This window comes from Tachypleus tridentatus, chromosome 12, assembly GCF_004210375.1.
Source record: "Tachypleus tridentatus isolate NWPU-2018 chromosome 12, ASM421037v1, whole genome shotgun sequence".
In the NCBI taxonomy this organism is placed as follows: Eukaryota; Metazoa; Arthropoda; class Merostomata; order Xiphosura; family Limulidae; genus Tachypleus; species Tachypleus tridentatus.
In genome coordinates, this window is record NC_134836.1 from 1,390,098 (window position 1) to 1,634,479 (window position 244,382).

Below are 244,382 nucleotides of genomic sequence, written 5' to 3' on the forward strand. Positions count from 1 at the left end.
TATTGTTGTGCTACGACCTTTGTACGTTTCAACTCATAGGATTTCAAAGAATAAGAGAAACATATGCAAAGCATAAAGAACTATTGTTATCCATTACGTTGTTTGAGGGCTCAAGAGCCGGTCTTCAATGAACAGTCATTTATTGATAACATCGTAGAATATTTTCTTTAATAATATAACGGATCCACGTAATATAGGAACGTACAGTTGAAATATGTAGGCTATTCCTATTACATATAGAATGTAGCTTTGTGTTCATAAATATATATGTATGTATATTGATAACATTTCATACATTATGATATTACATAAAATTTCCTTTCAAGTTTTCAAAAAAAAATTAAATTACCTGTGCAGAGACTTAAATAAACAAGTACGAAAATTCACTCAGAATTTCTTTCAATAACAAAAATGCAGTGGAAAATCTCACGAACGTCAAAAGTGTTCTGTCAAAGAAGCATAAAAAACGGTATTACAAATATAATCTTTACAGCACTTTAACTATTATTCGTAGTTAAACCCCAGTCTTAAAAGGACAATTTTCCGTTGCATAAAGTTTGTCTTTAGCAACTTACGGTTTAGACTGATAGCCCCTTAAAAGTGACATGCATGATTAAAAAGCTCATGTAACAAACGGGTATCCTTTCTGTGATAACGTTGGACATTTAGTTCCGGAACATTACAAAACATTGTCTAATTCAGACACGTCTATCTCTACGTGTTTGTTATTTATATGTTTAGACAATTGTTTTTCCAGAAATTTACTTTTCCTGAGAATGTGTTCTCCGTTAATAAAACATATAGAGTACAAAAGTCCTGATCTTAAACCCTAATAAAAAGTGTGTTTTATGAAAACGACGAAACACAGGATTTATTTTGTACTTTTGTATCTGAATAATATGCAGATTTATTCAGGTAAATAACAATTAACAACATATGATGTTAAAATAAATTAATATTATAGTGTTACAAAAGGCCTTGCCCTATTTTTTATCTATATTGACATGATTAAAAATGACAAAAATTTACTTTCGCTATCTTAACATAGTTCACACTATAATAATCGTTGTAAAACAGTTTGACAAGGTAAATAGCATATCTGCCATTATTAGTTTTGTCGTATCTCAGTCTACCAACGGACGTTGATATTGGATGGAAGTCTTCGTCAGCACTAGATGTTCTGTGTTTAATATGTTATTCTACACTTTTCTTTACATTCACTCGGAAGTTCTTAAAATAAATATTTTTTCTTTCCATATGGTCTTTCACGCTCTCTTCATTTTTCAGTATGCACTAACAATACAATGTTGTAACTTTTATAGAAAGGTTTGTATAATCTACTGATTATACTGATGAAAGTTGAATAAAAAATAATATTTATTAACTGACACTATGGTACCTAGCGTTGCCACAAAATAATTAAATTATACTGATAACTTGAAATTAGCCCTCATTACAATCAATAAGTATATGAAATTCGAAACATTAATGGTCAAGTGATTTTGTTTAGAATGGTTCACTATTAAATATTATGATGGATACACTTAAAAATGACTTAATAGAACATAAGTTATCGTAGTGAATATATCTTACTAAAAGATTTTCTACGAATGTAGGTAACATGATACTTGTTTGTAAAAAAAACATATACTAACCTACAAGTTCTGTTACTCAAAGATTAAAGATCTCGTTTCATTGAATATCAAAATTCTCGATGGGTTCATTGGCTTATTAACCATAACTTTTTAACTTGTTTCTACATCAAACTGCTTGTGGATCTATGATTTTGTTTGATTCGTGGTCAATGATATATTATCATAAAAATTATAAACAGAATAATGCAATTACTCCTATTAATTATTGATGGTATTATCTAGGCATAAGAAATTAGATATTTTGCCTACTGTTTTAGTCTCTTCTTCAACTAGGTAGTATCACGAGAGAAAAACAAACAACATTGCTTAAAGTTATTGAATATGTGGGTTCTACCGTTATTGAATGGTATATAAACGATTCTACAATTTAAGAGTTAAGCTTAAAAAATTAGAGTTAGCCAGATTTTTAAAATGCCTTTGGTTTTAAAGGTAACAATGCTATAAATTTCAAAATGTCCTTTAAAATATTTATAGTTTTGTAAATCGCTATATCTAACCAAGGAATTGCGTAAACTACGATGACGTTCAACTTAAAATCACATAGCAGACATACATTCTTTAACATGACACTTTCTCTGATAATATTTGTAACTATTCAGCAAGAATGCACTACTATTTATAAACTATATCAAACATTTCAATTAATACCTCTCTCTTATTGAATATTTTACAGTTTAAAGTACTTGTAATAAAGCTGGGATGATTGAATGCCAGTCACTGTACATTTAGTAGTATATAATAACACTTATTTTAAGTATTAATTAGTATTTTGTGTATAAATATATAGATATACTAGTTGAAATACCCGTCTCTTGAACGGACGCTATGTAACTTCATGATTAATGAAAGGTTATCTTAGAACAGAAGGAAATTTAGACAAATTGTACAATACGGGTGAGTTTCAAAACGCAAATACACGTATGAGAGACGGATCAGAATCTAATTAATTGAAGCAAATAAATTATGTGCTTAAATGGGTCGACGGTGAAGACATGATGAAATGATAAAGGGTTCAATGGTTCAGCAATCCAGTGCACAGAATATCTACCATACGAATTTAATAACTTATATTCTCACAATCTTATTATGGATATAATCTATACTTACAATTTCAGAAAAAATTCGAATATTTTGGATACTTCATTTTTACCTGTAAGAAACTATAATCACAACTTAAGGTCATTTATTAAATTAGTTTTTATCACAACTGATTTCTAGTGGTGTAATATATACATATTAAAAGCATTCAGGTCATAGTCACTGAAGGAAGAGCGCCAACTTTGTTTAATCTTAGAATTACCAACTAAGCCTAACCCCATTGGCTTTACAAACACTGAACTACATATTCATTCAGTTGCTTATAGTGTCTCTAATGATACATTTCACACAAAAATATCATTAATCTCTTTAATTACCTTTGGGTTCCTTGTATGTTTTACACATAAGCCTCCTTGGTGGCGCAGCGGCATGTTTGAAGATTTACAACGCTAAAAACCAGGTTTCTTTACCCGTGGTAAACAGAACACAGATAGATCATTGTGCAGCTTTGTGCTTAATTACAAACAAACAATATAATAAAAACAATAATTACTGGTTGTTAATAATCAAACATTAACTAATTTAAAAGTTGCTAATTACAATTGTAATTAGGTATAGTCTAGTAGCAATATCAATTATTTCAGCTGTCCATTTTCTACATTTAACATTATGCATTTTAAACACATGAAAAGATTACTTGTCACGTGATATACACGGAATATAGAAAATTCCCAAATGTAACCCCTGTAAAAGTGTCTTCTTAGCCCAACAGTAAGAGAGCCACTAATTCGAAAATTTACGTAACAGTTAATGTAGTTTCCACATTAGTAAAAAATATATATATATTAATTATTATCGTTAACTAGTTGATTGAATCACTTTCTTGGTCAAATATATTTTTTCCAATGCCTTAGATTAATTTTAAGTGTTATCTTACATGCAGAACATGTGTCTGGACAATGAGAACAAGTCTTAGTCGAAAAGCATTGATCACGTATTTTATAGATAATGTTTCGTTGTTGTTGCAAAGGATTTCTAGGTTTTCATTGGTACTCGTTTCTCCAGATAAAATTATATACTGACCCCCTTAAAACAAAGCAGAAATAGTTTCTAGTACCCATGGATTTATAGGGGAGGAGTCAAGGTGAATGGGATATAGATGTTGGAGAAATTGGTGGATCAAATTAAGCCTGGAGTTAATAATCATTTATCTGACATAAGCCAAAATTGTACACTCCTCCATTATAAATTTTAATGTCCATTTACGATGCCTCCGATAGCGGTAAGCTCGTAAGTTTAAAGTGCTAAAATCCATGGTTTAATTATTGCTAGCCCATTGAAGAGCTTTGCATTTAAATAGGAATAAATACAAATAAATTATATATAATAAATATTTATACACTAATTATATTTGGAAATTTATTTTTAATTGACAGGTTAATGTTCAAAACAGTCATATTTTAAACACTATCCTAAAAACACCAGTAATATTTTACTACGTTACTAATGTTATGTTGCATAAGAGCACACCAGATACCTTACCACGTTTGGACCAAAAAACCGAAAACCAAACAAGAACTGCAGGATTTGCATATTTCTACCGTGTCGCCGCCAGTGACAACTTTAATAACAAAATGGTAGATTAAGAACTCGTTAATCTGTCAGTTGTTGGTGTTCAATAACTGTCTTGTGAGCGTCGTGAAAAATTATGTATTTTAAAACGTTATCTAAACCAGTGTACTCACTGATCTGCTTTGATTTAAAAGTTTAGTCAGCTTGAGGCACAGTCTGAAATTGTATTTCAAGGCTTTGTGCTACATGTTATTAGAAACGTTGAACCATTAAACAATTACAAACTTGAAGAGCTGTACTCGATATTTCATACAGTCATTTCTGGTCAATATTCAAAATATTACGCTTACATTAAATATTGTAAGTGAGTAAGTAATCTTCATGCAATTGTACTGAAGGTCACTGCAAAACTTAAAACTGAAAAATACATATATTTAATACATGATAGTACAATTTGGTGACACCTTGTTTGCATTTTTGACATGTGGTTTTAAAACATTTTAATTCAGTACTCGTTAAGATCAAAATGTAAATGGCCCGGCATGACCAAGCGTGTTAAAGCGTTCGACTCGTAATCCGAGAGTCGTGGGTTCGAATCTCGCTCACACCAAACATGCTCACCCTTTCAGCCGTGGGGGCGTTATAATGTGACGGTCAATCCCACTATTCGTTGGTAAAAGAGTAGCCCAAGCGTTGGCGGTGGGTGTGATAACTAGGCTGCATTCCCTCTAGTCTTACACTGCTAAATTAGAGACGGCTAGCGCAGATAGCCCTCGAGTATCTTTGCGCGAAATTCAAAACAAACTAAATGTAAATAAACGTACGAGTTAAGGTGCAGAATTTTATATAAATAATAATGCAAAGTTTCCTTCTTATATTCCACAACTTTATTTTAATTTGTACTTCTTCCTTCTTCAGGAATTAACTCATCAATATAAATATAAGAAGTTGCCGTTTATTATTTGAAATCAATAACATAGATTTAGAAATAAGTTTTGCTTCTTAGGGGTAGATTCCATGGTCTTCCTTCATCTTTTTGCCCGGCATGACCAGGATGTTAGGGCGCTCAACTCGTACTCTGAGAGTCCCCCGATGACATACCGGTAGGTCTACGGATTTATAACGCTAAAGTCAGGGGTTCGAATATCCTCGATGGGCACAGCAGATAGCCCAATGTAACTTTGCTAGAAGAAAAAACATGTAATCTGAGGGTCGCGGTTTCGACTCCCTGTAACACCAAACATGCTCGCCCTTTCAGCCGTAGAGACGTTATAATGTGACGATCAATCCCACTACTCGTTGGTAAAAGAGTAGCCCAAGAGTTGGCAGTGGGTGATGATGCTTTCCCTCTAGTCTCACTCTGCTGAATTAGGGACGACTTGCGCAGTAGCCTTCGTGTTACTTTGCGCGAAAATTAGAAACGAAAAACAATCCTTTACTTTTCTCTGTTTATTCATTCTCTTTCACAACCAATCAACCAAGAAGTCTAAGAAAACACCTTATCTTTATCTCTCTGTGAAACCTACTCTTTCAAAAACAAGAATAATTTCTTCGTTGATTATAAAATTAGCGAAATTATAGCATGGAGACTGTACTGCTTTCCGTAAACGTGTGTGAATATACGCAGCAGATGGACAGTAAGGATTGAAATATTTTTTTTATCTAAAGCTATTTTAAATCATACTAAAGTAATTTAGCTGGCGTTCGTTTAGTCCAAGCTCAAACTCTTGAAGAAAATTTAAAATACGATAGAAATAATTTTCTCTTCATAACCTACTAATCAACAGTTGAATATAGCTAAAACTTCCTTGATTAACAAAAACGCAAAAACGTAATAGCTTCCAAAATCAGGGCCCAGAGATCATATGATTTTCTTTCCAGAGTTTAAATAAAAATACAAATTACAATACGTATAACAAATTAACTCGTGTTTTGCTGTATCTAAAAGCTATAATTGCACAGAATTTCATGAAGATCTTTATGTAGCTTTAATTATTTGACGCTGCAGTAACGTATTTGAAATATAAGACGTGAAATATCATTAAATTGTCACCTGTCTCTATGATCTGAGTCATTAGTTTAATACTACACTCTTACGCTCTGACACTAAACCTTGTAGGTAGTTAAAAGCAGTTCATTGTAATGGAATATTGAAAGAAAGCACTGAATGTTCCGAGTTGACTATACGTGAGGGTTTATCCTTGAAAGTTAACTTTACTTAGATGCTCTAGATGGATACTCCAGTGATTACAAAAAAGTTTTAATCATTTAAGTAACACCCATGAAAATTCAAAAGTTGGTAAAAGATTAAGGTGACGATTAGACACAGAAACATTACTGGCTTGTAGTATACCTAGTTTATAGTAAGAGTTAAAGATTTAATGGCCTAATTGCAACTTTGTTATAAGGTTGCACAAGTTAGGCAGAACGTTTTATACAGACTAAAGTACCAGCTAATTTCCTCGTAACTTGTTGTGTTATTAAAATAAATTACAGTTCTAATATATTTAAGCCATTTTACACCATCAGTAAGCTTACTCTATGTAGTGCACGTACATGTTAATTGTAGACATGAAACATGTACAGTTCACTTTTAAACACCGTTCAACAGGTAAAAGTAACTGAAGTTAGTGTTTCTGATATTACCTTAAAACGAAAATATAATGTTTGAACTTTGTCTCCTAAATTTATATATTAAAATTATATATAAATGTTTCTTTGTTTTTTTTTATTTCGCACAAAGCTATACGAGGGCTATCTGTGCTAGCCATCTCTAATTTAGCAATGTAAGACTAGAGGGAATGCAGCTAGTCATCACCACCCACCACAAACTCTTGAGCTACTCTTTTACCAACGAATAGTGGGACTGACCGTCACATTAGAACACTTCCACGGCTGGAAGGGCAAGCATTTTTGGTATGATGAGGATTCGAACTCGCGAATCTCAGATTAAGAATCAAGTGCCTTAACCACGTGGCCATATATAAATGTGTCCTATTATTTTATACAGTATTTATATACGTGTGTGCAGTCGTAAACTCATACATTTCAAACGCATAAAGGTTTCTTTAAACACTATTTAATAGTCAACAAAGCATTCTAGAGTAATTCAGTACAAAATATTACTTACTTCCAACTATTCACATTACTCATCCCTTCCATCTTATGATATAACTGTCTTATTCTAGAACAACAACATTCCTCGAGGTGGTTATGAATTTCACATCCATTCCAAGTAGTACTTTAAAGTTATTTTAACAGCATAACGGCAAATTATAGAGGCATTATATTACGAAAGAATTAAGCATAATATACTTTATTACCACTGAGAGGAACGAAAGGCTTAGCAAACTTCCTCTTCCTTTATTCGTCAGACAATTCAAATTTATTTTAGGAGATTACAGTTTCCTCTGGCAATTACAAAAGACATTTTCCACAAGTTTTACTCCGTAAACATTACACAAACAATTCCTTAAAATAAATTTTAAATAAAACAGAACGCCATCATATAAAATGATTGCGATACTGTTAATAATTTTATATCAAAAGAAAGGGCTATGTTCTGCAATAACCACACTTATACACTAACGAAACTCATCATGAAAATACACAAGCGATACAGGTACAAGAGTCACAAACAATGAATAATGGCCACTATATTGTGAGTTTAGTAATGATAGGAAATATGTTCACAAAAGGTAAAAACGTAGAGAGAATAAGTTGTGTAATACCGTATGATCTCATATGTTATCCCTTTGTTTTTATGCTTTCTTACAGTTTATCCAACTCACGTTTGTGAAATATTTCAACGGCCCTATATTACTCCCCATGGTTCAAGTAAGTTGTTTGGGAACAACCTTCTGATTTACCCAGTTTTTAAACGAGTCAAAAATGTTCATATCGAGACTTTATTAGACCAAACCGTTACTGTCAAAATATCATTTGACTATACTTCCTATATGCTTGGGATTTCCGTTTCTCTGAATGATCGATTTTGACCAAATGATCCCTGAAGGTATACGATAGATCAGAATCTTAGTTTTCTGTGGTTAAGGCACCATTGTTTGTATAGATTGCTGGCACCGTTGGCTAACCTACAGTCAAATCGTGCTGCCCTGTCGAAGTTTTATATTTGTTATGACAAAACATCCCAATGGACGACGTGTGCCATGCCAACCACGGGTATCGAAATTACGTTTTTAGCATTATAAGACTTGAAACTTACTACTGAGCACTGAACAGGAAGGAGGAACATTATCCCTTAAAAAAACAGCAACTAATACACTTTAAATCACTTTTCGAAAGTTTTGGTTTTCTACCTTCAATATTTCTATTATTAATAGTGCCAGTTTCGTGAAGCATTTTGACTAGCCTAATCTTTGATTTATACCTTCTTATTATACATATATTCTATCCTGGAACCAATGATTAGATTCACACTATTGTTGTTACTGGTCATAGCATGACAGCCTGTACTTCTATAGGCTATATTAAGCTTTATACCGATGTGAGACTTTCTGGCAGGTTGAAGGACGCTAATAACAATGCAAGCTGTCAACACATGACTCTACTCTGGTGCATTCTATTCTTAGATGATAAAGTAAAATGTCAGTCTTGTAGTATTTCTCTTTTACACCTTTTTCCTTCATCATTTACGTGACTATTTTTATCACTGTATATACATACATAATTTGTTTGTTTGTTTTTTGAATTTCGCACAAAGCTACTCGAGGGCTATCTGTGCTAGCTGTCCCTAATTTAGCAGTGTAAGACTAGAGGGAAGGCAGCTAGTCATCACCACCCACCGCCAACTCTTGGGCTACTCTTTTACGAACGAATAGTGGGACTGGCCGTAACATTATAACGCCCCCACGGCTGAAAGGGCGAGCATGTTTGGCGCGAGGGGGATGCGAACCTGCGACCCTCAGATTACGAATCGCACGCCTTAACACGCTTGGCCATGCCGGGCCATACATACATAAATGTAATGGTACAAACAGAATTAAACGTACTGACGCATTTGTTTGAATTCTCACATCTATGCATTTCTTCTATCAAAAAATTAAAAGAAACTAATCAGTTTTGTTAGAATGAAAATGAAGAAAAAAATCTCATATCTTATTCTGAAAAATCAGCGTAATCAGCTGATAGTAGCGTAATGAAAAAAATACTAAATATTCTCAGTTATTCTGCAGATGTAATCAGCAATTACAATAATAACAGTAATAAACTGAACGCAGAACTACACAGTCATTGTGTAAGAATGTAATGCAATATAACGACATTAAAAGTAAACACTAAATAATAAAAACGTCCTCAGGTATTCTGTAATATTGTAATAAGTCATTACAAGAAGAAAAGTTAAGTACTTCACTATTACGATATCAACAACAAAAATACTGCTTAAAAATACATAACTATACTAAAAATAACAAAAGTGAAGAATACACCAAACTCTGTGTCTCTCTCGTTGTTTGGATATCTATGTGTATAACCAGGAGGATCAGGTGCACTTGACCTCTTCCTTTTTTTTGTTAATGTGAACTTGTTATTTGTTATTTTGAATTTCGCGCAAAGCTACTCAAGGGCTATATGCGCTAGCCGTCTCTAATTTAGCAGTGTAAGACTAGAGGGAAGACAGCTAGTCATCACCACCCACCGCCAATTCTTGGGCTACTCTTTTACCAACGAATTGTGTGACTGACCGAAACATTACAACGCCCCACGGCTGAAAGGGCGAGCATGTTTGGTGTGACAGGAAATCGAATCCCCGACCCCTATATAACGAGTCGATAGCCCTAACCACCCAACCATGCAGGGCCAAACAAGCAGTAATCACTGGTACCATGTATTTCTGAAAGCAAAAATGTATACACAAACAAGCGTCATGTGGCTGCCAAATGGCAGTACGCTTGGCTTGGGAATACGAGAATTCATGTTTCGCGGCTCATTGCAGCTAAAACACGCTTCGTTCTTATGGGTCATTGATGCTTTATAAGAATGACAATCAAATGATCGGTGTGACGGCAATTCGAACCCTCAACCCTCAGATTGCGAGTCGAACGTCCTAACCACCTTGACCTGCTGGGACCACTTCAATAGAAACGCAATTTATATCAGTCATTTACTATACAAAGTTTATGTTGTATGTATATCAGAAAGAAATCTGTTGACTATAATCTTATGTAATATGGAGACTTTCTGCTTGATACCAGAAATCATCATGTCAACAGCAGCGTAGTTAAAATGTGAAAGTTAAAAATAAAAAATATAAGTTTACGATTAAACTTATTGTCAGTCTTAATACCATGCCACGTCACACAATAGTTCGGTCAGTTAATATTCCCTATGATTTTTATAAAGTTCAAATCATTTTCCATCGATGACGGTTTTACCTAAATAGACTTTGAATATTACATAGTAAATATCATGGTGATTCAAATGTTAATAGAACCGTAATAATACTTTACTTCATACGTGTACATTATTTCTGGTTCTTAATGCTTGTCTGGTATTAAGCACTTTCAAGGTTATTTGCACTAACGGTTTGATAGTTTTGTAGGACAGAACCTTTTGTTATAGGCTTTTCTCTAGATGCATGGTCGTCAGATAAAGTATAACCGGATGTGGCGACATGAGCTATAATGACGTGGCGAGACTCCAAGATCGCTTTAATGAAAATCCACACAATGGGCTACATTCATCCAGGATTTTAACATTGCAAGTCCGTAAACTTATCGCTGACCCCGCAGACACCATCTGAATGTTAAAAACATTTATTTCCTCAAACATGGAAATATGGAAAAAAAATTAAGCGAAATAAAATATAATTCTCATTAATCTTAATTTACATAATATAATAATTATTATATTAATAAGATATATTATTAATCCTCTCACGTGATGTCATAATAATTTTATTAGTAATTTTTTATTAATATTTGTGGTGATTGAGATATTTTATGATTTAAAGATGAATTGCTTTGGACAATTAAGAGATAATTAAAATTACACAGGCCTGTGAATTTGAACTTCATAAAGTTGTTATGGTTTTAATAACGGATTTTCCAAAACACAGCTACGCAGGTTTTGAAAATAATATACATTTTTTTTGCTAGCACTTAAGTATTTTTTTACAAATCAGAAAGAAACAAAAACACTTACTTAGATCAACTTATTATTACGTTAACCAAAATAAACATTTTATTATAGTGCTTGTTACGTTTGGGTTCTACAGTGATCGATAAGTTTCTCAAGTCACGATTCATCTAGAGAAATCTATAACCAGTTCAAGCATAAGAAAATGTGATCCAATATCAAAGAAAACGATTCATTTATGAAAAAGTGCATATGAAGTTTTGTGAAAAATTTGTGCGTGATGGAGAAAATGTATATCATTTTCGTATCCGTCATACAGCAGTACTGTAGAAAACATAAAAATTTCAAGACAGTAAAACCATCGCAGGCCTGTGTTTTCTCTATATAATAGCTGTGACAAGGTACAACTACTGTTATTATAGTATGTCAATCCGTGCCCCAAATGTTACCTCTATGTCGGACAAGTATCAGGTGGTCTAGCATGTGATCTAATATACAAATGTATACAACTGGATTCTATGTTCACAATTGTATAAATTTTGCATCCTAAATACATTATCAAGAAATGTTCGTTAATAAGACGTATGAGCACCTCGAATACAAATGCGAATCGAGTACCGGTGTGCAAAGCTGAAGATGAGTAAATCGTCAGTAATGTGTTAAGCCTTCAGAAAAGCTCTTTCCATTAATAGTTCCTAGTTAGATCTGTATGTCACCACCACCATCATATACGCGTGTCTTGTCTTCATGGAATTCGGGTTAAATTATTCGTGGTTTCTTTCCAAATTCTAAGAGATTTCTTACCCGACTGCGTATGAAGAATAATTCGTCTGGGAACGAAACGTTTTCCCACACGTTTGATCAATCCACGTGTTCTTAATACCATTGTAAATCGGTTGTTTTGAAGTGAGAGTCTAGAGGAACGCACAGTATTGGTCATTTGGTATAAAGATCATCCTTATAGGGCTTATTTATAGCTATTTGATTTTCGCGCAGTTGCTGTTCTAACCAAATAATTTAGCTGGAAAACTAGCCATTTGGGTCAACCAGTGTTTTCAAACAGCAGTTGTCTGTTGGGATTATTAAAGGCCAATTCTCTATCTAAGTGTCAGACAACTGCATTAGTTGTCTCAAAAAAGTACACATTGTGCTAAATAAAATTTATGAAACTTTTAGTCATTTCTGTTTGATCGGCTTCTATTTGACCTCTTGCTCACCATGTCAGGGAAGTGACCAAATGCTTTCTGTGATATTCTTGTTTTACTCTCAATCTCATTTATTTTACACACACATACACACACTGTTGCTATTCAAACTGCTAACACATTGCGTTTCCTTCATGTTTTTATGTACCAACAATCTGATACTCGTTTTCCATAAAAATTAACTCATTTTTAATAGTTGTGTCTTTTCACAGCAAGAATACAGAAAACTTCCGATTATTCCTTAACTTTTTTAAAAAGTGTATACAACCCTTAGAATCTTTAGGTATTTCGTGAGGCCATCTTGCTGCTGAACGGAGATTTATATACTACGTTTTTCATTATATGTACATGAAATCATTTTATTTGCAACTACAACTAATCTCTAATAGATTACAGATTGTTTAGGGTTATTCGTATTGTTCCACTATGTTCAAAATGATTTTTTTTAAATCAGCATTTGTCTCCCGTTCCTTCAGAAGTAGTTAACATGTGATAAATCTGATAGTCAAAGTTCTCTTTACAATCAATAGTTTTTGAAAATGCAATTGTTGACATTTGCAAATATCTCGAAATGTCATTTATATTAATTATTCCCAGTAAATATCGAAACAAATGAGTTTTAAGATAGTGACTCAAGACGTTACGGGGCCTGGCATAACCAGGTGGTTAAGGTGAACTATTGACAATCTGTAGGTCGCGGGCTATAATTTCCGTCCTACCTAATATGCACGCCAATTCAGTTGTGGCGACGTTATAATGGCACGATCAATCCCACTGTTCGTTGGTAAAACAGTAACCCAGAGTGCTGGTGGATGGTGATGACTAACTGCTTTCTCTCTAGCCTTTCAGTGTTAAATTAAAAACAGATAGTCATAATGTAGCTTTGCGCGAAATTCAAAACAAGCCAAACAAACAAGACGTTATGTTAGTTTTTGATTTTTTAAAATACAATGAGCTTATTTCAACCTTCTATAAAAAAAAAACCCTGTGGTTCAACAATAGGTCTGAGTACTTTTAACATTAAAAAAAGGTTTCCACATCAGCAATGGGTTCCGATAGCACATTGTGTAGCTTTCTATTGGTACCAAATAAAAAAATGTTATTAAGGGAAGTAGAATAAAGGCACTATTCGTTTACCTTTCAAATTGTAATACCTTTACTATTAAGATTAAACTGCTTACAATAGAAATAATTAGTTTTTTATACATGAACATATAACGATAATTTTGGAAGATTTGATCATAACAACAACAAGATATTTTTAAAGCTAACTCGCATTAATAGGTGTAAAGTTGGCATCATATTTTTAAGATATTCAACAATACTCAAATATAATTTCAACATTTTTATTATTTACACACTCAATGTTTATTAACATAATTTATTTTAACATATTTAAGGAATGAAGAATTGTGTCTAGTTTGGCAGACAGAGAGCGCTATATCCTTTAATAAGAAAATAATTTTAAAAATCCAATTTCCTGGTGGAGATTTTCTTTTTAATATGTCAAATTACACGCATATTTTACCTACTTACTATACATTCTGTTTTATGTCGGAAGTGATTTTAATAATTCTTAGGATAAGCATGAAATTAAAAAATGACAGACATTGCAAACTTGAATCATTTTGTTAAACAAAACTTGGTAAGTTGAAGCTTAAATGTCATATCTATGACGATGCAACTCAACATGTGGATCAAAACAGGCAGTATGTACCTAGTTTTCATAACCAGGTTTTCATGGCCAGATGGTTAAGGCACTCGACTCGTAAACCGAGGGTCGCAGGTTTGAATCCCTGTTGCACCAAACATGCTCGCCCTTTCAGCCGTGGAGACATTATTATGTTACAGTCAATTCCACTATTCGTTAGTAAAGGGTAGTCAAGAGTTGGCAGTGGGTAGTGATGGTTAGCTGCCTTACCTCTAGTCTAACGTTGCTAAATTAGGGATGGCTATCGCAGATGGCCTTCGTGTAGCTTTATTCGAAATTCAAAACAAATCAAGCCAAATATTAAGCATGAAACTACACAAAGGGCTTTCTGTGCTAGCTTTCACAAGATGAGCATAGAAACATAGTTTCCACTGAGTTACCGATACAGAAGGAGTACACCCAGGTTGGATCTGTGGATCGTGTTTGGTCTCTTCCTCCTGTCTTTTTCTTGTCTTATCTGCTTTCCTTATTAATCGTAACCTGTTTCTGTTTCTTGCACAACTAAACGCAAAGAATCATCGGACCTTCTGTCCCCGCCCCCTTGAAAAGCCCGTAAGCCTATATCTATAAAATAAGGTTAAATGCATTAAAATTGAAACTACAATAAACATTTTCTTAAATTACACCTAAATAACTGTTAATAACAGTAATTAATAAAGATAATTATAAAACCCATGAAATCCACATGATAAAGAACTAAGCACCTAAAATACATGTCTGAATCACCCTGCTCGTCTCACTGGACTCACCTCGACTTTGTTGAATAAACCACCGTTGAACAGGAATACATTCAGTTCGCCTCTTCAAATTTCCTTCGGGTCTTGTTGACTATTCTCTGGCCTAATTCAACAAGCATGACTTAAAGCTAAAATCACTGAAGTAATACACTCTCAAGCCCTGGACTGAAGGGGAACAATATGTCCCGAACTCTCCGGTTGGGAAGAGCAGACTTAAGTAAAAGTTGCTTTCTTTTCTTTCAAACTAAATTACTGCCGCGTTTAGTTTTCTTTTATTTGTATCACACATGCAGAAGACAGACTAATGCCCCGTTGAGACATGTAGGATGTATTAAAATATTTAGTTCTGCTTTCATATTAGTGTGTCTTAAACATACAAGCTTAAATTCATGACAGTACAATGTGCTTCTACGTACATGTTATTGTTTAATTACCCTTTGAACTGTATCTGACTAGTTATACCCCCACACAAGTTGTAAGTCATCCAATAATCCTATGGTTCACGTTACCATATCGAATTACATAACGCACCGGCTACTCGTGAGCATACAACGTGAGATTTTTTTTTCTTTATTTTACTTTATTTAACCCTACTTAACCTAAAATTAGAAACTTATATAATACATTATTTGATGTATTAAATCTTTCACGTTCTATTTGCTATAAATAATATAGTATTAAATGTTATAGAAATCTATTGGTATTTTGTGAAAGGGAGGGTATAACAGATGGACATGGCACGCATCTTATTTTATGGCTTTATAAGTGTGATCAAATAAGGTTGAAGCATATAAACATAGTGATTTAACTGATAATGAGTTTGCTTCTTTGTTTTTGTTTTGTTTTTTAATTGCGCGCAAAGCTACACGAGCTCTATTAGGGTTAGCCGTCCGTAATTTAACAGTGTGAGACTAGAGAGAAGGCAGCTAGTCATCACCACCCACATCCAATTCTTGGGCTACTCTTTTAACAACGAATATTGGGATTGGCCGTCACATTATAACGCCCCTACGGCTGAAAGGACGAGCATGTTTGGTGCGACTTGCATTCATATTACAAGTCGGGGGCCTTAACCACCTGGCCATGCCGTGCCCTGTATAATGAGTAATGTATGTTTAATTACGTACTTCTCGGAAGGGGTGGTAAGTAAACAAGAAAATGTCACAATCCTCATAACAGGGACAATTGAGGATTTTCGTTCAATATTACCTTAAAAATATAAGAACATAAATCTGATATAATAGTAAAAGTTGAATTATTAGCTACGTTTTGATACCAAGTTTATTTGTATACCATGTTAATAAAATAGTTGAGTTACAGTATGAATGTACTTTAGTAAAATCTCGTGACATGCTCAGAAAAGTGCACCCGTTGTCCCCCTTCGTTTCTTAATCAATCCAGTGAATCAGTTGTGTTGTTCTGATTCGCAGATGTAAATCAAATTTTCATAAGTAATTCTAGAGATATTACCTATTATAGATTCATATAAAATGTAACTTGTAGTATAGAAGTAAAAAAGGCAGAGAAATAAATGCATTGCAACCCTAAAAATAAATAAACGGTATAAAGAAATAAAGCGAATAATTAATTTGTGTGTGTGTTTTCCTATAGCAAAGCCACATCGGGCTATCTGCTGAGCCCACCGAGGGGAATCGAGCCCCTGATTTTAGCGTTGTAAATGCGTAAACATACAGTTGTACTAGGGGTGACTAATTAATTTGTATTATTTATTATGAAGGTTAAATTTCATTACAACTAGATCAAAAACAAACTACAGCCTTAAAAATTGAGATATCAAACTGAATTCGTAATTCTAAGTTTCAAAAATTTGTCGTATAATCAGATTAATGTATTTGTATGGAACTTTTACCATTAATCTAAGAAAACTACATAGTTTTCCATAAAGCATGAAAACTGTTTTTTATGTGTAAATTCATAGAATTTCCAAAGGTTTAATTTAAACATTAATCATTATATTTTATTTTAGTAGTTTATTGTGAGAAAAGAATAAAAGATGTAGCAAAGTTGCATTACTCTGTAGCTGTTTTGCCGAGAGGAAATGTTCTACTGAACCAAAGTGTTCCACTTAGTGGAATTAACGTTAATCTCTAGAGTATTGGAGCAACTGCTTTTAAATTAACAAAGCTTATTTCTCAATGCAAAACACGGGTATTAGTTTATGGCAGCTACGAAGTTTCTATTAGAAAGCACAGACATCACAAACAGAAAACAAAATAAAAAACGGGTGAGACGATCGTGAAAGGTCCGCAGTAGTATATTATTACAAAGCCCTTAAGGAAACCTGCTAGTTATCAAAGGAGAATTTTGCTGAGGAAAGTAGACCATAATACTAAAAATGGAGACGACCATTAACGTAGAAGAGCTTTGAAACGTCTTTATTTAATGAATTATAAGTCTACATTTTAAGAAAAATAACTCAACCGATACTTTTTAACGTTAAATATTCGATTTTGTAATCTTGCTTGCTATTAAGTATAAAGATACACAATGGACTATTTATTTGTGTTGTACTCACAGCAGGTATCGAAAACCGATTTTAGCGTTAAGGCTGAGCCACGGTAACAATCAATACGAGATTGTTAAAGTTATTCACTTTTTTATTTTCTACATTATTTTCTTTACTTCTTTAAGACTACATCTATACAATGAGTGGACTGAGCTTCAAATTTCAGAGATAAAAACCCTAAAACTTGTTACTGAACCACCGAAGTGATTTCTTCTTTACAAACACATGGTAAATGTTACTAAAATCAGTGTTCATATCTGCAGTTATTGCATAAATTTCTGCCTGAAAACCAACCAGTTTTACCCAGTAATATAACATTTTCTAACTTACGCGATTATTTTCTACTGTTTTATGATTCTAATAAATTTTATTATCTATGGGCAATTTTCGTCCCAGTCCAAAAAGGACGTATCTGTTCATTTAAACTGTAATGTGTGTGTGCTTATGTTTTCGTAGCAAAGCCACGTTGGCCTGTCTTGATTACACATGCTTATATCAACTACGTAAACGGGTACAATATAAAGTCCTCATTCACAATTACTGCTGAACAAATAACATTCTATAACCACTAAAATCAATTCATCATCACCTACCGCCAACTCTTGGGCTACTCTTTTAGCAATAAATAGTGGGATTGACCGTCACATAATAACGCCCTCACAGCTGAAAGGGCGAGCATGTTTGGTGTGACGGGATTCGAACCAGCGACCCTGGGATTACGAGTCAAGTGGCATAACCACCTGGCCATGACGGACCGTTTGTATTTGAATTTCGCGCAAAGCTACAGGAGGGCTATCTGTGTTAGCGGTCCCTTATTTAGCAGTGTAAGAGTAGAGGAAAAGCACCTAGTCTTCACGATTCACCGCCAACCCTTGGGCTACTCTTTTTCCAACAAATAGTGGGACTGACCATCACTTATAATGCACCCACAACTGAAAGGGCGAACATGTTTGGTACGACGGGAATTCGAACCAGCGACCCTCGGATTACGAGTCGAGCGCTTTAACCACCTTTCAAAGAGGGAAATTTAAATGTGTTTAAGCTTGTACACTTAATACTGAAAAGTATTTTTTTACTTTCATTCAATTTCTTGATTACGAATAATTCAAAAAAGATATTGAACACTCTTTGTTTGTTCGTAGGTATGAACATCGAAACTCAGTTTTTAGCGCTGTGAGTGGACAGACATACCACTGTGCCGTAGGAGAATTAAAAATAAGACAAGACAATACTACTTAGTTGGTCATGAAATAGCACAGTACGTGAAGTTTACACAATAAACAAGCACACAGTATCAACCTAGATTATATAATTTTAGAAATGAAATATTGATTAAATGTTGATTTCCAAGCCTCCAAATTCGCTTTCGGCTACCATTTTCGTTTTTTTGACTTATAAATATAAATATCAGGTTTTATTTTACTCCATATTTATCTTTCTTGCATTACGTAATAAAGATAAAACGATAGTTATACTGGTCTCGTTTAGTATTAAATATTGATTCTTAAAGTTAATTTATTTTACGCTAAAGCGACTAACTAGTTATACAAAAATATTTTTCTGTCCTAAACTAGATATCTGACTGCATATTCAGTTAAAAACACTTAACTTATCAATGTATATGTTAACTCGTACGGTGCGTTATTTTCTATAGAAAATATATATATATATATATTTATATATTTTGGTGAAATTAAATAATTTATATCTAAATGGAGTTAAATGAGCAAACAAAATCACGAGGAAGGACTGCGTTAAAAGCATCAAATCCCAACCTCTGATTAATTATATTATAACCATAAAATATTCAAGCCATAAACCAAAACACATTAACATGAAATTAAAAAAATAATAATTAATTTTTCAAATACGCTGCACAGATGTTTTTTAAAAAGGGATCCTAGGGTACTAGCTAAAACGTGGGATTTTAAAATGTTTCCTAGGTTTTGGAGATGACTGGGAAAGTAGGACCCACATTGCGGTGGGCATACACCGTCTATCAGTTTTAAACTCCAATTTGCTAGCCTCACATAAGAAAATTAGAAACTAGGAGAGTGAGATGTGGGTACTCAAGCCCACAACGTCCCACATCTATATCGCCCTTCACTGTCTGCAGATAGTTGTGGAAAGGTAACTGCTGTCACAAGTTAGAATAAAAAAAGCCCCCCAATGGCTCAGCGGTATGTCTGCGGACTTACAACGCTAAAAATTGGGTTTCGATACCCGTGGTGGGCAGAGCACAGATAGCCCATTGTGTAGCTATGTGCTTAATTCAAAACAACAACAACAGAATAAGAAAAAGATAAACATTAAAAGATGAAAAAATAAATAAATAAAAATTAAAATAAGGTACATATTTTTATTTATTTATATTTTTGTTTTCATCTTTTTCTTATTCTAGCTTGTGACAGTAGTCATCTTCCCACATCTGTCTGCAGGCAGTGAAGGGCGATATAGATGTGGGATGTTGTGGGCTTGAGTACCCACATCTCACTCTCCTAGTTTCTAATTTTCTTATGTGAAGCTAGCGAATTGGACTTTAAGACTGATAGACGGTGTATACCCACCGCAATGTGGGTCCTACTTTCCCAGTCACCTCCAAAACCTTGGAAACATTTTACAATCCCACGTTGTGGCTAGTACCCTGGGATCCCTTTTTTTAAATGTGCAGCGTATTTTAATTTTCTTTTTTAAATATCATCTTAATGTGTTTTGGTTCACAGCTTGAATATTTTTTGGTTATAATATGTGTATATATACATACAACAGCACCCATAATCAGCGGTATCACTTCATTAACATTTTCGTCACTTTTCAAATTGACATTCCACAATGTCCTAAAAGGTCTTCTTATTAACTTACTTGATCATAGTTTGTTTGTGGGCCCGACATGGCCAAGTGTGTTAAGGCGTTCGACTCGTACTCCGAGGGTCGCTGGTTCGCATCCCCCTCACACCAAACATGCTCGCCCTTTCAGCCCTGGGGGCATTATAATGTGACGGTCAATCCCACTATTCGTTGGTAAAAGAGTAGCCCAAGAGTCGGCGGTTGGTGGTGACGACTGGCTGCCTTCCCTCGAGTCTTACACTGCTAAATTAGGGAGGGCTGGCGCAGATAGCCCTCGAGTAACTTTGCGCGAAATTCTAAAGAAAAAGAAAGAAAAGTTTGTTTGCGAATGCAACTAAATGGAGCTTGTTATTAGATACTAATAGTTCCCCTACAACGAAGTTGGTAATCTAAGTTTCTTATATTGTTATTTTAAACATGAGTTTTTTTTCAGTGACTAATGACGTACTGGAATACACACAAGTGGAACATCACACAGCTATAAGCATTTCTTCTTTATCTGTTTAAGCTAAAAAATATCCATAACATAAAGTATAAAGCGGAAATGCCTATTGAAAGTTGGTGGCTTTTAAGTGATAAAAATTATGATGATAAGAAACGAAGAGTAAAAGTATAAGTAAAATAGTCTTGATAAACAGCGAGCTGTTTGTGTGTATTTAGTCATTTCGTCACATAACATAAATTAGTTGTATACCTTTTCTGCCAACAAAGCACTTTACTAATAGTTAAAAGAGCGCCAACTGTTTAAACAATGCACGCTAGTCTTTATGAGGAAGAACTACAACAGTATACTTAACTATCTACAGTTACTGGCAGATTGAATTTTGGTTTTGATCGGAAGTTAATGTTAATTGATAGTAGTCAATGATTTTCAATGATTTGTTTTTATTGTGTTTTGTTTTCATAATTTTGTAGGTAAGATGTAGTTTTAGTTCATTGAATTTCAAGCAAACCACTCGAGGGTTCTGTGCACATAGATTGTTTGTTTATTTTATGGAATTTAGAACATAGGTAAATACTCGAGGACTATCTTGTAAACTATCCCTCATTTTGAATTAAAGGTCTAGAGGGAATAAAGTTAGTCAATAACCCCACTGTTTAATATTAGGCCACACTCTACGAACGAATAGTATGATTGATTGTCATATTATAACGCCTCACAAAGAAGGAGCATGTTCCTTGAGGATATTCGATCTGATAACCGCAAGTTACCAGTCTGGTGCCCTAATCATCAGGCCCATCTTCATGTCAATCCCTAACTTTGAATTACTAGAATAATGGAAAGGTAGCTAGCTAGCTAGTCAGCATCATTCAGTCACTGAGTTAATCTTTTTTTCTAGAATAGTAGGATTTCAGCGTCACCAAAGTGTAAAGCGCGATTGTTTTGTGCAAGGGGACATAAGCCTAAAACCTTCCAATTCATAAACTGGATAAAACAAGGACTAGAGCACTCCCAGCCCACTAAAAAGACCAAGAAAATGTTCACCAGCTTTCAGTCACAAATGATGACTGTTTTCACGAGAGATATGGCCAAAGTTACAGCAATCCCATTCCACCACTTATCTTCCAATGTTCTTTTGAGTTCTGATTTATTGTCGTGCATCTGATTTGCTTAAGCATGCACTTCAAGTTATAAACTTTCACATTAGCAAGATTATCGAAAGTTGCATAAAAGAAGAGAGGAAAACATTGTTATATCTATTATTTAATAAATCTTGAGCTTTAGAATGGTCTTTCTAAATAATATCCAAGTGTTTAAACTGGAAAACAAACTATTAATCTGTAATTTTATAGCGCTTTATGTCAGAGTTTATAACAAGGGTATAATAATGTAGACTGCATTCTGCACAATATATGTGGTGGTTTACTTTTAAACGGTTGGAAAGTCAAAATGTTTATCAAGGTAGTTTAATTGAACATTTTATACGTTGAGTTACTTTCATTCAGTAGATCAATGCGTTGTTCCAATAAGGATGCTGCTGTATTATACAAACTAACTACAAGTTAAGATAGGTTTATAAAATACCATATTGACATTATTTGGGGTATAACAGCTTACTTAACTACTTTAGTGATGAAATTAAGTTTCCACGTAGTGTGTACAAAACCGTTTAAGACATACTTTATTCACTATCTATCTCACAATTTATAATATATAACTAAAAGTCTGTAACAATCTTGAAATGCCATGAAGCCTTTGAAAGCTAACAACTTGCATCTGCCAAGTAACAAGCAGTTTATGAAATGCAGCGCTTTTGAATAATCTAATAGAATTTCAAGTACTTACCAATACATTTTAAAATTTCCATAAACCATAAAAGTAATTAATTTTAACTGACCATACCAATATTTCACAGTATCACGTGCAAAAATCTTAATGTTTTTCACCAACAGCGCTGAATACAATGAACGTTCCTATTTGATGCCTGAGTTCGATCCTCTTCTCATAGTGTTTTCATACGAACTGGCTGAATGAGAGGCTTCTTGACTCAAACGTTTTATGCATCAGTTTACCAAAGGTTATGCAGCAGTTCATAAAAGGGTTCCCATTACAAGCATAGAATGTACTATTGAAAAATACACGTAATTTAGTGTATTTTATTATATTTCAGTGCTGTGACACTGATATAAAATAATCAAGAATGGAGTAGTAAAAACAGCAGAAGAAATTACTTTGATGAGTTAATGTGTAAGTTTGAATATAAACTCTATGGGAGTTTTTAAAACTCAATTAATTTGTGCTGTTGGCAATTTAATTTTATAGAGTTGATCTTCCAATACTCAAATACCCTTGAAATGAAATAAAATTTTTATGTTTGACCTGTGATGTTATAAATAAACATTATTTTTCTTAATTTTGTTTAACATAGACTGGATTTTATTACGAGACATTTCTCTAAACGTAAATAAAATCGCGACCTATACCTTCAGAATGTAACGCTATTAGCTCAATATACGAGGGCTGTTCAAAACATACGCGGACTGACGTCATAAAACAAAATGTACTTTATTTAGAAGTTACAGGTCTGGGACCCCCTCAAAGTACTCTCCTCTCCAACGCACACACTTATCCCAACGGTGTTTCCACTTGTTGAAACAGTCCTGGTACGCTTCTTTTGTAATGTCCTCCAGCTCCTTCGTCGCATTTGTCTTAATGTCGGGAATCGTCTCAAATCTTCTTCCTTTCAAGGGTCTTTTGAGTTTGGGGAACAATAAAAAATCGCAAGGAGCAAGGTCAGGTGAGTAGGGGGTGGGGAAGAACAGTGATCGAGTGTTTGGCCAAAAACTCACGAGTTCTGAGGCACAAATTTTGCAGCCACGCGGTGCATCTTCAATTTTCGGTCAAAATCTCGTAACAAGATCCAACTGATATCCCACACTCTTCAGCAAGCTCCTGACAGTCAGACATCGATTTGCCCGCACCAGGGTGTTGATTTTGTCGACGTGTGGGTCGTCAGTTGACGTGGAAGAACGTCCAGGACGCTCATCATCTTCAATGGACTGTCGACCATCCTTAAAACGTTCATGCCACTTGAAACATGCCGTAAGATTCATAGCAACATCACCGTAAGCCGTGTTAAGCATAGCAAAAGTTTCAGTGCAGATTTTCCAAGTTTAACACAAAATTTCACAGCAAGTCGTTGCTCCTTCAGGTCATTCGTTCTGAAATCCGCCAAACGAAAAAATCGCACTTCACTTAAAACCGCGTAGCTAATACACAAATGAAGATATCTGCAATCGGGAAACGGCGTCGTAATCAGCTGATATGTGCGAACCTAGCGACATCAATCGGATTCCCCTGGAACAGGAGCCGCGCAATTCAAACAGTCCGCGTATTTTTTTAACAGACCTCGTATCCCTATTACAAGAGCTTTTGATATTCTTCAAGTTGACAAGTTCAGGAGCTGTAGGCCAAGCATGGCCAGGTGGTTAAGGGTCACAGGTTCGAATCTTCGTCACACCAAACATGCTCACCCTTTCAGCCGTGGGGACGTTATAATGTAACAGTGAATCCCACTATTCGTTGGTAAAATAGTAGCCCAAGAGTTGGCAGTAGGTGGTGATGACAAGCTGCCTTTCCTCTAGTCTTACACTACTAAATTAAAAACGGCTAGCGCACACAGCCCTCGAGTAGCTTTGCGCGAAATCCAAAACGAACCAGAAGTTGTAATAGCGAAATATTGAGCTACTAGAGTTACATCCTGTATATATATGTCGTGATTTTATTTACGTTTATAGAAATAAGTACACATTTTTATTACAAATGATTCCATGAAAGAAGTAAAAACAATCACACATAACATAGTTAAAGATAACAAAAAATAACATTTTGCCAATGTAAATAACTTAATTTAAAACGTATAGTTCCTTAGATATCAATATGGAACACTTATTTCTCGGATCAACATGGTCAGGTGGTTAGGTCGCTCGACTTGTAATCTGAGGCTCGCGGGTCCGAATCCCCGTCACACCACACATGCTCGCCATTTCAGCCGTGATGAGTAGCTGCAAATTAGGGACGGCTAGCGCAAATAGCCCTCCTGTAGCTTTGTGCGAAATTCAAAAACAAACAAAACAAACACATACTTGTCCTTCAACCTCTAACTATACCTTGCATTGAGAAGCTAATAAAAAACTACATATAATGTTCGAGCATGATGACTTTGATTCACATAAATACAAACAAAGATGAATAATTACTAATACATTCCTAATAAGGTGAGCTATGCTGACCTTACTTTCATTTGTATTTAAATAGTACTCACAAATTGTAAATTTCTATCATAGCTATAATTGCACCAGTCCCTCGCTGAAACAGCGGTAAGTCTTTGGATTTACAAAACTAAAATCAGGAGCTCCATTCCCCTCAGATAGACTCAGCAGGTAGCCAGATGTAGCTTTACCATAAGAAAAACACACCCACAATTGCAACAAACTTACAATTGAGAAAACGACATGTATTTTGTAATATAGGTCAATAATAGCTTTACTACAAATCACTTGGTGGCTATGCATCACACTGAAACAATATACGACAATAATACCCGAATACCATGTTACAAAATATGTTTACGTCGTACTGAAAAATAATATAATACCTTTTATCATGCGCTATTAAATCAATAAGCGACACAATAGATTTATTAAAATAAAGTATATCATCCTACAAGTACTATAGAAGCAGGTGCACGTGGTCATTTTGCTTCTAAACTACGATTAAAATATATTTGATTAATTATGTATACACACAATCATTGCATCTTTTTTATCGAAAACTTGCAGCTTTTATTGCCTTATAAAACACAGCAATCGCCACCTCTTGGTGAATAAATGCGACAGAAAAGAAAGTGGTTCATTAATATATTATAAGCAAATTCTAATTTAATTGTCAAAAAGCGTAACAAGAAAACCAATAATTTAGTTATAACCAAAAATTCAAAATAGTTTTTAATGGAAATATTTTTCTAGAAATCATTCCATGAAATGACTATATGCGGGCTGTGGAAACATTACTCAGTTGGAAACTGTGATTATAACCTTTATATAAGCCACGAGAGACAAACGCTTCCACAGGCATATGATGAAATCGGACCTCTAATGGTATATAGAAACGAAAGAGGGACTCATATTTCACAAAACTTTTTGTTACTTTTCTTCATCTAATGAAGGGAAATATAATTTGTTCGTGGAGACTTGGTGATGATAGTCACATTAAACTTGATTTATGGCCGGTTAATAAAACTTCTGTTGCAATATCTTGAAAATTCAAGCAAAGACCTATTACTTTATATTAATCACGAAACTGTGATAAATGGAAGATTACTTGTACGACACAAAAGATTACAACTTAGCGGGCTCTGAATTACGGAAACAAATAAAAAATCGCTCAGAAATTATATTAGGGTCAAACAGAATGGTAACACTGCGCCTATACACAATATAATTATAGAGTTCCCATAAACGTGGATGTTAGCAACATAAGTTACTAGTTACCGCCAAATCACAAACATTGCTTTACTTTCTTAATGGAAGTTAAAACAAATAAATGGATACTGACGTGTATAACTTCATAATTACTTTTCAGTTGGGTGCAGGTTGGCTCTGTGGTCGTGCTGGATTTTGGAATTGACGAAGCAAGTTTGAATCTGTGCGATATCATAAAACGTTCCAAGCATTTAAGCCGTATGTAAGTTGTAAGTTTCTTTTTTTTTTAATTTTGCGCAAAGCTACGAGAGGGCTATCTGTGCTGGCTGTCCCTAATTTATCAGTGTAAGACTAGAGAAAAGGCAGCTAGTCGTCACCACCCACTGCCAACTCTTGACCTACTCTTTTACCAACGAATAGTGGGATTGACCGTCACATTATAACGCCCCCACGGCTAAAAGGGCGAGCACGTTTGATGCGACGGGGATTCGAACCCGCGACCCTCAGATTACGAGTCGAACGCCTTAGCCCACTTTTCCATACCGGGCCTATGGGTTGTATGAGTGGTATTCTGTCTCCCAGCTTAGATGTGATAAGTAAGGTGTTACTCACTTTCTTCTGGTCAGTAGATCAAAATTAGGGACAACCTTATGACCTTTCTCATGAATACAAATGTTTCTCAGTCATTAATGCAGTTTCTTTTTATTTTTGAAATGAGTCTGAAATTAATTTTAAATGTTTCTAACTACAAGAACTTTAGAACATTTTATTACTTGTATTGATTGACTAGTAAAAAACGAAAGAATTGAATTATTTAGAAACAATAAAATACAATGAAACAGCTTGTGAAACGTATAAGTACAATATCTAATAACCAATCATTCTGGAAGTCTCTAAAACTAAACTGATTTTTTTATCTAATGATTCTTGTAACATTAAACTACGACAGCCGGATATAGTTGTAAATTTAACATTTAGTAACAAAATCCATTAAAACTCTTTAAGCTGTTTTAAATTCAGTTGGTTTATATCCGTCTCTAATTTCGTAAATTTACTTTCTATAGAATGCTAAGGAAGGCAATTTATCTCAACGAAGTAATCTATTCTCTCACGGCGTCCTTATAAACTCACCCAGTACACTTTTAGATCACATGTTACGGTAAAATATAATATTGAGTAATTATTAATTTTTCCATTAATGTCTTAGACTCATAATGGATAATAAGAGTCAATAAAATGTTTCATAACAATAAGTCTATCTTGTACAGTCCGATGTTACGGTTCATGCTATTTTTGATCATACTATATGATCTTATTTTTAATAATAAAGTAATTTTTCCAAGCTTAAACAATTTCTCGAGAAAATTCATGAAATTAAATGGTAACTTTCTTGTTTAATAAAATCAACCTAAAATATTGATCATTTTGTGTACGCTTTACAAAACTAGCCTCGTACAAATTCTTTTTTACTAATTTTAAAAATAAAGCTCAATCTATCATCCCCTTTACCACTTGTCACTTAGTTATGCCCCTAGTGACCCCAAGGAAAGATTGAGGGCTTATACAATACGAATAGAAGGCTAGATAGCAGGGCTAGACTGAACCATCAGAATATCGAGAATTTCCCGAAGGGCCAATCTTTAAATTGGCTGGACAGTTCACTGTATATTAAAAAAAAAATTGGTAAAGGTTTTCAAGATGAAGCAGTAACCAGAAATTATGTTCCGTATAAAAAAGATGACGATAATGCAAGCCTCTTACTAAATTACATAAGCCTCAATAATTTCATAAGACTTAAAAATACAGACGAAAAATCAGCTCTGGGCCAGCCAGAGGTTTCTAAAGGCCCAGTGTAAAATATTTCTACCGTCTATTATGTTCAAACCCAAAGCCCATCGTACGGCTCTCTTTCATGTGAGGCCCTGGTATATTTTATTTACTTAAATATAGTCACAAAAATTAATTTAAAAACCTTTACGACTACACCTTAGAATCTTATAAATGGAACACACACTTCTTACTGTTGATATTTTTCTTACATTAAAGAATGAGAGAGCCCTTTGTTTATGCATAAAAAAATGTATCAAATAAAGAAAACATGGCAATGGATATGTGAAGAAATAACGTAAGAGAGGAAACAAAAGAAATTATTACAAGACGAGGCAAGCAAATGTAAATCATTTACTGAAATATTATGCTCTACCAATACATTTTACACAGATAAGACTGCAGTTTGTATTAACTGACAATGAAAGAATGTCCTTTGATCTTGAGTTCATCTCTGAAACTGAAGAAAGTAAAGAAGAAAAAATAATGGAAAAAGATGAAGGTGAAATATAAAAAAATGAAAAATCGTAAAAGTTTTCAGCAAGAAAACTGATACTTTATAAACACGAAGGCTTATCAAGGAATGGAAGAAAACTAACACTTTATAAACACGAAGGCGTATCAAGGAATGGAAGAAACTAATACTTTATAAACATGAAGGCTTATCAAGGAATGGAAGAAACTAATACTTTATAAACACGAAGGCTTATCAAGGAATGGAAGAAAACTAGCACTTTATAAACACAAAGGCTTATCAAGGAATGAAAGAAAACTGATACTTTATAAACACGAAGGCTTATCAAGGAATGGAAGAAAACTAACACTTTATAATCACAGGGCTTATCAAGGAACTGACAAAAACTGATACTTTATAAACACGAAGGCTTATCAAGGAACTGAAAGAAAGTGACACTTTATAAATACGAAGTCTTTCCGTGAAGATTTAAGTACTTTTATGAAATAATCAGATTCAGCTTGATGTTTTCCTATTCAACATAAAGAAATTGTATCATCGAGGAAATGACACACAAAATTGGATTATACATTCATTAAGTGTGGGATGAGATATTTCTCTGTTTTTTTTTTATTTGGACATAAATGTCTTTCGTTTACCCACATTTTGGATCAAAGCTTTTTCATCTCTGTGAAAACCTGAAATAAAACGTAAACTTTACAACTGCATTATTGAATCTTCCATTTTATTAACAAAAGGTACTTAGCCACAAAAAGAATGTTTACGGTAGTGGAATCAAAGGCTAAATGTATAAATTAGATAAAATTGTTTATTAATTAAAAAGAAAAAGTTTCTATAGACCACATTGCATTTAGTAAAGTAAATTATTTTAGTAATGCATTCTAGATCAAACTAACTTCGTACTGCTTCTGCTAGACGTCTCTCGTTTGTCTATGTTCCAAAAAAATCGAAGTTCTGTTTTTTATACTTGCTTTTGCGTTGAAGGTTTTCACAGTGCTTTCTGATTGTTACAGCTAGAAAATACTGAAACAAAAACACACATAATAAATAACAAAAGAGTAGACCAAGAGTTGGCGGTGGATAGTGATGACTAGCTGTCTTCCCTCTAGTCTTACACTGCTAAATTAGGGACGACTAGGGCAGATAGCCCTCGAATAGCTTTGTGCGAAATTCAAAAACAAACAAACAAACAATATCCCTCGCTGGTACAGCGTTGAGTCTACGGATTTACAAAGCTAAAATCAGGCGTTCGATTCGTCTCGGTGGACTCAGCAAATAGCCCAATGTGGCTTTACTATAAGAAAACACATTTTAGCACAATATGATAAATATAGTGTTTTTTCTTTGTTTGTTTTACATTATTATCATGTTTTTCTTGTTTATAAATCGTAAACATGACCTTGAATTTAACACAGTAAAAATAGAAGAAATTCTGTTTGAGTCTAGCAAAAGAATGTTTAAAAGCGAATTTGCCTTGAGTGGTGTTAAATTTTCCTAGCTACCTTTCATTTTCAGTCTTATAACCTGTTTGTGTTCTGATTTGTTTTAGTATTTCTGTGTGTTTTTGCATTATTATCTTTACCACTTTAAGTCTTGTTCATATAAAAGGTTGGACTCTAGGTGGTACCTTGTCTTTGTTTCAGTGTGGTGACAGCAAGTCATCACAGATCACAATACTTAAACTACAAAAGCTGTGTGGAAGAACTATAGTAATGATAAAAATAACATGTTAGTCTAATTTAAATGTTGTTGTTTTTTTGTTAAATTCAACGTCGCTTAAAGTTGAAATACGCCTGGTTACATCAAAAAAATAACGAAGATTCAAATAGCTTGGCTTGTTTTTTGTTTTACACGAGGGCTATCTGCACTTGCCGTCCCTGATTTAGCAGCGTAAGCCTAGAGGGAAGGCAGCTAGTCATCACCATCCACCGCCAACTCTTGGTCTACTCTTTTACCAATAAATAGTGGGATTGGCCGTCATACTATAACGCCCCCACGGCTGAAAGGGCGAGCATGTTTGGTATGGCGGGTATTCGAACCCGCAACCCTCACATTATGAGTCAAGGGCCTTCACCACCTGGCTATGCCAGGTCCGATTCGAATGGCTTATATAGAATTAAATAATATTTCAAAACTTCTAGTCATTCAGTGTGTCTAACAACTTTAACATAACTCTCTAAAGGCTGTTCTCTAGTTGCAGGATATATCCGACCGGACGTTGTTTTGATTGATTGATTGATTAATTTGGAACTAAGCGAAAAGTTCCACAATGTGCTCTGCCCACCATGGATATCGAAACCTGGTTTCTAGCAGTGTGAGTTCTTAAACATACCTCTGTACCACCCGGGGAGGGGCCGTTGTTTTGAAAGCAGGTGCACATCGTGATCAGAAAATTAAAATTTCTGCTCAAAGAATACTCAATGTTTGAGTTTCTCCTAAATTCGTGTAAGTCACAAAGTTTTATTTTCTTTATGATTTTCGCGCAAAGCTACACAAAGAACTATCTAAGCCGTCTCTAATTCTGAGTTGACACACTAAAAGGAAAGCAGCTAGTCAACAAATATTGGGCTACTACTTTCCGAGCAAAGGAGTGAAAAGAGAGGTTTGTCCATCACCTTTAAACCACACATATGGATCCAAACTGCAGAAAAACACAATTTCGTGATAACAGTCCGCAAACCACGAACCATCGAAATCACAGGTTGAGTATATTAACTGCTTGGCGGCGCCTGATTCATCACAAGGCTGATTCATTAGTAATGTTGATAGTAGTTGATATTTCTGACCAGAAGGTTGATCTCTACATCAAAAGATAGTGTTGTTAGTGGAACAGAGGAAATCTTTGCTAAGAAGGCTGATCTATGCATCAGAAGATGATATGTGTTTAACAGATTTATGATATCCAAACTCTTTTTACCCTGTGGTTAAAACAGTGTTATAAGAACGTACACTACGTCGAGAGTAGGAAACTTGCTTATACTGTCACAGTTTCATAAAAACAAGCCAAATTTTCATTACCGTTGGCAGAGTGTGTGTTTTATTAGATTAAGTTATATCACTAATTTTATATTTTGAAACAGATTGTTTCGGTTTTTATTTAAATTGAGTTTTTTTTCTTCAGGTCAGGGTTTTGGAAATGACGATAGTTGAAATTTTCCTGATCTAAGCTATTTTATCAAATTTTTTATTCGTTTTCAAGAGATATTTTCGAGAGTACAGAAGCAACTGTTTTTAATTCCTGTTGTTATAGGTACTTTAAGTTTTGGAACTTTCAGACTATCCTTCCAATCATTTCAATACCTTTTAACCGTTTCCTAATTTTCTTTTCTACAAATCAAACAAATTTATCTTCGACTGTTCTTCTAGCCAGATAAACTTCTTATATGTCATTGTTTTCTACCTATACTAAAATCCAATTCACAGATCACAGTATCGCCACTATGAAAGTTGCCTAACCTTCCACATTGAAATCATGTACTCCGTGTTAAAATAACTTACAATTATGTAAATAATTACAAAAAAAAACACATTGATTCAATAATAAACTCTGATATAAAGAGGTTATACTTATTTTGAAACTGATAGATAGCAAAGTTAGCACTACTCATCCCGAATTTATTTGGAAAACTTAATGAAAACCTGCTTAAAATTTCTAAAGCTGTTTCTTGTTGAAAACACTATTTATCTCAATCCCAGAAAATAAAGTAATTGTTTCAAATACAGCATTGAAGAAATGCTAAGAATTTTTAGCAAATATTCAGTAATTAGCTAGGTCACATTTTTTAACTCACCATCATGCTACAAGTAAAACAAAAACATATCATAGCTAACTAATGAATAAATATATGCAGTAAAATTTTTATCATCCCTTTAAGTCACACTCTGAATTCTTTTATGGCCCCATCCTTTTTTCACACCTAAGGTGTTTATGATTAGATATCGTGAGATTTTGTCATTACGCACCACATAAGGAAGTGACATTCAGTAGTAACTAACATTAGCTGTAGGATTACAACCCTGTTATTTCGAATACATCTTTACAGAACCAACTGGATTTTTTTTTAAATATGTAGTGATAGGTTTTTTTCCAGAACAGTATTATTAGCTTCTTTTATATTAATTCTATAGAATTTAGATTAACAATTTCTTGTAATACCTCCCATGCAATTGGCACAACCACACCAGCATTGTTATTTATACTAATTGCTTAAGCTAATAGCATGTGACACTAAATTCTCTGTAACTAAGACAATTTCATAAAATGTGATAAATTTATGCTGAAAAGATGGCAGTGAATAATTAATAATAACCATCCACATGTGTGATTGTTTTAAAAATGTGGATTAGAGACTGTTAATCTAGTTTGCTTGGCCTAACCAATACTTATGTATCTGCATGTTCTTTCAGCTTATATTTTTGGTGCTTTAAGTTAGCCATTTTTAATCCAAATGATAGAAACTAAAACAGTCTACCTTTAGTCTTAAGTGAAGCTGTATTTAAAACGTTAGACTGATAACTGACATGACTTTTTGCCTAGGCATTTGCAAAAATGTATGTTAAATTTGAGTAGTTTTTCTGCTTTGCTAAGTTCAGTAGCATATGAGCAAAAGCAACAACTGTAGATTAGATTTTAACTTCAGACAGCTAAAACTCTCCACCTACTTATCATGTGATCATCTTGTCGATTCATACAAAGCAAACGTATAAAAACTGTTACTACTTTATTACAGAGAATGTCATTACTTACTTTCCAAGAAAGATCCTTTGTTAGAAGGTATATGTACTTCTTCAGCTATTACAAAAACACAGAAACAATGTAACATTTTATATACATTTCTGTACTGTATTTTCAGTTACTTTACAAAAGAAAGATGCCAATTTTATGATTGGTGATTTTGTTGTTTTTTTCTTATATCCTTATGCACCATCCTACATTATAGATCATTGAAGAATAGGATTGACTTTAACTTTCTTTCAGAAATTTGATCATTTCAGTAGAAGGAAGAATTATCAAAAGTAATCCTTGTTAATGTAATTTGTTACTCAAAAAAGAAATAATGATTTCATTTTCTAGCAAAGCAAGATATGAACTGCTAATGTAAGTCATACAATTTGGAGGATTTTGATGTAATGCCAGTTGTAAAAGTATGAAAAGAGATACTGGGGCTCTGTGATTTTTATGCTAATTTCTATCTGTAAAGATATTAAAAAGATTTAGTTGCTGTAAACATAATAACAATGTTTATTTCAGTTGGTTATTATTTTAATACAATAATAGAATGTGATGAAAATGGTAAAAGAAAATAGTATTAACTAAAATATGGCTTCAGTATTTTAGGAATATAAAAAAGGAATTGCATAGATTCAAGATTAGTTTGAAAATGATATACTAAGGGAGTGGAGGTTGAAGGGCTATCAGCATAAAAAGGAACTACATTAATTGTAACAGATTGTAGTTTTAGTGGTTGCACAGCTTGGCAGTAACAAAGATTTTTTGAATATATCTACACATAGACTGAAAATGAGTATAATCCACAATATTATAGGACCACAAATTGCATGAATTTCTACCCATGTAAAATCTTTGGTAAGACCATGAAAATACCACAACATCTCAAAAAAATATTTACAGTGAGTAAACTTAGTTACAATGCAGTTTATTTCCTAAAATGTGTCAAACTTCAAAAGAATGCCTGATGCAAAATAGTTTATTGATAAATGATATAACAAAAGGACATGGGCAGAAGAAGCATCTTGGGGATTTGGAAACAAAATATTGAAATAGCTATGAGCTGATGTAACTTGGTGCACATCTTATTACCTTGACGTTTTTGTTGAGTATTTATATGTTTGATAAACTTTAAACATTCATAGGTTCAAAGTGCAGGTAACAGCAACCAAAAAGAAAAATATGAAGCAGATCTCAAAAAGGAGATTAAGAAACTTCAGGTAAGTGTGATCATTCCTCAAGTGCATTTTTATATAATGATTATTTAAATTGCAAAAATATTTTAATGTATTTTTCAAGAAGCTTCAGTTGAGTTTGACTGTTACAGTAAATGCATATTTATATAATAGTCTTAGAGTAAACTGGAAAGTAAATTCCTTTTTATAAGTCCTCTGCCAGAGCTGGCCAGTTAGTGGATTGTACAAAAAAATGTTTTTTTTAATGCCCTCAAATAGCTCTGCATCCAATAGGTTGCATAAGATTAAACTGACTCATTCACAAATTTGTCCAGTTGGTTATTATTATGACTTTTTCATGAAGTAAAACAACATTATCATAAGAATATTAACAACAGAATTATGTATGTGTACAATTCAAATTAGAAGCATTATTTGAACAGTTATATATCGTGTAGCACCAATCACTTTGTTAGTGTTATTGATGACATTCATATGTTACACAAAAGAATGTGTTCTCAACATATTCATATGTTTAGATTTTAAACTCTGTATCTGCATTTGTTATTTGTGTTGCTACTCAAACTGATTTGTTTTTAATGTATTTTTATTGATTGCAGAGGTTACGTGATCAGATTAAAACATGGGTTGCATCAAGTGAAATCAAGGATAAAAGGGATTTGCTTGAAGCTCGAAAGTTAATAGAAAGGGTAAGAAAAGTTAAATGTAGAATCTTTAAGATTTGATTGTATATATCAGGTCATCCCTTAAGTAATGTCCAATTTTAGGTTCAGAAAATGAGAAAGGGTTTCAAATGCTTTTAATGTTATTTAATCAATTATATATGTTCCATTGTTATTAATTACCTCCTGCCAACAAGTCACAGGCTTCTGAATGCCACTTCTATAAAATTCTTGGGGTTTGGAAGAAACGAATGTAGAGAGAGTAATTTTGACATTTTCATGTGTTTTAAGCTCTTTTCTGTCAAGATATTCTGCAAACTTTTAGAATAAACAATAATCAGATGGGGCAAGGTCTGGAGAATAAGGAGGATATGGAATATAGCTTTTCAGTCTTTGCAAATGTGATCCTTGTTGTATGGGGCCACACATTGTTCTGGTGTAACACAACATTTTTATGATTGATCAAAACGGGCCTCTTTACTTTCAGTGCAACATTCAAGCTCTCTAACTATTTACCCCTCAGAGAGGATTCCTGTATGTGGTGAGGGGACCTCCCAGAAGAGGTTCTATTCTTTCAGTTTACCTCCTCTGGAATCTAAACATCCACCCACGTTTGTCATGCGTGGCAACCCATGAAGGGGATGAGGGGATCCTGGTAGTTGAAGGGTCCAACCCTAACACACCACTTTGGTCTTGAATTCCTGTAGACAGGTCAATTGGCTGGTCCACTTGGGCCAGGGTCAAACAAGTACCAGTGTTGGATGTTCTCAACAGGTGTTGTGGACATTGTAACTGATGCTGTTGTTTGTGTATAGTGCTCATGAAACCCTGGCATTGTTGCAGTGTCCTGTCACCATCAAGGCAGGTTATCTTAACTGCAGGGTACAGCCATTTATTCCAAATCCTCTCAGATGTTTCCACCAGTGTCAGTGGTTCAGTCATTCAAAGACATCATGTCATGGTTCCTTAACGTGTGCTTGTTGTGATGGCAAGGACCATGATGCTTATGAGTGTAAAATGGACCCTCATTGCATCAGTTGCAGTGGCTCTCACCTGTCTTACTTTAGTTCTTGCCCTAAATGGTTGGAAGAAAAAAGAGGTGCAGCATTTGAAAACAATTCATAACATTACTTCTCCTGAGGATCGACAATTGGTGTCCACCACTTCATCTCTGACCTGTGCTGCTGCACTTTGTTCAACTACTACAGTGGGAGTGCAGATGGATCTCTCTATGCCTCCAGAAGAATCATTCTCAAACCAAATGAAAAGTCTTTTGATCTCCCTGGTTAAAAATGTTGATGAATCAACTTCCACACCCATCTCTGTCCCTAACATTCTAGCAAATCCCAAGATCCACTTTCTTTGTATCCAGATACAGGCATTTTCTCAGTTACATTTTCTTCTCCCACCCCAAGATGCAAAACAATCATTTGTTCATGACCTCAGTCGCTGGAATCCTCTTCCAACAGCAAAGACCTGCCCAATCGACAGGGCAGGATCCATGGAGGTCGACAGACCTCCCTCAGAAAAAGACAGTAAAGAAAAAAGACGTGGTAGCAAACAGAGGGGTTCTCCATCCAGTTTGCATGCACATAAATAAATATGGCCACCTTGATACAATGGAACTGTCTAGGTTTACATTCTAATCTGGATGACATCAAAACACTGATTGCTTCCTACCATCCTGTATGTCTTTCCTTACAGGAAACATTTCTGAAACTTGCCGATACAGTCACCTTTCGACAGTTTCCTTAGTACAGAAATGACAGGCTGTATGATGGATGAGTGCATGGAGAGATGGCACCGTTGTTGATCAGCATGTGCCCACCCTGTTTTTGTCACTTGACACACCTTTGGAAGTAGTAGACATCCGTGTTTTCTTGGGTCATACCATCACTGTTTGTTCTCTCTACCTGTGGCCTGAGAGATCTATGATCAATCAGACCTTGATGCTCTCTTTGAACAGATGCCATTTCCATTTTAATTCGGGAACTTTAATGAACATCATCCCCTCTGGGAAAGTGCTGATATTGGTGGGAGGGGTCACTCCATAGAGTGTACAGTTACAACAGAAAGTGTTCGTACCCCTGCGTCTTGAGTAGTTTTCTCCTCATAACTTAAAAAGTATCAGGATTAGGATAAAGAAAGTATAGTGTATTATAAATATTATACTAACACACATTTACACAAATATTTATGTAAATTGACTGGTAAATAAACTGTTTATAAACAAATAACCAAACATAGGAGGGGCAGAAAGTGTTTGTGTGTCTACTTTAATGGTCAGTTGTGTAGCCTTTCAGGTGAATTACTTTGTGCAATCTATCCTCATAGCCCTCCATGATCATTTAACAGTACTCAACTGGTATTTTCTTCCATTCTGCTTTACACAAGCCCTCCAACTCTTGCAAGTTTTTCGAATGACGTTGATGAACCCTGTTCTTCAACTCATGCCAAACGTTTTCAATTGGGTTGAGATTGAGTGACTGCGATGGCCACTCCGGAACACTTACATGGTTCCTCTACAACCAAGATTGCACATATTTCTATGTGTGCTTAGGGTCATTGTTGTGCTGGAAGATTCAACGACGCTCAAGCTGCAAGTTCCGAGCATCATTCTTGATGTAAGTGCCTGATATATCAACGTACTTTTCTTTTTTTATGATTTCGTTGATGCAGTGAAGGCTGCCTACACCAGAAGAGCTGAAGGAACCCCATAGCATGATCGAGCCATCTCCATGTTTTACTGTAGGGACGGTGTTCTTTGGAAGATTTCGTTCCCCTTTCTTATGGAAAATGTCGCGAACATCATTGTGGCCGAAAAGCTCAATTTTAGTCTCGTCTGACCAAAGAATACTCTTTCAATAGGTAAAGGGTTTATCTACATGCTTTCTTGCATACCTTAATTGTGTTTCTAAATGAACAAGCTTTAAATATGGAGTTCTACGAGGACAGCATGCTTCGAACACAGAAGAGCGTAACATGTTTGTAACTGTAGAGGTGTTTACTTCAACCCCAGTTTCCCTTACCAGTTTATGTATGTCATTACGTGTTAAACGAGGGTTCCTACTAACTTCTCTGAGAACCTTCCTCTTGGTTCTCTCTGGAATTTTGGTTGGGCATCCGGAACGAGGGAGGTTAGCAGTTGATCCTGTAATCTTAAACTTGGCGATTATGCTTTGAATAGTAGATTTCGCACATTAGGTTGTGTAGCAATACCAGAAAGAGATGCAGAAACTTGTATTTTACAATAATTCAGCTTTTAAATCACTGGACAATTGTTTCCTGTTTGCCATGATGACCAAGCAGATAATGACGGAGACAGCGCTAAATTGCTGGAAGTACATTTTTTGCTGGCTAAATTCCAATAATTATGAACCCAGTGTCTAGTTCTGGAATGGTATAATGTAGTTTATTCACCAAACTAAAATTTTTACGGAATATCAGTTTTTTCACACATTTTGAACTGTACCTAACACTTACTGCTCCTCCTATATTTGGTTATTTGTTTATAAACAGTTTATTTGTCCTTTAATTTACATAAAATGTAAGTAGATGTGTGTTAGTATAATATTTATAATACAGCTGTACTTCTATTAGTCTACTCGTAATAATTTTTTAAGTTATGAGCAAAACCACTGGACTCAGGGATACAAACACTATCTGTCGTAACTGTATGCTCTCTGATCACAACCTTTCTCTTTTCAATACTGGTTCTTCTACTTATTTTCATGCACCTAGTCAGTCCTTTACTGCTATTGATCTCTTAATTTGTTCCCCTTTACTATTCTCTCATTTTTCTTGAAGAGATGACAATAATCAACGAGGCAGTAATAATTTTCTAATAAGTTTGAGACAGACTGGCTGTAGTCAATGCCATGTGTAAGCCATCAATAGACGACAGTGTAGCAGCAGTAACTGACTGTATTATACAAGCAGCTGTTTAATGTGTTCCTAAAACCTCGACATGTTTTCCATGATATCCTCTTTCATGGTGGAATCCTGCCTACCACATGGCACAGAGGGCTCAAAAACGGGTGTGGGATACTTTTTGCAGGTATCCTACACTCTTGCACCGCATCCCTTTCCAGCAGACCCATGCACGTGCTTAGAGGGTAAGACGTGAAAGCCAGAAGGAATCTTGGATTAAGTTCAAAAATAGCATATATTCTACCACCAGTTCCAAAGTCATGTGGGACAAGATTCGAAATGCCAGTGGACAATATAATTCTGTTCCCTTTCGATCTTGCTGTCTGATGGCTAGGAAGTAGCCGATACTCTAAGTGAATGCTTTTGCTGGGTATCTGGCACTTCTGCTTCTTCCTTTACCTTGTTAGCCATCAAGACTAGGGCAGAGAGATCACCTCTTTCCTTTCAAGCTGATTGTCTCTATGACTATAATTGTCCATTTACACTTGTGGAACTCAAACTGGTCATTCATTGGATTGGCAGTACACTAGTTGGACCTGATGATGTACACTATGAAATGCTGTGCCATCCATCTCCTGCTTCTTTTGCTATTCTTCTGATTGTTTTTAACCAGATCTGGCAGGAGAATGTTCTTCCTGATGCCTGGCACTAGGCTGTTGTCCTACCTTTCTCTAAGCCTGGGAAGGATCCCAAGATTCCTTCAAACTACTGTCCAGTTGCTTTGATGAGTGTCTCTGGAAAATCTTAGATAGAATGGTTAATGCTCATCTTGTTTGGTTCCTCGAATCAAACAACTTCCTCTTATCAGTGAACAATCAGAGAAGCCTTTCTCAAATGGCACCATAGTGTATCATTATTCTTTGACATTGATAATGCTTATGATACAACATGGTGGTATGGCATTTTGTGAAACCTCTATTACTATGGGTTACATGGCTGTTTGCTCATTTTTATAAAACATTTTTTAATGAAGAGGAGATTCCAAGTTCATGTGGGCTCAACACTTTCCTGTTCTTTTCTACAGGAACTAGAAGTCCCTGAGGGCTGTGTTTTGAGTGTCACACTTTTCAATATAAAAATTAATGCCATCACTGAACAACTCCCTCTCACTGTCGCAAACAGTTTATATGTTGACAACTTTCACATCTCATGTTAGTTGTCAAACATGGGGTATATTGAGCAGCAGCTGCACACTGCCTTCAATCGTTTACTGACGTGTACCACAGCAAATGGTTTTAATTTCTCTCTCTCTAAAACCAAACCATTTGCATGCACTTTTGCTGCCAATGGGGTATTCACACTGATCCTGAACTCCATATCAGTGAAGTTGTGCTGCCTGTGGTCCCTGAGACAAAGTTCTTGGGTCTTATCTTTGACTGTAAGTTGACCTTTATGTCACGCATCAAGCAGCTACAGGTCAACTGAACAAGAGCACTTAACATCCTCTATGCCCTCTCTTCCACCACTTGAAGAGCAGATCAATGTTCTGTGCTAAAGATATATCATGCTCTTATTCAATCAAATCCCAATTATGGATCATTGGTCTATGGCTCTGCCAGGACCTCGGCCTTAAAGATGCTAGACCCCATTCATCATCATGGACTTCAATTTTGTACTGGGGCTTTCCACACTTCCCCAGTTCAGAGCTCATAGAGTCTCATGAACCTTCTTTGTACCTCCGCCACTTGCAACTGTCTTTACTGCATGCTTCGAAAGTTTGTTTCTTGCCAAAGCATCTCACCTGGGGTTGTGTTTTCCTTCCTCAGAGGGCCATTCTTTTCAGGACAAATGATCTGCCATTGCTCCTTTAGGCCTTCACATCCAGGCGCAGTTGGATGAATTGCGTCTGTCCTTGGATAACATTGCAGTATCCACTGGTCAGCTCATCCCACCATGGTTTCTTACAGTCTGCAATTGTGACCTATCATTAAGTCATCTGAGAAAAGCAGACACTTCTGATTGGAAAGACTGTGTTATTTGCTGAACATCTTTCAAACCATCCTCCCATTGCTATTTATATAGATGGTTCAAAATCAGGTGACTGTGTGGGCTCTGTCATGGTTTGTTGTGGTTCGGTGTTTGCGTGCATAATCCCCTCTGCAGCTTCTGTGTTTGCTGATGAATTGTATGCCATTTTTCTTGCTCTGAATCACATAGAAGCTAAGCAGAACTGAACTCAAACTGCACTATTTATACTGACTCAGTTTTCTACTGGCTGTGGAATTCTTTCACGTTAGTTCACACCCTGTTCTTGCCAATATTCAAAACCGACAGGCCCATTTCTCTTTAATGTCTACTTCTATCCAATTTTTCTGGATACCACGCCACGTTGATATTCGAGGGAATGAGCTTCCGACACCGCAGCTAAATCTATTTGCTCTGGCACTGTCACTGCTGTGCCTGTTCCATACATGGACTACAGTTAACTTGGAGAGAGCAACATGAAAACAAGCTTTTTCAAGTAAAATTCTATATTGGACTTTGGCCATCATGCTTCTGTAAGGATCGGAAAGAGGAAGTTGTTGTAACTAGACTACTCATTGGTCACAGTTTTTTAACTCATCGTTTTCTTTTATCTGGGACTGATGCACCAGTGTGTTGTCTATGTAACATTCAGGTCACAATAAGCCACATTTTACTGTCTTGCCATTGTTATGACTCTCAACAACAGCACCATTTGAAACATGTTCTGTCCCAAGGTTTATCCATAACATTAGTGATGGCGACACTGTCCACTGTGGAAGTGTTTTTTAGTTTTTTAAAGGCCATTTATCTTGTTAATGCAATTTAAGTTTTTTAATTTATACATTAGTCTTTTTTTAATGTGATTCCCTTTTAAGAATCAAAGTCCAGCTAGTTCAATTTGAAATTAGGAAATGGCCGTAAAGTCAAATAACTTGAAAATAGGACTGCAAAAGCCAACTTCAGGTGACCAATGCTGATGTTTGAACTTACCTGTCAGTCATCCTGGCAAGTTATAATTATTAAAATTATACTACAGAAAGTCTTTTAAAACCTCTATTACTTTCTTCTTCTTCTTCTTACTTTACTATCTGAAAATGGCCATGGCTTCAAATAACTTGAAACTAACCTGTCCAAAAAAGGTGAGTTACATTCAGGAGAGTGCAAAGAAGTGCAAAAGTTCACTCTTGCTCTAAGGTTGTCTTCTGTCAAATAATGGGGACCCATTTTCCAAGTTTTAACACCTTTTCAAGCTGTTGCAGATGATGGTGGACTGTTGAATAGGTTGAATTAAGCTTATGCTTTAGTTCTTCCACTATTACAGCACGATCTTTAACAAGTGCAGCCACCAGCAAGTCATCATTAAACTCAACAGGATGACCTGAATGTGGAGCATAGCTTAAGGTGTAATCACCTGATCTGAACTTCTGAAACCACCTTCAACATTTTCTTTCACTGAGAGACTCCACACCATAAACACTTTGAATGTTTCATGTAGTTTCTACTGCAATATTGCCTTTTTTAAACTCATAACATATTGTATGCCTAATATGCTTCTTTGACACATCAATCTTCATAAGGGTTTATTTGATTAATGATCTGAGAAAGTGGAGTTGGGTTAGTTTATTTTATTTGTCTGAACATTTTTATTCACATCCTACTACATGTTTTAGTCATTAAAGCCTTCTACAAAGACAGAAATGATGATGCACTTTCTGTATTAAATTTTCTGACATTACTTATGGGATGACCAGATAGAAAAGTCCTGAATTTGAAGAGGGTTGTACACGTGATAACTTTTCTTTATAACTGTTGCATAAAGTGGTGTTCAGAAAGAAATAGGATTTTCTTTCAGATCTGGTAGATGTGAGTAAACTGTAGTAAACAAATAACAGTTTGTTACTTGAAGGTAATCTTGTATGACCATATAATACCAGGACCTACATAGCTCAATGTGTTACAGTTATGGTTGAGAAATTTGGATGGACACATCTTTTTTATTTCAAGTAGTCTTGGTCTAACCCCATATGACTCTGTTGGTAAAGTTCCATGAAGGACAGTCTTCATGGGCAACAGTTTAAGACATTTCTAGAACAGCTGTATACATTTGGATTCATTATTCCATGTTAAATTTTTTAAATTGTTATAGGAAGGCATCTATCTTAAAAGAGACTGTATTGAGAAGTCTAGTTACCACAGTGTAACTTCCACAATATGTTGGTTGCAACCTGATGTGTTCAATGTGCCAGAAATTCGTTTTTCTTTTTGAAAACCATTTGTATGAGTGAATTTAATACTTTTAGTAGAAGGTTTTAAGGAGTAATAAATGTTCTCTTTTTTTGTAATTTTTAAGGTTTTGATGTGATCATTTCATTCAATATTTCAAAATAAATTTTGCTCTTAACTTCATTATTCAGATATATTCTTGTATGTAGTGTAAATTACACCATATAATTTTAAACACATTGAATGACTGCTAATAGAGGGAAGAAGCAAATTAAAATTGTAGAAATTGACACAGTTAATCAAACTATTTGAAATAGTTTTTGTAAAAAATTTAAGGAAAATATCTTTTAAAAGAAAGTACTTATTTTTTTTATTAAGAAAACTGAAGTTTCTTTATGCTGTAACATATTAACCTAATAACTTTAAGGGGTCTAATTATTTTAGTTCTTGTTTTGAAACAAAAGAAAGTAAAACTGCTTCTCATGCAAGTTAATGACCACATCATTAAAAATGAATGAATTATTAACTTATGTCTATTTCTTGACTTTCACTGAACTGTGTGGGCTCAGCACAAATGGGTGTCTGACATTTATTCTAAATGATCTATATTTATTAGACATATAATATATTTTTGAATACCATTAAAGTTAATACCTGGATGTACAAAGTGGAAATTTCTGATCAACAATGAGAAATAAAATTATACTTTAAATATTTTTAAGGTGTTACAAAATTGTGTTGCTAATAAAAAAAATAGAAATACTAATAAAAATTCTATGAATTTTAAGTATAAATAATATTTAGTAATTTTTGTTCAAAGTTTCATGCAATTTAATTAAGAAGCAAAAAAAAAGAAAAAAAAAGAGAGATATATGTGATGTCATTCCAGTACAGAAAGGTAAGTGTGTTTGCAAGAGAGATGGAGCTTATAGAATGGTTTTCTGTTTTATACAGATGGAAACTTAAGGTATTGTGAAAAACTATTGCCCATTACTTTGTATTTTTATAGCTGAGCACAAATTTCTTGACTGTTATTGTTAGTTTCTGTTCAGTGTCTTGACTATTGGTTTGTATTAGATTCTGAAACAGCACCACCTGTTTTCACCCAAACCTACTTATATTCTGGTTGCCCTCTAAGCATTGCTAAAAGGTTTGACTAACAGTGCACCAGTTGTTTTGTACCCTGCCTTTTTATAATGTGTTGATTATGTGACTACCTTCAACCAATCATTGTGTGCCATTTATAATAGTGCAGCTAGCTCCATCTACTATTCTAGCACAATCCCTACTTTTGTCGATTGATATTCTGGTTATAGATGTGTGTTTTAACTTTCCACATCACAGTCGAAATTTTGATTTTGCTTGATTGTAAATTTTTATCAGTTTCAACATCAAGTTTTGACTTCTTGTGCTTGATTTCCATTACTTCTACTCACTTACACTGAGATATTTAAGTATTTTTGATAAGCAGCTCACAATTGTTGCTCATAATATCCTAGACAAGGTATTTCTACTGAATGTTTTGCCTGTTTGGACAGGATTTGACATGCTTCATTGTGCCCCAAGGCTCTACCCTTGGCACATATTTATTTGGACCTATAGTCAATTACACAGTAGACATTCCTCTTTTATCTATGTTGTGCTGTTCTAAGTTATAGTTATACAGCATGGCTCTACAAAATGGTGCTGTATATATGTCTCTTATAGGATATAGTGCCTGCCTATTATGTTCCACCCTATATGTCTTATTGCGTTTGTTACTAGGCAGTGAGCATACCTGTTCCAGAAATAGTGTTATGCCCCACAGATGTGCCTTCTTTTCTTATTATGGCACACCTGTTTTTTTAAGGCATTTACTCTCCACTTGATTGAATACTTTCACACCTTCACTGGCCCCTCCATATTTTCAGCAATATATTCTAACTTTGAGTGAGAAGTAGCAGCACTATTTCAGAAGTTAACATTTTTTAACAGTGGAAAGACCTCTCACTTGTTTGTGTTAGTTGCACTTTGTACTTCCAACAGTGCAAATATGAGAAAATGAATAGGTCAATAATATAATTAAATGTAACTTGTGGAGAGAATTAACATTTTCTTTATTACTTATGCAAAAATACAAAGATTAAAACACTCGTGTTGCAGAGACCAGTAGCTATTTTTAGGGGTAGTGTGTGTGCGTGTACACTATATTAGAAATCCATATCATACGATCAAGGAAACACTGAAAGAGGCAGAAAATAGTCATTGACTTGACTTGTTAGCAGACTACACTATGCTGTTTATATCTTAGAAAAAAGGGGAAAATACTAAAATTGTGCAAAATGTCAACAGAGAAAGGAATTCTTACCTTGTTTCATGTTCAAAGCCAACTACAAAAGAAGTAGTATTTTGATTCAGAATTTTTGTTATTCTCATGAAGTGATAATACTAAAATTGTGCAAAACATCAACAGAGAAAGGAATTCATACCTTGTTTTATGTTCAAAGCCAACTACAGAAGTAGTATTTTGATTCAGAATTTTTGTTATTCTCATGAAGTGATAGAATTTTGAGTGTTATTCTCTATAATTATTAATTTATTATGTTTTATTTACTATGATAATTGCAAAATGTTAATATTTATTTGATAGAAATCTTTACATCTTTGGTTTTGGTATTTGTTGAATCTATTGTGTTTATTGCAATTTTTAGCAAATGGAAAGGTTTAAAGTAGTAGAAAGAGAGACCAAGACCAAAGCTTACTCCAAAGAAGGGTTAGGGGGAGCACAAAAGGTTGATCCTGCTCAGAAAGAAAAAGATGAGGCTATTAATTGGTTATCTGTAAGTATGATATACTTTTATATAATTGACTTTGGAAAAGTAATGTTTTGCTTAATCTATACATGTGCACATACACTGAAATTCTAATTAAATAAGATATAACAACATATGGGTAGTTATATCCTTGATGTACGAACTGCACATTTTCTGTTGAAAAACTAATTTTATATTAGTATATTTATATCACCAGGACAAAAAAATTCTCAAATAAACATGCAAACTTTTGTATATGTGTGAACATTTTTAACAGTACCATTACATTACTGCAAGACCATCTACACTTGCACTTGACAAATTTGCATGGCATTTGTTTACATTTTCCAAATTAACTATCTTGTTGAAATACAAGTTAGGATGAAATTTAAAAGTGATTATCTGTGAAAAGTAAATGTACCTTTCACATTTTATTTTCTAAAAGATATATACCCCACTGTATAACTTCATTAAAAATTAAGAAACAGTTTTTAGAAATATGAATTTTTGATAAGATTTGTATATTAAAATATATTATTTGATCTGTTATGTATTAAGTTTTAGAAGCAGTAAAGGGTCAAAAGTTTTGTTTTTTAAAATGTATGTGAAATACATAGTTGTTTGTTGTTGTTTTTTTTCATTTGAAAGTAATACTAAGCATAAAAATCTATTGAAATCTAATTTACCTTTTTTATAATAGTCACATTTAAATAGAATTTCATGAACTTATGCTGCTGAAAATTAAAATGATTTACTCTAGTTATAATTTATGAATTTCTAAAGCTGTGGTCTACAATAGGTAGCTTATGGGCTACAATAGGTCCTTGAAAACCTTCTTGGACTTAACTTTGATTGGATGTTGCATATGTGTACAAAACTGTATTTGATGTATACTCTAGAAGGTTCAGGCTTGGCCTTTGACGTTTATGGTAATCATACTGTATGCTCTAAAGTGTAGAGGTTGAAACTGTGTGTTTATTATTGATATGCATTTGTGTTTAACAGCAATATTTATTTATTTTTAGTCATCAATAGAAGCTTTAAACATTCAAATTGACCAGTTTGAATGTGAAAGTGAATCTCTAATGATTGGCTTCAAAAAGAAAAAAAGTGATAAAGAGGTGAGATCTGTACGTTGATGTTCTTATTTGTTATCGTACTTTCTGTATTTTTTCATGTCCATCACTATACTAAAATATTAGTATAAAGTGTTAAATCAGTGTAGTGCTGAGACATTTCTTTTGTATCATAATATCAGTTTTTTAAATATTTATAAATATTAATATTATAATCAATTCCAAGAGGAGAAAATTACAGGCATGTGATCTTCATCTTTAGATTGGCTTGTATACTAAAAATTATAAAAAATAAATGTCTCATAATTAGAATAAACGACAACAAAATCTCACATAAAATATGAACTTCCTAGATGTAGCAAATGATTTAAGACAAAAGGTAAACTGTATTTACTTTTTGTGGTCAAAAGCATTACAAATATTTCTAATTATGTGTATAAATCCTAGAACATCAACCTTAACATTAGTATTGAAAACTGCCATGCTTCATGTTGTCACCTTCCTTTTAATTTGTCATTAACTATTAATTTCTAGAATTTATGTAACACCTACATGACTGGGCAGAGTGAAATGTATTTTGCATTCACATGTATTTTTGAGTTAACTTTTAAATTACTCTCAAAGGGACACACTACTTGTTAACTGTTTTATTTAAATGTTTTATGCAAATACTTGGTGAATTTTGAGTATTGCTTTATGTTAAGAAGCATGCAACAAGGTTTTTAAGAATAATTTTCTTTTCCTTTTTTCATCTGCCAATGGCTATAGTAAGACAATCAAAACAATACTCTAGTAAAATGGTATTTCATGTCAGTGGTAGTCTCAGTCATTTAAAAATGTCACACTAAATATTAAAAATGTTTTTTTGGTCTAATATGGATAAGATACTAAAATTATGTTGCAAACAGGAATATATTAATAATGAGTTATTGCTAATTAAGTACATAGCATTAGAAAGAGATTTCAGTTGTGATATTGTTTATGGTGCTGTCAGAAACAAAAAAAATAAAATTATTAAGTTAAAACCACTTGTTGAAAAAAGTTAAAAAAGGATGTTTGGTACTGTCTGTATATCTGGTTTATTTTATCGAATAATGATGCTAAAATAGTCTTCCGATATATATATATATATATATATATATATATGTATATTGAGATAAACATAGCCAAATTTGTAATATAATTAAAGATGAAAATAATTTAATGGAAATATTTGGTTTGAGTGTGTGTGTGTGTGTGTATATATATATATATAATATCATGTGAATATGAAAAAGTTTATATAGGACAAACTCAAAAGAAAAGTTAAAAACAATAATATTACTATTTCAATATTAGCATAACATATTAATAAAACTAAGCACACAATAGGAGAAAACTGTTATTTTAGCACAATATGAAAATGTTATTAATATCAATAATATAAATTTAAAATACCAAATAAGTATGATGGATAAGATGCAAATATAATTAGAAAATGCATGAAATTATTTAATGTGTAATTTGTATTCAGATGATTTTTTTTAAGAGTATATGTAAGTGGGATTTTTGCAAAACTTTCCACTCCTAAAGATGACACAATAAAAATTTCAAAACATGTTGAATGTATGAGACTGTTTCAGTCTCCTGAGGTTTTTTTTATTTTAGCCTATACATCAACATTTTTGATATTTTATTATATTTTTGAAACTGTCTCCTTTTAGAATAATGTACAATAAATCATTGCTTGTTAGAGTGTGTTTTTAAAAATAAAAGATTTACTTATAATGAAAAATATTTCTAATTATAACAATTTTAAATTTAAATAATAGGTAAAAATGCAAGTTGGATTTACTCAGGGCTTGTTAGAAACTTGATGAAAGAAAGTTTAAATTCAGTATTTTGTTTCACAGAATAGTAAATAATGTTTGTGTCAGATTTAAAGTTAATGTTTTAAGGAAGGACATGATGTCATTCTTGAGTGGTGTGTAGGTTTTATGAATTGGAAACCTATTCAGTAAATGTACATTTCATTATTAGTTTCAAAATGTTGAAGACTATGTAATTCATTCAGTTACAGGAATTAATTTTATATTATTAATAAAAATTCATTATTTTGAAAGACCTTAAATGGTGTGAAAAATAATTGTTGTCTTAAACTCAGCACAGCATTAGTTCCATGAACATTTATTCTTATGTGGTGAATTTGTCTAAATGTGGGCAGAGTTTGAAGTATATAAATGATATGCATCTACAACTGGTTATAAAGTGTTTTTTTAACTTTGAAGTAATTTTTTCAAGTGTAGAAAGAGTGATCTTAGGTACATTCAACCTGGTTGTTTATTCTTTTTGTTAATTTTTTAAAGGGAAGGTTGGTTATGTTTCTTTCTGGTAAATTTATAATATAACTTGTTGTTAGGACAATGCTTTGATTGCATTTTTCTCCTATTTTTTGTGTTTTTTACCCTTAATTACAAAAAATGTATTTGTTCAAAATGTACTACAAGTGGAATTTTTCAGAAACAGGACAGACTAGATGAACTGAAAGATCATATAGAGAAACATCGATACCATATCAAGCAGCTGGAAACTCTCATGAGAATGCTTGACAACAGCACTATTGATGTTGATCAAGTCAAAAAGATCAAGGATGATGTAGAATATTACATTGAATGTTGTCAAGAGCCAGATTTTGAAGAAAATGAATTCCTTTACTCTGATCTGAATTTAGAAGGTATTCAGGAGTATCTTGCTAAAAGTATGTATCCTGTATTCTTACGTTTTATATGATAGTACAATTTAACAATTTTGACCTTTAATAGATTAACTTGAACAAGCATTTGGAGTATATCTAATGTTAACCTTTTTTCTTTTGTTTGTCTAATATCACCAAGATATTTGCATCACAACATGTTAATAAGCTTTCCAAATTTAGATTGGTTATCTCTTCAGTTATTTATAAGTTATTAAAACTTACAGAATTATCTGTATATTTGGTAAGAATATTTTAATTTTCCTTTTAATTATTTTGATGCTGGCTAGTAATATAAATAATCAGCTCTTCACACAACCAATTCACAATACTACTTAGGTTAGGGACCATCTTAAAATTTACCTTTTGTTAAGTTTGTATTGACACCGTTGGCTACTAGACAATATAATTAGTAATATGTAATGATTGCTGACTTAAGAGAATATGTTGCATGTTAAGAAATAACTTCTAATATGGCCTGGCAATGGCACAGTAAAGAGATTTTAATACTGTTTGTTAAACAAACTCCATTGATTTAAATATTCAGATACAGTATCTCAGTCATTTAACCCCATCACCACAGGTGTCCTTTACTGCTCTTGACAGAAGGTTTTAGTGTCTTACAGTCAACATTTTATTAAACTTTTTTTTATTTATGTTGTATGAATTAGAATAGCATGAAATATTTGCTAATGATCCATATTTTAATAGTATACAAGTTTTATATTCTTAATTCTACAAGGCAGTATTTAAAAAAATCTTGAACTTCCCCATTTATGTGACATGTGACACATTTTCTCTTAGCATGTCATCTTCCCTATTTTATCCACCACCACTCACAAAAGTACAAAATTAAAGGTAAATTACTCTCTGAAAAATTGTCATTTCTCAGATAAACAATATTTAATATAGTCTTCAATATTGGTTACAAAACTATCAAATTTAAAATCATATGCCTCCTGCCATACTTACCTGTCACATCCTGTCTTTCATAATTCATTAATAGTTCTCTCTTATATAATTATATATTATCTATAACCAATGGAAAGTGAAGGTTTTCATCTATCAAATAATGTATAACATTATGTTCTAAATGGTAAAATGTCAGTTTCATCCTGAGTTCCAACTTTGTAACCTTGAGAAGTTAACAACTAACTTGAATGAATTTGTAATGATTCTTGTCGTGTAGTTAGAAAGTCAAAAAATTTTGAGAGGTAGGGGAATTTGGCTACTTTTTGTGTGTGTTTAATTTATATTGTTTTGGGGTATTGTTTAATCAAATAAAGATTATTAAGTGCAATACTGTGAGCAGTATAAAAATTAGGGTTAACCTTCTTTGATAATCAAAAACAAGGAAAAAAGAAGATTGGTTAAGTATTTTATTTCTTGTTTTTCTTGTTTATTGTTTATGCATAATTATACAAGTAACTAAAATGTAGGTTAGATAAGACTAGATTAAGTAAAATAAGTAATAACAGTAAAAAAAATGTTCACAAGACACACATGAAAAGCTTGTAATAACTTGTAGGTAATGTAATTTAATAGCATAATGTGAGCTGCATGTGCCCCAAGTAATTTATAATGGCACAGATAGTAGTTAAACACAGTTCAAAGGGCAATGAAACAATAAAATGTAATTATAAATAAATGTATACTGTGAAGAACTTAGAGCTATGTAGTATAAATGAACAGTCATTATAGAAAGAAAAAAAAGGGGAAATTGAGATTTATTTCAATTTCTTTTTTTCTTTGTTTATGTTTATGAGGTCACTCAAATCCACTGATTTCATTTTAAGATAGGATAGAGAAAATAACTGATAAACTATAAAGTTTTACTGAAAAAAAACTATTTGAAATGCATTTAGGAGGTCTTAGGGATTGCCCACAGGAAATTTGGGATTTTTGATGTGATGAAAAGTATTTTTAATTTTCACATGAAAATTAATTTGCAAACGAACCATTCAAAACAAATACTCAATATGTTCATGAAAAAATCTTTATTTTATTCTCTTAAAAATACTTCACTAAGAAATATTTTTTAATGTGTAAAACTTTTAACTTTAACTGAAAGACTGACAAATTTTGTGAATATATATACTCACTGTATTGAAAGTTAGAAATATTATATCTAAAGAGATTTTAAGCGAGTACAGAGTGGTCACATGGTCAGTCATATAGGCTTGAGCCCATATTGAGAGAGTTAAAAATGCTTCAAAGTCTAATTAGTTTTTTTGTTCTTTTATTTTATTTTAGATTTTAGATAGATTTTCCTACTTAAAACTTTGGTGGCACATGAGGGTCATTTTTCCTTCTCATCTTTCCCTGTTACATCCATTTTCCATCTTTATTCCCAGTCTGCTCCAGATAGACTTCTGGTATATACTATTATATGCTTTTCATTACTCCATTGCCTGCATGGCCTCCTTCAGTGATTCCAACTGTCACTTTTTCATTACCTGACAATGTTCATCTATATGTGAACTTTATTTTTCTATCCTTATGACTTAGGATCATCAGCTGCTTTTGTTGGTCTATTTTTCCCTGTCTTTTTCTTTCCAAATTCTGTTCCAGATGTCTTTGTTTTAAGATTGGGCATCCTCACTTTTATCATCCATTTCAGTCTGGCATATGGCCTACCCCATATACATTTTTCTCAAACTATCTTCACTGGGTTTTTTTCCTAATTGGGATACCACCTTGCTCCTGTTGCCACTCTTCAGACTTTGGTGCAGTTGTAACTGGAAAGTTATCTTTTTGGTATATTCTTCCATCCTGGGTCTTGTTTCGTTTAGGATTCAGGTTCCACTCAATCCAAGCATGCTTCCTATATCTTAAACCTACACTGTACAGCCAAACAATATACCTATGGCCAAGTAATGTACACTGTTGAGATGGATGTTCCACAAAACTATTAGTTTTTTTTCTTCTGTATTTGTTTCATTGATATGACTGTTCTAGACTGTACTAATCTATGGACTTTCCTGGATAAAGCAGAAGGGGATAGCTGCTCATTCCTATTGTCTCTTCAACTCAATAAATTAGGAGTGATCTACTTTTCAGTTTAGGGTTTTTATGGTCACTCCTTATGCTCTCTGCAATGTTGGAATTCCTCTATGCCAGTGGTTCCCAACCTTTTTTATGCCCTGCACCCCTAAAAAATTTTAATATGTTCTCATACCCCTCACATTAATTATTTATTTAAGAATAAAGGTAAAGGTGGCCAAAACAAATGTTATCTCGCACCACCTGGAACACTGGAAGTTTTTCTGTATTACTGAAGACAGTTCACTTCCATATTGTGGGACATGAATGGCAGTGTTGTGCTTTTACTTCTGTACTTACCTATCTGGAGTATAATGTTGATTGAGGTGGTGATTCTTCATCTCATACTTCACATCAGGATGTTTTTACTGCCTGAGGTTGATTTAACAAAATGCAGTGCCAGTCTGATTGCATTTGATATGACCTGCCATGTAGGCACCTCTTTTTCTACCATCATTCAGATGTCGTATTCCTAGATGTATAGTTGGATGTGGATATACACACATTTGCCTGCTTTTTTAGATTAGTTTGCACATTATATCCTTCTGTTCTACTTAAATTGAGATGAAGACAGTGTGGACCTTCCTCCTACTATGGATTGGAGATATGTTGTGCTTCTTCCATTTTTTTCCCATATATGCAATACCTATTTACACACTGGGTGCAGGGTATCCCTGGTACATAATTTCTGAAGTCTTCCCCTGTGTGTTCCTTTCCCAATGGGGATCACATTTCATAGGTCTTCTTCAGACACTTTCAAAAGATACTTATTTTCTACCCCTTGCATAGGTCCTGAAGCCTGTTCAATGTGGGATTCTAGCTATACCTGTGGGAAGAGGTAATGTGTTGTATCAGAAGTTATTATTGTCCTATACTTAAAATATTTTTCTAATAAGTGCTTTTATCTGCTCTCAGTCTTTCCACCCTTCCTCCCAACTGAAAACTGTTGGGTTTTTTTTCTACCCAGTCTCTAAGTCATAGTTCAGTAGAATCAAGTAGGGGGAGCCACATGCATCAAAAGGATGCATTATACTTCTGTTAGTGGTGTGTTGTCACATAATGGTTTAAGTCCAATATGCAGTTGAACCACATTGATTGTGGGAGTTCAAGGCTTTTGGCACTGGAAAAATATTGCATAAGTACCTATCAGAAATATATTTTCATTATAGGAAATAATAACTTTTAAGATTATCCCTAAAGAATTGTGGATTAAAATTATTAATTTAATTTAATTAAAAGGTAAGATAGAATTATTTATTCCTTTATGAAAATTTCCTTTACTCACACCCCCTTAGAAAAATGATTTTGCATAATTTTTGTCTTATTCTTACATATGCTACTTTTGTGAATTTGAAAACAAATTTTTAAAAAAACATGAACTTTCATGTTGAACTACTATTAACTGAACGTGCTCTGATAGTTATTTTTAATACCTTACAATAATCAAAATTTTATGTTTATAAAGAAGAATTACTGTTTTTCACAAACTTTTGTTTGTTTGTTTACAAAATTACCATTTAAATAAAGTACTTGGTACTTTATAGAATATTCTCATTATAAACTCAATATATTTTAGAAAATGTGAGAAGTAAAATAAAATAAAACTAAAACACTCAATATAGCATGTCTCTCTTTTTTTATTATTATTACTGTAGGAGATGATGAAAACTCCACAGCTCTCTCTACTACTCCTACTTCAACGAACTCCGGATCACCATCCCCTAGTCCAGGTTTAACAAACCATTCCAAGGGCAGTGAGGTATAGTTTTCTTATATGTGTGCTTATAAGTATTTTCATCTTGAAATTCAAATATGTATATTATAGTTGAACTATGGTAACTTTTATTTTTCTAAATATTTAGAGAAAACAAACCATTTTTATTTGAAAAGTTGATTTTTTTTATCAGGTGACTGATGGTTCATATATAATTTTAGTATCTTATTTATAACGGGTGTAGTGTCATTGGAGCATCACTCCAGCTCTAAAATTGAAACTGACCCTTGACACTTTTAAAAACTAAAAGTATGTATGTATACCACAATTAGGTTATTTGTTTTACATTTAAATGAACTATCTTTCCTAACCAAACTCTCAGTGTTATAGAACACTGGCTGTTTGTAATCTCCTTTGTCATTGGTAGAACTCTCACACACCACCAAGGTCTTTCTCCCTCTTGACCTTGCATCAAGCACTGTATGTCTGATCCAGATGAAGAACAAGTGTCAGAGCATTAAAATGGGGAAATTTTTGTTATGTATCACATTGTTATTCAGATACAGTAATGTGATATTAAAACACTTAATAAATTACATTTTACTATTATACTGCATGTTTAACACGTATGCATTAACAATACAGTAGATTTACAAGATGTATTTATCAAACATGTTTTAATGTTAGCAGTTATTGTCTGGTACTAAGCTCTCCTTTTCTTAATTTATAGGACGTTGACTTGCATGTGTTCTTTTGGTAGTATGTGTATATTCAGTTCAGTGCTAATGTAAAGTAGTTGCAAATAATCAGCACTGCACTTTTTCATAAATAAGGATTCATAGAAATGGAAATTAGGTTTTGAATATAAGATTTTTACTCTGAAGGTAATATCATGTCTGGTAATTTTTTGCAGAACTTTGACACTATAAAATTTAGCACTGCTTCACTGACTGTTAACCATTCTATTAGCTCTGCATGAGTGGGTTAAATTGCACTTATCACAATATTGTCAAGATATTTGTACAGAGTTACATTCAAGATTTAATCAAACAACTTTATTATCAAAGTATATCAATAAATTTGGCATCAGACTTTAGTTTATAATTCAAAATTTAATAATATCTAAGTCTTAATTTCAAAAGGAAATATAAAACATTCTTAGTCTTAATTGTTACATGACATATCTGCACTCTTGATTTCTCACATTTAACTTCAGCAGTACAACTTCTATAATGCTTAATCATCTAGAAACACAAGTTAAAAATATTGATGAAGTAGAGTGTAAGATTTAAATCTCCTCCCATTCTGATTTAGTGAGATGCCAATAGATTTCTAAAACCCACTGGAGAAGTCCCATCTCATGAATTTCAAGCCAATTAATTACTCGCATATATCTGCATGCTGTACATTTTTATAGCTTACAGAAGAAACATATTCTAACATACAGGTTAGTTTCTTTTTAGTTTTGGCATTCAAAGACAACAATTCACAAGAAAAGTTTGATGTGTGTTGAGTGAAGCCATTGCTCCAAGCAATAATGGACTTTTTTCAGCTGGTTTATAATTTGTTTTATCCTGGTTATATTTTTTATATTCTGAAATTCATATCTGAACAAATTATTTTTTGGAGAGCCCAACATAGTGAGAAAAAACTGATGTCTCTGAAACACAATACCCTGAGTACAAATGGTCAATGAAAGAAGTACTGAATTTTTAATGGATATTTTTGATTTATCAGCATATGCTTTTTATAACAAAGTAAATGAAATGTAAAAAAAGTAGAAACATCCTAGGCTAGAAAACAAAGTATAAATGAAAAAACTTAAATAAAAGTTCACAATATCTTTATTAATATGTCCAGTGTGCGACTAAAATAGATTGCAAAGTATAGTGGTAAATATGTGAAATTGAAAAGCTGTGGCTGTTAGGATAAATAATTCTTATTGTTTTTTACAGTCTGTAAACATTCTAAAAAAGTATTACTGATTTTATTTCATATTTTTTTCAATTTTCCATTTCATTGTACATTTATGATTTCACCATAGTATTAGAGTTGAGAAAATAAAAAGATAAAATATAAAATTTAACAAAAAATATATTGGATATATGTTTTGGAGGTGCTAAGGGTTACACAATTGAAATATGAAAACTGTGGGATGAAAAGAAGTATGTTTATTCCATAAAGATATTATTTAACTATGAGTATTAATAAACACTTCACAAGTTAACAGATCTAGTAGTCATGTCTTCTGCCTTTGTTTATTTAACTTTGTTTTGCAACATGAACAGTGTATGAAACACTCAGTGTAAATGACATGAACCATTTATTAACCTGTTGACTGCCAAGTATTTCAGCTTCTACAATACAACTAATGATTCTTCATTTTGTAACTTTTATCGTGATGCCATTTTGGATTGAAAGTGAAACAATTTGTAAGTAGGTCAAATGGATATATGGTGCTGACATCTAGCGTTGAAGTTAGGTATTATTAAGAACAAATTAACTCGTCCATGGCACTGTGTTACCGATCGGCTTGAATCAGTTATCTCGTCTATGGCACTGAACAGGTTAAAGCCTGTAGGAAATGCATATGTTTTACATGTTAAAGGTGCTTATTATTCTATGAATTTGTATCTTTGTTTTGTGACACTTGAACATGCTTTATTTTATTTTTTGTCATATGCAAACCAAAAGAAAGTTGATTTATAAAACCCTCTTCAGATTCTGTTTTTTCACTCAGTAAATTTCAGTATATGAAATGAATACCCAAATATTACAGACATAAGACCCTCAGGTATGAAGATTTCTCATAATTTATACCTGATATTAAAACACCAGTTTCAAATGTTAAGCAAAGAAATTTATTTTGTTGATGGAAAAATAAGGTATTCAGTGTTTGTTAAATGGGTTAATGGAAATGAGCTTTGTGTTAGTGCATTATTAAAACAAATATTTGTAATATTTACAGCTGATGACACTCTCAACTGTAAAGTCTTGTTCTGTTACATAAATCATTATGTTGTTAGCCAAGGGAATTTTTTGAAGTAAGTGTCAAGTTATCAAAGCATTTACATCAACAGTAATTATATGATAGTTTTTGATAAAAACAAAACTTCATTATCAGTTTGTGTTTTAGTAATTTTAATTGGCATTTGACCTAACATTGGGTTGATGCAAAGCAATATTACCTCATTATTAGTCAGAAACTGTTAATTTTATTTAAACATTTTGAAGCTCATGTAACAGTAATTGTACTCTTATGTTAAAATAAGTATTCACGTAATTCTTTTAAATATTATAGCCAACTGAAGAAAATGTATTAGATCATATGTTTTCTAGCTGGCCATTTAAATATATATCATCATATGTGTTATAATAAAATAACAGTGATGATTGACAGTGCTTCTGCAGATATAGAATTATGAAAAATCTGTAACATTTCTTTGTTTTGTGCTGTAAACAGTGAAATTTAAAAATTAATGTTCTTAACTTTATTGTTATGGGTATGTCAAGTATGTCTGGATCTTTTAGTGTCACATTTAAATTTTAATTAAACTACTCTTATCAGTTTGTACAAATAAACTTGGTAACAAAATGTAATTAGTAAATCAAAATTTAATATTATATAAGTCCTGAACTTTTAATTTTACTAGCAGAAATACACTTCATCCAGGCAATTATAATTGTTAGTTCCTGTGGAAGGCTAATTGGCCTGTGATCTTTTTCTGGAATTGTCTGTTGATTCTACTACAATGTACTTATAATTGACATTCATTAATGTTTACCATCCATGAGAAGATAGATTTTATTAAAATTTTAGTTTAAAAATGAGCTATTGTCATAGTATTACAGCACAGAGTAGATTTTATTGTAGTATTTCCTTGTAGATGCAGTTATCAGTGAAAGCGCCTTGCTTTTCTGTTGCAACACTCATGAGATTTTCACTAAAGACAAAAAAAAATTTTAAGTTTGTTTATTGGTTGTTTTATATTTGGCACTTACTCCTTTTTTGCAATTATATATTGGATAAATCTGAAACTGTCATTTTTAGTTTGAAGTTTATTTTATGGTTTTCAGGGAATCAATTTAAGCCCTTCTTGTCACAGCTAGAAAGCCAGTTGAAATATAATAGTTATCAGACTTTGTTTGTTTTATGTATGTTATTTTATTATTCTGTGTGCATTATTTAAATAAATAAATAAATATTATTTAATGTTCGCAAAACTCTAAAGTTAGCAAAAGACAGAAAATCAGTTGCTTGAACAACTAAAAGACTGTTTGTACTTTTCTTTAGCACTAGATGAGTCAACAGATGTTAGTGACACTGCACAGTTGATTTTTTGGGCTCTATATGTAACTTCAAGTAAGGGAAGAAATGCTTGGCCTTTGTGGATTTTGAGATCAAACATGTGGAAAAAATACCATTGAAAAATTTCTTGAAATGTCAAAAAATTCAATCTGGATTTTAAAAAAACTGATTTTTGTCACAACAGACAGTGCTCCTGCCATGACTGGGGCAAAATTAGGATTTGTTTGTCTTTTGAAGCAGCATTTAATTGAAAATAAGCTGAAGTCTATACTGCCATCTTTCCATTGCATTTTGCATCAAGATAATTCATGTACTCATGTCTAAAAGTGATGAATTGAAAAATGTGATGGACACTGTTGTAAAAATTGTGAATTACATTAGAAATGGAAGCTCTCTCATCCATCAACACTTTGTTGAGTCTTTGAAGAAAAGGAGTGACTGTACATTTGATTATCTTACTGATTTTGCAAATGTAGATGGTTAAGTAGAGGAAAAGTCTTGGAACGATTTACTTCCTTATTTCCTCAAATAAAATTTATCTTCAAAATTTGTATCACGTTTCTCCAAATTTAAAAATTTTAAATTGATATTTGAATTTTTTCATGATCCATTTTAATTTGACTAAGGAAATTTCGATAAGAAAATTACATCTTTTTTGTCTTTGGATAAGTGTGGAATTGAAGACTAGATCCTTACCCTGCAAAGTGTAGAACACATGAAAGGTAAACAAAAATGTTCTGTCAGAGAGATGTGACTCACTATTCTGATAATTAGAAAGTCTTCCAAATTCAAAGATAGCAATTTCAAAATTATTTCCATGTTTGGACCCACATGGGTATGCGAGTCAACATTGTCTATGCATTGTCTTTCAATTGTTTTTTTTAATAGTGTGGTCAGTGCTGTTTTCGTTAGCCACTGTTGTGGCCACTGTAAAAAAAAGTTGCCCACTCCTGTACTTGATCATCAGTGTAAAAACAAATTGGCTTGCATTTCCATTTCAAACATAAGTACTATATATGTTTTTCCTTTTTTTCTTTATTCAATATTATAAAAGCAACTAAAATGGTAAAATTAGAAACTTATAATATTGTATTATTTGATAATATTATATTAGGGAAAGTAATGAAAAATTGCCACAGTGCATACACATACTTGTGCATTACATCATTCAGTAGAGTTACATGAATCACACATTCAGTGAGAGATTTATGTCCTGTGTGGCAGGATGATTAGTAAGATATGGTTCAAAGGGCATTCAAGTAATGAAATAATATATTAACAGATGTAAGCTATTATGAGCTTTCTTTAAGCTATTTAGAATACACAATCATAGTTTCTTGTAACAATCTGCAGTTATTTTAGAAAGAAGAAATGGGTAATTTAGATATTTTTTTAGCCATGATTACAAGGTCAGTCAAATTTATCAAGTTTGCATTGAGTTAGGGTAGAAAAAATAAAAGACAAAATATAAATTATTACTAAAAAAGTTTATTTATTTAGGAAGTGTTAGAGATTACATGAAAGAAATTTTAAAAATTTCTGATGAAATAAAGTATTTTTAATCTTAAAATAAAAAATCACAGTGCTCTCTAAGTAGTCAACACTGCATGGATAAATTTCTAGGAAAAATACTTAATTTTTTTGTATACAAAATTGTTTATTGATAGCCTGTTGCATTTTGTGAAGATACATATTAAAAAGTTATAATATGGAAACTAATGGTTACAAGGTTAATCATATCAATCAGCACTATATGGAAAGCATTAATAACCAAAAATGTTGCACTGTCTGCCAGAACTAAACTCTGTTGTTGTGTTAATAATAGTAAAGAGTAAAAGCATATCTCTGTTTTTTTTTAATTAACATTTGATTCTTTTATTTCTTATGAAACAGTTCAGTACAGCACAAATTTTGAGTTTAATGTTTTGTTAAATAAAGCTTTTTTACAGTAATGGTGCGCGTGCTCCCAAACTAGAGATGTAGATCATATTAAGAAATTAACTATAATGAATTCAAAATGAAATATTGCTGTCTTGTATTTGTGTGAATTCATTTTCTTGTACAGATTTATTCAGTTGAACTGTTAATGCATTAAAAAAGTTTATTACACTTCATTTAAAGTCTTTTGGGATTACTCAAGATCTAATTAATTATGATTTGCAAATTAAATTTTTAAAACTTCTATCTGTTACTATATTTACAGTAGTTTTCCAATCATATTATGAGCATTTAGTTAGAAGACATTTTGTTGCAGCCACATTGTTACTAGAACAACTTTTGATGGATGCATTCTTGGTACATCACTTTTGTGACATGGCAGTTTTTGTAACAAATATGAGGTTTGTGACCATGAAAGAGGAAAATTATCAACCATTAACAAAATCTCTGTGTCTTAATGAGATACTGGAGATGGTGCCCTCCAGTACAGGCATTAGGTAGTGGTGAATATAGTAACAAAATTCTTTTATTCTCAAATATGTGACAGTAACTTGGATGCTGTAATGAATTTTCTTTTTAAAAAGTCCATTTCATGAGCTATGTGTAATGAAATTACCAGAATCTGTTATAACAGCAAAAAAAGCATGGTTATAAGATGTGCAGTGCAGCTCACATATTTCTAAAGATATTGTGTATTGTATGATGATGTATATGCTAACAAGTTTTGTAGGCAACAGAATATTTAACACAGTATCAATCCATTTATCTAAGGAACCGTAAATTGCTATACTGTTTATTTAGCAATACTTCAGAAATACTTTAAATTTAATTTCACTTGTAAACATGCAGAGTTTCATCTTGATATTCATAATTGAAGTTAATCTCTTAATCCTTGGAACTCTACCTTGGTTGACCTCATGTCAGTAAAGTTGATATGAGTAATATCTGAAATTGAGTTAGTTTGCTTACTGTGTAAATAAAATTTAAAGTTAAATGTCAAGGACAATTAGAATTTCCTAATCATTTGATATGAATGGCTAGATTTTGTGCTTCACTGTAAGCATAATTTTCAGTTGTTGTGTTGTTTGTCATTGCTGCTAAGGCATGTTGAACATCTTCAATTAGTTATTTTGGCATAAACAAATCTGGTTCCTTATGTGAGCAGTGGTTTCACTTGGAAACTTTTAAATGTTTTCTGAATGTATGTGTTCATGAATGCAACAAGTGAAATACATGAATTAAAAGATGTCTAGATGGCTTTGCTACATAATTCAATATAAAATTTAAGATTGTAGTATCCATTGGTCACAAAAGGTAATTTTCAGTTTATATCCATCAGTATGTTGTTACAGTTTGTGTTTTTTCTTCCAGGTAAAGTCACAATTCTGTAGTTCAAAGTTGATTTCTTTATAATGGTGTAAATTACAGTTTTATTGTTCTTTTATAAAGTCAAAGTTACAGTTACATAATTATTAAGTGTTAAATGTTTCTGTGGTTTTTCTTTCTGTTCATTTTGCTAATTTTTGTTACGTAATGTTTTGGTGGTTCTAAGTGATTTTTGTCTTTTTTTTAATTTATATCTCAGCAGTTTTTCTTTTAGTTAAGATTACTGTTCTTGTATGATTGCTACTTTGTATGTAATGTGTTATGTGGAATTGCAGTTATTTTGGGGTTCATGCTTTATTTTAAAGTTGTAGATACTCATGTGATGTTAATGCTTTGTTATTGTCACTAGAGTAGAAATAGTAAATGTTGTTTACTGAGCACTTTTTTATATAAAGTGAGTGTTGTTTTTTAGCACTAAGTTCTAGTTGCTGTGGGGATATTAGTTCAGTATTTTAAATTATATATAATTTTATTTCATTCAGTTGTTTGAAGTTTCATTTCCTTGACTGTCAGTTGTTAAATGAAGGTTAAGATTATTGTTACTCTTCATGAAGTTATTGCTCTGTTATTTGAACATTTTGATCTCATTTTAAAAGTTGCTGTTATTTACTTGTACATCTTGATTTAGGGAAATTTGGATATTTTCAGCATATTAGGTTAGAATTTTGTTACTGCTACATTTTATGTTACAGCAGTTTTCCGGTGATGTTATATTAAGCATACAATAAAATGTGTTAACTTTTTTCTAGAAGAAAGAAGAAGATAAGAAGAGGCATAAATCAGCTGAAGAGAACAAAGTATGTCACATAATCTGTTGGCATTGAAAAATTTTTTTAAATTTTCAACTTGTTATTAGTGCTTAATTTTTAGAAATTAGTTAAGACCAAACAAAGAGAAAGGGTCATAACCATCTGACTAATTTGTCTTGATTTCATTTAGGAACAATAGCTAACAATCTGTCTTGGTTATATACAGTTGTAGCTGAATTGTGTTTATAATGTCATGGTCTAGAAATGTTGAATTTTTTGCGACATTTCTTCATTGTCTTGTGCTTTAGCAGATCTTCTGTGCCCATGATCACCATCTCAATTTTGTGAGTGAACAAGATACTACATTTTCAACACTTGACTGGCTCTGCCAGTAAGTAAGAAATATTTCAGATTATAAGCTAATAGAACTGTAGTACTAAAAACTGTTCAGTGCTATGGATTGAAAAGATAAGTAAAATTCCTATTGCAATGCATTAGTGATGATAATTAACATCCTGCAAGAAGTGGCTTTTGAAATGTCAAATAACAAATTCATCGTCTGAACATAGATTACAGAGAGAAAAATAGCAGGACAAAACAAAGACAAGTGGGATGGAAAATTAACTTATGCATGTTTCAGTAAGTTCAAACTTACTATTATACTAGTCAGTTTATTGATTTTTCAGCTATAATTTTAGAATTAGTAAAAACAATAACAATGCACTGTAATCTATGTCATCTCATATAACACATGAGAATCATTTAGTAACAGTGTTAGGCTTCTTGTTAATGTTAATTTGTCAGATGTTACAGTATTTGTTACATAGTGCCATAGTTGTATATAACAATGCAACAAAATAAACACAGACTTCTAAATGTACTGATCCCCAAAATGTTTGTGTAGAAAAAAAATCTTAATATCTACAACTTGAGATCCATAAAATATTGTCAATTAGGTTACCGAATCCATGCTTGTGTTCAGATTTATTGTAATAAATAACATAATTCTCACAGCTTTATGTTGATGTACACGACATAGCCAAAAGTATGTGGACACCCCTTCTGATTAGTAGGTTTGACTGTTTCAGCCACATTAATTTCTAACAGGTGCATAAAATCAAACATACAGCCACGCAATCTCCATAGACAAACATTGGCAGTAGAATGTGTCATACTGAAGAGCTTAATGACTTCCAACATGGCACTCTCATAGAAGGCCACCTTTCCAACAAGCCAGTTCATCAGATTTCTGCCCTGTAAATTGTAAGTGCTATTATTGTGAAGAGGAAATGTCTAGAAGTAACAACAGCTCAGCCACAAAGCAGTAGGCCACACAAGCACACAGAACTGGATTGCTGAGTGCTAAAGCGTGTAGCACCTAAAAATCCACTGTCCACAGTTGCAACACTCACTACTGAGTTCCAAACTGCCACTGGAGTGGTGTAAAGCACACCATCATTGGACTCTGGAGCAGTGGAAATGCATTCTCTGGAGTGATGAATCACACTTCGCTATCTGGCAGTCTGATGGATGAATCTGGGTTTGGAGGTTGCCAGGAGAACACTACCTGCCTGAATGCATAGTGCCAACTCTTAAGTTTTGTGGAGGAGGAATAATGATCAGGGGCTGTTTTTCATGGTTTGGACTGGGCTCTTTCGTTCCAATGAAGGGAAATATTAACACTGCAGCATACAATGACATTCTAGAGAATTGTGTGCTTCCAACTTTGTGGTAACAATTTGGGGAAGGCCATTTTTTGTTTCAGCATAACAATACCCCTGTGCTCAAAGCAAGGTCCATAAAGACATGGTTTGCTGAGGTTGGCATGGAAAAACTTTACTGGCCTGCACAGAACCCTGACCTCAACCCCATCGAACATCTTTGGGATGAATTGGAATGCCAACTGTGAACCAGGCCTTTTCGCGTGACATCAGTGCCTGACCTCACTAACGCTCTTGTGGCTGAATAGGAGCAAATCTCTGTAGCCAAGTTCCAAAATCTAGTGAAAAGCCTTCCCAGAAGAGTGGAGACTGTTATAGCAGCAAAGGGGGAACCAACTCCATATTAATGTCCGTGGTTTTGGAATGAGATGTTCAACAAGCACATATGGGTGTGATGGTTGGGTGTCCATGTACATTTGGCCATGTAGTGTATTGACTGAGCAGTTTTTAGCATTAATTACTGTAACTATGAACATGGTTAGTAATTGCTGAATGGTTTTGTTTTTTTAAGTAAAATGTGAACTAGAACATGTTAAGTAACGTACTCTTTCATGGTTTAAAGTTTATAAGCACATGAAATTTTTTTTTTTAATCTTAATATTTCAGTAATGTAAGATTTTCTAGATCTCTTACGCTTCTTTTGTCATTAGCCTGAGTAATTTCATTTCGGAAACACACAAAATGAAATATCTTGACAGAAAAACATGAGAAATTAATAATTAAAGTCAATCTTGTTAGATATAATGTTCAGAGGATGGAGGGAAAATATATTCAATTTTATCATCCTACCTGGCACAAAAATGAGAAGCAAATAGCAGAAGAGAAACCTAAAAATAATATTTATATTCATAAATAAAAATAATAATAATCCATGCAGCTTAGTAGTTCAAAATGGCTTAACATGGCTTATTTGTTTGGTGATTTTTAAACATCTAAAAATATTTTATATTTGGGAAGATACAAGAAAATATTTTTAAGAGGCTAGAATTCTGACAGATGTGATAGACAAGATTGAGAAATAAAATTTTATCAATGTAGCACATAATTCTTCACATACTTGTAACCTAAAAATCATAATTATTTTAAATGTTTTATTTTTATACTGCTCACACTTGAGATACATGATATCAGTTTCAATCAAATAGAATGAAATATTTAACTAATGGGAACCAGTAAATAGAGGGTTGTGATATTTTTATACTGTTCCTGTATATGCAATAACTGTATGTTATTTATAATGCATTTTTATTGACCTATAAACAAAATTTTTAGTGAAATCAGTTATTCACATAGTAAAAGTTTTGAAAGTAGTCTAATGTTTACTGTACTCTAAACCAGAAGATCTATGGATCGTTCCATAATGCCACATAAATATACTACACCTTCCAACTGTGGATATGTACTAGTTGTGACAGTCAGTCCCATTATTTGGGTTAGAACCAAACCAAGTGCATGTGGAGGTGGATGCTGCTGAATGGCTACTTTTTTCATGGTCAGCATATCTGAATTGAAACAACTCGTTTAAACCCTAGAGGCCTGTGACCTGATATTTAGCCCATGTACACATAAGTGCTGTTCAAGTTTTAAAAATTAAATAATGATGCTAAGTACTGAAAAAGAATATCACTACCAATTTTTTATTCATGAGCATATGGGTACCATGCCTCAGGTGAGATAAATGTTTTATCAAAATGAGTTTGGAGGCACATTGTACTTATTTGAAAAAAAGATGTTTATATATTATACTAGCTCAGAAAAGGATTTTGTTCTCATAGCATGTTTTTGTTATTAGCTCTGAAGTTATGCTCATTGTCTTGCACTTAGCAGAGTATCCAACCAGTGAAACCAGTAGCAGTTCGGGCACATAATTCAAGCTCAACATTATCATATACAGCCCAAGGCAACAAACCAGCCCCTCCAACACCTTCCAGAAACAATAGGTATAGTTGAATTTTGGAGTTTTTGGTATGTTGTATAATCATGAAAATATGAGGAAGTCTTGTAATGATAAATCTCAGTAAAAGCACATGTCATTTGAAATGCAGTTTACATAAAGTTTAGATCAATGACTTTTTATAATATGGTTTATTAGGAGTAGAGTACACATAATGCATCATGACAATCTTGTGATTCTGCCTGTTAACACTTATTCTGAAGAATTGATGAAAATATTTGAAATAACTCATTTTTTTATGAATGATACACAGGAATTTGAAACAGTAATTAGTGCAGTATTGGGAGTATTTTTGTTTACACTTTTTTCCATGTTTAAAGGACCTTATAACCAACAAACTCGTGGACTCACAAACATTTGGTAGATAAATATTTAGAAAAATGTATAAAAATTCCTATGGTAGTTCATGTGGACCTTATTGATAAAATCTAGGGTTAATATACACATGGAAAGTGAAGGAAATTTTTATTCTAACTCGACCAACAGACTTATTTTGTATTTGCAAGTTGCCAAGAACACAGGTACATGACACATTAGTAACTAGGTGTATCCAGGTTTGTATGTAGCCAGCTTGGCTCTTTTTGTGCACATCACAACATTCAACACAGTTACATTCAGACTTTAAATTAAACAATGTATATTAATAAAATTAGAATCAGAATACAGTTAATAGTTCACATTTTTATGTTATCTATTTCAATTTTAAAAGAAGATACCTAAAGAAGTTTTTATTTTTTTGATGTCACAAAAATTGTGAGAACTCCAGTTCTCTTCTTTTAGTTTTATAGCTTCAGTGTTATAGCATCTGCTCTGTCTAAGTAATATAAACATAATACGTAACTAGTGACAAACTTAAATATACAGTTTCAGAGTCTTAGCTTCTCTAATTGCACTGCTCAACAAAGTTTTTGCTTCTTGAACAATGTTGGGTGTTCCTTATAGATTTTTGGCTGCTGATCACGAAAATCACATCCAAGTTTGCCCATCACATACCATTTCATCGAAATTTTCAGTTTTGTCATGTTTTTTGTTATATTTGTTTCCAAAAATTTTTGTTTCTATAAGAGACCTCTGAACATTGTTTTGTGCAGTCAGGCATGAAATCATGCCAGGTTGGAAGCTGTTCTGTGGAAGTATGCAACCCAGGCATTCTGGATCCAGCTTGACACTGTCTCAGCAGGCTATAAAAGTGGCTTGCATACACAGATGCTGCTCATTGGATTAATGTAGACCTTATAGTGTGTACGTATTATTTCAGAATATAGCATTGCCTCAGTAGCACTGTAACAAGTAAGTTGGATGTTATAGACCTTTTACAGGACGATTGGTGTCAATCAGTATGTCTCGTCAATGTCGTAACAGCTGCAATATGTTCTGCTATATTTGTGGCTATTATACGTTTGTTCATCAAAGACGCTCAATGGCTGCTCTTGTGAAGAAAGTATATCATCTGTACATCAGCTGTAAAATTGGTGATCAAGACCACATTTGTTGTGCGATATATGCTGTCTGTCTGAGAGCTTGGCTCAGAGGCACTCGAAAGACAATGCCGTTTGCTGTCCCGATGATATGGCGAGAACAGAAAGACCATGTGACGGACTGTTACTTCTGTTTGACTAATGTGTCTGGTTTCTCTGCCACAAACAAGAAGTCAATTGAATACCCTAATTTGCCTTCAGCAATGAGATCCGTGCCACATGACGACCGTCTTCCAATTCCGAAACCATCAGAGGAATGGACCTTAGACAAAACAGATGAAGAAACTGCAATGCAGTGACATTGATCTGGATTTTGAACTGTGCTCCTCAGGAGATCCACATCTCATAACACAGAATTAAACGATTTAGTCAGAGATTTGGGTCTGTCAAAAGCAAAAGCCGAAATACTGGGTTCGAGACTGCAGGAATGATGTTTGCTGTCACCAGGTACAAAAATTTCTGTTTTCAAAGTTGCCAAGATGATATAACCAAATTCTTTGCACAAGTTGACAGTCTCTGTTTCTGTGTTGACATTGAAGGATTGTTCTCTGCTTTGGGTTGGGACCATAACCCGCAAGGTTGGCATCTCTTTATTGATTCATCAATGTTAAACCTCAAAGCTGTTCTGTTACACAATGACAAAGTTCACCCTTCAATACCTGTTGGCTATGCAGCACACATGAAACCTGTGAGAACATGGAAATGTTGCTGAAGCACATCCAGTACAGCAAGTACAACTGGAATATCTGTGGAGATCTGAAAGTCGTTGCTCTGTTACTGGGGCTGCAGCTCGGCTACACAAAGTACTGTTGTTTCATCTGTGAATGGGACAGTCATGCCAAAGAGTTACATTATTCTAGACAGAGCTGGTCACTCTGTAAAAAGTTAGTTCCAGGACTGAAAAATGTGGCACGTGAACTGCTTGTTGACCCGGCAAAGATTTTTTTGCCTCCTCTTCACATAAAATTGGGACTTATGAAGAATTTCATGAAAGCAATGAATAAAGAAGGTGAAGGTTTTTGTTATTTAAGACAGATGCTCCCAAGAATAACTGAGGCCAAGATCAAAGAGAGCATTTTTGTTGGCCCTCAGATCAGACATGTTATGAGTGACAAGCGGTTCGAAGATCTCTTAGTTGGGCCAGAAAAGATTGCCTGGAAAGCCTTCAAAGACGTTGTTGACAATTTTCTTGGCAAATACAGAGCCCCACATTACATTCAGCTGGTAGACTGCATACAAAACAATGAAGTGCAACATGTCACTCAAGATTCATTTCCTCCACTCACACTTGGGTTTCTTCCCCGCAAATCTCAGTGCTGTCAGTGACAAACACAGTGAAAGGTTTCACCAGGACATTGCTACATTGGAAAATCGATATCAGGGCAACTGGAATCCGTCAATGCTTGCTGACTACTGTTGGACACTGCAACGTGATGCACTGGACATTGATTACAAATGAAAATCAGGAGCAAAACACTTTTAATTATGTTGAACTTAATAGCGTATTAGAAACGTAAACGCAATTAAATACGTTATTGCTGGTAAACAGTTAACTGTCTATTTCTAAGAGTTCCTACGTGATGAAGCAAAACCAAAACTATTTGTCCATACCCACCAGGTACCTGTCACAATCAGCAAAAACTTTTCAAAAAAATTGTTGTGCAGTGTTAATTTCATAATGATAAATTTTCACCCCATGACAGAAGCTGCATCCATCTACCCTTAACTTTCAAGATAGTTTTCAAAACCATTTGTTTTTATTTATGTTTATCATCAATAGAAAAAGCTTATTTTGTATTTTAAGCTAGCAACTGCCATTTTTAATTTGGCATTAGCTCGATGAAGTGATTTATATATGTTTATTTAAACAAAGTTGAGGCTCATACCATTAATGATATTTGTAACCTCTTTATAGCTTATTTAGAAAGCCATTTAAATAACACCTATTTTTGGACGTTTTATTTTATTGTATTATTTGTGATCTAAAATGCATATATGAAACATATTAATTTTTGTTTTGACAACAAACTTGAGAGAAAGAAGGGTAAGTCCAAGTAAGTACATGTTCACACATTCAGTACATTGATGTGGAGAATCTGCTAATGTGTATTTGTTGTGTTGTGTTAATTTATAAGATTAAACAAACTGTATGTCTTGCAAGCCAGATGATAAAACCTTAAAATTGGAATAAACTGTATAAAAAGATAAACAGTGGATTTTCACCTGTTACAGAACATTGTAATTTTGTTATTATAGCTTAATTACAACTTGTTGCACTTCTCTTTCTTGATGGTCCCAGTACTACAAGCTGATTTATACTATTTGTTACATTATTTTGTTTTTCAATACCAGGATGTACAAATGATATGTATAAATATTTCCCATTGGAAAGGGCTGTCATTTTACATTTCCAAAAGTAATCAGTTTTTGATGGCATAACACTACCTGTAAACCATAACCACTATAAAAAAGTTAGGAATCAACTTTGAATTCTTCTTTTCTTTCTTTTTGAAATGACTGCATATTGTAAAGGAAACCACAACAGCTTAAAGATTGTAAAGAATAAATCTGTTTCTACTAAAATTTCCCTCTTTTTATTGCCCTTTGAACTGTGTTTACCTAATATCTTGCCACACAAGTTGTAAATCACTCAGTGAATGTGTAGCACTTGCTACCCAAACAAATTCTATAATTTGTAAGCTGCTTGTTAGCATCTTTCTTGAAAATTTTTCATTTTACCTGATTTAATGTTGTAAGTTTTTCATTTTATAACAGGAAACAACTTTATATACTAACAGTGTTACCACACTAAATATTTTTTATTTAATTAAATACTGCACCTGAGAAAACATAATAGTAACATATAAAAACCATATAATGTTCTGTTATTATCGCATTTTCTCTGGCTTTTTAACTGTGCGATAAGAGTCATTAAAATTTAGGTAAAGTCTTAAATGTGCTTCCTGTGGGAATAAAGTTTGAACTGGAAGTGAAAAGACAATTATATTTACCAAAAATAATAATATAATACATCATTCGATAGATTAATGCTTTGGCAGTGGGCTAGGTGTAATATACAGGAATTCATGTACATATGTGCTTTATAACTTTTGGTACAGCATGTGTATCTTCACAAAATTTATAGACTTTTAATAAAGATTACAATTCTTTTGTACACAAAAAAATCAGTTGAAGAACCAAAAATTCATGAAGTTAATATTGGTAATTTGAGTTCCTAATTTGTACAAAACTATAGATTTAATATTTTGGCATCAGAGACATCTAATTTTAAACAGCATTGCATTCACCATAGCACGTGACTCAATGTATATTTAGGTGTGTTCTTTTAATATTTACTTTTAAATTAAGAAATTAACTAATATATAATATTAAAGTTTGAATTATAAACAACAATTTGATTCCAAATTTATTGACATAAATTTATAAAATAGTAGTTTAATAACATTTTGAATTCAAGTCGACAGATGTAATGACATGGCCTTTGACCCATGACCTGTACTGAAAGGGTTAAAACTCTGGCTTTCTATTGGTTATAAATAATATAGTATTAAATTGCAAAGAGAGTTGTCAATTTGTGAAAGAGAAGATGTGACAGGTTAGTGTGGCAAAATAATTTGATTTTCTAGTTTGCAACACTAACTAAATATGATTGAAAGCTATAAAAATTCTGCTTTATCTGAGTGATGACAATATTATACTTCTCAGACAGGTGACAGATAAATTGGAGAAGACCTATAGAGCAAATGTCACAATTTTCAAACTTTTCAAATTGAGAACTTAAAATTTATGTAATGCTAATATCTAGTATGTTAACTATATTTTGAAGCAAAGTTTATTCATATATATTGATAATTAAGCACTTTAATTATATTTTGAATGTCACTCTGTAAAAGGTTATGACATGCACACTTTGACCTGCTAAATGCAAAAGGGTTAAGCTTATGGTTCTATCTGCTTGATCAGTAAATATATTGGGGAAAAAAAAATTCTACAGTGTGAAGACTGCTCTCTTTGGTTTGAATGTAAATAGCTATCTCAAAATTGTAATTATAAAGCTTCTATTCTGATGTGTAAATTGACCATGTACTTTTTTATTGTATTGTTCAGATTTTATTTGTTGTTTGTATTTCCAGTACTTCTTCCCAGAGCAGTAGTTGCAGTTCTCCATCTATGAATTCTCATATGAATCATATTGTTGTCACCCCACCAACAACACCATATGCTGTTGCAGCTGCAGCAGCGAGCCAAAACAGTTCTTCAATCAAAAGTAAGAGTATGAGAATTGAATATCAGTCATAATTATGGTTAGTAGTCTGTACAGTCACATACATATAATTGCATATAAGATCATATCTTACATTTGGCTGATAATCTGCTGCCATTTTCAGGGGAGTTCTGAAAAGAACTGTATGTGATTATTGCATTTATGTAATTATATAGGCCACTTGGCATTACACCATTAAGTTTTTGAATATATTATAAGTCTTTTCCTATAAAAGTAATAAACAGTTAAAGCACAAAAATTAATAAGTTAAAATCCAATTGTGAAGGTCACTTTTAGAAAGTGTCCAAACTTTGCAATTCTTCTGTAATCATTCACAGTACTGTGTGATTTAATATTAGAAGAGGCAAGCATAGGCATTTAAGTGCAGTATGGAAAAATAAGTTATTTAAAATATTTCTGGAGATTACCAAATCCTAATTATTAACACAAAAATACAAAATTGATAAATATATAAAGTTCTGCTGGTTTCACATTATCCAGTATTATTTGGTATAAATAATACTGTATTAGTAGTATTAGTATAAATGACTAATTTAGTCATTTAGAGGATTTTTCTATTTAATTGTGGATCAGTAGGTTTCTCATATTCACAGTCTTGAATAATAAAAAAATATTTTGTATAATTTTGTCTATTTTTGGCCTACATTGCCAACTTCTATCACTTCTGTCACATTTGTATTTAAGGTACATTGTAAGCTCAGCAGCTGTAAAGTACCAGTAAAATAAAAAAAAATGGTCTAGTTTAACTTATCTTATTAACTATAGATGGTAATTTTTTGTCAATATGCAGAAAGACATATTCTGATATTCATTGCTCTTAAGTGGTGATAAGATAATGTTTTATAGTGGAAAACATCATTTCCCTTAAAGTGGTATAATTTAAATGTAACTAAATCTCAATACTTTAATTAAATAATTAAATATTTTAAGAGTGTGTGCTTTCAGCAGAAGTTTTCAGGTACATAATGATTATTAATGGTTGAAATACTGTCTACAAATGAACTTAGTAAGTATTACTTCCATAACACTAGTATACTTAAACAATCCTGTTGATCTTTCAATCACTAAATGCTATCACTGAATAGTATCCACTGAAATAGACTCTTTTAACTGTGGGTAGCTACTGTTTACAGACATTCAAGGGAAATTTTTTAAAGATGAAGTAAAATAGTTTGTGATCACTGGTATTTATTTGATCTTAAAAACTAACCCTTTATAAAAGGTTTTTATTGTATCATTTAAAAAAAATTGCATTCTTGTAATGTGATAAATGAGAGATCTGCTCCTTATAAGTATGTCAAAATACTTGATTTAGTCGTAGCTGCTAATTTTATGATTTATCTATAAAATATATATATGCTTTTGGTCAGTATTTTACAAGTTTATGGTCATTATTTTACAAGTTTACAGTGAGTTATACATTTTTGGAAAATAAATTTTAACTCTGAAAATCAAAGTACAATCATCCTTAAGAGTTATTGAAGTTCAACTAACATTCTGACCTCAGAGCTGTTTACTATTGTGTTCATTCTCCTCTGTACTCATTCACAATTGAAAATAAAGAATGGTAGATGGTGAGGAACTAATTTTTTGTCAGTGTTTTTTCATTATAAATATTAAGTGTTTGCATAACTAAACTTAAAAAATATGTGGTAATAACTTTTTCTTTCTAGCTGTGGTTGAAATTCAGATAGATTTTGACTGAAATGAAAGCATGTTTGCAAAATCCTCATTGAAATATTAGTTATTAATGAAGTTTACATTGTGAACATTGTATTAAAAGTCGTTGCTTGGTCTTTCTAAGTATAGCAATGATGTACAAAACATATTTAAGAATCTGCAAGCAATGCATAAGCTTACTTAAATGGCAATACAAGGAACTCTGGTGTGTCTGTAGTGTGTGTTTAAAGATTAATTTTAAGTAGTTCAATAACTGGTATTGTATGTTTAAGACCTGTAGCCATCACCACATTTCCAAAACCACCTCTTATGTTTTTGTTGTTGTTGTTTTTTAAAGATAGTAGGTATGAATTAAACAAGTAAATTAGTTTTGTAAATGACTGTGTTGTTTTATCAAGCACACAATGGTCCAGAAAGTAAACTGGCCAACTCTGTGGAGTTACTATCAAGCAATAGCATCTTGTCCAACAGAAGTTTGTCACATCCACCACCTAGCTCAACCCCACCAACATCTCCAGCTAGCCAGTCTTCACCTTCTGCTGCCTCAAACTCTTCTCAACCCACAACACCCTCCACAGTCAACAACTCTTCATTGACAGCAGCTGTTCTTGCCAACTTCCCTTCTAGCAGTACATCTGGCATTCTGACATCCAGTACCCCCCTCTACATTGCTGCATCTGAAGATCTTACTCAGTCTTGCACAGTAGTAACCTTGACTAACAGTAGTGATTCTTCTAACCTTAGTGATCAAGTCAGTGGTAGTTTACCACAGCATTCCTCAAGCACGATTTTAATGAATGGACCATCAAAGGTAGTTTTATCATTTTTAAGCTTTTATATTAATATATATGATGCTAAAAGTATAATTTATTTACATCCCAGTGCAATATTTCTTGCATCTAAGTGATTTTGACTGTAATGGAAACATTATTACTTTGTTAAAGAAAAAAGTTAATATATTTAGGTACCTGTTCACCATTTCTGAAATTAGTAATATTGTATTTGATTGTTTAATAGATGTTATAAATACATCCTTCACTTTTTATTTTAAGACAGAATCTTCCTCTATAAATTGTTTATGTATTTTTGTGTATCTGTAAGGCAGGAAAAGAAAGTTGAAAAGCAGTTACAGATGGAAAGTCTAAAACAGTTATATTAATGTATGAAATACTTCTTTCTAATGTGGTACCTTACCTTTACTTGCATAAGTAGTTATTCTTGTTCAGTGCTGCCCTTTATATGTAAAAATGTTTTATTGCATGCCACAAGCCTTGAGCTCCCACATACCGGTTCAAATGAATCTTGCATGAGAATCATCATGTGACAACCCTCCACCAAAACTATGGGACACACTCCTTAGTTTTTGTTGTAGTTTTTTGTTTTTTTTCATGCAAAGAAGAGATATTTTCTTTTTTTTCTACATCACTTCTGTTCTAAGTGACAACTTGCCTCTATTGCTACTTCATTTTTTTGTTTTTGTTTTTTATCAAAATTTCAATTTCCCTTATGAAAATATTTTAATTAATTTCTAGCACAGTTACCTTGGCTTTAGGTGGCAATAGTTGACAAAGGAATTATGAGCATAATATGTTGAGAGCTTGATTGTACTACAAGTTGACCTTTGTTGGGCTCAAGTTTGGTGGCCCACATATTTGGATCTACTTAATCTAATTCTTTCTCACTAACCACGTTTTCCTGTCTTTTTCTTCCCTTATTAAACTCTTCTACTGGTATTGGCCACCACACACTTCATTTCTGATGTGTTCTTTCTATTTCTTGGAAATTTTGTGTGATAACTTCCTTTTCCTTATCTCCTTCTGGGTGTTTGCCATTTTTGGCTTTTTCCTTACAAACATAGCTTCATTACTTTTGAAATATTCTGAATTAGGACACACTCTTGTACCAGGTTCATTTCCCTTCCTCTTTTAATATGGATTTACAGGTGGCTCTTTTTATATATTGTTTCTCTTTTTTGTTTTGGAGGGGTGGAATACTCCTGTGACTTTAGCATTACATGGGATATCTGTGGGTCATAATGAAGGTGATTGCAGAATAATAAGGTTCTTTCTTTCACCCTATCACTTAATGTTTTTATTACACCAAGAATATTGGTGTATTGTTACAAACAGTATTTTTTTGCATTATTTATATAATAAAAAGTTAATGTTGAAATTATCAAGATTTATTGGTTCAAAAACTATGTTTAGCATGTTTAACATGTTAGCAAGAGCTGGGTATGGCTTAGTGGTTAGCTTACTAGTCTTTGAATTTGAAGATCCATAGTTTCCATCTTGTTATTACAAAAATATGTTTTGCACTTCAAGCCCTGAGTATGTTACCATAATAAAGGTCACATTTCACTATTTCACTTGAGTAGCCAAAATGTTTGTGGTAGCTTTGAGTTTGTCAGCTCAAATACCAGTTGCAGTGTCTTTGTTTGAATATCTAAAACAAAACATTTGCAATTTGCCATTGAAGAAGAAAGGTTCACCTTTCAAAAGCACTCGGGTTGTAGGCTTTATCATTATAAAGACATACTGCTTGTCTATCTATTTGATGAAATTGTTAATCTGTGTGTTAAATACATGTCCATTCTGTAGTAAAGGTGGTAACAGGAAAACATAATATGTAAAAATACTTACTTTTAATGCATGTAAGAAATATTATTTCCATGATACTACCATACTTAAACATCATGTTGATTTCTAGATCACTAAAGGCTATCACTGAATAGTATGCACAGAAGAAACATATGTTAATATGTTGCTCCCCCTCCTTCCATCTCACCTTTTTAATGGCTATAAGGTATATAAAATAACATTCAGTTTAGTTAAGCCTATGGAAAATAGTTTCTGTTGTGGCAGTGTGTAAATAAATATGTAATGTCAAAACTGTGTTTAGGTCAAATGTTTTTTTTTCTTAGTACTGATGAAAAATATTAATGCCTTTTTTACTTGACAGATCACAACCCCTTTTTTTTTTATCTCTCTCCCATTTAGCCATCACTAGAATCTATGTCTTCTCTAAAGACCATGGCCCAACAGGCAGTTTTAAATGCAGGACTGGAAAGGAGATTATTACCACCATCACAAACATCAATATTATCAACTGACAGAGGTAAGCCAAAGAGATTTCTGTACTTTTAAAAAGCAGTGGAAAAAATAAATGGAGAAATTTAGTGAGCTGAATTTACATTTTAATACAATTTTTGTAATAATAAGTGAACAAAGATTAATTAATTGGTTTGGCTTATAATATTAATTGTGATTTTGGAACAATTTACTGTAAGTATTAAAAAGCTAAAATTTGACTTATATCTTTATATATTTGTGTGTGTGTGTGTGTGTGTTTTATTAACCCTATCTACCCAGGTATTTTTTTTACTGTGCATGACACAAAGTTTTAGTGTCCTAGATAATTTTATTAAACTACTTTTTATTTGTTCTTCCAATTAGAAAAGCATAAAATCTTGGTGAATAATCAATATTTTAAAAGCATACAAGTTTTAAGTTGTTAATTCTACAAGGTAATATTTTTAAAAAATCTTGAATTTCCTAAGTGTGACGTGACACATTTTCTCTCACCCAGTTATCATCCCTATTCACCACCCCTTGAAAAAGTACGAAATGAAATGTAAATTACTGTCTATAAAATCATCATTGCTCAGATAAACCACATTTATTATAGTATTCAACTTTGGTTACAGAACTGTCGAATAGAAAATCGGATGTTTCCAGTCACATCCTCTCTTTCGTAACTCATTAATAGTTCACTCTTCCATTTAATTACATGTTACTTATAAACAATAGAAACTCGGTGTTTTCATTTATCAAATAACATGTATGAACAGTATTCTGGTGAGGAAGGTAAAGACCAATTTGGATGAATTTGTAACAACTGTTGTCACAGAGTTAGAAAGCCAGAAAAGTTTCGAGAGAGAAGGTCTACTTTTTGCATGTTATTAGTCTGTATTGTTTAGAGCATTATTTATGTATCTCAAGATGGCTGGTATAGGTATTAAAACTTTTATTATAATAAAGTACAGAACAACGTTTCAACTTTCTAAGGTATTTGGTAAGTATTTTATTTCTTGTTTGTCATGTTTATTCTTTATGTATAATTATAAAAGCAACTAAAATGAAAAAATAAAGACATTTTTAGGTTAGTGAAGATTAGATTAAGTAAAGTAAATAATAAAATACAAATGTTTCATAAGGCACACGTGAGCTGTTTGCACCAGTGGTGGTATCTCGTGGTTGATGTAATTCGATAGCATAATGTGAGCTGCTTGTTCCCCGAGGGATTTACAACTTAAAAGCGCATGGACAGTAGTTAGTCACAGTTCAAAGGACAATAAAACAATAAAATTTATTTACAAATAGATCTATATTATTACAGAACTTAGAGATAATTAGGATAAATGAAGTCATTATAGAAAGAAAAAATGGTAATTTAGATTTAGTTGAAATTTTTTTTGTGGTTACAAGGTTAGAGAAAATGACATGTAAGCTATCAGTTTGTACTGAAAAAAAACGTTTGAAATGTATTTAAGAGTTCTTAGGGATTACACAAAGGAAGTTTGAGATTTTTGAGATCAGGAAAAGTATTTTTAATTTTAATAGGAAATGTACTTTGCACAGAGACTATTCAAAACAAATACTCAATATCTTTATGAACAAATCTTTATTTTATTTTATTATAAATACTTCACTAACAAAAATATGATTTTTTGCATATTGAAGACTTATTAAATGAAATACTGCTATATTTTGTACTATATTGAAAGTTAGAAGGATTAAATCTAAAGAAGTCTTAAAAGAAATACAAAGAGACCACGTGGTCTGTCATATAGACCAATCCAGTGTTGAAAGAATTAAATCATCAGTTGTTTTCCACATTTTAACATATTTAAAGTCAGTAGATAGAAGTTAATTATGTCCTAAAGGCAAAATGCTTTTAACTCTTTCATTGCCATGTATACATTTTGTTCCCCTTTGGAGCACTGCCATGGAAAATAGATATTTTATACCCCTTCAAAATTTCCAAAGTTCAACAAGTTCATGTTTCAGTCAAGTAATGAAGTATTGTCTGTTTGTTTATATTCTGTATATAAAACAAGTCTGACTGCTATAGTTGTTTATCTGCAGATGTGGTAGTGAAAGAGTTAATAACCAACAAAAGAAATGTTACTTTTTTTTCTCCTAGAGCTGTCATAATGTGTATAAGGACAATAACATCTTTCAAGCAAATTTCTTCAATTTCTATTCATGTCAGTATGTTTCTGTGTCTAAAGCTGTAATAAATCTGTTTTTACCTGCTTGTCAACAGAGTTATATAGCAGTAGCAGTACAACAAGCTCCTTGAGTCTTCAAGGGACATCTGTTCAACCAGCACAAGGAACATTAACAACCAACATTACAACAGTCACCACAGAAGCTCACATACCACCCTTACTTGGAGTAGCTCCTTTAGGCCCAGTTCCTCTTACTAAAGATTGTTTTTACCAGTCTCAAATGCTCGAAGCTTCCATTCGACACATGCCTCATCCTTCTGATTCAGAAAGGCTTAGGTAATTATGTTATTCCTTCCTTGAAACATGTTTCAGAAGCTCCCATATTTTAATGTGGGATAAATAACATTTTTACAGTCACTGTTAAAATTTAGAAGTTTCTATATTTTTATACATTTATCAGAAAATAACTATTCTAATAGTTAAAGTGCAAACATAACATATTTCAGACTGAAAACCTACAGTATAAACTATGCTACTGAATTAATGGCTTGGCCTGCAATAATAGTTGAAAAATCTTTGAAATTTGCTAGAGTATGAGACAAGTTGTTTATTTTTTTAAGCTTCAGTGATTAGTACACTTTACATGTAGTTTAATTCTCATACCGTACTTCCTCCTACTTGCAAGATTAGTTATTCTTGTTCATTGCTGCCCCCTTATGCAAATTTTTTCTATGCACATGCTACAAACCTTCCACTTCTTGTATTGGAATCAAGTGATTACAACATGTGTCTTTGTATAAATCAGGCTGATGAGGACTTTGTCTTTTCCACCTTCTAATTTTGCCAGGTCTTTTCCTACCTTTCCAGACTGATATTTAAGTCCACGCTGAACAGTTTGCTTCTAAGTTAAATGACTGTTAGCATGTCTCATTCCCCATTGGTGAAGGATCAGTCTGCTCTCATTTCTCATCATGCAGGCTGTCCTTATCTTAACCAGTAAATGTTAGGTTTTGTTTTGTACTTTTGGAGGATAGGCCCAAAATCTCCTATCGATTTAACTTATGCCTAATTTTACCACCTATGTCTTCCCTTCTACTATCATCTAAGGTTTTTCACAGAATCCTCAGGGATTTTCTGGGGACATCCTCCCTCCTGCCTTACATCCAAGTTATCTTTTTTGTTGTCATCTGGCTCTGGCACTACATACGTGGTTTATTTGTTTTGGGGAACCACTGGATCAGAATGTTTTCTTATCAAAGGTCTGTTTATCTCTACCTTATCTCCAGGATTTACCTATGACCCTGTTTTTATGGCATTTCATCTTTGATCCAACCCCAGAGTCTTTTGAATCTTGGGTAGCATCTGTTCAACAACAATTTACCCTTTCCCAGATGATACTCCTATTTCTTAGTCAGAACCAAATGTGGCAACCATTATGGTTTCTTGTCCTCCCATTCCCAACCCTTATCTGTCCCCCCTTCTGGAGGTGCCACAGCTTGTTTACATTTATGACACATCTCATTTCTCCAGAGGTATTGGTGACTACCCAATGAGCTGTGGTCCAGTAGGAGTTTGATTTGTCTTTTTTTTCATGAATGGCACCCTTTCATCAAAGATGTTTGGGTTCTTCAAATTTTATTGAAATGGTTTGTAAGTCAATTTCTTGCCACACTTCCCTTGTCTCCTGCACCAATTTCCTTTCCTTCACCTCAGAATCCTTTTGTTTGTCAGAATCTATCAAAGGTGGTTCAGAACCTCCTCACTCAATAGGCTCTTTCCAATCAGTCAACAAATTTTAACTCCTGTCTACTTGTTGTTCCCAAGAAAATGGGGACTGTAGGCTTGTCATCATCAGTTTGTCCTACCTGAATCACTTTGTTTACCTCCCTCATTTTGTCACGAAGTCTCTTCTCACCCTCTAATGGGTATTTGCTTCAGGTTCATGGATGACCAAGAGGGACATTGTCAATACTTACATGCATATTCCTGTCTCAGCACAATTTCTTCTGTATCTTTGGTTCATTCATCACAAGGAGATATACCAGGTTTTCACCATTCTCTTCGGGCTTGCTTCTGCACCTTATGTTTTCTGTTAGGTGGTCAGGCTTTTTCTCTTGATCTTCCTACTCTGAGTCTGCATTTTCATTATTGTAGGGGTGACTGGGTTCTTCTGACCCATTCCAAACAGGGGTCAGTCAGTCATACTTATCAGGTTCTTTAAGTGACTCCTCAGTTGGCAGTTGTGTAATCAAACAAAGTTCTACCTTTGTCCTACCCAATACCTTGCCCACTTGGGATACTTTTTTAAAACTCACCTCGGTCAGGCCAAACCTTTTTCAACTTCATTTCATGGTATTATTACTTTACCATGCCCTGTCTGCTTTCTCACTTTCTGCACATGAAAATATATTGCTTTTGGGGATGTGGTTCCCCCAGGTTGTGCAACTAGGGATGGTCCACTTTGGTGGTTGGGCTAGACTCCTATATCTCTATTGGGCCCACACACTTACCATATTATTTTAATTGTATGTCATGTTCTGGGTGCTTTCAGTTTCCTGGCAGATCCTCTTTCCTGCCCTGGCAAGATTTATGTTAAAGAGTGGTCCATAAATTCTCTTGTTTTTTCTGGTGGCCTTTCAGTTGGTGGAGTTTTCCTCACATCATTGCATTTGACACTGCACTGATTCACAAATTATTCCTCTTTTGGATTCCTGGTACCTCATCCTCAGGTTTTGGGTATTGAATCCTTCAGCTAAGATTGGTCCCACAAATTCTCATGTTTATCCTCCTATCCAAGTGCTTCATCGGGTGATTTCCTTAATCCATACTATTCCTTCTTAGGGTTCCCCATTGACCAGCTCAACCATTTTTTTCTTGTTTGCACCAATTCCAGTTATTTCCTCCTATACCTCTTCCCTTGTTCCTTGCCCTGTCTCGACAACCCCAGTCACTGGTTCTACATCTCTTCACACCAGGTCTTTGTCTAGTCCTTGGTAATGAAATCACATTTCTCCTGTTGCATAGTTTACCATTTGGCACAGTCCATATGTCCTTCCATGGAGGTGTATCAACAGAAGTGGAAAATCTTAACATGTGGTCTTATTCTCAGGAATTTCCAGTTGCTTGATCTGCTGTAGCTTGTATGTCCAAGTTTTTTTAACACGAGTCTTTGGTCTTCTCAACTTCATAGGACGTTTGCTTCACCTATTCTTACCACATTAATATGTTTTTTCCAGATTCATCGTCATCCCCAGTGACCTACTCTTCAAAACCAGAATGTTAATGTGATCCTCCTTTCTCTCACTTTAACTTTGTTTAACCTCTCCTCTTGTGTTCTGTGTTTAACCTTTCCCTTAAAGCATATTTTTTTCTCCTTTTGGCCTGTGGTTGTCAATAGTCTGACCTGTTGCCATTTTTGTTACACACATACCTTACCACCATACTTATCTTTTCCTTTAACTGGATTGTTCCTTCTTTTCAAAAACCTTGTCAACACATGAGGGTAACTTTTCCTTTTTGCTTATGTCTCTTCCTTTTATCTCTTATGTCTACCCTTATCCTAATCTAGTTAGACTTCTACATCCAGTGTGTTCCCTACATTGCTGTATTACCCTATACACCTTCTTTCCTTGGTTTCCATTCCTGACTCCATCCTGTGCCAGTCTTCATCATTTTAAGATCTATCCCTTTCTACCTTCATCAGTTGGACTTATCATTTGATCCAGTTGGCTAATTCCTCATTGTCCCCTTACTACAGGAGTCTGTTCAGAGTAACTTCTTATCAAATTAGACACCTCACCTTCTCCCTTCCTTCTTGTCTTTGTCGACCATTGGAAGAAATCATGCAATCAAGTATGTGGATCACACTTAAAATGTTCGTCTCACATTATTAATATCATATGTTTGTCATGCTCCTATTTAAGTGATGCCCTATGATTTGCATGAGAGACATATTGAAACCATTTGATTCCAATGGATGGGAGCTAAAGTCTTGTGCATGTCTAAAGAAAAGAGTTTATATATAGAGGGCAGCACTGAACAAGATAGCTAATCTTGTGAAAGAAAGAAAGAACCTGTAAGAAATACATATTCAGTATAGGAAAAGTATAACTTCTGGTTGATGGTAGTTGTTAGCCACGAAGGAAAACTATTATCCTGAAGAGTATTTTTTGGTTTATTATTTCTCAACAAAAAAGCATTAGATGTTAAGCTGAACATCATTGTGTGGTACATTAGTTACACATTCTAATAACTTAAAAGTGAAAGTAAAGAAGAATATGTTATAATACATCACCCACACTGTTCTTACTACATCCAGTGCTGATAAGGCTTTTCACCTAATGCCAGGCCAATTAGGATACGAGATGTTAGTAATATTTTCTGTGTGTTTACAAATTAAATAGTAAAGAATATTATATTGGAGAGTAATTTTTTGTTGTGTCAGTCCAAAAAAAATTAAGTGGGACAAACTGGTTATTGTAACAAGTTTTGGGAGTGTAACCCAACTAAGTGGTTTAAATTTTAATGGTTATGATTGGCTTCGTTTTTTGTGTGTGTGTGTGTATGTACAGTAGTAAACTAGGTAGGAAATTATAATACTTAAGAATAACTCCTTGTACATAGTAAAAACAGATAATGAAGGAAATATTATACCATATTTTCTGATTTTGATACTCAACAAATAAAATAAGATATTCTATAACAGCTAAGGCTTTTCATATATTAAGTCAAAGCAAAAAAAAAAGTTACATAAGCTTAAAAAATGCATTAACCCTCTTCTTCTAGGTATCCTTTATTCTGCATTACACAGATGTTTTTGTCTTGCATTTAGAATTTCATTAAATTACTTTTTATTTACATTATAATAGTTAATATAGCAAAAAATCTCATCTAATAATCAATATTTTAATAGAATATAAGTTTCAAGTTCTTAATTCTTGAAGGAAATATTTTTAAAAATCTGAATTTCCTCTTGTGTAACACACGATACCTTTTCTAGGCATTTTCTCTATTTTATCCAACACCCCTTAAAAATATATGAAATTAAATGTCAATTACTATAAAATTATAATTGCTTAGAAAAACTGCAATTTTTTTTTAATCTTCACTTTTGTTTAGTTAGAGCTATTGAATAGAAAATCAGACTCCTCCTCCCACACCCACTTGTCACATCCTCTCTTTCAGAATTTGTTAGTAATGCTGTCATATATTTAATTATATATTACCTATAACCAATAAAATTAAAGTTTTCATCTATCAAATGATGTATTATCTTGAGTTATGAACAGATATGCATCAATTTCACTTACAATACAACTTTGGTTCCCATAGAAATCATAACAGCTAGCTTGGATGAATTTTTTAATTGCTTTTGTTGCATGGTTAAAAAGCTAGATAAAAAATGAGATTAAAAGAAATTGTCTGCTTTTTTTACATGTTATTAGTCTATGTTCTCTGGTGAATTATTTAATGTTGTACTCCCATTAGTATAAAAATTAGGCTTAAATGTCCTCAATAATTGACTATAATTTGTTGTTTTTCATGTTTATTCTTTATTATTATTAAAAAAAGCAATACAAAGGTAAAAATGTTTTTTGTTTTTTTAAGGTTAGTTAAGATTAGGTAAATAATAATATAGTAAAAATGTTTAGCCAGGCATGTGCTTATGTAATTCGTGAGTAAGTTAATTCAGTAGTGTAATGTAAGCTGCATGTGCCCTTTGTGATTTACAACTTAAGATGGTGCAGATAGTAGTTAAATATAGTTCAAAGGACAGTTGAACTTAACCCTACTTCTATTTTTATAAAAGTTGTTGGTTAATTGCTCCCAGCCTATTAAGTCAATCTCAGACAGTCTAAAGCATCAACCTGCAAAGATACATGTTGATACTTTAGACAGTTTTGAATACTGTAAAGGAATTCAAAGTATGAAAGTTGCTGGATAGTTTCTCAAACAACTATGCTTTTTTCATGGTCAGTGAGATGTAGGGTGGTTAAGGGTGGGTTCACTTCAAAATGTTTATTTGTTGGCAGATGAAAATGAAATAGCAAATGTTTATGAAAGAGCTTTGTTATAATTTTAATAGTTTGAGATAAAGTTTATGTTCAGCTTATTACTTTGAAATATATACTTGCTGCTAAACTTACATTGTTTTAATTAAGTAACATTCCCCATCAGTTTACAGGTATTCCAACTCTTAAATACATATATGTTTATTTCGTGTTATTTTAGAAATGTGCTCGTTTTGATGAAAAAACATTTTTAAAGTAAAATCTGTTGGGTATGCTTTGTGTTTTGTTTTTGTTTTTTTAAAGAAGGACAATAGATTGTTTAATTGGGAAATGAAGATAGTAAATGTAATGTCTTGTATCAGCTTTTAAACAATGAAGTGAGAGTTTTCTAGTGGGAAATGAAGGTAAAAAGTCAGTAAATGTAATGTACCTTATATTGGCTTTTAAATAGTGAAGTGAGAGTTTTGTACTGATGCTTTGGTTTTGGTGTAAAAAAAATAATCACTTTATCTGTCTGTGAAACACAAAATGCTTGTAGAAGTTTCTGTAGTCCGAAGATTCTGAAACGGAAGAGCCGTAAACTAGTAAGTCAGATTCCCCCTCTTGCCATGCACACCTGTCACATCTTGTTTTTCACAGATTGCCAGTAGTTTCATCTGACATTTAATACTATATTAATTATAACCAAATGAAAGCCAAAATTTTAATCTTTCAAATGATATATGTTTTTTGTACACATAATTGTATATTTCAAACTATTGCAGAAAATACATCATTGAGCTAAGCTGAATATTTAATTGCTCTTGTAGCATAGTGAGAAAGATAAAAATCATAGTAGTTATTGGAAATTGTCTGCTTTTTCTCTGTTGTTATTCTGTATTCTTTGATGCATTATTTAATTAAGTAAAAACATTATTTATTGTAGTAGAACCATTAACATAAAAAAGTAGGGTTAAGTTTTGTCAAGAACAAAAAAAAAAGACCCAGGAAAGTGCTGTATTCATTACTTATTACAAAAGTAACAGAAATGTAAAAAATTAGAATTTTTTTGGTGTAGATTAGAATATGATGATAAACATTTTTCTCAAGGTACACTCGCAAGCAACTCATGAAAAGCCCATGCATTACATAATTCGACAGGTAACGTGAGCTACATGTTCACCAAGTGATTTACAACATGTGTAGTGGGAATATTAGGTAGACATTGTCCAAAGAGCAATAAAATAATATTTAAGTAGACACAGATGTTTACATGTTTAGAGCTATTTAGGATACACATATGTAATTTCATGTTATAATTTGAATCCATTCTAGTAAGAAAAAAAAAGGGTAATTTGGATTTATTTTGTATTTTTTATGGTGGTTACATGGTCAGTCAAATAGACCAATGTGGTATAAAGTTAGAGTAGATAAAATATAAAGTTTTATTGAAAAACATGTTTAAAATTTATTTAAGATGCTTATAGATTATAAAATTGAAATTTTAAAATTTCAGATGAGAAACATTTTAAATCTTAATATGAAAATCACTTTGTACAGGGAGAGGTCAACACTTCGTCTCCATATATTCATGAAAATACCTCATTAAAATTTGATTTTTTTCTCTACAAGAACTTAATGTATACTGAAACTTGCAAAATTTTGTGAAGATACTCAGAATATATTAATAGTTATAATATAAAAACTTTAAAGTTCACTTGAGGTCACAGACCGAGCTGATTCAGTCGTGCTTGTTAATGGGGTTAATGCAAATGTCACCCCTTCTTCACATTGTTCAAAATCTTTGTGTAAAAGACTTCTCTCACAGTTGAATTCAGTCTTCAAACTTTCCAATGAAAAACAGCTTATATGGGGAGTATAAATGTCCAGCAAAAGATCAATGTCATAATCTAGGAAGTCCCTCATATATCTGTAGTTTCTAACATTAAATTAAATATATGCATTAAAGAAGTAATATTCTTGGTAAGTAATTCACGGCCAGTTATTTATGTTATTCTTCAACATTAAAACATTAATTAAAACAAAGTAGAGAGAACAATGTTTCGACCCTCTTAGGTCATCTTCAGGTTAACTGAAAGTATTTGTTATGACAGATCTTTCCATTAATATGAAGGTAGCTTGGGAGGTGTTTGTGAATGGGTAACAGGTTCTGCATTCTTATTAGCATGCAGCTAACAGAAATAAAGTATTTGTAGGTGATGCAAAGGATTTAAAAACAGTTTCATCATACCTACATGTGGAAAAAAAATGTCAACTTCTTTAACCCTTTTACTATGGACTTGGTATGAAATACATACAAGTTTATCTACACATTTGCACATGTTAAGTATTTGCGCTATAAATTTTGATACAATGTGTATTTTCATAACGTTTGGTAGACTTTAGTAAAGATCACAGTTGTTTTTTTACACAAAAAACATCTGTTTTTTTATGAAATATTTTTCTTAAAGTTCGTATGTGAAAATACCTAGTCTGTTTGATTACTAGTCTGAGTTAAAAGTGATTTTGTGTTATCATTGAAAAAACTATTCATCATCCCAAAAATCTCAACTATTATTTGTGTAATCCCTAAAACCTCCTAAATACATTACAACCATTTGTTTTTAATAATACTTGATAATTTTATGTTATTTTCTACACCCTAACTATGTGAGGTCTGTCACATGACCAATCTCATAACCATCATAAAATAGTAGGAAGTAAATATAAATTTTAATTTTTTCATGCTAGAATGATGACATATCATAACACAAAAATACAAATGTTTAGTCTAAGTAGCTTAATTTTCATAATGCTATATGTTTATAATATATATATATATATATATATGTATGTATGTATTAGTGAAATTAAATAATTACATGTAAATGAAGTTAAATAAGTAAACAAAATCATGAGGAAGGACTGCATAAAAAACAGCAAATCCCAATCTCTGATTAATCATACTATAACCGTAAACATCTAAGCCAAAACAAAAACATATTAAAATAAAATATACTGCATTTTTAAAAAAAAGATCCTAGCGTACAAGCAACAACATGTAATTTTAAAATGTATCCTAGGTCTTGGAGGTGACTTAAAAAGTAGGACCCACATTACGGTGGGGATACACCATCTATCACTCTTAACCTCCAATTCTCTAGTCTCACATAAGAAGATTAGAAATTAGGAGAACAAGATGTGGGTGTTCAAGTTCATATTGTCCCACATCTGTATCGTATCACCCTTCACTTCCTGCAGCCAGTTGTGGGAAGGTGACTGCTCTCCCAAGTTAAAATGGCCTGACATGGCCAGGTGGTTAAGGCACTTGACTCGTAAATCAAGGATCGTGGGCTCGAATTCCTGTCACACCAAACATGCTCGCCCTTTCAGCTGCAGGGACATTATGATATGACGATCAATCCCACTATTCATTGGAGAAAGATTAGCCCAAGAGTTGGTGGTGGGTGGTGATGACTAGCTGCCTTCCCTTTGGTCTTATACTGCTAAATTAGACACTGCTAGTGCATATAGCACTTGTGTAGCTTTGCACAAAATTCAAAATAAAACAAACCAAACCCAAGGTAAAATAAAAAAAAAACATAAATAAAATAACAAAATGAAAATAAGAATAAAAAAAAATAAGGTACTACCATTTGGGGGTAAGTAAAGTGAAACTTACCTCTTGAAGTTAGAATCCCCTTCTCCAATATGGTAGAGGTACTAATTAACACAACATTGAACCATATCAGTATACCAAGTTTAAACTTTTTTTATTTCATTTATGTTTATCTTTTCCTTATTTTAACTTAGGAAAGCAGTCACCTTCTCACAACTGTCTGCAGGCAGTGAAGGGTGATATAGATTTGGGTTGTTGTGGGCTTGAGCACCCAAATCTTGTTCTTCTAATTTCTAATCTTCTTATGTGAGATTAGCAAATTGGAGGTTAAGACTGATAGATGGTGTATCCCCACCACAGTGTAGGTCCTGCTTCCATAGTCACCTCCAGAACCTACGATGCATTTTAAAATCCCACATTGTAGCTTGTACTCTAGGATCTTTTTTGAAAAATGCAGCATATTTTGTTTGATTTTATTGTGTCTTGTTTTGGCTTAGAAGTTTATTGTTATGGTGTATGTGTGTATTTATTATTTAATATTATATTGACCTTCCAGTCATGCCTGGCTAATGCTACATGACATGCATTGATGCTGTGCACCTGCATTCATGTTACATATCCTATAATACAAGACCGACCTTTAGTCTTCCCTGTCTTAACCGGGTTTTAGTGGACTAGTATTTTGTGATATACAGTCACATTTCAGTTGTTAGACATTATATATATTATTACTATTTAGAAATAAATTATTAAACTTATTTTTCTTAAAATATAGAACAATCAATCAAGAAGTAAGCCAAACAATTATCTCCTGTAACTACAACTTTTTTACTAGGTTGCTAAGTATTTTAAAATTTCACATGTGAAGGATATCAAGCAAAATATTTTTTTTAGGTTTTTTATATATACAGTTGAATAACCAAAGAATCATAACTACAATGATACCATAGAATTACACTATGATTTATTAAGCTTAGTAACTAAGATGTATTTATGTTTAAAAAAATATGAAACTTCAAGCAAACTAAAGACACAACCTACTTTCTTGAAACCTTGGTTTCAAAACAATGTGGTAGGTTTTTAACAGATTAAAATGACTGAGAAAAACACTAGGGAACATTCTAAGCTGGCAATTGGTTATTCACATGTCATATATTAAAATAAATGTGTACAAGGGACCATTTCTAAAAGTGGAAAAAGGTGAATGGGGCCACTGTGTTTGATTCAGTACAGAAGCCATATCTCATAAAAAAAAGTAAAAAGATAAGAGTTTCTTTTTTATATTCTAGCTTCTTAATATTGGTAATTTCAGTTCCTAATTTGTATGAAACTATAGACAGTATTTTGACATCACAAACGTTTAATACATGACTAGTGCTGCATTCAACATAACATGTGGCTCACTGAAATCTGTGTTTAGGTGTGTTCTTTTAATATGTACTTTTAAATTAAGAAATTAACTGTTATATAGTATTAAGGTCTGAATTATAATCTACAATTTGATTCCAAATATATTTACATAAAGTCATAAAATGGTAGTTCAATAAAATTTTGAATTTAACAAACACAGTGACTTGTTGAGAAAGGGTTAAAAATAAGTGCCAGCAACAATTTCAAAATACTAACTACTTTAGCACTCCATTCTGTCAGTACTCAGTAAATCTTGTGTATTTCTGTGTTCTACACTTATATCTTAGAGATTTAAAACCTATAAGAAGAATCTGCTGTCAGATGCTATAGAAATACTAGTGCAGCATCTAAGAAAATCCTAAGTGATATTCTTAATGAAGATGCATTATAAGTGGAAAACTAAAAATTCATCTATATCTGCTTGACTTGTTACATGGTCAATGGAAATTGTGTTAGCCCTTATAGTTACATTGTCTCATGGAAAGTGAGAATTTTCTGTCATACAATATGTACATGAACAGTGGAAAGTAATTTCTTAATCAAGGTGAGGAGAAATTGATAATGATAATATTCATAAACATTACAATAAAATGATCATACCAGTGCAATATATACATAGTCAATCCACTTTACCAAAAACAGATAATGTTTAATCAGTTTTTTTTATAGCAAGAAACTGTTAATTTGGTGGTAAATATTGTGATGATAGGTTATGATTTATGGCTACATATTAAAAATTTGGTTTCATTGTAGTTCGTTTTGGCAATGCAAATGGTGCATAAACTTAACCTTTTCTGCTAGAGTTACATTGGATGAAGGAGAATTGCTGTCTTTGACTAATCTTGATGATTAATTTTCCCCTCGGGAATAATTACTTTTACATTAGAATAACTGCCAGAGAGGAAAAAGAGAAAAAGAGTTGCATTCTAACATCAAGTTCTTCTATTCTGTAATTATAAAAGCATGCAAGGTATAAAATATTAGTATAATGAAGTAATAGTTATCTTGTGAGGTTGAATCATGTTGATAAAACAAGGGAAGGAAAGATTCCAGCAGGTAAAAAACAGACCATTGTGTAAACTACTGAAAAAAGTTAAACAGGTTGTCATGTGGTGGTCTACTGCAGCTAAAATAGGAACCTTCCTTGAATTGTGAACATAGATTTAGGTCTAGAAAAGCAATGTTCACAAGCTTTTCACAAAGCATGTAGCCAAGTGCAAGACAAACTTAAAAGTTTTGTGAAAGTATCCTCATTGGACACATGGAAGTAAATTGTTCAAGGAACTGTTGGTTGTTGGAGGCCTGGCCAACCCAGCTGATTAGGATGGTTGACTCACAATCTGAGGGTTGTAAATTCAGCTCTGTCACATCAAACATACTTGCCTTTTTAGCCATGGGAGCATTATAATGTGATGGTCAATCACACAATTCTTTGGTAAAAGAGTAGCTCAAGAGTTGGCAGTGAGTTTTTATGACTAGCTACCTTCCTTCTAGTTTTACACCAGTAAATTAGGGACAGCTAGCATAGATAGCTCTCATGTAGTTTTGCATGAAATTCCATAAACAAAAAAATACACTAATGGTTGTTGGAACTTAAACTTCTGAAGAGTTTGGAAAATATCCAGGTGTATTCTGCACACTATTAGAATAATGTATTAACACACTTTACCATAAAGATATACAGTCTTTTGCAGACTGGATGCTAATAGGTATGGCTTCATTAATTCAGAATCCAGCTATATATCCAAATGAATGTATCATGTCCTTCACAGGATGCAAGTACAAACAGAAATTTCATCCATGTACAGTTTATGAACCTTGTAAGTGTGGAAAGAGGAAGGAGGTAGTATGGACCTCAAAGTATTGTGCAAAAACTTCCTACAATGAAGAAGTGCACTGTAGAGCAATAGTCCTTAAGGGTCATCACATAAAATGCCATCAGTGGTTGAAGAAGGGAATGTAATCACTGAACTAAACATAGAAAATTATGATGTTAAATCAATAAGCCAACTATGAAATGTTTTGGTATTGAATAATATATATGCAGTGTATATTTGTGTATAATGTACTAGCTTATCAAGACAGTTTGAGAAAGTTTGAAACTCATGCACAATTTGTCTAAGTTAGAACTGTCTACTTCTTTTAGTGCATCAGGATGTTGTACTATACCCTATAGTTTCTTTACGTTTAGTTAAAAGTATTGTTTATTATATTATTGTAAATAATTTTTATTATAAGAAGTATTTCAGATTGTTAGCTTACTTTATTGATTTACTACCACTCTAAATCTTCAGGTCTACCATAGCATAATACAGTTTTCACCATGGTATGGTAGTTCTTACTTGGACATTGGCCTCAAAAAGTGTTAATTTTACCATAGTGAAGATATGCAGTGTTGCTTGGAATATTTAACATGGCTACTTTTAATTTTATTTTTTATGTTTATTATCTTACTTTAATAGCTATTCTATGTTAAATAAATTTAATTTCAATTTGTTTTATAATAAAGATTATTTCACATTGTTAACTCAGTTTATAGATCCGGGACTTGTCTAAGTCTACTGTCCTGGCCAAGTCAGTATAACATTTACTTCATTGTGATAGCTTTTACTTCAACATTGGCCTAAACAAGTAAAAATGTTTATAAAGTGTGTATATGCAGTGTACATTAAAATATTTATTATGCTTTTATTTTTTTTATTACTAATATATCATTTATTCATTATCTGAGTTATGTTTATTATTTAATTATAATGATTATTCTTCATTGTACAAATCTTAATTTTTTATTATAGAGATTATTCAGTGTTAAGAGCTTAGGAAATGGAATTAGGAATAACCTAGTGTATCATAGGCTGGCCAAACCTCGTAAGGTATTGTTGGGTTTAAGGGTGAAAATATTGCTAACAGTAAAGGTATCCAATTGATGAAAAAAACAAAAACATTCTAATCATGATGAATAATATGACATTTAATTAGCTGTGCTTATTACAAGGAGTACACACACACACACGTGATCTGATCTGTGTGGTCTTCTTAGAGGGTTTGAAGGTTATGCACATATTTATTGTCTTGGTGCTGTATAGTTGTATATAACTTAGAATAAAAACTGTTTCATCATGAAAACAACATGGAATTGTTCATTATTATATAAACAACATATGTATCTGCACAGTTAGTAATATAAGCATGAATTTTAAGTGCTGATTTTGTAATGGATGCTTCTCATTTTTTCTTAATAAATACTTCTGATGCACTGCACAAGAATATTTTTTAAAAGTTTTGCTTCCTTAAAAGTTTTTGCTGATTGTGACAGGTACCTGGTGGGTATGCACAAATATAGTTTTGGTTTTGCTTCATCATGTAGGAACTCTGAGAAATAGACAGTTAACTGTTTACCGGCAATAACATATTTAATTGCATTTATGTTTCTAATACGCTATTAAGTTCAACATAATTAAAAGTTTTTTGCTCCTGATTTTCATTTGTATTCAGTGTCCGATGCATCACGGGTCTCATTGCTGAAGGCAGATTAGGGTATTCAATTGACTTCTTGTTTGTGGCAAAGAAACCAGACACATTAGTCAAACAGAAGTAACAGTCCGTCACATGGTCTTTCTGTTCTCACCATATCATCAGGACAGCAAACGGCACTATCCTTCGTGTGCCTCTGAGCCAAGCTCTCAGACAAACAGCACATGTTGCACAACAAATGTGAAGTGCCCATTCCTGGTCTTGATCACCAATTTTACAGCTAAAGTACAGATGATATGGTTTCTTCACAAGAGCAGTCATTGAGCATCTCTATTGATCAAGCGTATACTCGCCACAAACATAGCAGAATGTATCGTGGCTGTTACGACATTGACGAGACATATTGAACAACACCAGTCGTACTGTAAAACGTCTATAACATCTAACTTACGTGTTACAGTGCTACTGAGCTAATGCTATATTCTGAAACAATACGTACACACTAGAAGGTCTATATTAATCCAATGAGCAGCATCTGTGCATACAAGCCATTTTTATAGCCTGCTGAGATAGTGTCAAGCTGGCTCTGGCCTGCCCAGGCATGTCCGGACTGCATACTTCCACAGAACAACTTCCAACCTGGCCTGATTTCATGTCTGGACATGACCAGACTGCACAAAACATTGTTCATAGGTCTCTTACAGAAACATAAATTTTTTGGACACAAATATAAGAAAAAACATGACAAAACTGAAGATTTCGATAAAATGGTATGTGATGGGCAAATTTGGATGTGATTTTTGTGATCAGCAGCCATAAATCTATAAGGAACAACCAACAGTGTTCAAGAAACAAAAACTTTGTTGTGTAGTGTGTTTAAACAAAGTGTAGGTGTGTATTTATAACTTACAAAATTGTGTTGTTCAAATTTAACTTCTTTAGACTGCTTAATGTATTGCTGTGCCAAAAAATAAGTTGAATGATTTATTTTTACCTTAGAAATAATTTTTTTCTTCTTAATTATAGATCTTATTTTCCACGGAATCCGTGGCCAACACCATCTTATTACCCTCAGAGCCTACCTAATTGTGATTCTCTAGATTTTTTCCAGAGACTGTCTGTGGAATCCTTATTTTTTATTTTCTATTATATGGAGGTAAGAAAGTTTTTCATAACTTTTTACTACTTCTTTCTTATTTATCAGTAGAGCATTCTGTTAACATCCAATGTGTATAGTTATTACTTGTAAGAAAGCAGGTTATAAAATAATGAAGGATTCTTTTAACAAATTACATGGAGAATATTAGGAAGATATTGAAAAGGAAGAGGGAAGAATAGGCTGCTTGTCAATTTGGATAAGTTGCAAGAAAGTTGTATAAATTAATGGGAAGTATTAAGGAGAGTGACAGGAGCAGATATTTAATTAGTGTAGACAGTTTAAAACCCTGGAAGCATAAACCTTAGACATAATAAAGGAAATAGTAATTGTTTCAGAAATATGAAAAGAGTAAGCTTTATGCATGTGAGTTTCCCTTCGGTGTGGATTCCTGTAAGTGGTGAGGGGACCTCCCAGGGAAGGTTCTGTTCTATCTGGTTACCTTCTCTGGGATCTAAACATCCACCCACGTGTTTGCCGTGCGTGGCGACCCGTGAAGGGGAGGAGAGGATCCTGGTGGTTCAGGGTCCAACCCTAACACACCACTTTGGCCTCAAATTCCTGTAGACGGGTGGCCTTTGGGTGGCCCCTGGGTCAATCGGCTGGTCCACTTGTGCTAGAGTCAACCAAGTACCAGTGTTGGAAGTTCTCAACGGGTGTTGTGGACATTGTGCCTGATGCTGGTGTTTGGGTATAGTGCTCACGAAACCCTGGCGTTGCTGCATTGTCCTTGCATGACTTTGTAGTGCGTCCCCTTGTAGGGCTCCATGGTGGGTGGGGTTAGTGGGTACCGAAATTTTTTCTATTTCCTATGGATCCTCCAAAAAATTTAAATAAAATTGTAAAAAAACAGTCAATGGGTAAGCGACCACGTCTTGAATACTCAGAACAGCAATCTTCAACATCAGTAATACATGTACCTCATTTTCTTATATTACATTCTCTTTCGGAAAAACCTTTAGGGCAAATGTCCCCTTTTTTTATTCAAAAGGGACTAGAGGGACTTGCTGGCTCTCCAAAGTCAGTAAAGAAACTTCGATCTGGTGACATATTGGTTGAAACATCTACATCCCAACACAGTGAACTCCTCTTGAATTCAAAGGCAATTGGGGATATACCTATTGAGGTTACACCCCATGCTACCTTGAATTCTTCACAAGGAGTTATTGTTGAAAGGGATTTGAAGAACGTTCCCGAGTCAGAGATTCTCGCTGGTCTCTCCACTCAAGGAGTTTCTGCAGTGAGGTGCATCTCCACTCACAAAGATGGAGTTACACTGCCAACAAATACCCTCGTTTTAACATTTACTTCACCACGTGTACCTGCCACCATCAAGGCAGGTTATCTCATTTGCAGGGTTCGGCCATACATACCAAACCCTCTTCGATGTTTCCAATGTCAGAGATTCGGCCACTCAAAGACATCTTGTCGTGGTTCCCTGACATGCGCTCGTTGTGGAGGCAAGGACCACAATGCCTATGACTGTGACATGAACCCACATTGCGTAAACTGCAATGGTTCTCACCCCTCTTACTTTTATTCTTGCCCAAAATGGTTGGAGGAAAAAAGATGTGCAGCGTTTGAAAACGACACATAACATTAGTTATCCTGAGGCTCGGAAATTGCTGTCCACAACTCCATCTCGGACATATGCTGCTGCACTTCATTCCACAACTACAGTTGTGCAGACAGGAGTGCAGACAGATCTCTCTGTGCCTTTTTTCAAAACTGCTGATACTGTCTCCATTCGGCAGTTTTCTCTGTACAGAAATAACAGGTTGTGTGATGGTCGAGTACATGGAGGGGTGGCACTGTTGGTTGATCAACACGTACCCACCCTGTCTTTGTCACTCAACACACCCTTGGAGGCCGTAGCCATCCGTGTTTCCTTGGGTCATACCATCACTGTTTGTTCTCTGTACCTGTCCCCTGGAGAGACATATGATCAATCAGATCTTGATGCTTTCGTTGAACAGTTGCCATCTCCATTTCTAATCCTAGGGGATTTTAATGGACATCATCCCCTCTGGGGAAGTGCTATTATTGATGGGAGGGGCCGATCTGTAGAGCGGATGCTCTCTGATCACAATCTTTCTCTTTTCAATACTGGTTCTTCCACTTAATTTCATGCACCTAGTCAGTCCTTTACTGCTATTGATCTCTCAGTTTGCTCCCCTTTATTATTCTCCCATTTTTCATGGGGGGTTGACAGTAATCCACTAGGCAGTGATCATTTTCCGATCCTTTTGAGAGAGACTGGCCGTGGTTGATACCACCCTACCCGCATGCCCCGGTGGAAGCTGGATCAGGCAGACTGGTCCACTTTCACTGCTCTCGAAGAACTTGATCCTGCCATCGTAAATCAGCCATCAATAGACGACTGTGTAGCAGCGGTAACTGACTGTATTACACATGCAGCTGCTCAGTGTATTCCTAAAACCTCGACACGTTTTCCACGATATCCTCCTCAGTGGTGGAATCCTGCTTGCCACTTAGCACGGAAGGCTCAAAAGCAGGCCTGGGATACGTTTCGTAGATATCCCACACTTTCAAACCGGGTTGCTTTCCAATGGGCCCCGTGCACATGCTAGGTGGGTAAGACGTCAAAGCCAGAAGGAATTTTGGATTAAGTTCACAACCAGCATATCTTCTACCACCAGTTCCAAGATCATATGGGACAGGATTCGAAAGGTTAATGGGCACTACAATTCTGTTCCCCTCTCGATCTTACTCTCTGATGGTCAGGAGGTGACTGATGTTCAGAACATCGCTAACACTCTAGGTGAAAGCTTTCGCCGGGTATCTAGCACTTCTGCTTGTTCCTCCACCTTCCTGGCCATCAAGACTCGAGCAGAGCGATCACCTCTTTCCTTTCGAACTGACTGTTTCTTTGACTATAATTGTCCCTTTACCCTGGTGGATCTAAAAATGGCCCTTCATCGGTCTGCCAGTACGTCTGTTGCACCTGATGATATTCATTATGACATGCTGCACTATCTATCTCCTGCTTCTCTTGATGTCCTTCTGATTGTTTTCAACCGGATCTGGCAGGAGAATGTTTTTCCTGATGCCTGGTGCCAGTCTATTATTTTACCTTTCTCTAAGCCAGGGAAAGATCCCAAGATTCCTTCAAACTACCGTCCAATTGCTTTGACGAGCTCTTTCTGTAAGACATTAGAAAGGATGGTTAATGCTCGTCTTGTTTGGTTCCTTGAATCAAACAACCTCCTCTCGCCCACCCAGTGTGGGTTCCGTCGACAACACTCCACCACAGACCACCTAATTTGTCTTGAAACATCTATCAGAGAAGCCTTTCTCAACCGCCAACATCTTGTATCAATATTCTTTGACATAGAGAAGGCTTAGGACACAACATGGAGGTATGGCGTTTTGTGAGACCTCCATACATATGGGTTACGTGGCCATCTACCCATGTTTATTAAAAAAATTTTAATGGACAGGAGATTCCAAGTTCGTGTGGGTTTGACACTTTCACGTTCTTTTGTACAGGAACTTGGAGTCCCTCAAGGCTGTGTTTTGAGTGTCACACTTTTCAGTATAAGATAAATGCCATCACTGAACAAATCCCTCTCACTGTTGCGAATGGGCTGTATGTCAACGACTTTCACATCTCATGTCAGTCGTCAAACATCAGATATATTGAGCGGCAACTACAAACTCCCCTCAATTATGTACGAAAGTGGACTCTGGCGAACGGCTTTAATTTCTCTCTCTCTAAAACCGTATGCATGCACTTTTGCCGTCGACGGGGTATTCACCCTGATCCTGAACTTCATATCGGTGAAGTTTTGCTGCCAGTGGTCCACGGAGACCAAGTTCTTGGGGCTTATCTTTGATTGTAAACTGACCTTTATACCACACTTAAAGCAGCTTCGGGTGAAATGCACAAGAGCACTGAACATCCTCCGTGTCCTCTCTTCTACCAGTTGGGGAGCAGATCGCTGTTCAATGTTAAAGGTATATCGTGCTCTTATTCGATTGAAACTCGACTATGGATCAATGGTCTATGGCTCTGCCAGACCCTCGGCCTTAAAGATGCTGGACCCCATTCATCACCAAGGACTTCGACTCTGCACTGGGGCTTTCCATACCTCTCCAGTTCAAAGTATATACATTGAATCTCATGAACCTTCTCTACACCTTCGCCGTTTGCAACTATCTTTACAATATACTACGAAACTTCATTCCTTACCAAAGCATCCCACCTGGAAATGTGTTTTCCTTCCTCGGTGGGCAGTACTTTTTCAGAACAGACGATCTGTCATTGCTCCGTTTGGCCTTCGCATCCGGACGCAATTGGATGAATTGGGTCTGTCCTTGGAGTACATTGCAGATTCCTCAGGCCGGCCCATCCCACCATGGCTTGTTACAGCCCCCAAATGTGACCTTTCTTTCAGTCACCTAAAAAAGGCAGATACTCAAGATTGGAAGTACCGTCTTTTATTCATTGAATATCTTTCAAACAATCATTCAGTTTCCATTTATACAGATGGTTCCAAATCAGGTGATTCAGTGGGCTCTGCTATGGTTTGCTATGGGTCAGTAGTTGCGCGCAGAATCCCTTCTACAGCTTCTGTGTTCACTGCTGAACTGTATGCCATATCTCTTGCCCTGGATCATATTGCAGCTGAGCAGTACTCCAACTGCACTGTTTATACTGATTCGCTTAGTTCTATACTTGCCTTGGAATCACTACACATTGGCTCACATCCTATTCTCACTGATATTCAAAACCGACTGGCCGAATTCTCATTAACAGCTACTTCAACCCAGTTTTTCTGGATACTAGGCCATGTTGGTATTCGCGGGAACGAGCTTGCAGACATGGCAGCTAAATATGTCTGCTTCAGCACCATCACTCCTATGCCTATTCCGTACATGGACTATGGTGTTGTCTTCAAGGCTCGGCTCCGTGCCAGCTGGCAGTCCACTTGGAGTGAGCAACGCGACAACAAACTTTTTCAAATCAAACCCAAAATTGGACTTTGGCCATCTAGCTTCCGTAAAGTTCGGAAGGAGGAAGTTGTTCTCACTAGGCTACGCATTGGTCACAGTTTTTTAACTCATCATTTTCTTTTATCTGGAACTGATGCACCAATGTGTAGTTTGTGTAACACTCAAATCACTATCAGCCACGTTTTACTTTATTGCCATCGTTACAATTCTCAACGACGGCAATATTTTAAACATATTTTTTCCCAGGGTCAGTCTGTAACATTGGACAGAGTTATTGGTGATGGTGACTCTGTCCACCTTGATAATGTTTTTAATTTTTTAATGGCCATTAATCTTTTTAATCTCATTTAATTTATCATATTTATTCATTACACCTTTTTAATTGTGGTTTCTTTTTTACAGTTTTAATCTCTCTCATTCAATTTGACATTGGACAATGGCCAGAACATTAAATAACCGACACCAGGACTGGAAGGCCAACTTCAGGTGACTAACGCTACTGTTTGAACTATCCGTTTGAACTACTCGTTAGTCGTCCTTGCGAGTTGTTATTATACTTTTGCTGCATATCATTTCACACTTTTACTACTTTACTTTTTAGTACTGGCCATATTGACTCATAACTCGGAACCAGGACTGGAAAGACCAACTTCAGGTGACTGATGGTGGTTTTTATACTTACCTGTTAGTCTTCCTGGCGGGTTATGATCATTACCATTCTGCTACAGGTAGTCCTTTACAACTTTGTTGACTGGATGTCAACATTGGTTTTTACGCCATTTTCTGTTTTAATTACCATTTTGCTTTTATCTTCAATTACTTTTACAAATTTTACTCCATTTACTTGACTTTTATCTTTTTTACTGGACATTTGGCTTCTCATTATTACGATTTTGCGGAGTGCCTTTTAAAACTTTTATTCTTTTACATTTTGATAATAGCTGCTATGACACATAACCCGGAACCAGGACTGGAAAGGCCAACTTCAGGTGATTGACTGTGATTCTTGAACTTACTTGTTAGTCTTCCTGGCGGGTTATGATCATTACCTTTTTGCTAGAGTAAATACCTTACAACTTCTTATACTCTGCCTTCTATCTTAACATTGTAGACTAGGTTCAACATTGGTTTTATACTTTTTTGTTTTACCTTCATTTCCATTTATGTCTATTACTACATTTATTTATTTTTTTATTTTATTTTTTTACATTTTTACCGAATGTCTGGCGCAGATAGCCCGCTGCTTTGTGCCATGAAACACTAAATCGATCAATCAATCAAAGCATGTGAGTTCAGAGTTCAATTATATGACCTGTATCAATTTTGTGTTTGTTATAATTTTCATGCTCTAACTATTAACATAGGAAGCATATCTTTACAAAATTTTGCAGATTATCAGTAAACATTACAAGGATTTTGTTTTGTTTAAATATCAGATTTTATTAAGTATTAAGATTGTTTAAGTAATGTTTTATCATCATGCATTTTTTTTTTACAAATGTTGACTATCCAATATGCAGAGTAATTTTGATTTTTAGATAAATATTTTTATGCATCAGAAAATTATAAACTTTCACCTGTTGAAATCTTTATAATCTCAAGATAATTATCAAACGTTTTTGTGTTTATTTTTCTTTTCTTTTTTTTTCCAGATAAAAAACATTATATTTTATCTGTTATTTTCACTGTTATATTTTTATATGGGTTTGGTTGATTTGACTGACCTTGTAACCATTGTAAAAAATTCAGAAAAATATAAATAAGCCATGCTTTTTTCATTCTATAACAACTGCAGATTGTAACAGGAAAACACAAATGTTTAGTCTGAACAGTTTAAATCTCATAACATTATACATATATCTATATATTTATTATTTTTATTTTAATCTTTCAGCTGTACCTGACTAACACTACAGAAGCTGCAATGATGCAGTGCATTAGCACTCATGTTACTATATCCATGAGTATAGAACTGGCCTTTGAATATGACTGGTCTTGACTGTGTTGTAATGGACCAGTATTTTGTAAAATACAGTCACATTTTAGCAATAATACATTGTATATCTATTTACATTATTACTATTTATAAATCGTTTTTTAAATTACAGGTATTTTTCTGAAAACATAAAACAATAAATAAAGAAATCTAGAGAACAGTTATCACTTCTAGTTACAAATGCTTTAATCATTTATTGCTTACCATGGGTTACTAAGCTTTATTAAATTTTACATGTGGAGGATGTAAAACAAAATAATTTGTTTAGGTGTTATATATGTATTTTGAAGTCATGAGTTACTGCATTGAAACCACAGAATTCCTGTATACTTTATTAAGCTTAATAACTAATCTGAATCTGAGTCAAAAATATGTGATTTCCAATGCAAATACTTTGCAGAGGCTGAAAAAATTATATAATTTATATGGGTTTGGTTAATTTGACTGACCTTGTAACCACCATAAAAAATTCAAAAAAATATAAATAAGCCATTTATAAGCTTTTGAATCAGTTATACACACATTATTGGGTGAAGTGGTGTATCTAAGCAAGTGTGTCCGAAAATAGGTGAGGTCACCTTGGTTGATTCAATAAATATATTAACATTTCAGAAAATAGAAAAGATGGGAGATTTTTATCTTATATTCTAGTTTTGTTAATGTTGGTAATTTGAATATCTAATCTGAAATTAACTAGAAATGGTTGGACATCACAAACACCTAATTTGAACCAATATTGCTTTCACATACAGAAATAAATATTTAGGATTTTATGTATATTAAAATAGTAGTTCAATAAAAATTTGAATATGAGTTTACAAATGTGACAGCATTGCCACTGACCTGTGACCATAGGAAGACTTTTGTCAGGAGGGTTAACTTGATGTTGCTGTTTGTTAAGGAAGTGATATTGAGAAATGAAGTTCTGGAAAAGCAGGCTGCTGACCATTCATCACAGTTACAGAATTCTGTTAGCATGAATTAAAGGGCAGATAAAAGGAGGAATAGCAGACTTTTAGCCTGCCAGAATACAGCGTTCTTTCAAATGTATAGCATTACAGAAAGTGGTGGTGACAATAAAAAAGGAAGGTCGGGTTGTTTGTTTATAGGGAGTGATTGTAGTATTCTGTTGTTATGATTTATATACAATATGGAGAAGATTGTGTCAGGGGGAAGAGTAGATTTTTGGATCAAGTTTATTATCTTGTACACAATGTTTATGAAACCATATTAAAAAACTAGTGTGACTGCTGGTATTGAGAACAAATTTTAGTATCTTGTTAATATAATTTATAGGAAGTTAACACTTTCGGCGCGATTGGCGACCGCAGTCGACTTGAAAGCTCATTACAGCAGGCGATCTTCGTCAACAAGATGTAAACAACATACCCTCGTGGCTAATTATCGTAATCACACAGGCCTGTAGACCCACTTGAGGCTAGAACCACGTGTATTCATTGTTTACTTGGGATTCCCAGCAGTTATTTAAACCAGAGGTCACGTGATTTCTTTGTTTTCTAGCCTGTGTAGATCAAACTGTTCATTGTTATAGAAGACGCCTTCCTTGCATATTCTGTTGATACTTGCGACGTTGTTACAGTGCTGAAAGAAAAAGGTTATACCACTAAAGAAGTAATCAATATTATTTTTAATGATGAAGAGAGTGACAAAGAGTTTGAGCCAGATCATAATGAAAGCTTACTTGGTAATGGACAAGAGTGATAATGAAAACATTCGTAGTCTGGAATCAGCCTCCGCTTTAGGTAAGCACATGGTGTAGTTAGGGTCATATAACTTATTGCATAAACTGACTGACCATAGCCTAGTACTTGTTAACGGATATATAATATATTGTGCAGACAGCAAGAGCACGGTGAAAACCCGGTATTTTCAAAACTATTCAGAGAGCAGATTATTCAAAATTTGCTGGAGGGATATGTCAGCAAAGCCAAATGAAAAGGAAGACCAAGTACTGATAAATGTCAGAGCTTGGTGGAAAGACATAGTATTGGACAATATGGTGACATAAAACAAAACTGATTGTAGTGTTTGCAGCGATAGATACACAGCTGGGTGGAAAAGAAAGCAGATTAATTATTTCTGCAAACAGTGCAATCTCTCCATGTGCTTTTTACCATGCCATGAGATATATCATAACCACAAAGACTATCGATGGGCTACTGCACAAATTGTATACAATTTATAATAAATTGTGCTTTACATGACACTTCTTTGTTGTGTATCAGGGTGTCTTCCTTTATTCCTGTTATTCTTATGTATTGAATTTAACATATATAGTATTGTGTACAATCACTGAACATTTCAGGGACTTTTGTTGAGTTATTGCCGAGATATCATGCTTTTAGTACTGATACCGTAATTAGTCGAAGTATCAAAAATATATATTCAGTGCCATGCCAAACATTATTTTATTCAGTGCCGGAAGGGTTAAGGAGAAAGAGAAGTATGGGTGGGAAAAGTATCAGTAATGGGTTTGGTCTGTTTTACATAATGATAATAAGAAAATAATGACAGGTAAGAGGGAAAGACAGAGTAGTTTTGCATCCTTGTAATTTCGAATACAGACAGTATTGGAGGAAGAGTACAGGAAAAGGATATAAGTCCTTTAATGCCAGTTACTTTGTGTGAACGATGTTAGAGAGAAAGGTAAAATCATTGAAGAGTATGCAATTTTCAAATAAAAATTAAGGTTAATATCCATTCTGTGGATAGTATGAGAAAATAAATGTTAAAGAAAGGTTGGTGAGGAAAGACTACAGTGTATTGTTAAAGCATTCTATATAAACAGAGAAGGGGTAAAGCAAGCTGATAGGTAGACTTATGTCTTATAAGGTAGCATCTGAGAGAAAATGGCAGGTGAATGTGGGAAGAACATGTCTCTATGTCTTTAAGGCCAAGAATGGAGAAGGTAATGTTACAGCTCAGTAAGAACAGCAAACACCATTTTATTAATATAATACAGTGGTTCCCAACCTTTTTTATGCCCCGCACCCCTAAAAATTTTAATATATTTTCGCACCCCTGGTTTGGAAAAACTGATATAATACAAGGTACAAAACACATTGAAAGAAGGTGAAAAACAGAGAAATGTGAAAGATGAGACTCCTGACCATGGAAGACAAAGTACTGGTTCTTTTTGGCATGAACTGTGAATAACAGAATGGACAAGGGGTATTAACTAGTATATTGCTTTCCACTGAAAATAAGAGTGTAGCAAGATTGACCAAATTGCCTCTTTTGTAGTAATTTTTAATCTTGGCATCTTTCTTTCTAGACAAAACTTTGTTACCTGTAGGAGAACCTACAGTTTCCTTCATCACAGTATATTCCCATATTATCTCAGATTCTGCCTAGCTCTATGAAAACATCTAGGAATTAAAAAAAAAATAAACAAATGCAAGTTTTATTCATTTTTTTTCTGAAATAGTTTTTAAAGTGTGCTCAGAGTATCTCTAAAGATATATAAAAAAATTGGTTTTTCACACCTCAAATTTGCTTGTATCTTGTCTTAAAATGCCATCAGCTATTCATCTTTGTAAGAGTATTGAGTAATAATTTCTAAAATCCTAGAAAAGAATTTTGTTTTCAAAAGGTAACTGAGTTTCATCAATTTAACTACAATACTTTAATTTGTCTGAATTTGAACTTGTTAATTTCATTTTTCATTGTATGCTAAACAATAAGAATTACAAATACCTGAACTGCAGTATTAATAGCTATGGGATTTATAAATCTTTTGTTGCCACACAGTAATACTTTGGTAAGAAATGTCAAAAGTGTTTTAATCGTGATAGTACTGTAGCTCTCATAACCTTACAATTTCTAATAAAGAGTAGGAAATCAATGAAGTATTGTGTGAAATATATATATCATGTTTATTGGTGTTGTGTATCTGTGGAATTGTATGCTGTTGTATGAAAAATATTTTGCTTTCTTAGCTTAACTGGTTTATTAAATTTTAATGTTTTGTTACATTTAGAAATCATTGGTTTGATCACAGTATTTAAAAAAAAAGTTTGTTCATGCCTTGAGTTATAATTATTTGGTGTGTATAAGGTTAAAATCAAAAGTGAGATAACAGAAAGCAGCAAACTTTTTTAGTTCTCTGTAAAAAGGTTGAATGTAGTTCATCTATCCATGAACTGCTTTTTTCTTTTCTTTTTTTACCATTAGGGCACAAAAGCTCAGTATCTGGCAGCAAAGGCTTTGAAAAAACAATCTTGGAGGTTTCATACAAAGTATATGATGTGGTTTCAGAGGCATGAAGAGCCAAAAACCATTACTGATGAATTTGAACAGGTAATTTGTTTTTATTTGTAAATCACATGGCATAGCAAGAAGGAAAAATAAGTTGCATTAACCCTTTAGCAATGGGCTTGGTGTAATACACGTCTACACTCATTAAGTATTTATACTATAAATACTGTATGTGTATCTTAATGAAATTTGGTAGACTTTTGGAAAGTACTCCCAAGTATTTTGTTCATAAAAAATCAGATTTTTTGATGAAGTAAGAGCAAAGTGATTTTCATGTTATGATTACAAATACTGTTCTTCCCAGAAATATCAAATTTCCTTTGCATAATCTCTAAAACTTCCTAAATACACTTCAAACATTTGTTTTCAGTAAAACACTATATTTTATCTGTTATTTTTCTCTACTATATCTCTAAAAAAGTTTGATCAGTTTAACTGACCTCGTTACCACCAAAAAAATTGAAATAAATCTAAATTACCCTCTTTGCTTTCTAGAATGACTTCAAATGGTACTATTAAACTTAAAACATTGTACAACTATTTATACTTCTGTTTTATTGCCCTTTGAACTGTGTCAAACAACTGTTCACATCATTATAAGTTGTAACACACTTGGGAAATGGGGCTCATGTTATATTAACTCCCTTACATCCCTCATTAACTAACCTAAGAAGATTGCTATTTTTGCATTTTAATTATTTTTATAATAATAAAGAATGCATATACAATACAAATGTTTAAGTAATTACTTGGACCTCTTTTTTTTTCCTGTCAACTTTTGATGGCATTTAACCCTACTTTTTTATACTATGATTGTAGTGCATTAAATAATTTTTATTGAATTAAATAATGCATCAAAGAACATTAAATAATAGGAGGCAAAAAGTAAGTAATTTTCCCTAACTATCACAATTTTTCTGACATTCTTAACTGTATAATAAGAGCTGTTACAAATTCATCCCTTTGTTTGATATCTCTCACAGACTATAAAAATATGTTTTGTATGAGTTATGATGATTTGATAGTGAGAAATTTATGTTAAATTCTGTACTTACTGGAGGGGTAGTGAATAAGTTACAGAAGAGGGAATACCTAGGGAAGAAAAAATCATGTTTCCCACACTGTGGAAATTCAGAACTTTTACATTGCCATATAAAATCAAGATCTTAAAACTTATATGTTACTGAAGTATGGATTATTAGCTAGGATTTGCTACTATACTATAAAAAGTAGTTAATTTTTTAATGTAAGTCCCTAAAACCTTGTAACGTGCAGTAAGAGATGCCTGGAAAGAATTAATAGAATTTGACTTGAAAAATACCACCCAAGAAACTGGAATTTAGCTTGCTTATGTATTTCATTGTCCAAGATGCAAACGAAAAAGCCAGAACTGAATAAACTCATGGACTTAAGTTAAAAATGCTTTCTTTTATGTGTATTTTAACCATGATGCATTTTCAGCCATCTGCTTTGAATATAATGGTTGTCTTTTGAGGACTTACCAACAGTAAAGTCTGTACATGTAGATCCAACATCTAAAGATCTTTTGTATGGCTTTCTTTTAGTTACTTTTGTTGAAAAAGAAAAATTTCAAATTCTATCTACTGATAAATGCTGACTAAAAGCCACTTGAGAGTGCACTGCTTACTATTACAGAATGAAGCAAACCTTATTTGGAAATTTTTAGTATTTGGATGAGGCTGTTTCACTGTAACCAGCTGATCACAGACTTGGTAACATTAGTGAGAGAACATTTATTGGTTAATCAGTATTGATAATGGCAGTGATATAAAGTGATTGACCAATTTAAATAAATTTGCCCAAGTTGTAACTGTAGTTTGATCTGTGCTTCAGTAAGATTGACATCAACTGAGTGTTATTTATTGCAGAATTGAGATTTCATTTGAATTAGCAATTTGTCTGTGAACTGGCAAAAGTAAGTCATCACATGCAAGTGATAATTATTGATGGCTACTACATTTATCAGTAACTCTATAGCCGATGGGAAAAGTAGATTAGTTGCTATAACAAAAATGTTTTCCCAAGAATTTACCCTTATAGACAACTACTATTAAGGTACTTCACTCGAGCTCACCACTTTTTTTCGGGAAGGAAATTTTGTTTTTATCTCTTAAATCAGAAATTGTGAAAAAAAAAATTGAAAGGTATCGATCAGCTCTTTATCAGTAACTGTAGTATAGCAGTAACTGACTGTATAGATAAATATTTGTAGATCTTAACACTGAAGGTGTAGTTGGTCTAAATATGGTGCTCAAAACTGCAGCACAAAAACTTGAGATTACATTTGTGGACATCTTTCTTCTTTTGAAAGTAGTTGATATGTTAAAATATTAAACTTAAAATGCTAAATTATTTTGGTAGCATTGAATAAAATTGCTCACTAAAAACATGTATCTTCATTTTGTACATCACTTATGAAGATCAAGCAACTTCCTTTTAACACGAAAAGCTGTTTAAGAAGGTATATGTTACTGTTCTCTTAAAAATGCAGCTTTAAGGTAGTATATTGAAACACCTTTTGTTTTTCTTGTGCAAGATAAGATTGATAAAACTTTTATTGTAATGCATATTAAAATGTTTGCATGTAGAAATAAGTAATTAAATTGCTTAGAGATTGACCACCTAATTGTAGAATTTCCTTCCCTCTCTTTTTTTTGTTCAAGTAAACTTTTCTCATTCCTATGTACCAGTGAAGAAACTAAAGACTGGGAAATTACATATAAATGAAAGAGCTAAGTAAAAAAATAATTAGGTAGCAGAAACAGCATAGAAATTTCTGTACTTGATTAAAGTTGCTTCAGACATGTTACATATAAAATTATATAGATAGTTTTTAAAGACTACTGAATTCTCTTTAAACCTTTTAAAGACCGAAAAATATATTGATTTGGATTGCAATATGTTCAGAGATACTACCAGTCTGTGGGATCACCTGTTTAGGTGCTACGTCCTTCTTCTCAAAAAAATCAGCCTTGCACATTTTTTTTCATAACTCAGTGTGCATTTTATAAGTTGTTTAATCAGAGTTCATTTAGAAACAGGAATTAGATTGGCTACATAAAGGTAACCAAAATATAGAATATGAGGTGGAATTCCTGCAATAAATAACCACTAGAGTTTAACTTGCCTGCTACCATTGCTACAAAGATTGCTTACCTTAGATGGATACTTAGATTGGTTGACCTTTTAGATTTACGCACAAATAAATAGCAAATTTTAGCACAGATGTCTTCCAAGTACCTGAACATGAAATGTGTATTTTTAGAGCTTTGAAGGAGTGAAAGTAAAAATCCAGACACATTTTCCATTAACACATTAACAATTAGTTAATTGAACATGATATTTATTAATTAACACTGTGTAACACAAATTTTGTTCTTGTATAGTATGTGTTATTTCTTAATTACTTATGTTGTAAAAGTACGGAAAATGGCCATGATTCCCTTCAACTCAAACTTTACTTTTGTGACCTGGATAATGAAATTTAGAAATTAACCTGTTTTCTATGTAAAAAATGGACAAATTTGCACCTTTTCATTTACATGAGGTGTGAATAAAACTATATAAATCAAGATTTACATGTATTTATACTATAAAGTTATACATAAATGAACAAAAATTTTTACAAGTGAGTCGTTTTTCAAGATTTGCGACTGTAATGTAACTCACTTTCACTATCAGTCCCCAAATATAGTCTCCCATTATGTTTTCATTATACGCTCCTTGGTAGCAGCGTTCAAAGTCCAGTATATCTTGGTAGAAGCGCTTGCCTTGCTCGTCTGAGTACGCTCCCATATTCTCCTTGAATTTATCAAGATAAGCATTAAAGATATGGACCAGAGCCTCAACCAGTTCCACATAGTTTTTGGTCTTACTCAAAAAGCCCTGAACCACTGCGACAAAGCTGCCCCAAGCTTTTTTTACTTCCAACTGAGCTTTTTGGGAAATTCCGTGTACTCCAGGATCTTTATTTGTAGTTCATCAAAGACACCAGCTTTGACCTTTGCCTCAGACAGCTAAGGGAAGAAGTCTTGAAGGTACTTGAAGGCTCCTTATCAAAGGGCTGTAACAAATTGTTTCATAAGACCCAATTTTATGTGCAATGGTGGGAACAACACCTTCTTGAGGTCCACTAGTGGCTCACACTTGACATTGTGCCTCCTGACAGAGAACTCTGTCTATTGTGGCCAGTGCTTTCTGTTGTAGTGTGCTGTGGTGTTACTGCTGTCCCAGAGACAAAGATAACAGGGAAACTTGGTAAAGCCTCATTGGATAGGTCTATGTATTCACTTAGGCAGCTAGAATTAAATTAAAGTGATGAGTAGTGAGCCCTTGTATATATATATTACAATGGAATGTTCTAGAAAGTTCTTGAAAATCCTTGTAAGTTCAAGAAAATTTTCTGTCAGCAACTCAGCACTGAATCTACCTGGAGCATTCTGGAAAATGGGTAAATTTGAAAATTTCATTACCCCAGGTCACAAAAGCAAAGTATGAAGAGCAAAATAGGTCTTTTCCATTTACTTTAGGCATAAGCAATTGGGAAATAACACTTTCTCCCCAGAAACAAGAAAACATAAACATTTTGTTACATAGCATAATTGAACTTTCTGTTTCTGGACTCAACTCTTCCTCCTCTGTTTTGGCAACAATGAAGGAGTTTTCTGTCTTCAACAAAATCCTGGTAGCATCTGATTAGGCATTAAAGAAAGGGTAATAAAAATAGGGTCTGCTAATAACTAAAGTACATAAAGTTCAAACAGTGGAATACACTAGTTCTCTTTCAACCTGAATGAAAGCATCAGTTACATTATTTTGCTATTAAATAGAGATAGATCAAGTATGCATTTACTTAGGGTGTTATTAAAGAAATTGTATGATTGTATAAATTACTTTAGATACAAACTATTTCTTTGTAACCAAATGTATTTATTTGTGTATATTTGTTTTTTTCACAAATCAGTAAATTGTACCACGTGGTTCAAAAGTGATTCTTGCAAGATTCTGTTCTTATTTTTTTAAATACAATCTGTCAACTTGTAGGTATAAATATGGAAGTCCTGAACCTCAGAGTGAAAAATATATTGAAAAGCCACATCTTAAACTTTATTATTTACTATACTTAAATCATAAAATACGTAAATAACAACTTTATATATGTAAAAATGGCTGATTTTGGTTGACAAAATTTTTATGTAGAGGAGCAAACAACGTTTCTACCTTCTTCGGTCATCATCAGGTTCACAAAGAAAGAAAGAAAGGTAACTGACCGATAGCTGACCACATGTTTGAAGGGGGTTGTGTAATTGAGTGTAGGAATGTAGAAGGCATGCTTAGATGTTTGATTATATTTATTAATATAGGTATAAAGGTGTTCCTTTGTATTGGTTTCTTTTGGGCTTGAGTTGTATAAGTAAGGCTTCTTTAATTTTGCATTTGTTTATGTTTGTTACTTTATTTAGTATTTGGATGTTTTCTATGGTTATGTTGTGTTTATTTGATCTGCAGTGTTTGAAAATGTGTAAATGTGACTTTTTATATTCTTTGAATCTGGTTTCCATTTTTCTACTTGTTTCTCCAATATAGAAGTCGTGGCAGTTACCACATTATATTTGATAAATAATGTTTACATATCAAATAAACACAACATAACCATAGAAAACACCCAAATACTAAATAAAGAAACAAGTATAAACAAACGCAAAATTAAAGAAGCCTTACTTCTACAACTCAAGCCCAAAATAAACCAGTACAAAGGAACACCGTTATACCTATATCAATAAATATTATCAACATCTAAGAACGCCCTCTACATTCCTACACTCAGTTACACAACCCCCTTCGAACATGTGGTCAGCTATCGGTCAGTTACCTCTTTCTTTCTTTGTGAACCTGACGATGACCGAAGAAGGTTGAAGTATTTAAGGTTTTTCTTAACTTGAAAATGACATTGGAAGGTCAAAATGTTGTTATCTCCTTATCAATAACAGTGTTAAATACCCATAACAGCTGTTCTGAGACACAGATTATTGTTTTGTATCTTACTGTTTCATAAGTGAAATTTTTCTTTTTTTGTTTTTCTAGGGCACATATATTTACTTTGATTATGAGAAATGGGGCCAAAGGAAGAAGGAGGGCTTTACATTTGAATACAGGTTCTTAGAAGATCGTGATCTTAACTGAATAATCCTATGAAGTAGATTAAGAACTGGCAAAGAACTTGTCCTGCAATGGTTTCCCAGGAAGTAAAGGCCACTTTGGTGATGGGTTTGGAGTCCAGGAAAAGCCTGACCATCTGTTTCAAGGCTGGGCTTCTTTTGCCTTTTCTAGGTTTTTAAACTTCCAGCAACTGTAACAGATTTTGTGAGGCTTTTTCGTCTACTTTGATGAACATGTAAGAAAGTGTTTCCTAGACAGATGATCCCACTGCTGTATTTGTTTTGTGATGACAATGCGTCTAGAATGTTGTTCGCTCAATCTGGTATAGCAAGGCAAAGCGATGTTTGCTGGTATGTTATGTCATGTAGTCCAGGGTTTCTGTTGCAGGGTCCACTTTGTCTCAGGTGAGACTCAAAACAGATAGCAAAACACAACAAATGCTATCATTAAATCTCTAGTGTAGTAACATACACTATATTTAAAGAGAAAACTGGCTGTGAAGCAAAATCAGTGATCCATTTTTAAAATGCCTTGTGTAAGTTAAAAGTTTGTAATTAATTTGTAAAACTATGGCCCATCAGAGGAAACAAGTTTTGCCTTACATTCAGCTGGAGCTTTGCACGGTCAATTCTGGGCAATCGTGTAAATATAATTGGGACTGGGGGGTTTTACACACTTGTAAAGTAAATGAGAAAGCAAAACATGTAATAGCCATTAGAAAATATGTGGTCTTAAAAGGTCAGTCAGCCATAAAGATATAAAAGTGGGAGAGAGTATATTTAGGTTTGTATGTGTGTGTGTGTGTGTTAAAAAAACTTAACTAAGTTCTACTTAAATATAACTCCTGGAGATATTAAGTTAGAATTAGCATATTTTATTTCATGAAGAGTTAAGTCTTTGATTAATTTTATGATTTATCTTTGATGTCCAGAAACCTTTAGAGTGGTATAGTGATGTAACGAATCTGAATTGATTTAGGTGACTGACCTCTTGCCACTAGAAGTCTCTTATATTTCTAAAAGTTTTTAGATAGCTATTGTTGATTATTGTGGAAAATACCTTTTCTCTGTAGGTTTAAGAACGTAAGCTAGAATGATTCTGGAATACATTTTTGTTTATTTTTACTGTACACAACTTTGTACAGCAAGCCCAGAAGTAGATGTGGAGTGTAGCCTCTCCACAAATCTCTGAATGTCAGTGTAAATAGCAAAGGGGTTACCCCCACACACAGACTGAAAGTCCTGCTGGGTAAAGGCAAAATAAAATTATCCTTTGTCTGTGCAGCTGTGTTTTATTCCTTGATCTGTTTTCACAAAAAAATGTAAATAAAGAAAAGTTTTGACACAAGAACATAGAGTGATTAAAAAAGTACCTCATTATGTTAGCTAATACGTAGTTATATTCTTCACCTTTTAAACAATTATTTTAAACTTTTTATTTTTCACAAATGTTAGTTACCAAATATCAGTAGGTGTTTTTGTTTATGGTTAAGGTATCTAACTAGTACAACAACATTAAAAACAACCTTCCAAGCATGTAATGTTTAATAGAAATTTACGCATTGCATCATCAAGGCATCTATTTCTTGCATCAAGATTGGGATATTTTAATATTAACATGCTTGTTTTCTTTTGATGTCAGTGATTGATATATCAGTTACTGTCCCCATTCTGGACCACAGATATTAAGAAAAAAAATCTAAAAATTTCTTATTAGAAGAACAGAACAAAGAAAATGTTACAACAAATGTGGAATGTTGTATATAAAAACAATTGATTTGTGAAGATAACACATTAAATGTATATTGGAAAACCCAAGCATGAGCAAAATGTTGATCAGTAATTTATTTATAAGAATGTCAGTAAAACAATAAAAATGTGGTATAGAAAAAATTAAGCATTCTGTTGCTTGTTGGAAAAGTATTATTTTATACCTAAAGCAGATCTATTTTTTGTCTAAATATGCTGTTATTTCTAAGTGCAAGAGTAACAGTTAGCCTATAGCTATTTACAGTATAACCCAAAATGGTAATTCCATATTAAAATAAACCATAACATCAGATTTACTGTGCTTCACGTGTATGAAAAGTTAAATTGAATATGATTTCTTTCTTTATGTGTCAGATTTATTTCTACAAATCAATTCATTTACCATTTGTGAAGACATGCTGTAAAAAGTAGATATATATTCATTGATAATTAAGAGTAAAAAAGATGTATAATTGTCAGCTTCCTTTGAACTAATACATATTCTAGTACAGATGATAATACAGAACATCGTTTTCCATAGGGTTACGAACGTTACTATTATAAACAGTTCTCAAACAGGAATTATTCAAAATCAGATTGAATAAGTTGCATTTCTTGTTTTAATAAATTTATAATATTTTACTATTTGATGTGATAATATAGGTTGAGATCACAGAATGATAACTGACAGAAAGGGGAGCTGTGATAAGCAAAAGTCGGGGAGACCTTGGTATAGTTCATAAAATGAGCTTATTCTGAATTATTTATATTTTACACAATTCATCATATGACAAAAAAAGGATAAAAAAAACAGGAAATTTAATTTATTTCGTAAAACATACACTTTTTGCTATGAATTATTCTGCAGATGGAAAATATATATAGTAATATAGAACCCCAAGAAAAGTCACCTGAATGTGAAATACATTTTTGTAAAAACAGTATATTGTCAGAGACTTAATTAAATCACATACACATTAAAGACACCATGTTAAATTTATATTTCTAATTGCCAAGTGTGTTTTTTTTGTGACTGTAAAAAACAAAGTAATAACATGAGATAACAATAAGGAATTTCAAACTGTTAAAAGGTAAATATATACGAGGTCTGTTCAAAAAATACGCGGACTGACGTCATAAAACAAAATGTATTTTATTTAGAAATTACAGGTCTGGGACCCCTTCAAAGTACTCTCCTCCCCAACGCACACACTTATCCCAACGGTGTTTCCACTTGTTGAAACAGTCCTGGTACGCTTCTTTTTGTAATGTCCTCCAGCTCCTTCGTCGCATTTGCCTTAATCTCGGGAATCGTCTCAAATCTTTTTCCTTTCAAGGGTCTTTTGAGTTTGGGGAACAAGAAAAAATCGCAGGGAGCAAGGTCATGTGAGTAGGGGGGTGGGGAAGAACACTGATCGAGTGCTTGGCCAAAAACTCACGAGTTCTGAGGGCTGAATTTCGCAGCAACGCGGTGCATCTTCAATTTTTCGGTCAAAATCTCGTAACAAGATCCAACTGATATCCCACACTCTTCAGCAAGCTCCCTGACAGTCAGACGTCGATTTGCCCGCACCAGGGTGTTGATTTTGTCGACGTGTGGGTCGTCAGTTGACGTGGAAGGACGTCCAGGACGCTCATCATCTTCAATGGACTGTCGACCATCCTTAAAACGTTCATGCCACTTGAAACATGCCGTACGCTTCATAGCAACATCACCGTAAGCCGTGTTAAGCATAACAAAAGTTTCAGTCGCAGAGTTTCCACGTTTAACACAAAATTTCACAGTGAATCGTTGCTCCTTCAGGTCATTCATTCTGAAATCCACCAAATGAAAAAATCGCACTTCACTTAAAACCGCGTAGCTAATACACAAATGAAGATATCTGCAATCGGGAAATGGCGTCGTAATCAGCTGATCTGTGCGAACCTAGCGACACCAAGCGGATTCCCCTGGAACCAACTGGAGCCGCGCAATTCAAACAGTCCGCGTATTTTTTGAACAGCCCTCGTATATTTGTGGAAATATTAGTAATGGAGTTCAGTGTGAACCATGGATTTGCTGAACTGTAGGAGAAATGCTCAAAGTGAATGATTATAATTTTTTTATGTGCTTACTTTTCTAATGAGATATACCAGTAGGATTGTGGAAGAGAATCCTTGCCCCAGCCTCATGCAGAGGAAAAGGTTGAAAGTTACTCTTCAGTTATAACTTTTATCATAAAATATCAGTTTGTAGTTGATGAAATGGAAGGAATACAATGATATGTAATGAAGAAATCTGTGCACTGTTGGATAATTGTTATAACTGATTTCTCATGATTTCTATGGATCGTTTATCACTAGCTGAAAATGGAGCAACAATGTTTGGAAATTTTTATAGAAAAAAAAACAAAATTGGTAGATGAATTACATTAAAACAAAGATATCCAGAATACCATCTATAAGAATTGCTAGTTTGGAGGCCTAAAATGCTGATCTGAGAAAGAAAAAATAAATTTCACACATCTAAGGCATTAGAAGATTTGTCTCACCAGTGGAGAAATGATTTTGAAAGAAGGAGTTTCTGGACTTGATGCCAAATAAACTAAGGTTGAAGTTTCAAATGAAACCCTCTCTCTTACCAGCAGAATTGGTATGAAAAACGTTGTGGAGGATATTATTTAACTAATATGGAGGTTTTATTGTCACGGGGAAATAGGCAGAATTGACATTATTAATTTGAGAAACAAAATTGAGTTACCCAAAAGAAGAATCAGTAAACTAGTTATAAAACAAAAAGAGATGGTGTAATGATGCTTGTGATCGTGGATACGTGTTTGGCGATGTGGTGTAATTTCACAGTGTAGAGAATAGTCAATGTTTTTATATTAGTATTTTGTGTATGGTGTCTTATGGCAGATTTAAGAAACACTTGGTAATTGTATTGTTGTTAGGTACTACATCCTTGTGCAAAGTAATTGAAACAAATGGTCATTTTACAATATTTTCATTATGGCGGCCAGTGTAGGCTCGCTGGACCCGCTGATTTCCTTTAATAGTCATTTTTTCACACAGATGGCGTCATTAACTGTGTTTTGCAGTACGGTCGATCTATTTTTGGGATATATGACGAAATTTTGAAGAATAATACGTCATTCGAAATTGCGTTAGAAGAGCAAGGAGACCAGTAAAAACAAACAAACCAACGCAATGAAGAAAAAACGGTATCAATGGGGTCCGAAGTACAAGAACTGGACGCAAGAACAATGGAGGAAGGTGTTATTCAGTGACGAGACTCATTTCTTCATACAGGGTCAAAGAAGTTTGCATGTTCGCAGATCTCTAGGTGAGAAACTTCGAGAATCTCACATCAGTCATTTCGTAAAACATCCCTTGAAGAAAATGTTTGGGGCTTTTTCAGCTACTATGGCGTCGGAGTCTTACATATCGTAGAAGGTATGATGCGACGACCACAGTACATCGAAGTTTCGCAGAAAAGAGTCGCTCCAGAAATGAAAAAGAGATTTCCAGATGGATCTGGCATTTTTCAGCAAGATCTGGCTCCGTGCCACACATCGAAACTTGTGAAGAATTTTATGACTACAACGCGAATAAAGGTGCTGGACTGGCCTGGAAACTCTTTGGACCTAAATCCTATTGAAAATCTTTGGGCGATTTGTAAAGAAAGACTTCGGGGAAAAGACTGTACAACGAAAGATAAGCTAATTGAGGCCATAAAATAGGTGTGGTACTGCGATCCAAAAAGTTAGTAAAGATTACAGTCAACTCGTGGACTCGATGCCAAAGCGGATTAATGATCTTCTGAAAAATAAAGGCGGTCATATCATGTATTAATTTGTGAGTAATTTTTGGATTCTCAGAAATAAAACGCAAAAAAATTGAAAAATCGTAATTTTTCGTCTTGTTTCAATTAATTTGCACAAGGGTGTAACTGTCATTTTGGACTGTATTCTTTTAGGACTGATGATAAGCAGCTCATGTTAAAGCTTGATAATGTACTGGAAACAAATAATAAATTAGTTACAAACTCACTTAGAATAAGTACCATAAGTCAGCAAAAAAGCTTTCTAAAATCAGTTTCTAGAGATTAAAGCAGTTTATTTGTACTAAAATAATCACAACTTTAATATTCCTAAATCTATTTGTCCAGGATTAAATATTTAATTTCAGCAGTAGAAAACTTATTTAGCTATGTAACGTACCTGTTATAAGATATAAATAAATTTTATATCATTGTTATTATTATTTATGTGATGGTAACTAAGTGCAAGACACCAGCAGGCAGAGTTTTATAAAATACATACGAATAAAAATATACTTTGACAAACTTGGCACAGAAAGTAACTGAACTGACAGATTATTTGGAAAGATTAAATTATATGAACCTTATTATTGTGATTTTTGAAATATCATAATGGAGTATTTTAAACAATAGTTTTCTTGTAACTTAGTTTAGATACATTATGGAAGTAACAAAGAAGCTTATTAGACACATTTTCATTGTAAAAATTGTATTTTAAACTACAGATCCTGTATAGTGAGGAGTTAGAAAAGTTTATGTGAATGTGGCATTTGAAAGCTATGAAGTGTTTACCCTTTTATGAATATTTTAACTCGGTGATATGTTTTTCAAAATTTGTATGCATGTGTTCCTTGCGAACATGATGTAATTAACTATATATAATATTACTTTAATCCTTCTTATGGTTAATGGGTATGGAGTATTTCTATGAGAAAAGTTTACTTGTTTGTACAAACTATTATGATCCTGAAACTAATCTTTCAAATAATTATATTGAAAACTGTAACTGATGTAAATAGCTTAAAATTGTAGGATACTGAACTAGAATTTGGTCTGTTTTGAAAAAGTGGTACAGATAGTGTTATATTGTAAAGTAGATAAAAAAAATCCTGTTTTTGTAGATTGAAGGTGAACATTTTCCTGCCCCAGCAGGTAATTTCTGTACACTACATTCAAGTAAGTTGTCAGTATTCAAGTGTCAAGTAAAGAGTCCTTTTTTTTTTTATTTACACCTATGTTTGAGTTTTTACTTTCCTAAGATCATATTAAACTTAAAATTGGCAAGGAGGAAATTGTGGTTGAAATGCGAACACAGTCTGAGATTCCAAAAGGTGTTTGAAAGACATTTTCCTCGACTGATAGCTCTTGTCAGCCATAATGAAAGTTACGTTTACAGTTTATCTGAGTGAAGAATTTGATAGCTAGGTTAAATACGAGCTGCCTCTCTTAAGTTAATATCTACCGGCCATCCTTTACATATTGGAGTACATAAAAGCAGTGCCCAGTATAAACTTCTCAACACCAACTGGGGTGTATCTATGAAACACCCAAGCATTTTATGATTATTTCATACAATGCCAAATACTGGTTAATCTCCTGATCAGCAAAAGAGGTGAGGTGCATATGGTAGAATGAAGACCGCTTGGTGCCATACTACCACTTCACTGAGACTGCAGGCTTTCGAAGTGTTCAGAAGCTCCTAAACAGTCGGGTCACTGTCGACATCTGGAGGTCATGTATAATAGCTGAGTTGGAACGTAGGATACAATGATGATGCACATCCTTACACATTGTGGTGATCTTCTCCAGACCTTGTCTGAGGCCAACCATAGACTTGATACAAAATTATGAACGAGTATGAGGCTGAGCTTTGATTGGATGTGAGAGCAGCCAGGGCCTTAATGAATCTCATGTATGATGTACTTCAGGTTTTCATGAACTACTTCCTCAGCTAGAGTGTACGATATTTACTATGACTAATAAGAGCAAGAAACGTCTATGACTTTCACTTGCAGCTGTTGCTGACCAAATAAGATTAGATGTTTCTGATCTTAGTTCAACCAGTGGTATTTTAAAAACGGAGCCTACTGTGGATTATATGAGGAAGTTTCAGTTGTGCAACAAATTAACTGTAATTCTGGCAATGCTGACAAGATTGGGCTTGAGAAGATAAGTGTTTCTGCTTGTGCAAATTGTGATGTGCTGTGGAAATATAGTTACGACAGAAAGTGTGCGTCCCGAGTAGTTTTTTGCTTATAACGTAAAAAGTATAACCATTAGGCTTATAGACGTATAATATAAATATAAAACTAACACACATCTACATACATTTTTATGTAAATTAAACGACAAATAAACTGTTTATAAACAAATAACCAAAAAACAGGAGGAGCAGAAAGTGTTCGAACAGTTCTGAACGTGTGAAAAAACTGATATTCCCGTTAAAAGTTTGTTTAGTATGGCGAATAATCTACATTATACCATTCCAGAACTAGACATGTACTTCCGGCAATTTAGCGCCGTCTCCGTCATTATCTGCTTGGTCATCATGGCGAACAGGAAACAACTGTCCAGTGATTTAAAAAGCCGAATTACTGTAAAATACAAGTTTCGTGTGTCTCTTTCCGGTATTGCTACACAACTTAATGTGCCAAAATAAACTGTTCAAAGCATAATTGCCAATTTTTAGCTTACAGGATCAACTGCTAACCTCCCACGTTCCGGACGCCCTACCAAAATTCCAGAAAAAACCAAGAGGAAGGTTCTCAGAGAAGTTAGTTGGAACCCTCGTTTAACACGTAATGGCATACAGAAACTAGTAAGGGAAACTGGGGTTGAAGTAAGCACCTCTACAGTTACGAACATGTTACGCTCTTCTGTGTTCAAAGCATGCCGTCCTCGTAAAACTCCATATTTAAAGCCTGTTCATTTAGAAGCACGATTGAGGTATGCAAGAAAGCATGTAAATAAACCATTTATCTATTGGAAGAATATTCTTTGGTCAGACGAGACTAAAATCGAGCTTTTCGGCCACAATGATGTTCGCAATATTTTCTGTAAGAAGGGGGAACAAAAGCTTCCAAAGAACACCGTCCTTACAGTTAAACACGAGATGGCTCGATCATGCTATGGGGTTCCTTCAGCTTCTCTGGTGTAGGCAGCCTTCACCGCGTCAATGGAATCATGAAAAAAGAAGAGTACGTTGATATATTAGGCATTTATACCAAGAATGATGCTCCGAAGTTGCGGCTTAGGCGTCGTTAGATCTCCCAGTACGACAATGACCAGTGACGGCGCTAGGGGGGGATGGGGCTGAGGTAAACTGTGGAGGGGCTTTCCAAAATGCCATCAATACGAAGTATAGATGGTAAATTATAATAATGTAAATACCAAGGTACATTTCAGAAAGGTGTGCTATTTTGAACTGGGTTTTCAATGCAGTTTTCATCAACTACTACATTACATTAAATTAGGCACTTCTAAACAGCCCAATGACAATTTTAAAATTCATTCTAGAATTGTTTAGAAATATTTGGTCAGTTAACATGTAAGGTTATTATCTAATCATAAGTATAACATTAATTGGATTGTAAGTCACAATTTTAAGTGTATGCCACAATCATCAGTACAATTTTGGATGGCTGATACACAATGCAAAATGATCTCACAGAGGACACAACACTGGCTAAATGCTTCATAATTTTGACCTATACACATACATGCATGCTATGTTTTACTTTTCAATAAAAGATAAATAAAATTAATGGGTAAATACCTGTGACACCTTTGATTTATCAAGTAAAATTCCTGATGATCTGTTGTAACTTGAAATCAACGTGGTTGTCTAATCTTCGTCAACGCTCAAGATAGAATGGCATTACACAGGGAGCGGCAATACGGTGCATGAGTTTCAAGGCATTCAGTACGATGCTATGGGACGCATGACACATACTTCCGTCTTAATGAAGACGTTGAGTTCTACAGACCTATGTCTCTTTGATGTTAATTGTTAAGCAACAACGGCGATTGTGTTTTATGAATATATGTAGGTAACAATATTGGCTCAAGCGTTCTGGAGTGGCCATCGCAGTCACCCGATCTCAACCCAATTGAAAACGTATGGCATGAGTTGGAGACCAGAGATCATCAGTGTCATCCGAAAATCTTGCAAGAGTTGGAGGCCTTCTGTAAAGAAGAATGGAAGAAACAACCAGTCGAGTACTGTCAAACGATCATGAGGAGAGATTGCGCCAAGTAATTCACCTGAAAGGCTACACAACTGACCATTAAAGTAGACGCACGAACATTTTCTGCCCCCTCCTATGTTTGGTTATTTGTTTATAAACAGTTTATTTGTCGTTCAATTTATACAAAAATTTATGTAGATGTGTGTTTATATAATATTTATAACATACTATACTTCCATTATCCTAATCGTGATACTTTTTAAGTTATGAGGAAAAACCTACTCACGACGCAGGGGTACAAACACTTTCTGTCGTAACTGCATACACGGTTCAATTTTACTATTCTTCAAGTGTTCTATCAGTCTACCTTCAAATTGAAATTATCTTTATGATAGAGGTATGAGCTAAAACGTTGTACTAATATATATATATATATATATATCTGGGGAAAATACTTTTATTACGTACAAACGTTATAAACTAAACTTCACTATGACTTATAATACAATTTTACATGCAGTGTTTCAAAATATTAATACATATTTCTCTATGCATGTAGAAGTTATTGTTGAACAGAGTGTATATGTAGAACATTCATGTGGTTTTGAGGTATTTTTTAATTCACTATACAATGCCCTATATTAACTAAATATAATAATGTATGTGGCATTGCGTCTAATGTATTATTCAGTTTTTTACAGTAGACCAACTGCTTAATGATTATATATCTGTGCGATTTTTTTTTTCACCAATTGTAAAATGTATGCGATTTTGCATTGTACTACTCATGTCCTTAGGAAGTCACATGTGGCCAAGAGAATTGGTCCAGGCATTTCTTTATTTATATATAGTCTGTGTGCTTCTTAAGCTACTAGATACTTGTTTAACAACTATATAACATACAAATCTTAAGTGGAGAAAGAGTTGCTGGAAAGTATAGCTTTTCTTTTTGTACATTTTTTTTTTTGTTAAGAAGTAATTTAGAAAACTTCCGGTAGAACTTCAGGAAACATAATTCAAAACAAAGTTGACTCTCGGTCAAATTTGTTTTTGTTTTTTTCCTGATTGAGTGAAGTTGTCTTTAGCTAACCAGAAAAACTGAACATAGATTGAAGAATGCTCATATTCAAGCTAACTTTCATAGTTAGTTAGTTAGTTATCACCATTAGATTCCATCAAGGAACATAGGGCCGCAATCGCTTGCAGATTCTTCAACAGGTATTTAAGTGAGTAGGTTGTTAGCCCACTGCACCGAGCCGTCCCACATTTAGTAGTGTAAGACTAGAGGGAAGGCAGCTAGTCATCACCACCCACCGCCAACTCTTGGGCTTCTCTTTTACCAACGAATAGTGGGATTGACCGTGACATTATAACGCCCCCACGGCTGGGAGGGCAAGCATGTTTGGCGCGACCGGGATGCGAACCCGCGACCTTCAGATTACGAGTCGCTAGCCTTACGCGCTAGGCCATGCCAGGCCATAACTTTCATAGGCAGCATTATTTTGCCCGGCATGGCCAGGTAGTTAAGGCACTCGCCTCGTAATCTGAGTGTCGCGGGTTCGAATCTTTGTCATACCCAATGTGCTCACCCTTTCAGCCGTGGGGGCGTCATAATGTGACGATCAATCCCACTATTTGTTGATAAAAGAGTAGCCCAAGAGTTGGTGATGACTAGCTGCTTTCGCTCTAGTCATACACTGTTAAATAGGGACGGCTAGCGCAGATAGCCCTAATGTAGCTTTGTGCAAGATTCAAACAAAACCGTATTATTTTATGTTGAAATAAAGTGACTGTCTCATTATGAAACTTTTCGTGTCTATTATCTAGAGTTTGATTTATTACCATAGGTCTCTGCTTCCGAAAAGAACTGATGTCTTTAATTTCATTGGTATAATAGATCCTTAGATTGCTATTGAATCTCACAATTCATCGGATACATTAAATGGGAACATCAGCCAGTCAATACTGATTTAATTCTAACTAATGGAAATAAGCTTAAATTAAGAAGGGATGAGTGAATTAATTTCTCTCTAGATCAGTGATTCTCAACCTTTTCTGACTTGCAGCACCCTACGAGAATCTGAAAATTTTCGCGGCACACCTGGAAAGCCTTAACGATTTTTTAGGTACACGTTATACGGCAAGCGTTAAAAGCCTTAGAACGAAAACTACGGCCAAAGCAAGCGATAATAATATCATTGTGCGTCACGTTTAGATACACGTAACACAGAAGTGTTAACTTAAAAAGCCTTAGAACGAAAATCACGGCCAAAGCAAGCGATATTAATGTAATCTGAACATTGACAATGCTATCGCTTGCTTTGGCCGTGAGTGTCGTTCTAAGGCTTTTTAACAATTACGTGGTATAGCAGAAAAATCAAAACTTTTTTATTTTTACATATGCTTTCAATGTGACGCTTGTGTCTGCTTCCGAGAGCAAATCAAATTGAAGCGAGGTTCTAACGTAGACAAACAAGCTCGCATATCATCATCGACTGTAAGAAGCCTCTCTCTCTTTCTGGCTTTAATTTCAATCAATGCTGAAAATCCAATTTCGCAAAACCACGAAGATGCAAATGAAAGCAGAACTTCAACTGCTTTTGAACTGATTGCAGGATATTAATTTTTAATGGAGATCCCAAATCATCCATGCTCTTTTCGGGAAACAATGACTGATAAAATTTGTCGTTTCATAAATTAATGAGCTGTTCTTCCTCCTCAGTTGTAAGATTTGTTGTCTCGTTGATTCCGAATGGATAGGTCGCCCAGTTATATTCGTCGACAGCAAGTGACGGGAAGTAATGTTTTAATGCGGACTGTAGGTCGCTTAATGTGTTCGAAATTTGAGGGACAATTTTCTTCTTTGACGGATATTCGTTAACACAAGGAAAACAATTAAGGACTCCTTTCGAGATCTTATTCTTCCACATCGTCACCTTTTCATCAAAGGCCTTCAGTTTGGACGTTGCAGTAATAATGTTTTCAGATGGTCCTTGGAGACTTAAGTTCAGAGAAATTAATTTGTCAAACTAGTCGGAGAGAAATTGAACCTTCAGCCAACAGATCTCATCATGAAAAAAAAATTAAAACCTGCTTCCTCAACCTCCAAGAAAGAAATTCCTTCAGTTTTTAGTTGGACAAGACGCTTTAACACCTTTCCTTTCGAAAGCCATCGAACTTCAGTGTGATACAGTAGCTATTTGTAGTCTGAATCCATCGCCTCACAGAGAAGAGAAAAAAGTCGATATTGAAATGGCCGAGACTTGATGAAATTCACCACTTAAATAACTTGATTCATAACAGACTGCAAATCTTTCGGCAAAGATTTGGAAGCGAGCGCCTCTCTGTGAATCCTGCAGTGAACAATCCTCATGTTTGGATTTTGTTGGCGCACTAGAGTGACGAATCCCTTCTTTTTTCCTTGCATTGAAGGATAGCCATCGGTGCAAACGCTGACACAGTTATTCCAATGTTATTTGAAGAGCAAAATGTTTTCATTCTCCAACTCCAAAATGTCCTGGCCTTTCGCTGTACTTTTTACATCTTTGCAAAATAAATATTCGTTTACGATCTTTCCATCTTTTATGAATCGAACAAAAGCCAGAACTTGAACTTTTCCACTGACGTCAGTAGATTCATCAACTTGAAGAGACCATAGCAGAGACAATTCAACTTCAGGCGCTTCGAAGTGTTCGCAAACTCGATCCTTCAAATCCGACAACAAGTCTACAATTCTGTGCGAAATTGTGTCATTGGACAGTGGAATTTGTTTAACCTTTCTGGCGGCATCCGTTCCAAGCATAGTTTCAACGATGATTGCTAACGCTGGCGCAATGACTGATTCGACCTCCGCATGCGCTTTTTTTGCCAACAATTGAGCAACCTTATAACTTGTAATCAATCCTCTTTCGGACAGCTTCATGTAGTTCACAAGCTTCCTTGATTGTTCATGTTGTTGAGCCGCGAGATTCTCGAAGTATTCTTTTGGTTTCTCCTTCACAGCTGAATGCTTTGTTCCCAAGTGTCTCTTCAGTTTGCTAGGAACAAGCGCTTCGTTCGATAAAGCGGCATTGCAGAGTAGGCAGAATGGTTATTGAGAATGTTCCGATTCCAAAACGATATAACCGTATTCGATGTATTCGTTTTTGTACTTTCGTTTGATTCCTTGCTTTTGACTCAACACATTCTCCTTTGCAGCACCAGACTTACTTAAATATTTTTCCATGGATAAATGATAAGCTAATTCACACACGATAAGCACGAAGTTCTGCAGTTGATATAAAATTCCTACCTACAGCATAGTAGCTGTAGATTACCACAGAATGAGAACGTGTTCCAGAAAGCAGTTTGATTGTTTGATGCATCATTTATGACGTACGAAGTGCTTGTTGCGCCACAATTAAACTAACAGTCGAACCGTTGCAGTTGAGAATAAAATTTAAGTATGAACTTTTCAGTGCTCGAATTCAATGAAAACCATCGAATGTTTTGGAAGGTTTCAGAGTGTCTCTATAGTAGCTTTTATTAACTGATGTATTCGATTTGCTTGTAAAATCCCAAGAAAGTTGAATGTGTTCCAAAAACACCGCGGCACACCTGCCAATCTCTCGCGGCACACAGGTTCAGAATCATTGCTCTAAATGCTATCTCATAACAAGTTATTGTTTCTGATCCTTATTTGATCATTATTAGGTTACACTGCACAACAATATTTTTTAAAAGTTTTGCTTCCTTAAAAGTTTTTGCTGATTGTGACAGGTACCTGGTTGGCATGCACAAATATAGTTTTGGTTTTGCTTCATCACGAAGGAACTCTTAGAAATAGACAGTTAACTGTTTACCGGCAATAACGTATTTAATTGCGTTTATGTTTCTAATAGGCTATTAAGTTCAACATAATTAAAAGTGTTTTGCTCCTGATTTTCGTGTGTATTCAATGTCCGGTGCATCACGTTGCAGTTTCCAACAGTAGTCAGCAAGCATTGACGGATTCCAGTTGCCCTGATATCGTTTTTCCATTGTAGCAATGTCCTGGTGAAAACTAAAGATTTCAATGAAACGGTACTTGATGGGCAAATATGGATGTGATTTTCGTGCTCAGTAGCCAAAAATCTATAAGGAACACCCAACAGTGTTCAAGAAGCAAAAACTTTGTTGTGCAGTGTTATTTATACCCAAGATAAAAAATACTGTGAAAATTATAACCCATCACGGCCTATGATAGAAATGAACTGAAACTCTTTGGTGAAAAATATACATAGCCAATTTATGATTCACAGAAACAATAGATTGGATTAATATAATCAGAGATGAAAGTTATAGTACCTATAAATATAAGTGTTTTGTAGAACACTACAAGCTCAGTCGAGTACGCATTGTCTACTGTAATGATAGACATGTATGTAAGACAGTTTTCTGACCAAAAATTGTTCTGTACTTTCTCAAAGAGACATTATTCAAAGTTCCAGTGTTGTTTTGAAATTATAAACATGTAGTTATTTATCTTTCATCTGGGATTGCAGTTGGTGTTGTGAGAGAAGTAAAAGTTATTGAAATTAATTATGTAGTAAGCATTATTTCGCCTACAGGACACCTGAGAGAAAAAATATCAGGTCTCTGATTGAAGATTGTGAAGACAAATAGGTGGATTGTTGATGTTTTCAACTAGTAGAACATCAAACACTAACATATAGATATTGATAGTGCACAGTCCGATAAAATAACTGTGGCATGGACTTATTTTGAACACCATCAATGTTGTCGTTACTTTCTCAGATGATGAAGAACAGTGTAATATAGCCACCAGAGGATGCATAATCATCTCCAGTACTGACTGTGGACAAGAACAACGAATAACAAGTAATGTGCACCGATTATTTTATGGATGTCTATATGACGCCTTTTGGTTCATGACAGCAGACCTTTTGCCCACATATTGACAAGTGTATTTGGACAGTGAAAACAGACCTAAAGTTGCCTTTAGTGGCTTGTGTATTGCAACTGCCATTCTTGGCAGTTGATTATATTTGTATTAATAAGTTTCAAATGGGATAGATATATCATCTGTATGGATGACATTTTGAAGTTTTGGTACGTGTGTCAGTCATTAGCTGAGAATCTTATAATGGATAAAGAAAATATATCCACATTTGGATTTTCTTGGTCACATTGTAGGCAGAGATTAGGGTGTTTCTAGATTCGATGAAGATAACAGTGGTTAAAAACTTTTCCTAGTCTGGAACTAAAAATGGATTCCAGTATTAGTTAATCTTAAGAAAGATAATCTATTCTTTTTGGAACAGATGCCGGTGATTGTAGAATAAGAACAGTATTTTCACGGGCGTAAGACATCATTATCATTATATTGATGGGTTCTGAACGGTGATACTGCATGACAAGAAATATATGTTTGCAGTTGTTATATGTGTGAAAACACTTCTCACCAGGTTTATGTTATATAAAGTTCACTATCGAAGTGAACTATTCACCTTGCAAAAGCTAATGAACTTGTAAGATCCAGAGATTATTACTGCATGACAGATTCCAATATTATGGGCGAAAAATAATTTACAGCATAACTTGAGTCAGAAGCACAATAGTGCAAATGTAGTTTCACCACACAGTGTGAGCTTGTTCATTATTTAAATTGTTAACTGTTCAGAGTTCAGACATTATACAACTGTGAAAGCCATTGCAGCAATGTAATTCACAATCTATACAGGCACAAGTGGATGGACAGCATAAATGGCAAACATGGAGCTTTTAAGTAACAAATAAAGAGCTTACACTTGGCTACTACTTATCACGAATTAATGGTAAATGCATTGTTTATAGGTTGGAAAATGCAGTATAGATGCACAAGCCATTTGGCACTTGTATGATTATGGATCTTTAACTGTGATGCAAGTCCTGACCTAGAGGTCCTTGAAGCAAGATAAACTTTGGACTTTGTTTGAAGTACAGAATGAAAGTCGCTTGGAAGTGTCATGCACTAAAGCAAAAAATGGTAATAGATTTTTATGCTGCATATGTGTCAGCATCCTAAAAGTTGTTGTAAGCACCATACTGGATGTTCTGATTCAACGAAAATCAGATAAGCCATATAAACTTCACTAAACACTTATATAGGTGTTACATGGATATTATTAATCCTTTTCTTGAGACCAATAAAGTAATTAAGATACGTTTTCTCGTGATGAATTAGTTCTCCAAGTGGGCCAAAACCTATCTTTCGATTGATACTTCATTGCGGTCTAAATGCTGATATGTTTGCTGGGCAATGGATAATTCAATTTGGAGTACTTGGAAAAACCCATATGAATCAAGGAGTAAGCTTTAACAGTCAGTTGTTTGAAGAGTTGCGCAAAGTGTTATTTGTTGTGAAGAAAACGTGCACTTTTACAAGTTTGAACGTTTGGCTGAATGGAGACTGTATGCTAACACCTTTTATAAATCCTGATCAAATTGAACGAGAACACCTGTTTGATTTATAATGGATTCTCGACTATTTGAAAAGGAAATTACACTATGGTAGACTTAAAATAGGAAGCACCTGCCACAGTCTTTTATAAAGACGAATGTTCATAAAACAAACCTGATAAACTATGTTGATCCAATAGACATATTATTTTGAGAAAAGAAAAGTTCACTCTTTTCCCTGAAAGAAAGAAGATTAATACTGCACAGTGGTTAGGACAAGAAGCTTAAAAAACACTTCTCAAGCTTCTTTGGAGAAGCATTTTCAACTTCAAATACTAAGTTTTTGGTACTAAAAATATGTTTTTGATAAAATGAGCCATTACAATAAAAAATGGGCCTTTATATGATACTTTTAAAAAGATGATACACAAAGATTTGAAACTTACAAAGGCACATGAGTCAAAATTTCATAAGCTTCATGGTACACCCCCAAACAAACAGCTGTTTTTTGCGAAAATGATCACAACACCCTCTTTCAACTACAAACCTATCAAATTTTGAACTCTTGATCTGCTTAAATGTGGTAATAGATGCTGATGTCCAAGTACAGTGAAGTCTGCAGAAAGTTTGATATTTACAAAACTTATAACAGTAAAAATTGCTCTGTGACATTAAATTGGAAACAAATGGTAGTGCAGGAAGTAGTTCCAAGGGAAGGAATCGAGAGACTTCTGTATTTACATTCCTCAGTTGTTAAAATCTTTTTAATCTAACGTTTATTAATCTACGATAACTTTGAAATGTTAAGTTCTTACAGTAAGTTTTGTGATTTAACTCAAATTGTTGTGTCAGTTATTAACCATCACCTAATTTTAACTAGTAATTAGTTCGTCTTTTCATTATTAGATACTATGTGTCAATTGATTTACATCTTATAATGCTAATCTACCGCCCTTTTGAGGAAAGTCTTGAGTGGGATTGTCTGTGGTAACAAGAGATTTCATTTTAGTCTGGTTCTTTTTTATATTTTATATTCCTGTTTATATTGTTCTGTTCAGACCTAATCCTTATTGTTATTCCATCATATTATTTAATATTCTTCTTTGACATCATGTTTTACTGCAGATAGCTTTATATTATAAAAGTTTGCATGCGCTGAATTATGACTTTTATTTTTCTAAAGTACTGAAGTTCACATTAATAAGGGATCTTATAAATGGTGTTTTTACTCTCATTTGAGTTTTCAGGTGATTTGCTGTGTGTGTTAATTGCAACCACACTGTATCGTGACTTCTGTCGAATGTGCTGAACTTATGTAATTTTTATATTCTTTGAAAGTTTTGAAAGAGTATCTTTTTCATAGAAAACTGTGGCTGTGATGTGTACCGATAACTTCCTCTTGCAGTTATTCGTATCTGCCTTTTTTATCCGGGGATTAATTGTCAAAAAAAGGAATCATAGTGATGTAATTTTTCTCATTTATTCGAGCATTTTTTCAATAACTAACCTTAACAGTCTATGACAACTGTCTTCTTGCTACTGGGAATGGTTTGATTTATAATCACCACATTTATCAGGATCTTGCCTAGCACGAGCTATGTTCTTCCTTGAGTATCACTACGAAGAATGGAAACTTGATTACTGTTTTCCATTTCCACGTTTTTCTACTTAGGTGTTTCATGAATTTGTAATCTTATCTTTACATACAACATATTTGGTCTGTGTTTAACACCCTTATGCAAATTAATTGAAACAAATGGTCATTTTACAATATTTTCAGCATAGCGGCCAGTGTAGGCTCGCTGAACCCGCTGATTTCCTTTAATAGTCATTTTTTCACACAGACGGCGTCATTAACTGTGTTTTGCAGTACGGTCGATCTATTTTTGGGATATATGACGAAAATTTGAGGAATATTACGTCATTCGAAATTGCGTTAGAAGGGCAAGGAGACCAGTAAAAAAACAAACTTACCAACGCAATGAAGAAAAAATGGTATCAATGGGGTCCGAAATACAAAACCTGGACGCAAGAATAATGGAGGAAGGTGTTATTCAGTGACGAGAAGTTTGCATGTTCGCAGATCTCTAGGTGAGAAACTTCGAGAATCTCACATCAATCAGTTCGTAAAACATCCCTTGAAGAAGATGTTTTGGGGCTTTTTCAGCTACTATGGCGTCGGAGTCTTACATATTGTAGAAGGTATGATGCGAGGACCACAGTACATCGAAGTTTCGCAGAGAAGAGTCGTTCCAGAAATGAAAAAGAGATTTCCAGATGGATCTGGCATTTTTCAGCAAGATCTGGCTCCGTGCCACACATCGAAACTTGTGAAGAATTTTATGACTACAACACGAATAAAGGTGCTGGACTGGCCTGGAAACTCTCCGGACTTAAATCCTATTGAAAATCTTTGGGCGATTTGTAAAGAAAGACTTCGGGGAAAAGACTGTACAACGAAAGATAAGCTAATTGAGGCCATAAAATAGGTGTGGTACTGCGATCCAAAATTAGTAAAGATTACAGTCAACTCGTGGACTTGATGCCAAAGCGGATTAATGATCTTCTGAAAAATAAAGGCGGTCAATCATGTATTAATTTGTGAGTAATTTTTGGATTTTCAGAAATAAAACGCAAAAAATTGAAAAAATTGTAATTTTACGTCTTGTTTCAATTAATTTGCACAAGAGTGTAGGTCTAAGAACAAATGTCTTATATTCAGTTAGAAGATTCATAATATTATTACTTATTTTGTTCACTTATGCAATAAGTCTAACTTATTTAAGAATAAGACTGTATAAATTTATTGTGCTAGTCGTGGGTAACGTGTGAGAAGTGTTAACAGACAATATGACCTTACGTCCTTTAGAAATTATGTATGACTTGTAATGACACATAGTATCTCATTTGTACTTATTTCCACGGGCTCAGGATTGTCTTGGTAGATACATTCTCAGAATGTTAATATATACAGATGCATGGTTTATAACTATTATTATTTCATCTTATCGCTCACGTTTTTCATTAATATATGTTGATTCCTATCTATATACAAACATATACGGAATCCCATTGAAAATAATGTATGGTGCCCGTGATGTTTGTTGGCATAATGATATGCATATATTTTATTGTCAATAAGATGATTTAACGGTCAGGTATCATTGGTAAAGATGATTTTTAGACAGACTGAGTGAATTGAATGGAAATGACAACTGTTTGTCGTAAATAATCAAACTCAAATGTCTCATATTCAGGTTAACTATTACACACTCTTCTTCTCGGAAAAACCCTGAGAGATTCAGTAAAGAACGTAGTGTTAAAAATACAATAACTTTAATACTGTTGTCTCACAATGAATGTGATCAACATGGCTTTTTTCGGTTTTTCAAAAAGGTTAAAATCAGCATGTGAGTGTGACGAAACCTAAACGAGCAAATTTTGCTATAACATGACATATATTTTTTATACATATATTAAACACAGTCTGTGAGACCCTACACCTTATTCATATAGGCACTTCTCGCTACAACATGTGTTGTCATTGTATGTGGATACAATCACAATTATCAAAAAACAACAACACAATAGCATTAACTAATGAAAAGTTTGTGGTTTTGAAATATTATTTAACTTTTAAGGACATTGTGCACGGAACAAAATAAATTATATTTCTTTTAAATAATTAATAACCACTGGTATTTGTTCAGCTAATAAGAAAAAAACAATTACATTTAATATATCTTACAAGTCTATAGAACAGATGGCAGAGTAAAAAGTTTGGTATTCCAAATGGTTTTATATTTTAGACAATAAAAACATTATGCCGCTTTAATTTTTGCATATTAAAGTAGTCTTAGTAGTAATATGATACATAAACCGAATTTTACATTACTTATTCTTAAATGTAATATGAAATCATATAATATCATATTACATGCCTTAAAATAATCAGTACTGCAAATAACTAATTGTTATGGCATTTAATACGAGAGAAAGTAAGTGAAGGTAATGTAGAACCCCAAGGTTGGCACGTGATCGTTGCTTTTATTTTAAACTTCAGAACTTAATGAAGCTTATAATGGGATTAAAGAGGTAATAATGTTAAGTACATTTCAGAACTAAATAGACGTAACACCTAAACACTTAAGGAAAACTCAGTTGCTAGCGCAATATATTAATATTCAAAACAGACGTAAATAAAATTGATAAAAGTTAAAGTTCACTAACTTAAACTATCTCATACGTAAACAGTTGTTTTCAAACAGTTGATGGTATAAAGTTATCATGTCGCTAGTCGGCCTGATAAGCTCTGGTTCTTCAAATGGCCTCGTCAGCACTGAGTTTGTTTGTTTGTTTGTTTTTGAATTTCGCTCAAAACTACTCGAGGGCTATCTGTGCTAGCCGTCCCTAATTTAGCAGTGTAAGAGGGAAGGCAGCTAGTCATCACCACCCACCGCCAACTCTTGGGCTAATCTTTTACAATCGAATAGTGGGATCGACCGTAACATTATAACGCCCCCACGGCTGAAAGGGCGAACATGTTTGGTGCGACGGGGATGCGAACTCGCGACCCTCAGATTACGAGTCGCACGCCTTAACACGCTTGGCCATGCAGGGCCTAGCACTGAGTAGAACAGATTTAGTGTGATTGGCATATCATATTATGGTTCCATCCATAAATTTCTATAACTTTTAAAATCATTGTATTAACATTGTATCTTGTTTGGCCCGGCATGGCCACGCGTGTTGAGGCGTGCGACTCGTAATCTGAGGGTCGCGGGTTCGCATCCCCGTCGCGCCAAACATGCTCGCCCTCCCAGCCGTGGGGGCGTTATAATGTGACGGTCAATCCCACTATTCGTTGGTAAAAGAGCAGCCCAAGAGTTGGCGGTGGGTTGTGATGACTATCTGCCTTCCTTCTAGTCTTACACTGCTAAATTAGGGACGGCTAGCACAGATAGCCCTCGAGTAGCTTTGTGCGATATTCCAAAACAAACAAACAAACAAAGCATATTGTTTAATATATCTGGTCTTTAAGTCAATAATCAAAAGTATAATTTCTTACCCAGTTTTTTTTATTTTTATATTTAATACAATTACTATATGTTTTTGTTTTCCACTGGATAGAATAAATATAATTCATACTTTTTCATGACATTTTGAACATCCAGTCAAATATTTTACTTTCATTATATTAATTTTTATCGTGTAAAACTTCAAAATAGTTTTTAGATAAAAAAATATACATGTAATTAATTTATTTATTACTGAACACTTCTAACTTCCTGAATTATTTTTCTTCTAGACGATCAAATGCATGAGCTTCGTTGTATTGATTCTGACCAAAACATAAAGCCAACTGCCTGTCACATTCGCATATAGCTCCAACACAATGGCTGTTGTCCGATCCTATCAAAGGAATAATAAACGGTTATAATTTAATACACCGATGACAAACTTCCACATGACTGGTTGTGTTGTCAAAGCGATATTGTGTTATACGACTTGCATATCCGAAATCAAGAAAAAACAGTCGGTTGTCAATGCTGTATGGTGTACACTATTACACAAAGTATGTTTAATTTTATACAAATATAAACATATTTTATTTTGATATGGACATGAAAAATGCTCTATAAATACAAAAGAAAAGTAAAAACTTAAAGAAAAGATGTGTTATTTCCGAAGCAATTGATGAAGTTAGGCTCCACAACGTATATAAAAAAAGATTAAACCAGCATTAATGTCAGTCACATTTCTGATGATCCAACAGTATATAGTTTGAAAACTAAGTAAAGAAAAATAATAGAACCATATTATAAATATTGAAACCCTTCTTAGTAACAAACCTGACAAAACTGAGCTTAAAATACAAAAGGTTAAGCAACTTTATTTTAAAAGAAATGGAGACAATAAGAAAGACACTAGCCTGTGTCAAAACGTTTGTTTGTTTTCAATCATTCGTTTTCAATGAAATTTGTAACCTTTTGTGTTTCAAACTTTTACTTCGGCTTGTCATTAAAATATTTTTCATCTTGGCTACTTCCAATTTTAAAATGACTTTTACTTATTATAACTGCAAAACAAGTGCCATTTAAAGAAGGTTATATGATGAAGAATTATTCAAAAATGAAGAAAATAAATGAAGTGAATTGGACATTCATGATATAATGTTTAGCAAAACTTTATTTTAAGCAGAAGGCTAGACATTGGGATATCTATGCTCTACCCACCACGGGTATCGAAACGTTAATGGATTTTAATTTACAAAACAACATTTTGAGTGACACGTAGCTATTACCTATCTTTTTTTTAATAATAAAATGAAACTTCAATTCATCTCCAATTATGGATGGATATAAACCAAGATGTCAAACTTATCTAATGTAAATTCGTTGCAGAACTGCACAAAATACCAAGAAAATTCTTAATTTATATACCAGTTTTATTACACAGAAGTTTAATAATAGTAAGTCAGTTTGCTTAAAAAATACATCAAAAAATCGTACATCACAAATTCTTGTACTTGCTTTGCCGTGAAAAAATCTAACAAGAGAATTCACGTTTAATTAGACAACAAATCGAAGACTAAATCGTACTCGGTTCTTCTTTGTAAAAAAATGTTCTTGTTTCATCACACAAAAATATTTTAATACTAAAGTTGCAGTGCGTTGTCCCTATACAATTTCGCTGAGAATTTTTATTTATAAAACTATTTTTGTCTTATATATGTATATATTTTGAAATTAAACTAATGGGATTAAATCTATATAAGTTTTCTTACGAAATTTCAAAGATAATTTTAAATGGTAAAATTACGTATTAGTTCATCACCCAAAAACATTATGAGGATAAACTGTGTATTTCGACACGATGTGTATATATTTTCTGTTCTTGATAAAAACATAAATCAACAACTTTTATAACAGCATTTCTAGTAAACTGAACTCAGAGCAGTAAGTCGATGTCATTCTGCGTGGCCCGGCATGGCCTAGCGCGTAAGGCGTACGACTCGTAATCCGAGGGTCGCGGGTTCGCGCCCGCGTCGCGCTAAACATGCTCGCCCTCCCTGGGGGTGTATAATGTGACGGTCAATCCCACTATTCGTTGGTAAAGAGTAGCCCAAGAGTTGGCGGTGGGTGGTGATGACTAGCTGCCTTCCCTGTAGTCTTACACTGCTAAATTAAGGACGGCTAGCACAGATAGCCCTCGAGTAGCTTTGTGCGAAATTTCCAAACAAACAAACATTCTGCGTATAATGTGTCACATCCCTTGTGTTGATATACTAAGTGAATAACCAACTTTTAATTAGCTAAGACATTACAATAAACAAGAAGTGAGATCGACACATTTTTCCTTTACTTTAACGACCTTCATCCCAATTAGTTTGGGGTCGGCCGATATTTTTGTAAGTCAAGAATATTTAAATGCGAATGATTGGCCCAGTCGACAACCACATAAGATGAGCATGTTTGGGGATGGAGATTTGAGTTCATTACCATCAGATTGCAAGCAACACCCTAACCATCGGACCATTGACACAAATCGGATCAAAATTACATTTTTCCGCGAGTAGAAAGTGTCAAAATGTTCAGCTCTATAACAGGCTGTCATGTATAAATAATAGAAATATGCTAGTTGATGATGTAATATAACAACAAATAGTCACACATTATAAAACAAAATATTTAGGAAACACGTACGTAACTGCATTTCAAGTATGCTTATGTGAGAAAATGAATTGAAACATCCTTCCTAGAATTTAAGTGGAATACCTATCAAAGAATAAATTTTCTAATAGCCTTTCAAGAAACATGGAACTAAGATCCTTAAAGTAAGTGGTTTCATGTGCTTTTCTGAAACTTACATTGGGCATTTGTAAATTAGTATAGTTTAGAATGTCATCGACATGAGAACAATGTTCTCGTTCCACACATTTCTTGATTTTACTTCTACCTGTATGTACATAAAAGCTCTAACATCCCACAATAAAACTCGACTGTAAATTTACTCACCACATACTATATCACGTGCTATACTCAGAGTAAACCACCTGTATTCGGCTCTGTAGACGTTAACTTGTCTACATTCTTCATTCGATGACACAATTTCATAACACTTGTCATGTACCATACAACACCTGTATGTAGAAGTAAAACTACAGAATACGCAAAATAAAACAATCCGGTAAAACACAGGAAATTAACGCTAGAATAAATGTGTTGCTTGTCAAACTGGAAGTTAAGAAAGAATTAAATGAAATATTGCAAAACAAATATTTCGTTGACACGAAATACATTTACACACAAATACAACTATAGTGATGTAAAATATAAAAACAATTATATATATATATATATTTGTTCCAATTAGTAACAATCAAATAGCTTAAATAATTATTTGGATGTTCTTGTAGCTGAAAAATAACGATATTGTCTCTCAAATTGAGCTCCCAGGAGTTCAGCCCTAAACTTAAAAACTTATAACGCTAATGTTAAGAATTTGATTCCCATAATGAGCACAACATAGACAACTCATTGTACAGCTTTGTGCTAATAAACAAAAAACTCTCTCATTGATTCAGGAATAAATTAACCATAGATGACGTCATCAATGTTACCACAAACGCTTCCACTAAACATGAAATGAAACTCATATTGATAGTGTTAAATAGTCGAAACAGTTAAAACATTAAGTATATTATTTTAGCATCCAAAAGTATAAATGAATAAAAATTGTTACGAGTATATGTAGCGTATGTTGTGAAGTCTACACTTTTGTATGTCACTGTACATATGCTTTTCAAACCATTGATAACAGATCCTTGAATGAATATACGATAGTCATTTGAATACAGAGCCAACTAGCAACTCTTGATGATATGGTGATGGTGAAAATATTCAAGTTAGATGTTACACAGATTCTGTAACAGCAGTTACTTACTCTACATTAATTAGCGATTGGTTTTATAAGATTACTGTTGTGCTCGAATCTGAGATACGCTCTGTTGATGTACCAATAAATTATTCGAACACTCTAGTGGAATTTCTTGTCTACAGATAATTCCTTAGCGTGATAACATTTAAAAGTGGCTGGAGAAAGAAAACATTTTCTGTGAGTCAAAAATTATTAAGAAATTTGGAACAAAGTAAGCTACCTATATAGACTAAAACCAGCAATTTACTTAGTAAATAATGTAGTTAATTTAATACATCAATCTAGCTAGGAATTTGTTTTGTCATGAAACAAAATATTTTAATTATTATAAAATATTGTATTATAAGTTCGGTGTCCTCACTGTTATTGAATTTTTTGTTCCTAATATCAACAGTATCTCACAAGGTCTGATCATCTTCAGTGAGTATAGAATCCACTTACTAGGCTAATGATGCAAAACAATCATTATGTGCGTAAAAATGAAATGATTTTAAATAAAATACATTAATAAACAAATACATGTATATACTTACAGTAAACATTTTGTGACTAGTGGTTGCCATAACAAAAACTTAGAATAAGGAACCATTGTGGGTTGATAAGCTCCCCAATCAACAGGTCAGAAAATGTAATTGTGATTTTACTATGTATAATATCATAAGAACATGTGAAGTTGCATTACACTTTCAGCGGTAAAGGGGTAAGTTTTGGTATGGAAAGTCAGATAAATCGTGGCTCTAAGATCAGGTAAAAACATTATTGTTAGCAGAGGAAGATAACCGCTCCCTTTTCACGACATTAGTGAGCAATTTTCTCGCTGGTTGTACAGTGGAAAGGCCAAGGGTTTATAACTGTTTTCTTTATTTTAAAGTAAAAAAGGGAATCTTCAGCTTCTTGGTAATTTTAGCATTTAACCAAAAATTCTACACTACTTTAAATTATGTTGGAGTCTGGACTCTAGGTTTATTTCAGGTAAAAGAAGGCTTATGAAGGAAAAGTAAATATTGGTGGAATTGATTACTAATTCCTTCATAAACTTTTACAGAGAACAAACACATTTTATGTCTCTAATTCTGTACAAATAAAAAACGTAAGCAAGGTAACTAACTACAAACAGGCTTAACTGAGTTTCCTTTCAAATATTGAAGATTTGAATTCACAAATGAATTCATTTTACACATAATTAAACATGTGTATATGGAGGTAAATGGTATTGAGATTACTTAAAACATAATAAGAATAAGGAGAAAACTTTACTGATGTTGAATATACCATCTCAGCCACCAGAGAATGACAACATCATTAGAATAGGATCGATAAAATCAGTTGAGCCCCCTATACTACCAGATTCCATCAAGGTAATGATGACTGCTTTGAGGTCTCCAGTTTCAAATAATGACTGGAAGTGCTACGTATGTCTTATGAATGACTGTGAAAATAAAATAAAATACCAGCATTAAATATGAGAACTCCTCTAGGCTGATCACCTGTTCTAAAACAAAGCAGCTTTATATGAACGTATCCATGGGAATAGTTTCTTCTTAACCCCTTCCTAAAGAACCTCAATGTTGCACGCTTTGCAACACTAGGAACTGCCAGAATCGCCTATGTTGTTATATATAAATATAGCACTTTTGAAATATAGTAAACTTTAATTAAATTTGAGCATAATATGGGATCTTTTCCTATAAGAAGTAATACTAATAATTTAACAAAAAATTATGGCTTTTTATTTTTTAGAATTGTTATCATACCATTTGCATGACAATATAATTTGCATAACAATATAATACAATTATAATTTTGTCAGGTTTAGATAAAAAAATGCTCAAAATTTGAAGTTTATTTGTGGAAGATAATGGAGTAAAACGCATATACAGTAAATGAGATCGTCTGTCATTCTCTCCTGTACCATTACTTGCTTCATTATTATTTTATCTTCTTTGTTTGAAGTATAGCACGAAGTTATAAAATGAGTTATCCGTGTTCTTCTGACAACGAGTATCGAAGCCCAGTTTTTAGAGTTGTGAGTCTGCAGACATGTCGCTGTGCCACTGGGAGGCGATTAGGTGAGTACTTCCCTTGTAGGTAATAGTGGAAAAAAATTTACTTTTGAAATTTATTACAATATTTTGTAGACAGAAATCGTACACTCGCCAATGTTTTTCATAACTGAGATTTTTTATTGAGAAAATTAAACAGAAAAGTCATTCAGTTGTGTGAAACATTCAACAGTATTCTTGCTAAAGACTGTGGAGTTAATACTTTTACAGAGTATTACAACTACTTGAGAAAGTTAACGCTTGCCCCTTGATTCTTTATGATGATGTTTGGTGTAAGAGTAAACAGATTTAGTGTATTGACCATCACTGGTTTGACCAATCATTAAAGCTATTATTATATATAATTTATATCAAGTAAGTTCAACATTACATTATTAGTTTAGCAAGACTAATGTTCACATTGACTTTCTTTGTCATATTACACATTTGTATTTGTACATAAGGTGTCTTTTATATAGAACTATCGTACTTACAGAGGCTTGTTGTGTTTACTTTTCGGACTTTGGAGTCTCTTGTAAATGTTTGTTACTGGGAATAAGTTTGGTGGCAAATGTTTAGTCAGTTGTTTCTTCTAATTACCTTTAACAACATTATATATAGTTATAATATAATATATTATGCTACAGTATAACAACGTTATATGTAGTCATAATATTATATTACATTATAATGCTTATGTCAGATATTATTTTCTATTTGTGCTGTATCTTTATAAACGCCAGGTATTTGTTTGAGCCTTGGGAAAGCTCATGTAACTAACCCGACAAGATTTAAACTTAAAATATTTAGATTTAATTGTCACAGTTAGAATAGACATCTACATTTAACAGTATGGATGCTATCAGTAGTTGTTTGTTTTTTGGTGAAGTGTCGTGGTAAAAAGAGCAGGTTTCCAAAAATGTATACATCAATAACTATAGTTCAAGACAAGAGCTATTTCTAGTTTCCTTCCTATGTTACCAAGTGAAGAAAAGACTCTTCATAAAAGGAAGTAAATACAGGGATGCCTAACATCAACCCGTCAAGTACAATACAAACAATACAGTAAGGATGGCATTTGCGTAATTAAATTATTAATGTGTCTGTCTTCCATAATACACCTCTCGTTGTGTATATTCCATTTAAGTAGCTTTATAATTATGTTATTATCGGTTATAAGTATTAGAAAAACGAGTGACTCAATTTACGTATATTCATTTCTTAAGATATAAAAAACAGGTTGTGTTGGTAAGTATATATTTATATACTAGGATATTTATTTGCGTTTCACTACAATGCGTTCACCAAAGACATGGTGTGATAAGACTAGGACAGGCTAGCAAAATGTGTAAGTTTATCTTTTCTTGAGGTATCATAGAATGAAGTTGCTTAGTCTTCTTTAGTAGTTCATGGGCGCTTTAATATGTTTATATTTATGGGCCATGATCATATATATTTCTATTTACTATTCTGTAGATTCAATTCTGCAATTTGTATTCTATTTATAGTGGATATTTTTTGTTTTTGTTTTGAAGGTATGTTGAAGTATGTTGTCATTTATTTCTCTCAATAAGTGGTTGAAAATGTTTAATTATATTAACTTGCATAACTTGTAGTGTGACTTTAAATACTCCTAAGCTTGTATCTCCCGTTAAACAAGTGGTAGAAACGGTGAATGAATTCAGTACTGTAATTTGAATGTTTGGTAGTGTTCTTGATCTTTTGTTAGAGTTATGATTGATGTACTGATCCACAAATCCAGGAAAGTTCCAAGTGAATATCGTGCTGTACCTAGGTAGAACTGTTGTGCCACCATGATGTCACTTCCGTAATATTAGATAGGAAACGGTACCGGAAGTGGAATAAATCACTAGCTGTTTTGCACTGTGTGGGCATAGAAACCTTTTCCGTGTGATTAGAATATTGTAGTGTTTGGAAAATCAAATGGTATAGGATTTTTAGTAGTGATTAAAGTACCGACTCTGTTGCAGTAGTGTGTAACGTTTTCATTAAATATATTAGTGTGAACATAAGAGAAAAGAAGATATCTTATATGACGACTGTGTATTTAGATAGTAACCCTACAGAGTAGCTACACTGCAAAAGATAATGACTCTGTCGTGAGGCTATTATGTCCAAAACACATCATTATACTCTGCATGTTTTTCATGAGCCATCTAGAGTACAAAGAATTTCTCAGCATGTGATCAACAGTCCAATCGCACATGGTTCATAGGTTCTGCACCAAAGACTTCATAAAGAATCCAATGAATTTCATTTCTTTCTCCAGTAGCTTGAGGTATGCAACAGTTATCTTTGTGAAACTATACCCTGTTGCCCTCGTTTCTAAATGGATATTCTTTTTTATTATGTTGCATATTGTTGCCTTGGGCATGTGGACAATTTTTGTCACTGACCATTAGTGAATTCCCACCTGTTACAAGATGTTAACCATGGCTGGAGTACTACTTTTTTATAAGTCTTTTTCTGAATATCATTGGTGTCTCAAAATAATCCACATTCCTTTGTTTTCCAATGTAATTGAATACAATTATATCCCTGACTTAGGAAATTTAAATTCTCAGTGTGAAGACCGCTTTATGATCTGAATTTATGAATATTTTGTATCGAAAATAGCTCTTACGTATCTCTTCAAAAAGTATTCAGTTTTCGTTGGAACCATCCTACTCGTAAAATACCAAAGAATCTCAAGATATAATTTTGTATTTTCAAAATCCGTTTTCATATAACATAATCAACCCTGTATATTGATTTATCACTAGTTTTATTCATCAACAAGTGCTCAGACTGTCCACCTTCTTCATAAAATTGATGTACATTTTACTTTGAATGGACTTCATCAGATTGCTATCTTTTCAATCAACCAAATTTATTCTGAAGTCATTTGTCGGTTTATAATAACAATAATGCCGTAATGTTACTAGGAACATAGTTTTTCAGTAAACCTTAAAATTAATAAGACTTGCATTAATACCTACTATATTAAAGTCCTCCAAATGATTTATTTCTGTAATACTTTCACCTGTCCCTAAATATGACTTCAATTTTCAAATTAAAAATACAATAAAAAACATACTCATAAGAAAATATTAAAATTTCTATTTCTAACCACGTGAATATAATATTAAAAACTACAAGTTCAGTAGGCATAAACTCAAAATAAATAATTCAGTTGATTTGTTACTGAAACGAATACATAGGATTAACAGGTACTGGTTAAAATGATATTCTTGCGTTATAGTTTGGATACTTCTGGCTGACACCTATCGTCCGACATGGCCAGGTGGGTTAAGCAGTTCGACTAGTAATCGGAGAGTCGCGAGTTCAAATCCTTGTCACACCAAACATGGTCGCCCTTTCAGCCATGGGGACGTTATAATGTGACGTTCAATCCCACTATTCGTTGGGAGAAGAGTAGCCCAAGAGTTGGCGGTGGGTGGTGATGACTATCTGTCTTCCTCCTAGTCTTACATTGCTAAATTAGGGACAGCTAGTGCCGATAGCCCTTGTGCAGTTTTGCGCGAAATTCAAAAAACAAACAAATTGACACCTACAACTGTCGACGAGTAAGTCAGAATTTTGAAGTTCACTTTGATATCAGTAGATTTAACTTTATGTGTGCACAGCCCGGCAGTAAGTAAACATAATGTCGTTTTATTAAATATACAAATGAATATAAAACAAAATTTATAACGTTACCATCAGTGACTCTGTCATCTGTAATATCTAGATCAGTAAATTATTATACAATGGGAAGGCCTCCTGCTGGAGGGGGAGATGTTATTTGTGTTTGGAGGGACTATGTCTCAAAAGTTTTGTCAAAGTGGATTAGTAATCCAAATCTGAGTCTCGTTACAGATAAACGTTTTCACATTTTAACCAACAGGCTCTGTATATTTACTTTTTCAGCATTTTTCCTTTTTCCTAATTTTTACTGGGAGAAAGGGCAAAGCCTACTTGTGAGGGGGCAAATGCCCCCATGCCTACCGTTCGTTGTTATTGTTGCTGTATATCTATATATAATAATTATATAAAGTTTGGAATCATCGCTTGTTGAATTACACTGAATTTCTAGCAAACAGCTTGTAAACTGGCACCACAGAAGTGAAAGAAATACTTTTACATGAAGGCTGGACCACATCTACTCTGTAAAGACCATACTTGATAATTAGCTTGGCCAAATTAGAATGCAAATGTCCTAATTTTTACGCCATTGTTTTGGGAGTAGGGCTGAATGAGCAGGAGCACTAATTTGCACGAAAATACTGCCTTATATCAGTAATTTCTCGAGTACTTGCTCGAGTACTATAATCTATCCAGGAACATTGGCCATCCCTCCGCATACTAATAATTGTGATCCTAGAATTGTACATCTAGAAAAATTACTATATCTTTTATGCTTACTGCTATTAAGACACAATGTTGCCTGGAGTGACGAGTGACTCACACCTAATTACTCTGCCAGTGTACTTCATGCTATGAAAATAGCTTCTGATGGTATTGAAGCATACTTGCACCTGTCCTACAACAGTAGCGGCCGTTTGACACTCTTCCACATTTTTTCTCACAGTACCGAAAGTCCGTCCTATTGATTTTGAGTTCATAAGCTATGCTGAAACTCCAATAATTTTTCATTGACTTTGGGTACCCTCCCATCAAAGATCTAAATAAGTTTCTGAAAATACGATTAATTCTCGTGGCATAAATGTCTGTATTCTGCGGTCTTTACCATTTTTATATTAATTTACATATTACATCATGAAGATGGTTGACTTCTGTTTTCGATGGTGTTTGTTTACTTATTTGTAGGCTCTGTAAATTATGATTAAGTTGCGTGGAGTAAAACAAAATATTATTAGATTCTAATTTAAATATATGTATGTTTCGGTTTAATATTTATTACATTTTCATGTAGAAATATGTTATAGAATTTGTCTGACTCTGGCTGATACTTATAAATGCATAACTTGTTTTAAATAATGCTTCGATTATGTTTGAAACCTGATCAAGGATTATTTTAGTCTGAAAACAGAACTTGTCTCGTATAATTACAATTATTGTTTTGTAATATTATCGAGTACTGAATAACTATACCTTGAATTTTAGCATTTTCTGTATTTGGCCAACTCTGATATATAATTATTTATTAAAATGACAAAGTTTTATTCGAATACATATTTAACTCCAATATTTCACGGACGAAGAATGGTTTAGAGTTTAGTCTGCTAGGACTGCGAATTCAATATTTCCCGCAAATATCCAGTTTGCTGTTATAGGGGACAATTTAGTCTCACTGCTCGATTAAATAAGAACAGACCAAGAGTTGGCAATGGGTGATGTTTACCAGCTACCCACCCTCTAATTTATCAGTTCAAAATTACAGACGATTAAAGAAGATGGGCCATGTGTAACTGTGTGAATGACCGAAACAAACAAACATACTGAATAAATATGTAAAAATTGTGAAAGATTAGTTGAAACACATGCACTGACTGAACTGTCCTAACAACTGAAAAATAATTCTGCAGGTTCTTGGATTCCAACAAAATCAATTGTGAAATTTCTGCATTTCTACTTGATTTTGTAGTTAGGCAAATTTATCAAAGATATCTACCATCATGTGGGCCCGGCATGACGGGGTGATTAAGGTACTCGACTCGTAATCCGATAGTCGCAGGTTCGAATCCCTGTCACACCAAACATGCTCGCCCTTTCAGCTGTGGTGGAGTTATAATGTGACGGTCAATCCCACTCTTCGTTGGTAAAAGAGTATCTCAAGAGTTGTCGGTGGGTGGTGATGACTAGCTGCCTTCCCTCTAGCCTTGTACTGCTAAATTAGGGACGGCTAGCGCAAATAGCCCTTATGTAGCTTTGAGCGAAATTCATAACAAACCAAAATCCATCATACGTAATTTTGAACAACTAACAAGAGGGGAAACATGTTTAGCAGAAGCTAAACATCCCCCATTCTTAGGGATTGGCTGTTACTTTCATAATGTATCTATAGGTTAAAGTGCATGAGATATTTTGTGGTATTTCACTAATTCGAATGTGACTCGCCAACTCCGAAAGCCAGAGCTATACTACAGGGCCAAATGGTCTCATTTCTATTTAAAGCGATATTGTTATAGCATGTCGAATACTGGGTACAGGGAGATCCAGTTCTTGTTCAAACCTTGTTAGTAATACAAAGTTATCGGGTTCTGGCTGAAACCTGTGTACATTATGAAAGCGATGAAGTTTCTTTAAAATTTATGGTATTGTATAATTGTCGTGGGACGGTTGAAACTATTATATTGCTAGAAAGGCCCGCTTCTTGTTGAAACCATAAAAATTTGCCTTTCAAATTTTTTAAAATTCTAACTTATATCGATGGGCCTGTCTTAAATGATGGTTAGATTCTGAAACTTACACTATTGTAACAGAGTTGCCGGATATTGGACATAATTACATCTATTGCGTGAGGTTACATAGATTTAATTCAAACTTATGCAATTCTATAGCATAGGATATATAGGATTTCAGGGAAATGGAATTCACGTATTAATAATTTGAAAATACCTTACCTGTCAGTTGCGTCTACTGGGTTTCCTTTGCCCCCGATGCCACACCAGTGTCCATAGAAAGCATATAGATATGAACTTCGGCCGGTGATCCACTCTATCATTGAACTTAGGTTAAACAAGTGTCGCACTGTTCCATTTTCTGTAACACAACAGATCATTAAATAAAAGTTTTGAGACGGTTCGACTGAGTAATGAAAAAACGCTATTACAAATTTACGTTTGGACAAGATGTTGTCATCTTCGGGTACAAGTAGATTACAGAGATACATGAACAAGCAATATTAATTATTATAGAACAAAGAGGTTCCATGACCAGATATTTCTTCAGTCTAATATGAGTATCTTGGTACCATGGAAGTGTTGTTTTAAGGTAGGGCTGTTTTCTTCAATTAAGATAGCTTCTTTTATTTTGCATTTATTTCTGTTAGGTTATTTCTTTAAAATTGCATTGTTTTTATGAATATACTGTCGTTTTTATGAGTTACGATGATGTTAAAACATCATATATTTGTAATAAAGTTTTTCATTACCCAGTCAAGCCCTCTTTAATAAAAAAAAGAATAAGTTTGGTTCATATTATTTCACGTGCTTTGACGCAGTACAACATTGAATAAGTTCTGTTCGAAATATTCCACATCCTGTAACGAAAACAAATCGTTCAAACAGTTTCATTTTTACTGTTCCATGTCTAAGAATACAACAGATCATTGAATTTCTATTTTGGAAAACTATTAAAATTTTTGTTGTCGGATTCGTAAGAAAAGCTAGAAAGAACCAAACATCGTTAGAATGCCATATTATGATACGATGTAATTTTTTGTTTGTATTCAAGGGAAAAACCACTTCCCTTTTTACCTTTACCCCAAAAATTCCATATTACACCAATGAAATAATTTTACACTACTAGTGAAATACATATTAAAAATACAGACAAGAAGCTTAAGAAATCAAAGTATTTACATCCATTAGAAACAACGTACCGCCTCCCAGTGGTTCAGCGGTATGTCTGCGGACTTACAACGCTAAAAACCGGGTTTCGATACTCGTGGTGGGCAGAGCATAGATAGCCCATTGTGTAGCTTAGCTTTGTGCTTAACTCAAAACACCAACAACGTCCTAAAAGTTATCAGATTTCTTCCAGTTCTTTGTGACTTCTAAGTATTTCTCATTCTCTCTGTGTACGTATATACAAAAAACATTTTAAACATGAAAGTGATAAAATATTAATACACCTATTAATAACATTTTAATATTTATATCATTAATATTATTATCAGTAATTCAAAAATACAATAATAACTTTAACGGAAGGGTAATTTTCATTTTCTTTACTGTAAAACTTACTGTACTGCAATGTTTCAATTAATTAATTAGTAGATTAATTACTCACATTAATCCCCCAGAATGGAGCCAAATGCTACCTGGAGGGGTCGCCTATTTTAACCACTCGTACCACTGTACAGTGATGTGTTGTCAGGCAACAGACACTAAAATAACGTGACATAAAAGTACTCAACGTTGCAAATTCTACTGCCGTGACATTAGTAAAACATGCGCATGCCACGAATCACGAAACAAAAATGTATACTTTGTAGGATAAAAGACAGCATGACCTATGAATCTCCAAAGTATGAAATAAAAATATTTGTTATTCTTAACTTTTGTTTTATTTACGCCTTAAACACATCACTTTCGGAAGTACATCTAGTATTATTAATATTTTAACGAAATATATGTTCTTAATTACAACACTTATTTGATTAATAGTTAATTGGTTTGTAATTAAGTACAAAGAGCTATAAATTAGGTTATCTGTGCTCTGTTCATCACGGATATCGAAACCTGGATTCTAGCGTTGTAAGTCCGAAGACTTACCGCTGTGCCATTGGAGGTATCATTAAACGATCTAAAAACTAAAGTTATACCAGAGATGTATTTAATAATGAAATTATTCATAATATAAGATATACAGAATGTGAATAATTTCAGCTGCAGTTTTAATAATACCTGTAGAAACAGGTTAGTACGTAAAATGGACAGTATGACATTTCTGGGTACGATTCGACACACAACATTTCCAGCTGCTAGTGTGTGTGTGTATCTTATAGCAAAGCCACATTGGGCTATCACCGAGTGGAATCGAACCCTTGATTTTAGCGTTGTAAATCCGTAGACTTACCGCTGTACCAGAGGGGAACACAACTTTTAGTAATCTCACACCATCCCATTAAGTTCTCTTTCACACAAATATTTGCAGTATAGCTTTTGCCAATTTAAAGTAAAAACAATTGTATGATTCTGGGAAATACGTTTTTGTATTTCATGAATTACATAAAACATATAATAATCAAAGGTTTTTTTTATTTATATTACATTTAACAATTTTGTTACTTTGTAAAATATATATATATTGCTTATTTTCATGGATCAATTACATTTTAACCCAAGACCTATACCTGTCTATTGACCTAAAACTAATGAAGTAAAACGTCCTACTTACAAGGTTCAGAGACAAATAATTTTAAAATACAACTGAATAAAACCGTTACGATGGTGAAGATCCAAAGAATTGGTGATGAGAAGAGGGGATTCAGTGATGTCGAGAAAACCCACTTGTAGAGAAATATATATGCAAAAACGGCTCGTTTGGATTGAGAAAATATTTTACATATTTGTGAACCTGACGATGACCGAAGAAGGTCGAAACGTTGTTCGCTCTTCTATGTAAAATATTTTCTGAACCCAAACGAGCCGTTTTTGCATATATTGAAGAGGGGATTATTTTCACTCTCAAGCTAAATATGCATGATCTACTTGTTTACTTTGTTACTGTAAATAAGTGATTAAAACAGCTGGAACAAAGTGTTTTACGCCGTTTTGCAAATAAAATTTATGACTTATATCTGAAATCTACATTAGATGAGACATTCTGGACACCTACACCTAGTGTGAAAATTTACTCTCACCAATATTCTGCATAATACCATAGCATTCAAGTAATATTTGCATATATAACTAAAAATCTAATGCATAATATAAGTTAGATGTAATAGCAAATGCAAAATAACTAAGGTAGTACCGTAATCATTACTGCAATATTTAACTCTAATTCTTAATAACCAATGACAAAATGATTAAGAAACCAATAAATAAGTGTAGTATTCAGTTTAACATCATAACATAGGAAGAAGAACGACTTTCCGAAACGTCATTTCATAAGAAACCATGTCTAAATGGCAAGTGCCAGTATTTTAAATTACTAAATAGAAATTAAATAACACATTCATTAAAATACCGAGATGTTATTTGCGATATTTAAAACCACTAAATGTACATACTATAAAAATAAATTTCAAATATAATAATTAATAAATTTATTTAGCATCTCACCAAGAGAATCACAATTATATATGTCATCCTGTTACATATATATACAAATATATTCATATTACTTACAACTTTAGTGGCTCATTATCTGAAAAATGTAAATTATTTAAAACAGATTTCAAATTATAAATACAATGTTCAATTCTGAACAAAAATAAAAAGTATGATATTTATAGTAAAAGTTGGGCAATCATCCCAAATATTTTCGACACGCTATATCATTCACAGACTTTGTTAATTTCTCTGTTTGTTCTGGCCCTGTTGATTAAAGCAAAATATCACACACTGTATTAGTGAATATGGTCCTACCTTCAGCACTGCAAAGTGATAAAACGATAACCACACAGAGAAGAGGTCGAAGAGAGGGAAGTATTGAAGACATGTTTTTAAGTAGGTTCAGTATACCTTTTATGAATAAAATTGTAGCAATTTAAGTTCTGATCAAGATTTATTTACGTTTGAAATAATTATTTTAGTCATTCAGGTTTAACAGCGACTCATCGAAAGATCTGCTTGAGAAGTTGCCTTTTCCGCGGAACAGCAGCTTTTAACGCCTGCGCAATAGTTCCAACTACGAACATACAAACCACTGGCTTAAAACGCATCGTCGCTGATAAGTATGCATATCCGTTACAACAACGAATTCTAAATTTGGGTCCTTTTCTGAGAATGGGTGTCAAAATGACTACATATTGCATTGAGAAAATTAAAACTGAAAATTGATCATTTTAATAAGAACAATGAAGTTGGACATAAAATGTGACGGTAGCGAAAAGAGCAACTAGTTATCTTACATTTGATACTGTGTATTTATTATATGAGAATTTTGAGAAGATAATAAAGACTCAGTTGTGACTTAGTTACTAACAGCTAGGGGCGTAGATTTTTTACACCTGATGGGGAGATTTTGCAACCACTTATGTGGACTGTTCAATTTGCATATTGGTAATCTCTGATTACGTGAACCTGAAAGCTGTAAACATGCAGTCACAGAGTAATCTTGTTGCCACGATACTTGCATGTATACTTAGGCCTACTGACTGATACTTACGAATTATCGCTTAGATCGAAAAGCTTAGAAGTACCCCTATATTAAAGATCTAGATTTCGGCTACTGAAAAACCTACACCTAAGCCTAATTATGTAATTCGATTGGTAAGAGCACGAGAATCGCAAGAACAAACGCACAATTTGTAGGCCTGTGATGCAATAAAACAATTCAACAGACCAAACTGTAGGGGAGATGATTGTATGGATCATACCCCCCCACTTAAAATGAAGGGGGGGTGTATACCCCAGGATCTACGCCCCTGCTAACAGCTGTTCACATAATTATTATATTAGGTGTACTAGTTGTTCGTAATAGGAATTGCAAGTAATGGCACAAAATCCTAATAAAATGTTCGGGCAAAAAGCTCCATAAACAGTAAAGATTCAGTTCAAACAACACTTAAAAACCTGCTAAGGTTGTACTAATATAAAAATTTGCAAAAATGTACGCATGTTAAACTTACAAGGAAAATAAAATCCGCTGAAAACAGCACGTTTGTAATTTTTTGTACTTTATATATGTTAAAACACATCATAATTCCATTGTAAACAATGTTATCACTACCCTCTTGAAGTATATCGCGTTTCTTTACAAAGCTCAAGAAAGGGTGAGAGAGAAATAGCCAGACAAAAGTAGATGAACATTAGTGATGTCGAGAAAACCCACTTGTAGAGAAATATATATGCAAAAACGGCTCGTTTGGGTAGCCGTTTTTGCATATATAGATGAACATTAGATGATTAACATGTAGATACTTAATGCTTTGTACAGTATACAATCAGTGTCCTTAGGGGGCCTTCACCTTTATTATGTATGAAGTGAAGGAGTAAAAAAATAGATTTATATGATACTGAATTTTATTACATATTTGTAGAATTATAACTACATATTATAGAATTATATTTTATATATTTTGAAACCGTGCACATTACTCATTTCATTCTGTCACGGTGATAACGAATAAATGTTTCGATTATATGACTTGTGATTATAACATTATTCACTGCGAAGCTACACATGTGTGTTTGTTTAAGTTCAAATTTTGAACGCTATCTTGGATTCCCCATGTCGACATAGCGTTTCTCATTGACTCAGATAGAAGAATATGCTTTGGTGTTAAAGGTACAACTCTATGAATTATACTTGATAAAACATAATCTTTTGGACTGCTCCATCAAAAGAGGACAGGTATAATTGTTTAAGGTTTATTTTGTTTAGCCCTTTTTTCTCTTTTGTTTATTGTTGCATGCATAGTCTGTTAGACTACCTCATTTAAAGTGTGTACGTATTTTTTTGTTAAAAGGTATTTTGTCTTCTCATATCTGAACTTACATTCTATGTTAAATAATCATTTTATGTAATTTTAGCCGCAGCATAACGGATCATATAATAGCTTCGAGTTTGTTTTCTCAAGTACAAGCATTTAGCCCATAGATCTAGCTCTTAATAGATTTCAAATTTAATTACAACCGCGCCATTGAGGTTTCCATCTTGTTTTGTATTAAAAGGTTTTTGTTATGTCATTTCAATGTCCCTTTTATTATCATTATAATTAGTTATCTGTGTATGGTGCTTTTTATCGATACAAGTTATTTCATTGCATTTTTTTCAATTATTGATTAAAAGTGGTTTGATTCGTCAATGATTCTCCTCCTTATGGGGCAGTGGTAAGTCTGTTGACTTAATAATGTCGAAATCCGGGGTGCGATTTCTCGCGGTGGACACAAAAGTTGGCTTGACGTGGCTATTCTCGCAAACAATTAATCAGTTATTTGCTACTTGTAAAGAATGTGCTTCATAGTTACTAGGTATTATTTTACATTTTAAATCAGGTCTTACTAAAGGTTTTTTCTTTTCATGTATCTCAGTATAGCTCTTTCTCAAAGAAATCGTTTGTAAAATGAGCGAAAGTTAACATGCTTCCTAGCTTTGTTGCAGGTTTAAAAATTGCAAGTTTATTAGTTAAGGACAAGCCTAAAACAGAAGAGGAGAAAGTTTGGTATTCAGATATACCACGCATTTTATACCTTTTTAGCTTGATGTAGAAAATTACAAACTTTTTCATTTTGTTCGATTCAATGCAGACGTAGTGCAAAAACTATTAGCTAATTTTATTTCTAGTTATTTTTGTTGTTCTCGTGTAGTTAATACTTGTCTTGCCAGTAAAGCCTGCTACAGCTTCACACATCATGTAAGAAGGTAAGTGGCAGTAATGTCCTTCGCTGGCCAATTACATGATATCTAGATATTATGGTACTAAGTGTGTTGTGTGGGAACACCCAGACACGTAGTCAGCTCTAGTAATTATCGATAAATCTGCCACTTCCTTTTAAGAAAGGAGCATTGAATTAATACGTAATACATTTCTACTTGATTTTCAATACTTGTTGGTCAATGGAGAAACAAAAGCTGTTGATTGGATCACAGTTAGTATCATAGAACACGACAGTCCAGTATTTTATAAAAATATAAAAGGTGTGTTGTGTTTTAAGTGTATAAATAAAGGTGTATTTTAACTTTAGATAACATGTCCACTCTGTTTACTTTCTCAGTTTAAAATTCAGTCGTTTAGCTAAATTCAGATTTACTTTATGATTATCCTGATCGATCCTCTTGTTGTAAAGTAGACCTATGTAACACTCGAAAGGAATTTCACCTGAAAATACCAAAGCAGGTTTGGTACATTCATGATGTTAAAAAAACATGTAGGTTAAAGAGTGATAGAGATGGGAAAAAAATAACCTATAAAGATGAATCTTTCTGCTTCAGAAAGTTTATTTCTGATCTCTTCCATATATGGTTCAGCATGGCCAGGCGGTTAGGGCTATCGATTCGTAATCTGAGGGTCACGAGTTTGTAACCCCGTTACATCAAACATGCTCGCCCTTCCAACCGCAGAGGCGTTGTAATGTGACTGTCACGTTGGTAAAAGAGTAACCTAAGTGGTGATGAGTAGCTGCCTTACATTGCTAAATTAGTTACGGCTAGCGCAGATAGCCCTCGTGTAATTTCGGGCGAAATAAAAAAAAAACACTCTCCCATCTACCTTTGTACATAACTGATGTTATAAAATGTATTCAACAAGAACAATATCGCTTGCTCCATATAGTTAAGGGCACTTTGACTTAATAAGCGGTTTTTCTGCTGCACGTTTATAAAATGCCATTTAACAGAGTGTTTAACCTGTGCATGGTGAAATAATGCTTGCGAATATTATAAATTATTTACTGTTCTGCGTAGGCACTTTTAAAAGTTTAGATTGTTTTTATTATACCAGATTTACATCATAAACTATAATGGAGCTTCTGACGTACGTATTATCGTAACTATGGTTTCTTCTACGAAAAAGAATCGTTGGTTTTCAGAAATTTATGAGCAGCTCAAAGATGCATGATCATTTAGTTGAAGATATAACAATATTTTTTTGAAAAATACTTAACAGGCTTTTTATGGTTGTCTTCATATTCATATATCAAATATGTAGAAGGTATATTTAAAATGATGAACTCAAGGTTTATCTGACCGAATGAAGCGAAGAAATGTGTCCACCCATTCTGCCCAGGGTCTAGAGCTTATCTTAGGGTCCTTATAGCTCTTGGGTTCTAGATTACATTTTATGCATTGTTCTGCTTTTCCTGAGAGTAATTTTACTAATTTATTTTTACTGGGACAGACTGAAAAGTGGAGGGCCATTTACTACGCCATTATATATGTAAACTCTTGAATTTATCAAAGTAGGTTTATTTATTATTAAGCATAAACTGTACAATAGGCTATCTATGCTCTACCGAAATCCGTTTTTAGCGTTATGCGTCCAAAGTTGCTTTAGGCATGTTGAAGTAGGAAACTTATTGATGTGTTCTATCCTATAACTGTGATAATTCGACAATTGTAGTGTCACGGGCATCTGTGTTTAACAAGTTTTCATAAAATAGACAGTCTATTATTACTGATGAAGAAAGACTTTATTCAGAACATTGAGTTCCTGTTCGAAAGAACCCTTCTGGCTTTTCAAATTATCACAGTTAAAACATACGCGAATTATTGTCTCGTCTTGAAGGTGGCCAATTCTGTATTCTCTACCAGCTTTGCTGGATCTGTGAACAGTTATTCTACACTAGCAATGTGGTCATAAAAACATTTGGTGAAGAAGCAGTTCGTAATTCTTTGGGCTAGGTTTTAGATTTAATTATTCTGATAAAATACATTCCATAGATCTTCCAAAAGTTGTTTTGGCATTGAATGATTAAAAAGATAAAAAAAATCCAAAAGTTAGAATCCATTGACTTTTGTAAAGCCTACCTTTTCTGAGTTTACGTTACAATGTCCATTCTGGGGGAGTCCACGCTAAAAAACTACGTCTAAAATAGACAACTGTTTTAATTACTTTATTTACTTCTACTAATTAATTGATCCATCTCTGTTCTTGACTACAGTGATGAATAATGCAAAAGGACTATGAAACAGCAGTATAACTCCTTGTTTCCTTAAAGCTTTAGTTTCTTTGAATCTTCTTGTTTGGCAGTAAGCATTTGTCTCGGATGCTGATCGACTCTCTAACGTCAAGTCTACTAATATCGTGTTTTTGATCTAATTTTGAACTTGTAGATCTCACAGAACCATATGTTACTGCTTCCTTACTCTTATTTTTTTGTAAGCGAGAAATCACACACTTATTGAAAGACTTCAGTCCAATGTAGTAGTTTATTCATTTCATTATTTCTGATATCATTCTTCTGTCTTACAGTTTGTTGGTTTATGTCCATTAATGGGTGTGCGTTATCTAGTATTTAGCGTGCCTGGACTGTGAGTGCGATAAATACATTGTGGTAAAAACGCGTTCTGCGATTCAAGACCATAAGCGTGCTATAAGACTGACAGCCAAATGATATGTAAAAACGACCCGCATGAACAAAAACCAACACGCGGAAGAAACACGATGCTGCATCGACCAAGGGTTCTTTGATCGAATCGTCGCCTTTGTCACTGATGTTGTTGTTGCAGTATCTAAAGATCTACAACTAGGACGTATATTCTGTACCCATGTCTGTCAAGTCGCAGACTTCTACTTTGAGCTGACTGGAAACCCCATAGCCCTGTAACACTATATTGCCAGCAGGGATAACGGAGAAATCGAAAACTTCATGTAAGTACTGGTTTCAATTTTACACAATAACATACAAGGAGGCTTACTTCACAAGTAGCTTGAACTCTACGAAGCTTGCAGCAAACAGGGTATAGACATAATAACCCTCAACGAAACAAATCTAAATAAAAATTCTGATTTCAGGCTTCAAGCCCAAAATCAGCAAATGGTAGAGGAATCGTGATATTATATAAATTACAGTGACACACGATGAAACTATAAGACAAAGTAACAACGAAATTCTACTCTGTCAAATTAAACCCGATAATGCAATGGTATTCACGTTAGTCGATGATATATATGTATCTCATAGGGCTACACTGGACACAAGTTTATTTCTGGACATATTTTTGTCCAGAAATAGAACTGTTATATTCTTAGGTGATTTAAACTCAAAACAACCAACTTCTTTTGTAGGAAAACTAACAGGAATGAAATTATTCCAAACGAATTTGTAGAAGACCACACCCAAGTGATCATCAATGATAACACGACACACACACACATATCGATGGATCACAAGACATCTTCGACCTAACAATAACTACTCAAATATTCTACCATTTGGTTAAAATTTCTCTGTATTGGACATTATAGGCGAGAATCACAACCCCCTACATTTCACTCTGTTTTACCCCATGACTACACAACGCACCCTTCCTCCCCTAGCCTATGACTTTTCCCGGACGGATTGCAGTGTTCGAACATATCTCAACTCGTCTCCTATCGAGCAAACAACAGATAATCTCACCTTAGCCATAACCTCATCAAACAAGAAGTGTGATCTCAGCAACAGACCCAAGCAAGAAAATCTCTTTTAACTTAAAATCGTGAAAGCTAACTCTCGAAATCTACTTCCACATTAAAGATTTGTTTGTTTGTTTTGAATTTCGCGCAATGCTACTCAAGGTCTCTCTGCGCTAGCCGTTCCTAATTTAGCAGTGTAAGACTAGAGGAAAGGCAGCTGTCATCACCACCCGCCGCCAACTCTCAGGCTACTCTTTTACCAACGAATAGTGGTATTGACTGTCACATTATAACGGCCCCACGGCTGAAAGGGCGAACATGTTAGGTGCGACGGGAATTCGAACCCGCTACCCTCGCATTACGAGTTGAACGCCTTAACCCAAGAAGACGATTAAGATGCCATTTTATCATCACACGTGATATTCAGGAAACACCCATCAAAAACTTAAAAAATCATAATAAAGTCATTAATCAAACAACAGCGTGAGATTAACTAGGACAATTTTTGTCTTACCATTGACGAAAGCAAGAAAGATCCAGCAACCTTTTGGAAAAAATATAAATCAATATGCAACACCCCCAAAAATACCAAAATAAAATACAATGACACCATAACCTCAACTGATTCCAATAAAGTCGATCTAATTGCTAAATATCTTACACCAGCTTTCCAAACCCTAAAGAGCCTATCATTTGATCAAAACCGTTATAACACAGTTAATAACTTTATATCAAACAATGACGACATATTTAAACATAAATTCCACCTACCACAAAACGTAAATAATGGCTCAGACATAATGATATAACGCGACAGATTTCATGTGCCAAAAAACTAAAAAAAACACTGCCCCCTGAGAAGACACGATTAAAAACATGGTTATCAAAAATCTCCCGGACAAATACCTAACTATCTTACAATACTGTACAATTTTTATATCTTACAAAATAGGATACACACTGGAAATCGACAGTTTTTTGTGTTTTGTGTTGTTTTTTTTCAATTTCGCGTAAAGTTACACGAGGGATATCTGCTCTAACCGCCCCTAATTTAACAGTGTAAGACTAGAGGGAAGGCAGCTGGTCATCATCACTCACCATCAACTCTGGGGCTACTCTTTTACCAGCGTATAGTGCGATTGACCATCACAGTTATTATAGTCATCAAGAAGTCAACTACAGACCGACAAAATCCAGCAAATTACAGGCCAGAAAGTCTCCTCATCTCCACAGAAAAAACTAATGGATAATCGTGAACAGACTCTTATTTCATCTAGAAATCAATAACATTATTAGTAACATACAAAACGCAGCCCGTCGCCAAAGAGAAACCTGCGACCACCCTGTCAGACTAACAGAAACAATCTTTCAGGCAGTTAACCGTAAACGGTAGTAGTATTTCTTGATGTGAAAAAAGCATTTGCTAGCGAATGGCATAACGGACTATTGTTCAAGCTATACCAACTTATGATTTCGCATATACAACAAATACAAGAGCACTAGGCTTGCTCAATTCAAGGTAAAGAGAGCCAGGTTCGACGAAAAGGCAACTTTGCTTGTTCTTGGCTTTGTACCCATCGACAAACCAATCCTCGCAGCATCGTACGAAGCTGCGTACTTGACCGCAAAGCAGGGCAAACCACACACCATTAGTGAAGGACTCGTAAAACCAGCTGCTGGGAAAAGCTGCTGAAAATAAGTTATCCCAAATTCCTCTTTCAAATGACACCATCAGCAGCAGAATAGATGACATGAGCGATGACATCTGGGCTTAAGTAGTTGCAGATCTGATTTCAAGCCCAGCAAAATTCATCCTTGAACTCGACGAGACCACCGACGTTTCCAATCTAAGCCAGCTTGTTGTATTCGTGCGCTATGTGAAGAACGACGAGATAAAAGAAGAGTTTTTATTTTCTAAGCCTCTTACAACAACAACTAAGGCAGCCGATGTGAAGAAACTTGTGGATGACTTCTCCGGAGACAACGATCTTTCGTGGGATTTGGTTTCTGCAGTTTGTTCGGACGGAGCTCCAGTCATACTGGGACGAAACTCTGGTTTTGGTGCGCTGGTGAAAGCCGATGTATCACACATCATTGTAACGCACTGTGTTCTGCACAGGCATGCATTGGCAACAAAAACCTTGCCTTCCAAAACTGGCAGAAGTATTAAAAATTGTAGTGGAATGTATGAACTTTGTGCAAAATAGTGCCCTGAAGCACCGCATCTTTAATCGTGCTGAATCACGTTTTTGCCATGCGTGTGGAATTACCCCTGTTTTTTTGCCAACATTGTCATGCAGATTGCTTTGAAAAATCTGAGTTCATTCTCATTTTGGCATACATGGCCGATATCTTCAATGCTTTCAATCAACAGATGCAGGGCGGTGGAGTCAACATCATTGAAGCGGAAGAAAACCTGAAGACTTTTCAAAAAAGCTACCGCTATGGAACATTTCTGTACCCGGGTAATTGAAGCAAGCAACTGCCATGCACTTAGATGAGTTTAGTGTTGTGACAGCAGATGTCAATAATGAATACCTCGACGAAATCATTGAACTTTAGCAGAGCCAGGTTCAACAGCAACTTATCAGAACAACAACGCTCTCAACGTTTTGGTGTCACCAAATCGTAGCGTATCCTCCTACTACTAAGAAAGCCCTTGAGATGCTCATACCGTTTGTTACAACGTATCTTTGCGAGCAATCCTTTAATAAAGAAAAGGAACAGACTTTTTTGCGAAAATGAAATGATTTTAGTTCACGATGGATTTGCATATTATCATTTACATTGCTTCTTGCATACAGCTGCCATAGCAACAACCTTAATGAAACACTTCCAATGACTGAAAACTAATTCTCCTAAAATGGATTAAAGCCAGTCTCGAACGGTTTTCAACCAATCAGAGTGCAGCAAATCAATAAAGGTATTTACGAATTCATGTTTATGTGCTGATGGACCTAGGTCTCAGGATAACTTTCTGACAATCTTTGTTTAAATGTAGACCTAGAGTTTAGTATGTTTGACTGTCTTACCAACGTTTTTCTTTATGAATTTCAGTGTTTTTTTCTAATCATTATAACTATATATGATCCATATTCTTTTGTGTTTTTTTAGGTTTTTGTTCTGTATTTTTCAGACTGCAAGATGAAACGTGTTCAATCAAGTGGTGCACAAAAGAAAAAATTGGCAAAAAAGAACCAACAAAAGACTTTGGATTTAGTCATTAATACTGGAAAGCTGACTAATTTTTCATTCAACTTGCACAACATGATATTCCAAGTCAAAACTCATCTCTGCCATCAGAAGTCGCTTGTATTGCACCTGACTTGAACAAGATTGAAGTTTAATCAAGCTCCACACCTACCAGTACCCCATTGTCCACTTCAAGGCCAGATGAGGTTGATGACATTGAGGTGTTACAGGCTGGCTCAACTGGCACAAGTTTCACAACTGAGCTCACTTTGCCTATAAAGTATCCTGATATCTCTAGTGTTAATGTTGATCAAGTTGCTCTACAAGACAGTCTGAAGTTGAAATAATTGCTGAAAATGAAAATCTACTGAACTATAGTAGAATGATTCAACCTGCAAAAGACGAAGAAACTTAAGCAAATGACCCAGAGTTGTGGTTCAATTTCTCTGTTGATGATGTGGCTTATTGGATTGCTAATGGACCCACTGACTGTCGAAACCACATTGGGTCATTTGGCAAATCATCAAGATACTTTTCGCAAAAAATTTTCTTTAGGGTAAAAGCCAGTGGTGAGCAATAGAAGAGAGAGTGTTTATTGTCTTCACCATCAACAAGGTTAGTTTACTGCTTTGTTTGTCAACTTTTTGCCCTAAAATTTCTTCGCGTTTTGTTGAAAGAAAAGAGTTGAGTGACTGACAAAAAGTATTGTAATTGATCATCATGAAAGAAGCACTACTTGCCGACACTCTATGCTAACATACTTAATTCGCAGACAAGGTTTAGGCTTGCAACAAGAGTTGGAAAAACAAATTAAAGAAGAGTGCAATTACTGGGAACATGTCTTGGAGCGTGTAATAGCTGTTATTTGTACGTTAGCTTAACACAGCCTGGCTTTTCGAGAAACAGAATGGTTCACTGCAGAATGGGAATTTTTTAGGGCATCTCATAAGTCAGTTTGAGCAGAGCACATTTTGAAATATGGAAATTTTGGAAATGGAAATCTTTCTTACTTGTCCGAAACCACCTGTAAAGAACTCATTGAACCAATGGCTTAGAAGATCCACACGTTCATTGTTGATGAAGTAAATTCTTCTGGTTATTTTAGCTTTTCAGTTAACTTGACACCAGATCTATCACATATATATCAGTTGAGTATAGTACTTCAATACTTAAAAGGATGTCAGCCTATTGAATGCTTTTTAATCTTTCTGGAACTGTAAAGCCATACCAGTGAGGAAATGGCAAATCAGATATTTCAGTACTTAAGTAAAGTTTGCAAATTTAATTTTTCAAAATGTAGGGGTCAGTCTTCCGACAATGCTGCTAACATATCTGAGCATTATAAGTGGATGCAGCAAAAGAGCTCAAAAGAAAATAAGTTTGCCATATATGTGCCCTGTGCAGCCCATTCACTAAATCTGGAAGGCCGAAGTGCTGTTGACTGCTGTCAAGTGGCAATTAATTTCTTCTCTAAAATGCATTTGTTCTCTACATTTTTTCAGCCTCAATCAGCCAGTGGAAAATTCTTAAAACTTGTCTTGGAAATGAAAGTGTGTTAAAATCCCTCTCGATACCAGATGGGTGGCACATGCTGTGACAACAACAGCAATTTTGAAATCTTTCTTTAAGATTTTGGAAGTTTAGAATGTCTAGTTGAAGACCAGTCACAAAAGGGAGACACTAGAAGAGAAGCTGACAGTATTACAAATAAGATGCAAGACCTATAATTTGTTTTTATATTGATCTTGTCGGAAGAGATTTTGCAAAAGTTTAATAAAGCAAGTCACGTTCTGCAAAATGAGGATGTGAACTTAAAAACACGTACAGATCTGTACGAGTCATTAGCTGATCAGCTACACACTTTAAGAGATGACTTTGAAATATTTGAAGCAGTTGCAAAGGAAATACGACCAAATTTTGATTGCAATGCAGCTCAAACTTGCAAACATGTTAGAAAGAAGGTACTCAATGACAAAGATGCACAAGAAGTAGATCTGAATGTCAGAAACAAATTATACAATCCTTGACAAACTAGAAACCCTGATTAGAAAAAGAGGAGAGGTGTACAAAAAAATAAGAAACACATTTTCTTTCCTAAGTGATGTGCTAAATGATGTAACTTCATCTGCTGAAACGGAAAGGTATCCTCAGTGCTCCCAAAAGCTAATTGATGCTTACCCACAGGAACTTGGACACTAATTTCTCTTCTGAGCTTCAGCAGTTTCACTCATATGTGCACCATACTTTCAATGCACCAAAAACTGTAAAAACCAGATTCAGTCACGCTGAACTTTATAAAATAATTTCAGAAGACAAAAATGAGTGTGCGTTTCCAAATGTATACATTGCAATGCGTATAATTTTAACATTAATAGTTACAAATTGCACAACTGAGCGTTCATATTCTCAACTCAAGCATATTAAAAATCCCAACAGAACAACTATGCGACGATACAAGGCATCCAGCTTGTTTTGTCGCATAGTTGTTCTGTTATTCTCAAGTACAGAAGCAGATTTGTTACACCAAATTAGTTTTGAGGACTTGACCAAAGACTTTGTAATTAAAAAATCCAGAAGAAAACTTCTTAAAATTTAAATAAATATTAAGGTATAATTAAATAATTTGTTTACAGGGTTTTAAGTTCAAAGTAAGAAATTGTTTACATCAAAGTGAGAATTGTTAAGTCAAAGTGAAAGCAGATATACAGTAAAAATAATTATTTTAAATAATCATTAATCAAAGACGTGATTTTCCTCATCATTTCTAAATAAAAGGCCTCAGTTGTTGCTTGATTTTGATCCATGTCCAATCTGTTAATTAAATAAATAGAAAAAATTTATAAATTTTCTAACTCTTATTTCACTTTCAGCACTCATCAAGTCTTAATGTCTTATCAGTTAAGCAATGGAGGTGCTGAAGGAAGGCATCGTTGTTGCGCTTTGTTTAGGGTATCAGTTGCCTTTAATCTGGCACTGCACCCACCAGTTTCCTTACTTTATCTGTAATATGTAGCGTATTAACCATCAATATTTTCAATTTTCATTTCAGGTATACACCTCAAGCACTTCCTAGATAGGTAATCTAGAGTTTGGAGAGTGAAAATAAGTTTTCTTGGGGTTCCCCCGTTTTCTTCACATCCAATTCTTGGAGCCCGGCATGGTCAAATGGTTAAGGCACTCGACCCGTAATCAGAGGGTCGCGGGTTCGAATCCCCATCACACCAAACATGGTCGCCCTTTCAGCCATGGAGGCGTTATAATGTTTCGGTCAATCCCACTATTCATTGGTAGAAGAATATCCCAAGAGTTGGCGGTGGGTGGTGATGACTAGCTGCTTTCCCTCTAGTCTTACACTGCCAAATTAGGGACGGCTAGCGCAGATAGCCCTCGTGTAGCTTTGCGCGAAATTTAAAAACAAACAAACAAACCAATTCTTGGCATAGGGTCCACTGATTCCCCACCACCTTGAAGGACTCATGTCCCACATCGCCCTTTGATCCTGTGATAGTCACTAGTGCCTGTCATCAGTTTTTCCACCGCTACTTGCTTGCTTTATGCTACTTCAAATAAATTTTGTTTTAGGTAAATTCCTCATTGTATGTTAAAATTCCTCATTTCACTTTAAAAGTTATTCTATGTTATATATACATAGCGCATTTTACTTAATGTTTTGTATTTGACAGTTCGCTAGCGTGTCGCTGCAGATACAAGCTGATATCACTGGCGGATTTAAGGGTATGTGGGCTCATGGGTTAATAACTTTTGTGGGCCCTATATCTCATGTAATTTTAATAGAATAAAATTATTAATGGGTCTCCATTAAAACCATGGACCCTATCTAAATATGCCACTGGCTGGCGCTATGGGAAACATATTCTGGCAATTGTGTATTTAATGTAAAACAAATTTTGAACTATTTGATGACCCAATGCTGCCATGAATCATTTATGGTAAGTATTGACAGATTTTAAAACACTTACCGAAGAGAAGTATTTATAAGCGATTTTTTAAAAGAAATGTTAAGCCAAGAACACAACATGGTGTTCATGGAAGCAGAACACTTAGAACGGTGGTTTTTAACCTTGTTGGAGGTATTGAACCCCGGAAGTTTCGTACTTGCATTCATTGAACCCCTTGTAATTGGAAAAATAAAATATGATTTTTTTCAAATTCAAAACATAAGTAGATATTTTATTAGTGCACAAAATGAACCATGCATCAGTTGCACACAGTATCACGGTGTTCAAAGAACAAAACCAACAAAACATGAATTTCACACAAAAACATAACTAAATGAATATTGACTGCAAATCAATGTGACTTTTGCTGTTGCCTTTCAGAGACAAGTTCAGAAATGCGCGGCTTCACCTTGGCAAGTGCCACTCTCATATCATTTTCGCAACAAAGTCTGTTCCTTTTCTTCGTTTTTATGTCTACCATCCTCGAAAAGGATTGCTCGTAAATATACGTTGTAACAAACGGTATGAGTATCTCAAGGGCTTTCTTAGCAATAAGAAGGTACGCTACGATTTGGTGACACCAAACGTTGAGAGCGATGTTGTTGAACCTGGCTTTGCTGAAGTTCAGTGATTTCGTCGAGGTATTCATCATTGACATCTGCTATCGCAACACTAAACGTGAACGGCTGTCTCACCCATGCTGGATATGACTCTCTGGTGGGAAAGTATCCATCAAGAAACTTTGTGAGTTCATCTAAGTGCATGGCAATTGCTTGCTTCAGTTACCCGGGTACAGAAATGTCTCCGATTTCAGATACATCTTCGACCTTACTTACACAGTCGTCCAGTAGGGGGAAAGATTGCGAAGTTATCATTCTCTGTTCGTCGTTTCAAGCAATCTGCATAACAATGTTGGCGCAAAAACAGAGCTAATTCCACACGCATGGCAAAAACACGATTCAGCACCTTTTCCCGGGAAAACCACCAAACGTTAGAATGGTACAGAAGTATCTCGAATTCAGAGCCCATTTCATTACACAACTCTTTAAAGATCCGGTGCTTCAGGGCACTATTTCGCACAAAGTTCATACATTCCACTACAATTTTTAATACTTCTGCCAGTTTTGAAGGCAAGGTTTTTGTTGCCAATGCATGCCTGTGCAGAACACAGTGCGTTACAATGATGTGTGATGCATCGGCTTTCACCAGCGCACCAAAACCAGAGTTTCGTCCCAGTATGACTGGAGCTCCGTCCGAACAAACTGCAGAAACCAAATCCCACGAAAGATCGTTGTCTCCGGAGAAGTCATCCACAAGTTTCTTCACATCGGCTGCCTTAGTTGTTGTTGTAAGAGGCTTAGAAAATAAAAACTCTTCTTTTATCTCGTCGTTCTTCACATAGCGCACGAATACAACAAGCTGGCTTAGATTGGAAACGTCGGTGGTCTCGTCGAGTTCAAGGATGAATTTTGCTGGGCTTGAAATCAGATCTGCAACTACTTAGGCCCAAATGTCATCGCTCATGTCATCTATTCTGCTGCTGATGGTGTCATTTGAAAGAGGAATTTGGGATAACTTATTTTCAGCAGCTTTTCCCAGCAGCTGGTTTTACGAGTCCTTCACCAATGGTGTGTGGTTTGCCCTGCTTTGCGATCAAGTACGCAACTTCGTACGATGCTGCGAGGATTGGTTTGTCGATAGGTACAAAGCCAAGAACAGGCAAAGTTGCCTTTTCGTCGAACCTGGCTCTTTTTACCTTGAATTCAGCAAGCGTTGTGTTCTTGTATTTTCCATCTCCATGCAGCTTTAGGGAGTGTTTTTTTAGTTTTGCCGGTGCTAGACTAGAATTGCTCAACTTGGCATTGCAAATCATGCATTGAGGACGCTGACTCCCATCATGTTCTGTTATACACGTGGATCCATATTGTACGTATTGGTCCGACCACTTTCTGTTTTTGCTCGACATAGTTAGTATGAAGGGATTGAAGGATTAGGAAAAAAATCGTAAATGACGCACGATTACTACAGTCACAAGTCGACTGCTAAGCGCACGAAGTTCCCTGCAGCTCAGATATTAAGGCCAATTGATGTGACGTGATCAGTCGCAGCCAATGATGGCCAAGTGGAAAATGATGTCACGAATCATGCGAGTGGGGTGAACGGAACGGATACCTAGGTTAAGAACCACTGAGTTTAAACAACGTGAGGGTTTGAACCGACACTAAAAATCTGAATAGGAGCGACATCTTCATCTGTAAATGAAGGCTATATTTAAGAAAGAAAAATACAACCCATAATGCCATTGCGATGAAGTTGAACGCATCTCGTTATATAATGAACAACATATTAAACAAGGATTTGAAGCTCATAAAGTCTTACTAAATTACATCTATACCTGAAAATCAATTATTATATTAATTAGAAACATGACGAAAGAAACTGGAATCAGAAAAATCCAATTTCAATCATCTGCTTATCAAGGCCCTGATATAGCTCCAATGTTGTTCTATGCTTAAACAACTGTATTATAAAATAGTGCATAATCTTTAAATTTGTACAACACAAGAAAAAGCTTACAATGTAAAATGTTGTTAACAAAGCAATAAGGATTCTTACTAGCTTGACACTTTTAAAATTCTAACTATATGATTATTTTTTTTGAAACCGAGTTAGTTTTATACTCTGGCATTATAAAAATATATTGAATAAACATCACCAACATCTAAAAGGATTAGTGTCATCTAACAATGCAATTCCAACTTTTAAACAAATTTGTAATTTAAATTAGAAAACACATCAATAAAAGAGATGCATAACACAACAATGCAGGACTTTGAGAACAAATCTATACCTTCTTCAGATTACGAACGAGTAGTACTAAAGAAGATCAACTAAAAAACTTGAAACAACTATAGCTACGTGAATGGGATAAAAAAATATGTAAAACATTATGAAGGGAGAACAAGGGAGCCAATAAAACAAATATTGAAATAGTAAAATAAACTGTTTGGAAAGAAAGTGAAAGAAAAATCAATAATTTGGGAAGAAAATGGCCCAATAGGAAAATCTACAGGAAAATTATTTTTAAAAAGTTAAAAACTAAAAGTGATAGTTAGAGTAAAGGCATTAAAATTAACTAATGATAGATTCTCAGAACTATTGTTGCATTTTATATATATATGTAACGTGTTAAGCACTGTTGGTTTCTCTCCGGATTCTCTTGGAGCTGATAGATAGCTTATAAGCGGTAACGAAATTATAAAAAAGTGTCAATTCATTTAATGGAAGTTCTGTACTTAATCAGAACAACTCATAGAATTTTATTTTTTCAGGAATTAAAGCAAATAAGTTTATTTCATAAAATAAATATTCGAATGTGTAAAAATGTAAACAACAAAATCACATTTTTCCTCAAAATGTTAAATAATTGCCTCTAGTCACACAGCGGAATGTTTTCGAACTTAAAACACCAAATGCCGGGTTTTGATATTCGTGATTGGCAGAACACAGATTACACTGGGGAACACTTTTTCAGTAACTTTGAGTTGCATTGGATAATTTAACTGATTCTGAAGGAGTTTTAGGCGCTGATTTCAAATCTGTAATTAGTTTTTCTCTACAAGCTCTAGTTTGTATGCAATTTGAGGTTAATGAAATTGTACAAATGTAAAATTGCGTAAACCATGTATAAGCATTTTCACGTCTATATATATAGATAGCTTCTAATATTTTGATCATTCTTCTTTTGTTTCAGATCAAACATGGCTTCCAAAAATAGATATCATTGCAGAAACAAGCCTGATGCCTTCGGCTACATATGTGGATGCTACACACTCAATCGTCAGAGACGTAACATATCCTCGTTCGTCAAGCGTGCCTACAAGGCATATTTTGAAGTTCATCTTGGTGATCAAGACAAGCAATGGGCTCCTCATGTTGTGTACCACAATTGTGAGGAAATGCTTCGAGACTGGACCAAAGGAAAACGCAATGGTCTGCCTTACAAAATAAATAAAAATGTCAAATTGCATAAAATCTGTAGCTTGCAGACAAAAACCTACTTCAGATTTGAAATCAACACACTCAAATTGACTATAGAAAGGTCTTTTTTAAAATGCAACAAAATGAGTGTTCCCCAGTGTTATTCTTGATTAAAGATTTTTTGGTCAGAGAAGTGTTACACTTATTCTCCAGAATAATTCAAGTCAAACACTAAAATATAGAGTTTATACCACCCAGTTTTATGATATATAATTAAAGATAATAAACTATGCTTGTAACATTTCACCGCTCTTTAAAATAATAAAAATTATTTCCAAACAGTAATAACACGTTCTATCATAACTTACTAAATTCCAATGAGCAATCAGTGTTGGTTAAATTATTAAGCCTAATAATATAAATGGTTTGTTTTGAAATTCGCTCAAAGCTACACGAGGGTTATCTGCCCTAGAAGTCCCTAATTTAGCAGTGTAAAACTAGAGACAAGGCAGCTAATCATCACCATCACGTCCAACTTTTGGGCTACATTTTTATCAACGAATAGTGGGACTGACCGTAGCATTATAATGCCCGCACAGTTGAAAGGAAAAGCATATTTGATGTGATGAGGATTCAAAACCACAACCGTCGGATTATGAGACGAGTGTCTTAACCACCTGGCCATGCCGGACCAATAATATATAACAACATATATGAATACATCAAACATGAAATATTCAAATTAATTATTTTCATTACAGTAGTGTCCAGGTGGTTAAGGCACTCGACTTGTAATCCTAGGGTCGCGTGTTCGAATCCCCATCACACCAAACATGCTCGTCCTTTCAGTCGTGAGAGCGTTATAATGTAACGGTCAAGCCCACTATTTGTTGGTAACAGAGTAGCCTAAGAGTTTGCGTTGGGTAGTTACGACTAGCGTAGATAGCTCTCGTGTAGCAATCATTACAGTAGTAGTTTAATATCATAATCAGTAGTCTCCTGCTGCAATATGACAAAGCTTGGGGATTAAAACACTCGACTTGCAATATAAGGGCCACGGGTTCTAATTCTGTTACAAAACATGTTCGCTCTTTTATCAAAAAAGTTGTTATAATTATTCACACTTTTCGTCAGTAAAGAGTAGCCCAGAAATAGCGGATGGTGGTATTGACTAACTGGATTCGCTCTAGTCTATCAGTTCCAATTTATGTACGGTTAAATGCACAGAGCTTTCGAGTAGCTTCACGAGAAATTCGATAAGCAAATGAACTGTTTGATCTACTATCGAAATATCAAGTAGCACCGTTTTCCATTGGAACTTGAATTAGAAAAGCATTAAATAAAATTTAAGAGTTTGTGCGCAATAAATTTATGTTAATTTTGTCTTTCTTTTTATTTAATATTTGAATAATAATTTTTGTATGCTTATAACAACTAATGGCCAACAAAGATAGGGTCAGTGTAAAAATAAATAAGAAATAGTTATATTAGACGAAGAAATGCATTTTAGTTAAAATATTTTGCTATCTGGGTTACGTGTTAATTCTTTAATTTTTTCGAGTTATTCGAAAATGAAAAGGGATGCGATAACTACAAAGTTTATATATTAAAGCGAAGATGTGTGGGAAATTATTTAAAAGTTAAAATAAATAAGTGTACGGAAGGAAGAATATGTCGTAAACACGCGATTACTTTCCAGTGAACCAATAATGATACATTGTTAATCTGATATTTTTCAGTAATTTTCGTTTTAATTTATATGTGATCATTGAATCTTGAAGCTAAGTCTGCAAACTGCTGGGTTTGAATTTGAAAATAAGCTGCATTTTATTAGAATTATAAATTAATTTGGGCTTAAAGTGTGCTGTGAAGTGTATCTGAAATGACGAACACTAATATCGGAGATTTTTCATCACTATTTAGGTGGAAGGGAGCACTTTTTAGAATACAGTACAGAAATTATGATTCCGAGGATCTCACGATTTTAAACCAGACAGATGTAAAAAAAACTGAACTATCAATTCTCAGCTTTGAAAGTTTTCCTACATTAAAAGAATGCTGTTGCAAGGTGTTAGTTTCGGATGCCTTACTTGCTAAATATGCCTCATCACTGTTGCCATCAGAACTTCACTATCATATGATGAAAAAAGCTTTAGAGAAAAGTAAGTGTAAACAATTCATCTTTATATTAAATGAAAAGTTTAAATTGCTGACATGAATGCAATTACATATGTTTAAATTAAACGTTTGTAATAATTTTAATTTCAGCTGAGTGAAAACAAAAACATCATAGGTATGAACAATAATTTTGCCCTGATTGTAACAAGCAACGTGTTAAGACCTGGTAAATATAAAAAAGAAATTTTTTCTGTATTAAAGAAACTAATTGTTTGGAGCAAAAGATTTTAAATATTTTCAGTTACTAAAAAAAAGCAATCAAACTTTTAATTGGAAAAATGAAACCAATCTCATGAACAGTTAAGTATGAATCATTGTATTATTTGTAATACTTTTGATATTTAACATTTTAACTGATACAACACATGGTTGAATTTTGAAAATCTTTAACTGTGGAAAGCTGTACAAATATATGTAAAGTTTTGTTATTCATTAGTTTCTGTAACTTGTAAATTGTAATTACTATTAATAATATATTAAACTGTTAAGGTGGACTATAAACCAGATGATAAATTATCCATCAAGAGAGAAAATCTAAATTAAAGTTTTCGTAATGTATAGTAATGAAGCTATTACTGTATGGAATTTTTATTTGCTATGCATTGATTAATTAAAATATTTAATTACAAGCATGTTAATATAAAAGTTTTAAGTTAGTAGATTACATCTAAAATTATTTATTTAATTATAAAATAATTGATAGGAGATTGGCATAGTTATTAATACATATAACACAAAAATCTGCCATACATTATACATAAATGAAAAGTATAATTGGAAAGGTTTATGTTAGTTGGATTTATTTTTTGCCATATTTTGTTAAGTATAAAAGCATTTTTAATTCCAAACTGGTTATTAGATCAATGAGATAACTAACAACACATAACATAGATTATACTGTGTGAAATTAAACATGATTTAGAAAGCTCTAATTTCACATGTTGACTTAATTTTCAAATTTCAGTGTGTATAATTATTATCTTTGGTTATCATTTTTATGTCTTGGGATTGTGCTCTTTCATTATGCACTCACAAAATATGACTTAATATAAATAATTATCTAAGCCATTTCAATTTTGCCCACTTGAAATTGCTGGGGGTTATAAGGTTTTGTATTTTTGCCTTTAAATGATTTTTTGAATCTATATATTTTCCTAACATTATGAATTAATTTTATTAATATAAAAGTGGGAGGGATGGAATGTTTTTTTAAAATTATTATTAGACTTTTTCTTTCAAAGTGCATGAATAATTTGTAATCAAAATTATGATATGTTTTCTTTTCTATTTCATCTCTAACAACTAAAAATCAAAAACCAAATATTATAGTTTTTGTGCAAAAAAAAACTATGAAATAGAGCTGTGGTATATACATGTTTATTAATCTGTTTTTTCTTACTTTCAAATAACTAATAAAAACAGATGTATTAAATATAAAATAGCATAATAATAGCAATGTTAAAGTGTATGCATACAAGAAAGTAGGGATGATACAGCTATTTATAGATCATACCTACATTATTTACAGAATTAAAACTTAATGTTACAATTTAAAATGCACAAGTAGAAAATGGTTGAGGTCAGTATATTTATTTAACCTAATAACAATAGTTTGTAGTAATTAAGACATGTTTTTACTACACTTGGTTTTCCTTGTACATAAGTCCAAGGCTTTTAGTTAAACAACATTGGTGCCTACCCTGACATGATCCTAATATTATGATAAACAAACTGCATACCAATGATCAGAATTTGTGCTCTATTTTGATTTTTCTTACAATTGTTTGTAACATAAAAACAGTTATATATATTATTTCAACCAAAAAACAAGTTAAATAACATATGAAATCCAATAATGAATATTTGACGAGAGAGTGAAGAAAAGAATAAGGATATATTTTATCAAGGACTAACAATAAAATGATATTTAAATCTATCAGTTTGTGCATAAAACTGATTGTGGTGGTCCATATTATGATAAAGTGTGAAACCGAGACAGTAGAGTTAATTTTTGATGGAAGTCTTACCATTTAACATACAAGTCATATTTTCTTGCTTTTTTAAGAACTTTGAGTTTAATTTCTGGTGTAAACTTTTTTCTTCCTTGTATCACAACAATTTAAGTTTTTCTTTACTTTTTAGTAGCATTTTGATGGTTTTATCCCATCATAGCCATATGTGTTGTATTTATTACCAGGATTCTTTTGCTACACATCACTTAAAAGCAAGTTTTAGCATTTATACATATAGCAACCTTCTCTTTGGTGTAGTGTGTAATGGTCAGCTTCAGAGAATGTGGTCAAAAATTATATTTCATGATTTGCTACAGTATTGATTTTCTGTATTTACAATGAAGCTACTACAGCTGTTATCCTTGTGATTTTGTTGTCAGCAAGAACCACTGTTGTTAGGTTAGTTATTGATTCATTTCAAGAATATTTAATGTTATTTTTTAGGTTCTGTGCATCATCTTGTGTGCTTTAACCCTTTCTCTATGGTCACAAGACAAAGGCCATGTCATCACTTTTATTGACTTGCATTCAAAATTTTATTGACCTACTATTTTATGAATTTGTGTCAGTAAGTTAGGAATCAAATTGTACATTATAATTCAAACTATGATATTCTTTTTGAGTTAATTTCTTACTTTAAAAGCAAATATTAAAAGAACACACCTAAATATAGATTTTAGTGAGTTGTGGTATGTTGAATGCAGCATTGTTTAAAGTTAGATGTATGTAATGTCAAATTACTAAGTTTAAAGTTTCATACAAATTAGGAACTCAAATTACTAATATTATCAATCTAGAATATAAAATAAGAGCCATCTATATTTTTATTTTGCTGAGATATGGCTTATGAACTAAATCAAACAATGGCCCCGGGGCATTTATCTCTTTCCATTTTTTGAAGTGGCCCTTTATATACTCTTACTTCAATATATGACATATGAATAACCAGTTAACAGCTTAGAATGTCCACCTAATGGTTTTCTGAGCCATTTTAATCTCTGAAAAGGCTACCATGTTATTTTGATCCATGATTTTAAGGAGGTAAGTCGCATCTTTAGTCTACTCAAAGATTCATATTTTTTAAAATCCAAATACATCTTTGTTACTGAGCTGAATAAATTATAATGAAATTCTGTGGTGTTAAAGTTGTTTTCTGTTATTTTTTGGTTATTTAATTGTATGTATAAAAACTAAAAAACACTGTTTGATATCCTCTATGTTCAAAATTTTAAAAGGTTTAGCAACCTAGTCCAGCAGCAACTTAGTACAAAGGTTGTAGTGAGAAGAGGTTTATTTCTTGATTTATTGTTCTACATTTTAAGAAATATAAGTTTAATAATTTATGTAACATTAGCTAGGCACTACTAGAAGATCAATATAATAAACAATATAATGTTGTGTCACCCAAGCTACTTAGACATTTGTATTTTTGAGTTATAATATGTATTGTTATAGCATGAAAAAACATAATTTATATATATTTCTTAATATTTGTGATGGTTGTAAGTTTGGTCAAGTGACACACCCCACATAGAGTATAGAAAATAAAACATAAACTCATACTGAAAACAAATACTTGAAATTTATTTATCAGGTTCAAGAGATTATGCATATAATGAGATTTTTTGGATGAAGAATTGTTTTTAATCACAACATGAAATCACTTTGCAGTTGAACTAGTAACAAAATAAACTGTTTTCACAAAGAAATCTTTATTAAAAATATTTCATTAAAAATGATTTTTTTGTATACAAATACTTGCAATATTTATCTACTAAGTTTTATGAAGATACACATGGTGTATTAAACGTTATAGAGCAAATACTTAGTGTGCAAATGTGTAAATGAACTCATATATATTATACCAAGTCTGTAGCAAAAGAAGTTATGTTCCACCATAAATAAAGAATGATGAAAAGCATGAAGGTTGGATAAAAAACAGACCAAGTTGTGGTACTAAGCACTTTGTAGAATTTCACTCTTACATGGCTGTTGTAATAAGTTGCAATTATGTATCTGTGCCATTTGTAGATGTGAGCAACAACATGGTGTGTGTAATGTTACTGAAATCTTACATAATCATTTGTAAATTAGGTAACATCCATAGTAAATGGAATATAAATGTAAAATATTATACTTGAAAAATAAATTACCTCTTCCTTTCTTTGTGAGCCTGACGATGACCGAAGAAGGTTGAAACATTGTTAAGCTCTTCTATGTAAAATATGTTCTCAACCCAAACGAGCCGTTTTTTACATATTTTTCTCTACAAGTCGGTTTTTTTGATATCACTGATTATACTTGAAAGTTTTCCTTTATATCATATAACTATTTTTTTTTATTATTTAATCAAGACAATTGAAACTTGGAAGCTGTTTTAAATCTACCTCTTGAATAACACTGGTACAAGATCATTTATACATTTCTGTCGAGGGTGCTGCAAAGGGAATTTGGAATTAGGGAGGATTTAAAATACCATGTTGAGTATAGGTGGGAACTTGAAAATTTCCAACATATTATTAGACTCTATTTTTATGATTCATCACTGTATCAAAACCATTTTTCTGCTAAGGATATAAAATCCTCAAAATATTAATTATATATATTTCTTTTAAAAACTGTTTAGATATTTGAAATGATAATGAAAGTTTTATATAAAATGTTTTTTGTTTTTGTTTTTTCCAGTATAACGTATATTTCTTGTATAATATTAAACAGTTCTGTTTTCATGGCTAAATCAATATGGTGCATCTTTTCTAGAAAGAGATCGGTCTGTAAATGTCTTGCTGCAAGTGTGGCCAGCTGCTTCATTGACTTTGAGAACACTTCTTCCTCAAATCTTTTGCACATCTTCTGTTCTCTATGATGACTTGGTTTACCGATCACAAATACAGCATGCAATACTTTGTACCACCAGCCTTATAAGAAGCCTGATGTGCATCGTTGAACATCCAGATATTCTTTCTGTAGGAAAATTAAAGATGCTAGATCTTCGCTGCTTTCCTACAGGTATACGTGCAGATGTGAAACTAAAAGTTTAAAAAAATTAGCTCTTTTAACAAAATGTTATAATAAAAAAGAAAAAGTTTTACTTTATTGAAATGCATATAAAATCTTTAAATTTTACATTTTTGAATTTGGTTTAAAATGTTTTTATGGTGCCAGAGTAAAGTGAATGTAATAATACAATTCCATATTAGTTATAATGGCATAAGATGGAGGTGAGTAAAGTGACATTACAAATCTTGAAATTATCAAATGTGTTCCAAGAATAGCCACTACTGACTGAAAGCAAATATTTCCAGTGTTGTGAGTGTTATGAGTATCATGATAATGAATTTAGGTGACCTATATGTAGATTTTTCTCTCTTTGCTTCAGTTATATCTAAGTTATTTCATGATATTTTAAAATTCTTTTAAGAAATATTCTGAATTAACTACTTAATAGAAATTGTGTTTATTATTATTGAAACAAAGGATCTTGGAAAGATTTCCATGCCTATTTAACAGTGTATATTAAATATTAACCCTAATTATTCATTGTTGAAGTTCAGCTTTTATAACTGATATTTCAGTTATCATATCTTACTGGCAGTTATTTTTTATAATTTTTGATACTAGTGAATATGCAGTGATGATATTGGTACATTTCATTTAATTTCATTAACATTCTATCACATATCACCTGTTTTGTACTGTTATCTGCAGGTAACTTGTGAAACCCAATTTATAAATGATGTTTCCCTTTTGAGTATCTTTCTAATATATCAAAATATTTTATTTTTTGGCTTATTTTAGGTTTTTAGAATCAACATCTGAGACTTGCATCTCACAAAAGCATAAAAAATTGTATTTCATTTCATACATAATAACTACAGCACCAGTTATTTGAAAAATATAGTATGACTGACTTGTAGTAAAATAAACATTTCAGTATTGTTTATTAACAAGGAAAATAACTTTATACAGCAGTATCTGTTGGTTTTTTTTCATAAGCAAATACTCTGAAATAGATTAACTGAATAAAAATGTATTAGTGTGAAACACAACACAGGTATGGTATATTTAGTGAAAATACTACAGATAGATCTGTAATGAAGTGAAATATTCTTGATAATACACAAGTTTGGGCTTGCAAACACTGTAGCAAACTTATTTCAGTTTGTATTAAATTACATCTGCTGATGTGTTCCAAAAGAAACTGAACATGAACTAAATGGTTTTGAAGAAAATTACAAGTGTCATCACATTATCAAGAACTAATAAAGGTAGTCATGGTTCACAACATCAAAGACAAGAACAATTTTAGCCCTTAGTTACTAAAAAGTGAAGGTTTTTTTTTACAAAACGTTTTAGTAAGTTATTATTGAGAACCCTCATTGATTTTTGATTCTGGCATTACTTCATAATAGTTATAGTGGAATGATATCAGGCTGGGTACAACATAGTTCATAGCTATTTTACATTATGAAGTCAAATTGATTTCATTGTAAGCTTAAGATGAAAGCAGTGGTATGAGATCTTTGTTAATAAACTGACCTACTAGCTTCATGATGGAAGCAGTGCTGCGAGATCTAATTGATAAAACTGGCATAGTTTCATGGTGTGTATAAGAATATATTTATGGTGGAAGCAGTGCTATGAGATCTTAAAATAATTAGCTTCATGGTTGAAACAAGCATCAGTTCATAATAAGTGTTATTTTATCACAGTGTATACACTAGTATGACTTCTTGATATGCATAGTAGTGTTTATTCAAGGTACACATACATGTATTTCTTTAAGATCATTTTTATTCCATAAGTATAAACTGAGAGTAGTAGAATGTATTTATCATGAATACATTTGATAAAGTATCAATACAGATATATACAGTTGTTTCTTTAATGTGAGTATTGTTTGTAAGAAAACTGTGAGCACAGTGAAATGAGTTTATGGTGGATAAAGTTAACATTATTCTTACTGATGTTCTCACTTTAGTTTGTAGTAGGTAGATTGTTTTAGCAGAGCTATTATAGTTCAATTACAATGTACTGAGAACAGTGAATACATTAGTATGATTTATATAATGTTTAGTAACTTAAGTTCATGGTGTATTTAGTGGCTTGAGTTCATAATAGAAACAATTCAAAGAGTATTGTTTTTGACATGAGAATATTGAATATATTGGTGTGATATCATAGTGAGTACTATGGTATTAGTTTATCATAAAAAATAATACAAATAAAAAAAATAGTGGATCTGAAGTTGTGATAGCAGATATACCAATGTGGCTTTGCTATAAAACAAAGACATTTTGTTTTGTGGCTACAGAGTGGCTTCATGATTTGTTTATGATTGTGTTTATGTAGAGTATACTGGCACTGGTGTGTGTTTGTGTTACATTATGAGTTCATGGTAATGGTAGAATAGCATGAGAATGTTTGATAGAGATGTAAGAGTTCAGTATAGGTACAGAGGTATAATTTTAGAAACATTGAGTTAACAGGAGTACACTGAGAATAATTTGTGGTGAGTGCAGCACTGTAAGTTGAAAATAAATATGGTGCTTGGAATTTGTGATTATCAAAATAGCACAAAAATCATGATTTTTACAATTACATGGGTTACTGGTGCATACAACAGTACAAGTGGCAAAAGTTTGTGATGATAGCAATGTTATGTTTTTATGTTAGGTACATTAATATATATGTATATCATGGTGGTTCATAATAAATTCTCTGGTATGGTTTGTGCTGAATGAAGTGACACAGGTTTGTGGCAGTAACTATGTTTTCATGATGTGCATGATTGAAATAATAGTCATTAATAAAGTATACTTTAGTGTCACATTTTAAGGTTAGTACAGCAGTATGGAATCATCATATGACTATACAATGGTTACAGAATGTTGTAATGCATGTCTTGTACTGAGTTTTTGCATTTTATAAGTTGAAATGTGCTGTTATATGTAATTTTGTTTACCTCTTATTATGCCTTATCAAAGGTGATCTTTTAATATTTATAAATTCATAATTAATATGTTTTATGCTAAAATGTTTGTTTCATATTATGTATAAAAGTTTTTCCACTTCCCTTTTCAGTGGATTTCATGGTACAGTACATATCACGTTTTCTCCTCAGTAAAACCTCAAACTCATCTTTTAGTAAAAGTAGAAAAAGACATTGGTCACCATCCTCCATATCACATGCTCAAAATAATTATTTAGACAAGGTATCAAGAGATGAATCATGTAAGTTGATCTATTTGTTCAGACATAACATCTAATAGCTTAGTTGTTATTTCTCTATGCAAATAATGTGTATAATGACTGTAGATATATTTAAGCTCAGTTACTTCCATGTTTATGAAAAGAATATTTTTATTACTAACATGTTTGGCAGTTTTGCAAATAGATACTAATAAAGTAATTACATTATTATTATTATTGTTCATATAGTGGTACTTCTGAGCTAATAAAATTAGCATAAACCAGCTTTTAGTCTGTTCCACAAAATGAATGTTTTTCAGAAATTATTTGTACAAGCCTTAAATGTTACTGCTTTTTTGTGATTCACAAGAAATACCATTTGATTTTTCTACTACTTCTATAAGTGTATTGCTTACTATACTTTTGATGCACCATGGTGAAATAAAATATTTATTTGGCTATGTTATCAGTGGGCTAACACATCTGGTGAGTCAGAGCTTTGTTATTTTCAAGTTGAAATATTACAATTTGTTTAGATTTTTTAATTGGTACAGCATATGTGTTAATATACACAACTGACATTAAAAAAAATGAAATTATAAATATTTTATTGAGAACCAGACTGCAATGAACAACAGTTAAGTAACTGTAACCAGGTTGTTTTGTAACTTTATTAAAAGAATTGAGAGAATATGTTAATGATAATCTCAGTTTACCTTTTAATGAGTATAAACTTCAGAATATTAACCCCTCATTGTAGGTTTCTGTACATTGTGAGGGGACCTCCCAGGGAATGTTCTGTTATTTCAGTTTACCTCCTTTGGGATCTAAACATCCACCCATATGTTTGCTGTATGTGGTGAGCCGTGAAGGTGAGGAGAGGATCCTGGTGATTGAGGGGTCCAACCCTAACACACAACTTTGGCCTTGAATTCCTGTAGATGGGCTGTCTTTGGGTGGCACCCTTGGGTCAGTCGGTTGGTCTACTTGGGCTACGGCCAACGGGTGTTGTGGACATTGTATCTGATGCTGGTGTTTGGGTATAGTGTTCATGAAACCCTGGCATTGCTGCAGTGTCCTTGTTTGACATTGGAGTGCGTTCCCTCGTAGGGCTTCATCTCAGACTACGCTGCTATATTTTGTTCCACTACTACAGTGGGAGTGCAGATGGATCTCTCTGTGCCTCCAAAAGAATCATTCTCAAAACAAATGCAAAGTCTTTTTCCCTCCATGATGAAAAAAAGTTGATGAATCAACTTCAACACCCATCTCTGTCCCTTATATACATTCCAACAAATCCCAAGATCAACTTCATATGGTTCTGGGTACAGGCATTTTCTCAAATGCATCTTCTTCTATCCAAAGATGCAAAATGATCATTCGTTCACATTCTCAATCACTGGAATCCTCTTCCAACAGCAAAGACCTGCCCAAATGACCTAGGGCAGGATCCATGTGGGTCTATAGACCTCCCTCGAATAAAGACAGAAAAAAAAAAAGATGTAGTCATTAACAGAAGGGTTCTACACCCAATTCACCTAAATATAAATAAAAATGGCCCATTTCTCATTAAAATCTACTTCTATCCAGTTTTTCTGGATACCAGGGCACGTTGGTATTCACGGGAACGAGCTCGTCTACACTGCAGCTAAGTCTATCTGCTCTGGCACTATCACTGCTGTGCCTGTCCCATACATGGACTATAGTCCTGTATTCAAGGCTTGGATCCATTCCATTTGGCAGTAGACTTGGAGTGAGCAACATGAAAACAAGCTTTTCCAAATAAAACCCTTTATTGGACTTTGGCCATATTGCTTCTGTAAGGATCAGAAAGAGGAAATTTTAACTAGACTATGCTTTGGTCACAGTTTTTAACTTATTGTTTTATTTTATATGGAACTGATGCACCAGTGTATAGTCTGTAACATTCAGGTTACAATAAGCCACATTTTACTTTCTTGCTGTTGTTATGACTCTCAATCTACTGCACCATTTTAAACATGTTGTGTCCTAAGGTTTGTCCATAACGTTAGACAATGCTATTGGTGATGTTGACACTGTCCACCTTGGTTAAGGTTTTTAGTTTTTTTAAAGGCCATCAATCGTTTTACTGCCACTTAAATTTTTTAATTTATACATTACAACTTTTTAATGTGGCTCCCTTTTAAAAATCACAGTTCATCCTGCTCGATTTGAAATTAGAAAATGCCCTTAATGTCAAGTAACTTGAAACCAGGAATAGACAGGCCTACTTCATGGGTTTAATGCTGCTGTTTAAACTACCAGTTAGTTATCTTGGCGAGTTATGGTAATTAAAATTTTGCTTTAAGTCTTTTAAGATTTATGTTACTTTACCTTCTGAAAATGGCCATAATGCCAAATATCTCAAAACTAAGATTGGAAAGCTGACTTCAGGTGACTAACTCTGATTTTTGAATTTATCCGTTAGGCATTCTGTCAACTTATTGCAATTACAATTATGCTACAGAAAGTGCTTTACAACTTGTATTACTGTAATTTTTGTCTTACTTCTGTAGACTAGATGTACAAATTGGGTTTAACACTATTTAAATTTATAATTCAAAGAGTAAACTTTTTGGTTTACCTAGATTCAATTTTACAAATTTTAATAATTTACACCAGTTGTTTGGCACAGATGCTTTGCACCATAAAACTCAAACAACCATCCAATCAACCTTTCTAAGAGTTATTTGGTTTGTTCTATATACTAGTGTTATTTGAGTCATTTCTTTAGAAGTTTTAAAGTGTTTATGGTCATATTTGTTGGAAAAAGTTGGTGATTTTTATAAATATGCAAGTTAGGTAATAAAAGATCTTTATTACATGGATGACAATTATTTTTCTGTATTAAATGTTAATTTTTGAAATTTTTTTTCAGTTATTCTTTCTTTTGATGCTGTTGTTAGAGGATCAGAAACATGTGACTTACTATGTAAGGCTCTGAGCATTAGTAAGAACTCACATTCACCACTGAAATTACAAATTAACCAACTGGATGTGTCAAATGTAAGAGATAAAGAGCTTGAGGCTTTACTAAAGCATGTTGATCATGAGGTATGTATTATTGTGAAAACAACTTTTCAAGGCTGTGTGCTACTTATTAATCTTGTTGTATTTTATACCACGAGAGTGTCTTGGGAAAACTCTTAAGGTTGTTTATAGGCTCTTAATACTGTAAATGAAAACTTGGTCCATTTTAAGAACAGCAAAGGTCCCACATGTTGATCTGAGTCAAAATCAGAATTGCATTACAGTTATGAAAATTTAAAATGTGTTTCGTAAAGTCATTGATTGTGTATCGCGCATTTCCTCAGGGATAGTCAAATATTTAAATAATATTTATCGAACAACTTCTTGGCAATTATATTGCTTAACATTATCAAGGTAATCATAATAATATATAAATGAAAAGGAGTCAAGATAGAGGATTTTAAATGAAGCAGGGATAAAAAATTTTATTGCATGTATTAAATGTTATGAATCTTATAAGAACATAATAAACAAGGTTTAACAAAACAATAATTTGGTTTAACTGCAGTTTAATTGTACACTTTGTGTTCCTTTTTCAGCACTATACACTATTAGTATTTTCATGTAAGCATGGATTACTGATACCTACATATATTTTGAAGAGCTTACTGCTTATTTTGATGATAATAAAGGTGTGGATTTACTGTGTCTGGATTTTCAGAAGACTTCTGACACGATAACACACAAAAGACTTTGTAAACAAAATTATCTCTAAGTGTGGGAATTAATTTGGCTCGTTGGATCAAAGAATGGCTAGGTGGAACAAAACAGAGTTGTAAATGGAGTTTAGTGAAACTGGATTAACATCACAAGTGAGATACCTCAGTAGTGGGAACTTTGCCTTTTTTATTCATATCAAGGACATGGATAAAGGAATGGTCAAGAAAGTACTTAAGTTTGCTAATGAAAGGAGTCCTGGGTCTTCTTCCTGTGAGAAGAGTGCTATTATTTACAAAGGGGTGTAGGCTAATGCTGTTCAAGCTGTTAACAAGTGTTCAAATACTTGCAAAACTGTAAAATATTTGCTGCACTTTAATTTGTGATGATATTATAAGAGTGACAGTCAGTTCCTTCACGTGAATGGTAGGATGCTGCTGGCAAGCTACCTTTCCTTTGCCTAGTATATGAAGATTATGAATGGTGGCAGGTAGCCATAATTGTGGCTACAAACATAAATGAACAAAAGGATTAAGAGCAGTTGGTGTGTTAGACAAATTACTGACAGATGGCTTTCAGTCATAATAAGTGCAAGGTAATGCATGTTGTTTATAATAATTGAAATTATAATTATGATGAGAATAGCCATGACTGTTTTGTTTGATTAGTCTCTTAAGCTATCCAAGTAGTGTGCTGTTTCTAATAGTAGAATAAATAGGATTGTGGGTTCTATTTACTTAAAAATTGAATATAAATAAATAGGTTATGATTTCAGTTCATAGATAAGGTTTCATTAAGAGTATTTTGATCAGTCTTGGGCTCCTTACCTTACGAAGGACATTCAATTATTGGAATGGGGTAAAAACTTAAGGTCTAATAGAATACCTGGGAAAGAAAGGTTAAGATTTCTGAAATTTTCTCTTTTTGAAAAAAAAGAATTAGAGGGAATCCGAGATGTTCAAGATTATTACAGAAACTGATTGTATTGAAGCTTTATCTTTTCTTTTGTAATGGTAAAAATAATAGCACAAGGAGACACAAAATATACATTTTAGCAGAACAGGTGTTATCTACAGTTACACTTTTATTTTTCTAACAAGATGTTTGACCATTAGCATAAGTTGCCTCCATACAAGAGATAGTTTAGAACTTACTTTGGAAAGATACTATAGAACTTCTGGAATCTCTTCAGGCAGGGTTTTACTCCCATCTGTTCATTGTACCCAAAACTAGCTGCATTTAAAAGAAATAATTTTGACATACTTTATGCTTGATTTTTTAGTTGGGAAACAGTTTTAACTACCAATAATTTAAAGTCTCATTACTTCTTGACCTCAGTTAACCTATGTTTGATAAATTAAAACATTTTAAATTTTTGAAAGTTTGGTTCAGGATAGGTTATTTTGAATGATCAAGAAACAAAGAGGAGAGAGAATTTGTTAAAAAAAATTTCACAGTTAACAGTTTTAGAATGTAGAGAAAGAAAGCACTTAATATGAGCCCTCTCTTTATGTGCAACTAAAACTTGCACAAGACAGACCTCTAATCAGAAATTTTGATCTGGCTGAGATGATGAAAGTGATACATTTTTGAGCTGTATTATTGAGCTTTTTATTGTTTCATTACTTACCAAGGATCATTGTTTCTTGTCATGTTGTTAAATGTAGATGAATCATGTACAGTCTCATATATGTGTATACAGTGTAGATTGAATCAAACAAAGCAGAATTTTGTAATTAAAGATTATACTATACACAAATATGAAATTTTCAACACAGAGATTGAGTCACACATAGACATAGAGCTTGTATCATATAGACTGAACTCTACGTATTTTAAATCTTTATGTACAATCTCAATTATATGAAAAGATAGAACTTGACATAAAAACCAAATCCTACTTGCAGGGAACTGGATTAATGTAAACTTAATTGGAACTTTATATGTACATATGAATCATAGCGTTATCTTCCTGACTCGCTAGAGGCCTAAGTTGAGTCCACTTCTCTGAATATTTCATTATGATTGTTAGCTTCCCATTTATCCCAATTATCTTCTACTGTTTCCATGTCTTGCCCCTCTGTCCAACTTTTTGCTAGTCCCTGCTTCTCATTCTTCATTCTTTCACAATCAAGTTGTTACTTATAGGCATTTTGGTTTTAGAAAATTAGTCTTAGTGACTGCCTCAGAGTTGGGGTCAGTGATGGCCAAACTTTCCTATTTTCACCATATGTTAATACAATTTGCAATGGATCCATGGACCCTTCAGTTTTTTCAGAAGGTCTGTCCTTTCATTTCCATTCCTCTCTCCCATTGCAGATTAGCCAACTATTATGATTTGAGTGTAATCATTATGATTTTGATGTATACATTACGACTATACACTCATACGTACAAATATTACGACTTGTTGCAACTCCCAAATTATTATATACTATATAGGCCTATACAATAAAGTGATAAATTGTTCCCCCAGGGCTTGAAAGGGGTGAAAAGAATATTTCTAGTGAGATACAAATAAATTTTGATAATAAATAAATAAAGGCATAGTCCAAATGGCTACTTGCGATAATCATGTTTGTACTTGAAATAATAAAACTATTTGTATTTCCGGCGTCTACCAATAGTTTGAGTGAGGTGCTTCTCCATACTGGCTACGTGGGGGAATCCATAGTTACGTTATAACCGCTTGTCAGCCAATCTGCGCTTGCGTAGATGGGTATTTCTCGTTTTCTGAGCGGCATAAAAACACCAGTGTGATCATTCACCAGATTGTCTTGTTTCTGGCAAATCTTAAAGGACTAAAACTGTGAATCAAAAATTTAGGAAAGAGTATAGTGCAAAATATCCGGTCATTGCATCAAAAGTCAGTGACAGTCATGCGTTTTGTACAGTTTGTCACATTGATTTTTCTGTGGTGCATGGCGGGATAAACTATTGTTCCAGACATACAAAATCAGCATCTCACCAACAAAGGCTGAGGTGAAGACAAAACAATGCAGATAATGACATTTATGAGTAAGAATTCAGAATATGAACCCATAAATGCAGAAGTGATGTTCCGTAATTCGTCATTGCTCATAATTTACCCCTAGCTATAGCAGTAATAAATAATAATAGTTATAATAATAATAATATAATAATAAACAGCTTAGAGACATTGGTCAGGCCTAGTAGCTGCAAATGATAAAGGGCTCTGTCTACAATCATTACGCTCAGTCATTTGAAATAGTTGGCATCTCTGCTATTGTCTCCCTATCCAGTTGTCTTCTCTTGCCAAGGGATCCTGTCTCTTGCATCTACAAGAGGGAGTTTAGGACTTACTCTGGAAAGAGACAATAGAACTTCTGGAACCTTTTCAGGCAGGGTTTTACTCCCATCTTTTTATTGTACCCTAAAAGACGGAAGTTTAGCAGGTGGTTATAGTTTTATTTACCCTGAATCATTTCCTCATTGTATCAATACTCATGATGGAGTTTTACTTCATCTTTCAGTGGGGTTTCATTCTCAGGTTGTGGATGATGAATATCAGTGTGTCTGATGCCTATCTACACATTTCCATCTCCCAAGTATCCCAGGGTTTCCTTAATTTTGTTTATCAGGGATATGTTTATTAGTTTCAAGCTCTATTATTTGGCTTGGTCTTGGATTCTTTTGCCTTTTACCGAGTAGTCAGGTAATTTCCTCAACTCCCTCGGTGTGGATTCCCTTATGTGATGAGGGGACCTCCCAGGGAAGGTACTGTTTTTTCAGTTTACCTCCTCTGGGATCTAAACATCCACCCACATGTTTGGTGTGCATGACAACCCATGAAGGGGAGGAGAGGATCCTGGTGGTTGAGGTATCCAACCGTAACACACTTCTTTGGCATTGAATTCCTGTAGACGAGCAGCCGTGGGGTGTGGCACTCTTTGGATCAGTCGGCTGGTTCGCTATGGCTAGGATCAACAAAGTACCAGTGTTGGATGTTCTCAATTGGTGTTTGGGTATAGTGCTCATGAAACCCTGGCATTGCTGCAGTGTCCTTGTTTGACTTTATAGTGCATCCCCTCATAGGGCTCCATGGTAGGTAGGGTCAGTAGGCACCAAAATTTCCTTTTTTTATTATGGATCCTCCAAATAAAAACTTTTGTGAAAAAACAGTCCATAGGTAAACAACCACGACTTGAAGATTCTGAGCAGCAATCTTCAACATCTCTAACACCTGTTGTACCTGTTGTCTCTTTCAGACAAACCTCTAGGGCAAATGTCTCCCTTTTTCATTCAGAAGGGACTAGAGGGACTTTCTGGCTTTCCAAAATCAGTAAAGAAGCTTCGATCTGGTGACATATTGGTGGAAACATCTCATTACAGTGAACTCCTTTTGCATTCCAAGACAATTGAGGATATACCTACTGAGGTTACACCTCATGCTACTTTGAATTCATGAGTTATTGTTGAGAGGGATTTGAAGAACATCCCCGAGTCAGAGATTCTCACTGGTTTCTCCACTCAAGCAGTTTTTGCAGTGAGGCGTATTTCCACTCACAAAGATGGAATTATGATGCTGACCAATATCCTCTTTCTGACATTTTACATCACCACATCTTCCTGCCACCATCAAAGCAGGTTATCTTAACTGCAGGGTACGGCCGTACATTTCAAACTCTCTCCAAAGTTTCCAGTGTCAGTGGTTTGGTCGCTCAAAGATGTTATGTCGTGGTTTTTTGATGTGTGATCATTGTGGTGACAAGGACTATGATGCCTATGAGTGTGAAACAGACCCTTATTGCATCAATTGCAATGGCTCTCACCCATCATACTTTTGTTCTTGCCCTAAATGGTTGGAAGAAAAAGAGGTGCACCATCTGAAAACGATTCATAACATTACTTATCCTAAGGCTCAAACGTTGTTGTCCACCACTTCATCTTGGACGTATGCTGCTGCTCTTCGTTCCACAACTACAGTGGGAGTGCAGACAGATCTTTCTGTACCTCAAAAAGAATTGTTCTGAAAACAAATGCAAAGTCTTTTGACCTCCATGGTTAAAAAAAGTTGATGAATCTACTTCACCACCTATCTCTGTCCCTTACATATATTCCAACAAATCCCAAAATCCACTTCCTTTGGTTGTGGGTATAGATATTTCCTCAGATACGTCTTCTTCTACCCCAAGATGCAAAACGATCATTTGTTCACATCCTCAGTCAATGAAAACCCTTTCCAACAGCAAAGACCTGCCCAAATGACCTAGGGCAGGATCGATATACCTCCCTCGAAAAAGGACAGTAAGGAAAAAAGACTTGGTTGTAAACAGAAGGGTTCTCCACCCAATTCACCTACATCTAAATAAAAATGGCCACTTTGATACAATGGAACTGATGAGGTTTACATTCTAATTTGGATGACATCAAAACACTGATTGCTTTCTACTATCCTGTATGTCTTTCCTTACAGGAAACATTTCTGAAACCTGCCAATACAGTCACCTTTCAGCAGTTTTCTTTGTACAGAAATAACAGGCTGTGTGATGGATGAGTGCATGGAGGGGTGGCACTGTTGGTTGATCAGCATGTGCCCACTCTGTGTTTGCCACTTGACACACACTCTTGGAGGCCATAGCCATCCGTGTTTCCTTAGGTCAAACCATCACTATTTGTTCTCTCTACCTGTCGCCTGGAGAGAGACGTATGGTCAATCTCCTTTCCTAATCCTGAGAAACTTCAATGAACATCACCCTTCTGGGGAAGTGCTGATATTAATAGGAGGGATTACTCTATAGAGCATGTGCTCTCTGATCCAATCTTTTTCTTTTCAATACTGGTTCTTCTAGATATTTTCATGCACCTAATCAGTCCTTTACTACTATTGATCATTCAATTTGCTCCCCTTCATTATTCTCCCATTTTTTATGGAGGGTTGACAATAATCCACGAGGCAGTGATCATTTTCCTATAATTTTGAGAGACTGGCCATGGTAGATGCCACCTGACTCACATGCCCTGGTGGAAGCTGGATCACGCAAACTGGCTCTTTTTCACTGCTCTTGCAGAACTTGATCCTGCCATCGTCTATAAGCCATCAATAGACGACTCTGTGGCAGCAGTAGCTGACTGTATTATACAAGTAGCTGCTCAGTGTATTCCAAAAACCTCGACATGTTTTCCACTATATCCTCATCCGTGGTGGAATTCTGCTTGCCACATGGCACAGGACTGGGATACTTTTCACAGATATCCCACACTCTCGAACTGCATTGCTTTCCAGCAGGCTCGGGTGGGTAAGACATGAAAACCAGAAACAATTTTGGATTAAGTTCACAACCAGCATATCTTCTACCACCAGTTTCAAAGTCATATGGGGCAAGAATCGAAAGGTCAGTGGGCAATATAATGCTGTCCCCTTCTTGATCTTGCTATCTGATGGCCAGGAGGTAGCTGATACCTGAAGCATTGCCGATACTCTAGGTCAGGGGTCACCAAACTTTTTTCACAGGGGGCCAGATTTATTGGGGAATGAGAAGCGCAGGCTGCATGATCATTATGTTCAATACTCATAAGCTAGAAAGAAAGCTCTCTGTAAGAGACTTAACACTAAGTTTAGGATGCCACATTAGCCATGTGGGAGTAGCATGCAATACACACATATAATAAAAAACAAACAGAAATACAACCAACATATTTATTTACCAAAAGGTTATCAAAGAAGGTGACATTAGCAAAAGCAATTGTCACATCGCACATAGTGAGTACATATCTGAATTTCACTAAGTGCAAAAATGTTAGTGAGATTTATGAAATTGACATTTGGCTTTCAAAATATCTTCAATGTTCGGTTTTGAATTGCTGCATCCAATCATTAGAATTGCTTTCAAATATTCATCAGTCAACCTTTATCGATGTACCGACTTCACATACTTCATTTTTGAAAATGCTTATTCACAGACGTAAGTTGTTCCAAACACTGATGCCATACCAAATGCAAACTGCTTCAGCTTTGCAAAATCATCTTCAGGTATGCAGCTGTAAAATTCAATAAGTTGCCCCTCTCTGTGTTTTGCTTTCAACAAGTCATTTCCTTGAAAATCGATGACCTCCAGCTGAAGTTCCACTGGCACGTCATCAATGACACAATCAAAAGTATTCTGAAAAAGGAGAATGTCACTTTCAATTCTGTTGAGATCCAAAAATCTCTCTAAAAAATGCTTATTTAAATCACCAATATTTTTCTGAAACCCCAGGTTGACATCTTCTATGATTTCAGCATGAAAATCATTGAAACATTTGGAAGGAGGAAACCTCTCTCATTTTCAATGTGTTTCAAACAATGACAGCTTTCTCTGAAATCCTTTAATGATTCTATAGAGATCACAAACAAGGTTATTCTTCCCCTGAAGTTTAAAGTTCAATTCATTCATGTGGGATGTGATGTCAACCAAATATGACAACCAGGTTGGATCCGACAAGTGGATCGGCTCTATATTTCTCGATAAGAAATATATCTATTTCTCTTCTCAGCTTATAAAAATGAGACAAGACTTTACCGTGGCTCAGCAAGCACTCTGTGGAAAAGACTTGGATATTTCTTGCGTACTGAAACCAGTCATTTCTGCAGTGTAGGAACAGAGTGCTTGGAAGTTGAAGATCTTCCAACTGTTTCCTGATCAGCCCCACCAGACCCTTCTTTACTCTAGCCGTGTTTTTTTCTCCATCATCTGTTACACCTCTAAACTGATTCCACTAAAGGTTATAGTCTTGCAAAGTTTTATGGACTTCCATGAAAATGTCTTCTCCAGTTGTTCTTCTGTGCATACTGCAAACTGATGCCAACTCTTCCATGATGTGAAAGTCCAAATTAACTCCACGAATGAACACGAGAAGTTGCGATGTACTCGAGAGATCAATAGACTCATCCAGTGCCAGAGAATACCATAGGAAGTTTCTAGCTTTTTGGTGTATCTGTAATGCAATGTTTTCTCCACATTCGTTTGTTCTCCATACAACTGAAGTTGCAGAAAGGCTGATACTTTCATAGAAATTGGCTTTTTCAGGACACGGCATATTTGCTGCTTCCATCATACACTCTTTGATGAAGTTGCCATCAGTAAAAGGTTTTCCTCACTCTGCCATCCTATGCACCATTTTGTAACTTCTATGAGTGACAGATTCATTTTCAGCAAACTTTCTCGTGAAGAGATTCTTTTGAGATTCAAAAACACATTTCATGGATTCAAATCTCTCAGAATAAAACTTTCCTGAAAATTTCGAATATGTTGATAGATGTTTTGTTTCAATGTGACGCCGAAGATTGTACTCTTTCAAAACAGCAACACTTTCGGTGCATATCTCACAAGTAGCTTTCTGGTTTTTTATTTCTACAAAGAAGTACTTTTCTCTCCATTCTTCATTGAAAGCACGACACTCAGAGTCCACTTTGCTTTATTTAAAAGCAGCCTTAATGATGAGTGAAAAAAACAGGATCTGAAAATAAAAAACACAGAACGCTATGAGAAAAGTATTGTACTGGTGCAAAAATGCACAAACAAAATATATTGAAACATATGTTTGCCACAACACTTACATAAGAACGAGTTACAAAAAGCGCATAACCCAACTACTAAGAGAAATGAGCTTGCTGAAGTGGTAACCCTAGACAACTGAATTTATAAGACGAATCGATAGGACGAGGGTTATGTCTGTACTTGTTTTTGAAATCCTAATGCTTTCATGAATACGTATCTCAATATGAATAAACGGGAAGCAAGGATGAAAGAAGAATTTTCCTATTGGTTAAAAATGCGAGTGACAGCCTTGTTTCTTTTTATAATAACGTCTTGTGTTTGCCAGCTTAAAGCTACCATCGGTGTGATTTATTTTGTTATGACAGTTGGACATTTGATGAATGTCACTTTTTATTTCCAAGCAGCTAGCTGCTGGCAGGCCTGACAAAATGATTTAGAGGGCCGTAGTTTGGTGACCCCTGCACTAGGTGAAAGCTTTTGCCAGGTATCTAGCCATCAAGACTTTGCAGAGCAATCACCTCTTTCCTTTTAAACTGATTGTTTGTATGACTAACACTGCACAACAAGGTTTTTGCTTCTTGAACACTGTTGGGTGTTCTTTACAGATTTTTGGCTGCTGATTACAAAAATCATATCCAAATTTGCCCATCACGTTCTGTTTCATCGAAATCTTCAGTTTCATCAGGGCAAATGGAATCCATCAATGCTTGCTGACCACTGTTGAACACTGCAAAGTGATGCACTGGACATTGAATAGAAACAATCAGGAACAAAACACTTTTAATTATGTTGAAATTAATAGCATATTAGAAACATAAACACAATTAAATACATTATTGCCAGTAAACAGTTAACTGTCTATTTCTCAGAGTTCCTACGTGATGAAGCAAAACCAAAACTATATTTGTCCATACCCACCAGGTACCTGTCACAATCAGCAAAACCTTTTCAGGAAGCAAAACTTTTCAAAAAAATTGTTGTGCAGTGTAATCATCCCTTTACACTGGTGGAACTCAAACTGGCCCTTCATCAGTCTGGCAGTACATCAGTTGGATCTGATGATGTACACTGTGAAATGCTTCACCATTTATTTTCTGCTTCTCTTGCTATTCTTCTGATTGTTTTTAACCAAATCTGTCAGGAGAATGTTTTTCCTGATGCCTAGTGCCAGTCTATTGTTTTTTCTTTCTCTAAGCCTGGGAAGGATCCCAAGATTCCTTCAAACTACCGTCCAGTTGCATTGATGAGCTGTCTCTAAGACCTTAGAGTGATGGATAATGCTCATCTTATTTGGTTCCTCGATTCAAACAACTTCCTCTTGCCCATCCAGTGTGAGTTCTGACGATAGCACTCCATCGTGGACTACCTGATTTGACTTTAAACATCATTCAGAGAAACCTTTCTCAGATAACAACATCTTGTATCACTATTCTTTCACATTGAGAAGGCTTATGATACAACATGGAGGTATGGCATTTTGCGAGACCGTTATATGTATGGGTTAGGTGTCCATTTGCCCATTTTATTTAAAAAAATTTTAATGGACAGGAGATTCCAAGTTCATATGGGTTTGACACTTTCCCGTTCTTCTCTACAGGAACTTGGAGTCCCTCAGTATAAAAATTAATGCTCTTACTGAACGACTCCCTCTCACTGTTGCAAACAGACTCTATGTCACCAACTTTCATATCTCATGTCAGTCGTTGAACGTGAAGTATATTGAGCAGCAGCTACAGACTGCCCTCAGTAGTTTACTGATGTGGACCACAGCAAATGGCTTTAACTTTTCTCTCTCTAAAACCATTCTGTACTAAAGACATATCATGCTCTTATTCGATCACTGGTCTATGGCTCTGCCAGGACCTCGGCCTTAAAGATGCTGGACCCCATTCATCATCAAGCACTTCGACTCTGCATTGGGGCTTTCTGCACTTCCCCAGTTCAGAGCTTATACATAGTCTCGTGAACCTTCTTTCCACCTCTTCTGTTTGCAGCTGTCTTTACTATATGCTTCGAAACTTCCTTCCTTACCAAAGCATCCCACCCAGGGATGTGTTTTCCTTCCTCATTGGGCCATGCTTTTTCAGAACAGACAATCTGCTATTGTTCCTTTTGGCTTTTGTATCCAGGTGCAATTGAATGAATTGGGTCTGTCCTTGGATAACATTGCTGTATCCACTGGTCAGCCTATCCCACCATGGCTTCTTACCGTTCCCAAATGTGACCTATCTTTAAGCCATCTGAGAAAAGCAGACACCCCCAATTGGAAATACTGTCTGCTATTTGCTGAACATCTTTAAATCATCCTTCCATTCTGATTTATACATATGGTTCTAAATAAGGTGACTGTGTGGGCTCTGCCATGGTTTGTTGTGGTTTGGTGGTTGCACACAGAATCCCCTCAATAACTTCTGTGTTCACAGCTGAACTGTATACTATTTCTCTTGCCCTGGAACACATAGAAGCTGAGCAGTGCCATTTTAACCATATTCTGTCACAAGGTTTGTCCATAACATTAGACAGTGTTATTGGTGATGGTGATTTTTTAATCCCATTAAAAAAGGTCTAATGTATAAATTAAAAAACTTAAATGGCACTAAAAAGATTAATGGCTTTTAAAAAAACTAAAAACATTCCCAAAGTGGACAGTGTCACCATCACCAATAACACTGTCTAATGTTATGGACAAACCTTGTGACACTCTCCACCTTGGGAATGTTTTTAGTTTTTTTAAAAGCCATTAATCTTTTTAGTGCCATTTAAGTTTTTTAATTTATACATTAGACCTTTTTAATGGGATTCCCTTTTAAGAATTCCAGTCCATCTAGTTTAATTTGAAATTAGAAAATGGCCATGACATCAAAATACTCCAAACCAAGACTGGAAGGGCCAACTTCAGGTGACTAACGCTGCTGTTTGAACTACCTGTTAGTCATCCTGGTGAGTTATTATTAAAATTCTGCTACAAGTCTCTAAAACTTTTATTACTTTACTCTTTGAAAATGGCCATAACATCAAATAACTTGGAACCAGGACTGGAAAGGCAAACTGGAAGGTGACTGGTGTTGGGTTTTGTACTTACCTGTCAGTCTTCCTGGAGAGTTATGATAATTACAATTATGCTACAGAAAGTCATTTGCAACTTGTATTACTGTAGTTTTTCTCTTAACATTGTAGACTAGATGTAAACGTTGGTTTTATGTTATTTATGTTTTTTTAAACTTTATTTTGTTTTACCTTAAATTGATTTTGTGGATTTTACTGAATTTTATCTTTTTATCGGATGTTTGGAGCAGATAGTGTAGCTGCTTTGTGCCATAAAACTCCAAAGCAACCAACCAACCATTTTCTCAACTGCTTCATGCTAGAAGTCTTCATTTCTATCATTACATAGACAACTTGTTACTTTTAGCTTCTTCTCAGGTCAAAACTGCTATTCATGCTTGATTTTTTCAGAGACTGCCAGATTTGGCTGAACTATCATGGTGGAGGTCTTTTCTCACACCCACACAATATCTGATATATCTGAGTGTGTTTTTTCAATTCCCTCATTAGTCAGGCCCACTATTCTCACCTTCCTTTAGAGGATATTGATGATCTTGTTTGCAGTCCTTTTGGCCTCACCCTCTCCTGTTGAACACACAATCCTGCCTCTTTTGGGGATGTGAGATTTTATTGAAGTCCTCATTTTTCTTAGTCATGCTTACACATGTCACCTTCAGTGGGTGTTACTCAACCAATGTAGCCTCATTTGGGATCCATTAGATGCTCCTATTACCCTGAATCTTCCCCTACAGGCTGCCTATCAGAGTTCCTTTCCCACTTCCTTGACGAGATCATCATCTTTTTACAGATGCTTCATTTTTGGCTTGGAGTGCGAACTCAACATGTGGTGGATTTTGTGTCACTGGACACTGGCTATATCATCCCTGCCTATTAACATCTTGGAGTTGCTTGTAGTCCACTCTGACATTTCTATGGTAGTATCTTAAATCACCATGCAAGTTAATACTCTGTCACGAGATATTTGTTTCCACATGTTGAAACTCCTCTACTAGACCCACAATCATCATATCAGATTCTTAGCATGTTATATTCTGGGAGCCCTGAATCTAATCATAGACTGATTATCTTATCTTCAAAAGAATCTCCCAAGGAAGTGGTTTTTAGAACAAGAGGTGTTTCAGGAGTTGTGTGTTCTCAATTGAGTATTCTGGATGTGGATGCTTTTACCATACACCTCAATGCACAACTTCCCCATTTTTGGTCTCCATTTCCACATCCATTAGCAGAAACTGCAGATGCTTTTTCCCAGGGTCCTTTTCTTGATTCATACCACTCCATGTCATGTAATTCTGGTGGCTATATTTTGGCTTTCTCAGTTGTGGTTTCCATTTCTGAACAGACTTTCTATGTCACCTCCACTTCTTTGCCATTGTCTCCCATGCTCCTCTGTCACCCTCAAATAAAGTGTGTGTCATCTGTTCATTACCACCCTCCAGCTTTGTGCATGGTTGGTGTACAGTTCCTTGTGATTAATGAGTGCAAATATGGAGAGGACTCTGGTTATAAAAGAGGTTATCTTGTGCTCCTCTTGGTGGAGTTTTGCTGCATAATCACTTACATGTGAATATGCAGAAGTGAGAGGTGAAAGACTAGTGGTGAGAATTTAAAATTTGTGCCAATAGAGGATAGTACTAATCGATAAAAGCAGTTTTGGGAGTTGAGATGACTATCTATTGCAGGGGTTCCCAACCTTTTGGCACTCATGACCCATTACCTAAAGTTTGAAACCCATGTGACCCCTATGTAGGGCTTACTATCAGCAGCTTAATTTTTCTTTTATTTTCTGTGAAGGAGAGGGAAAGAAACATCTAAAAAAAATATTTAAAAATTCTGCAATTATTTATTAGCAAATTAAATCACATTGGTCCAACCTGAATTCACAAAAAGAACATATATTTCTTAAAATAATATTAACATAGGTTTGAACAGCTATCCAACCCAGCTAGTGAGATGCCTGATGTTGCATTTCAGCAACAAGCTTTGAAATTCGTGGCCGGGCGTTTGTTAGAGCCAGTCTCATGTCATCTCCAACATCCAATCTGTTCCTATTCTTTGTTTTATATTGACAAGAGTGGAAAATCCTGCCTCACACAAGTAGGTAGAAGCAAATGGAACAAGGACACGTAAAGCTATCATGCTGACTTTGGAGTATGACTTATACACAGTGCACCAGAACTGAGTCACGGATTTCACCTTGAAGAGATCACGAGCTGAAGAGTCATTCCTTAGATCCAGAAATTCATTTTGGATATCGTCTGGGATGCTGGATAGATCAAGTTCAGTACAAAATGGGTTCCTTACCAGGGCCTCCTGTTCCTGTGATAGCTCAGGGAAGTAACGCTCGACTTCCTTTTCTAGAGACTGAAGATGTTTGGTAATCTCATCCTTGAGGAACTGATCCAGTTGTATCTGAGACTCATCCGTCACTCCACAAAGTTTTCAAACATAGCGATGTTTCCAAGATTGTTTTTCTGACGCCAGTTCTGCAGTTTGGAAACAAAGGCCTGAAGACTATCTTGAAAAAAGGAGAACATGTGTTTCCCTTCCTTGAAGCTTCAAATTGAGCTTGTTCAGCTGGTCAAAAATGTCGGCTAGATGCATAACCCTTTTATTCCATGCTTCATCTTGAAGTGAGCTACAAGATCTTTCCTTTCTTGAGTCTCCAGGAATAGCTTTATTTCATCTTTCATTTCAAAGACACGATTAATAACGTTTCCTTTCGACAACCAACGTACTGCTATGTAGAAGAGAAGGACTTCGTGGTCAGCATTCATATCTTTGCATAGTTCTTTGAATAGGCGAGTGTTGAGTGCTTGAGTCTTCACATAATTTACAATTTTTATTACAGATTCAAGCACTTCCTGCAGAGAGGCAGGGAGAGTCTTACTGGCGAGCATATCGGTGAATCATGCAGTGGATGCCCTTTGCTTGAGGTGCTAGCTTCTTCACTCTCGACTGGAATCCTGATTTCGATCCCAGCATAGCCGGTGCCCCATCCGTACAAACCCCACACACGTTTTCCCATTGAAGATCTTTGTCTTGAAAAAAAGTTAACTTTTTCCATGACATCATCAGCTTTTGTTGTGGTTTCAAGTGCACTGCAGAATAAGAATTTGTCTTTGATGTCACCTGTATCTCACGAAGACAAGCAACTGAGAACATGAACTTACATCTATTGACTCGTTGAGCTGAAAGGAGAACAAAGGGGAACCCTTGATTTCAGTCAAAACCCATTCCTTCACATCCATAGACATTTTAGAAATGAGCCTCTGTATAGTATTATTTGACAGGGATACTTGCTGCATCTTCTTTGCACTGGCTTCTCCAAGAATAAGATTTACTGCTTTCATCATGCAGGGTTTAAGAAGTGTTTCTCCACTTGTGTGAGGCATTTTTTGTTTAGCAATTTCGAATGCAATATCATATGAAGCTTCCACTACGACTGCACTCTGCTGCTGAAACGACCCACTTCTATCGATTCTTTGGCTTTTAAGACACTGTTCATGCAGTTTGAAGAAATTCAAACCCTTCTTTGCATGTTCTGGATGTTTCGTCTTGAGATGACAATTGAGTTTTGATGGTTTCATTGACTCTGCACTCAGGACAGCATGGCACAAAACACACTGTGGTTTCTCGATGCCGTCGTTGGCGAGCACAGTGGTGAAGCCAATGTTGAGGTAGCATTCTGAGTATCTGTGCTGTTTAGCCATGGACACAACTCACCTCTACTGCTTACTTATCTCCTTGTTAAAATAAAATAAAAATGTTGAATAATGAATGCTTTGGCAACTGTAGATCTTACACTGACTACTTGTGGGGGGTGCAGGTAGAGTAATGATGGGGTAAGTATTGGGAGGGAAGGGAGCGTGGCCAGTCTCGTGATTTGTCATCCACCAATCAGCAACGGACATGTGACTCGCGTGTCGACAGCGAGCACACACACACTTAATCACAGCTAAACAAACACACAAGCATACGTACATGCGCATGCACTCACATACTTGCTACTCGCTAGTACACACAAACATACAGTTGCAGACACATACACATTCACACAGGCACATTCACTCACAGGCATGCATACATACACCCATAATATCACCTAATGACATTGAACTAACGTAGCACACGTTTTGCTTTGCAACGAAACAAAACAAATGTAAGAGCATGAAAATGTAATTGATGAAATAAAATTAATGTTTTCCCAAGCTACTTCTAACAAGGCTTGCGACTCCCCTGCCAAGGTTGGGAACCCCTGATCTATTGGAAATACATTTTCAGTTTAAGAAAATGTTAACTTTATATTTGCCTGCTTGTAATTATGCATATAATTAGTGGTTCTAATTAGCTTGGAACTGTAGAAGCATATTATTGAAGTCATAAGAAACTGAAGTGGAGAATTTGGAGCATAGACTCATCACATGACATAGAAAATGAAAACTGTGAATTTTTAAACATTTCCTTTTGAAATTAAAAAAGTAAAATTAAATAATATGAAAATTTGGATTATAAATTACAGTTTGATGCTCAATTTACATACATTGTTTAAAAAGTGTTTAATTAATGGCGTAAAAGTTGTGGCATGTGTGGGAGGACCACTGCTATACTAAATAACACAGGATACTGTATAAATGTTAACCAAACCATAAATGTAGAAATTTGCTATGAATAAACTAAATCATACACGTAAACATAAAAATTACACCATGCAGATTGAACTATACATACTTAGCTTGTCTTAACTTTGTTCGTGTTTGTTGACTTGCATTCAAAATTTTATTGAACTACTATTTTATGAATTTATGTCAGTAAGTTTGGTATAAAACTGTACTTTATAATTTAAACTTTAGTATTACATATAAGTTAATTTCTTCATTTAAAAGAACACATCTAAATTTAGATTTTAGTGGTATGTTGAATGCAACACTTTAAAATTAAATGTCTCTGATGTTAAAATACCAACTCTATACTTTTGTACAAATTAAAATTACTATTATTGACAAGATAGAATATAAAATAAGAACTTTGCATCTTTTTATTTTGCTTATGTAATGAATCAAACAAAGTGTTCCTTTACAACTCTTTCGGTTTTTTGAAATGGTCCATTTTATACTCTGACTGCAGTAGATGATATTAATAATCAATTAACAGTTAGAATGTCCCCTAGTGGCTTTCTCAAATATTTTAATCTGTGAAAAGGCTACCATGTTCTTTTGATTCAAGTTTTCAAGGATGTAGATTATGTCGTTAGTCTACTTGAAGTTGCATATTTTATAAAATATAACTACATCTTAGTTACTAAGCTTAATAAATTATAGTGGAATTCTATAGTATTAGTGTACTTATTTGTGATTTTTTGGTTATTCAACTGTATATATAAAACCTTAAAAAAACAATTGGTATTCTCCATGTGTGAAAATTTAAAAGGCTTACCAACCTATGTCCAGCAACAACAAAGTACAAAGATCATGGTGAGAAGAGAATTGTTTGCTTTACTTTTTGAGTTATTGTTCTATGTTTTAAGAAAAGTAAGTTTAATAATTCTAAGTAGTAATAGTCAATATGCATATATATAGGTATAATGTATAATAATTGAAATGTGACAATATATTACAAAATACTAATCCACTAACACACAACCGAGACAGGGAAGTCTAAAGGTCAGTTTATATTACTGGATATGTAACATGAGTGCAGGTGCACTGTGTCAATGCAAGTTATGTAATGTTAGCTAAGCAATTCTGGAAGGTCAATATAATAAAAAATATATTTTATAAATATACTTGTGAAGATGCAGTGCCATTATCAAAAGTTACATTGCAAATGTGTAGATAAACTCGTATGTTATACTGAGCCCATAGTGAAAGAGACAAATCTAAACTGTATCATACAAACTCGAAACATCATTGATGTCGAGAAACCCACTTGTTGAGAAATTTATATGCAAAAAGGGCTCGTTTGGGTTGAGAAAATATTTTACATAGAAGAGCGAACAATGTTTCGACCTTCTTCGGTCATCGTCAGGTTCACAAAGAAAGAGGTAACTGACCGGAAGCTGACCACATGTTTGGAAGAGGTTGTGTAACTGAGTGTTGGAAGGTAGAGGCGGTGTTAGATGTTTGAATATACAATTTTATTTATTTTATTATATTAATATAGGTATAAAGGTGTTCCCTTATATTGGTTTATTTTCGGTTTAAGTTGTTGTATAAGTAAGGCTTCTTTAATTTTGCGTTTGTTTATTTTTGTTTCTTTATTTAGTATTTGAGTGTTTTCTATGGTTATGTTGTGTTTATTTGACTTGCAGTGTTCGAAAACGTGTGAAGGTGACTTTTTATGTTCTTTGAATCTGGTTTCCATTTTCTACTTGTTTCTCCAATATAGAAGTCGTGGCAGTTATCACATTGTATTTTATAAAAAATGTTGGTGTGGTGTTTGTAAGTGTAGTTTTTACATAGTATAGACCTCAGTTTTGTGCCTGGTTTTTGAATACATTTGGTATTAACTGGAATGTCATATTTTGTTACTAATTTTTGCCAAATGTTGGTTATTTCATGTATTTACCATGAATAACATCCTATCAGACACCGAACAAATTTAAACCAATACACACAAATCCAACAAAGACACACGAGACGAACTGAACAAATTACTACTACAAATGAAAAAAGCCAACACAATTTCACAAACACTTTATTCCTACCTACGTAAAACCGACTCACGCACACACCGCAAATATACGGCATCCCCAAACCTCATAAACCAGATTGTCCATTACGACCAATAATGTCCACATATGAATCGTTTAATTACAATCTTGGTAAATACATAGCTTGGGCATTCTCCAAATATGTAACATCAGCCAGCTCATTCATCAAAGACTCTTTTAATTTCAAGTCTAATCTAAATCAACTTAATCATAAAGCCTTAATGGCCAGTTTCGATGTTATATCCCTCTTTACAGAAGTTCCAACCACTGAAGCCTGCAAGATAGCCTTAGAACTCTATATCCGAGACCCTAACCCAACTATAGAAATTCCCAGTAACCAGTTAGCAACCCTCATAGAATTCACCACGATAAAGACAAACGTCATGTTCAACAACCAAAACTATATACAAACAAATGGCCTAAGCATGGGCAACCCAGTATCACCAGTTCTAGCCAATATTTTTATGACACAAGTTGAAACACAAGCAATTAACACAGCATTACATCCACCACTATACTGGTACAGATATGTAAATGACACGGTTGCGGGATTCAAATCTACAGAACACACACTTAATTTTTTCAATCACATTAACTCTATACATCCCAACATTAACTTCACATGTGAACAGGAAGAAAGCAATCAAATATCATTTCTTAACCTGAAAATTACAAGAACTGACACACAATTCAAAACAGAAATCCACCGAAAAATCACCCATACTGGACTATACATTCCTTGGGACTCAGCACATGAAACAAAACAAAAACTCAACATACTAAGAAACCAAATAAACACAGCCATAAAACTATGCTCACCAGATAAAATTAACGATGAATTAGACAAAATAAAACAATACTTCATCAACATCAATAAGTTTCCTCCACAAACCGTAGAAAACATTATACGCACACACCTAGACAGAACCAACTGTATCAACCAACTAAAGTAAATACAGCTCACGAATCAAAAAAACCACGAAACTATATACTGCTGCATACCATATATTCCTGACATCAGCAGACAAATGACCAACATTTGGCAAAAACTAGTAACAAAATATCACATTCCAGTTAATACCAAATTTATTCAAAAACCAGGCACAAAACTGAGGTCTATACTATGTGAAAACTACACTTACAAACACCACACCTACATTATTTATAAAATACAATGTGATAACTGCCACGACTTCTATATTGAGAAACAAGTAGAAAATGGAAACCAGATTCAAAGAACATAAAAGTCACCTTCACACGTTTTGAACACTGCAAGTCAAATAAACACAACATAACCATAGAAAACACTCAAATACTAAATAAAGAAACAAACATAAACAAACGCAAAATTAAAGAAGCCTTACTTATACAACTCAAGCCCAAAATAAACCAATATAAAGGAACACCCTTATACCTATATTAATATAATAAAATAAATAAAATTATATATTCAAACATCTAATACCGCCCTCTACATTTCGACACACAGTTACACAACCCCTTTCAAACATGTGGTGAGCTTTCGGTCAGTTACCTCTTTCTTTGTGAACCTGACGATGACCGAAGAAGGTCGACACATTGTTCACTCTTCTATGTAAAATATTTTCTCAACCCAAATGAGCCGTTTTTGCATATAAAAAAACTCAAAACATGTAAACTGAATTATACTCATGAAATTAACCATGGTGACTGAATTATACACATGAAACTTGCCAAGTAGGCTGAATTATAAATAAAGACTACATAAACTAAACTGTATTTTTAATTCAGTTTATTATTTACGTATTCATAAAACTGATATGTTAAAAGTATGATTGTTGCATTTAAACTCATCTGGTTACTACTGAATACATGTGGATGCACATGCTTACTTGGAAATTTATACAACTTAACCATAAACCATACACAAACCCTGATTTTTAAGAATGAGAGTAAAACAAATTGAATCAATAAATGTGTACATGAAATCTTAGTAGTACAGAAATAAAAATAAAAGCTTTATTAATTAAACAGTATTACCTATAATTAGGATCATGGTTACGTACAAGTTCTCTTAAGTGTTATGAAAGTACAACTAGTTTGGATAAACCTTTACGTGTTATGGTTAAAACATAAATATAGCTATACCATTGTTAAACACTTGAACTAAAATAATTTTTCTAAGGTTTGATAATTTGAGGTGGTTAGGTTGTTTAGATGGAACTTTTTTTCCAAACCAAAGTAAACTGATGCACACCTAAGACTAGCTGGTTGATGAACTGAGAGTTCATTATCATAAAGGGAGAATAACATTGGCATTTCACATGCAAAAACAACTTGCAAGCATAAAGAAAAGTTGTATTGAGGGTGGAGCATACTACTTGTTTTGATAGAACATTAGTCTCGAGAAACTTATATTCCACCATCACTAAAACATGCAACATCTTTTGACAGAACAATAGTGTTCAAAAACGTATGTTCCTTCATCAATAAAACATACTACATGTTTTCATACAGAATTAGTCTTCAGAAACATTCATGTTCCACCATCAAATATACATGTTTTGATAGAACATTAACCTTCAGAAACATCTATGCTCCACTATGAATAAAAATCTTCCTTACACTTGCAAGTCATTTTCTTGCCTACCTGTTATCATATTTGCATAACGTTCCTCCTTATTCAGTTCACATGTATTATGAGCATTTAATGGTGTTTTGAATGTACTTGCTATCCATGAAATTTGGGAACAAAAGTCTGTAGCAACCAGGGCTCACAAACAAAATTTTTCTATAAGAACAGGTTATTATGTAAATCCATTACCATTGAGTTTCATCCATGACTTTAGGTAGTTTTAATTTGTTTCATGCTACTGCAGTATATTATGTAGTCCTTCAAACAGTATATTCTAAAGATAAATGTATCCATTTCTTTTCAGTACATTCATGATAACGTAAGGAGCCAAGTCTGCAGGATGTGATTATTTTACTGTATTTTATTTTAATACAATTTCACATAAAATGGTATATTTCATCTAGACAGCTAACAGAAGCAGGTACTTGCCTCCCTAGTTTTTACATTAATGTACATGCATTGTTATTAACAACTTTCCAATAAACATTTGGTACTCTTGTGATGACAAGTAAAGCTTGATATACTTAGGGTAAGCCATAAAATGAATTTTTAGAGCTTATATATCATACTCTTGAAAATGTAATCTTAGCCTAATTGCCCTTTTTTCATGTTAATTTTGTTAACAATTGACCCTTTGCCAAATAGTTGTTCTATTGTTTTTTAAGTAGGCTATATTCTAAACTTTTTGGTGTATTGAAAGTTGTTCATTTGTTAATATTACTTCAGGATTTTGGTTGGATATATTATGGTAAACGTATATTGTTTACCATAATATATAAAAGAGCAGAACATGAGTATTTCTCATGCTTAATTAAGGAACAAATTAATTTTCTTGTAGTAATTTGAAACAGTCAATATTTGTGGAAAATCAAATAAAGATAAATCATTTATAGGGCAACAACCATTTTAGGTGTTTGTTAGTATATATGTATATACCTTCAATAAAAAATTGTTTTAAATAGAACTTAAAATGAATGGTATCTGTACATGTTGAAACATGAAATATTTGTGGAAACATAGACAAACTAAAAAAGATACTTGAGGATTAGAATTAGGTGAAGAACAATACTTCAGTAAGGGCTTGAGATACTAAGATTATATTTGATTCCAGTAGGTAATGCATACTATGGCTAATTATCTGACTGTTTGCCATTCTACAGAACCTCACCGGCTTAAGTCTACAATATAACTCTCTGCTACCAAGTGGTATTTCATTTCTGGCTCCTCAGATTAGCATGTTGAAGAATCTGTCAGCTCTGGATCTTTCTTGCAACAATATAAACCTAACAGAAAACCCTGATGTTAGAGATGTAGTTACTGGAATGCTGTCCTCATTGTGTAATCTTAAAAGACTTGATTTCAGCAATAACAGAGTGGGAAATTGTCTGAGAGAGCTTCTATGCACCAAAGACAGGAAGTTTGCATCCAGTAGCAGCAATGGAAGTACAGGTTTTCCTCTGAGCTTGGAGTATCTAAAGCTGTCAGCCTGTAGATTGACACAAAGTGACCTTCTATATATTTCTACCAGTAATCATAGGTTTACTCTCCGAGAACTTGATCTTTGTGAGAATGTGCTCTTCATTTATATGAGCAGGTGTGACTTCCTACTGTATATTGATATTTTATCTTTTTTGTGTAACATGGAGACAACTGTAGTAGGTTTTTTATATTATGGTATAAATAATATGACAAAGTAAAGTAAAATAGAGTTTGTTTGATTAAATCACTATTTTATTAATTTGGAAATGTGAACCACTGTGTTATCATATTTTGTGTCTTGTGGGAAAAGTATGGTATGCCCCATGTTGCCATGGGAGTTATCATACTTGAAACTATTTTCATAGAAAATGTAGTCAATAACATTTACTCACTCTAGTCTCTCACAATAATTGCTTAAAGGAGAACTCTAGGATTAAAACAGCAGCAACTTAAAACATTATATGAATTCTGAAACATAAATGCAGCACATCTGAAGTAGTTTGACAGTGTTCCCTAATTAAATATTAATATTTTCCTTCACATAATGGTAGATTGAGTACAACCATACAGAAAAATGCATGCATATAAATGGCTTAAGAAAACATTTCCATGCTATTGCACTTTTATTATGTGTTGCAGAATCCTGTAACTAGAAGCAGTCAAAATCCAAAGAAAGATGTACAAAATCTACTGAAAATTTTCAAAAATATATTTGCAGAAAATTTTAGAAATCCTACACATGGAACATTTTCTGCATTTTATGTTTGCTGCAAAAATGTAAATCAAGTATACATTTTGTCAATGAAATGTAAACAGAAATATTGAAGTGGAGTTTGTCCATACATTAAAAACAGTTAAATCTTTAATAAAAGACATTGAATTATTGATGAAAACATGTTTAATTCTTCGGCTGCTGTTCATAATTACAAATATAAACTTGCCACTATAAACTATGTAAGCAATTTATTACCTGAACTCTTGTAGCACACTACCACCCCTTTTTTTGTTTTCTCATTCAGTCACATGCAAATCCTTGTCACAAAAACTGTAGCACAACTGACCAAAGTTCCTTACTTAATGTATATAGTCTTTTTTTTTTTTTTCACTTTATGCTTGCTTTCACGATCAGTTTTCTTTCGCATCTTGCACACAAATCCATTAATCTGTTTTATTTGAACTGTCTTTTGACATGCACATGGATCAAGCAGGAAAAGTTGAACTTTATAACAGTGAACTATTTTATCAGTTTTTGGTTTAAACATATGCATACATAATCTAAAACAGCAGCTTGGGTTATTGTATGTGGAGTAGAAGAAGACATTTTGAAGGTTATTTGTTTTCATTCTTAATGTTTTATTGATCTTGCTTTTTTGTAATTAAACTTAAGAGACGGCTATTAATTGTAGTTAAAAGTTCGTAATTTTTCAGGAGCCTAAACATTCTTCAATTTATAGTGGGATTTCTACTGTCTCTACCTTTGACCTTTTTTTATATAGATGTCATTAGTTTATTACCATACACTTAGCTGAGTTCAGCCCTGGATTAACCATTAAGCAAAATCAGCATGTGCTTTGGGCACCAATGGAAGGGGCCACCACAGAGTATTTACCCTAGCTATCATGCCCTTAAATCTTTTACTGCCAAACCCAACTTCGGTCAATATTTTTGTAATTGTCTTTACCACAGTGTTCGACTTTACTTTGAATTGTTAAAAAAATGTTTTCTTTGGCTCGGTGAGTGAGTGAGTGACTAAAGTTTCAAGAAACTACTAAACTATGTATCTGAAGCAAGAAGTCATTGATTTGCAAAATATTACTGTAAAATGTCATTTAAGACTGGGCACCTTTGTTTTTATCCCCATTTATAAATAGCCAACAAAATTTTGTGAAATACGCCATTTCCAGACCCAAAAATGGATATCACAATTATATTTTCCTTACTTCTTCTTTGATTCTATCCTGACGTCATATTGCCCTGACTGGGCTCTTTGGTGATACTTTTTATGAGAAGAACGAACAATACGAGACAGGAACACAGAGACAACCACGACAAACTTTTAGGTGTAATTCAACTATTTTGCAACTGTAAATTCAAATCAGTATGTGTTCTAGTACATTTCTGAAAAGCTGTGAAAACAGTTGACTGATCGGAGCAGTCTAAAGGTCAAATTGTGTAAAACTTCAATATGAATGACAACATGATTCTTAACGTTGCTATGTATACACTATACTACTAGTAGTAGTACAGTACTGTGGCACTGTGGTCATACAAAGATACTGTAAAGAACCAACAAAATCAATTTAGGATTGTCTGAAAAAGTGCATGAATTGAACAAGTTTGTGTGAGCAAGGTTAGTACTTAGTACAAAGCTTAACGTTAGTGGCCTCAGTTACAATGTATTAGCATTAAGCCTAACATTAGTGTTGTTATCTGAGAACCGAGTGACAATAATGTTAGGCCTAAATACTGTAACTAGTTTAGTGTAAGTACACTGGAAACGCCACTGTAGCCCTGGAATAATGAAGTGAACTATTCCCAATTTAAGGCTGTTGTTTTGAATTTGCCTTTGCATCCAGGCATGCAGATAAAGTTTCAGAAATATGCCTGTTCTTGATGTATGGTTTGATGGCTCAACTAAAGTCCTCAGGTCAAAACTGAGCTTAGAGTTGAGGTTAAAACTCATTCTTCAGATATTTGGTTAGGATTAAGGTACTCTAGCCTAGGCCTAACCCAGTATTTAGTTGTTCAGTGTGCAGAACAGCTTACAATTGATTATATGTCATGTATGTGTACCAGTACAGAATGATCACTGTGTATATAAGCTACTACAATATGTGTTGTTGATCACAAATTATTTTGGAATACTTTTCAGTTCGCAATGGATTTGCATATTACCATTTACATTGCTTCTTGTATACAGCTACCATAGCAACAACCTTAATCAAACATTTCCAGTGACTGAAAACTAATTCCCTAATATGGATTGAAGTCAGTCTCGAACGGTTTTCAACCAATCAGAGTGCAGCAAATCAATAAAGGTATTTACGAATTCATGTTTATGTGCTGATGGACCTAGGTCTTAGAATAACTTTCTGACAATCTTTGTTTAAATGTAGACCTAGAGTTTAGTATGTTTGATTGTTTTACCAACATTTTTCTTTATGAATTTCAGTGTTTTTTTCTAATCATTATAACTATATATGATCCATATTCTTTTGTGTTTCTTTTAGTTTTTGTTTCTGTATTTTTCAGGCTGCAAGATGAAACGTGTTCAATTAAGTGGTGCACAAAAGAGAAAACTAGCAAAAAAAGGGCCAGTAAATCCAAAGCCTTTTGTTGATTAAGACTGGGAAGCTGACTAATTTTTTCATTCAACTTGCACAACATGATCTTTTAAATCAGAACTCACCTCTGCCATCAGAAGTCACTTGTACTGCAACTGACTCTAACAAGATTGAAGTTGAACCGAGCTCCACACCTACAAGTACCACTTTCTTCACTTCATGATTAGAACATCGTGACGATGTTGAGATGTTACAAGGCTAGCTCAACTGGCACAAGTCTCACAACTGATCTCACTTTGACTGTAAATTCTCCTGATATCTCTAGTGTTAATGTTGATGCAAGTTGCTCTACAAGATAGTCTGAAGTTGATATTGTTGCTGAAAATGAAAATCTACTGAACTATAGTAAAATGCTTCAGCTTATGAAAGATGAAGAAACTTAAGCAAAAGATCCAGGGTTGTGGTTTGATTTCTCTGCTGATGATGTGGCTTACTGGATTGCTTTTGGACCCACTGACTGTCAGCACCACAATGGGCAAACCACTGTTTGCAAATATTTTTGGGGGGTAAAAGCCAGTGGTGAGCAGTACAAGAGAGAGTGGTTATTGTATTCACCATCAACAAGGTCAGTTTACTGCTTTGTTTATCAACTTTTGCCCCTAAATTTTTTTAGCATTTTGTTGAAAGAGAAGGGTTGAGTGACTGGCAAAATAATATTGTAATTGATCATCATGAAAGAAGCACTACTTGCCGAGACTCTATGCTTACATACTTAATTCGCAGACAAGGTTTAGGCTTGCGATAAGAGTTTGAAAAACAAATTAGAGCGAAATTACTGGGAACATGTCTTGGAGCATGTAATAGCTGTTATTTGTACGTTAGCTTAACATGGCCTGGATTTTCAAGTAACAGATGAAAAATTTGGTTCACTGCAGAATGGGAATTTTTTTAGGGCAACTCATAAGTCAGTTTGAGCAGAGCACATTTCAAAATATGGAAATTCTGGAAATGGAAATCCTTTTTTCTTGTCCGAAACCACTTGTAAGAACTCATTGAAGCAATGGCTCAGAAGATCCACACGTTCATTGTTGATGAAGTAAATTTTTCTGGTTATTTTAGCTTTTCTGTTGACTTGACACCAGATCTATCACATATAGATCAGTTGAGTTTTGTACTTCTATACTTAAAAGGAGGTCAGCCTATTGAATGCTTTTTAATCTTTCTGGAACTGAAAAGCCATACTAGTGAGGAAGTGGCAAACCAGGTATTTCAGTACTTACGTGAAGTTTGCAAACTTAATTTTTCAAAATGTAGGAGTTAGTCTTACAATAATGTTGCTAACATGTCTGAGCATTACAAGGGGATGCAGCAAAAGAGTTTAGAAGAAAATAAGTTTGCCATATATGTGCCCTGTGCAGCCTATTCACTAAATCTGGTAGGCTGAAGTGCTGTTGACTGCTGTCGAGTGGCAGTTAACTTTTTCTCTACAATGCATTTGCACTATACATTTTTTTCAGCCTCAATCAGCCAGTGGAAAATTCTTAAAGCTTGTCTTGGAAATGAAAGTGTGTTAAAATCCCTCTCTGGAACCAGATGGGTGGCACATGCTATGACAACAACAGCAATTTTGAAGTCTTTCTTTAAGATATTGGAAGCTTTAGAATGTCTAGTTGAACTCCAGTCACAAAAGGGAGACACTAGAAGAGAAGCAGATAATATTACAAATGAGATGCAAGAGCTGTAAGCTGTTTTTATGTTGATCTTGTGGGATGAGATTTTGCAAATATTTCATGAAGCAAGTCAAGTCCTGCAAAATGAGGATGTGAACTTAAAAACACATACAGATCTGTATGAGTCATTAGCTGATCAGCTACACACTTTAAGAGATGACTTTGAAATATTTGAAGCAGTTGCAAAGGAAATACTACCAGATGTTGATTACAATGCAGCTTAAACTTGCAAACGTGTCAGAAAGAAGGTACCCAGTGACAGAGATGTACAAGAAGTAGATCTGAATGCCAGAGATAAATTTTATATCGCCACCTTCTACACAATTGTTGACAAACTAGAAACCCAGAGGAGAAGTGTACAAAGAAATAGCAAACTGATTTTCTTTCCTTAGTGATATGCCAAATGATGTCACTTTATCTGTTGAAACTGAAAGGTACTCTCAGTGTTCCCAAAAGAAATACTACCAGATGTTGATTACAATGCAGCTCAAACTTGCAAACGTGTCAGAAAGAAGGTACCCAGTGACAGAGATGTACAAGAAGTAGATCTGAATGCCAGAGATAAATTTCATATCACCACCTTCTACACAATTGTTGACAAACTAGAAACCCAGAGGAGAAGTGTACAAAGAAATAGCAAACTGATTTTCTTTCCTTAGTGATATGCCAAATGATGTCACTTTATCTGTTGAAACTGAAAGGTACTCTCAGTGTTCCCAAAAGCTAATTAATGCTTACACACATGAGTTGGATATTGATTTCTCTGCCAAGCTTCAACAGTTTCAACACTAGAAGAGAAGCTGACAGTATTACAAATAAGATGCAAGACCTATAATTTGTTTTTATGTTGATCTTGTCGGAAGAGATTTTGCAAAAGTTTAATAAAGCAAGTCACGTTCTGCAAAATGAGGATGTGAACTTAAAAACACGTACAGATCTGTACGAGTCATTAGCTGATCAGCTACACACTTTAAGGGATGACTTTGAAATATTTGAAGCAGTTGCAAAGGAAATACAACCAAATTTTGATTGCAATGCAGCTCAAACTTGCAAACATGTTAGAAAGAAGGTATTCAATGACAAAGATGCACAAGAAGTAGATCTAAATGTCAGAAACAAATTATACAATCCTTGACAAACTAGAAACCCTGATTAGAAAAAGAGGAGAGGTGTACAAAAAAATAAGAAACACATTTTCTTTCCTAAGTGATGTGCTAAATGATGTAACTTCATCTGCTGAAATGGAAAGGTATCCTCAGTGTTCCCAAAAGCTAATTGATGCTTACCCACAGGAACTTGGACACTAATTTCTCTGCTGAACTTCAGCAGTTTCACTCATATGTGCACTATAAGTTCAGTGCACCAAAAACTGTAAAAACCAAATTCAGTCTTGTTGAACTTTATAAAATAATTTCAGAAGACAAAATTGAGGGTGTGTTTCCAAATGTAGACATTGCATTGTGTATATTTTTAACATTAATGGTCACAAATTGCACAGCTGAGCATTTATTATTTTCCACTCAAGCATATTAAAAATCCCAACAGAACAACCATGCAAAAAGACATGCTGGATGCTTTGTCTCTGCTAAGGTATAGAAGCAGATTTATTATGCCAAATAAACTTTGAGGACTTGACCAAAGACATTGCAATTAAAAAATCTAGAAGAAAACTTTGTAAATAAGTATTAAGGTATAAGTAAATAATTTGCTTACAGGGTTTTTAAGTTCAAAGTGAGAAATTGTTAACATCAAAGTGAGGGGGTTTTGAATAAAAAGGGTTTGAGAAAATTTTTCATTTTAGTTAACATCAAACTGTGAATTTGTGAACACAAAGTGAGAATTGTTAACTGGGAGTAAAAACAAATATAGAGTAAAAATTATTTTTAATAATCATTAATCAAAGAAGTGATTTCCCTCATCATTTCTAAATAAAAGGCCTCAGCCATTGCTTGATTTTGATCCATGCCCAATCTGTTTAATGAATGAAATAAAAAGTTTTTATTTAATATAGTTGTGGAGTCTGATCTGGAAGAAAACTGAAGAAGGGTTATAAATTTTCAAACTTTTATTTCACTTTCAGCACATTGAGTCTTAATGTCTTGTCAGTTAAGCAGTGGAGGAGTTGAGGGGTGGCACCATTGTTGGGCTTTACTTAGAACATCAGTTGCCCTTAATCTGGCTTTGCACCCACCAGTCTCCTTACTTTATCTGTAATATGTGGCATATCAAAACTATCATTGTTTTCAATTTTCATTTCAGGTACACAGCTCAGGCACTTCCCAGATAGGTAATCTGTGGTCTGGGGAGTGAAAATGGGTTTTCTTGAGGTCCTCCCATTTTCCTCACATCCAATTCTTGGAGCCCAACATGGCCATGTGGTTAAGGCACTCGACTTGTAATATGAGGGCTGCAGGTTCGAATCCCCATCACACCAAACGTGCTTGCTTTTTCAGCTGTGGGAGCATTATAATGTGACAATCAATCCCACTATTCATTGGTAAAAGAGTAGCCCAAAAATTGGCAGTGGGTGGTGATAACTAGCTGCCTCCCCTCTAGTCTTAAGCTGCTAAATTAGGGACAGCTAGCACAAATAGCCCTCGTGTAGCTTTGTGCCAAATTAAAAAACAAACAAACCAATTCTTGGCATAGGGTCCACTGATTCCCCACCACCTTGAAGGACTCATGTTCCACATTGGCCTTTGATCCTGCGATAGTCACTAGTGCCTGTCGTCGGTTTTTCCACCGCTACTTGCTTGCTTTATGCTACTTCAAGTAAATCTTGTCTTAGTTAAATTCCTCATTTCACTTTAAAAGCTTTTCTCTGTTATATGTACATAGAGTAATATATTGTGTGTGTGTGTTTGTATATATACCAACTGAAAATAACTAAGTATACAAGCTATGATGTGGAATGATAAAGAAACTTTAAATAAAATTATTAAACTATTTTGTAACAAATATAAAATGTATTAAATAAAAAGAAATAAAAATTAGAGAAATTTAACTTAAAATTCTAATTATTTTTAGTTATGAATAAGGTCATTTACAACTTGGCACTCCTTTATGGGGATGTATACTTTGCTGCATAAAAAGGCTTGTTTAGAACATGATAGTTACAGTAGACTTTGTGATTGAGAGCTATACTAGTTTGTTGGATAGCTGGATGGGATGCTTCATTCTGGTATAGTTTGCTGTGCTGTCAGTTAGTGCCTTTTTACCATATTTGTGACTGGAATACTAACTCTGGAATCATCACCCCTCTATTAAACCAAGATAGAGAAGAATGACTGGAGACTATGAGAAAAAAAAAAGATTTAAGAATAGACTGTTATCATTATGAAGTTGTTTGAAACACATGTACTCCTCATATTCTAGATAGTTCTACATACAACTGTAACTTCATTTTATTTCAACCAACTTATGGGTTTATTAGTTATTCGTTAATAAATATTCAAGGGAAACCTTCTTTTTTGAATTTCAGTAATTGTATGTCATATTGCCTCACAGTTACTAAACAATAATATAACTTTTGCTTGCTCAGCATTTTCTAAATGTCCTTTTGCTTTTAAACTTGGAAGAATGGGATATTGGTGTTTGTATATTACAAGACATACAGTCTAACTTGGGTTATCCATGGAGTACATGACAGGAAGCAGTCACACATTTATTATATTGTTTCATGGTTGTTATTATCTCTGATTGACATATAATTAAACAGATGTAATATTTTAACATACAATAATAATATATTGAGAAGAGTTCCTCTTAAAAATTTCTTATTAACTTTTCTATTAGGAAGATATCACCAGACTTGATGAACATGGGTACATTTGGTGGCCTTTTTAAGTTTTGTTATCCATGAAGATTTTGTACTAAGTGGATTATAGTCCTTAAAAGCAGTTGAATGTTTTTAATAGTTAGATGGTAATTTGAGCCTTATGAAAACATTTGAGTGGGAATTGTATCACAGATACAAGTATAATTCTGGCCAAAGTATTATAAACATTATGTAATAATACCTTTCATAATAAATAAACTTAGAATTTGAAATTAATCATTCTTTGGAATAGTAAGTTCAGAGGGAGTCCAGTTCAATCTACATATTGATCAAGAACAGTTCAAGTCCTGTTTACCGAGTTACTTTATGATTACTGGCTTTTTCATGTAAAATGTTTGTTAAAAAGTGTCCTATCATCGATTTCTAATAGAATGTATAAAAATAATAACAAGTGTAGATCTGTGATAGATTTCATATAACTTGGGTGGTTAGTGGTTAAATCAGTACACAAATTGTCTGACCACAGTGTAGTGCTTTATAGACCTGCTATTTGTATTTACAAGGAACCACATAAGTATATTTTGATGTGGAATTTTCACATTGAATGTAATGGTATGTGGTTTATAAAGCCTTTCTTGTACAATAAATCAGTCAAATATACAATATTTCAGATTTTATGAAGTTTTCCTGGGTCTTGAAATAGAAAATGCCTGGTCACACACAAAAAAAGATTTAATAAAGCAAGATTTTATATACATGTGCTTAAGGATTTTACTCGTTTTGAAGCTTTACTTTCTGTAACATTCGATGAAAAATATTTATTGTTAGCTAATGCAAAATGCAAATTTAACAACATTGAGGATTCTTTGATAGCAGAGTGATCCTGTTAGTGTGTGTGTATATTACTCCTCCATAATTTATTAGCATTTTTTCTTTTAATATCATTAAAGTTATTTTATTCTTAAAAAGTGCTGTTTTCAAAGTAATTATTTAGTAGATAAATTTGATTTTGTTCAATAATGCTACCAGAAAACTGTTTGCATGTTGTTGCTTGACCTTGTTTACTTTTATACATTAAAATGATACCCCTCGAAATATTTTATCCTTGATAATTTCATGTTATATATTAAACATATTCTTTCTTTTTTCTTCTGGTATTTAGTTTAATTCAGCTACTTGAAGCAACCCAAAATCTGGAGGTTTTAGAACTAGAGGGATGTGGGTTTAAAGATGATCATTTTCTCCCACTGATAAAAGCTATTTCTTCACTGAAGAAGTTATGGTGAGTAATTATTACAGAACAGGATGTTAGTCAGAAATATATTAAAATCACAGAAACCACTGTAATAAGTGTTAAATATATCATTAAATTATAATATTTTACTAAAAACATAATACTTTTTTGTATAACAGTGATAGTGTTTTTTTTTGTACTACTGAGAAACCTGGAAAATCCATTTACAAAATATGTATATTTAAAACTGAAATCCTCTCTGATGAAAACATCAACAGATCATCTTTTTAGTATACAACAGTTTTTAAATAAATACAGTACAATGTTATTAAAAAGGAAATGGAAGAAAGCAATCAACATATTTTTTATTCCAGTACCTGACTTCTTTATGGATGTTCTTTTGTTCTAACAAAGTTACAGAGTTAATTAATCACAGATTTATGTATGGTGAATGTATATTTCAGAAATGCACATAATGGTTAAAATGTAGTGAGTGAACTTTTGGGATGTATTTTTATATTGTTGAATAAACAAGTATATCGTTCTCCTAAAATATAATTTAAAAAAAAACTATAGTATTTGCCTATTAAAAGAATTAGCATTGTGTGTTAAATATTTTAAACTTAGATGCAGTTTATAGTTTTTTTTTCAGGTTTAAATACAGGTTGTTGTGCTACATAGATTTTATTTTAAAGTTATGGACATAAAGTAAACAAAGTTCATGACAATCCTGTATATGAGAGTACCACATCATGAGAGTGGATATGTAGGCAGTGTATCGGATATTTTGTTGATGAGCATGCAGATAAAGCAAAGGATATCATGCAGACAAGAATATTTCTCATGATGATTTGTTTGCAGCATATGAGAAATCTTGAAGGTAGTCTCAAAGTGAGTCTTTGAATAGCTGTAACATCTCTGTGGGTATTGGATGTTTTTAAAGTGATTTGTGAAGAGTAAGCCATAGTCTTTAGGTTTGTATGTGGGTATTAAATTATATATTCTTCAGTAGGTTCATGAGTAGACTATCAGGAATGGAGCAAATACTGGAGATCAGTAATGATATACAAATATGGCTACTTCAAATTTTTTGTGAATGCAAAAAATGGTAATTATTTTAATACGAATACAAAGAAATGTATTCATGAATGCTTAGTCAGGTAATATGCAATAATAATAATAAAACAGTAGATGATAAGGCTTCAATACTTTAATTTCATGAAACAAACGTTCTAAAAACTGAAACAAAATATTCACAAATAATAACATTCTGATAGTTTTATTTTTCAAAATGCAATAACAAAGTTTAAAAACAATATACATAATTTTATAACTGGTTATTGTTCTTTATGAATAGCAGTCTCTCAAATGTCTTGTCAGTGAAATGGCAGTAATCATGTCTGATGGTTTTACCTCCACAATTAAACAAATATTCAATTAGGGGAACACATGCTGGAACACTTTGGTAGCATTTGGCTAGAGAGAGGGTAGGAAGCTTATTTTTTCATCAATTTTCCAATAATCTAGAAGGTTGCTTTCTTCAGAAATGCAAGGACCATTGAGGTAGGTGTTGGCCTCTGTATCTGCTGCAAATGAGATGGATGTTTTCTTGTAAGGAGTACAACAACTAAATTGTTTACTTCTTTCATAATGGGAGGATGTATAGCCTCTTTTGGTTCCATCATTGTATGATTATTTCTTAGGGAAACTTTTTTACTTCTTGCTGTAGGAGCATGTGATTGGTTTATAGTCTGGTGGAACATCAGTCAGGTTTAAATCTGGGATCCAATGCCTTTAGTTAAGCAAAACATACTATATTGCTTATACTGACTCATTTGAGCATGAACAGATATCCTCAGTGTAAAGACAAGATTGAAATTATATCTGGACTGCATGCCATCAGTCCATAAACACATGGCACTACATAACCAAAGGTAATAATGCTCTGGTCCAGGATGAAATCTGTGTCCACTTTAAAAGGTGTCAGTATTGTCACCAAACCTGCAAGCACAGTTTGATCATGAAAAGTAAGTTTTGATGTAGATTATTCAGCTCCTGGAAAATCTTCCATAAAGACTTAATTTCCGAGTTCCACTTGTTCTCTCCCTCAAGTAGGTCAGTTATTTATAGTGATTTTCAAATGTAGGACACAATGGCTAAAATTACTTTGAGCAGAGGTCATGTTCAGGGAGAAAATTAATTTAGATTCATCCAAAAGTTCATCTTCTGAGTAAATATCTGCAGATAAACTATCACCATTTCTTGCACTAGATACTATTTGTTATTCAACTCCAGGCAAGCAGAAAGCTTTGGTCATGTTGGATACATTATCAGATGTTACATGTGGCACCTTGTTAAGAGATTCATTATTTCATCATACTTAGCTGCAATGGTATCAGATGTGTTATGTCCTTTGAAATGTCGGCATGACTGTTAATATTTTCCAGTCAAATATAAAATTACCAATGACTCCACAAAAGCTAGGTATTTGTTTACTAATCCACAAATTCAGAGTGACATTGATGTAGAGTACAATTTGAAGTAGAGAGATGACTTTTTATTGGATTTCATCAAAACTTCTCACAGTAAATGTTACAGAAAGATATTTGACACTAGGAAGAATATACAAAGAATCTTTTACTGCATCATTGAGAATGGGTGCATGTACTTGCAATAAAATTGACAAGTTTGTTAGTGATGTGCTTCTGACAAGGTAGATGTTTTCTTGGAGGCAGTGAAGAAACTAAAGCGTTATAGGTAATTTAATAGATATTTAGACTTCATTGTATAGATAAGACCTAAATTCACAGATTGCGTGCAAGATTATTTGGGTGGATTTATGGGTTAAACAAGAATTCCTGTAGATTACCGTATATTTTCTAGGGTGATTGTAAGTTATGGATTACCTTTCAGTAAATTTTATAATTACTATATGTCAACTCATGAAACAGACTTTATGTGCACAAAAGAAAAATTTTGGAAGTTGACTTTGGGATGTTTAATAACTTTGTTAGTGATTAGCAAGACACAGTAGCCATATCATCAGATACATGACAGTTTAGAGTATTAGTTATAAGGTAATTAAAAGCATGTATGGGGAGTGCACACAATTATTGATGGAGTAAAGTGCATTCATGGTAGTGTGCATAGGCAGTTATATTAAACCAGAGGTTTTGCATAACAAAATGTATGTAAAAATAGTAAAATCTGAAATAAGTATTATGATGTTTTGCTTGTATTCATAAGGATTTAAGTAAAATTCATAGATCAATGTTTTCTGTAACATCTAGTCTTGTAATATAAGGAAACTAAGTTTAAACATGATCATTTTTAACTGTATTATAAGTACTATTTTTTTCAGCAGGATAACCCAAATTAAAAAACAATTGATGCTTTATTTTCAGGTACCTTAACTTAGCTGGACATGAAGTGACAACTAAACAACTTTATAGCAGCATTCCTCTGCTTGCAGGCCTGCCTCACCTGGAATGTGTTCGAATCACTTACCCAAATGAATGTTATGATAGCAATGATCAAGAAATTTGTGTTAATATGAAAGCTTCTGTTGAAATCAAACTTAAAGAATTATTTAGCAAAACTGTATCAAGCTGTCGTAGAAATCCAATGTCTAGAATGGTGCACATTGTGTGGACTGATGATTATTATCAAGAGCTACTTCAAGTAGTTTTTATTCCATGATAGCTATTATTAAAGAAAAAAAACTCCAAAATGCCAAGAGTTTACTTTTTTTCATTATTAAAATGAAGTTCCATCTCTGCATTTAAATACTGCTTTGTTAAATTTAAAATATAAATGAAATTCCATGTTTTATGTATATTATTTACTTTTTAGTTTTCAAAAGTGAATTTTCTACAACTATACAAAAAAGAAATAGTAATTTTTGTTTAAAAACTTCATGTAATCAGCTGCCACAATAATTAACTCTTGAAATCTTAGTTTTAAAAATTAATAGTGATGTTTACTTGGTGGTGTTTTGTAACGTTAACCAAAATGTTAATGTGAACATACAGTTTGAACCCATCTGGCATACTGTCTGCATGTAGAATGATGTACATTTCAACATACCATAACTCTGAGCAATCTTAATATATCTTCACAACAACTGGTAAAATTTTATGAAATATTACCATATTTGAACTATAGTTATTTGCACCCAGCCCAAATATTTTGTGTATTATCATTAATACAAAGAAACGTTTAAAATTACAAACAAAAAATGTACATAGCTTTTGATTTTCCCGAGATGATTAAAAAAAGTGATTGCAATTAATAGCTAAACATTTTTCAGTATGTTTTTCACCATAAAATAGAAAAGGCTATTGAAATGTTTGTTTTACACACTGTAGTTTCTTTATTCAAGGAGATTAAATATCAGCAACATTAAATCTTTGAAGGTTGCCTCTGAGAAAACATTTAAAAGATGGGTTTTAAGATTCTCAATGTAGGTGGTTACCATAAGCTGGGAGATGGCAGTTGCTTTAGGAAGAGAATGATATAGCACAAGCTTAAACTTCCAATATAGTCTTATTGTCCACACTGCTTTTCATGTACTCAACCTTTAAGTCATGAGAAAAGGAAAGTCAAAGCTTAAAAAAATAGTCAGGGCTGAGGTTGCAAAAAGACAAATTGATTTCATAATGTAAATCAGTTAAATATGTAACATTACTTTGAAAAATTCCAAACACTACAGACAGGCTAAATCATTCTCATACTTATGCTGTGCTACCCTATTATATAGAAGATAGCTCTAGCTTTTTCCAGATGCAAAAATCAATCTTTTAGAACTAATAAATTTATGACCTGTTGTGTGTGGTAAAAATCACAATCTATATGAAGTCTGCTGAACATCTTATTAAATGATATTCTAAAATACCTTTAGCAATTGGGATCTATTACACAGATAAATTAGAGAGATCTCCAGTATACAGGTTTCAATATATTAACTGTGGCAGTGGTTAATCACAATATTATTTAGAAATAAATTTAAGATTGTAGTTTGGACCCTGAGAAATAAACATGCATTTGCAGTAGTGAAGGAGATAATCAAGTATTGTTCAGAAATATTTTACAGATAGCTGTGGGTGAAGATTTTTTCCAAAAATTACTCAATACAACACTATTTTCAATTCCTTTATTCTCTATCTAAGCATATCAATGCACATTCAGTGTTATTTGCTACACCTTAAAAGCCCTGCTCTTCCTTCTTCCACGTGCACGTTCAAACTTTCTCCCCTTAGAACGCACATAAGGCCTGAAAAATAAACAAACTTTAGTTTAATTATTAAGGTAAAATTTAACTGATTCCTCTCATTCAAGTATTAAGACTTGTACAGTATTATTAAACATGGTTTCCATATCTTGGTGAGAGGAAATTCTTCAATCATTAAGATTATCTATTAAAGACACAAGAGACTGTACATTAAGAATAACAGTTGATTTAAAACTCAGTGTTCCATATGATAAACCCTGCTTCTTGAATTGTTGATACAAGAAAAGCAACCTTACAGATTATTCACTGCATCTAAAAAAGTTCAACCATTTCAAAGAAACAAGGATACAAACACTACTGTATCTTAAAAAACTTACTTTCCATGAAACATTTCAATATTTTTTAATTTTCCCTTTTTTTTCAAACCTCTGAGTAATTGATATTTTGCACTGTCATCCATGTTTGTTTGCAGGGTTTTGGTAACTGCTACTATTGGTATTATACCTGTGTTTTTGTCTGTAAATAACCTTTACTAAAGTTGTACCACATAAGGCTCAGAAAGGTTTTATTTCATAACAAATTAAAACTAAACTACTTTAGTATAACTTCATTATTTTTTAAAATTACTTGAACAAATATATATACAGATAAGAATAAAACTTCATCAATTTGTTCAATCTTTGAACTGTCAAGGTTTACAAAAAGAATCAAACTGAATGCTTTTAATTTTAGATCTTTCAAACAAACATATCAGTGATGTAATTATGCCCAGGATTTTAGGTGCTCCTTCTGTAACTACTAACATGTCATTTATTAATGCATTAAAGTGTGCAAGATCAAGATAACTTATCCAATGGAAACAGCTTACCTCTAAAGAGTAATTTCTTAAGAGCTTTTTAGACTGTAGTAAAATGATACGTAGGAAGATAAAATGAAGCATTTCCAGAGTTCATATAGGTAAGGGAACTTGTCTAATGTTTAGGTAATTATTACAGCTGCCTTCTTAAAAAGATTTATGTACACAAAATTAATTTGGGTAATGGTGATTAAGTACAACTAAGAAAATTTCCTACATGGTGGAAATGAACTTGCTAAGAATTCACACTAGGGGTTCTTTGGGCATCTGAAGTGAAAAAAAATTAATGATAATTTTAAATGTTATATTTACATGCATCTAACTGGATGAGTTTTCGGGTAAGGCAATTTTTGTTTTATTGTTGTTTTTTTTCTGGCAGTTTTATAGCACAAGCATTTCATGACATTTTTCAAACTTAGGTGCTGAAAATTGTACACCCTAAAGCAATACTTCCAAAGTTAGCATTACCCCATAATAAGTCAATTTTCGCCACTTCTATTCTAGAAACTCCAGTGAACATGTAAAACTTCACCATGTCCTGGTTTTTATCTGTAAAAAGGAAATTCCTTGATATCTGCTATTCAGTGACTTTTCCCTGATCTCTGGGAACCACAATTAAGACATATAACAATCTTCTAATGACTACTACCACTGCTTTTACAAATCAACATGTATATATTTTATAGTAAGAATTAAAGAGACAGACTTAGTATGACTGTGAGGAACTCCTGGAGCTTTTCCAAAGTGACGGCAAGCTTCTCGTGCTTTCCTGGGACCTGTACAAAGTGTCAAAAATGATCACAATTTTCTTATTTAAATATTTGGCTAGATGTCTTAAGTTAAAACAAACGAATATATACCTTAGAATAAAAAATAAATTATGATATTTTATTCTCACAACTTTCAATCAAAATTGTGAAGTGAGCATTTTATAACATACCTCTTTATTAAGACCAACTACAGTGTAAGTTCAAACTGAGAAATAGTCTGCTTGTGCTAGGGTAAATTGATTTAGTATGCAATTTGTATACAATATTTTAAGCATAAATAAAAATGGTTGAAAACCTATTTATTATTGATCTAAAAGCATATCTGACCAGTTTTAAACCTCTTGGAATGGGTCAGGGGTCAAAGAGCATGTCATGTCATCACATTTGTAGACTTGCATTCAAAATTTTATTACTGTTTTACATGTTAAATTTGGAATTAAATTGTAGATCATAATTCAAACTTCAATATTATACAAATTAGTTTCTTAATTTAAAAGTAAATATTAAAAGAATACCTAAATATATTTTAGTGAGTCATGTGGTATGTTGAATGCAGCACTGTTTAAAATTAGATGTTTGTATGTAAATATACTATTCCTATAACTTTGTACAAATTAGGAACTCAAATTACTAACATTATCAAGCTATAATATAAAATAAGAGCCTTGTATATTTTTATTTTGCTGATATATGGCTTATGTACTGAATCAAACAGTGGCCCCATTCCCCTCTTTTAATTTTTGGAAACAGTCCCTTATATACTTACTTCAATACATGACATATGAACAACAAAGAATACCTGCAGGATGGTTTCTCAGCCATTTTAATCTATGAAAAGGCTACAACATTCTTTCAAACCATGATTTCAAAGAGGTTAGTTCTGTCTTCAGTCTCCTCAAGTTTCATATTTTATAAAATCTAAATAAATCTTAGTATGCTTAATAAAATAGTGTAATTCTATGGTATCAGTGTCGTTAATGATTTTTGGTTATTCAACTGTATATACAAAACCTTAAAAACAAATTTAGTTGATATCCTACATATGCAAAATTTTAAAAAGATTAGTTCAAAGGTAATGATTTATTGTTCTATACTTGAAGAAAAATAATATTTCTAAATAGTAATTTATATATATATAATGTATAATAATTGAAATGTGACTATATTACAAAATACCAGTCCACTAAAACACAGCGAAGACTAATGGTCAGTTTTATATTACTGGATTAGTGTAAGTTATGTAATGTTAGATAGGCATGATTGGAAGATCAATATAATAAAAAGTGAATATATATATTCATATACAATGTTGAAACTTAAGCTGCTTAAGACTAAACACTTGTATTTTCATATTATAATATGTAGTCATTCAAGCACAAATGTGTAATTTATTTCCTAATTTTGTTTTGAATGGCTAAGAGGTTGGTCACGTAACAGACCCCACAAAGAGTATAGAAAATAACAAAATATAATGTCTCATGGAAAACAAACATTTGAAATCCAATGAGGTTTTAGAGATCATGCAAATAATGAGATTTTGTAGATGAAGTTCTTTAATCATACATTAAATCAACTACACTCAGATTAGTAACAAAACACTTTCTTAAACATTTAGTAAAAATATTTCAATAAATATCTATTTTTTTTAACAAAATACTTGTAATCTTAACTAAAAGTCAACTAAATTGTGAAGATACACATACTATATGAAAATTTATATTGCAAGTACTTAACATGCAAGTGTAGAGGAACTTGTGTATTATATGAAAGCCATAGCAAAAGGGATGATAATCAACAAAAATTACTGCTAAAACATGTAGCTTAAAACTTTTGTACACAAATAATTTACCAAGACCCACATAACTAGCATTTTGCTTTTTTGAAGCAAAAAATCTCAAAAACAATACAATACCTTTTTAAATTTGTGTTTATTCTTAGCTAAGGTATACAGTGTAACATTTTTAAGATGTGCTTTGATTAACTTATGATGTATATACCCATATACATGATAAAATGCTAATTTATTTTCTCTCAAGTATGTCCCATTAAGTTATTACACTGTATTTCATATTTAAAAATGACAAATTATGGCTATAGTTATAAATGGAACAAAATTACACGTTTAGTTTATTACTTTCTGAAACAAGACAAAGATCAGTCTTTCAATCCTGTTTGCTTTCTAGTCTCTTCAATAAAACTTGTTCTAAGTTATTTTTAAATAGTAGATAGAGCAAGCTTAAAAATATTTGTTTGCTGTACTCTGACAAACCACCTAAAACCGGAGCACAGATTTTTCTGACATTATAACCAGAGAAATATTTATTTTCACAAATATCTACCAATATACTTACCCATCTAACAATATTTGCAGGCTAAAATTTTTAATTGCCATATTATAGTTAAAAAACCAGTTTAAGTATAACAATTGTTAAATTTAGTTACTTTTAGAAATGATAGTTTATTACACATTTGTTTATAGTGTGGAAAGTACATGCTATTTATAAATATGAGTGCCAAATATAGTTCAAGTAAAATAGGGTGAGCAAGATATAGTCAAATAGATCTAGCCTGTGTTTTTTAACTTTAGCTGTAAAACGTGTATAGAAGCTGTATGATCCCTCAATAAGCACTAGCTTGAAACTTCATTTTTCTTTAAATAAAACAAACTTTACAATTGTTGAACCTATTCTTTAATATAAATGTATTGAGGTTTGACAGCATGGCTCTTCTCATCCCCAAAACCCTTCATGTAAAACTAATAAACAGGACTTAGCAGGAGAGAATTTATTATTGACAGGCTTACACCAACGTTTAAAATACAAGTCTGTTTAGTGCATCTATCCCCCCAGAATGCTCTCATGAATCAAAGAATAGGTAGAAAAATTATGAGCAGAAACTGGTGTACTTGAAAGGAAGTATATGAAGATTTACTTGGTAAATTAGATGAAACAGAAGAACAAATAAAATTATATCTCAGAATGACTGTTATGAGTATTAAACACTTATTGATAAGGAAAGAATGACATTTCGACCTTCCTAGGCCATCTTCAGGTTAAGAAAGTGTTTGAATGTGACCGTTGACAGACACATCTTAGGGACAAGAGTATAAACGAGTACCGGATTATAGGGGGCATTGCAGGTGGGTGTTAGGTTATTAATCAGTATATGTGTAAAGGTGTTCCTTTGTATTGGTTTGTGATTTTAGTTGCTGTATAAGTAGGACTTCTTTGATTTTTGATATAAACAAATGCAAAATCCTACGATCTGGTACTCGTTTATACTCTCATCCCTAAGACGTGTCAATCAATGGTCACATTGAAACACTCTCTCTTTCTTAACCCGAAGATGACCTAGGAAGGTTGAAATGTTATTCTCTCCTTATCAGTAAAAGTTAATACCCATACCAACCATTTTGAGATACATTTTTATTTCAAGTGAGTTTCTCATTATCAAGGAAATCACAAAATTGTCATCACAAGTCAATTCAACTTTATTGATATTTACCAGTAAGTGTGTTTTGCAAAGGAATATGAATAGAATAAATATTCATAGTAATTGTACTTATGAAACTAGTAATTTCAAACAAAAAATTTAGCTATCCACATTTTAAACCAGTTTGAGATTACAGTATACAACTATTTTTAAGCCTCACCTAACTTTGAAATGAAACTTCAATTATGCAACATCATGAGTGTTCCTTTTTGCTTTAAAATGCAATTTTATTTATCACCTGCATACAAATCAGTAGAAAACATTTGAGAAAGCTATGCAGTCTTTTATAAAACCCTTTTTTGTCAAATTGAAAACTAAAATTCACTTTTAGAGAAAATTTCATAAGATACTACCTAAATTCTGAACATTAGATTCCAAGAGACAAAAACTGGCTGTTTCAACTCACTGTACACACACATATGGAAAGTTATTTAATTTTAGTGTCAGTTCTGTGGAGTTTCTCATCTTTTAGTGACACACACACATTTTACCTTGTTCTTATTCTCCCTACTACAAAATCTAACCAATCTTGAAAGTAACATGAGCTCATTAGGATATTTACTGTTTCATAAATTTATACAATTTGTAATTAAAATTGCAAATTTCGTTAGAACACTTATAATGAAGACATTATTTTATTAAATACTTACCCTGTATGAGAACTGTACCTTTACCACGAGGAGTTTTCAAGGCAAGCTGATCAAAAGTCATTATTTCACCTCCAGCTTTCAAAATTCTAGCCCGGGCCCGCTCAGTCACATGTAAAGCACACAGCTGGAAAAAAGAAAAGAAAAAAATGTACTGTTACATATTTCTTTTTTAATAGAATAAATAATTTGTAGTTCTTTAAGTTTTAAATTATATTAATATGCCCACTATTGAAGTAATTTAATATAAATTAAATCTTACTTTCAAAATTGGAATTTCAAAAATACGAGGATCATCTGTGACAGTTCCGACAACAACAACAATCTTCCCTTCCCTTCCAGGTTTCTTCATCATACGAACCTACAAACATACACACATACATATAAAACTAATACAAGAAAAACATTAAATCAACTACTTTTTTCTGTCCATGTATCTGAGATTAATTATTACAGCAAGTAAAATTATTAAAACATCTCAATACTTACCCTGAATAAAAACTATAAACAGGTTATTGATTTAAGTTACATTTAAAGTGTGATAGCAAGGTAGGATATCTACCTTGTAGATACTTGTAGTACCTGAACCACTGCCCTTTTATGGTTTATTTCGGCCAATCACTGCATCTTGCTACCTGTAATCTGTTAGGTACAAGTTATTTATATGTAGAATAAACAGCTGATACAGGTGTACAAAACTTATTTAATGCAGGAAAGAAGTAATGTTTCAACCTCCTTAGGTCATCTTCTGGTGACAAAAGGAATTTGAAAGCAGTCATATGTCATTAAAGATGTCTACTACATAAAAACTGAAATTCCCTGAATCATCTGGTTACCTGATCTCCAATGTCGAGTGTCCTGAATACAAGATATCATAGATATGCACTTTGACGTCATATTTAGTTTCATAAAAAAACATGATACAGTGAAGAACCATCACAAAATCTCTTAAACAGAAGTTAAGGCAACTTGAAAATAAGAGGACTAAAACTGTCAAATCAAACCACTGCATCCAAGAGTTTGTCAAAAGAAAAATATGGTAATTTATAATTTTAGTCTTTTTAAGACAATTTTAGTTAGATTTGCACCAATAAGATAGACAACTATAATTTGCTATATAAACTCTATATGAACAACCCTAAGTGTTATAGATTCAATAAAATATATTTAGGTCCATCAGATAAAACCCAGGCCATCCTAAAAATGTTTGTTAGCTGTTCCTCTATCCAGAATGTTTGAGATTGGAAGGAAGGCTGAGATTTTTGTTAACTGCAAATAACTAAGATTTTTTTTATTCCCTTGGGGAAAAAATGTCAGGGGACAGAAAAACATTTTTAGAATTGCCTGGGTTTTATCTGACTGACCAAAATATATCTTAATATATGGCAATTAGATCTATTCATATAGAAAGGATTAAGATGAGTTAGGATTTCATTCACTAGCTACTCTTGATATAACCTAATTACATAAAAGTCCATAAACATTCACACTTTGAATACTGAACTTTCAGATAAAATTACTATGTGCAATAACCATTTCTTTATCACAGAACAGAATTTTAAATAAAAGTAATCTCCTCACAACAAGAACACAGGTTTCACTAGTACTATATGTAAAGGCTTATTGATATAATTTGTAAATACAGTGCTATAAAGTGGAGTTTTTAAACTTATTTTTTTCAATAAAGATATCACTTTTAATATATAAAAACATTAATTTATATTACCACAATATGAACCTTTCCCATGTAGTACTTCCCAGAAAAATAATTTTTTTTAAAGGAAGTTCACTTTCTTCTGAACTATTTCAATGAGGTATAAACACTGATTAGCAATTACTAGCACAAAGTCAACAGCAGGGCAGCATTTCTACTAGTAAATATAATGCCTGTAAATCATGCCAAATCTGTTAGGCCTAGGGTTTGTTAAAGATGATAGGATCAAATGTCAGTAGGTTATGTTTCTGCACAGAAAGTCATCTAGACAATTGCTGAAAGAAGGATTAATAAGAATTTAGAAAATAATCGCCATTTAATACCAATCATCTAATTACTTACTACACAAAGCAACATTTCTTAATGGCATATACTTTTTATAGGGAAAAAATTTACATGTGATAATCTCACTAAGAATCGTGCTTCTACATTCTTAAAATCTTCAGATTATATCTGATACTTTAACGGAAAAAACTTACTAAACGAGCAAGAGATAAAGGTGGTCTGTTAATTTTACTCATAAACAGCCGTTTCATGATGATTTTGTTAAACTTTGCACCAGTCCGCCGGGCAAGGAAACGATACAACTGAAAAATATAAAGAAAAATATCAACAAATCCAATATACCAAGATATAACAACCATATATGCTTTTAGTATATATTAACTTCAATACAAGTATGCTTAGTTGTAGATTTCTGTATACTATTACAAATAATTTTTCAGTCAATATGATACATTCTTTACATTCCTGTGAAAATAATCTTGTTTATGTATCAGATATTTTAACAAATCTGACATCAAAATTTTACTTCATTATTCTCTATAAAACATAATAAAAAAATTCAGAAAAACACACACCCCAACATCAAGCAAACTGTTCCACAAAATTAAGTCTAATTAAAAACAATTTTCTTGAAAAACAGGTTTGTAGTAAGATTTCTAAACCCAAAAACATACCATTCCGTTAGTGAAGCAAATCACTGAATGAAACACAACCTGAACCCTGACAATTCTAAAAACTTGCAGCTTAAATTACTTGAAGCAAGAAAACTGGCAAGGTTACAACACATTTTATTTGAAATAGTAAAATAATCAACAACAATTAAATTACTTTATAAAAAAAAAACACTAGACTTCACTTCAAAACAGAATAGTGTCAGGTCTCTAGTTTCTTTCATAAGAGATCAAGACATTTTTGTTTTCATACCATAACATACAAGTGCAACAAGTACTACAGTTTTGTAGTGTAATAATTACAATATACAGCATCCTCAATTAATCACTTAAATTTATGAACACCAAAAATTAAAATGTAAGTAGTTACTAAGATAAAATTTAAAATATGATCCAATCTTATTGACATGTAAACTAAATATAAATGTACAATGTCAATCTAAACTTAGATACATAAATTATTCTGCCAGATTTTACATGATAGGCACTAGTTTTACTAATATGTAGTAAGTTTGAATTAAAGCCCTGTTATAGTAAATAAGCCACATTCATTATAGCTAAATGTACTTTGTATTAATAAGCATGGGGAAAGTAATTGCATTTTATATACATGTATACATCATTTAGTCTGATTATTTGAGAAGTGTGAAAATGTTTTAAAAGAAATTTGTATCAATATTCGCTGTCCAACAGGTTTTAAAAAATTCAAGAAAACGTGCTAAAACACCAAAGTAACTATTTCATGACTACAAGTCCAATAAAAAACATCTTTATCAATTTCACTCACTAATATAATTTAAACATTACAAACATTTTATTCCTAATATATGAATGTTGAAATTGTTACAAGTTTATTCAAATTTTACAAATAACAGTCACAATTCTACACATATGCTATCCACAAAGAGGGGTATCCATAATTTAAAGTACCACTGAAACTTTTTGAACATTTACTTCTAAAGAGGATTATAGAGTGAACATTAAAACTATGATACTAATTACTGGTGACTTTCCAGTATTCCAAAGGTTTTATGCTTTTCACTATACAAGTTAAAAAGTAAATGAATAAACAAATTTTTAGGTTCATAAAAAATGAACAAAATCTCACAAAACAATTTACAGGGTACACCTTTAGGGGTCAGCCACCCCTAATGACTGCTCTCATTTTTAAATGCAAGTAACAGAAATAATTAACATTGTAGTGTACAGCTCATTGCACAGACTTGTTATTAAGACAAGTTTATTGACTGGAAGCTGTCAACATATTTAATGATTTGGGGGATATAACATTTGTTGTCACATCACTATAAAATAAGAATTTTAAGTATCCACTATCTTAGAAGAGTGTCATTCCCAAATCCAACCCTGATATATAAATATGCAAGACATGCATACAAGAAGTCACACTGAACAAATGATAGACATCCATTCCTGAAAAGTTGCAACCTTTATAGTCATATCCTGGGTTGTTTCATTATAAAATTTCACAAATAAAACAAATCAATTAACACTTTTAACTTAAAAAACATGCAAAAACTTACAGCTTTTGATTATTGGGCCCTTAAACTGTCACCCTAATTACTATGGTTTAGTTATTTCATGACTATTTTTGTTGTTTCTGGTTAGAAACTTTTAGAATTAAAAACTCTGAGAAAATCGGTGGAACTATTGAAAATACTAATCAGTGATGTTGAGAAACCCACTTGTTGAGAAATTTATATGCAAAAACGGCTCGTTTGGGTTGAGAAAATATTTTACATAGAAGGTCGAAACGTTGTTCGCTCTTCTATGTAAAATATTTTCTCAACCCAAACGAGCCGTTTTTGCATATAAATTTCTATTGAAAATACTAAATTCTACATCAAAATTGAATCCTATTATATAAAATTAATTTTCATAAAGTTATAAAAACTCGAACAAGAAAACTCAAAACTTCATGAAAAATAAAAAATGCCAAAAAACAAAGAGAAAATACAAACCGCGCCAACATAAAATCGTTAAGTTATTTGTACAGTGAAGTACAATAGGCCTAAAAATAAAAGTTTACATCCACTACTACGGAACAAAAATAACTAGTATCAATACAAGTGTTGTTTCGTAACGACTGCAATAAGTTTAAACTACTTTTGTTTATAAGGTATTGTGTACTTAACTGCTACTACTAGCATGGTAAGCCTAAGTCTGACTACTACAGAATCACTTTCGCACTAGTCCAATGCCATAGGAATTGCTTACTTAAAATTAATTTACTTGTTTACTCAGCACGAAATATACTGAACGCGTGAAACAACAGTCTAAAATCATATTACAATACTTTTTATAAACCAATATACGTAAAATGCGAAACACTGTTACTGTTATATTTTTTTCGGAAACTTAAACACCTTACCTTCACCAACAAACGAAGATAGATATCATTGCTTTTGGGTTCCCGACGCACAACTTTCCGGTCGTATTTATGGTTGATGTCAATACCCTGAAAAATAATTACTATTTATAAATAACTAATGTTTAATGAACTTATATGCACTATCTCTTGTCTCATTTCAATTTAATATCTACGTTTCATTCGGATTGAATTTCGACACCAACTATATCAAACACTCACCATCTTGTTTCTTGATGAAAAGACCTTAACACAGCTTTTAAGGGAACACCAACACCATCTAGGTTTCTAGTCTTAATATAACGCCTCTAATATTCTTCTGGAATTAAGAAATTTATGTATTCATGATTAACTAAATACTTATATAATTGTAATTAAGCCATTTCAAACAATTTTAAGCTTTTGATTTATAATTAATACTAACTTAAAAATAAATTTTGATTCAAATAGCAATAACTTGCCCACAAATTAACAGAACATTAAAATACAAATATGGGCTTTATTTTCCATTTCGGCCGTCCTGTTCATTAAATTAATAGAAATTAAACACTAAACGACAACGAAAATCCAAAGCTAGTCGTTCTAATTCATATTTTTTATCAAGCTTTCCCTTAAAATAACTGGAACCATCACATCTGAAGGCAATTAGTCCTACCCTGACAATAACAAGGACAATGATACTTAAGATGAACAACATTGCTTTTATGATAGAAAAGGACACAAAACAACGTTTCGGAAAAACTACAGATTTCATCCTCAATATCTAAAGCAAGAATATAAATAATCGCATAATTCTTAAGTAAATAACTAAAATACGTTGTTACAATAACAATAATTTAATCAAACTAGTAATACATATAGAAAATAAAGACTGTTTGTTTTTCTTTTAGCAAAGCCACATGCTGAGTCCACTAAAGAGAATCGAAACCATGATTTTAGCGTTGTAAATCCGTAGACTTATCGCTGTACCAGCGGGGGACAGAAACTAAAGAATTAACAACAAAAGGATTTACTTTCTATGTGGTATGCCATGTTATTTAACTCTCCCCATATAAGACTTCCCTTAAGCTTGTAGAAACAGTTGTCGGTTATTATTAATAGTTGATCATGTGAACTATAGATTTTGTGTCTCATATTGTGAGATTTTTCAACATATTTTTTTATTTTTATTATATTTATTAGGGTTACTGAGCTGAGTTTGCTATTTGAACAACTCTCTAATGTGGTGGTCGCAATACCGCTATCCATTGCGGCTCTAAATGAAATAAGCCTAGCACATGTCTCAGTAATTTCTTAGTTATACAAACTTGCTTTTGATCGATATTAACATAGAATGCTGGGTTAAATCATTATATTATAAACTAACTATGGTAGTTGTTCAGTTTATAATTTTATATCATTATGAGGGCTGTGAGAAAAACATAAGATTACGTTTCCCTAGTTTCATGTAATTTGACTTTCTCATAAAATGCTCTCTTTAAGATTTGACTAACCTTGTAACCACCATTAAAAAGTAAGGGATAACTCTAAATTACCAATTTTTCTTTCTAGAATGATTGCAGATTCCAACTAGCATTTATGCATTTTTAATCCTGAACTATTATATATAATAACATTATCTGCAGGCCTACATGCATTCAGTATCAGTTCTTTGTGAAATTTGAGCTCAAACTTTTAAAATCATGCTTCTAGTACATTAACTATTTTTTACTTATTTAAAAATGCATCTATGAACACAAAATAATAACAAGTAACAAGCCAATAATATTCTGTAACTATTATACTTTTAACTGGCTTTCTAACTATTGCATAAGCACCTTAAAAATCTATCACATGCTCCATCTGAACAGTTCTACAGAAAATTCCAAGCTGAGTAAGCTATGTGGTGTGAGTTTGAGTGGCGTTTTAGATCAAACTAATGTGTGGATTTACACCTTGATCATAATACTTTTTGAAGAGCAACCAAATTGAAGAATATCCTAAAGAAGGTTATAGATGTCTTCTTTGGGGGGTAAATTTAGCATTTTGTGGATCTTTACAAGAAATTGATGCATCCGATAATGATAATTGTTTAGCAATAATTGTGCTACTCAATTGTTATGATCTTGTTCTAGGAGATCATGAAGAGAGAGATGCAGAATATCAGTGAACGGATTGCCATCTTCAAGTTCATTACTTGTTAGGTGAGTCCCAGAATGAACTCATAGCAACCTATGCTCAGAATGTACTTAACATTATTTCAAAAAACAACTTTCAGCAAAATACATTTTTATTATAGTAGATGCAATACTTGATTCATCAATTTGAGAACGTGCAACTTTTATCCAGAGGTTTGTATCCATGCCACAATAATGTTCTTTCTTTGTCATCACGAAAGTTTTGTAGGAGTTATTGATTGGAATAAGAAGACGTGGTCGATATTTCTATTCTAGTGTTTGATTGCTGATCTAATCAAGAAATACCAATGGACTGCAGAATCCAAGCATATGCCAATGGGTCTAATATAGCTGGTAGGTATAATGTAGCTCAAACTCTGTTACTAATAGTTAATTCACTGACAATATTTTCACTCTTACCCTCATTTACATGAGCAGTAATCTCTTCAATAAATCTCAAAAGATTAGTAAAGCAAAATTTTCACCTAGTGAAACCATGATGACTATTCAACAGAATTTTAAACTTTCTTAAATACCTTTTTTGCACATTATTTTTCATTAGACTTTGAAACACTTTTCCCAGCACTGACGTAACGCCAATAGGCGCGTAATTACTGGGACAATTTTTATTACCTCACATGAAAAGCGGAGTAATATTGACCATCTTATAGTCTTCTGGCATCTTCCTATTATTCCAGAACTTAGAAAAAATTGTAGCAAATGGTTCACATATCTATTCCTTAAGATTTTTCAAATATTACCTGGTCATTTTTTAAAACTTCCCAATTTTTTATTTTACCAGTTAAGAATTAATTTGGCCATCTTGTTCAGTCTTGTTTCTACCTAATAGCTGTTCATGATGAATAATATTGCTTACACCTTCATTAGCAAAATCTAAAGAAAAGTTAAAATTTAATAATTCAGCCATCATATAATCATCACATGTTAGGCTATCCGAAAGGTCCTACTTTAATCCCAATATTCTGCTTACCTTTTAATGTATTAGAAGAAATCCTTGTAATCAGTTTTGACGTTTTTAGCCACCTTTTTTTTCATGTACTTTTTGATTTCCTAATTTTTAACCATTTGACCAACTCTCTTGAATGTATATAATCTTCCATTATTGTAATCAATTATAATGCTTTTATTTAATATTATCCTTTATAATGTAGGTATTTTATTCTTCATTTAAAACTCAAACGGCTAGATCTGCTACATGATCATGATATGTCCACTTCTATTTCTGCCTTGTTTAATTTCTTTCGCAAATTCGATAGTCAGCTCTATATAGCGTTTTCATTCAACGATACTTTTATAATGCTTGTTTACTTTTTTCCCACAAAATGACACACATGGTTTACTAGGTATTCTGAAGTTTTATAAGTTGTGCATAAATTAACAATAAAAAAGGTAGCCCAAAATCGTGAAGACCGTTTAGGTCTATGAAAGGATGATAAAATTATAGTTTTTGTTTGTTTGTTTTTTTGGAATTTCGCACAAAGCTACTCGAGGGCTATCTGTGCTAGCCGTCCCTAATTTAGCAGTGTAAGACTAGAGGGAAGGCAGCTAGTCATCACCACCCACCGCCAACTCTTGGGCTACTCTTTTACCAACGAAAAGTGGGATTGATCGTCACATTATAACGCCCCCACGGCTGGGAGGGCGAGCATGTTTAGCGCGACGCGGGCGAAAATTATAGTTACTGCTAAAACTAGGTAGGCACTAGGCCTGTTAAAGAAAGACGATAACGAACGAAAATAAGAAACCTATTTTTTGTCCGTTTGGTGTTTTTCAAACTTTGGACGTTCTGGACAGCTGAAAAATGGCATATACACCAAAGATAGAATGACTATGTTAGATAACTCATCATATTTAGCTTCTAACTATATGTATAAAACAAAATCCAGATCGCTTTAATATGGGCGTTCGTGCTTGCCATGTCTATATAGAGAATACTAGCACATTCTTTGTTGTTAAGCACAAAGTTATACAATGAATTATCTCTACTCCGCCAATCCTATATATTGCAACCAAGTTACCTTCAAAATTACAACTCAGCCACTGGGAAAAAAGTTTCAGAGATCTAACAACTATATTTTTATTTTCCTCATCATATTAATCTAACGCAAGGGTAGAGGCCTAGCATAGATACCGATTAACTCTGTTTTTTTCTTTGTGTGATATAAGAATACTTAAAATAAAAATCATACACATCTTGATGCCTCACAATAGCTTATCTGTCTACTCTACTAGGTTAATGGCGCTAAATAAAAGCAGATAATTCATTGTGTAATTTTGCAGTTAACAACAACTAAATCATTGTAGAATACAACACTGATATATATTGCTAGAGTTTCTATAAATACTGGGAAAAAACATATGTCCTCTTTTCGCAAATGAAACTAAATATTTCGAGGTTTGTTTGAATTTCGCGCAGATCTGTTTTGTTTGTTTGTTTTGGAATTTCGCACAAAGCTACTCGAGGGCTATCTGTGCTAGCCGTCCCTAATTTAGCAGTGTAAGACTAGAGGGAAGGCAGCTAGTCATCACCACCCACCGCCAACTCTTGGGCTACTCTTTTACCAACGAAAAGTGGGATTGACCGTTACATTATAACGTCCCCACGGCTGGGAGGGCGAGCATGTTTAGCGCGACGCGGGCGCGAACCCGCGACCCTCGGATTACGAGTCGCGCGCCTTACGCGCTTGGCCATGCCGGGCCATCGCGCAGATCTACACGAGAGCTATTTGCGCTAGCCGTCTATAATTTAGCAGTGTAAGGCTAGAGGGAAAGCAGCTAATCATCACCACCCACCGCTAACTCTTGGGCTACTATTTTACCAGCGAATAGTGGGATTATAACTCCCCCACGGCTGAAAGGACGAGCATGTTTGGGAATCCCGTGAGCAACTACCGAGTCACTATAAACCTTGGGAGATCCCACAAAGTTGCCTGATTTCAAACCATTCGTATAAATGGGAATGGAAGAATGGTTCGAAAGATGTTCAGCAAAGAGAAGGCGATACTTCCAATCGGGAGTATCCGCTTTCCTCAGATGACTCAAAGAAAGGTTAGAGGTGAGGAGAGTAATAAGCTATAGCAAGATGGACTGATCAATGGATACAAAAACGTCATCCAGTGACACACTTAATTCAGCCACTTGCGTCTGGATATGAAGGTCAAAAAGAATGGCAGACCATCTATTCTGAAAGAGCATAGCCCACTAAGGAAAGAAGACATCACCTCAGGTTTGATGCTGTAGTAAAGATCGAAGTTTAATGGCATACTGCAATAAAAGTTGCAAACGACGGAGGTGTAATGCTCCCGTGCAGATGGAGAACGGGTCCAACATCTTCAGTGCTAAGGTCCTGGCAGATCCGTAGACCAGAGCTATATAGTCCAGTTTGGAACAAATGAGGGCACGATAGATCCTGAGCAGAAAATAGAAGGGGAAAAGAGAACATGGAAGACGTTCAGTGTCCTTTTACACTTAACACATAGCTGCCTGATGTGAGGAATGAAAGTCAGATTACTGTCAAAGATAAGCCTCAAGAACGTGGCCTCAGGGAGCATGGGAAGAACAACATCCCTGAGATGGAGCTCGGGATCAGATTGTATACTGGTAGGCGGCAAACGTGCATGCAAACGGTTTTGGAGAAAAAAAGCTAAAACCGTTTGCTGTGGCCCACTTCAACAAGTGACTGAGGGCAGAGCTGCCATTCAGTAAACCTCATGTTCGATGACCGACGTGAGATGTGAAAGTCGTTGACATAGAGCCTATTTGCAATAGGAGGAGGAAGTTATGTAATGATAGCATTAATCTTGATACTGAAGAGTATGACACTCAAGACACAGCTCTCAGGGACTCCAAGTTCCTGTGGAAAGAACGAGAAAGTGTGAAACCCACAGACTTGGAATCGCTTGTCTAGTACAAAGTGACAAGTAAAAATGAGTAAATGGCTACATAACTCACAGGAATGGAGGTCCTGGAAAATACTATAACTCAAGGTCAAAGAATAAGGAAACAATGTATTCCTTCTTGAGGAATCAAACAAGACGAGCAGTAATCATCCTCTCTAAGACCTTATAGAGATGGCTAGTCAAAGTAGTTGGATGATAGTTAGAAGGAATCTTGAGACCTTTCCCAGGTTTAGAGAAAGGGAGGACAGTAGCCCAGCACCAACATCAGGAAAAACACTCTTCTGCCAGGTTCAGTTAAAACAACCAGAAGAATAGCAAAAGAGGCAGAAGAGAGATAGCGCTGCATCACATAGTGAACATCATCAAGTCCAACTGACGTACTGCCAGACCAATGAAGAGCAAGATTGTATTTCAGATGTATAAAAGGGCGATTATTGTCATAAAGAAGATCATTCTGCACGAGACTTGTTAGCCAAGAAGGTGGTGGAAGAAACAGAAATGTTAAATTCACGAAAAAAGCTCTTGCCAGAAGTATTGGCAATACTCTGTACATTAGAAGCTTCCTGGTCATTGGAGAACAAGATGGAAAAATAATTGTATTGTGAGAAGCTGTATATTAAAGTTTGTATGAAACAAAAACTCTGTCCAAAGGATTTCGGTAACAAGGGATTGTTATAGATCTAAGTTACTTGACTATTACCACTGAAACTCTTAGGAATCAACAGCTGTTAATACACCAACCAGACAACAATCTAAAGGATGAACTTTTAAGCCCAATCATAACAAAAGAGCAATAAAAAGCTCACCAAACATTAAAAAAAAAAGGTAGAAAATATCTAAATTTGTGGGGCAAAATTCAGCTGGAAATACCCCATCTACCCCAAATGAGATAAAAAAAAAATCCATTATTTGAAGAACATTCTCTACAAGCCTGTTGGTTTATTGATGGAAAACCTTGTAGTCCATTGATCAATGCTGATCGACCAAGTTTGTTGACAGGTGTCAAACTGCCTTCAGAGATGTAGATAGAAGTGGAATTAATGGAAATAGCAAGTGAACATAAAGTTCTAGCAAAAACAAAGTTGAAAACGATCTTTACTTTAAGAAACTATTCTAAAACTGGTGTATGGGAAGTTGATATAGAGGAAAGATATATGTTTGGAAGTTGGAACTAACTTCAAGTGAAAACATTGATACCAGGTTAAGTTGGCTTAAAACAACTTCACAGTCTATGACCAGAATACTCCTGTACACTACATAACAATCACTGCACCAGAGGTTGATCTTCTAGCGACAACTAGGAAAGCAGTGATTGTACTGTCATGAGGATAAACTAAGAAGACCCTGCCAGAGAATAGGTCTTTAGAAGAACCAAACATCCTGAAATATTAAAGAGTTGGAAGATCTATTATGGATCTAAGGATTAAAGATGTCATACATCATTTTATATTGAAAAGGCTTAAATAAGTTTGTATTAAAATGAAAAGTTACTACAATGTTGATGCTGATAAGACTGGATCAGGTTGAGGTGACATGATGTGCCTGTGCATTTCCTGGTGAATGGACAGGTAAATTTTAAATTAAGCAGGTGTTTGGAAGAGCTATATATTGTACTGCTCTACTGCAAAGAACTAACAAAGTGGTTCACAGAATCCAGAAATCCAAGTCAATTTCATCTGTTGGAATCGTTTTTAAGTAACTACATAAAACAATTTGTCAAGCCAAATTCCAGAGCATTAACAACGATGGAACCACCAGTGAATTAATTTGACCTTCTACCCAGGATGAACTCTCTTAGTGACAGGATAGCAAGTGATGACAGAGGACAAGATGCAAACTCATCTGTATATCGTAACTGTAAACTCATATTACAATAATGTTAATCTGATTTAATTAATTTATATTGACATACAAACAAAAGTAGCTCAGCTGAGTATTAAAAAGACAATGCAAGTATCACAAGTAGTTTATTTGTAAACACACTTACTTTTCACAGCAGCGTCAAATCAAATAATGAAATTCATTCAATTTACCATAATAAATAATTTTCCATGGCTATTTTGATCTTACAATGTTACCTCCTACAGATTTGTCTCTCTTTTTTTTCTTCACTTTTTGAATAAATCTCAGTTAATATTTGGATGTTGAAAATATCTAAATTTTCTTTGTATCTTTTGACAACTTCAGCATAAACCAGAGTTGTGTACAATTTACACCTAATCTAAATCTTTCAAGCTGGGTGAGCCTTGCAAGATATATATATATTAAACTTAAAACCCCAAAATATTGTTAAAAGAGATGGTATCCAACTAATGAAACAATGCATTTTAATCTTTATATGTGTGGGAATATAAGCATACCACTTGTGTTCTACCTTCTTGTTTTAATATAATACTTTTTAAAAATTAATATGCTATGATAGGAATGTGCTATTATTACATAACACATGGTCAAAAAAACGGAATAAAAACTGCCTTCTTTTATTTCTTTTTCTTTCAATCTTTTGAGATAACACTTGGCTTGCCCATGGAATTGTATGGCTGTTATGTTGCACAATGTGAAAATATGACTACAGCAATGTTTTCCAATGAAAGGTTAGGTGACATCAAAGTTATAAACACTCTTAAATATGAATAATAATTACTAGTCCCATGGTAATGTTAGTTGAATTGGATAAGTCTGAAGTAAATAACATTAATTTTAAACAGATTGGTACATGATCTTAATCAATACGGTCTAGAGAAAAAACAGAATCAAGCATCCTAAAGAAATATACACACACTGTTTGTTAGTTAAAATTGTTTATGCATTTCATGTTGTCTCCAGTCTCTTTATTTTGTTCTCACAAACCCATTCAGTTTCAAAGAAATTCAGAAGTGCTCTTAGGTCAATATCTTGTCGAATCCTCTGTTATTCTATGGACCAACCTTCCTACTCAAAGTAAAATAAGTTTTCCTGAGGATACAACATAAGTAAAAACAGTATATTTAATTAGATATACTTTTTAGCTGCTCAATGTTAATTTTTTTAATCAAAGTAGGTAGACTTCTCTGATTAGAAACTAATATTAATCATTAATTTATTACAAAACCATAGTATATCACACAATAAAATTACATATACAGTATCTGGTTTTAAAATTCTGTAATGTCTTCTGATATTAATTGAATAAATATAATTAATAAAGGTATCTATCAACAGCATAACAGATTTGTTTTTAATATATAAATCAAAGCTATAATTTTGATTTACTTTCAAAAACAATCTTATTTGACAAACAAGAAAAAAAAAAGAGGAAAATAATTTGATAGATAAATACTGAATAACAAACTAAAACTGTACAGTAACTTGGCAGACAATGTTTTCTTTTTGGACAATGTTTTTCTTATATATTGAATTGTTTGTAATTTATAATTGTGTTACAAGTTTGATCAACAAGTGTTACTGTTTGATGTAGTGTCAGAACATGTCAATAATGATTTCAACCAGTATCTCTGGAATGTTATTACAATATTTATTCAATTAAAATCATCATGGCAAGTCTGAAATACAAAAAACGTTAAGACACTAAGAAAATAATCATAAATTACAACAGGTATTGACTAAACAGTAATACTGAACGAACTTGAGTTTTTATATAAAACAGTCACTAAATTAACTTTTGTATGCAGAAGGTTAATCACACACACCTATGGTAAAACAATGGTGTGTCACCACAAATGTGAGTCATGTTAATTCATGTAGAAATCACATAAAAATTCCCCAACATTTGGCAGGCAGTGCTGTCATGGTACATTTATGGCTGCAGTTTTATGTTCCATCTCTTTTATGGAGAATAAATATCCAAATTACAGGATTATTAAACAATATGAAACTAAAGAACACAAGAATTCCAATAAAGGAATTTTTAACATTCTTCCTGGAAATAGACAAATGTCATATGAAAGTGTGTTTAGGAAAACAATGAGCTCAAAAACATGCACTCCAAATCAATACTGTAAAAAGCTCTCATCTTCATTGCAACAATTATTGCTAAAAAAGAAAAGTTATCAACCCAAAAGAACACTGTAAAGTTTATCTTCTAATAACAGCAACATGATAAACAAAAATTTTAAGCTGATGAGGGTACACTTTAAAATAAATTATCATCACCATGAATAGGTGGTAAAAGAAACTGAAATCATTGCAATTTTATTTATCCACATACCTGCCACATCCCACAAAACACCTTAATGCAACTTTATGTCTTTGGTTTACTTACACATGGTCTCGGAAGACGACACACACACACATACAAAGGAGGGTGTATAGATATGTTTTGAATATGTGTAGTCTAAGATCAGCCTCATCTTCCTTCATAGAAGGATTCATACAATGGAAATTGCAGTCAGATAATGCTGCATAAACATGGCAACCAGAATGAACATGATAAACAGTGAAGAAATTAGTTTATAGAGCATCACATGACATATAATACCTTTCTTATAAAATATACTGACATAAGTATTGTTACTATCAAATGGAAATTGACCAAAAACATTATTATTTCCATTTAATCTTAGTGATACATCACCTGTATGAGAGAGACACTAGGCATAGTTAGAATAGTGGTTGTTATGAGATAGAAATATATAAAGTGTTTTGTATAATGATATAACAGGACACCATCTGGCAACTGGACATACAATAAATGTTCTCAAAGTCAGTAAGAAAGCATTATTATCATAAAAATGTGCACACAAGATCAATCTGGTCTGTTAGAATGTGCTAATAGTGTTTATTCTGCTTGTCAGTGCAATGATGGAACAAAATGGAGATCATCCCATAATTATTTGCAAACAGTTTGGTTGTGTACTTACTTTCGCTATTCTACATATACTCATTTGACAGAAAAATTGGGAATATTGAATCATTTGTCCTCTATTTCAAAGACTAGCTTTTGATTAATGCATAGATATGTTGCCTTTTTTTCTACTACTTCATTTGTTGTATATAATTTCTCCAGAATGGTTCCTAGGTATTATGGTTTTTGCTGTTCAATTTTGTCTAACACTGGTTGTAATATCCAGTATCTAACTTTTTGGGAGTTTTACTTTGTTTTCCTCCCATTTATTTTGTAGTGGTCATTTTATGTGATAGCTTTCATCATCATACAATTGCAACACTTTGCAGATTTTAGCAGTAGCAATTCATGCTAACATCATCTTAAAGACTACTGACACATCATTAACCTGTACAAGTTTGGTTACAAATGTATCAACTAGAAAATGTTACTATCATCTTTCTTTTAGCCTCTTAGATTATTTCTTATGTATTGTGTCAGGAACTAAAATATAGCAAGGATGTATATTTCTGATGATTCTTCAGGTGATAGTCATTCAATCATTCTTTAGTAAAAGTAAGATCTGGAGTCTCTCGACGCATTTTAGACATACAGTCATGTGAAAAGGTTAGGACACCCTATGAAAGCCGGTATATTTTTGTAACATTTTTAGATATATAGATATTTAATCTCAATTTCAACAATACTGAGAGATTATAGGAATATAACCAAACAATTAAAACTGAAGAAAAGACTTTTCAAGATCTTCTGTAAATGTAATTCTACAAAAATGCATATTCGAACTGAGGAAAAAGTTCAATCAACAGCTTAGAATGTCCCCTAGTGGTTTTCTTAACCACTTTAATCTGTGAAAAGGCTTCCACATTCTTTCAAACCAAAATTTTAAGAGGGTAGGTTGTGTCTTTAGTTTACTTGAAGTTTCATTTTTTTTTTTATGTAAATACATCTCAGTTACTAAGCTTAATAAACTATAGTGGAATTCTGTGGTATCAGTGTAGTTATTTATGATTTTTGGTTATTCAACTGTATATATAAAACTTAAAAATTTAGTTTGATATACTCAATATGCAAAACTGTAAAAGGTTCAGTAACCTATGTCCAAGTAGCAACCGAGTTCAAAGAACACAGCAAGAAGAGAATTGTTTGCTTTTCTTAAAATACAGAACAATAAATCAAGAAGTAACACAAAGTTTAATAATTTTTCTAAATAGTAATAACCTATATACAAAATGTATTGTATAATAATTGAAAAGTGACTGCATATTACAATACTAATCCACTAAAATACAGCTAAGACAGCTAAAATGGTCAGTTTTATATTACTGTATACATGTGAGTGCATATGCACAGCATCAATGTGAGTTATGTAATGTTAGTTACTTACACTAAACATTTGCACTTTTGTGTTATAATACGTAGTTATTCTAGCAAGTAAAATGCATAATTTATGTTTCTTTCCTATTTTTTTTTTTAATGATGATTACAAGGTTGGTTAAGTGACAGACCCCACATAATTCAAGTACAGAAAATATAAAGTCTTACTGAAAATGAGCATTTGAAATGTAATTAGGAGGTTTTAGAGATCACACAAATAATATTTGAGATTTCTGAGATGAAATGTTTTTTAATCATAACATAAAATCACTTTGTACTTAGAACAGTATGGAAACAGATTTGATATTTTCATAGACAAATCTTTAGTAAAAATATTTCATATTTGTAATATTTACTAAAACTCTACCAAATTTTGTGAAGATACACAGTATGTATCAAAAGTTAGAGTGCAAATACTTAATATGGACAAATGTGTAAACTCATGTATTTTATACTGTGCCCATCATGAAAGGGTTAATGGCACCATTCCACAGTATATTACCTGGTTCTACTAGTTTTAGCAAAATAATCGTTTCTTTTATTCTCTTAATGTTATAGATGCAATTAGTGTGTTATTTAAAGTTACTGAACAGTTTATGAGCCTTCTCTTCATTATCTTAATAAGTGTTAAATTCAGAATAAACTCCAAGTGGCAGTTTTATCAGGAAACTAAAAGGGGAATATGAGTTTAAATTTAATCTAGATAATATTGTACATTGCTAAAAGACATTGATTTATTAACTTATGTTTATAAAATCTGAAAATTGAATTTTTTGATAAGGTTATTAATTATTTCTGTCTCATTAAAACAAATTGTAGTTCCTCTAAATTACAGTGCAAAACATTTATTACTG

The 244,382-nt window shown here is 33.6% G+C and overlaps 4 protein-coding genes across 25 annotated transcripts; 2 read left to right on the forward strand and 2 right to left on the reverse strand.

Moving 5' to 3' along the window:
• The first annotated feature begins 34,455 nt into the window (after nucleotides 1–34,455).
• On the forward strand, nucleotides 34,456–113,794 carry LOC143235050 (CCR4-NOT transcription complex subunit 3-like). Of its 13 annotated transcripts, none has more exons than XR_013018904.1 (16): nucleotides 34,466–34,566; nucleotides 35,142–35,231; nucleotides 46,013–46,141; nucleotides 47,140–47,244; nucleotides 49,690–49,927; nucleotides 54,619–54,722; nucleotides 63,060–63,107; nucleotides 66,605–66,720; nucleotides 72,367–72,500; nucleotides 74,597–75,009; nucleotides 77,198–77,315; nucleotides 79,527–79,767; nucleotides 94,951–95,080; nucleotides 101,290–101,343; nucleotides 106,248–106,373; nucleotides 112,437–113,794. XR_013018904.1 is itself a non-coding variant. In XM_076472809.1 (15 exons), the coding sequence occupies exons 3-15, from the start codon at nucleotides 46,016–46,018 to the stop codon at nucleotides 112,533–112,535; spliced, it is 1,983 nt and encodes a 660-aa protein (XP_076328924.1). In that variant the 5' UTR covers nucleotides 34,456–34,566; nucleotides 35,142–35,231; nucleotides 46,013–46,015; the 3' UTR covers nucleotides 112,536–113,794. The 13 variants fall into 13 exon arrangements, 10 of the variants coding, with proteins under 10 accessions (XP_076328924.1, XP_076328917.1, XP_076328918.1 ...); XR_013018906.1 differs by having other exon boundaries at nucleotides 47,140–47,235; XM_076472809.1 differs by lacking the exon at nucleotides 101,290–101,343 and having other exon boundaries at nucleotides 34,456–34,566; nucleotides 47,140–47,235; nucleotides 49,696–49,927.
• Nucleotides 113,795–134,727: 20,933 nt separating this feature from the next.
• LOC143233877 (acidic phospholipase A2 PLA-1-like) lies at nucleotides 134,728–151,188 on the reverse strand. 4 transcript variants are annotated; one of them, XM_076470723.1, is made up of 4 exons: nucleotides 150,933–151,185; nucleotides 147,237–147,375; nucleotides 137,686–137,828; nucleotides 134,728–135,079 (listed from the first exon to the last, which is right to left on the reverse strand). In XM_076470723.1, exons 1-4 carry the CDS (start codon nucleotides 151,003–151,005, stop codon nucleotides 134,961–134,963), a joined length of 474 nt encoding a protein of 157 aa, XP_076326838.1. In that variant the 5' UTR covers nucleotides 151,006–151,185; the 3' UTR covers nucleotides 134,728–134,960. The 4 variants fall into 4 exon arrangements, with proteins under 4 accessions (XP_076326838.1, XP_076326839.1, XP_076326840.1 ...); XM_076470724.1 differs by having other exon boundaries at nucleotides 137,686–137,810; nucleotides 150,933–151,181; XM_076470725.1 differs by lacking the exon at nucleotides 134,728–135,079 and adding an exon at nucleotides 135,248–135,458 and having other exon boundaries at nucleotides 150,933–151,188.
• An 18,938-nt stretch (nucleotides 151,189–170,126) lies between these two features.
• Nucleotides 170,127–220,243, forward strand: LOC143234784 (leucine-rich repeat-containing protein 14-like). Of its 7 annotated transcripts, none has more exons than XM_076472406.1 (8): nucleotides 170,127–170,154; nucleotides 170,623–170,861; nucleotides 175,650–175,898; nucleotides 178,974–179,123; nucleotides 181,981–182,156; nucleotides 204,840–205,273; nucleotides 215,113–215,232; nucleotides 218,589–220,243. In XM_076472406.1, exons 2-8 carry the CDS (start codon nucleotides 170,837–170,839, stop codon nucleotides 218,881–218,883), a joined length of 1,449 nt encoding a protein of 482 aa, XP_076328521.1. In that variant the 5' UTR covers nucleotides 170,127–170,154; nucleotides 170,623–170,836; the 3' UTR covers nucleotides 218,884–220,243. The 7 variants fall into 7 exon arrangements, 5 of the variants coding, with proteins under 5 accessions (XP_076328521.1, XP_076328522.1, XP_076328520.1 ...); XM_076472407.1 differs by lacking the exon at nucleotides 170,127–170,154 and adding an exon at nucleotides 170,158–170,437; XR_013018802.1 differs by lacking the exon at nucleotides 170,127–170,154 and adding an exon at nucleotides 208,031–208,196 and having other exon boundaries at nucleotides 170,180–170,861; nucleotides 218,589–218,914.
• A 78-nt stretch (nucleotides 220,244–220,321) lies between these two features.
• RpL18 (ribosomal protein L18) lies at nucleotides 220,322–231,529 on the reverse strand. The gene is made up of 7 exons (XM_076472410.1): nucleotides 231,458–231,529; nucleotides 231,239–231,325; nucleotides 228,373–228,480; nucleotides 226,442–226,540; nucleotides 226,183–226,306; nucleotides 221,977–222,046; nucleotides 220,322–220,456 (listed from the first exon to the last, which is right to left on the reverse strand). The coding sequence occupies exons 1-7, from the start codon at nucleotides 231,458–231,460 to the stop codon at nucleotides 220,381–220,383; spliced, it is 567 nt and encodes a 188-aa protein (XP_076328525.1). The 5' UTR covers nucleotides 231,461–231,529; the 3' UTR covers nucleotides 220,322–220,380.
• Nucleotides 231,530–244,382: the final 12,853 nt, after the last annotated feature.

Bases quoted from the DNA above. Each gene is read 5' to 3' on its own strand.
- LOC143235050 (XM_076472802.1), top strand. From the start codon at position 46,016: ATGGAAAGGTTTAAAGTAGTAGAAAGAGAGACCAAGACCAAAGCTTAC. The intron at 46,142-47,139 runs GTAAGTATGATA...ATTTATTTTTAG, and splicing joins AGGCTATTAATTGGTTATCT to TCATCAATAGAAGCTTTAAA. The intron at 54,723-63,059 runs GTATAGTTTTCT...ACTTTTTTCTAG, and splicing joins ACCATTCCAAGGGCAGTGAG to AAGAAAGAAGAAGATAAGAA.
- LOC143233877 (XM_076470723.1), bottom strand. From the start codon at position 151,005: ATGTCTTCAATACTTCCCTCTCTTCGACCTCTTCTCTGTGTGGTTATC. The intron at 147,376-150,932 runs GTAGGACCATAT...GTTGTGTTACAG, and splicing joins ATCACTTTGCAGTGCTGAAG to AAAATGGAACAGTGCGACAC. The intron at 137,829-147,236 runs GTAAGGTATTTT...CGTATTCTGTAG, and splicing joins CCAGTAGACGCAACTGACAG to TTTTACTTCTACATACAGGT.
- LOC143234784 (XM_076472405.1), top strand. From the start codon at position 170,582: ATGACGAACACTAATATCGGAGATTTTTCATCACTATTTAGGTGGAAG. The intron at 170,862-175,649 runs GTAAGTGTAAAC...CATCTTTTCTAG, and splicing joins GAAAAAAGCTTTAGAGAAAA to AAAGAGATCGGTCTGTAAAT. The intron at 182,157-204,839 runs GTATGTATTATT...GCCATTCTACAG, and splicing joins TAAAGCATGTTGATCATGAG to AACCTCACCGGCTTAAGTCT.
- RpL18 (XM_076472410.1), bottom strand. The intron at 228,481-231,238 runs GTAAGGTGTTTA...TATATTTTTCAG, and splicing joins ATCTTCGTTTGTTGGTGAAG to TTGTATCGTTTCCTTGCCCG. The intron at 226,307-226,441 runs GTAAGATTTAAT...TCTTTTTTCCAG, and splicing joins TTGAAATTCCAATTTTGAAA to CTGTGTGCTTTACATGTGAC.